General features: G+C 44.1%; 1 protein-coding gene and 1 long non-coding RNA gene across 4 annotated transcripts; one reads left to right on the top strand and one right to left on the bottom strand.

Moving 5' to 3' along the window:
* Window positions 1-80,536: 80,536 nt before the first annotated feature.
* On the top strand, window positions 80,537-131,421 carry LOC148518200 (uncharacterized). Its single transcript, XM_088477508.1, has 7 exons — window positions 80,537-80,615; window positions 123,290-123,854; window positions 124,057-124,185; window positions 124,965-125,036; window positions 125,181-125,237; window positions 127,883-127,942; window positions 131,320-131,421. Exons 2-7 carry the CDS (start codon window positions 123,695-123,697, stop codon window positions 131,349-131,351), a joined length of 510 nt encoding a protein of 169 aa, XP_088333634.1. The 5' UTR covers window positions 80,537-80,615; window positions 123,290-123,694; the 3' UTR covers window positions 131,352-131,421.
* An 8,939-nt stretch (window positions 131,422-140,360) lies between these two features.
* Window positions 140,361-243,733, bottom strand: LOC148518199 (uncharacterized). Of its 3 annotated transcripts, none has more exons than XR_015878989.1 (7): window positions 243,652-243,733; window positions 199,859-199,931; window positions 199,311-199,370; window positions 165,335-165,406; window positions 163,157-163,182; window positions 154,090-154,426; window positions 140,361-140,413 (listed from the first exon to the last, which is right to left on the bottom strand). It is a non-coding gene; the product is annotated as an uncharacterized LOC148518199 (long non-coding RNA). The 3 variants fall into 3 exon arrangements; XR_015878988.1 differs by lacking the exon at window positions 140,361-140,413 and adding an exon at window positions 177,579-177,883 and having other exon boundaries at window positions 153,753-154,426; XR_015878987.1 differs by lacking the exon at window positions 140,361-140,413 and having other exon boundaries at window positions 153,753-154,426.
* Between the last annotated feature and the right edge of the window lie 44,625 nt (window positions 243,734-288,358).

The following is a 288,358-nucleotide window of genomic DNA, read 5'->3' as shown; positions in this document are numbered from 1 at the left end:
AATTTTCTATTTTTTTTAAGAAATACAATTTTGTGGCTGTGTATCATCTGCGGAGACAAAAAATGACATATTTCTGAATATTTTTGTTTTTCTGTTCATTCCAGAATTACACACAACTACTGTAAAGTGACAGGCAGCTGATTTGTTGGTACCTAATCTCTCTCAACTTTATTTCTCATCGAAGTGTGCTATATCTCCCCATAGTATGAAATATTATCACATTGAACATGTGTTGATTATTGTAGCAAGAAAAGTTTACTTGGCATTACCAAGGGAATTCTATTATAGAATTTTAATATATTTTTTCATAATCTCTGTAAAGCACTGCAGAATATATGTGCTCTTTATAAGTAACTGGTAGTAAAGATATTATCTATACTTATTATAACGTTTTAATGGGATTGTTTTGGGGAAATCTACTCCATAGGGCTTTGTATGAACTATCGAGACAAAAAAAATATTTTTTTCGAATTTTTGTAATTATCTTTATAAGGATAATTTGTCCTTTAAAAGCATAGTTAAGATGGCATTGTCTAGAGAATTATATTATAGAATTATTATATATTGTTTAAAATTCTACTATTATAAGGGGTTGTGCATACAGTTTAGTGGTTAGCATTGCTGCCTCACAGAGCAGAGGTTGTGGGTTTGATTCTATATTCTCTGTGGGTATATTTGTTTTTCCTCCTTGTACTCCTGGTTTCCTCCCACACTCCAGTATATAAACTGGTAGATTGATTGGTTCCCAACAAACATGAAGGGGCAACTATATAAATAACTAGTAAGAATGATATTATCTCTATTTATAATAAAAAAAATGACATATTTCTGAATTTTTGTTTGTCTGTTCATTCCATCATTACTCACAAACTACTGTAAAGTGAAAGGCAGCTGATTTGTTGGTAAATAATTTACCTGATTTGTTGGTACTTTATTTCTCTCCGAAATGTGCTATATCTCCCCATTGTATGAAATATTATCATTTTTAACATGTTGTGATTATTGTACCAAAGGAAAGTTTACGTGGCATTACCAAGGGAATTCTATTATGTAATTTTAATATATTTTTCATAATCTCTGTAAAGCACTGCAGAATATGTGAGCTCTTTATAAGTAACTGGTAGTAATGATATTATCTATACTTATTATAAAGTTTTAATGCTATTGTTTTGGGGAAATGTACTCCATAGAGCTCTATATGAACTATCAAGATAAAAAGATATTTTTTTACAATTTTAGAAATTATCTTTATAAGGATAGTTTGTCCTTGAAAAGCATAGTTTAGATGGCATTGCAAAGAAAATTGTATTATAGAATTATTATATATTATTTAAAATGCTCTTGTTATAAGGGGCAGTACAGATGGTGTAGTGGTTAGCGTTGCTGCCTCACAGCACAGAGGTTGTGGTTTCAATTCCTACATTGGCACTATATTCTCTCTGTGGGTATGTTTGTTTTTCCTCCATGTACTCAGGTTTTCTCCCACACTCCAATATATAAACTGATAGATTAATTGGTTCCCAACAAACATGAAGGGGCAACTATATAAATAACCAGTAAGAATGATATTATCTCTATTTATAATAAATTTTCATTTTTTTTTTAAGAAATATATTTTTGGGGGCTGTGTATCAACTATGGAGACAAAAAATGACATATTTCTGAATTTTTGTTTGTCTGTTCATTCCAGCATTACACACAAACTACTGTAAAGTGAAAGGCAGCTGATTTGTTGGTACCTAATCTCTCTCCACTATATCTCTCTCCAAAGTGTGCTATATCTCCCCATAGTAAGAAATATTATCATTTTGAACATGTTGTGATTTTTATAGCAAGGAAAGTTTACATGGCATTAGCAAGGGAATTCTATTATAGAATTTTAATATATTTTTTTCATAATCTCTGTAAAGCACTGCAGAATATGTGTGCTCTTTATAAGTAAAACTGGTAGTAATGATATTATCTAAACTTATTATAATGTTTTAATGGGATTGTTTTGGGGAAATGTACTCCATAGGGCTCTATTTGAACTATTGAGATAAAAAAATATTTTTTTCGAATTTTTGTAATCATCTTTATAAGGATAGTTTGTCTTTAAAAACATAGTTTAGATGGCATTGCATAGAGAATTGTATTATAGAATTATTATATATTGTTTAAAATACACTTGTTATAAGGGCAGTACAGACAGTGTAGTGGTTAGCGTTGCTGCCTCACAGTGCAGAAGTTGAGTGTTTGATTCCTTCCTTGGCTCTATATTCTCTCTGTGGGTATGTTTATTTTTCCTCCATGTACTCTGGTTTTCTCCCACACTTCAATATATTAGCTGATAGATTAATTGGTTCCCAACAAACATGAAGGGGCAACTATATAAATAACTGGTAATAATGATATTATCTCTATTTATAATAAATTTTCTATTTTTTTTTAAGAAATATACTTTTTGGGGCTGTGTATAAAATATGAAGACAAAAAACTGACATATTTCTGAATTTTTGTTTGTCTGTTCATTCCATCGTTACACACAAACTACTGTAAAGTGAAAGGCAGCTGATTTGTTGGTAAATAATTTACCTGATTTGTTGGTACTTTGTCTCTCTCCGAAGTGTGCTATATCTCCCCATTGTATGAAATATTATAATTTTTAACATGTTGTGATTATTGTACCAAGGAAAGTTTACGTGGCATTACCAAGGAAATTCTATTATGTAATTTTAATATATTTTTCATAATCTCTGCAAAGCACTGCAGAATATCTGTGCTCTTTATAAGTAACTGGTAGTAATGATATTATCTATACTTATTATAATGTTTTAATGGGATAGTTTTGGGTAAATGTACTCCATAGGGCTCTATATGAACTATTGAGATAAAAAAATATTTTTTTCGAATTTTTGTAATTATCTTTATATGGATCATTTGTCTTTAAAAGCATTGTTTAGATGGCATTGCATAGAGAATTGTATTATAGAATTATTTATAGAATTATTATATATTGTTTAAAATGCTCTTGTTATAAGGGCCAGTACATATGGTGTAGTGGCTAGTGTTGCTGCCTCACAGTGTAGAGGTTGTGGGTTCGATTCCTGCCTTGGCTTTATATTCTCTCTGTTGGTATTGTCGAAACTGGATAATTGGCAAAGACAGAATCTGTTTGCAATTGGAATCTGCGCAATGCTATCTTGTAAAGGGCAACAAGACTCCATCTTAGAAATAAAATCTCACAACACTGTTTTGAAAAAAAAGGTACATAGTCAGCCTTCCTCAAACACAGGCAGACAGTGTTTGCCTGTGTTTGAGGACATAAACACTAACTTATTAGCATTTGGAATCATATACAAAGCCCATCCTTGAGAAAATCCCTATACCATAACACAACACAATATACCGTGGTGCTATGAGCATTTTTACATAAGAATATATGAGCTGTGGCAATTGTAATGTAGCCTAGCTATGGAGCTATACAATTGAGTCCATCCCCACAACCAAAACAAGCAGAATAAAGAGTGATGCTCCGACTGCACTACTGGGAGCCACCACCCTGTATGAGAACTAAGGCCCTCATTCAGAGCCGCTCGTTAACAGCAGTACGCTCGTTGCGTTCCGATGTTGACTAACCGCGCATGCGTTGGTGTAACACTGCGCATGTGCGTACGGCAGATTGCGAGCTTTTTTTGACTTGTTCCTAAAATAGCGTACAGGAAGTGACATGTCAAATGTGATTGACAGAACAGGGCGTTTTAGGGTGTTGACGGGGGTGGAGATGGAAAAATGCAGGCGTGGCGAGGCGTTTTTGGGGCGTACATACATTAGCAGATGCGAGCGTAAAAGGTGTTCGGACCGACTCATACGTCACTGGATGATCCTCTTTCACTTCCAAATGCTCGCACAGCTTAGGGTCTGGATTACTCGACCACATTGGCGATGGCCTTCTCCTCCGTCCCGGGACTCCACGATGTTGTTGCGATTAATCGTGGGCGGGCAGAAAAGCAATTAGTGTTGGATTGAGAGCCGGCTTGGTATGTGTTTTGAAATAATTTTTTTGGGATAGCACAAAACCGTACGCAGGTGGAACTCAGAGCTGCTAATGTCAGGATGACACAATCAATTTGCGTACATTTGTGGGGGTTTATTTTGCCCTCAATTTGGTGGTTAGGGCCTATTGTAACAATAATGTCATCATGTTTTAATTTTCGCACCATTTTATTTGTGCCTCTTGAATTTGCCTCGTTATATGAATTTTTAAACGTTCCTTAAAGAGCCCATTTTTTTTTTTTTTTTTTGGGCCAGTTTTTGCCTTTTGGTCCAGGATTAAATGTAACCCATTTGTACAATAATTTCACAATCCAATGTCAGATTTTTTGTTTCAATTTATTGCTCAAACAAAAAAATAATAAATTAAATATTGGGGACATCTTTTTTGGCCAAAGATATGTTCCAAAATCAAACAAATTGGCCCAACATAACTGTTGACATAAACATACAACAAAAAAATAATAACATTTCACAAGAAAGGAGAGGGAAGTTTTGACCAGAAAGGAATATGAGCCAAGCACAGAAGGATTGTGGGAAAAGTCACCATTGCTGTCACCGTTTTTTCACCCGTTTGGATGGGGGAGGGAGGGCGCCAGACCGGGTCCGCGATGTCATCGGGCTGGCCTGTCCAGAGGCAGATGTTGTGGCCTCTGGACTAGGCACAGAGCTAGGCACATTTGGAGGATTGGCTGATGTTGTGCCAGAGGTGGAGAATCCTGATGTTCTGGCAGGAAGGGAGGTCGGCTCCACCATGTGCTGGCGAATGAGCTGCTCCAGGGCAATGGCGATGCGGATGTTGGCCCTGGAATTTTCAGCCAGGGCCTGACCAATGGTCACGTTGGCCGCAGCATTTTGCTCCAGGGCCTCAGCCACCCATACCAGACTGGCGTCCATCCTCTGCAGAATCTCCATATGGCAATCCGATTTGAAATTGAGTTCTGTGAGGAGGGACACTGCCTGCGAGGGGGATTGCCCTGGACTGGCTTCTGCAGGGTCCTCAGCCGGATGTACTGGTTCCTCCCCTGCAGAGCCAGCAGAAATTCGGCGGCCAAGGCTTCCCTCTGGAGCAGACTCATCCGCCTGTGTCTCTGTTAGGAAAAAAGAGAAATGCCTCATATTAAAATCTACATATTGGCCCAATAACATTTCTGAGTTGATGACATCAAAAGATTTACCTGGGCCAACATGAGGAGCCGCAAAGTCTGGCATGTCCGTATCCATGTTGGACACGCCAAACACCTCCACAGGCTGCACACACCCCTGTGCCAGCTCTTCTAAATCCGTCAACTCCAATGACACAGGGGTGGGACCCCCACCTGTCCCCCTTGCATGCCTAGCCCTGTCTGCGAGTTTTTGCTTTAGGCGATATTTGACGTCGCCCCATCTGTGGGAAAAAATGGAAGCCATTATCCTTTGGTTTAAAATGGTGTTTGTTTTTAGGGGGGGCAAGGGTTTACTTACCGCCGTTTGACATCCCGGGCTAGATGGACATAATCACCCACCCTATTGACAGCAACGGCTACCTCTTCCCACATTCTCCACTTCTGGCTTAGAGTCGTATTCCTGTCTGCCTGTGGCAGGATGTCCACACACTTCTGGATCAAAATCTCCTTTCTTGTGAAATGTGGCTGCCTTTTTTTTTTGGCCGCTTTGGCCAGAATACTGGGCCCAGCAGCCTCTTCCATGTCATCCTCCTCACCTATTTGTGTAAATTTTCAGAATTCACAAAATCACAACTTGCCCAATCTTAATTTTTAAGTTAAGTTTCAAATTAATCATTGATACAAAATGCATGAAAGACTTACCGCCTGACTCTTGGGCATTGTTTCCCTGGTCTGTCGCCATGTCTGAGGTCCAAACAAGAAATACACCAGAATTTGAATGTGTTTTCGTGACGTATTTATACATGCGTCCTTATTTTGCGGCCGCATCATTGATTGTGCGTCCCTATGATCCATCCTTAATTTGTACGGGAAACAAAACACTATTTATGGCTTGGTGTGTCTCTAGTCGAGGTGGCGTTTTTGGATTGTTGGAGGTTACCTTTGCTGGAGTTTATTGATTGCGTAGAAAGGAGTTGGCGGTTGGAGATTCTTTTGTTGGTTAGATTTGCATTTTTATTTTCCATTCTCTTTGTTGGTTTATATTTTTGGGACCTCGTTTCTTGATTTGTGTAAGTTTTGTGAAGTCTAACTTTTGATCAATTGTTGTTTCATTGTGTTTCTTTTTTTTTTTTAATTTTGGATCCATAATTTCTTCTATTTTAGTTTTTGATTATTTTCGAACCAAAAGACCTTTTGATTTGGACTCTTACATATTTGCTCTTGGTAAGTCCATTTTTTATCTTGTATTTGCGAACTAATTAGCGCATTTTTACTACTTACTCTTGTGACTTGTATTTGCGAACTAATTAGCGCATTTTTACTACTTACTCTTGTGACTTGTATTTGCGAACTAATTTGCGCATTTTTACTACTTACTCTTGTGACTTGTATTTGCGAACTAATTAGCGCATTTTTAAATGCTTAATAATCATTTTATCTTTTTTGAGGTTTCCCTTTCGCTTTTTGTGCAAACATTTCAACCCATTTTGATGTACTGTGTGAAATGTCGTTTTGCTGTTTTGCAAAATGTGTGTTTCGCATATTTTAAGTTTGGTCTAGCACAAAAATTCGAAACAAAAATGCACAGAGTGAAATGTGTCAAATAATTTTTGTGTTTAATTTCAGTTTGGACGTATCATGACAATACCCCGGCATGTAAGCAGCAATGGATGGTATCATCAAGCTAAGTTGTTTTAATTTACTTTTGGGGTGGGTCAAAAGCCTTACATTGAAATCTTTGAATTTCAGGTAGATCTGGGGCGGATTGTTCTGGCCATGCTCCCGGAAGCCGACCAACCTCAATCTCGTCCCAGGCGTAGGCATCGTAGGCATGCAAGGCCCCAGATATTTCGAACACGTGTCACCCTTTTTGGAATGCCCAATGATGAGGTTTTAAGATGCTACCGTCTACCTCCCAAAATCATCATAGACACTCTCTCATTAATAGAAAGTGATCTTGAGCGGCAAATTGACAGTCCAACAGCAATACCACCACTTACGCAATTTATGGCGGTGTTACATTTCTGTGCCTCAGGATCGTTTCAAACAACGGTGGGAATAGTGGCGGGCATCTCCCAATCCTCCTTTTCCAGGATCCTGAGGGCAGTGATGGAGGCACTTTTCAAGCACCTCCATCATTTTATTCAAATGCCTTTGGATATGGGTGCCCTTAGTGTGGCCAAGGCCAATTTTTACCAAATAGCTGGCTTCCCACACATCATAGGGGTTGTGGATGGTACTCACATACCACTTCAGCCTCCAGCACGGCTGGAGGCCATATTTCAAAACAGGAAACACTATCACTCCCTGAATGTAATGGTGGTATGTGATGCCTCCCTCCAGATCCTGTCCCTGAATGCTAAATTACCCGGAAGTGCACATGACTCCTTCGTCATCCGGCAATCAGGGATATGGCACAAATTAAACAACCTACAAGCTGGTGATGCGTGGCTTCTGGGTAAGTGGAGACCTTTAGTACATAACAATGTTAAGCTTGATACACAGTGTTCCTGATGTTGTCTATTCTTTTTCACAGGAGACAGTGGATATGCTTGCATGTCCTGGCTGCTCACTCCTTATTTGGCTCCCACACCAGGCCCACAAAGTGCATATAATTCCGCACTTACAGCCACCAGGCAAGTGGTGGAGCGCTGTATCGGCCTTTTAAAAGGCCGATTCTGATGCCTCCACCGCTCTGGTGGCGAGCTCATGTATTTGCCGGATATGGTGTCGAAAATTGTGGTCCTGTGTGGGATATTTCACAACATCGCCATAAGGAGTGGTGTCCCAATGCAGCCAGAGGGTGCCTTACCTGAGGATGACCCCCCCGAGGTTGGTCGGAGGTCAGTATGTGGGGGGCCATACGCGATGATGTGGTGGCCAGATTTTTTAGGTAAGTTTTTACAAAACAACAGTGTTTATACCTAATGTGTTTGGGTTTGTTTGCGAACCTCTAATTTTTTGTTGTTTTTTTCACCATCTTCTGTTTTTTCACATAATCTTTGGCACTCCAACGCTCACTACTTCCTGCTACCCTTACCAAACCTGGATCTGGACATTTTGGGAATATATTATGGAACCCATATCGCAGCGCCATGTTTGTGGAATCATGTTGGCATGGTCCTTCATCAACCAGTTCTTGATTTGTTGTTTTTGGTTTGTTTTTGTTTGGTATGTGTTGTATTTGAGATTATCACTGTGTGTTTTTTTTGTGAGTGACCACTTTGATTTATCAGTTATGTTGTAAATAAATGTTTGTAGAGTGAAATGTTCTTCCTTTTTTTGGACGTTACCAGCAAGTGTAACCAGGTTCACACACGGTACATTTGACTAAGGGGTAATCCAGTACTGTCGCCAGTTGAGCTAAAATGAAATATGTTTTCAGGTTCAAAACCCACACCAAAAGGAAGCCTGTACAATCATTTGGCTTTGTAAGATTGGCCTAAGCAGCTTGCACACCAACTAGGAACCTGTAAAATGTAGAAATATCTAATTGACACTACACCCAAAAAGGGAAATGACATTGTGACTGTTATGTGTTTCTTGTGGCTGTTTTACATACAAATACAAAACACAATCTTACTTTAAAAAAATGTAAATCCTTGCAGGAACAGTCTACTTATGTCAGGGTAAACAATCTTTGGGTTTCAAAAAATGAATTAGCCGGAACGTATGTTTGAAAAATACAATTTAATTGGAAAAAAAACAACCAAAAAAATAACTATTGGCGAAGGATGCCAGACAGACGGTCAAGGGCCACGAGCACCCCAATTATATGTTGGCGCATCTGGGCCACACAGTCTTGGACTTCTTGACGATGCCTCTGTTCCTCTGTGGGTGAGAAAAGTGTGTGGATTAATACAACCATAGGGAAACCACATTAGAAATTTTAAAATACAACGAAATCACTCCCAAAAAAATAAAAAAATAAAAATTTGGAGGCTGCAAAAAATACAAGGCCTATGTACAAATTCCCCCAGGTGTGATATGTGTATGTTGAAATCAGTAGGAACAGGTAAAGGCAATATGCTAAATCCACAAAAGTCGACCCAAAAACCCAGAATAAAGGAACGACACATGATTACATACAAACAGTTTGTGCTTTAAAAAAAGGCTAAAGAAAAAGATACCGGTTGACAAAACGGCAGCTCCGGAAGTCCCACCATCGTCCTCCTCGGAGGACCCTCCATTCCCCAAAGATCGGGGCGGGGTTATTACGGACTCCGGGGAGGGGGTAATTGGAAGAGGGGTGGTTGGAGGAGAGGGGGAAGTGGGATGGAGGGGAAGGAGGCCCGACATTTCCGGGCGAGGGTCTTGGAAGGCTGGGGAGGAGTGGGGAATAGGGGAATTATTGGGGGTGGAGTGTTGGCTGGGGGTTGGGGAGAGTGGGCGTGACCGCCGTCTGGCCGGACGGTGACGGCGTAGTCTTGGCTGTCCCCCTAAAAGATGTCAAACAAATTGTGGTTAGTTTCAGCACAAATCCTGGCCAAAAAACAATTTAAAATCACCCCCCACCAACAAAAAACATGCAAATATGAGTAGAATGAATAATTATGAAATAGAGGGAAAACATGGCCAGGCAAATATGAGTAGAATGAATAATTATGAAATAGAGGGAAAACATGGCCATGCAAATATGAGTAGAATGAATAATTATGAAATAGAGGGAAAACATGGCCATGCAAATATGAGGAGAATGAATAATTATGAAATAGAGGGAAAACATGGCCAGGCAAATATGAGTAGAATGAATAATTATGAAATAGAGGGAAAACATGGCCAGGCAAATATGAGTAGAATGAATAATTATGAAATAGAGGGAAAATATGGCCAGGCAAATATGAGTAGAATGAATAATTATGAAATAGAGGGAAAACATGGCCATGCAAATATGAGTAGAATGAATAATTATGAAATAGAGGGAAAACATGGCCATGCAAATATGAGGAGAATGAATAATTATGAAATAGAGGGAAAACATGGCCATGCAAATATGAGTAGAATGAATAATTATGAAATAGAGGGAAAACATGGCCATGCAAATATGAGTAGAATGAATAATTATGAAATAGAGGGAAAACATGGCCATGCAAATATGAGTAGAATGAATAATTATGAAATAGAGGGAAACATGGCCATGCAAATATGAGTAGATTGAATAAATAGGACAGACATGAAAACATGCACACGCAGTTTGGGCCACAAAGACAAACATGAAAAACAAAATCCATAAAACTTACTTTCTGAAATCTGCATGCGAAAGCATGCCAGCAAGCGGGGCGTTCGCCGTTGCAGGTCCGACCACCTGCGCTCCAGCTGGCCGATGTTGCGGCATGAGCCGAAGGAGCGCAGGCGGGCCCGTGCCTCCGCATATGCGGAACGCTTCTGCCGGTTGCTGATGGGTGGAGGCTGGCTGGTGATACGCCTATCTATCACCTCCGTTAGCACCAGTAGCTCGCGCTTGGTGAATGCGGAGGCTCTCATGATGGCAATGGTGTTTTTCCTAAAATTCATTTTTGATAAAGTGGCCAAAAAATTTCTGATTGGCTAATGTATTTGGGAAATTAACAGGAGCAATTTGATTGGTTAGTGTATGAGTCATGTGTTCGACAGGGCCAGAAATCTCTGAAGAGTTATGATAGGCTTGATGCAGTGACATGCGTAAGCAAATTTAAATAAAGAAATGAACCCCGGGAAATATGCGGGGATCCAAAGCAATAGAACAATTGTTTAATTGTGGGTAACATGTTTATTGAGCAATAAAAGCGAATGTTTAAGCCGTACGTATTCTGTGGGAAAACACAAACACGGACAAGAGTAAAGTTTCTTGCATTGTGTTGAAAAAAAAAAACAATTAAGCTAATTGATACATTGATTGGCATGATACGATTGATGGAGGTAGGCAGAATAAAGGAGCAGGTAATCGACATCTGACAAGGCCACTTCCGGTTTATACTTGTGCGTGCGTTCCCTTCAAGCCATTTTGGGGATGTACGCTCGCTATTTCGCACGCTCGTTAGTTTGAGAAGGGGTCGTCTGAGTTTGGGGAGGATTTTTAGATGCGTTCGAAAATACGAGCGAGCCCTTGAATTTAAATATTTTTGTACGTACGCCTAACGTACGTTCGCCCGCTTGCGAGTGGGTCTGAATCAGGCCTTAAATTCACTGTATAAACACATTTTGCAATTGCAGTTTAAAAATATCAGACAAAAACATGTGTGCTTGTGTGTATATGTATATATATATACATATATATATATATGTATGTGTGTGCATGTGGCCCATCATGCATGGACTTACGTGTATAATATCACACACAGACTTATATTTGAAAAGTAGCAAAATTCCCTGCAACTCATACACACAATGTTAAACAGAACACAGTCAGCTTTTTAGTGATCCTTCCCAAAATCATACTGGCATGGCCACACACACACATAGATGCACTTCCAGCTTAGTGCTGGTCGCTGAGCGTCCCACCGACCCTCAGATGCACAACGCAATTCAGTGCTGTTTCTCCCCGCGTACATACATTTAAAAGCAATGGTCCCGTAACGCAAAAAGGATAATTATTACTTGGTTTAAACGCAATGTCAGTATATAAAGAAATGAATGTTTTCTGTAACTATGGCTTAGTAAATGACAATTGGACTGTGTTTGGTGCCGTACTGATCTATTCTTTTTCAACAGCATTCCGGTGGCATTGGTGAGAAGATCAGAACATGCGGCTATGAAATATGAATGTTAGAGAGAATAACTTCTTGAAATATTGTATGCCATAGTTTAGACTAGATTTATTATGCAGCGGGAAAGTGGACACAATCAGGTTGTTGGAGGCTGGGTTGTGTCTTTGCACTGACCTATGAATTGTACCATAACGGAAGAAGCAAGAAGAGGAACCAATGAGAACCTGCCAACATATTCTATTGTATTGCTTATCCCAGTACGGGTATATATGTGAGTGCTCTGAAACAAGATGCCAGTCTGCAGTGTTCCTGTTATGCTGTTCGACGGAGGTCTCATTATTGATGCCGGTAACTGGTCCCAGAGCGCACGCATATGTATTGACTGTACCGTATGACCTAATGTTTGTACAATTTATTTTGCATTCATTGTTAGATCATAGCATGGTAACATCTGTACTTTTACCTGAATAATAACCTTTAGCGCGTTGGACCGCTATTCAACAGTCTTAGAGTTTTATTAATGGTATAATTAGACACAGCGCTAATTAGCGACATCTTGTGGTTTTAGAAGTTATAGGCAGGTTTTGTCTTAGAGGTTCTAGGCAGGTGAATCTTAGAGGTTTATAGGCAGGAATGTACTAAAGGTTTATTTACGATTCAACAGTTGGGGTCTTGTAGGTTTATCACGTTATCTGATACACGGTAACAATCGGTCAGTTCTCTCTCAGCAAAAGGGTGGAGGCACCTTTTGAGAGACGCATTAGTCTTTCATTACCACAGTGTTGCTGAGAGCGTACTGCCGATTATTGTGTAGAGGAAGCGCTGATCAGAATCCAGGGACAAGAGAGGAAAAAAGTTTTTTATACGTACTTCCGGTTGTGCTGCCACGTGTTTGAACAAAGCCATTGAGGTTTACATTTTTTTTCTGTTGAATATAGAAGGTGATATCTGCCAACAATTGCGCTAAAAAGGCTGCTAAAGAGTAAATCTCCTTGGTGTTATCCTCACCAAAATTACATTAACACAAACAAAAAAATCCGGAGAATACCACTCTGCGCTCACTCAAAGTGTAGAATTTACTTATCTTCAATATGAAGTCCTGATCTTGGGACCTCAAATCCTTTTTGTAATGGACACTTTATATAACAGGTGTAAGATGTATGTTCCGATGTTGATGAATATGTGGGAACATAAAACATAAAACACAATCTAGTGCAGACGTATAAGGATTCACTTAAGTACACAATAATTCAGAATACAGTGGTTTTTTGTGCGTGTAAGAGAGATCACTCTTACACGCACAAAAAACCACTGTATTCTTGTAGGAAGCCATCTTCACCTTTTGTGGATATTTCAGCTGTGAAGCATTGTTGTATTTTTAAAGTTAATTGGAACTCCTTCATTTGGACATATCCAATTAAAACACTTTTATTTTTTTGGAAATTTTGTCTCTTTTGTTTTTAAATGTGACCTTTTTTCCATTTTTATTATGGACACATGTAGAGTATATACCTGAATGGACTATATGTGTCTTAATTTGGGGTAGATCATACACACCCCTATATGTGAATTATTGTGTACTTAAGTGAATCCTTATACGTCTGCACTAGATTGTGTTTTATGTTTTATGTTCCCACATATTCATCAACATCGGAATATACATCTTACACCTGTTATATAAAGTGTCCATTACAAAAAGGATTTGAGGTCCCAAGATCAGGACTTCATATTGAAGATAAGTAAATTCTACACTTTGAGTGAGCGCAGAGTGGTATTCTCCGGATTTTTTAGTTTGTGTTAATTTTTTTTCTGTTACCAATATTTGGGTTAAACGTGTATTTTTCTGTGCAGGAAAAAAAGTGTGTAACAGTGAATACTTGTTGAACAAAGTTAAGGGTATCGTATGATCTTTAAGGGCTAGGTGCAAGGGTTAGCCTAGCCGCTCGGTAAGCAGCTTTACCATTCTATACACAGTAGCAGGTGTACATGTTGTCTTTGTTGTATAGAGGTGCGTGAGAGTAGCCGACATATAAACTCTCATAGGTTTGGAAGTTGCCTTACTAAAACTTATCTGGGTGTGGAAGTTGCCTTTTTCAAATCTTATCCAGGTGTGGAAGTTGCCTTACTAAATCTTATCCAGGTGTGTGGGCTCTGCCGACTTAAATCGTCCACAGGTAAGTGAAAGTGTCTTGATTGTCTTTCACCAGCTTAAATCTTTATTGATAAGCATAGGAGTTGTCTCAGAATGGGAGCCACGCAAACAGTAGAGATGTTAGGCAATGATGTGCTGCTAATGGAGGCTCCGATTGGATCGGCCCGTCGTATTATGCCTACTAAGTACGGTACTTATGCAATAAGGTATTGTGATTTATGGTTTAATATGATGAGGAAGAGTGTTAGACCATTTCCCAGAATTGGTAGTTTTGATAAAAATGTGTTAGACAATGTCCGGGATCACATCAGTTTGATGCGCTCCCGAGAGAATAAGGTTAAATATTTTGAATGTTTAAAACTGTGGCAGCACAAGGGGGAAATGTGGCTGAAGAATGTACCCACGATGCAAACAGGCGTCGCGGGCACAGACTCGGGCAATGCGCCGGTGACGCTAAATAGCGCCGCGGATGCATCACTTGATAGTGCGCATGCACTGCAAGGTAGCGTCACAGAAGGTAGTACAGATGGTTCACGTGCACCACCGCCGCCCTATGAGGATGGGGGTGTAGGTGCAGTCACTGTAAAAAAAACTCATAAAAATGTAACAAGCAACTTGTACCCTCTCTTAAGCAATTATAAAGAAAATTTTTATGATATGGATGATGAGCCTATTGTAATGTCTGCCATTTCCCATGCTGTGCAAATGATAGATGCTGCATCACCATAATCACGGGTGGTGCAGCCATCTCCATTGGTAACAGCAAGCGAAGTTTTAACACACTCTGCACCTGTAGAGGAAGTTGTTAATATCATACGTAGCAGCAGCAGATTAAACCCCCAGCCAGGTAACCAGGTCAAAGGTAGCAGCGCTACCGGTCTGCATCCCATTCGGACAATAACTGTTCCGAATGGAAATGCAGATGCAAATGGTATAGTGCCCACGAGGGAAGTAGTAATGCATTGTCCTTGGACAAGAGCAGAACTAAATTCAACCATAAATGATTTCCCCGATCCCATAAAGGAATTAGCCAAATGTCAAAGATTTTTGAGAAATTTGGGTAGTTCACATGAACCTACTAATAAAGATTGGCATGTGGTGTTAAGGGTCTGTCTGCCATGCAATACCGACGTGACAAAATTTATCACAGATTGTGTATTGGATGTTGACGTCCCCTTAACAGATCAAGTAAACCAAGGTAACATTTCCCGCATTGTAACTCAATTAGGTATACATTTTCCAGTAGTAGTTAACTGGAACAAAATTTTCACCATTAAACAAAAAGAGAGTGAGACTGCAGAAGATTACTGCGATCGGGCTCTGCAGGCTATCACCCATCACCCAGTACACTGGGATAGAGGATATTAAAGATAGCACTCACCACAGGTGGATGATAGTTATGGTACTTGTGGATGGTCTGAAAGAGACTTTACAAACTCAGGTTCAGACCTCACAGCCTGGCTGGTGGCGACTTACAATAGATACCCTCATAGAAACCGCCATTGAACATGATAAGAACATCTCCAAAAAGAGAGAAGCCCAGAGCGAGAAACTAATGGCTGTCAGTATACAAGCTCTGGAGGGAATGATGGTAATATCACAGCCAATAGACACACTTGCACTTGCACACACACTCACTTCTGAACAAGTATGTGCTCTCACTAACCCCACTCAACAACAAACACAACTCTATCCCACTAACCCGATGCAACCACAGGTCCCAGGCTATCCACCAACTTCTTATCCCCCACAATACCCTTACCCTCCCTATCCTTATCCATATCCACCACCTTTACCCTCTGCGCAAACCTCACAACACCACATGTCTTCACCCGAAACACAAACCTGTTTTAACTGTAAACAAACAGGACACTTAAGTAGAAACTGTACAGTAAAAGGAGTAGGGATCGCACATCAGGGTAGACCCAGATATCCCCATAAGGGATATGCACAGAGGCCAGAAAATGTTCAGCAGGCACCAGCTCCAATTGTAGCCGTAAATGCGTTATTGGAGAATGGTAGCCAACGCTAGGGGTCAGGTCATAACTGTAGTCTACAGATGGTCAGGTTAACGGGAAGTACTAGGGAAGAACCGGTCGTGATGGTTGATGTAGCTGGTACTGAATATCCTTTTCTTGTAGACACAGGGGCGACCAGGTCGGTGCTAAAATCTCCCGTTAATTTGCAGGTGACCAATGAGACAGTACCAACCATTGGTGTAACAGGTAAAGTGGGACATTATCCTTTAACAAAGTCCACAGAGGTTACTATTGGGCCGTTGCAAACCAGACATTCTTTTCTCCTGGCTGCTGCGGCTCCTACTAACCTACTGGGAAGAGACTTATTATGTAAGATGGGAAGTGTTATATATTGCACCCCTGATGGTGTATTTTTAGATATCCCAGAGAGAATGGAATACAAGGTGCGGGATATGTTAGACACTCCTCAAAGGATAATGTATCACTCTACAGTTTTAAATGAAACTCCATCACAGGTAAATGAAATGTTGTCCCTAATTCCAGATTTCCTTTGGACTAAAGATGGACAGGACACTGGATTAATGGCAAACGTAAGCCCTGTAATGGTAAATTTAAAAAGCGGAAGGCAAGTCCCAAAAATTTCCCAATACCCATTAAAACAGGAGGTAGAGTTAGGGGTGTATTCCATAATTGAGCGGTTATTGCAGCAGGGAATTTTAGTCCGTACAGCAAGTGTAGCCAACAGTCCCATTTTTCCAGTGAAGAAGGCTGGTGGGAGGGGTTATAGGCTGGTACAAGACCTTAGAGGGGTTAATAAGGTGGTAGAGAGCCAATTTCCCATAGTGCCGCATCCAGCTGTCATCCTTATGCAAATTCCACTAAATGCAACCCATTTCACTGTCATTGATCTTTGTTCTGCTTTCTTCTCTGTACCTCTTCATCCTGACTGTCAGTACCTATTTGCATTCACATACAGGGGTGTACAATACACATGGACACGATTATCCCAGGGTTTCATAGACAGCCCCAGTATCTTTTCCAAGGCATTACATGATTGTTTACAGTCTTTTCAACCCACCAATGGATCTGTTCTAATTCAATATGTAGATGATTTATTGCTATGTTCTGACTCGTTTATGTCATGTTTGAATGATACTAAACTTTTGTTGCTTCATCTCTCGCAAACAGGACACAAGGTTGCTAAGGACAAACTACAGCCATGCCAATCCAGAGTTAAATACTTGGGACACTGCCCAACCCAGGGGCTGCGACATCTCATTACAGATATAATCCAGGCTATACAAAACATGACACTGCCACGTAACCAACAGCATATCCGTACCTTCTTGGGAATGTGTGGATATTGTAGAATGTGGATCCGAGGTTTTTCTATTGTGGCCTTACCTTTACAAGAATTAGTCTCTTCCTCAAAGCCCGATCGTGTCATACACACAGAGGAATCAGAACAGGCTTTCCTTAATCTTAAGGATAGTCTGACAAGAGCTCCTGCATTGGGAATACCTGATTGTGAAAAACCTTTTGATTTGTATTGTACGGAAGCTGATGGTTGTGCTGCAGGTGTTCTTACACAAAAACATGGGGATGCCAGTAGGCCCGTAGCATATTACAGTGCACAATTGGACACTGTGGCGAGATCACTCCCAACCTGTTTGAGAAGTGTAGCAGCAACGGCTCTATTGGTCAGCAAAAGTGAGGATGTGGTATTGGGCCATGATATGATTGTCTATACCCCACATGCTGTGTCTGCCCTGTTGAACTCTGCCCAAACCAGACACGTATCCTTAGCTAGATTCACCAAATGGGAACTAGCTCTAATAGCACCCTCAAACATCACTATAAAGCAGTGTAATACATTAAATCCTGCAACGTACTTACCGTATGTGCATAAGAATGCACAAAGGGTGGAGGATGAGTCTCTGGTAGAAAGTGAGTTTTGCAAAGGTATTGATACGCATGATTGTATGGATTATCTTAACTAGACCTTTACCGCTAGACCTGACATACGTGACATACCTTTAGAGAATGTAGATGTGACACTTTACACGGATGGGAGTTGCCATAGACAAACGGACACAGATGAGTTATGTACAGGTTATGCTGTTGTAGATGACACAGACATCATAGAAGCTGAACCTCTTGGTCCTCCTCACTCAGCCCAAGTGGCAGAGTTAGTAGCACTGATAAGAGCGTGTGAATTGGCAGCAGGCAAATCTGCCAACATTTACACTGACTCTAGGTATGCATTCGGGGTGGTTCACGATTTCGGAACTCGATGGCGTCTGAGAAATTTTATGACAGCAGCAGGCACACCAGTCGCACATTCCAGACACATAAAAGGATTATTAAAAGCAATTCAGTTGCCCAGAATGGTAACAGTAATAAAGTGTAAAGCCCACACATATGAGGAAGATCCGGTATCATTGGGCAACAACAGGGCGGATGAAGCTGCCAAGTAGGCAGCAGGTTTAAAAACAAATGTACCCATAGAACAAGTAATGGTATTCCAAACAGTTGACATGCAGAAATTAATTGAGATGCAAAATTTGTGTTCTACCCAAGAGAAATCAACCTGGAAGTCTAAGGGATTTGGGCAAGAGCCCTCTGGACTCTGCAGGGACAGACAAGGTAAGCCGGTGGCACCTAAGGTGTATTACCCAAGCCTGGCAGAGGCACGGACTGACTCACTTGGGAAAACAAGGTATGTGTAAGTTAATGAAGGCATATTGGTGCGCACCGGGTTTTTCTTCATAAGCAGAAAAGAGAGCAATGTCCTGTCTGACCTGTTTGAGGAAGAACATAGGGAAAACGATCCCTAACGAACCAGCCCACATTCCCCCAACTGACGTCCTTTCCAGGTAATACAAATTGATTTCATCCAATTACCACCCTGCAGGAATCTCAAGTATGTGTTAGTTTGTACCGATGCATTTTCTAATTGGGTAGAGGCATACCCAGCGGCCACTAATACTGCTGTATTCACTGCTAAAAAGATTGTACAGGAATTTGTATGCAGGTATGGTATCCCTAGAATGATTGAAAGTGATAGGGGTACCCATTTCACCGGGGACGTCTCCCAGATAATGTGTAAATTGATGGGTATTGATAGCAAACTCCACACCCCATATCGACCCCAAGCCAGTGCCAAGGTGGAGAGAGTGAACGGCACTATTAAAAACAAATTAAGTGAGATCATGGCTGAGACTGGACTAGCATGGCCAGAAGCACTACCATTGGTCCTACATAGCATAAGGACCACTCCTAGGCCTCCACTTAGTCTGTCCCCATTTGAAATACTGTTTGGTAGACAACCTCATTTAATTATAAGCCCACAGGAAGACCTGAAGAGTAACAGTGAGGCCACTGTTAAGTATCTTATAACAATGAGCAAACAGTTGCAGTAACAACAGCAGAAATTGAAATTGTTGTCACCCGATATGCCAGAGATAAACTGTCATGATTTAAAACCTGGAGAATATGTTATGATCCAAAAAATTTTACACTCAGGTTGCCTAATAGATCGATGGGAGGGGCCGTACCAGGTGCTGTTGATGAGTGCCACATCCTTGAAGGTGGCCGAGAGAGATACCTTGGTCCATGCCACTCACTACAGAAAGGTTGATCAACCGGTGGAGAAGCAGGGCAGAGTTGAAGCAGATAATGAGGATCTGGCAATTGCGAACCTGTTCCGGGAAAATTAAAAGGTGACAGTGAGAAACCTGAGCTAAAAGAAAATTGTAGATCAGTGTCACAGAAAAAGAACCATTCTGCTGTGTTCATGTGTGTACTCTTCTTTCAGAATTTCCATCATGATTGGTTTATCTGGAGATTCCTGATTCTTATGACGGAGGATAGATGGAGGAGGCGGAAGCTGATGCTGGTGTAATGGAGTGAAATCGAGAGGAGGAGTGCTATACCAAACCAGGGGAGTTCCGGTCCAATTTCAGTACAGTAAATTGTTGTGAAAATATGAATAAAAATACTAAGGAAGAACTGTATTACAATCCTGAGTTATGATGTAGTGTATAACAATGTAGCCTGAGTTTGAGTGATCGTGCATGGATATAACATTTATGTTGTTTTAAGTCATCTTAGGTAATGCATTCTCAATCCCCCTTCAAGACTCTCCTTATAGGATAGGTGCATCCCCACATCTTTCCCATGATCCCTTAAGGATCCGCGGTGTGCATATAAGGGCAGTTTTATGTCCCTCCCGGAGACGCATTATCTGAATGGTTCAAATGACCACACTGTGTCATACCATAATAACATTGAACGGTATATTTTCATGCATGGCTAAACAGATTCAGAACAGGTTGTGATAGTGCTTGATTGGCTATCAAAGGGTGTACTGTCGAAACCGGATAATTGGCGAAGACAGATTCTGTTTGCTATTGGAATCTGCGCAATGCTATCTTGTAAAGGGCGACAAGACTCCATCTTAGAAATAAAATCTCACAACACTGTTTTGAAAAAAAAGGTACATAGTCAGCCTTCCTCAAACACAGGCAGACAGTGTTTAGCACATAAACATTAACTTATTAGCATTTGGAATCCTATACAAAGCCCATCCTGGAGAAAATCCCTATACCATAACACGACACAATATACCCTGGTGCTATGAGCATTTTTACATAAGAATATATGAGCTGTGGCAATTGTAATGTAGCCTAGCTATGGAGCTACACAAGAGAGTCCATCCCCACAACCAAAACAAGCAGAATAAAGAGTGATGCTCTGACTGCACTACTGGGAGCCTCCACCCTGTATGAGAACTAAATTCACTGTATAAACACATTTTGCAATTGCAGTTTAAAAACATCAGAAAAATACATGTGTGCTTGTGTATATATATATATATATATATATATATATATATATATATATATATATATACAGTCAGGTCCATAAATATTGGGACATTGACAGAATTTTCATATTTTGGCCTATATTCACCACCACAATGGCTTTGAAATGAAACAAACAAGATGTGATTTAACTGCAGACTTTCAGATTTAATTTGAGGGTAATTACATCCAAATCAGGTGAATGGTGTAGGAATTACAACGGTTTCTATATGTGCCTCCCACTTTTTAAGGGGCCAAAAGTAATGGGACAAACTAAACAATCCTAAATCTAACTTTCACTTTTTAATACTTTGTTGCAAATCCTTTGCAGGCAATTACAGCCTGAAGTCTGGAACGCATAGACATCACCAGACGTTGGGTTTCATCCCTGGTGATGCTCTGCCAGGCCTCTACTGCAAATGTCTTCAGTTCCTGCTTGTTCTTGGGATATTTTCCCTTCAGTTTTGTCTTCATCAAGTGAAATGCAAGCTCAAATTGGATTCAGGTCAGGGGATTGACTTGGCCATTGCATAACATTCCACTTTTTAGCCTTAAAAAACTCTTTGGTTGCTTTTGCAGTTTGCTTTGGGTCATTGTCCATCTGCACTGCGAAGCGCTGTCCAATGAGTTCTGAAGCATTTGACTGAATATGAGCATATAATATTGCCTGAAACAGTTCAGAATTCATTCTGCTGCTTTTGTCAGCAGTCACATCATCAATAAATATATGGGAACCAGTTCCATTGGCAGCCATACATGCCCATGCCATGACACTACCACCACCATGCCTCACTAATGATGTGGTATGTTTTGGATCATGAGCAGTTCCTTTCCTTCTCTTCTCTTCCAATCACTCTGGTACAGGTTGATCTTTGTCTCATCTGTCAATAGGATGTTGTTCCAGAACTGTAATGGCTTTTTTAGATGTTGTTTGGCAATCTGTAATCTGGTCTTCCTGTTTTTGTGGCTCACCAATGGTTTGCATCTTGTGGTGAACCCTCTATATTCACTCTTGTGAAGTCTTCTCTTGATTGTTGACATTGACACATATACATCTACTTCCTGGAGAGTGTTCTTGATTTGGCCAACTGTTGTGAAGGGGTTTTTCTTCACCAGGGAAATAATTATTTTGTCATCCACCACAGTTGTTTTCCGTGGTCTTCCGGGTCTTTTGGTGTTGCTGAGCTCTCCGGTGCATTCTTTCTTTTTAAGAATGTTCCAAACAGTTGATTTGGCCACACCTAATGTTTTTGCTATCTCTCTGATGGGTTTGTTTTGATTTTTCAGCCTAATGATGGCTTGCTTCACTGATAGTGACAACTCTTTGGATCTCATATTGAGAGTTGACAGCAACTGATTCCAGTTGCAAATGTCACACCTAGAATCAACTCCAGACCTTTTACCTGCTTAATTGATAATGAAATAATGAGGGAATAGCCCACACCTGTCCATGAAATAGCTTTTGAGTTGATAGTCCCATTACTTTTGGCCCCTTGAAAAGTGGAAGGCACATATTGAAACTGTTGTAATTCCTACACCGTTCACCCGATTTGGATGTAATTACCCTCAAATTAAATCTGAAAGTCTGCAGTTAAAGCACATCTTGTTTGTTTCATTTCAAAACCATTGTGGTGGTGAATAGAGGCCAAAATCTGAAAATTCTGTCAATGTCCCAATATTTATGGACCTGACTGTATATATATATATATATATATATATTTATATATATGTATGTATGTGTGTGCATGTGGCCCATCATGCATGGACTTACGTGTATAATATCACACACAGACTTATATTTGAAAAGTAGCAAAATTAGCTGCAACTCATAAACACAATGTTAAACAGAACACAGTCAGCTTTTTAGTGATCCTTCCCAAAATCATACTGGCATGGCCACACACACACATAGATGCCCTTCCAGCTTAGTGCTGCTCGCTGAGTGCTCCACCGACCCTCAGATGCACAACGCAATTCAGTGCTGTTTCTCCCCGCATACATACATTTAAAAGCAATGGTCCCGTCACGCAAAAAGGATAATTATTACTTGGTTTAAACGCAATGTCAGTATATAAAGAAATGAATGTTTTCTGTAACTATGGCTTAGTAAATGACAATTGGACTGTGTTTGGTGCCATACTGATCTACTCTGTTTCAACAGCGTTCCGGTGGCATTGGTGAGAAGATCAGAACATGCGGTTATGAAATATGAATGTTAGAGAGAATAACTTCTTGAAATGTTGTATGCCATAGTTTAGACTAGATTTATTATGCAGCGGGAAAGTGGACACAATCAGGTTGTTGGAGGCTGGGTTGTGTCTTTGCACTGACCTATGAATTGTACCATAACGGAAGAAGCAAGAAGAGGAACCAATGAGAACCTGCCAACGTATTCTATTGTATTGCTTATCCCAGTATGGGTATATATGGGTATATATGTGAGTGCTCTGAAACAAGATGCCAGTCTGCAGTGTTCCTGTTATGCTGTTCGACGGAGGTCTCATTATTGATGCCGGTAACTGGTCCCCAGAGCGCACGCGTATGTATTGACTGTACCTTATGACCTAATGTTTGTACAATTTATTTTGCGTTCATTGTTAGATCATAGCATGGTAACATCTGTACTTTTACCTGAATAATAATCTTTAGCGCGTTGGACCGCTATTCAACTGTCTTAGAGTTTTATTAATGGTATAATTAAACACAGCGCTAATTAGTGACATCTTGTGGTTTTAGAAGGTATAGGCAGGTTTTGTCTTAGAGTTTCTAGGCAGGTGAATCTTAGAGGTTTATAGGCAGGAATGTACTAAAGGTTTATTTACGATTCAACAATATGTTTGTTTTTCCTCCATGTACTCTATCTTTATCCCACACTCCAATATATAAACTGATAGAATAATTGGTTCCCAACAAACATGAAGGGGCAACTATACAAATAACTGGTAAGAATGATATTATCTCTATTTATAATACTCCATAGGGCTCTATATGAACTATTGAGATAAAAAAAAAATCTTTTTTTAGAATTTTTGTAATTATCTTTATAAGGATAGTTAGTTTTTAAAAGCATAGCTTAGATGGCATTGCATAGAAAATTGTATTACAGAATTATTATATATTGTTTAAAATTCTCCCATTATAAGGGGCAGTACAGACAGTGTAGTGGTTAGCATTGCTGTTTCACAGTGCAGAGGTTGTGTGTTCGATTCCTGCCTTGGATCTATATTCTCTCTGTGGGTATGTTTGTTTTTCCTCCATGTACTCTGGTTTTCTCCCACACTCCAATATATAAACTGATAGATTAATTGTTTCCCAAGAAACATGAAGGGGCAACTATACAAATAACTGGTAAGAATGATATTATCTCTATTTATAATAAATTTTCAATTTTTTTTTAAGAAATATATTTTTGGGGGCTGTGTATCAACTATGGAGACAAAAAATGACATATTTCTGAATTTTTGTTTGTCTGTTCATTCCAGCATTACACACAAACTACTGTAAAGTGAAAGGCATCTGATTTGTTGGTACCTAATCTCTTTCCACTTTATGTCTCTCCGATGTGTGCTATATCTCCCCATAGTATGAAAAATTATCATTTTAGAACATGTTTTGATTTTTGTAGCAAGGAAAGTTTACGTGGCATTACCAAGTGAATTCTATTATAGAATTTGAATATATTTTTTCATAATCTCTGTAAAGCACTGTTGAATATGTGTGTTCTTTATAATAAGTATAGATAATATTATTATTACCATTTACTTATAAAGTTTTAATGGGATAGTTTTGGGGAAATGTACAGCATAGGGCTGTGTATGAACTATCAAGACAAAAAATTTTTTTTTCATAATTTTGGTGATTATCTTTCTAAGGATAATTTATGATTTATAAGATAGTTTAGAGGGCATTGCCTATGGATTTCTATTATTGAATTATTATATATTGTTTTAAATGCTCCTAGAGGTTGTGAGTTCAATTTCCACCTTGGACCTATATTCTCTCTGTGGGTGTGTTTGTGTTTTCTCTATGTACTCTGGTTTTCTCCCACACTCCAATATATAAACTGGTTAATTGGTTCCCAACAAACATGAATGGGCAACAAAATAAATAACTGGTAAGAATGATTTTATCTCTACTTATAATAAAGTTTCAATGTATTTTTTTTTTTTGGAAATAAGTCAGTTTACCTATGCCGGGAGTCTGATGCCCCGGCATACCAATCGAAGGTAAGGTGGGCGTGGATAACCATAGGGGTGCGGTTAGGTAACAGTCTCCCGAAGGGGACTTACGGAAAGGCACTCCCCCGGGATGGTTAGGGTTAGGCTAGGGAATGGGGGGGTTAGGCTTATGCACCCCCGGGGATGGTTAGGGGTAGGCACCATCCCGGGAGACTTAGGTTTAGGTTGTGGGGAAGGGGGGGTAACGTTTAGGCACTTGGAGGGGAGGATAGGGTTAGGCACCCCTAAGGTTGGGTTAGGTTAGTAAATAGTTCAAATACTTACCTGTCGGGATCTTCACTGCCGATCTTCCAACGTCGGGATTTGAACATGCGTCTGGTTATGATTGATAAGAATAGGATACCAGAAAGTTGCCTAAACACCTGCTTATACCTGCCAGTCCCCCATTTCCTCTCTGTCCTGCTTATACCTGCCAGTTCCCTGTCTGCTCCCTGTCCTGCTTATACCTGCCAGTCCCCCGTCTCCTCTCTGTCCTGCTTATACCTGCCAGTTCCCTGTCTCCTCTCTGTCCTGCTTACACCTGCCAGTCCCCTGTCTCCTGTATGTCCTTCTTAAACCTGCAAAACTCCTGTCTCCTCTCTGTCCTGCTCATAACTTCCAGTCCCCGTCTCCACTCTGTCCTTCTTGTACGTGCCAGTCCCCATCTCCTCGCTGTCCTACTATCACCTACCAGTCCCCCATCTCCTTTCTGTCCTGCTTATTCCTGCAAGTCCCCCATCTCCTCTCTGTCCTGTTTACACCTGCCAGTACCACATCTGCTCTCTGTCCTGCTTACATTTGCCAGTCCCCCTTCTCCTCTCTGTTCTGCTTATATTTGCCAGTCCCCTGTCTCCTCTCTGTCCTGCTTACACCTGCCAGTCCCCTGTCTCCTCTCTGTCCTACTTAAATTTGCCAGTCCCACGTCTCCTCTCTATCCTGCTTAAACTTGCCAGTTCCCTGTCTCCTCTCTGTCATGCTTACTCCTGCCAGTCCCCCATCTCCTATCTGTCCTGCTTACACTTGCAAGTTCCCTGTCTTCTATCTGTCATGCTTATAGCTGCCAGCCCCACATCTTCCCTCTGTCCTGCTTATACCTGCCAGTCCCCCGTCTGCTCCCTGTCCTGCTTATGCCTGCCAGTACCCCATCTCCGCTCTGTAATGCTTATACCTGCCAGTCCCCCATCTCCTCTCAGTCCTGCTTATTCCTGCAAGTCCCTCTTCTCCTCTTTGTACCGCTTACACCTGCGAGTCCCCTGTCTCCTCTCTGTCCTGCTTATACCTGCCATACCCCCATCTGCTCTCAGTCCCTTGTCTCATTTCTGCATCTCTCACAATTGTCCCTGTCTACTCTCTCTCCTGCTTATACCTGCCTGTCCCCCATTTTCTCACTGTCCTGCTTACACGTGCTAGACCCCCGTCTCCACTTTGTCTTGCTTACACCTTCTAGTGCCTGACCCTCTCACACTTCTCCCTTTCTCCTCTCTGTCCTGCTTATACCTGCCAGTCTCCCATCTCCTGTCTGTACTACTTACACCTGCCAATCCCCAGTCTCCTCTGTCCTGCTTATACCTGCCAGTCCCCCGTAACCTTTCTGTCCTGCTTATACCTGCCAGTCCCCCATCTCCTCTTTGACCTGCTTATTCCTGCCAGTCCCAGGTCTACTCTTTGACCTGCTTATACCTGCTAGTCTTCCATCTCTACTCTGTCCTGCTTACACCTGCCAGTTCCACATCTCCTCTCTGTCCTGCTTATTCCTGTCAGTCTTCCATTTCCTCTCTGTCCTGCTTATAACTGCCAGTCCCAATCTCCTCTCTGTCCTGCTTCTACCTGCCAGTCCCCTATCTCCTCTATTTCATGCTTATACCTGCCAGTCCCCCATCTCCTCTCTATCCTGCTTACACCTGCCAGTCCCTGGTCTCCTCTCTGCCCTGCTTATATCTTCCAGTTCCCCATCTCCTCTCTCTCCTGCTTATACCTCCAAGTCCCACGCCTCCTCTTTGTCCTGCGTACATCTTCTAGCCTTCCATCTCCACTCTGTCCTGCTTACACCTGCCAGTTCCCCATCTATTCTTTGTCCTGCTTATAACTGCCATTCTTCCGTTTCCTCACTGTCCGGCTTATAACTGCCAGTCCCCATCTCCTCTCTGTCCTGCTTATACCTGACAGTCCCCTATCTCCTCTCTATCCTGCTTACATCTTCCAGTCCCTGGTCTCCTCTCTGTCCTGCTTATATCTTCCAGGACCCCATCTCCTCTCTGTACAGCTTACACCTGCCAGTCCCCCATCTCCTCTCTGTCCTGCTTATATCTGCCAGTCCCCTATCTCCTTTCTGTCCTGCTTAAACCTGCCAGTCCCCTGTCTCCTCTTTGCCCTGCTAACACCTGCCAGTCCTCCATCTCATTTCTATCCTGCTTTTACCTTCCATTCCACCATCTCCTCTCTGTCCTTTTTAAAACTAACTGTTCCTCATCTGCTCTTTGTCTTGCTAATATCTGCCAGTCTACAGTCTGCTCCCTGTACTGCTTATACCTGCCAGTTCCCCATCTACTCCGTGTCCCGTTTATACCTGCTAGCCCCCCGTCTGCTCCCTGTCCTGCTTATGCCTGCCAGTGCCCCATCTCCACCCTGTCTTGCTTATACTTGCCAGTCCCCCGCGTCCTCTCTGTCCTGCTTATACCTGCCATTCCCCATCTCCTCTCTGTCCTGCTTATTCCTGCCAGTCCCCCGTCTCCTCTTTGTCCTGCTTATACCTGCCAGTCCCCCATCTCCAATCTGTCCTGCTTACACCTGCCAGTCCCCCATCTCCTCTCTGTCCTGCTTATTCCTGCCAGTCCCCTGTCTCCTCTTTGTCCTGCTTATACCTGCCAGCCTTCCATCTCCACTTTGTCCTGCTCACACCTGTCAGTTCCCCATCTACTCTCTGTCCTGCTTATACCTGCCAGTCTTCAGTTTCCTCTCTGTCTGGCTTATAACTGCCAGTCCCCAAACCTCTCTGTCCTGCATTTACCTGCAAGTACCCCATCTCCTCTCTATCCTGCTTATACCTGCCAGACCCCCATCTCCTCTTTATCCTGCTTACACCTGACAGTCCCAGATCTCCTCTCTGTCCTGCTTACATCTTCCAGTACCCTATCTAGTCTCTGTCCTGCTTATACCTGCCAGTTCCCTATCTCCTCTCTGACCTGCTTATACCTGCCAGTCTCCTATCTCCTCTCTATCCTGCTTAAACCTACCAGTCCCCCGTTTCCTCTCTGTCCTGCTTCCACCTGCCAGTCCCCCATCTCCTCTTTGTCCTGCTAACACCTGCCAGTCCTCCATCTCCTCTCTGTCCTGCTTATACCTGCCGGTCCACCATCTCTTCTCTGTCCTGCTTAAACCTGCCAGTTCCCTGTCTGCTCTTTGTCCTGTTTCTATTTGACAGTCCCCCATCTCCTCTCTGTCCTGCTTATACATGCCAGTCCCCAGTCTGCTCCCTGCACTGCTTATACCTGCCAGTTCCCCGTCTTCTCCGTGTCCCGTTTAAAACTGCAAGGCCCCCGTCTGCTCCCTGTCCTGCTTATGCGTGCCAGTGCCCCATCTCCGCCCTGTCTTGCTTATACCTGCCAGTCCCCCGCCTCCTCTCTGTCCTGCTTATACCTGCCAGGTCCCCATCTCCTCTCTGTCCTGCTAATACCTGCCAGTCCCCCATATCCTCTCTGTCCTGCTTATATCTGCCAGTCCCCCATCTCCTCTATGTCCTGCTTATACCTGCCAGTCTGCCGTCTCCTCTTTGTCCTGCTTATACCTGCCAGTCCCCCATCTCCAATCTGTCCTGCTTACACCTGCCAGTCCCCCATCTCCTCTTTGTCCTGCTTATACCTGCCAGTCCCCATCTCCAATCTGTCCTGCTTATATCTGCTAGTCCCCCATCTCCTCTCTATCCTGCATACACCTGACAGTCCCTGATCTCCTCTCTGTCCTACTTACTTCTTCCAGTACCCTATCTCCTCTCTGTCCTGCTTATACCTGCCAGTCCCCTATCTCCTCTCTGTCCTGCTTATACCTGCCAGTCTCCTTTCTTCTCTCTGTCCTGCATAAACCTACCATTCCCCCCGTCTCCTCTCTGTCCTGCTTCCACCTGCCATTCCCCAATCTCCTCTTTGTCCTGCTAACACCTGCCAGTCCTCCATCTCCTCTCTGTCCTGCATAAACCTGCCAGTTCCCTGTCTACTCATTATCCTGTTTATATTTGACAGTCCCCTGTCTCCGCTCTGTCCTGCTTATACATGCCACTCCCCAGTCTGCTCCCTGTACTGCTTACAGCTGCCAGTTCCCAGTCCACTCCGAGTCCCGTTTATATCTACTAGCCCCCCGTCTGCTCCCTGTCCTGCTTATGCCTGCCAGTGCCCCATCTCCACCCTGTCTTGCTTATACCTGCCAGTCCCCCATCTCCGCTCTGTCCTGCATATACCTGCCAGTCCTCCATCTCCTCTCGGTCCTCCTTATTTCTGCGAGTCCCCCATCTTCTCTCTGTCCTGCTTATTCCTGCCAGTCCTCCGTCTCCTCTTTGTCCAGCTTAAACCTGCCAGTCCCCCATCTCCTCTGTGTCCTGCTTACACTTGCCAGTCCCCCATCTCCTCTCTGTCCTGCTTATTCCTGCAAGTCCCCCTTCTCCTATTTGTCCTGCTTAAACTAGCCAGTCTTCTGTTTCCTCTATGTCCTGCTTATAACTGCCCGGCCCCCATGTCCTCTTTGTCCTGCTAACACCTGCAAGTCCTCCATCTCCTCTCTGTCCTGCTTATACCTGCCAGTCCACCATGTCCTCTCTGTCCTGCTTAAACCTGCCAGTTCCCTGTATGCTTTTTGTCATGCTTCTATCTGACAATCCCCCCCGTCTACTCTCTGTCCTGCTTATACCTGCCAGTCCACAGTCTGATCCCTGTACTGCTTGTACCTGCCAATTGCCCGTCTACTCCGTGTCCCGTTTATACCTGCTAGCCCCCCGTCTGCTCCCTGTCCTGCTTATGCCTGCCAGTGCCCCATCTCCACCCTGTCTTGCTTATACCTGCCAGTCCCCCATCTCGGCTCTGTCCTGCTTATACCTGCCAGTCCCCCATCTCCTCTCGTTCCTGCTTATTTCTGCCAGTCGTCCATCTCCTCTCTGTCCTGCTTATTCCTGCCAGCCGCCCCTGTCTCATTTTTGTTCTGCTTATACCTGCCAGTCCCCCATCTCCTCTCTGTCCTGCTTACACCTGCCAGTCCCCATCTCCTCTCTGTCCTGCTTACACCTGCCAGTCCCCATCTCCTCTTTGTCCTGCTTACACCTGCCACTCCCCCATCTCTTCGCTGACCTGCTTCTTCCTGCAAGTCCTCCTTCTCCTCTTTGTCCTGCTTATACCTGCCAGTCACCCATCTCCTCTCTATCCTGCTTACACCGGCCAATCCCTGGTCTCCTATTTGTCCAGCTTAAATCTTTCAGTCCCCCATCTCCTCTCTGTCCTGCTTATGCCTGCCAGTACCCGTCTCTTCTCTGTCCTGCTTACACCTGACAGTTCCCTGTCTCATCTCGGTCCTGCTTACAACTGCCTGTCCCCCATCTCCTCTCTGTCCTGCTTACACCTGCTAGTCCCCCATCTCCACTGTGTACTGCTTATACCCGCCAGTCCCACATCTCCTCTCTGTCCTGTTTAAATCTGCCAGTCCCCCCTTTTTCCTCTCTGTCCTGCTACCACCTGTCAGTCCCCAATATTCTCTTTGTCCTGCTAACACCTACCATTCCTCCATCTCCTCTCTATCCAGCTTATACCTGCCAGTCCACAATCTCCTCTCTGTCCTGCTTAAACCTGCCAGTCTCCCGTCTCCTCTATGTCCTGCTTTTACCTGCCTGTCCCCCATCTCCTATCTGTCCTGCTTATTTCTGCCAGTCCCCCATCTCCTCTCTGTCCTGCTTATTCCTGCAAATCCCCCATCTCCTCTTTGTCCTGCTTATACCTGCCAGTCCCCTATCTCCTGTTTGTCCTGGTTACACCTTCCAGTCCCCAATCTCCTCTCTGTCCTGCTTATTCCTGCAAGTCCCCCGTCTCCACTTTGTCTTTCCTATACCTGCCAGTCTTCCATCTCCACTCTGTCCTGCTTACACCTGCCAGTTCCCCATCTACTCTCTGTCCTGCTTATACCTGCCAGTATTCTGTTTCCTCTTTCTTCTGCTTATAACTGCCAGTCCCCTTCTACTCTCTGTCCTGCTTATACCTGCCACCCCATCACCTCTCTGTCCTGCTTATTCCTGACAGTCCCCCATCTTCTCTCTATCCTGATTACACCTGCCAGTCCCTTGTCTCCTCTCTATCCTGCTTATACCTGCCAGTCCTCCATCTCCTTTCTGTCCTGCTTACACCTGCCAGTCCACCATCTCATCTCGGTCCTGCTGACAACTGCCTGTCCCCCGTCTCCGCTCTGTCCTGCTTACATCTGTCAGTCCCCCATCTCCTCTCTGTCCTTTTTAAAACTGCCAGTCCCCCTTATCCTCTCTGGTCTGCTTCCACCTGCCAGTCCCCCATCTTCTCTTTGTACTGCTAACACCTACCAGTCCTCCATCTCCTCTCTATCCTGCTTATACCTGCCAGTCCCCCGTCTGCTCTCTGTCCTGCTTATATCTGCCAGTCCCAGTCTCCTCTTTGTCCTGCTTATACCTGCCAGTACTCCATCTACTCTCTGTCCTGCTTACACCTGCCAGTCCCCTGTCTCCTCTTTGTCCTGCTTACACCTGCCAGTCCTACATCTCCTCTCTATCCTGGTTATACATTCCAGTCCATCTCCTCTCGGGACTGCTAAAACCTGCCAGTCCCCTGTCTTCTCCCTGTCCTGCTTATACCTTCCAATCCCCCTTCTGCTCTCTTTCCTACTTATATCTGCCAGTCCCCCTTCTCCTCTCTGTCCTTCTTATACCTGACAGTCCCCCATCTTCTCTCTATCCTGCTTACACCTGCCAGTCCCAGGTCTCCTCTCTGTCCTGCTTATATCTTCCAGTACCCCATCCTGCCAGTCCATCTCCTCTCGGGACTGCTAAAACCTGCCAGTTCCCTATCTTCTCCCTGTCCTGCTTATACCTTCTAATCCCCCATCTCTATGTCCTGCTTATACCTGCCAGTCTTCTGTTTCCTCTCTGTCCTGCTTATTACTGCCAGTCCCCATCTCCTCTCTGTCCTACTTATACCTGCCAGTCCTCCATCTCCTCTCTGTCCTGCTTGTACCTTCCAGTCCCCCATCTGCTCTATATCCTGCTTACACCTGCCAGATCCTGGTCTCCTCTCTGTCCTGCTTCCATCTTCCAGTCCCCCATCTCTTCTATGTCCTGCTAACACCTACCAGTCCTCCGTCTCCTCTCTATTCTGAATATACCTGCCAGTCCTCCATCTCCTTTCTGTCCTGCTTACACCTGCCAGTCCACCATCTCCTCTCTGTCCTGCTTATACCTGCCAATCCCCAATCTCCTCTCGGTCTTGGTTAAACCTGCCAGTCCCCCGTCTCCTCTGTGTCCTGCTTATACCTGCCAGTCCCCCATCTCCTCTCTGTACTGCTTATACCAGCCAGTCCCCCATCTACTCTCTGTCCTGCTTACACCTGCCAATCCCCAATCTCCTCTCGGTCCTGCTTACAACTGTCTGTCCCCCATCTCCTCTCTGTCCTGCTTACACCTGCTAGTCCCCTATCTACTCTCTGTACTGCTTATACCAGACAGTCCCCCATCTCCTCTCTGTCCTGTTTAAATCTGCCAGTCCCCCATTTCCTCTCTGTACTGCTGCCACCTGTCAGTCCCGCATCTTCTCTTTGTCCTGCTAACACCTACCATTCCTCAATCTCCTCTCTATCCTGCTTATACCTGCCAGTCCACCATCTCCTCTCTGTCCTACTTAAAAATGCCTGTCCCCCATCTCCTCTCTGTCCTGCTTATTTTTGCCAGTCCCCCATATCCTCTCTGTCCTGCTTATTCCTGCAAGACCCCCATCTCCACTTTGTCTTGCTTATACCTGCCAGTCTACCATCTACTCTCTGACCTGCTTATCCCTGCCAGTCTTCTGTTTCCTCTTTGTTCTGCTTAGACCTGCCAGTCCCTCATCTCCTCTCTGTCCTGCTTATACCTGCCAGTCCCCCATCTTCTCTCTATCCTGCTTACACCTGCCAGTCCCTGGTCTCCTCTCTGTCCTGCTTATATCTTCCAATCCCCCATCTCCTCTCTGTCCTGCTTACACCTGCCAGTCGCCCTTCTCCTCTCTGTCCTGTTTAAACCTGCCAGTCCCCCTTCTCCTCTCTGTTCTGCTTCCATCTGCCAGTCCCCCGTCTTCTCTTTGTCTTGCTAACACCTACCAGTCCTCCATCCCCTCTCTATCCTGCTTATACCTGCCAGTCCACCATCTCCTCTCTCCTGCTTAAACCTGCCAGTCCCCTGTCTGCTCTCTGTCCTGCTTATATCTGCTAGTCCCCCGTCTCCTCTTTGTACTGCTTATACCTGCCAGTACTACATCTCCTCTCGGGACTGCTAAAACCTGCCAGTCCCCTGTCTTCTCCCTGTCCTGCTTATACCTTCCAATCCCCCGTCTGCTCTCTATCCTGCTTATACCTGCCAGACGCCATCTCCTCTCTGTCTTGTTTAAATCTGCTAGTCCCCCGTTTCCTCTCTGTCCTGATACCATCAGCCTGTCACCCATCTTCTCTTAGTCCTACTAACACCTACCATTCCTCCATCTTCTCTCTGTCCTGCTAATACCTGCCAGTCCACCATCTCCTCTCTATCCTGCTTATACCTGCCAGTCCATCTCCTCTAGGGTCTGCTAAAACCTGCCAGTCCCCTCTCTTCTCCCTGTCCGGCTTATACCTTCCAATCCCCCGTCTGCTCTCTTTCCTACTTATATCTGCCAGTCCCCCATCTCCTCTCTGTCCTGCTTATACCTGCCAGTCCCCTATCTCCCCTCGGTCCTGCTTTAACCTGCCAGTCCCCCGTCTCCTCTCTGTCCTGCTTACACCTGCCTTGCCCTCGTCTCCTCTTTGTCCTGCTTACACCTGCCAGACCTCCATCTCCTCTCTATCATGCTTATACCTGCCAGTCCATCTCCTCTCGGGACTGCTAAAACCTGCCAGTCCCCTGTCTTCTCCCTGTCCTGCTTATACCTTCCAATCCCCGGGTTCCTCTCTGTCTTGCTCACACCTACCAGACCCAATCTACTCTCTGTCCTGCTTATACCTGCCAGTCCCCTGTCTCCTCTCTGTCCTGCTTAAACCTACCAGTCCCCCGTCTCCTTTTTGTGCTGCTTACACCTACCAGTCCCCCATCTCCTCTCTGTTCTGCTTCTACATGGCAGTCTCCCGTCTCCTCTCTGTTCTGCTTCCACCTGCCAGTCCCCCGTCTTCTCTTTATCCTGCTAACACCTTCCAGTCCTCCATCTCCTCTCTCTTCTGCTTATACCTGCCAGTCCACCATCTCCTCTCTGTCCTGCTTAAACCTGACAGTCCCCTGTCTGCTCTCTGTCCTGCTTTTCCCTTCCAGTCTCCTATATCCTCTTGGTCCTTCTTAAACCTGCCAGTCCCCCGTCTCCTCTTTGTCCTGCTATCACCTGCCAGTGCTCCATCACCTCTCTATCCTGCTTATACCTGCCAGTCCACCATCTCCTCTCTATCCTGCTTAAACCTGCCATTTCCTCATCTGCTCTTTGTCCTGTTTATATCTGCCAGTCCCCCGTCTCCTCTCTGTCCTCATTATACCTGCCAGTCCCCAGTCTGCTCCCTTTACTGCATTTACCTGCCAGTTCCCCGTTTGCTCCGTGTCCTGTTTATTCCTGCTAGTCCCCTGTCTACTCCTTGTTCTGCTTATGCCTGCCAGTACCCCATTTCCTCTCTGTCCTGCTTATTCCTGCCAGTACCTCATCTACTCTGTGTCCTGCTTTTCCTGCCAGTCCCCAGTCTCCTCTTTGTCCTGCTTATACCTGCCAGTCCCCCATCTCTTCTTTGTCCTGCTTATACCTGCCAGTCCCTCATCTCCTCTCTGTCCTGCATATTCCTGCCAGTCCCCCATCTCCTCTTTTTCCTGCTTATACCTGCCAGTCTTCCATCTCCACTCTGTTCTGCTTACACCTGCCAGTCCCACATCTACTCTATGTCCCGCTTATACTTGCCAGTCTTCTGTTTCCTCTCTGTCCTGCTTATAACTGCCAGTCCCCATCTCCTCTCTGTCCTGCTTATACCTGCCAGTCCCACATCTCCTCTCTGTCCTGCTTGTACCTTCCAGTCCCCCATCTGCTCTATATCCTGCTTACACCTGCCAGACCCTGGTCTTCTCTCTGTCCTGCTTATATCTTCCAGTCCTCCATCTCTTCTATGTCCTGCTAACACCTACCAGTCCACCATCTCCTTTTTGTCCTGGTTAAACCTGCCAGTCCCCCGTCTACTCTGTCCTGCTTATATCTGCCAGTCCTCCGTTTCCTCTCTGTCCTGCTTTTACCTGCCAGTCCTCCATCTCCTCTCTGTCCTGCTTATACCTGCCAGTCCCCCATCTCCTCTTTGTCCTGCTTACACCTGCCAGTCCCTCATCTCCTCTCTGTCCTGCATATTCCTGCCAGTCCCCCATCTCCTCTTTTTCCTGCTTATACCTGCCAGTCTTCCATCTCCACTCTGTTCTGCTTACACCTGCCAGTCCCACATCTACTCTATGTCCCGCTTATACTTGCCAGTCTTCTGTTTCCTCTCTGTCCTGCTTATAACTGCCAGTCCCCATCTCCTCTCTGTCCTGCTTATACCTGCCAGTCCCACATCTCCTCTCTGTCCTGCTTGTACCTTCCAGTCCCCCATCTGCTCTATATCCTGCTTACACCTGCCAGACCCTGGTCTCCTCTCTGTCCTGCTTATATCTTCCAGTCCTCCATCTCTTCTATGTCCTGCTAACACCTACCAGTCCACCATCTCCTTTCTGTCCTGGTTAAACCTGCCAGTCCCCCGTCTACTCTGTCCTGCTTATATCTGCCAGTCCTCCGTTTCCTCTCTGTCCTGCTTTTACCTGCCAGTCCTCCATCTCCTCTCTGTCCTGCTTATACCTGCCAGTCCATCTCCTCTCGGTACTGCTTAAACCTGCCAGTCCCCCATCTCCTTTTTGTCCGGCTATCACCTGCGAGTCCTCCATCTCCTCTCTATCCTGCTTAAACCTGGCAGTTCCTCGTCTGCTCTTTGTCCTGCTTATATCTGCCCGTCCCCCATCTCCTCTCTATCCTGCTTATACCTGCCAGTACATCTACTATCAGGACTGCTAAAAGCTGCCAGTCCCCTGTCTTTCCCCTGTCCTGCTTATACCTTCCAATCCCCCGTCTGCTCTCTATCCTGCTTATGGGGCCTATTCATCAACACTAAAATAACGTTTTTAAGGACATTTTCCTTAAATAACGTTATTTTGGTATTCATGTAGCCACTTAGCACAGGAGATATCACAGATATCTCCTTGCTAAGTTCCCCTATATTAATTTCCACACTCCCCATACATTAGTATGGGGATGTGGAAATTATGGTATTCATCAAATTCCGAAAATTATCAATTTTCGGAATTTGATGCAGTTACTAGGGGTGAGCGGGTTCGGATTTCTGAAATCCGAACCCCCCCGAGCCCCCCCGATCCGAGTCCGATCCGAGTCAGGCTCGACTTTTCCTGCCTGACTCGGATCTGAAATCGAGGCAAAACGTCATCATCCCGCCTTCCGAGTCTCGCAGGTTTTGGATCCTATATAAGGTACCCGCGTCGGCGCCATTTTCTCACTCGGCTGTGGACAGTGAAGAGGGAGGGTGGGAGTTAGGGCTGTGTAGTGTAGTGTAGTGTAGTGTAGTGCTGCTGTTGTCCACTACTTCAAAGTCCATAGGGGCTGGCTGTGTTGTGCTGTGCTGCTGTTGTTAATAGGGGCTGTGTCCACTACTTCAAAGTCCATAGGGGCTGGCTGGACTGTGTTGTGCAGTCAGTTCTCCATAGGGGCTGTGTCCACTCCAAAGTCCTGTGCAGTGTCCCAGTCCTAAAGGAGTGCTGTAGTGTTGTCCAGGGGGTGCTCTGTCCATCAGGGGTGCTCCCCCCAAGTGCTAAAAAAATAATATATTTTCTGTGTTTGTGAATTGTGTGCACAGTAGCCGCACGTGCATCAACAAAGTAGTGCCAAACGTGCGCCTGTGTCATAAGTAAAGGGCCGGCTGGCTTGACCGTTAAAGGGTGCTGTAACCCCCAAAAGTACACTCCAGTCCAAACCAAAAAAAAATTATTTTCTGTGTTTGTGAATTGTGTGCGCAGTAGCCGCACGTGCATCAACAAAGTAGTGCCAAGCGTGCGCCTGTGTCATAAGTAAAGGGCCGGCTGGCTTGACCGTTAAGGGTGCTGTAACCCCCGAAAGTACACTCCAGTCCAAACCAAAAAAAAAATTATTTTCTGTGTTTGTGAATTGTGTGCGCAGTAGCCGCATGTGCATCAACAAAGTAGTGCCAAGCGTGCACCTGTGTCATAAGTAAAGGGCCGGCTGGCTTGACCGTTAAGGGTGCTGTAACCCCCGAAAGTACACTCCAGTCCAAACCAAAAAAAAAATTATTTTCTGTGTTTGTGAATTGTGTGCGCAGTAGCCGCACGTGCATCAACAAAGTAGTGCTAAGCGTGCGCCTGTGTCATAAGTAAAGGGCCGGCTGGCTTGACCGTTAAAGGGTGCTGTAACCCCCAAAGTACACTCCAGTCCAAACCAAAAAAAAAATTATTTTCTGTGTTTGTGAATTGTGTGCGCAGTAGCCGCACGTGCATCAACAAAGTAGTGCCAAGCGTGCGCCTGTGTCATAAGTAAAGGGCCGGCTGGCTTGACCGTTAAAGGGTGCTGTAACCCCCGGAAGTACACTCCAGTCCAAACCAAAAAAAAATTATTTTCTGTGTTTGTGAATTGTGTGCGCAGTAGCCGCACGTGCATCAACAAAGTAGTGCCAAGCGTGCACCTGTGTCATAAGTAAAGGGCCGGCTGGCTTGACCGTTAAGGGTGCTGTAACCCCCGAGAGTACACTCCAGTCCAAACCAAAAAAAAAATTATTTTCTGTGTTTGTGAATTGTGTGCGCAGTAGCCGCACGTGCATCAACAAAGTAGTGCCAAGCGTGCGCCTGTGTCATAAGTAAAGGGCCGGCTGGCTTGACCATTAAAGGGTGCTGTAACCCCCGAAAGTACACTCCAGTCCAAACCAAAAAAAAAATATTTTCTGTGTTTGTGAATTGTGTGCGCAGTAGCCGCACGTGCATCAACAAAGTAGTGCCAAGCGTGCGCCTGTGTCATAAGTAAAGGGCCGGCTGGCTTGACCGTTAAGGGTGCTGTAACCCCCGAGAGTACACTCCAGTCCAAACCAAAAAAAAAATTATTTTCTGTGTTTGTGAATTGTGTGCGCAGTAGCCGCACGTGCATCAACAAAGTAGTGCCAAGCATGCGCCTGTGTCATAAGTAAAGGGCCGGCTGGCTTGACCGTTAAAGGGTGCTGTAACCCCCGAAAGTACACTCCAGTCCAAACCAAAAAAAAAATTATTTTCTGTGTTTGTGAATTGTGTGTGCAGTAGCTGCACGTGCATCAACAAAGTAGTGCCAAGCGTGCGCCTGTGTCATAAGTAAAGGGCCGGCTGGCTTGACAATTAAAGGGTGCTGTAACCCCCAAAGTACACTCCAGTCCAAACCAAAAAAAAAATTATTTTCTGTGTTTGTGAATTGTGTGCGCAGTAGCCGCACGTGCATCAACAAAGTAGTGCCAAGCGTGCGCCTGTGTCATAAGTAAAGGGCCGGCTGGCTTGACCGTTAAGGGTGCTGTAACCCCCAAAAGTACACTCCAGTCCAAACCAAAAAAAAAATTATTTTCTGTGTTTGTGAATTGTGTGCGCAGTAGCCGCACGTGCATCAACAAAGTAGTGCCAAGAGTGCGCCTGTGTCATAAGGGCCGGCTGGCTTGACCGTTAAAGGGTGCTGTAACCCCCAAAGTACACTCCAGTCCAAACCAAAAAAAAAATTATTTTCTGTGTTTAGCCGCACGTATATATCAAATCGATATAACATAAATGGAGGACCAAACTTTCTCCGATAAAAATAAAATAGAGAAAGATCAAGAACCACTTCCTCCTAGTGCTGAAGCTGCTGCCACTAGTCATGACATAGACGATAACATGCCATCAACGTCGTCTGCCAAGGCCGATGCCCAATGTCATAGTAGAGGGCACATACAATCCCAAATGGCAAAGTTCAGGAAAATGACCTTGAAAAAGACATTTAAATCAGCTGAAGAGAAACGTAAACTTGCCAATATGCCATTTACGACACGGAGTGGCAAGGAACGGCTAAGGTCGATCCCTAGTATGTTCATGACTAGTGGTTCAGCTTCACATGACGATGGAAGCCCTCCTCCCACTAAAAAAATCAAAAGAGTTAAGCTGGCAAAAGCACAGCGAAGAACTGTGCTTTCTAAGAAGATATCACAAATCCCCAAGGAGAGTCCAAGTGTGGTGGTGGTTGCGATGCCTGACCTTCCCAGCACTGGACGGGAAGAGGTGGCTCTTTCCACCATTTGCACGCCCCCTGCAAGTGCGGAAAGGAGCACCCACAGTCCACTTGCTGATATGCAAATTGAAGATGTCACTGTTGAAGTACAACAGGATGAGGATACTGGTGTAGCTGGCGCTGAGGAGGAAGTTGGCGAGGAGGATTCTGATGGTGATGTGGTTTGTTTAAATCAGGCTCCGGGGGAGACAGTTGTTGTCCGTGGGATGAAAAAGCCCATCACGGTCATGCCTGGGCAGAAGACCAAACATTCCACCTCTTTGGTCTGGCAATATTTCTATCCAAATCCGGACAACAACTGTCTTGCCATATGTACCATATGTAAAGGTGAAATAAGTAGGGGTAGGGACGTCAACCACCTAGGAACATCCTCCCTTATACGGCACCTGCAGCGCGTTCATAAAAAGTTACTGTCAAGTTCAGAAACTTTGGCTAAGACCGTAAGCAGTCCAGGGACACCTAAATCCCGTTGTCCTGTTGTATCCAAGCGCCTGCAAACCACACCGTCAACTCCCTCCTCGTCAATTTCCTCCTTAGTCAGGATCGGAAGTAGTCCTGCAGGCCATGTCACTGGCATGACTGACTCTCCTATCCGGGATTCCTCTGGAGGATCCTGCATTGCTACGCCTACTGCTGCCGCTGCTGCTGTTGCTGCTGCTGGGAGTCGTTCATCATCCCAGAGAGGAAGTAGGAACACCACTACTTTTACTAAACAATTGACCCTCCAACAGTCCTTAGCGAGGAGGATGAAGTACGACAGCAGTCATCCTGAAGCAAAACGTATAACTGAGGCCTTGACTGCTATGTTGGTGTTAGACGTGCGTCCGGTATCCGCCATTAGTGCAGTGGGATTTAGACAATTGATGGAGGTAGTGTGTCCCCGGTTCCAAATCCCGTCTAGATTCCACTTCACTAGGCAGGCGATACCGAGACTGTACAGAAACGTCAGAAAAAGTGTCCTCAGTGTCCTGAAAAATGCCGTTGTACACAATGTCCACTTAACCACGGACATGTGGACAAGTGGAACAGGGCAGACTAAGGACTATATGACTGTGACAGCCCACTGGGTAGATGTATCACCTTACGCAGCAACAGCAGCAGCGTCACCAGTAGCAGCATCTCAGAAACGCCAGCTCGTTACAAGGCAGGCTACGCTGTGTATCACCGGTTTCAGTAAGAGGCACACCGCCGACAACCTCTTAGAGAAACTGAGGGAAATCATCGCCCAGTGGCTTACCCCACTTAGACTCTCCTGGGGATTTGTGATATCTGACAACGCCACCAATATTGTGCGGGCATTACATCTGGGCAAATTCCAGCACGTCCCATGTTTTGCTCACACAGTAAACTTGGTGGTGCAGAATTTTCTGAAAAGCGACAGGGGCGTGCAGGAGACGCTTTGGGTGGCCCGAAAAATTTCTGGCCACTTTCGCCATTCAGCGACTGCGTGCCGAAGACTGGAGCGCCAGCAAACACTCTTGAACCTGCCCCGCCATCACCTGAAGCAAGAGGTTGTGACGCAGTGGAACTCAACCCTCTATATGCTTCAGAGGATGGAGGAGCAGCAAAAGGCCATACAAGCCTATACATCCACCTATGACATAGGCAAAGGAGGGGGTATGCACCTGACTCAAGCGCAGTGGAGAATGATTTCCGTGTTGTGCAAGGTTCTCCAGCCCTTCGAACTTGCCACACGTGAAGTCAGTTCAGACACAGCCAGCTTGAGTCAGGTCATTCCCCTCATCAGGCTTTTGCAGAAGCAGCTGGAGAAAGTGAAGGAGGAGCTAAGATGGAGCGATTCCGCTCGGCATGTGGGACTTGTGGATGAAGCCCTTCATTCGCTTTGCCAGGATTCCAGGGTGGTCAATCTGTTGAAATCAGACCACTACATTTTGGCCACCGTGCTTGATCCTAGGTTTAAAGCCTATGTGGTGTCTCTCTTTCCGGCCGACACAAGCCTGCAGAGGTGCAAAGACCTGCTGGTGAACACACTGTCAGCTGAAGCGGAACGTGACACGTCAACGGCTCCTTCTTCATTTTCTCCCGCAACTGGGGCTGCCAGGAAAAAACTTAGGTATCCTAAGCAACCCGCTGGCAGTGATGCAGGGCAGGCAGGACCAAGTTTGGACATCTGGTCCGGACTGAAGGACCTGGCAACAATTTCTGACATGTCTACTGTCACTGCATATGATACTGTCACCATTGACAGAATGGTGGAGGATTACATCGGTGACAGCATCCAAGTAGGCATGTCAGACAGTCCATACCTGTACTGGCAGGAAAAAAAGGCAATTTGGAGGCCCCTGTACAAGCTGGCTCTATTTTACCTGAGTTGCCCCCCCTCCAGTGTGTACTCCGAAAGAGTGTTTAGTGCAGCCGGGAACCTTGTCAGCGAAAGGCGTAGGAGGTTGCTTCCACAGAATGTGGAGAAGATGATGTTCATCAAAATGAATTATCAGCTCTTCCAGGGAGACCAGCCTCCAGAAGGTACAGAGGGACCTGTGGTGGTGGATTCAAGTGGGGACGAGTTAATACTTTGTGAGGATGAGGATGTTCACACTGAAGAGGGTGAGGAATCGGTGGATGAGGAGGATGAGGATGACATCTTGCCTCCGTAGAGCCAGTTTGTGCAGGGACACATTAATTGCCAGCTTGTTTCGTGGGGGCCCAAACGAACCAATCATTTCAGCCACAGTTGTGTGGCAGACCCTGGCGCTGAAATGATTGATTTGTTAAAGTGTGCATGTCCTGTTTATACAACATAAGGGTGGGTGGGAGGGCCCAAGGACAATTCCATCTTGCACTTCTTTTTTTTCTTTGCATTATGTACAGTTTGGGGCCTAGTTTTTCTAACTGCCATCCTGTCTGACACTGCAGTGTCACTCCTAGATGGGTCACGTGTTTGTGCCGCCCACTCGTGTCGCTTAGCATAGTCATCCAGCTACCTCGGTGCAACCTTTTGGACATGAAAACACTATTGTGAGGTGTGAGGTGTTCAGAATAGACTGGAAATGAGTGGAAATTAAGGTTATTGAGGTTAATAATAGCATAGGAGCAGAGAAACCAACAAATTCTGTGATTTTAGCTGTTTTTATGCTTTTTAAAAAAAAAATACAGATCCAAAACACAAAACCCAGAACCCAGAACACGGAAGGGTGGTTTTGGCAAAACCAATCCAGATCCAAAACACGAAGAAAGATCCAGATCCAAAACCAAAACACAAAACACGAAAAGTGGCCGGTGCACACCCCTAGCAGTTACTATTCGCCACTGTGAGGTGGCGAATAGCAGGTGAAACTTACCTGTATCCACGTGTGCAGGGCCCCCGACGAGTCCCTCCGGCGCTCTGCTCCGTCCTCAGGCTCCGGAGGCTGGTCTGTTATGTGTGCTCCCCAGCAGAGCACAAGAAAGTTTAGACAAGAAAAAAAAGTTGTTTTTTTTTTCTAATCTGTCATGTGGTCTGCTGGGAAACCACATGACAGACCAGCAGGACAGAGCCGGAGGCTGCTGCACGGACAGGTAAGTCGGGGGGGAGGGGGAGTTGAGCGGAAGGGGGAGGGGATCGGGCGGGGTACGAAACTTAACGCATCTGTAGGCAGTGCTGCGCAAGCGCTGGTTTTACAGATGTAACAGCGCATGCGCAGCACTGTTTCCAGATGCGATAAGTTAGTGTAGGCAGGGAAAAGTATCTATTTCCCGAAAAGCTGTCATCGCAAAAATGACAGCTTTTCGGAATAGATACATATGGAGAGGTGGAATGATGAATGCCACCTACAATTAGCTAGAACTCCATGAGAGTTCTAAAGCTAATTATCTCCAGAGAAGTTTTACGTTTAATGAATAGGCCCCCTATATCTGCTAGTCCCCTGTCTCCTCTCTGTTCTGCTTATAGCTGCCAGAACCCATCTCCTCTCTGTCAAGTTTAAACATGCCAGTCCCCCATCTCCTCTCTGTCCAGCTTAAACCTACCAGTCCCCCATCTCCTCTCTGTCCTGCTTAAACCTGCCAGTCCCCCGTCTGCTCTCTGTCCTGCTTAAATCTTCCAGTCCCCCATCTCCTCTTTGTCCTGCTTACACCTGACAGTCCTCCATCTCCTCTCTATCCTGCTTAAACTGGTCAGTCCACCATCTCCTCTCAGTCCTACTTAAATCTGCCAGTCCCCCGTCTGCTCTCTGTCCTGCTTAAATCTGCCAATCCCCCGTTTCCTCTTTGTCCTGCTTATACCTGCCAGTCCCCCATCTCCTCTCTGTTCTGCTTATACCTGCCAGTCCACCTTGTCTGCTCCTGTCCCTTGGCTCGTTTCTGTATCTCTCAGACTTGTCCCTGTCTCCTCTCTGTCCTGCTTACACCTGACAGTCCCCCATCTCCTGTTTGTCCTGCTTATACCTGCCAGTCCTCCATCTCCTCTCTATCCTGCATATACCTGCCAGTTCTCTGTCTCCTCTCTATCCTGCTTTCACCTGCCAGTCCCCTGTCTCCTCTCTGTCCTGTTTAAACCTGCCAGTCCCCAGTCTCCTCTCTGTCCTTCTTAAACCTGCCAGTCCCCCATCTAGTCTCTGTCCTGCTCACACCTGCCAGTCCTCGTCTCCTCTCTGTCCTGCTTATACATGCCAGTCCTCCGTTTCCTCTCTGTCCTGCTCACACCTGCCAATCCCTCATCTCCTCTCTGTCCTGCTTACATTTGCCAGTCCCCTTCTCCTCTATGTCCTGCTTACACTTGACAGTTCCCTGTTTCCTCTCTGTCCTGCTTATTCCTGCCAGTCCCCCGAACTACAGAAAAAAATGTATTTGCTCTCCAGCACACTGCAGCTAAATCAAAAATACTTGATTCCTACATGATAATAGAAATTCAGAGGTATTGGTTGCATACATTTGCAAATATATGAATAAGCGCTGGGCCGATGTCAAGGCTCCTCTATACCAGCATCCCTAACATTAGGGTTCACATCCGAGAAGCAAGGAACCCAAAAAAATTCCAGCCAAGGACCATCCCCAGGGCATCACACTAAAATAGGAACAAAGGTGATAGTGAAGTGGAATGGATAGATGTGTAAAGATAAATCAGTAAGTGTTAATGAAATGTAAAATAATTAAAATGACATAAATAATATACAAATGATTAGAGAAGTGAAAAAATATTCTATGTGAATTAAGTGGTGATGTCATGAGAAAGGTCCAGCCAGAACAACCCTGGGGGCCCCACTCCCAAACACTCACCACAAAATAATTATTGCTACAAAATAGTAGCACCCACTCTGGGTCATATAATTACAAATTGGTGTGCTGCATGATAACAGTACATGTATGAGCTGAGAGCTAACTTACCTTGGAGGTACACAAAAAACCTCCACATGGCACTATAAGGATCAGCACCTCCTCCTACTGCTGACTCCCTTCATGCCTCCAAACTGCAAGCAAAAAATATGGTAGTTGCTCAATCGGCTTAATGATATACTACAGGTGCTTGTAAAGGGTGGGGTTTACACTGAACTACAAAAAAACAGGAATTTGCCCTCCAGCACACTGCAGCTAAATCAAAAATACTTGAATCCTACATGATAATAGAAATTCAGAGGTATTGGTTACATACATTTGCAAATATATGAATAAGCACGGAGCCAACGTCAAGGCTCCTCTATACCAGCATCCCTAAAATTAAGGGGTTCACGTCTGAGAAGCAAGGCACCCCAAAAAATTCCAGCCAGTCCCCCATCTGCTCCCTGTACTACTTATACCTGCCAGTCCCCCATCTGCTACCTTTCCTGCTTATAAATGCCAGTCCCCCGTCTGCTCCCTGTCCTTATTTTGCCTGCCTGTCCCCTTATCTCCTCTCTGTCCTGCTTATTTCTTCCAGTCCCCCATCTCCTCTATGTCCAGCTTTTAACTGACTGTCCCCTATCTTCTCTCTGTCCGGCTTATTCCTGCCAGTCCCCCGACTCCTTTTGTCCTGCTTATAGCTGCCAGTCCTCCATCTTCTCTCTGTCCAGCTTATACCTGCCAGTCCCCAATCAACTCTCTTTCCTGCTTAAACCTGCCAGTCCACGTCTCCTCTCTGTCCTGCTTATACCTGCCAATCTTCCATCTCCACTCTATCCTTCTTACACCTGCCAGTACCCCATCTCCTCTCTGTCCTGCTTATAACTGCCAGTCTTGTTTCCATTCTGGCTTGGTTATACCAGCCAGTCCCCCGTCTCCTCTTTGTCCTGCATATACCTGCCTGTCCCCCATCTCCTCTCTGTCCAGCTTACAACTGCCAGTCCTCCATCTCCTCTCTGTCCTGCTTATATCTGCAGTCTCCCATCTCCTCTCTGTACTGCTTACTCCTGCAAGTCCCCCTTATCCTCTCTGTTCTGCTTACACCTGCCAGTCCCTTGTCTCCTCTCTGTCCTGCTTATACCTGCCAGTCCCCCGTCTCCTCGCTGTCCTGCTTATACCTGCCAGTCCTCCATCTCCTCTCTGCCCTGCTTATACCTGCCAGACCCCCATCTGCTCTCTTTCCTTTCTCTCATTTCTGCATCTCTCACACACGTCCCTGTCTCCTCTCTCTCCTGTTTACACCTGCCAGTCCCCCATCTCCACTCTTTTCTGCTTACACCTGCTAGTTTCTGGCCCTCTCACACTTGTCCCTGTTTCCTCTCTGTCCTGCTTATACCTGTCAGACCCCCTTCTGCTCTCTTTCCATTCTCTCATTTCTACAACTCTCACATTTGTCCCTGTCTCCTCTCTCTCCTGCTTATACCTGCCAGTCCCCATCTCCTCTCTGTCCTGCTTATACCTGCCAGTCCCCATCTCCTCTCTGTCCTGCTTATACCTGCCAGTCCCCATCTCCTCTCTGTCCTGCTTATACCTGCCAAACATCCGTCTCCACTCTGTCCTTCTTACACCTGCCAGTACCCCATCTCCTCTCTGTCCTGCTTATACCTGCGAGTCTTCAGTTTCCTTTCTAGCTTGGTTATACCTGCAAGTCTTCTGTTTCCTTTCTGGCTTGGTTATACCTGCCAGTCCCCCCTCTCCTCTTTGTCCTGCATATACCTGCCTGTACCCCATCTCCTCTCTGTCCTGCTTATACCTGCCAGTTCCCCGTCTCCTCTCTGTCCTGCTTAGACCTGCGAGTCTTCTGTTTCCTTTCTGGCTTGGTTATACCTGCGAGTCTTCTGTTTCCTTTCTGGCTTGGTTATACCTGCCAGTCCCCCCTCTCCTCTTTGTCCTGCATATACCTGCCTGTCCCCCATCTCCTCTCTGTCCAGCTTACAACTGCCAGTCCTCAATCTCCTCTCTGTCCTGCTTATACCTGCCAGTTCCCCGTCTCCTCTCTGTCCTGCTTATATCTGCCAGTCACTTGTCTCCTCTCTGTCCTGCTTATATCTGCCAGTCCTCCGTCTCCTAACTGTCCTGCTTATACCTGCCAGTCCTCCATCTCCTCTCTGTCCTGCCAGTCCCCCATCTCCTCTTTGTCCTGCTTATACCTGCCAGACCCCCGTCTGCTCCCTTTCCTTTCTCTCATTTCTGCATCTCTCACACTCGTTCCTGTCTCCTCTCTCTCCTGTTTACACCTGCCAGTCCCCCATCTCCACTCTGTCCTGCTTACACCTGCTAGTTTCTGGCCCACTCACACTTGTCCCTGTTTCCTCTCTGTCCTGCTTATACCTGCCAGACCCCCGTCTGCTCTCTTTCCTTTCTCTCGTTTCTACATCTCTCACATTTGTCCCTGTCTCCTCTCTCTCCTGCTTATACCTGCCAGTACCCCATCTTCTCTTTGTCCTGCTTACACCTGCCAGTCCCCCGTCTCCTCTCTGTCCTGCTTACACCTGCTAGATTCTGACCCTCTCACACTTGTCCCTGTCTCCTCTCTCTCCTGCTTATACCTGCCAGTCCCCTATCTTTTCTCGGTCCTGCTTACACCTGCCAGTCCCCCGTCTTTTTATTGTCCTTCTTACACCTGCCAGTCCTCCATCTCCTCTCCATCCTGCTTCTACCTGCCAGTCCACCATCTCCTCTCTGTCCTGAAAAAACCTGCCTGTCCCCCGTCTTCTCCCTGACCTGCTTATACTTTCCAGTCTCCCATCTCCTCTATGTACTGCTTATACCTGCCAGTCCCCCTTCTCCTCTCTTTCCTGCTTATACCTGCCAGTCCCCTGTATCCTCTCTGTCCTGCTTATACCTGCCAGTTCCCCATCTACTCTCTGTCCTGCTTATACCTGCCAGTCCCCTGTATCCTCTCTGTCCTGCTTATACCTGCCAGTTCCCCATCTACTCTCTGTCCTGCTTAAACCTACCAGTCCCCCGTCTCCTCTCTGTCCTGCTTAAACCTGGCAGTCCCCCACAGGGGAAGAACTATGGGAGACAATGGAGGCGCCTGCCGCCGGGCTCCAGCTCTGAAGGGGGCACCTCCTACATTGTTCACAACATATTCTATCCACTTAGGGCTGTAACCATGTACCTGGAGTGTATCGTCATGGCCACCCAATACATGGCACTTGAGAAGCCACCATACACTAGTGGAGAGCTCCATGTCAGATCATCAGCTGCAGCCTTCATCTATCTACAGCCTGTCTGCATGCAAATTACTACATTACAGTGTCAGCGGCTGTGGTGGAGGGGCACCAAATAATAACTTGCCTCCGGGCATCTGGGTTGAACATACGCCACTGGTCCCCTGACTGCTCTCTGTCCTGCTTATATCTGCCAGTCCCCCATGTCATCTCTGTCCTTCTTATACCTGCCAGTCCCCCGTCTCCTCTCTGTCCTGCTTCCACATGCCAGTCCCCCATCTCCTTTTTGTCCTGCTTACATCTGACAGTCCTCCACCTCCTCTCTATCCTGCTTATACCTGCCAGTCCACCATCTCGTCTCTGTCCTGCTTAAACCTGCCAGTCCCCCTTCTGCTCTCTGTCCTGCTTATATCTGCCAGTCCACCATCTCCACTCTGTCCTGCTTATACCTGCCAGTCCACCCTGTATGCTCCCAGTCCCATGACTCATTTCTGTATCTCTCAGAATTGTCCCTGTCTCCTCTCTGTCCTGCTTATACCTGCCAGTCCCCCGTCTAATTTCTGTCCTTCTTATACCTGCCTGTCCCCCGTCTCCTCTTTGTCCTGCTCACACCTACCAGTACCCCATCTCCTCTCTGTCCTGCTTACATTTGCCAGTTCCCTCTCTCCTCTCTGTCCTGCTTATTCCTGCCAGGCCCACATCTGATCCCTATAATGCTTATACCTGCCAGTCCCCCATCTGCTACCTGTCCTGCTTATACCTGCCAGTCCCCTGTCTGCTCCCTGTCCTGCTTATCTCTGCCAGTACCCCATCTCCTCTATGTCCATCTTATAACTGACAGCCCCCTGTCTCCTTTCTGTCCTGCTTATACCTGCCAGTCCCCCGTCTCCTCTCTGTCCTCCTTATACCTGCCAGACCGCTGTCTCCTCTTTGTCCTGCTTACACCTGCCAGTCCACCATCTCTTCTCTGTCCTGCTTATACCTAACAATCCTCCATCTCCTCTTTGTCCTGCTTATACCTGCCAGTCCCCCATCTCCTCTCTGTCCTGCTTATACCTAACAGTCCTCCATCTCCTCTTTGTCCTGCTTATACCTGCCAGTCCTCCATCTACTCTCTGTCCTGCTTATACAAGCCAGTCCCCCATCTCCTCTTTGTCCTGCTTATACCTGCCAGTCTTCTGTTTCCTCTCTGGCTTGGTTATACCTGTCAGTTCCCGTCTCCTCTCTGTCCTGCTTATACCTTTCTGTCCCCCATCTCTTCTCTGTCCTACTTACACCTTTCAGTCCCCCAACTCCTCTCTGTCCTGCTTATGCCTGCCAGTACCCCATCTCCTCTCTGTCCTGCTTATACCTGCCAGTCCTCCGTCTCCACTCTGTCCTGCTTAAACCAGCCAGTTCCCCATCTCCTCTTTTTCCTGCTTATTCCATCAAGTCCCCCATCTACTCTCTGTCCTGCTTAAACCTGCCAGTCCCCCATCTCCTCTTTTTCCTGCTTATTCCATCAAGTCCCTAATCTCCTCTCTAAACAGCTTAGACCTGCCAGTCCCTGGTCTCCTCCTTGTCCTGCTTTTACCTGCCAGTCCCCCATCTCCTTTCTGTCCTGCTTATACCTACCGGTCCCCATCTCTAATCTGCTTACACCTGCCAGTCCCTGGTCTCCTCTCTGTCCTGCTTATATCTGCCAGTCCCCCTTCTCCTCTCTGTCCTGCTTATGCCTGCCAGTCCCACGTTTCCCCTCTGTCCTGCTTACACCTGCCAGTCCCCTGTCTCCTCTCTATCCTGCTTATACCTGCCAGCCCCCATCTACTCTTGGTCCTGCTTATACCTGCCAGTCCCACATCTCTAATCTGTTATGCTTGTACCATTCAGTTCTCCATCTCCCCTCTGTCCTGCTAATACCTGCCAGTCCCCCATCTCTAATCTGTTATGCTTATACCATTCAGTTCTCCATCTCCCCTTTGTCCTGCTAATACCAGCCAGGCTTCCTTTTCCTCTCTTTCCTGCTTATGCCTGCCAGTCCCCCATCTCCTTTATGTCCTGTTTACACCTGCCATTCCCCAGTCTCCTCTCTATCCTGCTTATACCTGCCAGTCCCCCATCTGCTCTCTGTCCTGCTTATACAAGCCAGTCCCCCATCTCCTCTCTGTCCTGCTTATACCTGCCAGTCTTCTGTTTTCTCTCTGGCTTGGTTATACCTGCCAGTTCCCGTCTCCTCTCTGTCCTGCTTATACCTGCCTGTCCCCCATCTCCTCTCTGTTCTACTTACACCTGCCAGTCCCCCATCTCCTCTCTATCCTGCTTATGCCTGCCAGTCCCCCATCTCCACTTTGTCCTGCTTACAATTGCCAGTACCCCTTGTTAAATTTGTAAATACCTTTTAATATATTCCTTCCTATAAACCTCTAAGATTCACCTGCCTAGAACCTCTCAGACAAAACCCTGCCTAAAAACCTCTAAGACAAAACCCTGCCTAAAAACCTCTAAGACAAAACCCTGCCTAGAAACCTCTAAACACAACGCTAATTGCGTACGCAGTATGACCGCAAATAAAGATAGGAGTGGAATCTTGTGGTTCCAATGCACAAGTATTATTCAGGTAAAAGTACAGTCAGTTACACGCAATCTATACATACATAATTTAGGCGTAAAAGGAAATAATACAGACCAAGTACGGTTATACATACGCTGCGCCCCCGGACCCAGAGATAGACTTCTGACTAGATATCCTCAGTTCACCCAAAATTCAGCATGAACTGGCAAACCAGTGTTTTGACACATGTATTTATTCCCCCCCAGACTGAAACAGGACAAAGGGGAAACTTCCTGCTGATCTCATTGGTTCCCAGAGGAGGAGCATATGTAATGACACATTTAACTGGTTGTTTCAAATAGACTTTCCCTGCCTCTAACAGCCGGGGTCTTTCTGGTAACGCCTCCTGTAACATCCTAACAGTTGAATCTAAAATATACATTTTGGTTGCTTGTAGGTTCTGCAGTCCATAACTCGAGAATGCATAATGCGATCTCCTCACCGATAGCACCGGAAGACTGTGGAAAGAGTATGCGTCAGAACAACTCCAAGAATGACATGTTTATCTTGTATAATTCCTAAGTTAACAAATATCTTTATTTCTTAGCATTTAAACTAACTGAACCTTCTTGAATTATACATTTTGATGCTAATGGAACCTTGTGTGCGAATATGTAGTCTGTGGGTATTCGGGGTTTAATATAAGGACGCTAGTTATTAATGGGTGAGATTTAAGTGCATAATCTCTCATACACGAAGTGAACATCCAGCAGTGTGGATGGCTGAGGGTTGTAATTCCACATGCCCTCTATCAGCAGGCCTCCACCTGCTGTGTTCAAAGGAAAACAAGACCTCTTTTGTTCTCACAGACTCTTGTGTGAAGTGCAAATGTATTATCACCTCAAACTATGGGATTTAGAGCCATCTTGTCTAGAATTCAGGCAAATCCAATTGTGTAGATATTATATTACAATTGCCACAACTATACTTTATCTGCATCACGGGATTCCCAATTTGTATGTAAAAATACCCATTGTCTCTTCTTATTTACTTCTACTTAGAAAGCTGGTCTTTCCCATTGCCCTTGGTGTTAACAAAAACATTGCCATCTGTTCTTAGTTAATGGGTTATAACTTGAATTAATGCTGACCACACAAAATGGTGTCTTGTGATCTCATTTCCAAAATGGAGTCTTGTGGCCATTCGCAAGATGGCGTCGCTGCGATTACATTTTAAACTGAACTTGTCTCACTCAATTATTCAACTTCGACACCCATCTCCTCTCTGTTCTGCTTATACCTGCCAGTCTTCCATTTCCTCTCTGTCCTGCATAAACCTGCCAGTCCCCCGTCTCATCTTTGTCCTGCTTATTCCAGCAAGTCCCTCGTCTCCTCTCTGTCCTGTTTATACCTGCCGGTCCCCCATCTCCTCTCTAAACTGCTTACACCTGCCAGTCCCTGGTCTTCTCTTTCTCCTGCTTTTACCTGCCAGTGCCCCGTCTCCTCTCTGTCCTGCTTATACCTACCGGTCCCAATCTCTATCCTGCTTACACCTGCCAGTCTCCCGTCTCCTGTATGTCCTGCTTACACCTGCCAGTCCCCAGTCTCCTCTGTCCTGCTTATACCTGCCAGTCCTTCATCTACTGTCTATCCTGCTTATACCTGCCAGTCCCCCATCTGCTTTCTGTCCTGCTTATACCAGCCAGTCCACCATCTCCTTTCTGTCCTTCTTATTACTGCCTATGCCCCGTCGACTCTCTGCCCTGCTTAAATCTGCCAGTCCCCCATCTCCTCTCTGTCCTAATAACACCTGCATGTCCCCCGTCTCCTCTTTGTCCTGCTTACACTTGTCAGTCCTCCGTCTCCTCTCTATCCTGTTTACATCAGCCAGTCCACCATCTTCTCTCTTTCCTGCTAAAACCTGCCAGTCCCCCGTCTTCATATGTCCTGCTTATACCTTTCAGTCCCCCGTCTGCTCTCTATCCTGCATATATCTGCCAGTCCCCCATCTCCTCTCTGTCCTGCTTATACCTGCCAGTCCCCCATGTACTCTCTGTTATGCTTAAACCTGCCAGTTCCCCATCACCTCTCTGTCCTGCTTAAACCTGCCAGTCCCCCGTCTCCTCTCTGTCCTGCTTATACCTGCCAGTCTACCCTATCTGCTCCCTGTCCCTTGACTCATTTCTGTATCTCTCAGACTTGACCCTGTCTCATGTCTGTCCTGCTTATACCAACTAGTCCCCCATCTCCTTTCTGTCCTGCTTATTCCTGCCAGTCCCTGTCTACTCTCTGCCCTTCTTACACCTGCCAGTCCCCAGTACACTGTGTGTCCTGCTTACAACTGCCAGTCCACAATCTCCTCTCTATCCTGCTTATACCTGACAGTCCCTGGTCTCCTCTCTGCCAGTCCCCATCTCCTCTCTGTCCTGCTTAATCCTGCCATTACCCCTTCTCCTGTCCGTCATGGTTACACCTGCCAGTCTCCTGTCTCATCTCGGTCCAGCTTATACCTGCCAGTCCCCCATCTACCCTATGTTATGCTTAAACCTGCCAGTCCCTCATCTCCTCTCTATCCTGCTTATACCTGCCATTTCCCAGTCACCTCTCTATCCTGCTTATTCCTGCCAGTCCTTCATCTACTATCTATTCTGCTTATACCTGCCAGTCCTCCAACTCCTCTCTGTCCTGCTTATACCTGCCAGTCCCCCATCTCCTTTCTGTCCTGCTTATACCTGCCAGTCCCCCATCTCCTTTCTGTCCTGCTTATTTCTGCCTTTGCCCCGTATACTCTCTGCCCTGCTTAAAATTGCCAGTCACCCGTCTCCTCTCTGTAATAATTACACCTGCATGTCCCCCGTCTCCTCTTTGTCCTGCTTACACTTGTCAGTCCTCCGTCTCCTCTCTATCCTGTTTACACCAGCCAATCCACCATCTTCTCTCTTTCCTGCTAAAACCTGCCAGTCCCCCGTCTTTTCCCTATACTGCTTAAACCTTTCAGTCCCCCGTCTGCTCTCTATTCTGCATATATCTGACATCTCCCATCACCTCTCTGTCCTGCTTATACCTGCCAGCCCCCATCTACTCTCTGTTATGCTTAAACCTGCCAGTCCCCCATGACCACTCTGTCCTACGTAAACCTGCCAGTCCCCCGTCTGCTCTCTATCCTGCTTATATCTGCTAGTCAGCTGTCTCCTCTCTGTCCTGCTTATACAAGCCAGCACCACATCTCCTTACTGTCCGGCTTCTACCTGCCAGTCCACCCTATCTGCTCCCTGTCCCTTGACTCATTTCTGTATCTCTCAGACTTGTCCCTGTCTCATCTCTGTCCAGCTTATACCAGCTAGTCCTGCATCTCCTTTCTGTCCTGCTTATACCTGCCAGTCCCCATCTACTCTCTGTCCTTCTTACACCTGCCAGTCCCCCGTATCCTGAGTGACCTGCTTACAAATTCCAGTCCACAATCTCCCCTCTATCCTGCTTATACCTGAAAGTCCCTGGTCTCCTCTCTATCCTGCTTATATCTGCCAGTCCCCCATCTCCTCTCTTTCCAGTCCCCCGTCTCCTGTCTGTCCTGCTTACCCCTGCCAGTCCCCAGTCTCCTCTCTGTCATGCTTACACCTGCCAGTCCCCTGTCTCCTCTCTGTTATGCTTAAACATGCCAGTCCCCCATCACCTCTCTGTCCTGCTTAAACCTGCCAATCCCCCATCTGCTCTCTATCCTGCTTATATCTGCATGTCCACCCTATCTGCTCCCAGTCCCTTGACTCATTTCTGTATCTCTCAGACTTGTCCCTGTCTCATCTCTGTCCTGCTTATACCAGCTAGTCCCCCATCTCCTTTCTGTCCTGCTTATAACTGCCAGTCCCCGACTACTCTCTATCCTTCTTCCACCTGCCAGTCCCCCGTATCCTGTTTGTCCTGCTTACAACTGCCAGTCCACAATCTCCTCTCTATCCTGCTTATACTTGACAGTCCCTGGTCTCCTCTCTGTCCTGCTTACATCTGCTAGTCCCCCATCTCCTCTGTGTCATGCTTACGCCTGCCAGTCCCCCATCTAATGTCTGTCCTGCTTACACCTGCCAGTCCCCCGTCTCCTCTCTGCCCAGCTTACACCTGCCAGTCCCTTGTCTCCTCTCGGTCCTGCTTACACCTGCCTGTCCCCCATCTCCTCTCTGCCATGCTTTTACCTGCCAGTCCCCCATTTCCTCTCTGTCCTGCTTATACCTGCCAGTCCCCAATCTCCTCTCTGTCCTGCTTATACCTGCCAGTCTCCCATCTCCTCTCTGTCCTGCTTATACCTGCCAGACCCCCATCTGCTCTCTGTCCCTTGTCTCGTTTTTGCATCTCTTACACTAGTCCCTGTCTACACTCTCTCCTGCTTATACCTGCCAGTCCCCCATTTTCAATCAGTCCTGCTTACACCTGCAAGTCCCCCGTCTCCTCTCTGTCCTGCTTACACCTGCCAATCCCCCGTCTCCTGTTTGTCCTGCTTATATCTGCCAGTGCCCCATCTCCCCTCTGTCCTGCTTATGCCTGCCAGTCCCCTGTCTCCTCTCTGTCCAGCTTATACCTGCCAGACCCCCATCTGCTCTCAGTCCCTTGTCTCGTTTCTGCATCTCTCACAATTGTCCCTGTCTGCTCTCTCTCCTGCTTATACCTGCCTGTCCCCCATTTTCTCACTGTCCTGCTTACACGTGCTAGTCCCCCATCTCCACTTTGTCTTGCTTACTCCTTCTAGTGCCTGACCCTCTCACACTTCTCCCCTTCTCCTCTCTATCCTGCTTATACCTGCCAGTCTCCCATCTCCTGTCTGTACTACTTACACCTGCCAATCCCCAGTCTCCTCTGTCCTGCTTATACCTGCCAGTCCCCCGTAACCTTTCTGTCCTGCTTATACCTGCCAGTTCCCCGTCTACTCTCTGTCCTGCTTAAACCTGCCAGTCTCTCGTCTACTCTCTGTCCTGCTTAAACCTGCCAGTCCCCCATCTTCTCTCTGTCCTGCTTACATCTGCCAGTACCCCATCTCCACTCTGTCCTGCTTATACCTGCCAGTCTCTTGTCTCCTCTCTGTCCCGCTTATACCTGCCAGTACCCCATATCATCTCTGTCCTGCTTCTACTTGCCAGTACCCCATCTCCTCTCTGTCCTGCTTATACCTGTGAGTCCACACTATCTGCTCCCTGTCCCTTAACTTGTTTCTGGATCTCTCAGACTTGTCCCTGTCTCCTCTCTGTCCTGCTTATACCTACCAGTCCCCAGTCTACTCTCTGTCCTACTTACACCTACCAGTCCCGCATATCCTGTTTGTCCTGCTTACACCTGCCAGTCCTCCATCTCCTCTCTATCCTGCTTATACCTGCCAGTCCCTGGTATCCACTCTGTCCTGCTTACGCCTGCCAGTCCCCTGTCTCCTCTCTGTCCTGCTTACACCTGCCAGTCCCCTGTCTCCTCTCGGTCCTGCTTATATCTGCCTGTCTCCCATCTCCTCTCTGTCCTGTTTATTTCTGCCAGTCCACCATCACCTCTCTGTCCTGCTTATGCCTTCCAGTCCATCCTCTCCTCTCTGTCCTGCTTACACCTGCCAGTCCCCTGTTTCCTCTCTGTCCTGTTAACACCTGCCACTCCCCCATCTGCTCTCTTTCCAGCTTATAACTACCAGTCCCTCATCTGCTCTCTGTCCTGCTTATACCTGCCAGTCCCCCATCTTGTCTCTGTTCTGTCCTGCTTAAACCTGCCAGACCCCTGTCTGCTCTCAGGGCCTGATTCAGACCCGCTCGCGAGCACTGAGCGCTCGCAAGCGGGTCGATGGTGGCCCAGTGCACATGCTCACGACGGAGTCGGCTCCATCATGCGCATGCGCTCGACCCGGATAGCGACGTGCAAATTGTCGCTCCGGGTCTCGCACCAAAGGGGGCGTGCTGTCAATGTTGAGTGACAGCACAACCCTTTGGTGGGTGTGCCAGGGGAGTGGCTGCCCAGATGGAGGCATTCCCATGGGAACGCCTACCATCTGGGAACGGCCCCACTGACATCACAAGTGTTGTCAGTGGGAGTGCTTTTGGCTCTATTTGAGCCGAAAGCACTCCAGGGCTTGCGGCAATGAGACCCTACCACAAAGATCTCATCGCAAGCCCGATGGTCACGATGGTCTTGACCATCGCAACCATCTTCCTGGCCGCTCGCTAAAGCTGTGGGTGGTCACCCACAGCTATACGAGGGGCCAGGAGGCCGCTCTAAAAATTCAAAAGGTCGGCCCTGATTCAGAGTGAGCGCTCTGTCAGAGCATCTGTCTCTGAATCAGGGCCTCAGGGGGTCATTCAGACCCGGTCGTTAGCGACGATGCGCTCGGAACGGGTCGATGGTCCCCCACAGAGCATGCGTGAGACACGCTACGACTGACAGCGCCAGTCGTAGCGGGTCTCGATAAAAAGGGGGCGAGCTGTCGATGTTGATTGACAGCTCGCCCTGTTTGGAAGGCTGGCCGGGGGGGTGGCAGCCCAAACGGGGGCATTCCCATGGGAACACCTACCGTTTGGGGGCGGCCCCACTGACATCACTAGTGATGTCAGTGGAGTGCTTCCGGCTCAGACAGAGCCGAAAGCTCTCTGGGGCTTACGACAAGGGAGACCCTACCCTAGGGTCTCGTCGTAAGCCCCGATGGTCGCGATGGTCTTGACCATCGTGACCAGCACCTTATGTGGTCATAAGGCTGTGGGTGTTAACCCACAGCCTTAACACCGCAAAGGAGGATGTCTTGAAAATTCAAGACGTCCTCCCCTCATTCAGACCGACCGCATGCTCTGTGCGACCGGCTCTGAATGAGGTCCTCAGTCCCTTGACTCATTTCTGCATCTCTCACACTTGTCCCTGTCACCTCTCTTTCCTGCTTATACCTGCCAGTCCCCCATCTTCTCTCTGTCCTGCTTATAACTGCTAGTTTCTGACCCTCTCACACTTGTCCCTGTCTCCTCTCTGTCCTGCTTATACCTGTCAGTCCCCCGTCTCCTCTGTCCTGCTTAAACCTGCCAGTTCCCCATCTCCTCTCTGTCTTGCTTACACCTGCCAGTTCCCCGTCTACTCTCTTTCCTGCTTAATCCTTCCAGTCCTCCATCTCCTCTCTGTCCTGCTTACACCTGCCAGTCCCCCTTCTCTTTGTCCTGCTTACACCTGCCAGTCCCCCATCTCCTCTCTATCCTGCTTATACCTGTCAGTCCCCCGTCTTCTCCCTGTCCTGCTTATACCTTCCAGTCCCCCATCTCCTCTCTGTCCTGCTTATACCTGCCAGTTCCCTGTCTCTTCTCTGTCCTGCTTATACCTGTCAGTCCATCCTTTCTGCTCCCTGTCCTGCTTACACCTGCTAGTTTCTGACCCTCTCATACTTGTACTCATCTTCTCTCTGTCCTGCTTATACCTGCCAGTCCACCCTGTCTGCTCCCTGTCTCTTGTCTCATTTCTGGCCCTCTCACACTTGTCCCCATCTCCTCTCTGTCCTGCTTATACCTGCCAGTACCATGTCTGCTCTCTTCTCCCTGTCCCTCCCTTGTCTCATTCATGTTCTGCTCACACTTGTCTCTGTCTCCTCTCTGTCTTCTCTCTGGGCCTGATTCAGACCCGCTTGCGAGCGCTGAGCACTCGCAAGTGGGTCTATGTTGGCCCAGTGCGCATGCGCAGGAGGGAGCCGGCACCGTCGTGCGCATGCGCGAGACCCAGATTGCGATGGCCAAGCCATCGCTCCGGGTATTGCTACAAAGGTGGATTGCTGTCGATGGTGAGTGACAGCATGCCCCATTTGGTGGGTGTGCTGGGGGCATGGCTGCCCAGATGGAGGCATTCCCATGGGAACGCCTACCATCTAGGGCCGGCCTCACTGACATCACAAGTGGTCAAGTGATGTCAGTGGGAGTGCTCTCGGCTCTGATAGAGGTGGGACCTAGGTTGTTTCCGCATCCTTCCTAGACCACCAGGGCAGCAGGGCGCTAGGGCAGCCATGTTGTCTCCTATCTCACCCCTCAATGCTTTTCCTTTTAAAAGGAAGTTGTTTCAAGGTCATTGCTCCTCCTCTCTCTTCTCCTCAGAGATGCTGGACAGCCATTTATTTTATAAATATGTCCACAGTTCAGCTGGTCTTTAGAGAGTACAGGTTCCAGGTCTACCTGTATGCCTCACCCTCACTTGTCAGGTTATACTTATTGCTCCTGCCTCCTCTGTTGGGGCTGGTTTGTTGAAAGTTTATTGCCTTTATTGCATTGAATGTTCTGTATATTTGACTGTTAGTATATTTTGCATAAATGAGTCTCTGCATAGCCCGACTTGTTTGTTTATCTTTGGTGCATTTACATTTTCTGCTCTAAACCTTGTTTTGCACATCTCAGTTCTGCAAATCATGACACCGGAAGACCGGCACCAGTGAAGATCCCCACTGCGCTAAAGGGAAGTACTAACTAACCTAACCCTCCCACTAACCCTAACCCTCCTTTAGAGGGGTGCCTAGCCCTAACCTCCCTCCCTAGTGCCTAAACCTAACCACCCCTTCCCTGCTGCCTAAACCTAACCCTCCCAGGGGGTGCCTAACCCTAACCACCCCTCCAGGGGTGCCTAACCCTAACCCCCCCTTCCCCTAGCCTAACCATAACCCTCCTGGGAGGGTGTCTAACCCTAAGTCCCCCTCCAGGAGCCCCCAACCTAACCCTCCCCCCATGCGGCTCCCGGCATAGGTAAAATGACAGGAGTCAGGATTTCGACGCCTGTCATTAGACCAGTGCCAGGATTAGACAGTCGGGATGCTGACAGTTGGCATTGCTATATGGTTGTCTTGGCTGCAGAGCTTATAGCCAGCAAAAGTGTTCTACCGCCCTTTGTGACCCTTCAGATTTAGGAAGAAATCCAAATATAGCCCATTCTGATGTGAAGGGGACATAATTAATCAAAGTATTTTCTGCATCCTGTTTCACCTTCAAACAAAATCCTCTAATTATTGGGCAATCCCAAAGAGAATAATACAAGTGTGCCACCTGGTTATTAAATTTGGGACAGCAATATGACAGAGAGAGGAGACAATCCAATATGGTACTGTCTATTTGGAGAGAGAAGTTCTGTGAATCACACATTGTAAAACAATTCTTGGTACATGCTTGAGGGCATAAGCTTACAGGCAGTAATAAGAAATTGTTGGAGATCCTGGGTGGAAAGAGTAGGAAAGTGGACAATCCACTGTCCTATTTCTGTTTGAGAAGCCATGTGGTCTTAAGAAGTTTCCAGTAACACATAATAATAGGATATAGCCTTCCTACACATAGGTCTCTGCCTCATTAATTTATCCAAAGGATTATCCCAATCAGAGTCCTCCAGATTTCTAATCACAGTAGATATATATAATGTTGTGCTTTTAAGAACGCCACAGGAAAAGACTGAATAATCTCAGATTTGTCTATGAATATAGAAGAGGTCTCTTGTTGTCAAAGTGGACTAGACTATCTAGAGAAGTTAATTCCACCCCGTCCTCGAAATATTGAAGGAGTAAGCAGCCATGCCATCCTGAAACAGATTTTTTACAGAAAGAGAGGTGCTGTAAAATATGACAAATTAATCTTGTAGTCCACAGGAGGGGATTACCTTTATGTTTTATCGGTATGTCATGGTCTAGTATATGTAAAAAGATAGATATGCTCTTATTATCTAAAGATTGAGCTACAGTACCAAAGTAGTGTTGGCATATGTATCCCTCCCATGGAACCAATCAGTCAGAGAATGTAATTAGGCAGCGTGACTATATTGGGAAAATTTATACCCCATTGGCTCTGACTTGGCACAATTTTTGTAGACTACTTCTAGGCCTTTTCCCATGCCATATAAAAAATTGAAATTTGCATTAATCAATTTCACATACCTTTTGGGTGAGAAGGAAGGGCAAAGCTTGCAGCAGGTATAATAACCTGGGGAATGTAACCATTTTGAGCAAATTTGCCTGGCCAAGATATGAGAGCAATAGATGATCCTGCACTCTGAGCTCCTTAGCTATATGTCTAATTGCCCATGTTATGTTATGACTGTAAAGTTCCGCAGGATTACTAGTTAGGGTAATCCCCAAATAAGTCAAAGAAGAGGCAGCCCATTGTATAGGTATTGAATCCCCCCATTGAGGTATGGAGCAACCCAGGCCTAATAACATGCCCACTGACTTGTCCATATTTATGACCAGTCCAGAGATGCTGCCATAGACATAATAAGCGGTAAAGAGCCCTAAGGTCAGTTAACATCGAGTAACAAATCATTAGCAAAAGTTTTCACTTCTTTGGAGCCTATTTGAATCCCTTGGAAAGTCGGCCAATTTGGAAAGTTTGAAGAATTCTCAGTAGAGGATCCAAAGCTAAATTAAAAAGTAGTGGAGAGTATGGCCAGCCCTGGCAAGTCCCTCTATACATAAATGGTTTCTCGTCTCTTAAACTGTTAATTAATAACGAAGTAGTTGGGAATTTGTAAAAAAAAAAAGATATTTAACCTAATAAATTCCGAATCAAATGCTCTATATTCTAAAATAGAGAATAAATAGGGCCATAGCACAGTGTTAAATGCTTTGAGTATCCACACTCAACAACATATTATCTGACTGTGGGAGTTGCATTGAAGCCACCGTCACTGCAGTTGCCGAACTAATAGCCCGTCTCCCTGTCACAAACCCCAGCCGGTGAGACGTAAGCAGAGCCGGCTGGATCTTTTGTAGGTGATTAGCCATAACTTTAGATAATATTTTGAAGACGGGCTACCTTATTAATAAAAGGAATGAAAAGTTTAAATTGAAATGAATGAACTGTGGTTAGTTACTTTAGGAGAAAAGAAACCTTAGGGTAATCTTATTAATGAATTATAAATTCATTTTGGTTATTATCACCGTAATAAGGGTATTTTCCCTCCATGAGGGCAGTTAGACTGTGAATGTCTTTGTTAGGTACAGTTGTGTCTCGCCAAATAGTCCCTCTTTGCGCCAGGTCTCCAGCAACTCTGCAGCACAGAGTGTCTTTTTTGGCCAAAATTTTATTTTATATATATCCATAAATCTCTCTCTACCCCTCCGGGATGACCAATAATATCGGCCAGAGACTCCTTATACAGTACGGTATTGAAACACCTTGATTTTTTTTATTAAACCTCTTGTGGCTGTTCAACCAATGTTTTTAAGAGATACCAACTCCCTATTGGAGAAATTACGCAATCTTCCTACAAATTTGTTACTGTGTACGATAGATGTAAATGCTCTATACACGAGCATACCACATCAGGAGGGCTTGGAATACATGGAACAGTTTTTGAGGTCGAATCAACTATACCAAGGACCAAATATAGACTTTTTCATTCAGCTACTTGGAAGGACATTGAGTAACAACTATTTTCTCTTCGATAATCACTTCTTTCTCCAGAAAAAAGGATGTGCATGGGCTCACAAGTAGCCCCATATTTTCCCAAAGTTTATATATTTGCTGTCGAAAAAGATTTATTTCTGTTAAGCCCTGAGTTCAACGCACATTCTTTGTTCTTTATTTGCTATATCGATGACATTTTGGTGTTATGGTCATGCTCTGAGTTGGAATTCTCCATGGTGATGAAAAAATCAATCGAACACATGAACACATCAAATTCACTTATGAATATAGTTTTGAATCTGTACACTATCTTGATGTTGGTCCGGGATTGGGTTTACAACCAAAATATATCACAAACCTACAGATTGCAATACCTTGCTACATGCTAACAGTGATCAACTGGTTGCATTAAAGAAAAGCCTGCAATATTCCCAGTTCATACACATTTTGAGGATCACAAGCGACAGCTCTGAAGTAATAAAGGAAATTGACATTACCATGCCCAAATTTGTAGACCGTGGCTATTTATGGAAAGATATATTAGCAGCAAAACCCAGGGCATTACAGAATCATCTACAACATGCAACCAAACCTACAACAGTGTCTAAACTATCCACCATGGTGTTTACAACCCAATACAATGAAGCAAGCAAACACCACCACTAAGAAATTATGGCCTATCATTAACACACATGCATCTATAAAATCTCTGAAACATTCCAGGATCATGATGGGCTACAAAAGAGGGAAAAACTTGAAGAACTGGCTGGTATTTAATGACGTCACCCCAATACCAACCAACACTTCCAGTCCAGGAAACCAGGCTGCTACAGATGCACTGGTTGCACAACATGCTCCTACATGGATATCGGTCCAGATGTAGTTCTTCCTCACTCGGGCAGAAGAATTCCCATCAAACACATTTTGACCTGTACCAGCAGATTTATTATATACATCACCCACTGTCCCTGTGGATTAGCATACATTGGTAAGACTACATGCACAGCATGGACCAGGATGGCACAACACAGAACAGCCATCAGACAGGCACTTGATGGCAAAGAGAGTGATCAACCTGTGGCAAGACACTTTAAAGAACAAAGACACTCATTAGCCACATTAAGCTACAAACTCATTGATCACATCCCGACCTCCAAACGTGGTGGTGACAGGGACAAGAAATTGCTTTAATTGGAGACATTCTGGATTCATAAAATGAACACAGTGGACCCACACGGACTAAATGAACAACTGTCTTTCTCTGGTTTTCTATAGGTTAATCAGATATAGCGATCTTTTTGATTTTTTTTTCCCACAGGTTGTCTTCCGGTGGTTGTATGTCTTCCCGTTATCCGTTGTTACTTTTGTATTTGTACTTATTGTTCTTTTCCTTTGGGCTCATGTTCAGCACAAATGTTTGTCTGACTTTTAAACATTTATGACTTAACGTCACAACATTGCTGCTTCTGTCGATTGACATTGATTACCAGTCCTCATATTCATTTCAGCAACTGTTTTTCCTTTACATTATGGACTCATAGCCATGTCTGCACATTATGAGGTGCATTTTTTCATTTTACATTTTTTGTACATTGTGTGCTGGTCACTATCTTGCTTGACAGTTTGGGGACACTGGATCTACCGACTGTATCTGAGACATATATTCCATACTGGGTTTATTTGATTTGATGTACAACCAAAGCACACTGGGCACGCCTAACACCGTCTGATCTTAGAAGCAAAGCAGTGTGAAGCGTGGTCAGTACAGGTATGAGGGACCTACCCGGAATACTAGGTGTTGTACAAAATTCTTCAACATTTGTTACCCTTGCAGTATGATCAGCGGTCGGCTCTGATACCACTCCACCTATCAGCTTGGACTCCCAGCATTCTAGATCAGTGATTCACAACCTCAGTCCTAAAGGCACACTAACAGTCCTGGTTTTAGTGATATCCATGGTTAAGCATGGATAGTTAAGTCAAAATAACTGAGGTACTAATTAAGTCAGCTGTGTTCAAGTATGGTTATCCTTAAAACCTGGACTGTTAGTGTGCCTTGGGAACCCCTGTTTTAGATTATACATCACATACAGTACATCATGGACTGGATTCATTACAGCAGACCTCTATTCAGAGTAGGGGTGAGCGGGTTCGGATTTCTGAAATCCGAACCCCCCCGAGCCCCCCCGATCCGAGTCCGATCCGAGTAAGGCTCGACTTTTCCCGCCTGACTCGGATCTGAAATCGAGGCAAAACGTCATCATCCCGCCTTCCGAGTCTCGCGGCTTTTGGATCCTATATAAGGTACACGCGTCGGCGCCATTTTCTCACTCGGTTGTGGAGAGTGAAGAGGGAGGGAGGGAGTTAGGGCTGGCTGGGCTGTGTAGTGTAGTGTAGTGTAGTGTAGTGCTGCTGTTGTCCACTACTTCAAAGTCCATAGGGGCTGGCTGTGTTGTGCTGTGCTGCTGTTGTTAATAGGGGCTGTGTCCACTACTTCAAAGTCCATAGGGGCTGGCTGGACTGTGTTGTGCAGTCAGTTCTCCATAGGGGCTGTGTCCACTCCAAAGTCCTGTGCAGTGTCCCAGTCCTAAAGGGGTGCTGTAGTGTTGTCCAGGGGGTGCTCTGTCCATCAGCGGTGCTCCCCCAAGTTCTAAAAAAATAATATATTTTCTGTGTTTGTGAATTGTGTGTGCAGTAGCCGCACGTGCATCAACAAAGTAGTGCCAAGCGTGCGCCTGTGTCATAAGTAAAGGGCCGGCTGGCTTGACCGTTAAAGGGTGCTGTAACCCCCAAAGTACACTCCAGTCCAAACCAAAAAAAAATTATTTTCTGTGTTTGTGAATTGTGTGCGCAGTAGCCGCACGTGCATCAACAAAGTAGTGCCAAGCGTGCGCCTGTGTCATAAGTAAAGGGCCGGCTGGCTTGACCGTTAAAGGGTGCTGTAACCCCCAAAGTACACTCCAGTCCAAACCCAAAAAAAATTATTTTCTGTGTTTGTGAATTGTGTGCGCAGTAGCCGCACGTGCATCAACAAAGTAGTGCCAAGTGTGCGCCTGTGTCATAAGTAAAGGGCCAGCTGGCTTGACCGTTAAAGGGTGCTGCAACCCCCAAAGTACACTCCAGTCCAAAGCAAAAAAAAAATTATTTTCTGTGTTTGTGAATTGTGTGCGCAGTACCCGCACGTGCATCAACAAAGTAGTGCCAAGCGTGTGCCTGTGTCATAAGTAAAGGGCCGGCTGGCTTGACCGTTAAAGGGTGCTGTAACCCCCAAAGTACACTCCAGTCCAAACCCAAAAAAAAATTATTTTCTGTGTTTGTGAATTGTGTGCGCAGTAGCCGTAAGTGCATCAACAAAGTAGTGCCAAGCGTGCGCCTGTGTCATAAGTAAAGGGCCGGCTGGCTTGACCGTTAAAGGGTGCTGTAACCCCCAAAGTACACTCCAGTCCAAACCAAAAAAAAAATTATTTTCTGTGTTTGTGAATTGTGTGCGCAGTAGCCGCACGTGCATCAACAAAGTAGTGCCAAGCGTGCGCCTGTGTCATAAGTAAAGGGCCGGCTGGCTTGACCGTTAAAGGGTGCTGTAACCCCCAAAGTACACTCCAGTCCAAACCAAAAAAAAAATTATTTTCTGTGTTTGTGAATTGTGTGCGCAGTAGCCGCACGTGCATCAACAAAGTAGCAGCGCCAAGCGTGCGCCTTTGTCCCATAAGTAAAGAGCTGGCTGGCTCATTTCTTAAAGGCTGGTGTAACCCACAAAGTGCACTAACCTGCAGCAAAAATAAAAAAAAAATTTCTGTGTTTAGCCGCACGTATATATCAAATCGATATAACATAAATGGAGGACCAAACTTTCTTTGATAAAAATAAAATAGAGAAAGATCAAGAACCACTTCCTCCTAGTGCTGAAGCTGCTGCCACTAGTCATGACATAGACGATAACATGCCATCAACGTCGTCTGCCAAGGCCGATGCCCAATGTCATAATAGAGGGCACATACAATCCCAAATGACAAAGTTCAGGAAAATGACCTTGAAAAAAACATTTCAATCAGCTGAAGAGAAACATAAACTTGCCAATATGCCATTTACGACACGGAGTGGCAAGGAACGGCTAAGGTCGATCCCTAGTATGTTCATGACTAGTGGTTCAGCTTCACATGACGATGGAAGCCCTCCTCCCACTAAAAAAATCAAAAGAGTTAAGCTGGCAAAAGCACAGCGAAGAACTGTGCTTTCTAAGAAGATATCACAAATCCCCAAGGAGAGTCCAAGTGTGGTGGTGGTTGCGATGCCTGACCTTCCCAGCACTGGACGGGAAGAGGTGGCTCTTTCCACCATTTGCACGCCCCCTGCAAGTGCGGAAAGGAGCACCCACAGTCCACTTGCTGATATGCCAATTGAAGATGTCACTGTTGAAGTACAACAGGATGAGGATACTAGTGTAGCTGGCGCTGAGGAGGAAGTTGGCGAGGAGGATTCTGATGGTGATGTGGTTTGTTTAAATCAGGCTCCGGGGGAGACAGTTGTTGTCCGTGGGATGAAAAAGCCCATCACGGTCATGCCTGGGCAGAAGACCAAACATTCCACCTCTTTGGTCTGGCAATATTTCTATCCAAATCTGGACAACAACTGTCTTGCCATATGTACCATATGTAAAGGTGAAATAAGTAGGGGTAGGGACGTCAACCACCTAGGAACATCCTCCCTTATACGGCACCTGCAGCGCGTTCATAAAAAGTTACTGTCAAGTTCAGAAACTTTGGCTAAGACCGTAAGCAGTCCAGGGACACCTAAATCCCGTTGTCCTGTTGTATCCAAGCACCTGCAAACCACACCGTCAACTCCCTCCTCGTCAATTTCCTCCTTAGTCAGGATCGGAAGTAGTCCTGCAGGCCATGTCACTGGCATGACTGACTCTCCTATCCGGGATTGCATTGGAAGTAGTCCTGCAGGCCATGTCACTGGCATGACTGACTCTCCTATCCGGGATCCTGCATTGCTATGCCTACTGCTGCCGCTGCTGCTGTTGCTGCTGCTGGGAGTCGTTCATCATCCCAGAGAGGAAGTAGGAACACCACTACTTTTACTAAACAATTGACCCTCCAACAGTCCTTAGCGAGGAGGATGAAGTACGACAGCAGTCATCCTGAAGCAAAACATATAACTGAGGCCTTGACTGCTATGTTGGTGTTAGATGTGCGTCCGGTATCCGCCATTAGTGCAGTGGGATTTAGACAATTGATGGAGGTAGTGTGTCCCCGGTTCCAAATCCCGTCTAGATTCCACTTCCCTAGGCAGGCGATACCGAGACTGTACAGAAACGTCAGAAAAAGTGTCCTCAGTGTCCTGAAAAATGCTGTTGTACACAATGTCCACTTAACCACGGACATGTGGACAAGTGGAACAGGGCAGACTAAGGACTATATGACTGTGACAGCCCACTGGGTAGATGTATCACCTTACGCAGCAACAGCAGCAGCGTCACCAGTAGCAGCATCTCAGAAACGCCAGCTCGTTCCAAGGCAGGCTACGCTGTGTATCACCGGTTTCAGTAAGAGGCACACCGCCGACAACCTCTTAGAGAAACTGAGGGAAATCATCGCCAAGTGGCTTACCCCACTTAGACCTCCTGGGGATTTGTGATATCTGACAACGCCACCAATATTGTGTGGGCATTACATCTGGGCAAATTCCAGCACGTCCCATGTTTTGCTCACACAATAAACTTGGTGGTGCAGAATTTTCTGAAAAGCGACAGGGGCGTGCAGGAGACGCTTTGGGTGGCCCGAAAAATTTCTGGCCACTTTCACCATTCAGTGACTGCGTGCCGAAGACTGGAGCGCCAGCAAACACTCTTGAACCTGCCCCACCATCACCTGAAGCAAGAGGTTGTGACGCAGTTGAACTCAACCCTCTATATGCTTCAGAGGATGGAGGAGCAGCAAAAGGCCATACAAGCCTATACATCCACCTATGACATAGGCAAAGGAGGGGGTATGCACCTGACTCAAGCGCAGTGGAGAATGATTTCCGTGTTGTGCAAGGTTCTCCAGCCCTTCGAACTTGCCACACGTGAACTCAGTTCAGACACTGCCAGCTTGAGTCAGGTCATTCCCCTCATCAGGCTTTTGCAGAAGCAGCTGGAGAAAGTGAAGGAGGAGCTAAGACGGAGCGATTCCGCTCGGCATGTGGGACTTGTGGATGAAGCCCTTCATTCGCTTTGCCAGGATTCCAGGGTGGTCAATCTGTTGAAATCAGACCACTACATTTTGGCCACAGTGCTCGATCCTAGGTTTAAAGCCTATGTGGTGTCTCTCTTTCCGGCTGACACAAGCCTGCAGAGGTGCAAAGACCTGCTGGTGAACACACTGTCAGCTGAAGCGGAACGTGACACGTCAACAGCTCCTTCTTCATTTTCTCCCGCAACTGGGGCTGCCAGGAAAAAACTTAGGTATCCTAAGCAACCCGCTGGCGGTGATGCAGGGCAGGCAGGACCAAGTTTGGACATCTGGTCCGGACTGAAGGACCTGGCAACAATTTCTGACATGTCTACTGTCACTGCATATGATACTGTCACCATTGACAGAATGGTGGAGGATTACATCGGTGACAGCATCCAAGTAGGCATGTCAGACAGTCCATACCTGTACTGGCAGGAAAAAGAGGCAATTTGGAGGCCCCTGTACAAACTGGCTCTATTTTACCTGAGTTGCCCCCCCTCCAGTGTGTACTCCGAAAGAGTGTTTAGTGCAGCCGGGAACCTTGTCAGCGAAAGGCGTAGGAGGTTGCTTCCACAGAATGTGGAGAAGATGATGTTCATCAAAATGAATTATCAGCTCTTCCAGGGAGACCAGCCTCCAGAACGTACAGAGGGACCTGTGGTGGTGGATTCAAGTGGGGACGAGTTAATACTTTGTGAGGATGAGGATGTACACACTGAAGAGGGTGAGGAATCGGTGGATGAGGAGGATGAGGATGACATCTTGCCTCCGTAGAGCCAGATTGTGCAGGGACAGATTAATTGCCAGCTTGTTTTGTGGGGGCCCAAACGAACCAATAATTTCAGCCACAGTTGTGTGGCAGACCCTGGCGCTGAAATGATTGGTTTGTTAAAGTGTGCATGTCCTGTTTATACAACATAAGGGTGGGTGGGAGGGCCCAAGGACAATTCCATCTTGCACCTCTTTTTTTTCTTTGCATTATGTACAGTTTGGGGCCTAGTTTTTCAAACTGCCATCCTGTCTGCCACTGCAGTATCACGCCTAGATGGGTCACGTGTTTGTGCCGCCCACTCGTGTCGCTTAGCATAGTCATCCAGCTACCTCGGTGCAACCTTTTGGATATATAAACACTATTGTGAGGTGTGAGGTGTTCAGAATAGACTGGAAATTAGTGGAAATTAATGTTATTGAGGTTAATAATAGCATAGAAGCAGAAAAACACACAAATTCTGTGATTTGAGCTGTTTTTATGCTTTTTTTTAAAAAAAAATACAGATCCAAAACACAAAACCCCGAACCCAAAACACGGAAGGGTGGTTTTGGCAAAACCAATCCAGATCCAAAACACGAAGAAAGATCAAGATCCAAAACCAAAACACGAAAAGTGGCCGGTGCACACCCCTAATATATATAAATCTTGTTAGATAAATCACCAACATATTCTTTCTGTTTAAACATGGTCTTGAGCAGGGGTCAAGTAACTTTTTTACCTTTTACCCCAAAATATATTTAGATGCACCAACATTACCCCTTTGATTTGAAAGGAAGGAAAACCTATAGTAGTGCCCCCATATAATGCCCCTGTTGTAGTGCCCCAATTTAATGCCCCTGTAGTAGTGCTCCCATAGTTATGCCCTTGTAGCAGTGCCCGACTTAGTTATGCCTCTATAGCAGTGCCCCCATAGTTATGCCCCTGTAGCAGTGCTCCAATAGTTATACCCCTGTAGCAGTGCCCCCATAGTTATGCCCCTGTAGCAGTGCTCCAATAGTTATACCCCTGTAGCAGTGCCCCCATAGTTATGCCCCTGTAGCAGTGCCCCCATAGTTATGCCCCTGTAGCAGTTCCCCATAGTTATGCCCCTGTAGCAGAGCCCCCATAGTTATTCCCCTGTAGTAGTGCCCCCATATAATGCCCCTGTAGTAGTGCCCCCATTTAATGCCCCGGTAGTGCCGCTTGTACAAAAAAAAAACTTACCTTAATCCCGCTCCTGCATCCACTGCCATCCTGTCCACCTGGCTGCTCCTCGGAACTATGGGAGAGACGTCATGACGTCTCTCCCATTGTGCGCTTGGAGAGAGTTGGAAGCTGGAGTTCAGAAGATAACTCCAGCCTCTGGCTAACGCGGCGCTGCAGGGAAGGAGCCGGGCGCCCACTGGTAATAATATCTCAGCGGGTGTCCGGCTTAGAGCCTCCCTGCGGCACTGGGCTGGAGGTCACTGACACCGGGTGCAGCGGGTGCACCGCTGCATCCGGCGCCAGTGACCTCCATTCCTGGGGGTAATGGACGGACAGCCCTGCCTGCAGTGATTCATATGCGTGCCCGGCTGTCCGTCCATTACCCCCAGGGATTTCAGTTTTACCCCAAATGGAGTAATTTACCCCTGTTCCCCAACCACTGGTCAAGAGTTACTGGAAGGGGAAGAAATCAGACTACAGTGTGTGACCACCAGTAACACAGGAGCCCCTCTCTTATACACCTTCTAGACTACTACTAACAGCCGTTATCTCATCCCCCGAGCTGGAGAGGAGCACACTGGGGACTATACATGTTCTGTACAGTCCATGGATGGGAACGCCCAGAAACACAGCACAGCATTACATATCCTGGTGCAAAGTGAGTGCTAATTTAGATTATTATTGTTATTTATATCCCTTCATAAATAACTGTACGTACAGTAAGTATTTTATTTTATTTACCAGTTTATGTTGCATAATGTAGGACATTATGGTTCCAGCAGCAAAGACTGGCAAACCCCAGTGCTGGTTACCAGGGGCACCATGAGGGGCGGTAAGCAGGTACTAATTACTTGGGCCTGGGAGAACCTGGGTCCACTGCTGCCACCCCCCCTCCTCTTTCTTACCTGCTGCAGCCCCTCTCCCCAGTCTAGCACATGCTGCTGTTTGCTGGGCTACAGTGGAGTTAGGAAGGCTTCTGCCTCTGAGCAGCATCAGTAGTCTACTCTGCCTGTGCAGGGGTGGGGGGAGCAATCACAATGATCGCATCGCCCCCCCTGGATTTGCCTCTAACTGAGGGGTTCACAGCGCCCCCTCTCCAGTGCGCCACTGCAATTATTTTTTTTTTCTTAAGGGGGCTTGGCTTGGGCTGACTAGTGTGGGGTGAGAATGCTTTGGTTGGAGGCCCTGTGAAGAGGGTCCCCTAGCAGCGGCATACTGTACACCACAGCTAGTGGAGCCTGTTGCAGGTTGTAAAAATACGAGAACCACACGGCAATTTTTTTGTGTATTCTTACAACCTGCGCCGGTGCCAAAAGCCTGGTGCTGGTTCATGAAATACGGGAGACCCCTACATTTTTTGCTCAGAGAGGGGGACCCCACACCGTTTTAATTTTTTTTTTAACACTTTGTTTGCTTGACAGTTTACAAATATAGAGCCTACATGTATTCCACTGATATGTGCAGGCTGCATGTTCGGGTATGTTTGACTGCAGGGAATATGGGCAGAAAACACAATTTCATACATCATCAAAAAACACGATTCTTGGTAAATTTAAGTGTTTCTGCTGAAAAGTCACCCGTGTCCCTAAGATGCTGTGCGTGTTTAAACTCTGACAATCTCCGACCAGACATGGGCCCTCATTCAGAGCCGCTCGCTAGCGGCAGTACGCTCGTTCCGAGCGATGTTCGCACATCTGCGCATGCGTACGGTTTTTAGTACGCATGCGCGAACCAGGCCGAAAATCGTCTGTACGCTATATAGCGAGTGCCTGCTATTTTGAGTGACAGAATGAGGCGTATGTGGGTGGTAACAGGGGAAGGTGCTTGAAAACGGGGGAGTGGAATTCGAACGCAGGCGTGCTTAAAGGTCAAAACGAGCGTTTTAAGGGAGTGCATAATTAATACAGCAGCGTCATTGACCACGTCACTTGGTTTTTTTTAACTCAGAACTGTTCGCAAAATAGCGGTTGAAAAAACCAACCACAAGAATAGCGAGCAGTTCATACGCTGTACGATGTACTCGATTAATCTAATAAATAGCGGACATGACGTATGGTGCGAACGGCCAAGGGGCGTTTTTATCAAATAAACGAGCGTATGTTTTGCTCGCTCGTTCAGACTTAGAGGTGTGAAAAGACTGCAATGTGCGACCGGATCATTTGAATAGCCACCCCTTGTTTTTGAACGAACGACCGCAAATAGCGAACGGCTCTGAATGAGGGCCATGGTTCTTAGTAAATTTACCACTTAGGGGTGGATTCAATTAAACCCTGCGCCTAGCTGCCGCACCGCACCTATTCAATTAGTGTGGAGTCCCAGAGGTGGATTTAGACCTCATGGGGCCCTAAGCAAGACAACGATTTGGGGACCCCTTCCTCAAACAATCCATAACACTATATTTTTTTTTCTAATATATTCCACTTACTTTATTTGTCATTTTTTCTCCCTTATACTAAACTTTTTAAAACTTTATCAGTTCAAGACTGTCCAGCCAAAATTGGGACAGTAGGGAGCAGCAGCGACTCCTACCCTTTTGCATGAGGGGGCTGCCACTGCACAATGGAAATGGCAAATGCCGGAACCAGCGGTGATGGCGCGCATAACACCAGCTTCTATGGACTTCTTTGGCTGCAGCCCCTAGAAGCTGTGAAGGGCTGCCTGAAAGGCAGAGCAGTGGCTTCCACTGGAAGCCACTCTCTACTAATCGTAGCCTGGACTGGCAGCCGTAGGGGGAGAAAACACCTCTCCCTGGGGCTGCCTGTCCTGTGTGTGATTGGTAGGTAGTGCTTACAATGGGAAGTCACCTCCAGTCACAGTGTAGCCAGTGCAGTCACAGACTGCAGCTGGCTCACTGAGGTGACTGATTTTACTGGGGTGGCTACAGCCATATAACCCCTAGGTAAAATCCACCACTGGCTGGGAGGTATTTAAAGTTTATTCTGCCTATCTAATATATTTCCTAAACTCACAGACATTGTCCCCCCCTTGACAACTATAGTGGGTGTGTAGTGCTGGTAACTTCACCCTCTCTGCCCCCACTACTGGACTACTTTAACAGGTGTGCAGTGCTGGTAAGTACCAATCCCACCCCCCTGGCCCCTGAAATACTGGACTACTTTAAAGGGTGCGTAGTGCTGGAATCTACATCCTGTCTGCCCCCCCTCCATGTTCCCCCAGTGGACTACTCTAACAGGTGTGCAGTGCTGGAATCTACACGCTGCCCCTCCCCCCCGCAGGTGCCACCCCACCTCGGCCATCCCCCCCTGTTCTCCCAGTGGACTACACTAACAGGTATGCAGTGCCTGGATCTACACACTGCCCTCCCCCCCCCCCCGCGGGTGCCCCCCCACCGCGGCCATCCTCCCCTGTTCCCTCAGTGGACTACACTAACAGGTATGCAGTGCCTGGATCTACACACTGCCCCTCCATCCCCCCACGGGTGCCCCCTTCCCCCACCATGGCCATCCTCCACTGTTCCCCCAGTGGACTACACTATCAGGTGAGGTGTGCAGTGCAGGAATCTGCATGCTGCCCCTCCCCCCGCTGCAGCCACCCCCCCCTCTTCCCCCCAGTTGACTACATGAACAGGTGTGTAGTGCTGTAAACTACACCCCCCTCCTCCCATGGGTGGCACTCCCCCCCTCCACCATGGGTGGCACTCCCCCTCACCCCTGACTATAGTAGTACTGCCATGGGACTTACCATATATTTTGGTAGCCTCTCTAGCAAACCTCTGCTTCTATGAGCATTTTCTCTGCTCCTCTCTGCTCTCCCCGTGACATCACACGCAGCACACAGAGCAGGGGAGAGGAGAGTGAGCCAGTGGGGCACCCTGAAGCTGTTCAATGTGCTGACAGTCTGCCGGGCCCGATACTTTGTAACACAAACCTAGATTATACAGCACTGCCGACGGGCCCCCTGGGGCCCGCCGGGCCCTAGGCAGGCGCTTGCGTTGCCTAGCGGTAAATCCGCTACTGGGGAATCCCCACAGTCAGACTGAACCTCGCAGCTCACGGAGGTGTAAGGTAGTCCGCAGAAAATACACCAAATTGGGCTTGTGCACGGGGAAAAAAACTCATTGATTCTGCAGTTTACGTGGAATCAATGGGTTATATGTTCTGTACAGTCCATGGATGGGAAAGTCCAGAGACATAGCACAGCATTGCATATCCTGGTGCAGAATGAGTGCTAATGGGGCTACTTTGTATATAATTTTTTTTTATAGCCTTCATCAATAACTGTGTGTAAGTATTTTATTTACCAGTTTATATAGCATAATGTAGGCTATTATGGTTCCAGTAGCATAGACTGGCAATCACCAGTGCTGGTTACCCCAAAATCATGGGGGGTGACCCCCCACGTCCGTTCTCCCCTGATTTTATTGTATGCAGCCCTGGGCTTTAAACACCAGTGCTGGTTAGAAATTGGGGCGGGGGAGAACCACAACATTTTACAGAAGTAGGTGGGCAGTGTCCATCTATTTCTCAAAGACTGACTGGGTGCTTGTTGCAAAATGAACTGACCATTACCAGAAATCCCAAACACTGGCAGATTACGGTGTACTCCTGCACACTGGCAGATTACGGTGAACTCCCACACACTGGCAGATTATGGTGTACTCCGGCACACTGGCAGATTATGGTGTACTCCCGCACACTGGTAGATTACGGTGTACTCCTACACACTGGCAGATTACGGTGTACTCCCACACACTGGCAGATTACGGTGTACTCCCACACACTGGCAGATTATGGTGTACTCCTGCACACTGGCAGATTATGGTGTACTCCTGCACACTGGCAGATTATGGTGTACTCCCACACACTGGCAGATTGCAGTGTTCTCCCACACATTGGCAGATTATGGTGTACTCGTGCACACTGGCAGATTATGGTGTACTCCCGCACACTGGCAGATTACGGTGTACTCCTGCACACTGGCAGATTACGGTGTACTCCTACACACTGGCAGATTATGGTGTACTCCCACACACTGGCAGATTACGGTGTACTCCCACACACTGGCAGATTATGGTGTACTTTCTCACACTGGCAGATTATGGTGTACTCCTGCACACTGGCAGATTATGGTGTACTCCCGCACACTTGCAGATTACGGTGTACTCCTGCACACTGGCAGATTACGGTGTACTCCTACACACTGGCAGATTACGGTGTACTCCCACACACTGGCAGATTACGGTGTACTCCCACACACTGGCAGATTATGGTGTACTCCTGCACACTGGCAGATTATGGTGTACTTCCTCACTCTAGCAGATTATGGTGTACTCCCACACACTGGCAGATTATGGTGTACTCCCACACACTGGCAGATTATGGTGTACTCCTGCACACTGGCAGATTATGGTGTACTCCCACACACTGGCAGATTATGGTGTACTCCTGCACACTGGCAGATTACAGTGTTCTCCCACACACTGGCAGATTATGGTCTACTCCTGCACACTGGCAGATTATGGTGTACTCCCACACACTGGCAGATTATGGTGTACTCCTGCACACTGGCAGATTATGGTGTACTCCTGCACACTGGCAGATTATGGTGTACTCCAGCACACTGGCAGATTACGGTGTACTCCTACACACTGGCAGATTATGGTGTACTCCCACACACTGGCAGATTACGGTGTACTCCCACACACTGGCAGATTATGGTATACTCCTGCACACTGGCAGATTATGGTGTACTCCCGCACACTTGCAGATTACGGTGTACTCCTGCACACTGGCAGATTACGGTGTACTCCTACACACTGTCAGATTATGGTGTACTCCCACATACTGGCAGATTACGGTGTACTCCCACACACTGGCAGATTATGGTGTACTACTGCACACTGGCAGATTATGGTGTACTTTCTCACTCTAGCAGATTATGGTGTACTCCCACACACTGGCAGATTGTGGTGTACTCCCACACACTGGCAGATTATGGTGTGTTTCCTCACACTGGCGGATTATTGTGTACTCCTGCACACTGGCAGATTACGGTGTACTCCCTCACACTGGCAGATTATGGTGTACTCCCACACACTGGCAGATTATAGTGTACTCCTGCACACTGGCAGATTATGGTGTACTCCCACACACTGGCAGATTATAGTGTACTCCTGCACACTGGCAGATTATGGTGTACTTCCTCACACTGGCAGATTATGGTGTACTCCCACACACTGGCAGATTATGGTGTATTTCCTCACACTGGCAGATTATGGTGTACTCCAGCACACTGGCAGATTAAGGTGTACTCCCTCACACTGGCAGATTATGGTGTACTTCCACACACTGTCAGATTATGGTGTACTCCCTCACATTGGCAGATTATGGTGTATTCCCACACACTGGCAGATTACGGTGTACTCCCTCACATTGGCAGATTACGGTGTACTCAAACACACTGGCAGATTACGGTGTGCTCCCACACACTGGCAGATTATGGTGTACTCCTGCACACTGGCAGATTATGGTGTACTCCTGCACACTGGCAGATTATGGTGTACTCCCACACACTGGCAGATTATGGTGTACTCCTGCACACTGGCAGATTACGGTGTACTCCCACACACTGGCAGATTATGGTGTACTCCTGCACACTGGCAGATTACGGTGTACTCCCTCACACTGGCAGATTATGGTGTACTCCCTCACACTGGCAGATTATGGTGTACTCCTGCACACTGGAGGATTACGGTGTACTTCCTCACACTGGTAGATTATGGTGTACTTCCTCACACTGGCAGATTACGGTGTACTCCCACACACACTATAAATAGCAGGTGGAAAAAGTGCAGAATTGGGGTTTTGGGGTGCAACGTTGCAGGTACCCCCGTGCAGCCTTCAGGCATGGCAACTCGAAATGGGTGCGTCAGCATGACACAACACTCCTTTCTTATCACTCTTGGAACATTCCTCTCCATTCTAAGTACACCTTACTTATGTGATCTCCCCTCCTCATTCTGTGTCTCTCAGCCTCACCCTCATTCTGTCTTTTAGCCTCACACTCATTCTGTGTCTCTCAGCCTCACCCTATGTCTCTAAACCATATTCTCACTCTTTATCTCTCAGCCTGTCCCACTGTGTCTCTCAGCCTCCCTCTCTGTGTGTCTCAGCATCATTGCCCCTTCGTGTCTCTCAGGCAGGCCCCATCATCTTATGTCTCACGACAAGCCCATGTCTTTATCTCCAGCCACCCCAACACCTACTTGGTGCTCCATCTGCATGGGCAGCTCAACTCCTCTTCAGTGTCCAGCAGTGCGATTGTATGGCGGTAAGGTGATAGTGGGTATGACGTACCGGTTACTATTTCTTAATGGTACGCCATACTGCCCTAAAACCACCATACTTTTACCACTTGTTGCCAGAAAACATTGTTCTTTTACTTTATACTTTGGTCTCTCCCAGTGTATTTAATTTCCCAATCCCACCCATTGTGATGGACGCTCGCTTCATCAATCTTTATTCCAAGACCGATTTCCTCCTCTCTGACTAATGTCATCTCTCTTACTTTATTCTTCCTTATGTAGACAATTGAAAACCACACAGTGACACCCATATGCTAAGGCTTTGGTCCACTTATCATCGTCCCTAAAATTACTGCTCTCCTATCACTATCCTGTCTGCCTTTTGTTTAACCTACAAATACGTGCTAATTTGAGCCCTAAACATGGCAGTCACCGCACCCACTCCAGTGATCCAAACTTCAAACGGGTCACAATACAACAGAGTCTGTACCTGCAAGATTGCTACCACCCCACCTGTGCACCAGTGAAGGAAATCTAATGTTGTAATGCCAACATCATTTATTTCAAGTTCTCCCATCATTTCACAACACTGCTCTTTCACTTGCCAAGTATTCATAATCCACTTGTAAATTATCCACCCAACTTTCCAACTCTCAATGCCACTATGCCATCTTTAGCAGCCTGCCTACCTGCACCTCATCCCTCTTTCTCCCTCACAGGCGATGACTTTGACACCAACTTTGACAAAATCAAAACCAGTACACTGGCTGTGTCCTCATTACAGACCCTGCTCACCCACGGGAAAATGCAGGATTTGTAGAGGTGGGTTTCCATGGCACGTCACTAAAGTGGGCATGGTCACCATGCAAGGTGGAGAGGCAACAATTTTAGCCCATTCTAGGCCACATCTGCATTAAACTTGATGCCTTACACGCACAAGGTACTTTAGGCGGCAATAAGGCTTAAATGGGCAGTGTTTTGATAGAAATTCTTTATAATGGATAAAAGGTACAGGGCACATATTTACATTGCATTCCCTAATCGCTGATTGGATGGGGAGTCTGCCTTTCTCTCCCACTCCCTGGATGCTGATCCAGCTGCTCACCTCTTATCATGGGCTCTCACTCCTTGTACACTCTCTCATGCAGAGGGGCTCTCTCTTATGGGTCCCTTGAGCTGTTCCCACATGTTGATTCATCTGCTCTGTCCCCTTCAGCACTTCTTCACTCTCCTCTCTTGCTAAGCACTGACTCCTTCTCCCTATCCCATTCCCCGGCAAAGCTGCCATCAACAGACATAGAGCCGCAGCCCACTCTGCTCTGGAAGATGCCATCTATGGCTGTCACAAATACATCAATGCCAGGACCTGTCCATCCCAATGAGTGATAGCACTTCCCCTCGCCACCTCATTGCTTCACTGCCTGTGAAGAATGTGCAGAATCCCTGCTGCAGTTCTTGTTCCCCTCCTTATGTCTGTTGGTGTGATAACTCCCCTCTCTGGAGTGATAACTCCCCTCTCCAGCGATTTCTGCCTGAGTACACAGTGCATCAGCCTAGTGCTGGTGCACTGTGTCTCACTCCCGGCTGGCTCCACTAAGTATGCACGTGCAACCATGGAGCCGGCAGCTCCCGCAGTAGGGACAGTGCTGTCCCTGCTGTGGGGATAGGGCATCGCCAGGCTGCAGCTGTCGATAACAATAGCTGCAGTGGGCGGAATGGTCAGGCAAACTGACCATTTGTACATTGCCCAGGCTATCAGCGCTGCTATCTTGTAGCATTTACCGCCCAGCCCCCCAATCATACATTGGGGAGAAGCGGTATCAGCACTGATCTCAATTCGGCTGTTAATACATCTGCCCCACTGACTCTTACAGTATTTTTTTGTGCTGAATACAAATATGTTTGACATTGCTCTATCAGATATCAGGTAAGGTTTTTGAGTGACATGCAATTGATTTTTTAAAAACCATTATTGTATATTACATACTTATTAAAACCTGATCACAAATTACAAATGTGTAATATAAAAAGTAGCATTAGAAATGTCCGGAGGAATAAGCTCACCATGTCCCTCACCGCAGAGTCCAAGAAATTAACCTTTTGATTGAGTATAGCATCCCATTGCTCTGTAAGACGGTCACCCACTATTTCAGAATAGTTTTCGGCTTTGTGATTCCCCCTAAAAATATTTGTGGATACTTCTAAAACTCTGCCAGGCAGCTTCTCAGCTTCAATCAACTTAAGAAATCCCCCATCCCTGTTAGGATCCATGGCATTACCCCTCTTCCTCCAGTAGTGGTGCTCTTCCAGTGTTGATTTTTGCAGTACCATTTCTCACCAGTGGCACTGCACTTCTGCTAGTGCACTTAGGACTCTGTGGTTGGGATGGCCATCGGTGTGGTTACCATCAATAGTTACCATCGGTGGCAATATAGCAAGTGACCATTGATGGTTAACAACTATGCAATGGATGACCATCAATAGTTCCACCAACCGATGGTCATCCTTGTTCTTTGACTGGCCCATGGGTTAATCAGAACCTGGAGAAGGAACTTCTCAAGTGTTGGGGACAGAGCTATGCTAAATGCACACATGCACTACCCAATATTAATGAGCGATTGCACGATGACTACATCGTAATCATGCAATTGCTCATTAATCACACACAAATCGTGCACTCTAATGACTAAAACCACCAGCGATGCACACTTCCACTGGTCATTTCCGACATTAATCATCAGCTGAACATGCTGGTCAATCTGTCGATAACGACAAATCGCTCAGTGGAGGCACTCAGGGAAACGAGAAAGACTGTACGATTATGATGTTGTAATTGACTGTCTTTCTGGAGTCAGCAAGTGCATGTGCAGCTTAAATGTCCAGGCACCCTGTAAAAAAACAAATACTGTGCCATCGATGGCGGGAAACCGTCTGGTTCTCCCCTCTTGATGGTAGAAGCAGTTGACATTGGCCATAAATAATCGATGATTATGAAACTTCAATGGTTGATGGCCATCTCTACTCTGTGGTTTGTCTCTCTGCAGCTGGAGGCAGTTGGCTAATGAGCTGAACATGTTCCTCCTTATTACCCAGCTTCTGTGCCAGATCATCAGTTGTAGTTACCTGATACTGTCCAGCTCATGCTACTAGTGGAAGCTCTCTGCTGCTCATTTCACGTTACATGAATTCTGTTCTTGGCTCAGGTTGGTCAGAGTCTGCTACAGCTACATGCTGCTTCACAGGCCAGTCTGCACCCTTGCAATCCATGCTTCTCAGAGAGTATCTGAGGTTGTTCTTATTAGCACTTCTATTGCTTGTTACTTATGGGACTTTGCCCTATTGCCACTGTTTTTTGCATTTCAAGATAGTCTGCTACCTTGTATATTACATTGCAAGCTATCTTGTCAAGTTTGCTAACCTGTTTTCCTTCAGAAACAAAGGCGAAAAAAGAAAGGGGGTTCACTTATTTAGTGCACTTATCTCCTGATAACATACAAGTACGCTCGTATATATCCAATGTGTCGATGTATTTCAAATAAATCTAGCTTTTATTTAAATGATCTCTTAACATAATAGCGAAATATTAACTTGTGAAATTAAACATAAACTGTGTTTAAAATCTTTCACTTGGGAGGAGTGACACCACGCTACCCATTTGTAATTTCCCTTATGTGAGTTTCTCTACAATCAATTAACATCCTGTGAGATGTTTACTTATTTCTCATTGTCGGGCTAATAAGGGGTTAAGTATTATCCCTTGTGTAAATGTTAGTACATCTGTCTTTTTGTTATTTAAATATTCTGATGTTTTAATTGTCTCATTTTGGTTCGAGTCACTAGTTTAGGATTTATTCCTGATTTCTCTGCCAGAAGCTCAGGGTTTTAGTTGCTGCTTAATAATCTGACACAATGTGTCTAATTACTTGGACAGAATGGACATGATTCTATTCTATGCGATGTGAATAGCGCCGGGAGATAGCTCCCGGAACTATTCAATTGTGTGCGGTGTTGAGTCGGAGAATGCCCGTTCTCGCGACTAAACACCCTGTTTAAGGCGCGATAACGGGCATTCCCCGACCTAACTTCCAGGTGCGATGCTGTTTTCCCGGCGCTAAGGGCAGAAAACAGCCTCGCGCCAGGACTTTTGTCGGATTTCTGCTCTCATCCCCAGGGGGATGTGAGAAGAAATCCTAGTCGAACTTGGCAGCGCGGTGTATTGAATAGCTCCGGGAGCTCACTCCCGGAGCTATTCAAATCGCATAGAATAGAATCGTGCCCAATGTGTCTCCATTCTCCCTGATACGGCAGAAGTTTCTGCAAGAATGATAGTGTCTTATGGAGTCAGCAGATTTCTGGGATGCAGTCAGAAAGCTGACTGTCGAAATGCCGACCGCTGGCTTTGCCAACTGTCTATCCCCGGCAGGGGTCTAATGACAGTCATCGAAATCCCGACACCTGTCATTTTACCCACGCTGGGAGCCCAATGCCTGCATGCCGAACGAAGGCAAGCTGGGTGGCGAGTGCGGATAGCCACAGGGAGTTAGGGGCTCCTGTGGGGGACTTGGGGTTAGGCACCCCCTCCCACCCAGGAGGGTTAGGGATAGGCACACATGGGGGGAGGTTAGGGTTATGCACCCCCCTGGGAGACTTAGGTTTTGGCTGTAGGGAAGGGGGGGGTTAGGATAAGGCACTTGGGGTTACCTTACCTCCCCTCCCCCCCGAAGTTCCTATCACTAACCCCCCCCCTGTAAGTGCCTAAACCTAACCCCCCCACCCCCTTCCCCGCAGCCTAAACCGAAGTCTCCTGGGGGGTACCTAACCCCCCCATCGAAGGGAGGGGTAGGGTTAGTAATGGTCAAAATACTTAGCTGTCTGGATCTTCTGCTGCCAGTCTTCCGGCGTCGGGCTTTGAACCTGCGTCCGGCGATATTTCATACTGATCTCATCTGTGTCTGATCACTGAATGTTAGTGCTTTTTCTGCGGTTATTATTTGTGAGAGAGCAATGTCACAGACCTTGAATGATTAAAGCTGCATACACACACAACGATTTTGTTACCAACGATTTTTATGAACGATTTTCTGTCAGATTATCTGTCAGATATTTTAATGTGTAATGAACGATTCTTATGAACCACAAACGATTTTTGCATATTCCCTTAATGAAAATCGTTGAGTTGACAAGTCTGACTGAACTACAAACGACAAACTACAAACGTGAACGCGCATGAACGATAATCGTTCATCGTTTCACTCAGAAAGTGAACGATTTTTTCAAACTATTATCGTTAAACAATATCGTTTAACGATAATCATTTAAACAATCGTTGTGTGTGTATGCAGCTTTAGTGGTAATCATATCAGGTGCACAATCAGTTATACACCCTTATAAGCTAGCTGACTGATCTGTACTTATAGTGTAAATTCAAGGTTTATTAGGGCTAGGGGTGTGCACCGGCCACTTTTCGTGTTTTGGATCTGGATCTTTCTTCGTGTTTTGGATCTGGATTGGTTTTGCCAAAACCACCCTTCCGTGTTTTGGGTTCTGGGTTTTGTGTTTTGGATCTGTATTTTTTTTTAAAAAAAGCATAAAAACAGCTAAAATCACAGAATTTGTAGGTTTTTCTGCTCCTATGCTATTATTAACCTCAATAACCTTCATTTCCACTCATTTTCAGTCTATTCTGAACACCTCACACCTCACAATAGTGTTTTTATGTCCAAAAGGTTGCACCGAGGTAGCTGGATGACTATGCTAAGCGACACGAGTGGGCGGCACAAACACGTGACCCATCTAGGAGTGACACTGCAGTGGCAGACAGGATGGCAGTTAGAAAAACTAGGCCCCAAACAGTACATAATGCAAAGAAAAAAAAGAGGTGCAAGATGGAATTGTCCTTGGGCCCTCACCACCCACCCTTATGTTGTATAAACAGGACATGCACACTTTAACAAATCAATCATTTCAGCGCCAGGGTCTGCCACACAACTGTGGCTGAAATGATTGGTTCGTTTAGGCCCCACACAAAACAAGCTGGCAATTAATGTGTCCCTGCACAAACTGGCTCTACGGAGGCAAGATGTCATCCTCATCCTCCTCATCCACCGATTCCTCACCCTCTTCAGTGTGTACATCCTCATCCTCACAAAGTATTAACTCGTCCCCACTTGAATCCACCACCACAGGTCCCTCTGTACCTTCTGGAGGCTCTTCTCCCTGGAAGAGCTGATAATTCATTTTGATGAACATCATCTTCTCCACATTCTGTGGAAGCAACCTCCTACGCCTTTCGCTGACAAGGTTCCCGGCTGCATTAAACACTCTTTCGGAGTACACACTGGAGGGGGGGCAACTCAGGTAAAATAGAGCCAGTTTGTACAGGGGCCTCCAAATTGCCTCTTTTTCCTGCCAGTACAGGTATGGACTGTCTGCCATGCCTACTTGGATGCTGTCACCGATGTAATCCTCCACCATTCTGTCAATGGTGACAGTATCATATGCAGTGACAGTAGACATGTCAGAAATTGTTGCCAGGTCCTTCAGTCCGGACCAGATGTCCAAACTTGGTCCTGCCTGCCCTGCATCACCGCCAGCGGGTTGCTTAGGATACCTAAGTTTTTCCTGGCAGCCCCAGTTGCGGGAGAAAATGAAGAAGGAGCTGTTGACGTGTCACGTTCCGCTTCAGCTGACAGTGTGTTCACCAGCAGGTCTTTGCACCTCTGCAGGCTTGTGTCAGCCGGAAAGAGAGACACCACATAGGCTTTAAACCTAGGATCGAGCACGGTGGCCAAAATGTAGTGGTCTGATTTCAACAGATTGACCACCCTGGAATCCTGGCAAAGCGAATGAAGGGCTTCATCCACAAGTCCCACATGCCGAGCGGAATCGCTCCGTCTTAGCTCCTCCTTCACTTTCTCCAGCTGCTTCTGCAAAAGCCTGATGAGGGGAATGATCTGACTCAAGCTGGCAGTGTCTGAACTGAGTTCACATGTGGCAAGTTCGAAGGGCTGGAGAACCTTGCACAACACGGAAATCATTCTCCACTGCGCTTGTGTCAGGTGCATACCCCCTCCTTTGCCTATGTCATAGGTGGATGTATAGGCTTGTATGGCCTTTTGCTGCTCCTCCATCCTCTGACGCATATAGAGGGTTGAGTTCCACCGCGTCACAACCTCTTGCTTCAGGTGATGGCGGGGCAGGTTCAAGAGTGTTTGCTGGCGCTCCAGTCTTCGGCATGCAGTCGCTGAATGGCGAAAGTGGGCAGAAATTTTTCGGGCCACCCAAAGCGTCTCCTGCACGCCCCTGTCGCTTTTCAGAAAATTCTGCACCACCAAGTTTATTGTGTAAGCAAAACATGGGACGTGCTGGAATTTGCCCAGATGTAATGCCCGCACAATATTGGTGGCGTTGTCAGATATCACAAATCCCCAGGAGAGTCTAAGTGGGGTAAGCCACTGGGCGATGATTTCCCTCAGTTTCTCTAAGAGGTTGTCGGCGGTGTGCCTCTTACTGAAACAGGTGATACACAGCGTAGCCTGCCTTGTAACGAGCTGGCATTTCTGAGATGCTGCTACTGGTGACGCTGCTGCTGTTGCTGCGTAAGGTGATACATCTACCCAGTGGGCTGTCACAGTCATATAGTCCTTAGTCTGCCCTGTTCCACTTGTCCACATGTCCGTGGTTAAGTGGACATTGTGTACAACGGCATTTTTCAGGACACTGAGGACACTTTTTCTGACGTTTCTGTACAGTCTCGGTATCGCCTGCCTAGTGAAGTGGAATCTAGACGGGATTTGGAACCGGGGACACACTACCTCCATCAATTGTCTAAATCCCACTGCACTAATGGCGGATACCGGACGCGCATCTAACACCAACATAGCAGTCAAGGCCTCAGTTATACGTTTTGCTTCAGGATGACTGCTGTCGTACTTCATCCTCCTCGCTAAGGACTGTTGGAGGGTCAATTGTTTAGTAAAAGTAGTGGTGTTCCTACTTCCTCTCTGGGATGATGAACGACTCCCAGCAGCAGCAACAGCAGTAGGCGTAGCAATGCAGGATTCTCCGGAGGAATCCCGGATAGGAGAGTCAGTCATGCCAGTGACATGGCCTGCAGGACTACTTCCGATCTTGACTAAGGAGGAAATTGACGAGGAGGGAGTTGACGGTGTGGTTTGCAGGTGCTTGGATACAACAGGACAACGGGATTTAGGTGTCCCTGGACTGCTTACGGTCTTAGCCAAAGTTTCTGAACTTGACAGTAACTTTTTATGAACGCGCTGCAGGTGCTGTATAAGGGAGGATGTTCCTAGGTGGTTGACGTCCCTACCCCTACTTATTTCACCTTTACATATGGTACATATGGCAAGACAGTTGTTGTCCGGATTTGGATAGAAATATTGCCAGACCAAAGAGGTGGAATGTTTGGTCTTCTGCCCAGGCATGACCGTGATGGGCTTTTTCATCCCACGGACAACAACTGTCTCCCCCGGAGCCTGATTTAAACAAACCACATCACCATCAGAATCCTCCTCGCCAACTTCCTCCTCAGCGCCAGCTACACCAGTATCCTCATCCTGTTGTACTTCAACAGTGACATCTTCAATTTGCATATCAGCAAGTGGACTGTGGGCGCTCCTTTCAGCACTTGCAGGGGGCGTGCAAATGGTGGAAAGAGCCACCTCTTCCCGTCCAGTGCTGGGAAGGTCAGGCATCGCAACCACCACCACACTTGGACTCTCCTTGGGGATTTGTGATATCTTCTTAGAAAGCACAGTTCTTCGCTGTGCTTTTGCCAGCTTAACTCTTTTGATTTTTTTAGTGGGAGGAGGGCTTCCATCGTCATGTGAAGCTGAACCACTAGTCATGAACATACTAGGGATCGACCTTAGCCGTTCCTTGCCACTCCGTGTCGTAAATGGCATACTGGCAAGTTTACGTTTCTCTTCAGCTGATTTAAATGTCTTTTTCAAGGTCATTTTCCTGAACTTTGCCATTTGGGATTGTATGTGCCCTCTACTATGACATTGGGCATCGGCCTTGGCAGACGACGTTGATGGCATGTTATCGTCTGTCATGACTAGTGGCAGCAGCTTCAGCACTAGGAGGAAGTGGTTCTTGAACTTTCTCTATTTTATTTTTATCGGAGAAAGTTTGGTCCTCCATTTATGTTATATCGATTTGATATATACGTGCGGCTAAACACAGAAAATAATTTTTTTTTTGGTTTGGACTGGAGTGTACTTTGGGGGTTACAGCACCCTTTAACGGTCAAGCCAGCCGGCCCTTTACTTATGACACAGGCGCACGCTTGGCACTACTTTGTTGGCTACTGCGCACACAATTCACAAACACAGAAAATATATTATTTTTTTAGCACTTGGGGGGAGCACCTCTGATGGACAGCACCCCCTGGACAACACTACAGCACCCCTTTAGGACTGGGACACTGCACAGGACTTTGGAGTGGACACAGCCCCTTTGGAGAACTGACTGCACAACACAGTCCAGCCAGCCCCTATGGACTTTGAAGTAGTGGACACAGCCCCTATTAACAACAGCAGCACAGCACAACACAGCCAGCCCCTATGGACTTTGAAGTAGTGGACAACAGCAGCACTACACTACACTACACTACACTACACAGCCCAAACTCCCACCCTCCCTCTTCACTGTCCACAGCCGAGTGAGAAAATGGCGCCGACGCGGGTACCTTATATAGGATCCAAAACCCGCGAGACTCGGAAGGCAGGATGATGACGTTTTGCCTCGATTTCAGATCCGAGTCTGGCGGGGAAAGTCGAGCCTGACTCGGATCGGACTCAGATCGGGGGGGTTCGGATTTCAGAAATCCGAACCCGCTCACCCCTAATTAGGGCACAGTGTCTGTGTGCTCTCTGACACGGCAAAGGTTTCTGCAATAAATATAAGATCGCATAACACCTTTATTTAGTTATTACCGGATCGCTTGGTGTTTATGCTTTTAGTTACTATAATGCTCCTTTTTTCAGTATGATTCAGCAAATATTGTTAATAAAGAAATAGGAGCAGCAGTGTGTTTGTATTGTAAACTTGGTGGTCCGTTCTCAAGAATCCCTTACACACAATCAATTATGCACCCTCATAGGTCTGATAACAGGAGCTATTTATATATGCTAGAATGATGATGGATGTATGCAGTGATAGTTGGCTATATTTTGTGCAGTAATCACCACTCGTATTTGCTCAATGTTCTATCTGATGTGCTGTGATTTGCCTACTAAGACTGTAGTGCCTGTTCATTCCCTCTGATTAATATGTGGCAAACAGTGGTTGTGCTGCTTGGTATAATATGTGCAATAGACTAATGCCGCTATTGCACCAATGTGCGTTTGTCACTACTTGTATTGTAGTGCTTTGTTATGCTTGCTAACAAATCAACATCCTTCACTTATTTTATTAGCTTCCCATTAGCGTTCAATCTCTTTGCCACTTTATCAATAGTCATTGATTCAGCCTGATGCCGCTAACACAGGGATAAACATTTACATTTTCTTTTTTAATTTTAGGGAAATACATTGGGTACAAAGGGCACTCGTTTTTCCTGCATTACATGTTTTTGTGCTCAGCTATATAACCCCTGCCTGCAGTCTTTTGTGTTATTCCTGGACTTCTTATATTGAGCTGTTTTGTGTTCTCATGATATAATAATCCAGCCACTTTCATTCCACTTCTGCATCACTTATTTGAAATAAACACTTGTATGGGTGATCCAAGATGACTCATGCCCAGTGGCGTAACTATGGTATTTGGTGCCCAGGGCAAGATGGAAAAATGGAGTGTGGTCACATACCACAAGGGGTGTGGTCACTGAAAAATGGGCATGTCAACATAAAACACACCCCTTTGTCATCACTCTGGGAACATTCCTTTCCATTGCATATGCACCTTTAATATCCTGAGTAGTAGGGCCCCTTATGCAACGTCCCCAGTAGTAGCACCCTTATACAGTGCCCCTTATGAAGTGTCCCCAGTAGTGCACCCTTATACTCTGCCACTCCTATAGTGCTCCTTATACACTACCCCAGTAGTGGTCCCTCTTATGCTGGCCCCCAGCAGTGATACAGTGACCCCGGCCAGTAGTGCGACACACACACACACACACACACACACACCCCTTGCCTGAATCCCCGCTCCTGCTGTGCCCGTCGCTGTCTGCTCCTCCGTCCTCCCGCTCGGTACTATTGGAGCTGGAAGGCGGAGCTCATGAGTGAGCTCACTCCAGCTCTAGCAGTGGGTGCAGCAGCCAGTGAGTCTATCTGACTCTTTTGGCTGCTGAAACACACATCGCAGCCAGGTAGTACGAGTGTACTACCCAGCACCAGCGGCCATGTGCGTGTGTTATTGTGTATTGTTACACTAGGGCCTTCATAGTTGTGTACACACACACACACACACACACACACACTGCCGCTACAGCCTCGCATGCACACACTGCCCCATATGCACACACTGTCCACTGTACTTTCATCTATTATGCATTCACACAGCACAACACACAACCCCCCCCCCCCCCCAATCCCTCCTCCTGGACTATAGCAGGTGGCTGCTGAAACATCGTAAATCGCCCTCCTGGACTATAGCAGGAACTTCCTGCTTAACAGGAATTCAGATGCTCCTTTTTGAACAAGGGACTGCTCTGGCAATCCCAAGCTTTTATTTTAGGGTTTTGATTTAGGTAAGCAGTGCTGAGCATCCTAAATAGACGCATGCACTGCGATGGCTCCTACCACCGCCGATGCCTAAACACCAGTAACATCTCTGATGATTTTGGCGCGTCACACCTGTGCATGGCTGCAGTGATGCTGGAGGCCCGGACTGCAATCAGATGCATGGAGATGTCGGGTAATGTAATTCCTCATTTAAGGGGAATCTCGCGCAGCGTCCTTGCTTCCAGCTCTTGAACGCACTGGAAGCCACTGCAGTGAAGGCCCAGCTGCTCCCCCACATACTCACTAGACCACCAAAACCTTATCGTCTGATGCCGGGGATCATCAGAAGACTCCTCTACTGCCATGAGGCCTGCATACCCGGTAGGTTAATGCTGCTTAGGGGAGGTACTGTAGGTGCTCCTCCCCAGATGCGGGAATACATTTCGTAGAGTCTGCATCTGGTTTGCTCCTCCCACCCGCCTCATGCATATGAGCCACTCAGTCGAACATCCGTGCTCTGCTGAAGCTGTTCTCAGAAGGTTTGTGCATCTCCCTTTATACCTCTCCCTGGGTTAGGTATATAGTGCTCTACATCCTACCAAGCCTTGGGTGTTGGTCAGTTGCATTGTGCTAGTTGCTGTTTAATACTGCCTCTTTATTTCTGACTATGTTATAATTATCACTGTTTTTTTCTCCTCATCCCTCTGTACAGGGTGTGTGAGGTTTTCTGTGTACTCCACAAATACTTGTACTTGTGAAGACTATTGCATTGCATTTATACTTTGTACCTTAACCTTTGAAATATCATTGTATAAAAAGTAAGGATAATCAGGAAGCTGAAGCTTCTTTACTAGTGTCATCATGTAAATCCTGTTCAGCAGGCCTGTCAGCTCAGGATTTAAAACAGGATGGTTTGTGTGCTCTCTGTCATAGGAGACAGCTACCTTACAAATCCAGTACACCAACCCCTGTACAAGAGCCATCCTGAGCATCCTCTTGGTCTCAGGTTATGTCGCATTTAGTGAACCGTGCAGCAGCTCTGATACTGCCTCCCACTATGGGGTTCCTGCAGCAGTTACATCCTGCTATGTATATGGCCCCCCTTGCATCCTTTCTGGATGGATGCCTATGCTCACTCAAGTCAGATTATGGTTTAACAGTCTACCGCTGCTCAGGAGGTAGTGCAAATGAATAGACCAGTACACATGGTTCCTCTTCTGGGTCGCTTTCGGCTGTAGCAGACCATCAATCCTCTGTGGATGTCCTCTCTCTGGTGAGAGTGATTAGATCCATCCTTAGTATAGAGGAATAGGAGGTTCCGCCTAGATCTAAGATACCAGTCATTAGGCATCAGAAAGGGGTAAAGGATTACTTTCCTCAGTCTGAGCAGCTTACGGGCCTCATGGCTGAAGCATGGAGCACTCCTGATAGGCATTTTCATGCTACAAGAAAGTTAACCTCTTTGTACCTGGTTTCACCCGGTGAATGTACCAAGAGGGAAGTCCATACGGCTGTTGATGCTCATGTGACATGATTGATCAAAAGCTTAACATTACCTATTTCATCTGCATCCTCACTTAAGAATTTTACAGATAGGAAAGTTTAAACAGGTTTGAAATAATTTTTTTCATTGTCTGGTGCTATTACCTGGCCAGCTTTGGCCATAGCCTGGTTAGCCAAGGCGATGGAGGAATGGGCAAAATTTTTGGAAGACCGTATGCCACAGCCTACCAGAGAACAACTATCCTACCTCTCCCAAATGCAGGAAGTGGCTGCTTATGTGGAAGAAGCGATTATTGACACAGGACTTCTGGTTTCTAGAGTATCGGCAACTTTGGTTGTGGCTTGCAGAACCCTTTGATTAAGGTCTCGGAAGGCAGATACGGGATCTGAGAGAGCCCGTCAATATCTGCCTTTTGCTGGAAAAATTTTGTTTAGTCCAGAATTTGATAATAGTAACTACCTTGGCAGCAGCAAAATCTGCAGGATTGCCATCTGAGACTACCTCTAAATATAGGCAGTGTTTGTTTTGGGCCTTTTGCCTGCAAGGAAAGGCAAAGGGACAGTCCTTATCCAGACAAGATGATTCCCGCAGGAAGGCCAGATCACAGACCAAGAAAGGATGGTCGGCCAGGTGTCCAGCTTCCAAGCCAGATGGTAAGCCATCTGCCTGATGGGGGGCATCCCCCTGGGGGCTGTTGGGGTGGGAGGTCAATTTTTCAGTTTTCCTACGCCTGGCATCAGACAACAATGGAGTCTTGGGTTCGAGAAGTGGTCTCTCAAGGATATGCCTTCGCATTTTAGAGGCATCCCCTTCCAGAAGTTTATTTTGTACAGCTCCTCCATCAACCCGGTCAAGGCCCTGGCCCTTCAGGAGGCAATTTATGCACTGTTAGTAGCAGGAGCAATAATCCCTGTTCCTCTGGCCCAACAGGGAAGGGGTGGCTATTCAAATGAATTTGAATAAGCCAAATGGGTCTCATCACCCTGTTCTGTATCTGAAATTTTGCAACAGGTTTATCCATGTTCCTGAGTTCTGTATGGAGACCCTACAGTCAATTATGCTGGCAATGAAGCCTGGGGATTTCATGGTTTCCCTGGACATACAGAATGCATATCTACATGTGCCTATTGCCGAAGGTTTCTGAGGTTTACTGTTCATCAGCAACATCACTAGTTTCAGGCTCTGCCTTTTGGTCTGTCCACAGCTCCTTGGGTGTTTACTGAGATAATGGCAGTCACAACAGCTCATCTCAATCGACAAGGAGTCGGGATACTGCCATACTTGGATGACATCCTGATATTGGCGCAGTCTCCAGAGATGTTACAACATCATCTCCAGCTGACCATTGCCTGTCTAAAAGACCTTAGCTGGATTGTCAATTGGAAATAGTCTTCGTCCTCCAACTCAACAGATGGTACATCTGGGGGTGCTACTGAATTCTCTGACGCAAGATTTTGACTCTGCTGTTGCCCAAATTGCTCCACAATCGAAGAGTATCAGGACCAGCAATGCAGGTCCTGGGGTCCATGATATCCACCTTATTACACATTATTAATATATATACTTATAATAATAATTGTAATGTTTTTTTTGTTTGGAGAAATGTACTCTTTAGGGCTGTGTATCAACTATGGAGACAAAAACATATTTTTTCCAAAGTTTTGTTTGTCGTTGCGGCATTACACAAAAATTACTGTACAGTGACACCAGTTGTGTGTGGTTTGTTTGTTTTTTTGGGGGTTTTTTTTGTACATAATCTCTCCACTTTTTCTCTCTCCAAGGTTTGATACATCTCCCCTTAGTACAAAATATCGTAATTTTGAACATGTGGTGGTTTATCTTTATAAGGATAGTTAAGGTAACATTACCAGTGGAATTCCCCCTGTATCTCACTTGTCTGTGTCTCCTCTGTCCTGCTTATGCCTGCCAGTCCCCTCTCTGCTCCCTGTCCCTCCCTTGTCTCATTTATGTCCTGCTCACACTTGTCCCTGTTTCCTCTCTGTCTGCTCTCTGCTCCCTGTCCCTCCCTTGTCTTCCGGTTTGCTCATTCGATGCCTTTATCTCCCTTTGGTCCACTAATGAATATTCCCTTTTATCTCTTGACTTTTGCCCCTCATGTCTAACCTGATAACCTGCATCCTGAGTCTGGGGTATAGTTTTGGGCACCTCTGCCTACAAAGCACCCTGTAGAACTTGAGATGGTACAGAGAGACGGGCTACCTTTTTAATAAAGGGAATGGAAAGATTTAATTGAAATGAATGAACTGCGGTTATTACTTTGGGAAAAAAAGAAGCCTTAGGGTAAACTTATTAATGTTTTATAAATTACTTTATTTTTCATTACCACCATAATGTTTTTTTCCTCCAAATACTGTAGGTAAAACTTATAGGTTTCTATTTGCCGTCGTGTAAGCCTGAACGTGAGCATCCACTCATATGTATGTATTTTTGCATGCCTTATTTAAACGGGTGCATTGATGGAAAGAAACCTTTACATACATTTATCACATTTGTGAATGTAAGCATTCAATCATCTCCTACGGGTTCACTTGAGGTGTTTTCTTGGTCTGTGTGGGTCCTTCATTATTGTGATATCTCAAGTAAGTCACACACCCATAGTATATTCAATACTGTGTGGATATAAGGTACTATACAATATCATTGACACACTATCATATCTGTTTCTATTTTATATATTGTTATTGAGGACTACCCCGCAAATATGGAGTTGGATAGAGTCTAAGCAACTTGGATTTTTATATGTGGATGTTTTCACTACAAGTGGACAGTCTGTTTCTTGAACAAGTTTGGTGCAAGGAATTTTACTTGTTTTGTTTACACTGTGGAAGCTGTAAATAGGTTTTCACTTTTTTTTTTGCGCTATTGAGTATGCAGGGCTAGACATCCTACAGGACACCCACGCTGATGCTCCATCACCCCAGCGACATGCCAGAGTCCTCGGCAGGATGCTCCAGTCTCAGTGGAGCTCCAAGCCACAGTCGGTGCAGCAGGGGGGGGAGGTGAGTGTGGCTCCCTGTTTACAGTAAGCCAGGGGATTGTGGCTTATCACTGCCTGTATGGGTGACACTGGCAGTGCAGACAGGGTGGACCTAGGTTGTTTCCGCATCCTCCCTAGACCAGTAAGGCGCTAGGGTGCCGATTGCTCTGGGGCCTATGCCTGAAGGGGAAGGTAGGCTCTCCCCACTGGCTCTTCCCCCACCCCTCAATGCTTTTCCTCTTAAAAGGAAGTTGTTTCAGGGTCATTGCTCCTCCTCTCTCTCCTCCTCAGAGATGCTGGACAGCCATTTCTTTTAGTGTCTGCAGTTCAGCTAGTCTTTGGAGAGTACAGGTTCAGTTCTCCCTGTATCCCTCACCGGTCAGGTTATACTTATTGCTCCTGCCTCTTCTGTTGGGGCTGGTGTGTTAAACATTTATTGCCTTATATTGCATTGAATGTTCTGTATACTTGACTGTTAATGTATTCTGCATAGCCCCACTTGTTTTGTTTATCTGTGGTGCATTTACATTCTCTGCTCTAAACCTTGTTTTGCACATCTCAGTTCTTGCTTGGGTGTGTGGGGGTTGTCCTTAGATTCTGTACTTTTGTTTTTTAGGAGGGTGCTTCTAAGCGAAGTACTTGTAAAGCTTGTGCTACTATGGTTTATACACAGGTTCTGGACCATGATGGTCTCTGTGTTTGCTGTTTTACTACTTCACAGCAGGGAGCTATCTCCACTGCCAGCCAGGAATCTGCTTGGATTTCCTTGCTGTCACAGGTAATGCTACAAGTAGTTAATAGACTCTCAGCTCCTGTGGTAGTGACCTCTGTGGCTGGCCCTTCAGGTGTGGCCCAGGGTTGTAATGCAATGTCCTCCTAATTGCTTCCTGCCACTATGGAACCTCCTTGGATACAGTCCTTTACTCAGTAAATTCAGGGATTAGCACATGTGTCTGAGTCCTTTTTAAAACAGATGCTGGATAGGGAGCGCACTACTAAGCATAGGCCTACTAAGAGGGACAGCTTTACACCGGTGTCTGACATTGAATCTGACTCCTATGTTCCTTGTGATCTGGAGGAAGATTGATCGGTGGTTTCGGATGGGGAATCTTTGTTTATTTCAGAGGATTCCAGCCTAAAGCTTGGCATCCACTATACAATTTTTCTTTGATATCTGGCTGGTTGGGATGAAAAAAAACACCTAGTGAACTGCGCAGATTTTCAAAGTATATACACCGTTCTGTAGTGTATAGATAAAGAAAGGCTTCCTTTATATAAAATTAAACAAATTTATTCACGATATTGTAATAAACACATATACCTGGTTAAAATGTTCTACAATTCTTATTCAAATATGATGTTATCCACATTTCATAGCTAAGCATGTCATCAGTGTAATTGATGTGGATGATACAATTTTGATACTATAGTGCTCGCCGGCCGGTTGTAGCGATATTAGTGCACAAAGTCTCGTTTCTTTATATCTGAGTTCTCCAGCTTGATTCATCCAAATAGCCCAAGGTGTATTGAGGACACTCTATTCTACTGCGTGTAATGGAGTTCCTTGTGTGCTGCTTGGTGAGAGACCTGCAGTATCACTGAGCTGCCTGGATGTAATCGGCAATGCGGGTAAGTGGCACCTTGATTCAGCAACCAGTACTCAGTGTCCTTGTCCTCTCAGTCTCTGCTCACTACGACTGTGTGACTGCACCAAGTGTCTGTCAGCTAGCTCTCCGGTCCTTGGTCCGGCTACTGAGCATCTGGCTTTGCTCCTCACCTCTGAGCACTGAGGGTGGGGGGGTGTATGCTAAGCATGCTGCGCCTGTTGGATAGATGGGGACAAGTCTTGATGTGAGCCTTGCACTGTGAGCCGTGCACTGAAATAAACTCCTGGTGTCTGGAGCATGGATTCAAAAGTCCATAATGAATAAGCAGGGATAAATAATTAAGGTATCCTTGATCAACGTGTTTCACTCTTAACCAAGAGCTCTTGAAAAACGTATACTCCTTTGTTAATTGGAGGGTCCCCTTCCAACAATCTCAACTTATTCCAAGATGTTAGGCATAAACTATCATATCTTTCTCTGCATCATATTAGACAGGGTTCCTATATAATGCTCCCAGATGTCAAAGAAACCTCCCATTCATTTTTCTTTCAAAAACATTGTTTCAACCAGTCCAGCCAAAAAATATGCTAAAGGTTTTTCTTTGTATAAATTAAAAATAGGAGGAACTGGAGTAACACAATTTTGCTATATGGTTGTCTTGGCTGCAGAGCTTATAGCCAGCAAAAGTGTTCAACCACCCTTTGTGACCCTTTGAGAGTTAGGAAGAAATCCAAATATAGCCCATTCTGAGGTGAAGGGGACATAATTAATCAACGTATTTTCTGCATCCTGTCTCACCTTAAAACAAAATCATCTAATTATTGGGCAATCCCAAAGAGACTAATACAAGTGTGCCACCTGGTTATTAAATTTGGGACAGCAATATGATGGAGACAATCCCATAAGGTACTGTCTATTTGGAGAGAGATGTTCTGTGAATCACACATTGTAAAACAATTCTTGGTACATGCTTGAGGGCAGAAGCTTACTGGCAGTAATAAGAAATTGTTTCAGTTTCTGGGTAGGAAAGTGGACAATTCACTGTCCTATTTCTGTTTGAGAAGCTGTGTGGTCTTAAGGAGTTTCCAGTAACACATAATACGATATACAGTAGCCTTCTTACAAATAGTTCTACACCTCATTAATTTATCCAAAGGATTATCCCAATCGGAGTCCTCCAGATTCCTAATCACAGCAGATATATATAATGTTGTGCTTGTAAGAACACTACAGGAAAAGCCTGAATAATCTCAAATTTGTCTAGCACCTCCGAATATAGAAGGTCTCTTGTTGTCAAAGTGGACTTAACTATCTAGAGAAGTTAATTCCACCCTGTCCTCAAAATATTGAAGGGGTAAGCAGCCATGCCATCCTGAAACTGTTTTTTTTTTGTTTTGTTTTTTTTTATAAACAGAAAGAGACTTGCCATAAAATATGACAAATCTTGTAGTCCACAGAAGGGGATAATCTTCATGTCTTTTTGGTATGTCATGGTCTTGTATATGTAAAAACCTAGATATGCTCATATTATCTAAAAATTGAGCTATAGTACCAAAGAAGTGTTGGCATATGCATCCCTCCCATGCAACCAGTCAGTCAGACAACCTAATTAGGCAGCCTGGCTATATTGGGAAAATTGAAAACCCCATTGGCTCGGACATGGCACATTTTTGTAGACTAATATTATGCTTTTTCCCATGCCATATAAAAGATTGTTTGCATTAATCCATTTCACATACTTTTTTAGGTGAGGAGGAAAGGAAAGGCTTGCAGCAGGTATAATAAGCAAAAAACCAAAGAGAAAGAGAAGAACTCTGTTTAGTGAGCACTCCTTAATTATATGACTAATAGAAGTAATTAAATCGTAACTTTTAATAAATATTGTTAAATAGAAATCAATATCATTAGTTGTGTATACATCTAACTGAGATTTGTATACACTATGTTAAACATACAAAACACAACAAAAAAATTTTTATTTGAATAAAATTGATTATATAATAAAGTGACTGAGTCACTTTATACTAAAAAATTTAATAATGACCAGAATCTCACTGTGATATATACTTTCAAAACTAGTTCCTCTTAAATGAGGCAAAATACTTGGATCATAAAGGCGTATGTATATCAAGCTTAAATTAGCTACATCCTGCTTTATTGGGACATTAAATCTCATAGATTTCACATATTATGATACATCTGGGTTAGATCACAGGCTCGTATGCCTTACAACCCACGAACAGCAATATCTGACAATATCAACACAAATATTTAAAAAGTCATATGTATCCAAGTGTACCCTTTATATCATCATGTCTTAGTAAAGTGGCATACATAAAGTGTAAGGAAGGTCAGGGTACAGAGCTGCTACTGCTCCTCACTATGCAAAATGCTATCTGTGAGAGATTACCGGAGAGCAGTTTACCCTTAGAAACAACAGGATAACAGGGACGTTACTCAGATTTCATTTCTGCTGTTGGGTGTCATATTTAAGGCATTGGACACTCAATGAGAGAATTACTCAACAGTGATTGTCCGCAGTTAATAGAGGTAAAGACACACTAATAGTAAAAGACATCCAAATTTAGCAAATACAAAAAAGCGGTACCTCAAGCAGATAAATCTGCTTGCCACTACTTCAAAAAAAGCTTCTATATGGAATCAGGTTCAATGTGTAAAGAAGACCCTATACAACAGTTATATAGATGGTGTGACAAACATCCAAACATAAATGCAAAGACACAGATCTTGCATGTAGTGAATAAAACAGAATTGCATATATCACATTCCAAAAGGACATTTCACAATATGGTTTAAGGAAAGCGATCACCAAACTGTATTTCCCTGAAAAGATTAAATCGGCTACACATATATACATAACATCAATCTCTGATACAGGTTATAAATATACTCTTGACTCAGGTGTTTCATACATGAGCATCATATCAGGATTGTACAGTATTAGCAGATCACAATAGATGACAGAAAAAAGGAAAAATGTAAGTGTTAGTCCCCTATATACAAAGTGTCAGACACACACTATGTAGGTTGCATAGATATTGTGCTAGTGATATTAAAAAAGAAAAAACAAATTAACAGTAGTTGCAGATTCTAATTGCTCTGTGAGTCTAGTTTCAATAAAGCGATCACCAAACTGTTTCTCTGATTAAATCAGGTACACATGTACACCATATCAATCTTTGCATGTTAACAATTGATTTTTAGTTCAGATGTTTCATACATGGGCATCATATCAGGATTGTACAGTACAGGCAGATCACAATAATGACAAAAAATATTGGTCACCTATATGAGAAGTGTCAAATATACACTATGTAGGTTGCATGGATATTGTGCTTGTGATACTAAGAACGAACAAACAAATAAGCAATAATAGGGTCTGATTACCTTGTCAAAAAAGATACTGCAGCTGATACACAAAGGTGCAGTATTGTAACATATATGTTATACAGATAGACCTAAAGACTAATGCATTATGTAAGAAATAGCAGTAAACAAATAGAGGACAGTAAATAACACACCAGGAATATATTACTGTCTCCACTGTTGTGTCCAATAATGTTACCACTGTAGGGAGAATATTACTTGGACTGTAATCACCGGGGATTCAAATAATATCAATGGTGCATACACCTTTTGGTGTTCAATTGCGCAATGAATAAGGTGATTCCCTGTGGGAGAAGAAAATATAAATCCCCATGTAAGGTACAAACTTGTAGCTGGGATGCTGTGCTGAGTTGCGCAGCCACAGGCATCCGTCTGTCCCGACGCTTGTTTCGCCGCTGGAGCTTGGTCACGGGGGTGATCACATGAGACGGAGTTCCTGTTAAGTACTATGTTGCGTGCTGAGCCAACCAATCATCTATTTGAGTTAAGACTGACATCTAAGCCAGCCTATCGATGTATGAATGTATAATCTAATGGGCTGAAGAATCAGATTTCCAAAATATAAGCCTCGTTACATCTGGACAGCACTCCCGATCATATGGCTACATCTATCAAGTCTAGATAGTATGCCAAAATTAGGAGTGTAATGAAGGAAATTATTATAGAGAAGACAATTGGAACTAGGACCCACTCTAAAGACCATTAAGAACACCACTAATTCATAAAGAGAAAAAAAATTGAACTAAAAATATAAAGCATCTAATAATTACATAAGCATCAGAATTGGCAATAATACTTGTACAGATACCAGTAAGTATCTGTTGAATGAGCATAAATATTAGCTACCTTATCAATAACCTGTATCAATAAATAGGTACGATTAGTCTGAAATAAATTATACGTGTGTGTGTGTGTGTGTGTGTGTGTGTGTGTGTGTGTGTGTGTGTGTGTGTGTATATATATATATATATATATATATATATATATATAATAATTTTTTTTTTTCCTCTATCTCATACCAGAGTGTGCGGCACTCGGGGCATATCCAAGAAATTAACTCAGACACATAAAGCTTTTTCAACGTTTCAATCTTATTAAAAAGATTTTCATCAGGAAATACAAAGGATAAAGAACAATCTTACCTTATACCCTCTCACCCAGCACGTGAACAGCGTGCGTCTCAACGGCATCCCGCATCGAGGCCGGGAGCCGGGGCGCACGTTGATGACGTCATCAGCATATCAGTGCTGTGCACGTCTGTGATACCAACCATCACCAAGGCAACCAAGTACACAGGAACACACTGAGGGGAAGCAAACTGCATGATAAATATGAAGCAGCGCACATCATAGACATGAAATAAATGGCATAATGGATATACATCAGCACACATAAACATAAAAATATATATATCAGTCCAAGCATGGTACATAAAATGTTAATCCATGTATATCAAATAAAACTGTAATGTATATATGTAGCTCATTTATATATTGCAGCAATAGAGGCACTAATAATGCAACGCGATTGAATGAAATAGAAAAGCAAAATCAATACAGATATAATTCATGTGAAGCATGATAATGGTAATACCTCATTTAAACCCTTTGGAGTGATCACATCTAAATAGTGAATCCAAAAGGATTCACGTTTGAGCAACATGCCATTCCTATCTCCACCTCTCCTAAGGGGGGGGTATATGGTCAATCATTCTGTAGCGGAGACTGGCATGATTATGCCCCGCCTCCACAAAATGGATTTTTCCACTTTAAACTAGGTGACATGTTCATGTATCATCTTAGGTGGCCACTCATAAATTATGTCAAGGGCGGACTAGCCGATCTATGTGTGTATAAAAGGAATAGTCATGATTGCATAAAGTACAAAAAGTGATAGTGATGTGTTACAAATAATATCTAGTGAAAAATAATAATAAACCTTAATGTTATGTAAACAATCTAGTGAAGTGTATAAGGTGATATGTCAATAATATATTGGCAAAATTTAAAGAGATGTGAAAAACTGTTCCTGCATTTTCAGGGTGAGTACTAAAATACAAAGAGAGATCTCGGTATTGGTATACCTGAGTATCCATATTGACCTATAAAACAAGGAGTGATTATAGTCAATGTGAAAAGTGCTGTGTAAGTAAGGACCCTTAAATTTAGGGTGCCTCTAATCACGTTTACTAAAAGAAAATTAGTGACAAGTAAAATGAAACCTAAAAAATAAGTGTGCTAAGAAAAAAACTGTTGGAGGGTACTTATCCATGCAGAACCTGTAGAGCCTGTAGTTACATTAAACTAACTTCCAGTATTCAAGACAAATATGGCAATAGTATCTTCTTACGTGATTATTATAACTGCAACACAGTGGGAATTGTATATTGCTTACTATGGGCCTGATTCAGAGCCGGACGCTCTGACCAGAGCGCTCGCTCTGAATCAGGGCCCTCCTCCATTAAAATGGAGCGTCCTCCTGGACACTCATATAGCTGTGGGTGACCATCGGACTTGTGAGGGTTTCCCAGCCACAAGCCCTGGAGTGATTTTGGCTCTCAGAGCCAAAATCACTCCCACTGACATCACTAGTGATGTCAGTGGGGCCGTCTTCAGACGGTAGGCGTTCCCATGGGAACGCCTCCATCTGGCAGGCACGCCCACCAAAGGGGGCGTGCTGTCAATCAACATCGACAGCACGCCCCCTTTGGTGCGAGACACCGAGCGATGGAAAGCCCATCGCTCGCCGGGTCTCACGCATGCGCACGACTGAGCTCCCTCCGTCGTGCGCATGCACAGTGGGGAACATCGACCCACTTGCGAGGGTACTGCCGCTCGCGAGGGGGTCTGAATGACCCCCTATGTGTGTACTAAGTATGTAGGCATGACGACACGAGCCCTGAAATCACGCCTACTGGAACATGCGGGCAATATCAAAAACACACTTTCTGATATGAGTAAGATGAAGAAAATTACCTCAGTTGCCAGACACTTTGTACGACAACATAGCAGTGATAAAAAATGAATAAAAGCCTTTTGTCTAGAAAAAGTGAGAATGGGAATAAGAGGTGGAGACTTGAGTACAACTCTTCTGAAAAAAGAGACAGAATAGATATTTAAACTGGGTACTCTTATACCTGGTGGTTTGAGTATAATACCTGTATGCCATTCTTATAAACATCATTACTTCACAACCTTGCTTGCTTATCCTAGCCACTATATATTCACGGTGTCCCCTCTTAAGGCACGATATATACTGGTATTAATGGTTACATGCTTCTCATCTTTTATATACAGTGGTGGCCAAAATTGCGGACACTTTTTGAAATTTAAATTTTTTTTCAACTTTGAATGCTTATAAAAACTTTAATTTTACGCAGTGCAATGATTCATATATCAAATGAAAGGAAATTTAATGCTGAATTCAACACAAACAGAGGTCAAATATTTGCATTACAAGGGAAGTTATGCAGTGAAAACAACACTTAGGACAGTAACATCATAAAGTACACAGGGATTTTCACCCTATCAGTATTTCGTTGGGTAGCCTTTATTTTTCAAGACAGCAGCACAGCGACGTGGCATTGAGCCAACCAATGTTTGGAGCTCTTCCTTCTTTATTATGTGGTGCCATGGGACAATTGTAGCCTTAATTGTCTTTTATTGGATGAACACCTCAGATGTACCAGTTTTTTCAAACTGAACCACAAATGTTCTTAGGGGTTCAGGTCTGGGCTGTTTCCTGGCCATCACAGCACCTGCATGTCATTCTCCGTGAACCACTGTTTGCATATTCATGCAGTGTGGCAGGGAGCTGAATCCTGATGGGGAAAAAATGGGGCATTATCTGGAAAAAGATCCCTGACAGAAGGTAGAAGTTTTGGTTGTAGGATGGTGTCAATGTACTTTCTGCTGTTCAGTGTGCCATCTATGACATAAAGGCGGCCTACAGCATCTGCTCTCATACATGCCCAGATCATAACACTTGTAGGATTCTTTGTCGCTTGAATGCAATCTGTATGTACCTCTTCCCTGATGCGATGTCTCCGATTATTTTCTCCCAATCGCTGCCTAATATTGATATCTTAGTTTCGTCACTCCATATCACTTGTTTCCACTGACCACCTGTCCATGCAATGTGTTCTTTTGCCCACTGTATTCATTTCTGCCACTGCTTTTTAATCAGCAATGGCTTTTTTCGGGGAATCCTACCTTTTAGGCCAACCTCCATTAGCCTTCTCCGTACCGTTTTTGCACTGACAAAAACACTAGTTCCACTCAGGTCACTGCTAATGGCCGCAGATGACATCCATCTGTCCCTGACGTAAATTCTTTTTATTCTCCTATAATCAACAGCTGTGGTGCACTTTTTCCGACTGTTTCCTGATAGTGTAAACAAAAGTTTTGTACTCCTGATGTTGTCACATTCCCACCAACTTCTCTCGCAATTGCTGCATACGAAAGACCATTTTCACGTAACACCACAATCCTGGATCTGTTCCTGGGTGATAAGTCACTACTTTGCCTGGATGACATTGTTGTATTTATATTTTTCACCATCATTGGCACTAAACAATACACACAAATATCCAACCATAATTGCACTTCAGTAACCAACTTTATTCTGCAAAATGAAACAGCCAAACTGACCTTTCCCACCTTTTGAACATGACCTTGCATCTGCTCATTAATGACAGCTGATTGGTCTTCAGAACGACGATTCCGATTGCCTGGTAGTAGCTGTTACTACAATCCGCTTTTTGAATCTAACGCATCTGTGCTTCTTTGCCTGAATGAAAGTAGCATAACTTCCCTTGTAATGCAAATATTTGACCTCCTTTATTGTGTTGAAATCAGCATTAAATTTCCTCTCATTTGATAGATGAATCATTGCACTGCGTGAAGTGAAACAGGTTTTTATACGCATTCAAAGTTGAAGAACTTACAAATTTTAAAATGTGTCTGCAATTTTGGCCACCAGTATATGTATGCATGTATGGTTTAAAGTGGAAAAATTTAAGGGTCCTTATTTACACAGCACTTTTCACATTGACTATATCACTCCCTGCTTTAGAGGTCAATATGGATACTCAGGGATACTAATACTGAGATCTTTGTATTCTAGTGCTCATCCTGAATATGCAGGAACAGCTTTTCACTTATGTCACATCTTCATTTTGTCAATACATTATTGACATATATCATGTTATACACTTCACTAGATTGTTCACATAACATTAAGGTTTATTATTATTTTTCAAAAGATATTATTTGTAACAGATTTATCATGATCACTATTTGTACTTTATGCAATCATGACTATTCCTTTTATACACTCATAGAGCGGCTAGTCTGCCCTTGATGATTTATGAGTGGAAACCTAAGATGACACATGAACATATCGACTACTGTTTTTGTGGATTTTTCCACTTTAAACTAGGTGATATCAGAGTGGGTCACTGTGACCAGATATGATTTCACGCTTTGAACGTAGGTCTCAATATATACAATATAGGGTAGTAATAATTATTTATTTAATTCAGTTCATTCCTTCTCTTTTTTTACTATTTTATGTTTAGGCACTTCTAGGAGCATATTTAAATTTTAAGTTATGATACTGAGTGATGTGCATGTGTTTACTTATTTGTGTATAGATACTCAGTTGCTCTACAATAGGCTTTTTGTAGAGAATAAAATATATATCTATCCTATCTATCCTGTGTCCTTAATGTTCTTTAGAGTGGGACCTTGTTCCAATTGGCTTCTCTATAATAATTTCCTTCATTACACTCCTAATTTTGGCATACTATCTAGATTTGATAGATGTAGCCATATGATCAGGAGGGCTGTCCAGATGTAACGAGGCTTATATTTTGAAAATCTGATTCTTCAGCCCATTAGATTATGCATTCATACATCGATAGGCTGGCTTAGATGTCAGTCCTAACTTGAATAGATTGGTTGGCCCAGCACGCAACATAGTACTTAACAGGAACTCCGTCTCATGTGATCACCCCAGTGACCAAGCTCCAGCGGCAAAACGCGCATTGGGATGGACTGATGCCTGTGGCTGCGCAGCACAGCATCCCAGCTACAAGTTTGTTCCCTACATGGGGATTTATATTTTCTTCTCCTACAGGGAATCACCTTATTCACTGCGCAATTGAACACCAAAAGGTTTATGCACCATTGATCATCTTTGAATCCTCGGTGATTACAGTCTAATATTGTCCCTACAGTGGTAACATTATTGGACACAACAGCGGAGACAGTAATATATTCCTGGTGTTATTTACTGTCGTCTATATTTGTTTACTGCTATTTCATACATAATGTATTAGTCTTTATCTATCTGTATAACATATGTTACAATACTGCACCTTTTGTGTATCAGCTGCAGTTTTTTAGGAGGTAAGGAGTATCCTCCTTTTTGACAGGGTAATCAGACCCTATTTATTATTGCTTATTTGTTTGTTTGTTCTTAATATCATGAGCACAATATCCATGCAACCTACAGTGTATATTTGACACTTCTCATATAGGTGACCAATATTTTTTGTCATCTATTGTGATATGCCTATACTGTACAATCCTGATATGATGCCTATGTATGAAACATCTGAACTAATAGTAAGTTAACATGCATCAAAGATTGATATTGTGTACCTGATTTAATCAGAGAAACAGTTTGATCGCTTTATTGAAACTAGACTGTGACAGAGCAATTAGACTCTGCAACTACTGTCCATTTTGTTTTTTTGTGGATTTTTTTTATTTAATTTTTTATTAAAATTTTTTTATAAAGTCTCTTTATTTGCACAATTCCAATATCAAAACATTTCCAGTCATCAACATGCTCCATACATTTGTTATATCAATTATATTCTTAATAACAGAACACAATAACAATAAAGGAAAACACAAACAATCAAAACAAAAAATGAATATCAATATCCACACAACCTACACAAATCTTATTTATAAATCTACTGGGTATACAACAATATTTAACATTAACCTGGTCTAAAAGAGAAAAAAAAAAGATATACCTCCTATACCTTTTTTAAGGCTAATAATTTATTTCCTTTACTTGACAGGACATGGCCAGGTCCCCTATTCCTAAACTAATCATATTTCCCCCCCCCCCTCAAAATAAATTAATAAAAAATGTTAACTAATACTCATATTTCTCTACCCTTACCTCCATTCCTCATCACAACATACATCCCTTAAACCTTTTTAATTCAGAGCTTAAATACCCCTACCATTCCAAATAATCCCTGTAAAACATATTTGAATTTTATCTTGTGGTGTTCTAGATAATGTTACCACATAGTTTCCCCGGGTATCATTAAATCTGAGAACTTCTTTCCTTTTTGTATTGTTGACTCTACCCAGTCCATACGAGCCCATACTTGTAGTATCGTTTTCCGAGCCACAGCGGAGATTGCCATTAATAGCTTCTGTCTCCCCTGTGTATCTCTCCTACCCTGTGGCGTTGTACCTAGTATGGCCCATTCTGCTGATGGCTGGAAGCCCCTTTCCACATATTGGACCACAAACCCTCCCACTGATTTCCAAAAATGTTTAATAACATGGCAATCCCAGAAGCAGTGGAAGAGATCTGCCTTTCTAACCCCTCATTTCATGCAGCTATTCAAAAGGGATAATCCCATCTCACTTCGTCTCTGCGGGGATAGATATGCTCCATGAAAAATCTTATAGAACATTTCACCATATGTTTGGATAGGGAGTAATCTACATGATTGCTTCAGTGCACCTAATAGTGTATTCACTGAAAGTTGGGAGACTTTCCCTCCATTTGACTAACCCCATCCTAACTTCCTTATCTAACTGTGGACATATAATTGCATAATATAATGAAATTGCCTTTCTTTTCAGAACCCCTTGGACCAACAATCTATCCAGTTGATTATCCCAATTGCTCTCATTTAACTCCCGTATTACCCTGCTTGCATAATATTGGGCCTGGATGAATGCCAAACCCCCCCCAAATCTAGTCCTTCAAATTTTTCTCTTGCTTGGATCATATTCATTGGCTTTCTGGTTTTGTGTATTAATAAGTTACCCTGCCTTTTCCACTCCTTAAAGGGGTATGTTGCTTCTCCTGCCTGGAATTTATGATTTTCCGTAAATGGCAAGTGTATTGAAAAGTGAGTATGTATTTTAAGTCTATGGCATAAGATTAACCACACTTTCCTTGTGGTCATTAGAAGTGGGTTTCTATCCATATCTGAATCTACTTCTACTTCCCGTATATGTAAGAATGCTGTCAAGCCCATTCCTGTAAGAAATATGCACTCTAACGACATGTTAGCATACTAGTCCTTTTCCTCTAACCAATCTCTGATATATCTTAGCTGGGCAGACAGATTATATATTTCCAAGTTTGGAAGATTCACCCCGCCATTAGAATTGGGTTGTTGTAACTTTTCTAAGCTTATCCTAGCTCTTTTGCCTTCCCATATAAAGTTACTAAACAAACTATTAATCTCCCGTACATCTCTACGAGCTAAAACAATCGGGAGTGATTGCACCTGATACAACAACCTGGGGAATGATATCATTTTTATCAAATGAGTACGTCCAAAAAGTGATATTGATGGTGATCTCCAACCCTCAAGTTCTTTCTGACATGCTTTTATTGCCATTTTGACTTTGATCCTATATAGAGTACTTCTATCTTTGGGAATTTTCACACCCAAATATGTTATCAATTTTGGTGCCTATTTAATGGGTAGGTCTCTTGCCCACGCCAGTTTCCTGTAACCTACCCTTAAATACGTCACCACCGGCTTATCGAACTTTATCGAGAACCCTGAGACCCTCCTAAAACTTGCCAATTTCTGCATCAACTGTACCAGAGAGGACCTCGGGTTCATCACAAACATCAATAAGTCATCCGCAAAAACGGTCATCTTAATCTCCCGAGGGCCCTCTCCCAAACCTTAGTTCTTCCCAGCTCTGCAAATATCTTGGCATTGGATCCGATGCTAAGTTGAATAGCAATGGGGAAAGAGGGCAACCTTGACGTGTGCCCCTACTCAGTCACCTTTTGACTACAATATTCATTAAAATGTAATGTTGTATTTGGTGAATCATACAAAAACCTGAATAAACTTAATAAATTTCCCTCCACAATCCCTTGTTAACCATATTTTTTTTGTAAATATGACCATGAAATAGTATCAAAGGCTTTATTAGCATCCAAACTGAGTAATATACTAGGACGATGTTACTCTATATGAATGAACTACAGCTGTCCTTATCCCCTTAACTGAATGACTACCTGATACAAACCCCAATTGGTGCTCCGTCAGCAATTCATTACTAATTGATTGCAACCTATTTGCCATAATTCTGGCCAATAGTTTGCAATTCAGGTTTAAAAGTGTTATAGGTCTATATGACAACTCAATTTGTTGATCCTTACCTGTTTTTAGCAATAAAATTGTGGATGCCAAGTTGAAAGATGGGTATGTCGGACTATTTTTATGTATATGTTGAAACAAATCCAGCAATACAGGTGTGATCTCCTGCATCAATATTTCATAATAATCTGATGAAAGCCCATCCGGGCCCAGAGCCTTATTCAGCTGTAATGCCGCAAGTGCCTCCTGTACCTCTTCTATTGATATTTCTGAATTTAACATTTTAATATACTGGAGATATTTTTTGGCAGGTGGGCCTTTGATGATAAATGATTCATTAAATCCTCATCCTGTGTAAAGGCAGTATATAAATTTGAATAAAATCTATGAAATTATTTGATTTTCTTCATTATTTGTTAATCTATTTTTCTCTGTCATAGATCCCTGTTATGATTCCTTTGTTTCTGTGATCTGGTTAATGAATGCCAGAAGTTTACTTGGTCTATTTCCCCACCTAAAAAAAAGTGTTTTTTAGTGTAATCTAATGAGATTTTCGCCTGAGCTAATAAATAGCTTTCAAGTTGTCTATTCAATTTGTATTCCCCAAAAAGTTATCTCCGATGGATCAGCGATGTAGATTCTAAAACTCTGATACCTCCCTGCTCAATGATTCTTATGTCTATTTTTTTTTTTTTCCTGCAATTATATATGTATGACATTATGTGACTTTTGAGGTTTCCCAGAATAGTATTGGGTCCTTTCTATGTTCCCTATAATCCTCCTGGAGCTCTTCCCATTTAGCTTTTAAGTATTTATGAAAATCCTCTGATTTGTATAAAAATGATGGAAACCTCCATCTATAGGTACCCTTTATCACCTCTGGGATTTTGAATTTAATATTTATCAGAGCATGTTCTGATATCACAATTTCAGTTATATCTACATTGCTTACATTGGACACTAATCTCTCATCTATCAGGAGGTAATCTATCCGTGACAATGATTTATGGACCCCTGAATAGAATGAAAAAATTGCTACCTGAAGGATTAATCAGCCGCCGATAGTCCATCAGTCCATGCTTATTTTTAAGATTAACTATGGGATTAAGATGACTATAACCATGTGATTTTGGCACTTTGGATTTATCCAAGGTCGGGTTATCCACCCGATTAAAATCCCCACCCAATATTAAATTTGGACAATCCCTCTCTAGAAGTAATTGATTTATCTTTGAAAAGAGGTTTTTGTGCAGAATTTGGAGCATGTATGTTTAATAGTGTATATTTAATCAAAGGAACTTGAATTCTAAGAGAAACCTTCCCTCTGGATCTTCTATTTTCTCCCATATAGTATATGGTAAATGATGGGATAACACTATAGCCACCCTCTTGATTTAGAGTTGTGACTATTATACATTCCCCCAATCCAGTGGGCTTTAAGTTTACCTTCACTACTCTTCTGCCCAATGGGTTTCCTGTAAGAAGGCAAAATCTGAGCCATTTCTCTTTAGATGTTCTACTAACCTTTTCCTGTTTACTGGGGTATTTAACCCTCCCACGTTTCATGACGTTATCTTCACTAAATAGGCCATCCGTATCCCAACATTTCTTTCCACCGCTGTCTAATCCAGAGACTGACAGAAAGGATGGATGAAGGGAAGAAAATCAAACTCAGAGAGGAAAAAAAAAAATAATAATAAATATAATAAATATATATATATATATATAATATATATATTTTTTTTTATTTTATTTTTTTAAATCCCCACACCCTTTACCCTGCCTGTATTATCCAACTTACTAACCCCTCCATGTCCTATCTACCATCAGTATCTTTACCAATTCTAGACTCCTATCGATATATACATTATTATGAACATACAAACTTATAATATAAGTACACCTTCTCCTTTTCTCTCTTTTCCTCATCCAAAATTCACCACTATAGCATAACCTGCCGTGTCCAGTGGCACCCAACTTTGCTATATCAATCCTGAGTATAAGACTCATTCCATATTAAATCCTTTATGTAAACCAGTCACAGTATATTTCATAGGTATAAAACCAAATACCATAGTTGTGACCACTCACTAATCCCAAATCCCTAAATTAGACATAATCCCCTACACAATATTGTGACAAATTAAACAGTCCAGGAGCACCATAATTACCAAGGGGGGCAACTACCATCTGACTGTCGAAGCTGAATAATTGGCTGAGACAAGTTCAGTTTAAAATTTAATTGCGGCAACGCCATCTTGCGAATGGCCGCAAGACTCCATTTTGGAAATGAGATCGCAAGACACCATTTTTGTGGTCAGCGTCAATTCAAGTTATAACTCAGGAGCTAAGAACAGATGGCAATGTTTTTGTTAACCTACCAAGGGCAACTGGAAAAACAAGCTTTCTGAGTAAAAGTAAATAAGAAGAGACAATGGGTATTTTTACATACAAATTGGGAATCCCTGGATGCAGATAAAGTATAGTTGAGGCAATTGTAATATAATATCTACACAATTGGATTTGTCTGAATCCTAGAGAGGATGGCCCCAAATTCCACAGCTTCAGGTGGTAATACATTTGCATTTCACACAAGAGTCTGAGAACAAAAGAGGTTTTGTTTTTTCCTTTGAACACACAACAGGTGGGGGCCTGCTGACAGAGGGCATGTAGAACTACAACCCTCAGCCATCCACACTGCTGGATGTTCACTTCGTGTATGTGAAATTATGCACTTAAATCTCACCCATTAATAACTAGCGTCCTTATATCAAACCCCGAATACTCACACTATCCATCAAATTGTATGATTCAAGTTGGTTAAGTTAGTTTAAATGCTAAGAAATAGAGATTTTTGATATCTAAGGTATTATACATGATAAGCAAGGTGTGTTTGGTTTCGTTCTGATGCGTACGCTTTTTACAGAATCCCGGTGTTATCGGTGGAGAGATCGCATCATGCAAACTCAAGTTACGGATCGCAGAACTTGCAAGCAACAAAATGTTTAGTTGATGGAATGTTACAGGAGGCGTTACCAGAAAGACTGTTAGAGGCAGGGAAAGTCTATTTGAAACAACCTGTTAAATGTGTTGTTACATATGCTTCTCCTCTGGGAACCAATGAGATCAGCAGAAAGTTTCCCCTTTGTCCTGTTTCAGTCTGGGGGGGAATAAATACATGTGTCCGAACACTGGTTTGCCAGTTCATGCTGAATTTTGGGTGAACTGAGGATATCTAGTCAGAAGTCTATCTCTGGGTCCAGAGGCGCAGCGTATGTATAACCGTACTTGGGTCTGTATTATTTCCATTTACGCCTAACTTGTGTATGTATAGATTGCGTGTAACTGACTGTACTTTTACCTTAATAATACTTGTGCATTGGAAACACAGATTCCACTCCTGTCTTTATTTGCGGTTAAACTGCGTACGCAATTAGCGTTCTGTCTAGAGGTTTTAGGCAGGGTTTTGTCTTAGAGGTTCTAGGCAGGTGAATCTTAGAGGTTTATAGGAAGGAATATATTAAAAGGTTTATTGACTAATTCAACATGACCCAGACCCCCATATCTTTAAAGTGAAAATCTTAAGTAAGCTATACCTTTTCATATTATAACGCTGGAATAATTTATATTGATCCCAATCAAAATTATCCCATAAAAGATATTGTGACCAATTGTGTTTAAGAACAACACCATCAACCAAATCATAAAATCTCACCTTGTGGCCCCACAATGGGCTAAATTCTTCCAAATCAACCTTGGCCCCTATCAAATCTTGTGGCCACCTATTAGAAACTACTAAATTGATTAAACCAATTTGTAGTGCTTTAATTAACCCAGGTGCCCCAATCAGAACCCTATTGATACTTCCCTCCCTTTCCCATTAATCTGTATCTAACAAATGACACTTCATACTACATACTAACCAACTCAATGTCCCAAGTATCTTATTTATGAACTTATCTCCATTCGACTAACCCCCATTCATAATCATTGCCCTATCTATAATTACCCAGAGTATTTATTCATGCGTTCCCCCCACCCACCCACCTGTCCTTTCGAGGTGCAGGTAGGCCTTTGCCGCCTCTGGAGTGTCAAACATTACTGGGTGACCATTATTCATCATTTTTAATTTGGCAGGATACCAAAGTGCAAATTTTTTTCCCCTTTTCAATCAGCATTTGGCATATTGGTTGAAATGCCTTTCTATTTTGTTGCAAAGCTACCGAATAGTCTTGGAACACTAATATTTTGTCCCCTTCTACATTTAGTACCTGACCTTTTCTGTAAGCTTTCCATATTTTATCCTTAACCAAATTTTTGGATTATGGCATTATTACAGGTCTAGGTCTAGAGTTTGGCTCAACCCTGGGGGGACATAGTCTATGAGCTCGTTCTATCTGTGGGTTTATAACCTAATTTTGTATGTTTAAAGCATTAATCACTTTGGTACTAATGTATCCTATTAGTGCCCCATCAGTCTCTCTAGCAGGAATACCTGTGAATCTCAGGCTATTCCTGCGATCCCTATTTTCAAGATTGTCGATTTTTCAGAGTAACTACTGGATTTGTTTAACGTGTTCTTCAGTGGTATTATGTGCCATTAGAGCATAATCTACCAAGTCACCCGCTGTTCTAGGGTTTCAATTCTACTGGTATTCTCATCAATTTTTGCCAACGTGGAATTTAAAGAGGCTTGGATATGGTCAAGTTTTATTTTATCTATTGTTGGCAAAATATCAGACAACTTCATTTGTTTGTTCCATATTACTCACTTTTGGGGACCTTTCCTGAGGTCGTATAGGTGTATTAGTGGGTGTAACATCCCATGATTGTTGCTTAACAGGAGAGCCTTGAGTAGTTTTACCCACTCGCTGTCGTTGTTTGCCCATGGCAGTAAGTTGTACTTTTGGAGATAACCTAGACCCAGATGCTTTAGTACAGTATTTATCCATACCCCACGTTTCTATAGTTTGTCTCAATCAACCACTGAACATAGGGGAAAAAAGCCAAGATATCACATTACCACATTCAATTTTGCATATAGTAGAGTCAGTATATACTAACAATCAAAAACTACTTGCTGCGGCTAACAAGGTATGCTATCTTGACCCCAAACACATAATAATCCTGGGCATCAGTCAGCTTCCATTGGCTCTCCCTCCACAAACATTAGCCCACTGCGAGTCTTAATCTGATTATTACACCCCCCCAGGGGTACCTCAGAAAACCATATACACAGGCTTAAGTCCTTCCAAAAGAAAGTTTTGGCTAACACAGGCAGCCAAGTCACTGATGAATCTCCCAGGCTATTCAATAAATATTATTAGCCTGATGGTACCTATGTGGAATACAAGTTGGCACAGAACTCCCAATCACTGTTGTTGAAAGTCACTAGTTATACACTAGTAGATAAACATATTGTACTTTGCCATACAAAGTTCTGCAAATGCAGGAGAAGTTCCCCGGGGCTATTACCACCCCTGATGTGCCGCTTTCCAGCAATGCACAGATTACTCCCAGTCAGAGTATTTCTTGCCCTTGGGCGGTACAAAACTTGATGTTTATGGGCAGTGTTAAAACTGGGGGATCCAACTCCGAGGGCCTCTTACAACCGCCTGCTCTCCCGATTGGGCTCACCCTCCACCAACACCGCGTCCAATTCAGGCCATGCTCCGGGGCGTACACCCCCCCCCTCCACAAGCTCCAGCACCCAGCCGTACCGCCAAGCACAATGTGTCCAACTGACCAGCCACAACTCCACGTGGCTCCACCCCACGCCTCCTGGCTTGACCAGACACTAGGGGAATGACTCCGCCACTCAGCCCATGCAGCCTGACTGCCGCGCTGGACTCTCTGCTCCCGGCTCAACCAAGCCTCAGGGGATCGACCACTTTGGGGCAGTGTCACACTGCCCACACAGCCTGGCTGCCCCGCCAGGCTCTCCAATGTGGACTCTCTCTGGCTTCTTGCTGCAACTCCCAGCTCAGCCAAATTCTGGAGGAGCAGCCCCTTCCACAAGCTCCACCATGTGGCCACACAACCGGACTCCCTGTGCCTAACTCTGAGGCAGGTTCTCTCCGACTTCGAACTATGGCCCTCGCACAGGCCCAATTCCAGGGTATCAATCACTTCCGCAAGCTCCTCCAACGGCTGGACCCAGCTGCCAATTGCTTAAACTGCCATCCTAATCACAGGTACAGCCTTAGGTCCTGTTTCTTGGCATCCTAGCCTGGAGCTCTCATAAAGCACGGCCACTCCATGTGCACCGCCCCACCGGAAGTCCAGTTTTTTTTTTTTTCTTTTTTAATATCACTACAAGCACTATCTACGTCTTTGCATTAATGAATGGATGTTTGTCACACCGTCTATATAACTGTTGCATAGGGTCTTCTTTACACATTGAACCTGAATCCATATAGAAGCTTTTTTTTGAAGTAGTGGCAAGCTGATTTATCTGCTTGAGGTACCGCTTTTTTGTATTTGCTAAATTTGGATGTCATTTACTATTACTGTGTTCTTTTACCTCTATTAACTATTACCTGTAATTCTCTCATTGAGTGTCCAATGCATTAAGTATGACACCCAATAGCAGAAATTAAATCTGAGTAACGTCCCTGTTATCCTGTTTCTAAGGGTAAACTGCTCTCGGTAATCTCTCACTCCTCACAGATAGCATTTTGCATAGATGAGTAGCAGTAGAATGAGGAGTAGCAGCTCTGTACCCTGACCTTCCTTACACTTTATGTATGCCACTTTACTAAGACATGACGATATAAAGGATACACTTGGATATATATGACTTTTTAATATTTGTGTTGATATTGTCAGATATTGCCATTCGTGGGTTGTAACAAACCCAGATGTATCATGTGTTATCTATTATGCATTTAATTCATTCTCCCATTCTTTGCCTGTGCATTGTTATTCCCCCTTCCCTCTCCCTGTTTTTGTACTTGGCAGGCATAATAACCCAGGGAATGTAACCATTTTGCTTAAATTTGCCTGGGCAAGATACGAGAGCAATAGATGAACCTATCCACTGTGCTCCTCAGCTATATGTCTAATCGCCTGTGTTATGTTAAAACTATAAAGTTCTGCAGGATTCCTAGTTGGGGTAATCCCCAAATAAGTCAAAGAGGCTGCCCATTGTATAGGTATTGAGTCACCCCATTGAGGGATGAAGCAACCCTGGCCCAATAACATGCCCACTGATGCTGCCATAGACATAATAAGCTGTAAAGAGCCCTAAGGTCGGTTAACATTGAATAGCAAAAGTATTCACTTCCTTGGTGCCTATTTGAATCCCTTGGAAAGTCTGCCAACTTGGAAAGTTTGAAGAATTCTCGGTAGAGAATCCAAGGCCAAATTAAAAAGTAATGGAGAGCGTGGCCAGCCGTGGCAAGTCCCTCTATACATAAATGTTTTTTTTCTCCTCTTAAACCGTTAATTTCCAACTACTTCGTTATTAATTTGTAAAAAAAATATATATATTTAACCTAATAAATTCCGAATCCAAAGCTCTATATTCTAAAATGGAGAATAAATAGGGCCATGGTACAGTGTCCAACGCTTTTAGTATCCAAACTCAACAACCTATTATCTGACTGTGGGAGTTGCATTGAAGCCACAGTCGCTGCAGTTGCCACCCGAATAAGGGTTTTATTTCCCCCATGAGGGCAGTTAGACTGTGAGAGTCTTTGTAAGGTTTGTGTCTCGCCAAATAGTCTCTCTGTGCCTGGTCTACAGTGACTGCAGCACCGAGTCTTTTTTTTTTTTTTCGTCCAAAATCCCTCTCCCTCTCCCGAAGAGGAGCACCCTGGGGGCTATACATCTTCTGTACAGTCCATGGATGGGAACGCCCGGAGACACAGCGCAGCGTTACATATCCTGGTCCAAAGTGAGTGCTAATTTAGATTATTATTTATTATATCCCTTCATTAATAACTAAGAATTTTATTTACCAGTTTGTTACATAATGTAGGATATTATGGTTCCAGCAGCACAGGCTGGCAAACACTGCTGCTGGGTACCAGGGGCACCATGAGGGGGGGAAAGCAGGTACTAACTATCCGGGCCTGGCGGGACCTGCCGCCACCCCCACTCCTTCTGTCTGCAGCCCCTCTCCCCAGCTGCTGTATTCTGGGCTACAGTGGAGTTAGAAAGGCTTCTGCCACTGAGCAGCAGCAGCAATCACAATGATTGCATCCCCCCTCCTGTGTTTGTCTCTAGCTGAGGGGTTCACAACGGCCCCCTCTTGTGCGCCACTGTAATTAATTTTTTTGCTTAAGGGAGCTCTGTTCAGCAGGCCTGTCTGCTCTGGATTTAAAACAGGATGGTTTGTGTGCTCCCTGTCATAGGAGACAGCTACCTTACCAATCCAGTACACAAGCCCCTGTACAAGAGCTATCCTGAGCATTCTTTTACTCTCTGGTTATGTCGCATTTAGTGAACCGTGCAGCAGCTCTGCTACTGCCTCTCTCTACGGGGTTCCTGCAGCAGTTACATCCTGCTATGTATATGGCCCCCATGCATCCTTTCTGGTTGGATGCCTATCCTCACTCAAGTCAGATTATGGTTCAACAGTCTACTGCTGCTCAGCAAGTAGTGCATTCGAGTAGACCAGCTTCTGTTAAACCCAGGCATAAGAGTATCCCATCAGGCGCAGCCTGGGGATTCGAACACTTCATTAGATTGTTACACATGGTTCTCTTCTGGGTCTCTCTCGGCTGTAAAAGACCATCAATCCTCTGAGGATGTCCTCTCTGGTGTGGGTGTGATCCATCCTTAGTATAGAGGAATAGGAGGTTCCATCTAGATCTAAGATACCAGTCTTTAGGCATCAGAAAGGGGTAAAGGATTACTTTCCTCAGTCTGAGCAGCTTATGGGTCTCATGGCTGAAGCATGGAGCACTCCTGATAGGCATTTTCTTGCTACAAGAAAATTAACCTCTTTGTACCCGGTTTCACCTGATGAATTTACTAAGTGGGAAGTCCATCCGGCTGTTGATGCTCATTTGACACAATTGATCAAAAGCTTAACATTACCTATTCATCTGCAACCTCACTTAAGAATGTTATAGATATGAAACTTGAAAGATGTTTGAAATTTTTTTCATCGTCTGGAGCAAATACCTAGCCAGCTATGACTGTAGCCTGGCTAGCCAAGGCAATGGAGGAATGGGCAAAAGCTCTGGAAGACTGTATGCTACAGGCTACCAGAGAACAACTGTCCTATGCAGGAAGTGGCTGCTTTTGTGGGAGAAACTGTTATTGACGCAGGACTTCTGGTTTCTAGAGTATCAGCAACTTTGGTTGTGGCTCGCAGAACCCTTTTGATGTCCCAGAAGGCAGATACGGGATCTGAGAGAGCCCTTCAATCTCTTCCTTTTTGCTGGAAAAATGTTGTTTTGGTCCAGAATTGGATAATAGTAGCTACCTTGGCAGCAGCAAAATCTGCAGGATTCCCATCTGAGACTACTGCTAAATATAGGCAGTCTTCGTTTCGGACCTTTTGCCCACAAGGAAAGGCAATGGGACAGTCCTTATCCAGACAAGATAATTCCAGCAGGAAGGCCAGATCGCAGACAAAGAAAGCATGGTCTGCATGTGCCTATTGCCAAAGGTTTCTGAGGCTTGCTGTTCATCAGCAACATCACCAGTTTCAGGCTCTGCCCTTTGGTCTGTCCGCAGGTGTTTACTGAGATAATGGCAGTCATCACAGCTCATCTCAGATGACAAGGAGTCATCCTGACTGCCATACTTGGATGACCTGATATTGGCGCAGTCTCCAGAGATGTTAAAACATCATCTGCAGCTGACCATTGCCTGTCTAAAAGACCTTAGCTGGATAGTCAATTGGAAATAGTCTTCTTCTTTCTCCAACTCAACAGATGGTACATCTGGGGGTGCTACTGGATTCTCTGACACAAAGGGTCTTTCTACCAGGAGTCCATAATCTACCATAATCTCTCCACTTTTTCTCTCTCCGAGGTTTGATACATCTCCCCTCAGTACAAAATATTGTAATTTTGAACATGTGGTTCTCTTTTACTCCTCTTATAATGGGCAGCAAAGATGGTGTAGTGGTTAGCATTCCTGCCTCCCAGCGCAGAGGTTGCGGGTTCGATTCAGACCTTCCCCTAACAGTGTTGGAGTTTATATATTCTCTCTGTGGTACTCTGGTGTTTTTTTGTTTTTTTTGTTGTATGTGTTTGTTTGTTTTTTTGGAGAAGTACTCTTTAAGGACTGTGAACTAACTATGGAGACAAAAAAATATATTTTCCGAATTTTTTTTGTCGTTCTGGCATTACACAAATTACTATAGTAATTACTAATAATTTTTTAATATGCTCCTCTAACCACAGCTCAGATGGTGTAGTGGTTAGCATTCCCACCGCCAAACGCAAAGGTTGTAGGTTCGATTCCAACCTTCCACAAACACTGTGGACTTTGTAATATTCTCCCTCTGGTAATCTGGTGGCCATGCCTCTTGAGTATGTACCAACTACGGAGACGAAAAAAATAATTTTTCAGAATTTTTGTTTATCACCTGGCTTTACACAAAACTTACTATAGTAATTACTACTGTATATTTTTTAATAAGCTGCTCTAACCACAGCTCAGATGGTGTAGTGGTTAGCATTAGAATTGGAACAAAAATTGTAAGCTCCACTGGGGCAGGGACTGATGTGAAAGGCATCCCTGGGCCTGCTCTCTACAGTCGTGTATGTGTAATATCTATCTATCTATCTATCTCTATCAAAACTCGAGGGTGCAGGCACTCCTGTAACTTATCTTGTACTTGCCGTGGTGCACAGGGTAGGTGTCTCTCTTCGGGCTAGGAACAAATGAAGCTTGCACACGTGCCAGTCGTGAAGTCAACGTTTCGAGTTTATTAACTCGTCATCAGGAGATATATAAAATCTCTCAGTAAGTAACAGCAGTTCGTTGTGATTGCAATTAAAAACTATGGGCAGCTATGTAATGGTTAACATTACTGCCTCACCGCACTGAGGTTGTGGGCTCGATTCTTTGCAGAGTTTGTATATTCTCCCTATGCTTGCGTGGGTTTCCTCCAGGTGCTCTGGTTTCAGCCCACGCTCCAAGAATATACTGGTCGTACGGCAGTAATGATATTATCTATACTTATATAGTTTTCATGGCATTGTTTTGGGGAAATGAGCTCCATAGGGCAAAATTTTTTTATTTTTTCAGAATTTTGGCTAGTTAATATACAATATACAAAGTATATTATATACGAATATACAAAGTCCACACGGTTTGTGGAAGGCTAGTTAAGGTGGAAATAACAATGGAATTTGGTTATATAATTAAATATTTTTTAATATGCTGCATCACAACGCAGTGGTTGGGGGTTCGATTCCCACCTATGTTCTGGCTCTATGTTCTCCCTGTGTTTGTTTCCTCCTTGTACTCTGGTTCTCTCCCACACTCCAATATGTAAACTGATACATGAATTGGTTACGAAAAAAAAAATCCATAAGTAGAGATAATATCTCTACTTATGGATTTTTTTATTTTTAAGAAATATACTCTTTAGAGCTATGTATGAAGTAGAGACAAAAAATGACGTATTTCTGAATTTTTATTTGTTCATTCCAGCATTACACACAAACTACTGTAAAGTGACAGGGAGCTGATTTGTTGGTACCTAATCTCTCTCAACCTTATCTCTCTCCAAGGTTTGCTATATCTCCCCTAAGTACGAAATATTATCTTGAACATGTGGTGATTATTGTTGTGAGGAAAGTTTGTGGCATTACTAAGGGAACTCTAATAGAGAATTTTTTTTTTTTTTTTTAAACAGATTTTTATTGTTTAAAAAATATAGGGGGAAGGTATGGAATACAGAAATTAAAAAAGGAAGGGGGCAATGGGGGGACAAAGAATAATAGGTACAATATTTGCATTCAACAAATCTAATTTAGTGTAAAGACATATATGTAGTCCAGAAATTGCAACTGTTCTTATTAACCAGTATATAATATTATACAGTTCTAGCTATCATTAACAAAATAAGATTAAATTGAAAGAATAAATATTGAAAGCTAAAATAGTCAAAATGTTAAGACTAGGGTGATCAACTCTGGTCATAATATCCATTGATCTATCTATATAGTTATCAGGTTAAAGCTTAAACTTCATGGTTTTGGGTTTTGAGGCCCAGTAATCTGACCAATTTAACCACTGAATCAACAGGTTTAATGATGATGATGAGGAGTAGTGTACTCCTGCTGTTTCAAACTCGCAGTGGTGGTGGACCTTTTTATCTATATCCTCCAAAGCCAGATCTGCTAGTTCAATGGCTACTTGGTGTATAATAGCTGCCTTATGTAAAAGAGTCACAGCCTGGATTGCTGATTCCCCGCCCCCCCCTAATCACCGCTTTTAGAGAACACCAGAATGTAAATTAAGAGGCATCCTCTAGTTTGTTGGTTTCTATATACATAGAGATGGCATTAGATATTATCTGTTTAGCTTCAGGATTTACTAGGAGGTGCTCTCCCAAATGCCAGGGGCCCGGGGGGGGAGTGGGGGGGGTTTCCTCAATCTGGTGATATCCCAGTCTAATGATACTGCCACATGGTCTGACCACAAAACCGGGAGGATTAGATTGTTTAACATAGGGTAAGGACCATTTGTCTGGTACGGTCCTTTCCCTATGTAACACTGTATAGGCGGGGTTGGGCTATTGTTGGTACTGTATCAGCAGTGGGTGCGCACCTGGGAGCACTATATAAAGGGTGGGGAGCGCTACTGGGGGCACTGTATAATAGGGGTTGTGCTTACTGGGGGCAGTGTATAGGGGGGGATGCGCTACTGAGGGCACTGTATAGGCTGTTGGAGCGCTACTGGGGGTACTGTATAGTCGGGGGTGCGCTACTGGGACCACTGTACAAAGGGGGGGTGTGCTAATGGGGTGTACTGTATAAAGTGGGCTGGTAGTCGGGGCACCGTATTGAGGGGGCTGCTACTGGGGATGCTCTATGGGGGGGTCTGCTATTGGGGGCACTGTATGGGGTGGGCTGCCACTGAGAGCACTGTTTAAAGGGGGCTGCTACCACTGGTGGATCCAGGGGGGGCAATGATTGTGGCAATTGCCCTCCCCCCTAAAAGTTAGACTCGGCTGCCGCTTGACAGCACAAACTCCGCTGCCACAGGACAGCGCTCCGCATCCAGCAGCCGGTCATGTCACGCTGCTGAAAGCATCAGAGGGAGATTCGGGCAATAGAGTGACTTATTGTAGTAACAGGTGTCCCCTGTCTGTGTGCAAGATATAAGGAGCGGCGGCCATTTTCCTGAGGACCAGCCCCTATCAGGGCAGCATGCTCGGCTCCCGAGTCCCGCATGTCACATCAACCCACCTCCCCTTCCTTCAGCTCTGCTATAGTAGGTTGGGTCCAGGAGCTGTTGGGAGTGAGCAAGGAGACTGGAAGAGAGGACTGATGGGGGAGAGTGCCAGGGCAGAAACAAGCAGAGTGCAGGCTGTAGAAGTTCTAAAGTGCATCACAGGAGTGTACTCTACTCAGGCATAAAGTGGTACCATAACAAGGTAATAACAGTTCCTTATATTTCAGTGTGTGCATATGTGGCTGTGTGTGTGTATATAATATAATATATTATGCACAAATGGTCCGGCTCTCCCTATTACAAATGGAACAACACTGGGAGCCCGCACAAATAAATAAATGTAAACTTCTCAAATGGTGCAGCACTCCTGGATTGAAAAGAATTAGTCCACCAGCGGCATGTATGGCAATGTTTCAGTGCCTAGCTTTAATAGTGTTGCACTTTCATCAGACAAAGATTACAAAAAAACCTCTTACCTTAAGTACAGACGAACACCATGTGCAAGCTGCAGGCGGACGCGGGACCTCCCACCCGGCCAGCGGAGCAGTGAGTATGACTGCATCCTGATCGATGGACAACACGTTATCAATGTGCACCCCATCACCATGACAACATCATAAACATGTTGCTGTGAACAGCATAAACATCGGTATAAATGGAAAAAAGAAAAAATGTGTAACTGTTATAAAGCCTGCATGAGTATTGCCCAAACCCTGGAGAACTAGCCTGAGGCAATAGGAGGAGTATCACACCTATATACCACACCGCACACTGAAGTGGGGATACATATATATGTGTGTATGTATATAAGCTGTGAGTGTGTGTGTGTATATATGTGGCTGTGTGTGTATGCTTTGACAGTCTTATCATATGTCCTGTTTGTAATATATAAAGGTTTTTTGGAAATTATGAATATAGCTTTCTCATGGTTTCAAACTAGAGCACAGATATATCTGGCACTGTACCACTATCACACCCACTTCATTGGCTATTAAGGCAAGGTGTTAATTAAATTAATTGGAGAGGGAAGAGTCGGGACTGGAAAGGGGAGGGGTCTGTGCTAAACAGTGAATCGCCCCCCTAAAAAAAAAAAGTCTAGATCCACCACTGGGGGCACTGTATAAATGTGTGGTGGACTGTATAAAGGGAGCTGCTACTGGGGGCACTGTATGGGGGGGTGCTACCGGTGGCACAGTATAGGTGGATTACTACAAGTGTAGTACATTTTGTGTGTTAATGTGATTTGAGCATGTATGTAATATAAAATTTTCTTTTGAAGTTCAGGTAATAGTGGGCCCTTACGTGCTGGTACTTGTGGTAGTTCAAGTACCAACATGTGGGGGAGGTCTGCTGAGACCTCAACAACTCTCTGCACTATAAATATTCAACTAACCATCCAAAGCTTCTGAGGATTGATCTGCTCAATTAAGGCAGGCCTGTGTCTCCATGGAGATGGTGGATTTAGTTATTGTTGTGTTCCTCTCCTCTTCTGAGATCTTGGCCTTGACAAACTAGTTAAATATTGGTCAGGATGTAATGTTTTGTCAGGGCCACCCAGTGAGAGGCATGTCCTTGCTGCGGCCAAAACCCCCAGCTGGTGCTTATGGCTAATACAAGGGAACCATTTGCCCTTTGTCTGCTGTATTTCAAAGAAAAGGTCCAGCTCAGCAGAGGGTAGTTTTTGTATTTGGTTTCAGGTCTTTTTTTTTTTTTTTTTTCTAAAACATGACATGGAGAATCTTTTGGTTTATAAATATCTGTTCATCTGCTATTACTTACTTTGAGCGTATGAAAGTGCAATGGAAAATGCTGTGCTGTAAAAGAAAAGTTATAATAAATTAATGCAATAATTTTTCATTAAGTAATTTATTTTACACATATGTCAATTTCCATTATTTTAACTTGTAGAATGTCAAGGCCATTGGATGGGGGAAACACGAGCAGTAGTGGTGACAGTAGTGCAGAAGAGTGGGTTCAACCTCCAGACCCAATTGTTGCCAAAAGAGGTCCTTGACAAGTGTTGAAAAATAAAAAAAATAGAAGAAATGCACATAATTCCAGTGATGAAAACTCAGACCCAGATGAGGGTCCATCTACACGAGCCCAAAGATTTAGTGAAGAAGAAAATGACATATTGGTGACCTTAGTTTTGGAAAATTATGACCAACTAATGGGCCGTTATGCAAGCAACACAACACATCGAAGAAAGACGAATATCTGGACTGAAATTGCCCGAAGAGTAAGTGCAGTAGGAGTACAGCCGAGAACTGCAAAAAACTTTATTGTGACTGTAAAAAATTTACAAAAGTGAATATGGCAAAACTAGTTCGTCATTCCAAAGCCACAGGAGGAGGATCAGCTTTGCAAATTTCTTTTAAAAGGTGGGAAGAAAAACTTTGGAATCATTTCTCTCCAATACTAATGGAAGGGATACAAGGTGGAAGCGACACTTTAGATGCAGAAATACCTCAAGGTAATTGTTAATAAAAAAATATCAATATTCACAGATGTGTTTTTTTAATGTTGTGAAGTTACATTATTGTCTTATACTTTAGTCATTAAAAAGGGTAAGTTTGTTTGATAAAAAAAAAATTGTAAGAGCTTCTTGTAAACTTCTAAATACTGTAGAATTTAAAGTGTTTTTTTTGTTTTTTATGTTTTGATTTATCTTTAAGGTGAAACCCCATTAAGTGATAGACATCAGAACAGAAACTCTGCAGCTGAAGCAAGTACCTCCAAAAATCACAGGGCAACTTCATCTGCAAATTGGGGAAAAAGCCGTTATGGTGTGCAAGGAAACAAAAGTATGGCTAAAGTTTCAAAAATATAAATATTTTTTTTCTTTATTGTCACTTGGGCTGATTAAATTTAGTGGGAATGCATAAAAGGTCTAGGATGGAGCTCAACTAGCTATTACAATCAGTTATTTGTTTTGTTGGAGTAAAGATTTCACCTCACATCCTTGGTTGGTGGAAGATGAGATTGCTGACTAGTGTTTTTTTTTTTTTGGCTGTATTAGTATATTAGTAATGGTGGTAGATAGCAAACTGCCTTGTAGCAAGAACGATAACAGAATGCTGTTATTGAGGACTAGACACACTGCTGAAAAACTCAAAATATATATATATATATATTTATTATTTTTTTTTTAAGTTGAGTTTCCAAAACAGATCTGAACATCAGCACGAGCACCCTCCTGGAGCTAATCACCTTAGGTCTAATTGTTTTTGGAAAATCCAAAATTGCGATTAAATCTCACTAATTATAAAGAGGCAAAGTTCTAAAAATGCACGTGAAGCAAGTAGCAGCTAATTGAACATCAGTGAACTCTTATTTTTAAACTTTTGTTTTTGTTTGATTTTTTTAATTTTATCCAGAATTTTGTTTTTTGTTTTTTTGTATTTTTTTTCCTTTTTTGTTTAGATTGTTGAAAAATTTATTTTAAAGTACATTAGTTAGGTTAAATTTATAAACATATGTTGTGAGTCAATGTCCAACAATCAGCTTGTTGATTTATTGGATTATAAAATGTATTTTAATAATGTGTATTAAAACTATTTTCCTTTTGTACTGTGTTTTTTAGATATAAATGTTGCAACAGGTAATAGGCACCCTGGCACCATTATACCAGTACCCCGTAGGTCTTCAGCATCTGGTAATAGTTTTAAAAATTATGTAATTGTGTATTGATACATGCTTTTTTTTTATTTTATGTAATTTATATGCTATGGCAAAAGTAAAAATTTTTGTGTATGTGTAATAATTATTTTTAGGTTATGATTGTATTTTACTTTTACAGCAGGCACATCATCTTCTGTATTCCATTTGGATAAACGAACCACAAAATTGTTCACCGGTAACTAAGGAGATTTTAAATAACATTTTGAATATTCTTAAAAAATGTATAAGTATTTTTTGATTTTTCAACAATTTTATATAGTTCCGCACAGGTATGTTGAACAAACATCAAGAGAACCTGTTCTTAGTGGGACTTCACAGGGGAATATAGCAGCACAAAATCTTCCAATCCGCCAATTGGAACATCGCACCATCAAATAGATTCTTCCAGATCTGTAATGAGAAGCCTTCAAAGTGACATGGTGATGGTTCCTGAATCAAGAGAAATGGATTTAGCTGAAATTCAAACTAATATATTAGACCCTTCAACTGAAATTGAAAAGGATCAAACCGTAGGGACAGTTAGTTTTATGAACCTATCATGTGTTTTGTTTTAGTTTTTTATTATGCATTTCTATTGATAGTGTCATTAGTATGACTTATATAAAATATGTTTCTTCTTTGGGGTCCACAGCCATTACTTTGGGGTATGAATCCCGGTCACCAAACAGTTAACGCAAACAAGTTCTCTGCTCCCAGGACACATCGGGGTTCCTCCTCATATACCCCACCACCTGCCTCAGGTAGCCAGTTCTTCCTGTTTGGTGTGTACACCACATAGACAGTGGGACTGCAGGAGCAGTCCTGCAGACTAGTTTAAAAAAAAAAAAAAAAAAAGTTTTACTCTCTATCTCAGCGGGTGGTCTGAGCTGTCCTGGAAGCAGCCTCGTGCCTGATCGGAGATGCATCGGCCACGCGCTGCAACTACCTCCTCCAGTGCCACACCACTAGCCTTGGCAGGTCCATGGCTAGGGCTTTGGCAGGGGCTCATGCCCTGGACCGCACCCGGATCAAGGGGATGGCAGGTAAGCAGGTGGTTGTGGAAGCTGCTGACCCCGGGATCATGTGGCGGTCCAGCCTCCGGCGGTGAGCCTGGCCGGAGGTGCGCTGCAGTTGGGAGGCATACGGCTTGTTTCCTACACTAGACCAACGGGATATGATGTTCCTGACCAGCTGGGGCTTGTGGCGGCGGCCAGGTCAGTATACCGGGCAGGTCCAAGCAGCATAGGGGAGGTACGCTTCCCCGGCAGGCCCTCCCCCAATCCACATGCTAGTTCAGTACTCTGGCGCAGTGATTGTGGTTTGCTCCTCTCAGCCTCCATATAAGGCAGCCAGCGTGTATGTCAGTTGCTCTCTGACCGCTGCTGCTGCAGGACGCTGGGCAGTCTCCCTGTATACCTTTCCTACTGCTGGTTCAGGTTTTACAGGGCTCTATTCTACCTAAGCTTAGGCTAATTGTTGGTAGTGAGAGCTTATATGCGTATTACTCATAGAAGTGTTTATGCATGACATGTGATTATGCATGACATGTGATTGTTGTCTATGGATACTGTTTCTTCTGTAACAGAACTGTAATTCCTGTATACTGTCACTGTCTCTCCTCTTCCCTTGCTACAGGTGTGTGGGTTGAGAGTAGAAAGCCACAAATATACACTCAGAACCATTGGCATAGTTGACATTTCTAAGGAGTCTGAGGGTCAGGTGGTGGGAGCCCTGTTGCTGATATCCTGTATAGCCTGCAAGGCAGGCTTGTCCCCACAGGACTTTCTACAAAATGAGCTTTGTGGGAACTGTTTTAGACAGCCATCACACTAAGTAAGTTTGCCTGTTACAGGCCCTGAGCCACCTTGGGCATCATTTTCTCAGGTTATGGCTCAGGTGGCGGAGCGGCTGGCTGCCCCGGTACCACCGGTTTGGGGTTTGCCTCAGCAGATGCATCCGATGCCCATGATGTAGACGCCATGCATGGACCCTGGTGCTGGTAAGGTTATGGCATCATCCTCGGGGGGTTTCAGCCTCAGGCTGTCAAACCAAAGCAGCTTAAATCTAGGCGCCATTTGCCTTCTCACATGGGTGAGTACTCCAGTGCCTCCTCTGAGGAGGAACAGGCACAGGACTCTTCACAGGAGTCTAGCTCAGAGGAGGGTGATTATCATTTCCCAGTAGCCCATGTCCCCTTTCTAATAAGGAGAATCAGTTCCGAGAGGGGTTTTACTCCAATCTGTTCTTGGTTCAAAAACCGAACGGGTCGTACCGGCCTATTCTGAATCGGAGAGCTCAATAAATTTGTTCGAGCCCCCGGGTTCAGGATGGAAACATTGCGATCAATTGTATTGGCAATGGAGCAGGGGATTATATGGTATCCTTAGATATACAGGATGCCTACCTCCACATACCAATCACACAGGCTCATCAAAATGTCTTTGTTTTGCGGTAGGAGGGGAACATTTTCAGTTCCAGGCCATACCTTTTGGTATGGCCTGGAACTGAACAACCGTCCCTGGGAGACAGTAGATAATCATCAAAAGTATGCGCAAAGCCATTATAAACTCTAAGTATTATGGAAACAATATTAGGGGGAGCGGCCATATGAAGACTGCCTGGTGTAATAATTACCCACCATGTTTAGGTTGCGAGGGGCACCGTCCTAAAAATCAAAAAACAGAAATAAATTTTATCTGGATTTCCTTAAGGATATAAATTCAGTGTTAAAAATAATTGTACCCCATTTAGATACAGTAGTTTGGCCAAGTGTTGCTATGTTCCAAAGTTATTTGTATTGTAAAAATATTAAATTATATATTTTATATTTAACACCTATAGGTATCGAAGGAAATGGTGAAAATCTAACAGTTGCTGAGGCAAATCCCAATACTGGCCATAGTAAGAATTTATTGAAATCTAATTTTTTTTTTCCTTAATTGCCATTTATTCATCCTTTTTTTTTTTTTTTGGAATGCACTATAGGTATGACATAAGTGTGTCTGATTTTTTTTCTTTTTTTTTTTTTCAAAATATTAGCTTTTTGAAAGAATGTTTCATCTGGCACATTACAGGTACACAGTCTTGCAGTTGCCATGCTAGTGACCAACTATACTTTTTTTTTTTTTTTTTAATTTTTGACATAACTGGAAATTTGAATTGGTAATGTTTAGCCTTATTCCTTGCCAAAATGCAAATGTGGTCGGAAACATTTTGTGTATTTTTTTACTTCTAACTTTTTTAAAAACCTGGTTGATGGTAGTGTCTTGTACGTAGGAGTAGCATGTTTAATAGTTAACAAACTCCATATTGTGTATGAGTATTTATTTTCACAATCTCATCCAAATTTTATTTTAGTTTTTTAGCATTTATAAAAAATTCCTGGACATAAATTATAAAAGTTAAACATTTATTTATTTTCAACATGATTTAGAGCATGATATTTTAAAAGGCCAATTTGTCAAATGCAAACATTGTAAACATTGGAGAAACATAAGACAACCCATTGTCTTTGTTTTTTAAAACCATTGAAGAGGATCAACATCCATCAACACCATTTGATCATATAGCTGACATGGCTAACTCAGTGGCTAATAGACAAGAAACACACAGAAGAAGAGTTGAGAGAAACATGGATGCTCTAACACAGGCAATCGAACGCATGACAATTAGTTTAAATGAAAATCACATTCAACAAACCCAAAGAGAAAAACCGTGGAACAATCCAGCTACAGATAATTACAAAGATGGAAGACCTGAATACATCATTAACACGCATCAATTCTACCATGGAACATGTGTATAACTCGTTGAGCCAAACAACATCATCCTCTTTGTCAATATCTGCAAGTTTGGTTTTGATCGCTGGTGAAATGCGTACTCCCAGAGCCCCTGTATCCTTTTTGGACTTTCAAAGTCCTTTTACTGCTCATACCCCTAGAGATAATATCCAAACCGGATGACAGAGTTCAACATCCAGATCCATACAGTATCCTTTGAATTTGGAAAATGACCCAGCCGTTAGAAGGTTAATAGATGAGCCACTCCTCAATCGATCCACTAAAAGTAATTGTTGTAATAAAATGTAGATTAAATCTCCCAAAATATTTCCTTTTTCTAAACCATAAATCAGGGAATCATTTGTGTGAAATGTAGATATATTTAGTTATCTAACCACTTTAAAATACCAAAAGTATTTTCAACATAAAAAGTTCCCTATGTTGACATGTACACTATTAGCTATAGTGATTATGTTAATTTTTTGTCCAGGCAGTTTTTGCCCTAAAATTTTGGAGTAGTATTGCATATCTCTGATCCCTGCATGCCATGACATACAAAGCAATGACTTGCTTAGATGGTGAGATTCCATTGGTTCAGCATCTATCATCCCTTAATGGTCAAACATTTTCCTTTTCTGATACCCGTGTTGGTCTGTAGAGGCTAACTTCATAGGTTTAGGAATTTATCTCCCAATAGCTACCCCATAAATATAACCATCATGGATGGGTGCCTAACACAAATCTCAACCTTCCCCCACTCCTAGTCCCCTAATAGAACCCTAACCTCACCCAGGAGAGTACCTATTCCCTGGCTAGGTGGTAAAAATATCTGCCTTTTGCACAATCTTCATGGGGTTTGTTGCTTTTCCAGCATCGTGTTTTTCAGATAGTCATTCTCATTTTCACCCTACTTTAAGTCCCTTGTCCAGCAGGTCAGGTTGGTATTTTACTTGGTGGCATTGCATTCACTGGTCATTCCGAGAAAACAATAAAATAACATGAAAAAGACACTTTTACTTAAAACCAGTCCTATTATATTTGGTGTATTATAATTGAATTTGTCTGCACCTAAGGATTGATTTAAAAACCCGACATCTATATAGATTTTTTTTCTTTTGGCGGGATATACATTATTTTTTTTTTTCCGGCTTATTTTTGGGGCTGACAACCCCTGAATCCTGATGCTCTGTTGATAGAACATTTATCAGTATTCATTTTGATTGACTTTACTTTTCCAAAGCAGTTTCTTAGAATCCCCAAAATGGTTTTGTTTTGCAGGTCTGCTCACAAGTTAAGTGAAATTATCTACACCTGTGGATCTTTTAAAATGTGTCGCTCTAAAACAGTGTTGGCTAACCTTGACACTCCAGCTGTTGTGGAACTATATATCCCAGCATGCCCTGCCACAGTTTTAGCATGCTCTAATAGCAAAACTGTAGCAGTGCATGCTGGGTTATGTAGTTCCATAATAGCTGAAGTGTCAAGGTTAGCCAACACTGCTCTAAAATCAATACACATGTGCACCTGCTAGTTGATCAGGAACAGCTGACCTGAGGACCAACTTTGATAAATAGTAACTAAAGCTGAGTACACACGTAAAGATTTTCTGTCCAACCATCCAACTAGTTGAATGGTTTGACTAAAAATCTGGTAAGGCATGCAAGCAAATAACAATGAGCGATTTGCTTCAAAAGCGCCTGAAAGTGGACAAAGTTTTTTGTTTCAACAAATTGTTAACATCAAACATTGAACAAACTTGTCATAACTACCATTTTCATTGGTTTCCTTGCATTTAGGAGCTAATTGCACATCATCATTTACTCCCATATGTTACCAGATTTTCATTACAACCAACTAGTTGGATGTTTGGCACGAAAATCTTTAGGTGTGAATTCATGTTTAAACTTTAGATTTTTATTTTGCTAAAATTTATAGTTAAAATATAGTTAATAGTCCTTTTATTAACTAAAAATTGCATTAAAACTATGAAACATTTTCATTATCATTCAGTTTTTATTTTTAAATGCTATCTCTAATACAATTACATTTTTCTTTTTTTTTTTCTCAACATTAAACAGATAACCAAGAATAAGGTGCAACAAAAGCCCTAGCAAAAAATTAAATTGTTAAAACTTTTTTTTTTTGTTTTTAATCGTCATACACTAGTAAATGAGAAATTGTTTCTTCAAATGTTTTTGTACAGTGTATAGTTTTATAATTCGCAAAAGCTACGTTTTATGCAAAAATTTATTAAAAATGTTGTAATTCATTAGAGATTTAAAGTAAAACCAAGTTAAAAGACTAACATAACGGAAAAAAATCTGTTAAAATTATGTTACTCAGATTTGGTCCATGATTACTTAATTTTTTTTGGAGAATTGAAATCTTTTTATAAACAAAGTTGTTTTAAATAAAAAGTACTTTATTCAGCAAATTTGTCTACTTTTATTACAACATTACAATAATTTTGATTTTTTTTTTTTTTTTTTTTTCTTCCAGTTTTTAAATTGTGGCGTAATCATCTCCAATGAGTGTCTTCGCAGAATATTTCTCTAATCCATCTACTTTCTTCTTAACCAAATGTCAGTGGTCATGTGCGGCTACAGTGTCTGCTCCTGTTAACAAGATTTGTAAAAAATAAACATAAGTTATATTTTTCAAACATTCATCAGCTAACATGTAATTTCAAAGGACAAATTATCGGACTAATAAAAATCAGCACGATGAAGAATAGCCATGGGAAAAAGCTCCTGCAGCTAATTATTTCAAAACTCTTTGTGCCTTTTGTTGAGTAGCAGGTAATTTAGAGAATGCTGTTTGACTGTTAGGTGTAACGGTGCGGTATTTTGCATTCTCAAAATAAAGTGCCGGCAACACTGTTATTATTGCTGTGCTAAGCTGGCAAACAGTAGTCCGACCTGCATTTTTTTTCCCATTTCTCCAGGCATCCCCAGAGTGGTGTGAGAAGAAATACTTCAGGCAGCCAAACAGCATGCCTATTGAAAAAGTTGCGGTATAGCCATGGAAAAGAGCTACAACATTGCAGTAAATTGAATTCCCCCCTAAATATTTAATCTCTCAAACCCCTGGAGATGTCAGCAGAAATATGACAAAATTGCAAGTTGCTTAGCTCTTAGCCAACTTTGGGGCCAATTCAAATCCGATGTTGAATAGCGATGGGAGTGAGCTCCCAAAGATATTCAATACACCGCGCTCTTTGGTTGAGCAAAGGAAATCCAAACAAAATGGCCAATTCAATTCAATGCAAATCTATTAGGGCCGGGAGTGAGCCCCTTGAGCTATTAAATTCAGTGCCCTGTGTGGTTGGATAATGGCGGCTCTTATGCCTTTAACAAGGGTCTTAAGCCAGCATTCTCGGAGCACAGCTGTTTTTTGTACATAGCGCAGCTTCAAAAGCCGCACGGCCGGCACTTTGGTCATAGAATGCCAGTTAGCAGGCCTTAACACCCTTGTAAGGCGCAAAAAACAGTATTGTCCAACAACACAGTGCACTGAATTGAAAAGCTCCAGGAGCTCACTCCTGGCACTATTCAAATTCGCAGTGAATTGGATCACACCCAAAATGTCAGCTACCATGCCTTCACCCCCATGGTTAGGTAGCGTTAACCTTCATTCTTACACATGCTATTCCCTTTAGGTTACACAGCTCGTTGTATTCAATAGGTGTGCTAGCTACTTCCCAAGGCTATACAACATGGCAACAACTTCTTTTTAGCACTATAAGCCCACACACCAAAAAAAAATGCGATTACGTACTGTAACCCAGATCTGACGTTCTATATACGCACAGGTCCCGGCCCTCTGTATCACGCAGGGTGTTTTAAAATGTCTGCAGAGCCTGATCAATTACTTCCATACTGGGGTGGTGATAAAGTCTTGTGACCTCATTCAAGACCTGCTCTGGTAATACAATGCCCCCTGTCTTCAAGCACATTCACCAAGTGTTACAAATAAGTTTCCTCCCACCACAACTACCACCACCAAACAGGCGATTAGCATATATGCTGTTTAAAAAAAAAAGGGTATACCACATAGTATGGGGGTCGTAGAATTGGATGAGTGGCTCCTAAAATGGATAGTTCCTCCATTGTTTTCTATAGTTTTCTACACTACTAAGTCAAAAGCAACTACAACACCTGTAGCCAATCCCCTACGCTCTTATAATAATGATAAATGTGCATGCTGTTGGTGGTAATGCTGCTCTCTGTTAATGTACACAAGTGAGATATATTCTTTAAAAAGTTTGAAAAAAAAACTCAGCAGTGCGGTGCTGACTGGAGCGCACAATACGCAGGCAGCCGCTACTTGATTGTGAAGGGAAATCCTGGTCCACGGCCCATAGCTGATATACAAAACCAAACAAATTGATTGAAGGTAAGCACTACTTTCCCACTTTCCTTTCCACTCTGACTGGGCCTTGACTAACAATATGCTGAGCTGCAGCAAATAGATGTGGCTGGACAATGGAACTGGACAGGCATGGGAATGGTGTTTTGCAGGCAGCCAGTTCTTACCTGGGATCTTGGTTTCCTCAGGTCCATAGCCCCGCTGCAAGCCAGACTCATCCATCCACAGGGTCCCCTGGGGTGGTCTTGACAGGCAACGGGGGGGGGGTTTCTCTGCTGCACTACCTGTGTTTGAGGGTTTGCAATGACTGTATATTTCTTTACAGTCTGTAGAACTGTAAACCAAAGCAAACAAAGGCAAAGGGGTAAAATAAAAAATACAAATATAAAATCACCTGTGCGCTCCAGTCAGCACCGCACAAGATGCAAGCAGCCGCTCCTTGTTTGTGAAGGGAAATCATGGCCCATGACAGGCTATAAAAATTAATCTTTTAACACAATTTTTGCCAAAACCTCCCCTCCGTGTTTTGTTTTCGTGTTTTGGATCTGGATTTTTTCTTAAATTAAAAAAAACAGCTAACATTACATAAAATGGGCTTTTTTTTATTTTGTTCCTACAGTATTCATAACCTCAATAACATTTATTTCCACTCGTTTCTAGTCAATTTTGACCAATATTGATTTGTTCATCTAGTTTAGGCCCAAAATTTGCACCAAGATAGCTGGCCGACTAAGCTAAGCTGCAGCAGTGGGTGGCATAAACACATGGCAATTAAACCACAAACATGGCACATCAGGAAACACTTATTATTCAGGAGAGGCCTGAGGGAGTTGGCGTATGTAGTTGAAGGTAGGGCAGGGACAGGAAGGGTTACTGTTAGTACATTTAATTTTGTTTTTTTTTATTCCAAAGAAAATGTATGAGGGACAAGGCATTTACAAAAAAAGCAATACAGTACATTTACATCAGTCCTTGCCACAGAAGAATCCTTGAGCATGGCTGCTGCTGCTGCTGGGAGTTGATTTTTTTCATCCCAGAAGGGGACCGGGAAGTGTGCTTTCCAAAAATAAATAAACAATTGACTTAATGCTTTGCAAATCTTCCATAAAGCCATTTCCCAACCTGTACAGGGGCATAAAAAAAAAAACAGTGGTCTTCAAATTGCCGTTGTTCCCACTGTCCACTTAACCATATGAGATATTGTGAACAAGCGGAACAGAGCAGCAAATGCAACATTTCAGACTTAAGGTTAAAGTATTATGTTGTGTCTTTCTTGAGTGCCATGCCTGCTTGCTGGGAGTTGATTTTTTTTTTCATCCCAGAAGGGGACCAGGAAGTGTGCTTTCCAAAAATAAACAATTTACTTAAATAATATTTGCAAACCTTCTGTTCTGTAATGGAATTTCCCAACCTGTACAGGGACATTAAAAAAACAGTTAGTGGCCTTCAAATTGCCATTGTTCCCACTGTCCACTTCTTAGATATATGAATGTTAGAATGTAGAAGGCCAAAAATTGGGCGGACCACACATGGCTGATTGATCAACCATGGCGACTGGATTAGTGTCATACGGAAGAGGAGGCTGCAAACTGGGTGTCATGTTATGAGGTGTCCATATGTGGTATGTTGCTTTTAAGGGATCAGGCTGGTTATCATCAGTGGACACATTATTATAGTTGTTATTTTGGGTTGCCGTCTCCTGAAGGGTGTTTAAAAACAGACAGAGACTACCTACCTATCAGCTCAGGCATAGACACTTCCCTCCAAAGAACAGAGCTCTGTTCCTCTGGAAGACAAATAGGTGGGAGCCCCTGTTCCAACATCTGAAGCTCTTATCTCTCCACATTTTCTATTATAGAAGAACAAAATGTCATCGGGGACATCTAGCGCCTCTTGCTGTACCCTGCTCACCCTTTTTTGGACAGGAAGTCCAGAATGGATGGTTTGGAAGAAGAAGGCCTAGCAACAGATGGGGATGGTCATTATCAAGACCTGGTCCCCCCAGTGGGTGTAGTACGTGAGGCATTTGTTGGCATGCAGGCAGCGGAATAACAGAGGCCTCCATGATGTCTGTGCTTACTATTCTGTATTTCAGTTTGCGATTCAGGTAGGAATAAAGTTGGCTACAGAACACAGTGACAGAATCACTGGATGTCTTAGTGCATTCAGGCCAAATACAATCCATGAATTCCCAGACAGATTCTGGACAGATGAATCCTTTACTTGTGATAATCTTTGGTAATTCCTGGCAAAGGTGGGTGTTCTAGTCAGACACATTGAAGGCTGTAACCTTGAACTGCTCTATAGAAAACATGTGCATGAAACCTTTCCACATGGCAGAACATGATGGAGAAATCCCTTGAAGTTCAGCACCTAGAGCATCTTTTTTTTGTTTACGGTTTTGAATAGAACAGTTTTAGAATTTAGGATGTCTACTCTATATAAGATTATAAATAAATATAGGCTTTAGTTTTTTTTTAGAGCATACAACTTTATAAGCTGTTAGCAGAAATGTCATCCTATGTTTAAGATTACAAAAAAAACTTTTTGTAACCCAATAACTTAAAAAAAAAAAAAAAAAATTTAATTGCAATATTCATACAGCCCCTTGACAGACAGCAGCACAGTACCCCTGCGCAGCTATGCCAATGACCGGAGTGGCTGACAGGCACACAATAAAAATTGTTTATTTATTATTTTGGGCAGCAGTCCCTCGACAGACACTAGCACAGCGCACTTACGCCGATGACCATAACAGCAGGTGTGGCTAACACGCACACAAAAAAAATTTGACAAAAAAAAGACAATGTATTTTATTTTTTTTCAGCTCCAGAACTTGGGCCCAGGTCACAGATTAATTACGACTGGAGTCTGGCAGCTCTAGGTTGCGTTGCTGGCTGGATACACGAGCACACACACAGTTAAAGATAAAAAAAAGACAATTGATTTTAATTTTTTTATGCTCCAGAACTTGGGCCCAGAGCACAGATTGATCACGACTGGAGTCGAGCAGCACTAGCTTGCATTGGCGACTTGATAGATCTTGTGCAGCTAAGCCTAACACGCACAGACAATTATTTATTATTAGAAAAAAAAGGTTTTGTTTTTTTTATATTTTCTGCTCCTGAACTTTGAGCTGGAGTCGGGCAGCCAGAGCAGGCCCTAGCCAATTTGGTGCCCTAGGCAAAATTTTGGATGGTGCCCCCTAGCAGATAATCCTAACAGAAAATAAATATGTATATATACCGGTATATTGATAAGGGGAAGAGGCGGCACCCAGGGGTTTTATATAACCAGGTAACAAAGCTGCTCGGTCAAGGCAGTGTCATTAGAAATATCAGCTTTATTAATATTTTTCATTGATGAGTGCCGGATGCCTGCAGCGATGGATGGATGTATCCCTGATGATGGGCTGCGGCCCAAAACATCGGATTAAAGCTTACAAAATTTACATTAAGACGCTGAGTACCACTAAAGAGGGCACCGGTGCATCTTTACATGAGAATTACACAAAAGAGTGCCACAACTTTGCTACTATATTTTCTACTTTTATCTCTTGGCACCCACTGTTGTTATTTTACTTGGAGTGCCCATTTCTCCTATGAATATATAGTACTTAAAAATAAAACACATAGGCTTCACATGAAAAAGACAAACACATATTAGCAGGTTACATATAGAGACATTTGCACACATACAGGAAGGGTTACATATAGAGACACACCTATAGAGATAGGGTTACATATAGAGACACACTCATATAGAGACACACAAGATGAAGGCTCTGGTTAAGTAAACTGTTGTAGTATATGTGGTGGGTGAAATGGTTGGTGAGTGTATATGTGAGACAAGTGAATGGTGAGTAGAGGTGGTAAGCTTTTAGGATGTATAGTCCTGCCTATGACCATAAAATATATCAAGCTGAACACCTCCTCTCTCACATACCCATCCCTGCAATTGCATGATACACCTTCCCACCAGATTCTCACTGAAAATTCTGTCTAACCCACATGGCCCCAGGTTCCCCTGGACATGCCCCCTCCACAGCCAGGTATTTCCCACCTGTATTTCTTAAATACCCTTGACATCTGCCACCCTCTAGCAGTATGTTTGCAAAATGCTCCCAACGTCTGCCCCCCTGGCACAATGTTGTCTGTGACATCCCCCACTTTGTGCCCCAAAATAACCACAACATTTGCTTCCTAGCAGTGTCCTCCCAACATGCCCCCTGTGCCACAAATGCCTCCAGCATCTTTGACATGCTCATTTCACAGCAGGTTTTTCCTCAAATGCCCCATGCCCCAAACTCTGGCATCTGTCTGTCTCCCCAGCAGCATCTTCCCACTTACCCCCTGTGAACAAAATGCCCCCAGCTGTTCCCAACTGTATTCTCCACATATGCCCCTGTGCTCCATATACACCAAAAGTCTATGACATGCCCCCTACACATCAGTGTGTTTACCCCACTTTGTGCCACAAATGCAGGGCCGGCAACAGAAATCTTGGGGTCCGTGACACTGGTATCTCTGGGGCCCTCCCTCCTCAATCCCTCCTCCACACAACCCTCTAAATATATGTATGGCCAAATAGAAGATCCTGTAATTGTGTACGATTGGGGTGCTCTCCACCATGACCTCCAATGAGATACAGAGTCGATAGTAAAATTAGGAAAAAGAGGCACCCCAGTGCTCTGATACAAATATTTTAATGCTTACATATCCATTTCAATGTCAACATTGTGGACCTTTGTCACGATAGTCACCAGAATAACAAATCCATGCTGTTATCTTTGTCTCAAAGCTCTGGTGAGAGCCCCTTTTCCTAGTTTTACTAATCATATTAATACAAAAAAATACATACACATATACCGTATGTATATATAAAGCCACCAATTGACTGGTTAAAAAGGTCTTCCCAGTCTTTTCTCTTAACTTGGGGTACATTTTTCAGCTGGTTCTTCACAGAACATCACAGTGCAGCACTATTCTATAAATTGAAATTAGAAACAATTCAAACACACCATGCTCTATTTAGTATTACTAGCAGCAGCAGCATGTGGACTTAAGTGTAGTCCCATATATCCAGACACAATCCAAACTTAAATAAAGCAAATAAAAAAAAACACTGTGAATTACTTATACCTCTTTTCCACCAAAAACCCAGGTCTGGGTTTTTGGACATGGTTCCAACCCAGGTCAGACCCATTTACACTGCACCTTTGATCTGGGTTACTCCCAGGTCAGCCCTGTTCACACTGAACTCAGGTCTGCCCTGCTAAACCTGTGAGGTCATAAAAAGTGGGAGGTGCATGCTCCACAACCACCAATCAGCTCATTTTAGGCATGACCCAGGTCAAATGACCCAGGTCAAATAACCCGGGTTGCACAGTTTACACTGTACCATTACCTGGGTCCAACCCTGGTAGCTACCTGGGTTGGATTGCTCGGTCACTTGACCTGGGTTATTTTTCAGGGACCCTTTTACACTGAGCTGCAACCCGGGTAGACCCAGCAAAACCCCCGGTTTTTGCTCTGGTAGTAAAGGGGTATTACTCACACAGTAGAGCTTGACACGCTGCATTGGTGAAGCTTGCTGCTGCCGGCTGCCTGTCACTGTCTGTGCCAGGCGGCAGTCAGCTTCCATTCACGCTGCAGCACCCATCCCTCCCGGACCCTTCCTGCTCCTCAGACGTGGCATCATGAGTCAGGAGGACCATCCTGGAGCAATGACGTCATGACGCAATTCATATGAGCGCCAGTGCAGGGACTGGATGGGGGTTAGCGGAGAGGGGGACTGCATGGGAGGTTAGCAGAAGTGGACAGGACCTTCTGAACTAGGGAGAAGGGGGGGTAGCTGCAGAGCCAAATGCCCCTAGGCATTTAAGTCGCCCCTAGACATTTGCTTAGAATGCCTATGCCTAGGGCCAGCTCTGCAGGAAGCACTAGCTTGCATTGCCGACTTTATAGATATGGTGCAGCTAAGCCTAATAGGCACAGACAATTCTTTATTATTAGAAAAAAAAATACTTTTTTTCTGCTCCAGAACTTTGGGCTGGAGTTGGGCAGCACTAGCTTGTGTTGCCAACTTGCTGTATTTTGTACTGTTAAGCCTAACACGCACACAGACAAATATATATTACACAAAAAAAACTTTATTTGGGTCCAGAATTTGGGCCTAGATGGACACAGCAGACAATACAGCACCAGCCCTGATGGATCATCAGCAACAGCCCAGATGGACACAGCAGACAGCACAATACAATTTACACACCACCAGCCCAGAATGGATTAGCAGCACAAGCACCTCTCCCCAGCCCTACATTACCCACACTCCCTGTTCAGTCTGCACAGCCGGAGTGAAATGGCGCCCGCCACGTCTCTTATATATATAAGAGACGAAAGCTCACGAGCTGCAAGATTTCTTCTCTATAGTTTTGCCTCTATTTTGAGATCTGAGTCGGCGGGAACAATCCAAGCCCGCTGGGATCTGACTTGGATTTCCTTAGTTTGGGTGGGTTCGGATCTCTTAGATCCGAACCCGCTCATCTCTACTTTTAACTGAAGTCAACTGTAACTTGATTTGAACTCTTGAAAATCCAGACAACTGTAACTTGAAAAACTTTTAAGGAACTTGGGTCTGTTATATTCTAAAAAAAAAAAAAAATGCAATTACTATCATGTTACATCTAATTATAAAAAACATAACACATTACTAATTCTTTAAAACTCACAAGCAAAGAATCCACGAATGACGTCCTGAAGGGTTTCGTTCCCCATATCAATTAATTCAGGTTCTGAAGAAGAAAGGTTCAGATCCAAAGAAATCTCCGGATCTACATCTATTTCAAGCCTATTCTTAATACAGATATTATGCAAAATACTGCATACAATAACTAGATTGCAAACTTTTGCTGGAGAATAAAGAAGCACACCGCCTGAATGGTCTAGGCACTGAAAATGGCTCTTTAGAAGACCAAATGTTCGTTCTATAGCTACTCTGGTCTTCGTGTGTGTGCTTTTTGGTACCTTCGTTCTGCAGGTATTGCTAAAGAGGTCAAAAGCTATGTCCGATTCCCATATCCAGCATCACCTACAACACAAATGAATATATTTCATAATAGCACACACAAAAAAAAAAATGTAAAAAAGCAAAACAAAAAAAACTTACCAACCAACCAAATGTTTGGAAAATCCCCATCCTCAAATTTTCGGCTAATTCCAGACTGCTGCAAAATACAGGAATCGTAAGTTGCGCCAGGGTACCTTGCATTCACATTCATAATTCTGTGCTTTGCATCACAGACCATTTGAACTTTTATTGTATGGAAGAGTTTTCGATTACGAAAATACTCTTCCAATTGACGCGGTGCTCTAAGCGCAATGTGGATACAATCAATTACACCAAGCACATTTGGCATTTGCGCTACAGCATGGAAGTCTGCTTTTACTGAGCGCCACTCGGCCTCACTCTGTGGGAATTTTATAAATTCCCTAGAGTGCTTCATTATTGCCTTAAGTACTTGAGCCAGACCTCTGGAAAAAGTTGGCTGGGAAAAGCCAGCAACAATGGCCAAAGTTGGCTGAAAAGTCCCTGAGGCCAAGAAATGAAGAACAGCCAGCAATTTGCACAGACCTGGAACTGCTCTGTTGGTCGGCTCTAGGGGATCGAAATCATCCATTATTAACTGGTTTAATGTATATATTGCCAAAGAGGACAGGTGGTAAAACTTTACCACCCGATCCTCTGAAATTCCGTCAAGCAAACATCTTTCACGGTAAAGAAGTGTCCTGGGGATCCATGGTCTCAGACACTGATCTCTGTTTGGATATACACTTTCATTACAGGGCTCCTCCACCCACTGGTTTCTGGATTCATTTGCACTGGCTGCAAGCATAAATATGCAAACAGTAAGAAGCTAAGGATACTGGATTTCAACCTCTATACGCACCTACCTATACCTTCTAAAACCTGCCTATAAACCTCTAAAGTTGACACTATTTGCGTACACAGTCATACAGTAAAATAAAGACTTTAGACCTTCAACATGTGTTTCCAAAGCACAAAGTATTATTCAAGTAAAGTACAGTCAGTTACACGCTGTGATCTAAGTACAATTTAGTGCAAAGAATTATACAGACCCAAGACACAGTCATACATATGCACACACTCTGAACCAGATCCCAGTATCAGCAAGAAACCTCCCAACTGGGGTCACAACACACACATTTATACCCTTCCAGAAATCGACAGCACAATAGAGAAGTTTGTTGCTGATCCCATTGGTTCCCCATTGTGGTGCGCATGTTACAGGGCATTTAACAGGTTGATTCAAATGGACACAGAACAGCCTCAAACAGCTTGCTGCCTCCATTTCCCGCCTCATGCAAATCTTGGCTGTTGATTTTACAATGTACATGGTGCTTTAAGTCTCTACGGTCCATAAGTTGCGAATGCATGTTGCCATCTCCACACCGATGATACCGGGAAGCTGTTGAGAGAGTGCAGATCAGTATAATACCAAACACGGCTTACTTATCACGTATTAAACCTTAGATACCAAATAGCCTTTATTTCACAGCATTTGTAATAAATGAATAAAACTTGGATCTTTTACTTAATAGCTATGGAACCTTTTGTGTAAGTGTGCATTATATAAGTATTAGGGATATGGGTAAAGACGCTAGTTTGCTTCGTGCAGAAGAGTGCGCACTAAGCTAATGAAAAGCGTTCGCTTGCTGGGCCTTATGCAATCGCTAATGTGCGACATTTTAACAGTGCAACTCTGTGTATTAATGTGTGTATGAGGTATGGAAAAAGATGCGATCACTTAATGTTAACTATAGCATCGCCATATGTACTTAGGTGTGAGTTTAGCTAAAATGACGCTGAGTGGCCATTTGCAAAATGGCATCTTGCCGATCTCATTTACAAAATGGTGTCTTGTGGCCATTCGCAAGATGGCATCGTTTCGATCTTATTTTGAGCTGATCTTGTCTCAGCCAATTATCCAACTTCGACAGTCCACCCTTTGATAGCGAACAACGTGCTATCACATTCTGATGTTAAAATTAATTTAGGCATACATTTATATATTTAATTTTATTATTGGATGGCATAAGGTGGTTCTTAATCCATCAATAATGTGTCTCTGGGAGGGGACATAAAACTACCATTATACGCACACTGCGGATCTTGGAAGATCATGCAAATGATGTGGGGATGTATCAATCCTATAAAGGAAGTCTAGAGAAGGATCTGGGACTTACATTATTTGAGATGTTTAAAAATAACATTTTAATAATAATACATTTCATGCACGTCTAAACATAACACATTATATGATGGTATTCCCAAGTTCAGGGTTGCAATGCAGTTCTATATTTACCTCAGTATTCATATTGTCATTACTGACCACCATCATAATTTCATTCCTTCATTTTACCTTATTCTTACATTTTCCACACTTCAACACAATAGGAGCACACCGGACACATATGCCAATTACTATGATGATGACCAGTATAAGGATCAGGAAATTGCCTACACTTGTGATCATTTCCTGGGCCCATTTCCATAGGCCTGAGAACCATTTTATGGTGTTCAACCATGACACCCATTCCTCTACCTTTTCTTCTACTTCAGCCACTGAAGCATTATGGTTCTTCCGAAATTCCATTTCAGCTGCAGAATTTCATCCATCTTTCGATCTATTACCTCCTTGGGATCGCTGGTATCATTGGTGACATAGGTGCAACACTTCACTCCAAATTGGGTGGCCAAAGTTTCGCAATATCCTCCAGTGACAGCGGTTAAATAATTTAACACAAGCCTGTGTTGCACCAGTTCTTTCTTGTACGCTTGCAATTCTCTACCTGTATACCTGAAGGTCTCATCATACATCTCGGTGATATTATCTATCAAATTAGCAAGATCCTGAATATATCTAAAATTTAGTTTATACCCTGAGCGATCCTGGTGGGATCCAATGCTACTAAAACTTGAAAGCCAGTTGTCTCACTAATTAACTGAGTGGCTTTATGCAAGTCACCAGGTATCATATTTCTTTTGCCTCTGTGTTCATACCGTGTGTGAAGATATGGTGATGGAGTGTTTTTATGAATACCAAGCATTTCAACATGTGTGAGGGTCATAACCTCTGGGACTACTCTTCCCAGGTAACACAAACATTCGGAACTCGAGGAGAGCCACTTATACGCTTTTCTTCCACATATAAAATATACATTATCAGGGAGAACATAAGGGATAGCATGCATCATTATCATTAAACACATTTCCCTTGCAAACAGTCCTATCTCGGGCTCTTCCATCTGGTACATGCAAGTTTCTGGTTGTATTATCTTAGCACAATATCCATCTGGTACCTTACCAATAATTTCTTTGGTGGAACTCAATGTATACTGATACCTAAAATGTCTCCCATTAGATCTAATTGAGCGCAAAAGATCATGATTTATAGACTCATTATCAGCTCTCAGTGAGAAGGTCATCATCTGATTATTCCCCATCACTTCCCAATTCTATCTGCTTGGAATTGATATAATTTGAAATGAGGTGGTTTGGATGAGAGGAATTTTCCATCCAATGTTTTCCCTTTTTGCAATTCTAAAATTTCCATGATATTCAGCGGAAATGGTATCAATCCTACATTATGTTGACCTTGTGGCACATGTGAGCACACCCAACAATCAGTTTGATTTAAAACTTTACCTACCATACTATGATAATCCTCTAAAGTATACCCACCCCAGTACGGGTTATATTTAGGTTGACACTGTTGGATACAGTTCTCATCAACTAGGGACCCACAAAACTCACAAATACAGGAATCTTCAGACGATAAACCTCCACACCGTTCCCGAGTATCTGAAATAACAGCTATCTTAACAATTACAGTACTAAGATTGGTCAAACACTGCCATCAGCTCCCATCTCCTCTATTGGTCCCTCGACACAGAAACTGGACATGCCCGAGCCAACCAGGATGGTGAACACTCTAGAAGAGAATATGAAAATGAACACAGCAGGCCAGTCCATTGTCACGATAAAGACCTGCAAATTTCTTTTAGTTCAGGTATCTCACTACAATCTTTTCAATCCTCCCGGAACAAGCTTGCGATCGACAGGTCCACACTATCAGCCTTGTCTCCGACTTGTTTCTCCACCAGTTGTTTGACCTTTTTGCAGTGAGTGCAATGGACCCAGGTGTCTCTCTGAGCCACCTTCAAAGATGTAGCACTTGTCAGCAGCACCTGGTACGGACCTTCCCACCGATCAGTCAAACAACCTGAATACAAGAAATTTCTGATCATAACATATTCTCCTGGTTCAACATAATGACAGTTAGTTTCAGGCATATCATGGGACAACAATTTCAGTTTCTGCTGTTTCTGTTTTAACTGTTTACTCATTGATATAAGATACTTTACAGTTACCTCGTTGTTACCCTTCAAGTCTTCCTGTGGACTTATAATCAAATGAGGTTGTCTACCAAACAGTGTTTCAAAGGGGGACAGATTTAGAGGGGGTCTAGGAGTGGTCCTTATGCTATGCAGGACCAATGGTAATGCTTCTGGCCATCCTATTCCAGTCTCTGCCATGATTTTACTTAACTTATTTTTAATAGTCCCGTTCATCCTCTCTACCTTGGCGCTGGCCTGTGGTCGGTAGGGGGTGTGGAGTCGACTATTGATACCCATCAGTTTACACATATTTTGAAAAACATCACCTGTGAAATGGGTACCCCTATCACTCTCAATAGCTTTAGGGATACCATATCTGCACACAAACTCCTTTACTATTTTCTTGGCAGTAAACGCAGCAGTATTAGTGGCCGCTGGGTAGGCCTCAATCCAGTTGGAAAATACGTCCGTGCACACTAATACATATTTGAGGTTCCTGCAGGGTGGTAATTGGATGAAATCAATTTGTATCACCTGGAAAGGTCCATCAGTAGGTGGAATGTGGGATGGTTCGGTAGGGATTGCTTTCCCTATGTTCTTCCTCAAGCAGGTCAGACAGGACATTGCTCTCTTTTCTGCTTGTGAAGAAAAACCCAGTGCGCACCAGTATGCTCTCACCAATTTGCACATACCTTGCTTTCCCAGATGAGTCAGACCATGTGCTGCCTCAGCCAGGCTATGGTAATATGCTTTGGGGGCTACTGGCTTACCTTGTCCGTCCCTCCAGAGCCTGGAGGACTCTTGCCCACATCCCTTGGACTTCCAGATGGACTTTTCATGGATTGAACACAAATTTTCCATCTCAATTAGTTTCAGCATATCAATCATTTGGAAAGACATAATTTGTTCTGTCGGTAAAAACATTTTTAATCCTGCTGCCCATTTTGCAGCTTCATCGGCTCTGCTTTTGCCCAGTGACACCGGGTCACTCTCACATGTATGGGCTTTGCACTTAATTACTGCCACCATTTTGGGCAGTTCGATTGCTTTTAAAAGATGTTTTATGTGTCTGGAATGTGCAACTGGTGTGCCTGCTGTTGTCTTAAAATTTCTCAGATGCCATAGAGCTCCAAAATCGTGCACGACTCCGAACACGTACCTAGAGTCAGTGTAAATGTTAGCAGATTTGCCTGCTGCCAGTTCACATGCTCTTCTTAGTGCTACTAACTCTGCCACCTGGGCTGAGTGAGGAGGACCAAGAGGTTCAGCTTCTATGATGTCTGTGTCGTTTACAACAGCATAACCTGTACATAATTCACCTGTGTCTGTTTGTCTATGACAACTCCCTTCCGTGTAAAATGTCACATCCACATTCTCTAAAGGTGTGTCACGTATGTCAGGTCTAGCAGGAAAGGTCTGATTCAGATATTTCATACAATCGTGTGTATCATTATGTCCGCTGAACTCACTTCCTACCAGCAATTTGTCTCTTTCCGCCCTTTGTACATCATGTTGTACATATGGTAACTACATTGCTGGATTCATCGTACTGCATCGTTTAACAGTTATGTTTGCAGGTGCAATTAGAGCTAGTTCCCATTTGGTAAACCTAGCTGAAGAAACATGTCTGGTTTGGGCAGAGTTCAGCAGAGCAGATACAGCGTGGGGAGTGTAGACAATCATATCATGGCCCAATGCTATGTCCTCACTTTTACTCACCAATAGAGCCGTTGCTGTTACACTTTTTAAACACGTTGGGAGTGATCTTGCTACAGTGTCCAGTTGGGCACTGTAGTATGCTACGGGCCTACTGGCATCATCATGTTTTTTTATGAGGACACCTGCAGCACAACCATCGGATTCCGTACAATACAAATCAAAAGGTTTTTCATAATCAGGTATTCCCAATGCAGGTGCTTTTGTCAGACTATCCTTAAGATTAAGGAAAGCCTGCTCTGATTCCTCTGTGTGTATGACACGATCGGGTTTTGAGGAAGAGACAAAGGGCCTGATTCAGACCCACTCGCGAGCGGCTGTCCGCTCGCAAGTGGGTCGATGGTCTGCACTGAGCATGCGCACGACGGAGGGAGCTCCATCGTGCGCATGCGCCAGACACGACGAGCGAAGGACTTTCCTTCGCTCGTTGTGTCCGATCAAAGGGGGCGTGCTGTCAATGTTGATTGACAGCACGCCCCCTTTGGTGGGCGTGCCGGGGGCATGCCTCCCTGACGGGGGCGTTCCCATGGGAACGCCTCCCGTCAGAAGCCGGCCCACTGACATCACTAGTGATGTCAGTGGGAGTGATTTTGGCTCTGATAGAGCCAAAATCACTCCGGAGCTTGCGGTTGAAAACCTCAACCGCAGGCTCCGGCTCGCAGTTTCGATGGTCGCGATGGTCATGACCATCGCGGCCATCAAAATGCACGCTCGTATAGCCTGTGGGTGGTGACCCACAGCTATACGAGCGTCCAGGAGGACGCTCCATGAAAATGGAGCCCGGCCCTCATTCAGAGCGTGCGCTCTGCTCAGAGCGTATGGCTCTGAATGAGGGCCTAAGTCCTGTAAAGGCAAGGCCAAAATAGAAAAACCTGGGATCCACATTCTACAGTATCCACACATTCCCAAGAAGGTACGAATTTGCTGCTGGTTCTGCGGCAGTGTCATGTTCTGTATGGCCTGGATTCTGTCATTTGTGAGATGTTGTAACCCCTGGGTTAGGCAGTTTCCCAAATATTTTACTCTGGATTGGCACGGCTTTAGTTTGTCCTTAGCAACCTTGTGTCCTGTGTGCGAGAGGTGAAGCAACAAAAGTTTAGTATAATTTAAACATGACATAAACGAATCAGAACATAGCAATAAATCGTCTACATATTGAATTAGAACAGATCCATTGGCAGGTTGAAAAGATTGTAAACAGTCGTGCAGGGCCTGGGAGAAGATACTGGGGCTGTCTATGAAACCTTGGGGCAATCGTGTCCATGTGTATTGTACCCCCCTGTATGTAAAAGCGAATAGATACTGACAGTCAGGGTGAAGAGGCACAGAGAAGAAAGCAGAACAGAGGTCAATGACAGTGAAATGGGTTGCATTTGGTGGGATCTGCATAAGAATGACAGCTGGATTTGGCACTAGGATAAATTGGCTCTCTACTACCTTATTAACACCTCTAAGGTCTTGTACCAGCCTATAACCCCTCCCACCACTCTTCTTTACTGGAAAGATGGGACTATTGGCTACACTAGCTGTATGAACTAAAATTCCCTGTTGTAATAATCGCTCAATTATTGGATAAACCCCTAATTCTACCTCCTGTTTTAGTGGGTACTGGGGAATTTTTGGAGCTTGCCTACCACTTTTTAAAGTTACCATTACAGGGCTTATGTTTGCCATTAATCCAGTCCAAAGTGAATCTGGAATTTGGGATAACATTTGATCTACCTGAGATGGATTTTCATTTACAGTGGTAGAGTGATACATTATAATTTGGGGAGTGTCCAATATATTCCTCACCTTGTGCACAACTTTCTCTGGGATATCTAAAAATACAATATCAGGGGTACAGTGTACGACACATCCCATCTTACAGAACAAATCTCTACCCAGTAAGCTAGTAGGAGCCATTGCAGCCAGAAGGAAAGAATGCCTGGTATGCAGTGGCCCGATAGTAACCTCCGTGGATTTTGTTAAAGGATAATGTTGCACTTTACCCATTGCTGGTACTGTCTTGTTGGTCACCTATAAATTAATGGGAGATTTCATCACTGACCTGGTCACCCCTGTGCCTACAAGAAAAGGATATTTAGTACCAGCTACATCAACCATCATGACTGGCTCTTCCCTAGTACCTCCCGTTAACCTGCCTATCTGTAGACTACAGGTATGACCTGAACCTTAGCATTGGCTCCCACTCTCTAACAAAAGCATTAATGGCCACAATTGGAGCTGGTGCCTGTTGGACATTTGCTGGTCTCTGTGCATATCCCTTATGGGGATATCCAGGTTTTCCCTGATTTGGGGGTCCTACCCTTTTTGCCGTACAGTTCCTACTTACATGTCCTGGCTGGTTACAATTGAAGCATGTTCATGGATTGGATGAAGAAAAGGGTTGTTGTGCGAGTTGAGCAGGAGGGGGAAGTGGTGGGTATGGGTAAGGATATTGAAGGAAAGGATATGGTGGGGGATATGTAGTTTGTGGGTAGTATGGGACTTGTGGTTGTGTAGGATAAGTGGGATATCTGCAGTGGTGTGGGACTAGTGAGGGTGTGTAACTGTTCAGGTGCAGGAGTGTGTGTGGGTGCAGGTGTGTCTGCTGGCTATGATGTTACCGTCATTCCTTCCAGAGCTTGAATACTGACAGCCATTAGTTTCTCACTCTGGGTCTCTCTCTTCTTTGAGATGTTTTTGTCATGTTCTATGGCGGATTCTATGAGGGTATCTATTGTGACTCCCCTCCAGCCAGGCTGTGAGGTCTGAACCGGGTTTTTAGGTTCTCTTTAAGGCCATCCATGAGTATGGTGACAATCATTCCCCTGTGGTGAATGTTATCTGTAATATCCTCTAACCCAGTGTACTGGGTGATAGCCTGCAGAGCCCGGTCGCAATAATCTTCTGCAGATTCACTCTCCTTTTGCTTTATGGTGAAAATTTTGTTCCAGTTTAACTACTACTGGAAAATATACACCCAATTGAGTTATAATACGGGTAATGTTACCTTGGTTCACTTGGTCTGTTAAGGGAACGTCACCATCCAATACACAATCCGTGATAAATTTTGTCACGTCAATATTGCGTGGTAGACAGGCCCTTAACACCACCTGCCAATCTTTATTGGTGGGTTCATGAGAACTACCCAAATTTCTCAAAAATCTTTGACATTTGGCTAATTCCTTCTTGGGATCGGGGATATCATTTATGATGGAATTTAGCTCTGCTTTTGTCCAAGGACAATGCATTACCACATCCCTTGTAGGTACAACTCCGTTCGCATCCGCATTCCAATTTGGAACAGTGGGCCTAATTCAGACCCGCTCGCGAGCGCAGGACACTCGCAAGCGGGTCGATGGTGCCCTAATGCACATGCGCACGACAGAGGGAGCTCTGTCGTGTGCATGCGCAAGACCCGGCGAGTGAAGGGGTAGCCATCGCTCTGGGTCTCGCACCAAAGGGGGCATGCTGTCGATGGTGACTGACAGCACGCCCCCTTTGGTGGGCGTGCCGGGGGCGTGGCTTCCAGACGGAGGCATTCCCATGGGAATGCCTACCATCTGGGTCCGGCCCCACTGACATCAGTAGTGATGTCAGTGGGAGTGATTTTGGCTCTGACAGAGCCAAAATCACTCCAGGGCTTGCGGCAGCGAGACCCTACTGCAGGGTCTCGTCGCAAGCCCAATGGTCGCGATGGTCTCGACCATCACGACCATCATCATGGACGCTCGCATAAGCTGTGGGTGGTAACCCACAGCTATGTGAGCGTCCAAGAGGCTGCTCCAAGTTGAGGTAGGAGGGCCCTGATTCAGAGTGAGCGCTCTGGTCAGAGCGTCCGGCTCTGAATCAGGCCCAGTGATTGTCCGAATGGGATGCAGACCGGCCGCAGTGCTACCTTTGACCTTATTACCTGGCTGGGGTTTAGTCTGTTGCTGCAACGTATAGTATTAACAACTTCCTCCACGGGCTCAGAGGAGTTTAACACTTCCCGTGCTGTTACAGATGGAGATGGTGGCACCACTTGGGCTTGTCGTGGTGCCGCATCTAACATGTGTACAGTATGGGAAATGGCAGACATAACAATAGGCTCATCATCCACATCATAAACATTTTCTTTATGGTTACTTAAGAGAGGGTACAAATTGCTTGTTACATTTTTATGAGTTTTTTCAATAACTGTACCTGCACCCCCATCCACATAAGGTGGCGGTGGTGCGCGTGAACTATTGGCAATACCTTCTGCAATGCTACCTTGTCGCACGTGCACGCCATTTTGCGGCTCGCACGCATTGCAATCCAGCCCCGCGGCTGTATTTGCTGGCAATGCGTTCGCAACGTTAGTTTGCGTCGCTTGCACGCATCCCCTTCATGCTGCCACAATTTTCAACATTCATAATATTTTACCTTTTTTCTATCGAGAATGCATCAGACTGATGTGATCCCGGACATTATCCAATACATCTTTATCAAAACTACCAATCCTGGGAAATGGTCTAGCACTCTTCATCGTTATTTTAAACCATATATCACAATACCTTATTGCATAAGTACCGTACTTAGTATGCATAATACGACGGGCTGATCCAAGCAGCGCTTCCATTAGCAGCACATCATTGTCTAACATTTCTATTGTTTGAGAGGCTCCAATCTTGGGACTACTCCTATGTTTTTCAATAAAAATTTAAACTGGTGAAAGACAATTAAGATACTTTCACTTACCTGCGGATGCCTTTGAAACAGGGTGTATCCGCAAACCCTATGGAGGACTTCTAGATGCTTCCACTCACCTATGGAAGTAAAGACCACTTCTGCTCAGCAATCCCTTTTTGACTACCTTTCAACTGCTAGGGGGCTGCAGAGTACCCTTTGTGTTCCAGTTGATTTCGTCCACCCTCCCACCAGCTCACAATCACAATTTAACCAAAATTATGCGGTTCAATTATAGTGTTCAAATAAGCCTAACAGATCACACACATTGATTACTGAACGCTATAATCATGCTGGGAGCCGAACCCTAGCAAAAATAACAACCCATACACCTGCTTTGTGTAAAGTAAATGGTAAGCTGCTACCGAGTCACTAGGCCAACTCCTGTGCCTAGCACTTAAGGGTCCTACGATACCCTTAACATTTAGGTCCCGTGTTACACCCTAAACAAGTACTCACAGTTACATACTTTTTTCCTGCGCAGAAAAATACACGTTAACCCAGTTATTGGCAATAATTGAAAAATGTAAACTCAACAGCTTTGTTCAAACATGTGGCAGTACTACCGGAAGTACGTATACACTATTGTGCGACTAGTCGCATAAACAATAATGAGACTACTACACAACCGTATGACCTAATGTTAACTGCGTATGCAAAAGTGCGTCTCTATTGCGCGTGCAAAAATGCGACTCAGCTACGTGCACAATACTGCGACACCTTTTTTAGCGTGAAATTCTATCAACAAAGGAAAACAAACTTTTTCCTTTCTTGTCCCTGGATTCTAGTCAGCGTCCCTTACTCACACGATAACGGGTAGCTATCTCTCAGCACCGAGTGGTTGCAGGTAAAACTGCGTGTGGCCACTATCCACCCTTTGGTGAGATATTGATAACCGTAGGTATATCGTGTGAGTAGGTAAGTGACCTCACTCTATGAGCCCCCAACTAAGGATACTTGATTTCAACCTCTATACGCACCTACCTATACCTTCTAAAACCTGCCTATAAACCTCTAAAGTTGACGCTATTTGCGTACGCAGTCATACAGTAAAATAAAGACTTTAGACCTTGAACATGCGTTTCCACAGCACAAAGTATTATTCAAGTAAAGTACAGTCAGTTACACGCTGTGATCTAAGTACAATTTAGCGCAAAGAATTATACAGACCCAAGATACAGTCATACATACGCACACGCTCTGGACCAGATCCTGGCATCAGCAAGAAACCTCCGTCAATCAGCAATCAGCAAGAAGACTCCCGACTGGGGTCACAACACACACATTTATACCCTTCCAGAAATAGACAACACAATAGAGAAGTTTGTTGCTGATCCCATTGGTTCCCCATCGTGGTGCACATGTTACAAGGCATTTAACAGGTTGATTCAAATGGACACAGAACAGCCTCTAACAGCTTGCTGCCTCAGTTTCCCGCCTCATGCAAATCTTGGCTGTAGGTTTTACAATGTACATTCTGGTGCTTTAAGTCTCTACGGTCCATAAGTTGCGAATGCATGTTGCCATCTCCACACCGATGATACCGGGAAGCTGTTGAGAGAGTGCAGATCAGTATAATACCAAACACGGCTTACTTATCACGTATTAAACCTTAGATACCAAAATAGCCTTTATTTCACAGCATTTGTAATAAATGAATAAAACTTGGATCTTTTACTTAATAGCTATGGAACCTTTTGTGTAAGTGTGCATTATATAAGTATTAGGGGTATGGGTAAAGACGCTAGTTTGCTTCGTGCAGAAGTGTGCGCACTAAGCTAATGAAAAGCGTTCGCATGCTGGGCCTTATGCATTCGCTAATGTGTGACATTTTAACAGTGCAACTCTGTGTATTAATGTGTGTATGAGGTATGGAAAAAGATGCGATCGCTTAATGTTAATAATAGCATCGCCATATGTACTTAAGTGTGAGTTTAGCTAAAATGGTGCTGAGTGGCCATTCGTAAAATGGCGTCTTGCCGATCTCATTTCCAAAATGGTGTCTTGCAGCCATTCGCAAGATGGCATCGTTTCGATCTTATTTTGAGCTGATCTTGTCTCAGCCAATTATCCAGCTTTGACAAAGCAGACTCCATTTTATAAGAAAACAAAAAAAACTCTGTGGAACAACACAATCAACTATATATAAAACCACATATGCTGAAATGCCTCCTCCTCTTCTAATCCAGAATTTGGGATTTGTGTTATAGATGACTACTGTCTCTTCATAACCTCTCTTCTGCTCCTGGATGCAGTCCTTGGAATCGGTATGAATTTACCCCCTGACCCATGCCCGGCGGTTGGAATCCCGACAGTGGCATCCCGGCAGAGGAGGAAATCTCGATCATCCAAGGTAAGTATTGTCTAACCTAAATCTACCCCCTAACCCTCCCTTAGGGGTGCCTAACCTTCCCCCCAGTGCCTAATCCTAACCCCCCTTCCCCGCCTCCTAAACCTAAGTCCCCCAAGGGGGTGCCTAACCCTAACCTCCCCCCACGGGTGTTGACAAATCGGAATTTACCGGGCGCTGTGGTATAGATAGTGAAATATTTATGCAGCTCACCTAAAGGGGTGGCTAACCCCTGATAGGAAAAGGAAAAATGCAAAGGAAGGGAGCGCAAATAGAATTCATGTATATTTAATATAAACATTTTAAGTGAAAGAAATGCATATATATTCAAGTACACATAAGTTGCACAATATTAATGGAATGGATCACTTTGGCCTCAAATAGTTGAGATGAATGAGGACAGCAACATGTTGATATTAAATGTTAAAAAATATAACAGTGATTCAAGAGTGGTGTACACTTTAACTATTGTTCTTGGTGGAACATAATGTGATCATTCACATAGGGAAGGAGATGATTCGATTTCGAAATGAATTAATCAGCAAGGGTCGAAAAGTTCAATCCATAAACAAGTGCTTTCCTTAATGATGTCCCTGCACTTGTGATGTTGTAAATATATCCCAATTGGGCTGGTTAATAGCAAGAGTTAACCCAGAAGAGCATGGTGACCTTATTGTAAATATTCAGTTGGTACTTAGCTGATTTTTGGTGTTTACTGACCGGTCTGTGCACATTGGGTCAGAAATCTTCCTGATCCCGTCCTTGTACGTGCAGCAGGCAGTGTCCGGAATGCCGCTCTGAAAGGTGGCCATGTGGAGGAAAACCGATGATCAGTCTGTACTGGAGAGGATCTTCCCCGTCTTGCCTGTGCGTGGTATGACCGGGGTAGAGGGGTCAATCCACTCGCTCTCTGGTCACGCTGTGATGGGGACCAGTGAAGCTAATGTGAAGACATCTCATAGATTCCTGAGCAGTCTAGTGTGGCTGTGATGGGGACAGGTGTCTGCGGATGTGAAGACAGCTCATAGGTGTCTGAGGAGTCTTAAGTGGCAATTGTCTGTGTGAAATGGAAAAGTAAAATGAACTAACGCGTTTCTCTGCCCAAAGTCATCCGCAGTTTCCTCAGAGTTAGTGTTTCCTACTTCTCACTCAAGGCTTGATTCAGAGCCGGACGCAATTAGCGCTCGCTCGTCCAGAAAATAGGGGTGGCTATTCAAATGAACCGTTCGCTCTTTGCGGTCTGTTCACGCCTCTAGGTCTGAACGAGCGAACAAAACTTGCGGTCATTTTTTGAAAAAATACGCCCCCTGGCCACTCGCATCCTACGTCATGTCCGCTATTTATTAGATTAATCGAGTACATCGCCCAGGGTATGAACTGCTCGCTATTCTTGTGGTGGGTTTTTGCTACCACAATTTTGCGAGCAGTTCTGGCTATAAAATAACCCAGTGACGTGGTCAATGACACTGCTGTTTTAATTATGCACACCCTTAAAATGCCCGCTTTGACCTTTAAGCATGCCTGCGTTCGGATCTCCACCCCCCGTTTTCAAGCACCTTCCCCCATTACCACCCACATACGCCTCCTCCTGTCACTCAAATTATAAGGCATTTGCTATTTTGCGAGAACATGAATTTCGACCGCACTGACTGGTTCGCGCATGCGTATAACGATCCGTACGCATGCGCAGTTGGGCAAACATCGCTCGGAGTGAACGAGCACCGCTTACGAGCGGCTCTGAATCAGGCCCTCAGACCCAAATATACCCACACTAATTAGTAAATTTGAATAGCAGGTGTGGTCCCTGCTGATACTCATATAGGATAACAAGACTAAAAGTTGAGTTTGGATCTGGCATTGCTGATCACTAAATAAATATATACATACATATATGAGAAACTAATAATTTTAATCTAAGAAGTGCAATAAAATGATGGTAAGTAATATAATCATAAATATAATTATAAAGAGATTAGATAATATGCTTTATTCTAATAAAGTCTATAATTGGATTGAAACGAGAGGGAGGGGGGGAGGGAAAACCAGACAGAGACATGGGAATTGAACTATAGAGATATCAAATGATTACATGTCCCTTTACAATGACTTCAAATTTAATAAATAATAATACGGATAAATATACATAGTGCTTAAAGAGATACGATTCAATAGCTTAGAACTGAGTTAATAGTACTGCGAGTAAATATACATATTGTTATGAAAAATACAATTGAACTGAGATGGTTAATTCAGATGGTAAATTATGACTGAATCTAATCACAATAGAATTTATATCTTAAATTAAAGGTGTGAACACATATACACAAGAGGGGAAATTAGATAGCAAACGATGAATTTATCCATGGGGACTCCAGAGAGATTGAATAAACCTACGCAGTAATTTAAAAATACAAAGATGAAATGAATGACAATGATTAATGATTATAGGTCAGACAAAGAAGAGATGTGTGAAACAGAGTGCAGCATTGGCATGTTCACACCTGTGAGATATATTTAGACTCAGAGTAGGTGGGCATGATGATGGCGCACTGAGTCCACTTCTTTGCTGAATTAATTCTCACATAGAAATCATCCTAAGATTGACCCCCATTAGCCCACAGGGAACTGTGGTGGCAATAGGGGAAATAAGAGAAGATACTATCAGATGTTGTTTAACTCGACCATGTCATTAAGGCCCAATGAAGTCATGGTATTGACCTTAAAAATCCAGTAGGCTTCTCGTCTACATAGATGAATCTATCACCACCTCTTTGTGTGGGATTAACTTTTTCAGTGGCCATGATGGTCATACTTTTCTTAGCATTTTGAGGACAACTATTGATATGTTGTGAAAGGCTATGTAATCTGTAGCCCTTCAGAATAAATTCGTCTGTGTTCCAAGAACCTAATGTATAAACTGCGGGTCATTCTGCCCACATATTGGACATCACAGTTACATTGTATTACACAAATGACAAATTGTGACCTACAATTCAATAAACTGGTGATGTCAAACTTTTCTTTTGTTGTGAAGGAAGTAAAAATCGTGCTGTTTTTATCTGTGTGTTGACAAGTGATGCATCTATCTTGTCCACATTTAAGATATCCTTTAGGTTTGGGTGGTAACAAATCCAAGGGTGTGACAGTGTTTTTGCTTGTAAAAAGGCTAGGAGCTAATTTCTGTTTGAGGGTCATCGCTCTTCTAAAAACAACTTTCATTTTTTAGGGAGAGATGAAGCTAGATATTTGTCATGTTGTAAAACCTGTGTGTTTTTGTTTATGATCTCGGTGATTTTACTCGCTGCTGAATTGTATTGGGTGATAAAAGACTGTCTTCTTTGTTGTATTTGTTAGTGGACATTTAGCATTCTTATTATTTTTAAGACTTTTATTGTATAATAGAGTCTCCCTTGAGCAAAGTTGGACCTCTTTGAGGGCTTTATCCAAAATATGTTGAGGATAGCCCTTGTTCTTAAAGACTTTATACATATCTTTGCTCTGTTTATTGAAGGAAAGTTCTGTGGAACAGTTCCTCCTCAGATGGAGGAACTGGCCTTTAGGTATGTTGTCTTTCCACGGTCTATGATGACTACTAGTATAATGAAGGTAATTTTGACAATCTACCTCTTTGATATATGTGGCTGAATGTAGTTTTCCAGCAGAGACATATACTGTAATGTCCAAAAAAAATAATTTTCTCATAATCAAAAGTGTGAGTGAACTTTAACCCAAAAGTGTAGAATTTAATTGTGTGACAAAATTCAGAAGTGCTTCTAATGTGCCATCCCAAACAATAAAAATATTGTCAATATAACATTTATAGAGGACCAAGTTCGCCCGGTATCACCCACCCACACATGGTGCTCTTCAAATACAGTGTACACCACTCTTGAATCACTGTTATATTTTTTAACATTTAATATCAACATGTTGCTGTCCTCATTCATCTCTACTATTTGAGGCCAAGGTGATCCATTCCATTTATATTGTGCAACTTATGTGTACTTTCATTTATATCATTTATTACACTTAAAATTTTTAATTTCTATATTAAATATACATGAATTCTATTTGAGCTTCCTTCCTTTGTACTTTTCCTCCCCCCGGGGGTGCCTAACCCGAACCCTCCCTACCCCTAGCCTAACCCTAACCTCCTGGGGAGGTACTTAAACCTAAGCCCCCCCCTGGGAGCCCCTAACCTAACCCTCCCCCCCATGCGGCTGTCCACACTCTGTGCCTGGCATCACTTCGATCGGGATGCCGGGTGCCGGTCTCCCGGCGTCGATAAAAAACAGGCGTCTAGATTTAGATTTTAAATATGTTGGAAAGGGATATTGGGGAAACCCTAAGCACTGGTGCCAACAGTATTTATAATGATGGAAGCAGGCAGACAAGACTATAAAAATTGTGTTGTAAAAGTATCACTTAGTGGGGTAAAGACATACCCAAATATAGATAGATAAAGGAGGTGCACCATTGAGAGTGTAATACAGCAAAAAAGGGAAGAAGAAAGTACTCTCTTGTGTTAGGGGCGCAAATACTGCCTGTAAGATTAAAGTTAAAACGTAACTTTTATTATTAAATTATCACATAAAAGGACTAACATGACTAGACAACATAAATAACATAGTAGCGCCTTATATCAAATATGTATGAGGAGGGTAAACATAATCCTCCTAAATTGAATCATGTGACCATTCACAAAAACATATGAACATACGTTTGATGATCCTTGCAGTCACTTATAAGCATTGCTGTAACAATTATATTCGTGCTGCTTAGGCTTACTATATGGATGATCCTTACAGTAGTTTAAGCAATGATATATGTGCTGTCTTAGCTTGCTATAGATATAACAAGAAAACAAATAATCACATGAAAAAAAAATGATAACCAGACTAGACAACATAAATCAAGTTTTAAAGCCTGTTGATAATGTGTATGAGGAAGGTAAATATAAACCTCCTATACCAGATCATTTAGTAAATCACAGGAACAATCCAACATACATTTAATGATCCATACAGTTACTTTTCAACAATGCTGTACATGCTATCATAGCTTGCTGTATGGAAAATAATTGGAGGATTAAATAGGTGAACAAATTTCAAATAAGTGTATATATAATAAAACAGATATATTTCTGAAATAAACACTGGAACACACAAACTGCTGTAACAACATATAATGGTCTGTTAACAGTATAACAGAATGGATAGTGTCAATGTACCACAGTATTGATAAGGTACAGTACAGATCTCTATTTCATAATGCTGTTATGAGTATAGATTATTACTGTGTTGGATCAATAATATTTCCCACAAGACATAAAGTTCTCTGTCAAGGCATTACATGGATAATGTATCAGGTATTGAGAATAAGATGATGTCTCCATTGAATAAGAGAAAAAGAGATATAGATACCACTCACTATGGGTAAGGGGATAGGTGGCTTCTGTATCCCATGTACAGTTGTATTGAATGGGATATGAGCGGACCCACCACATATACCATGAGGGTATGATGTAATATAGTAGTTGGCATATACCAGGCTTGAGGTGATTGCATAGGGAACATTAGTGTATAAGTATTGGCTTGCTGGTGGAACAATAAGGGAGTAAAAAATGCCTTGAAAAAGATATGATAATAGTCCAGTGGTGATGGCAGGGTAGTCAGGAGTTTATAGCACCAAACAAATAGAGAAAGTTTCTCAATATAATAGGCTGAAATATATCTCAGACATCCCATGCACACAGCACCGTGAAATGACAGTACAGATGAAAACAGAGCCGGGTTTGCAATGTACACACCTTACCCCACTGATGTCTCATAACAGTGCAGTGGGAACATTGAATAAGGCGGTGCAGCCCGGACATCCCTTGAATAGATCAGAGAAAAGATACCTGATACAGAGTGTGTCGGCGGCGGTGTCCAGGAAGACGCGTGTTTCACCTACGGCTTCATCAGTTATGATCACTCAACTGATGAAGCCGTAGGTGAAACGTGCATCTTTTGCAGATTGGGAGCCTCCGGAGTGCACGAGGAGGATTTAGGTAAATCATGTATGGGACTATTTAGTCCCTATTTAACTTCAAGAACTGGTAGGTGAGGATAATGACCAACATTTCTCAAATCCAGGGGATCCCAGTCCTCAAGGCACACTAAAAGCTGATACACACTAGATGTCATGTAGTGTGTACCGTCCTTGTTAGTGAATGGACCAGGCTGGGTGCCGGCATCACCAAGTGCGTACACATGGACCAATGTTGGAAGCGACGGTCCAACGGCAGAGGGCCATGCGGCATTCAGCGGCATGGCCCTCGCTAACGATGTTGCCCGTTGGACTGGCATGCAGGTCCAAGGGGCGATGTCGCTGACGACATGCGGGAGGACACATTTAGTGATACAGCGGGTACACACTAAATGATGTGCCCAATATGTACACACTAGACGATGTGCCTGATATGTACACACTAGACGATGTGCCCGATATGGCGTCCGATCCAGCCGGATCGAACGACGTATAGTCTAGTGTGTACCCGGCGCAACAGTTCAGGTTTTAAGGATATCCATAGATGGTATAAATTAGGGGTGTGCACCGGCCACTTTTCGTGTTTTGTGTTTTGGTTTTGGATCTGGATCTTTCTTCGTGTTTTGGATCTGGATTGGTTTTGCCAAAACCACCCTTCCGTGTTTTGGGTTCTGGGTTTTGTGTTTTGGATCTGTATTTTTTTGAAAAAAAGCATAAAAACAGCTAAAATCACAGAATTTGTAGGTTTTTCTGCTCCTATGCTATTATTAACCTCAATAACCTTAATTTCCACTCATTTCCAGTCTATTCTGAACACCTCACACCTCACAATAGTGTTTTTATGTCCAAAAGGTTGCACCGAGGTAGCTGGATGACTATGCTAAGCGACACGAGTGGGCGGCACAAACACGTGACCCATCTAGGCGTGAAACTGCAGTGGCAGACAGGATGGCAGTTTGAAAAACTAGGCCCCAAACTGTACATAATGCAAAGAAAAAAAAGAGGTGCAAGATGGAATTGTCCTTGGGCCCTCCCACCCACCCTTATGTTGTATAAACAGGACATGCACACTTTAACAAACCAATCATTTCAGCGCCAGGGTCTGCCACACAACTGTGGCTGAAATGATTGGTTCGTTTGGGCCCCCACAAAACAAGCTGGCAATTAATCTGTCCCTGCACAAACTGGCTCTACGGAGGCAAGATGTCATCCTCATCCTCCTCATCCACCGATTCCTCACCCTCTTCAGTGTGTACATCCTCATCCTCACAGAGTATTAATTCGTCCCCGCTGGAACCACAGGTCCCTCTGTACGTTCTGGAGGCTGGTCTCCCTGGAAGAGTTGATAATTCATTTTATGAGCATCATCTTCTCCACATTTTGTGGAAGCAACCTCCTACGCCTTTCGCTGACAAGGTTCCCGGCTGCACTAAACAATCTTTCGGAGTACACACTGGAGGGGGGGCAACTCAGGTAAAATAGAGCCAGTTTGTACATGGACCTCCAAATTGCTTCTTTTTCCTGCCAGTACAGGTACGGACTGTCTGACATGCCTACTTGGATGCTGTCACCGATGTAATCCTTTAACAGACAGACGCACGCTTGTCGCTGCTGCTTTGAGGATGCAGGTGCGGCTACAGCCCACACATTTCACAAAGACCGAAAAAAAAAGAACAATATTTTAATTGTTTGTGTAGCACACTTTGAGGGTGTCACCACCCTTTAACAGACAGACGCACGCTTGTCGCTGCTGCTTTAAGGATGCAGGTGCGGCTACAGCCCACATATTTCACAAAGACAGAAAAAAAAAGATCAATATTTTTATTGTTTGTGTAGCACACTTTGAGGGTGTCACCACCCTTTAACAGACAGACGCACGCTTGTCGCTGCTGCTTTAAGGATGCAGGTGGAATCTAGACGGGATTTGGAACCGGGGACACACTACCTCCATCAATTGTCTAAATCCCACTGCACTAATGGCGGATACCGGACGCACGTCTAACACCAACATAGCAGTCAAGGCCTCAGTTATACGTTTTGCTTCAGGATGACTGCTGTCGTACTTCATCCTCATTGCTAGGGACTGTTGGAGGGTCAATTGTTTAGTAAAAGTAGTGATGTTCCTACTTCCTCTCTGGGATGATGAACAACTCCCAGCAGCAGCAATAGCACTAGGAGGAAGTGGTTCTTGATCTTTCCCTATTTTATTTTTATCGGAGAAAGTTTGGTCCTCCATTTATGTTATATTGATATATACGTGCGGCTAAAGCGCACACAAACACAGAAAATATTTTTTTATTTTTGCTGGAGAGTAGTGCACTTTGTGGGTTACACCACCCTTTAAGAAATGAGCCAGCCGGCTCTTTACTTATGGGACACAGGCGCACGCTTGGCGCTGCTGCTTTGTTGATGCACGTGCAGCCACAGTGCACACAAGTCACAAACACAGAAAATATATATTTTTTTGGTTTGGAGTGTACTTTGGGGGTTACAGCACCCTTTAACGGTCAAGCCAGCCGGCCCTTTACTTATGACAAAGGCGCATGCTTGGCACTACTTTGTTGATGCACGTGCGGCTACTGCGCACACAATTCACAAACACAGAAAATAATTTTTTTTTGGTTTGGACTGGAGTGTACTTGGGGGTTACAGCACCCTTTAACGGTCAAGCCAGCCGGCCCTTTACTTATGACACAGGCGCACGCTTGGCACTACTTTGTTGATGCACGTGCGGCTACTGCGCACACAATTCACAAACACAGAAAATAATTTTTTTTTTGGTTTGGACTGGAGTGTACTTTGGGGGTTACAGCACCCTTTAACGGTCAAGCCAGCCGGCCCTTTACTTATGACACAGGCGCACGCTTGGCACTACTTTGTTGATGCACGTGCGGCTACTGCGCACACAATTCACAAACACACAAAAAATATTATTTTTTTGCACTTGGGGGGAGCACCCCTGATGGACAGAGCACCCCCTGGACAACACTACAGCACCCCTTTAGGACTGGGACACTGCACAGGACTTTGGAGTGGACACAGCCCCTATGGAGAACTGACTGCACAACACAGTCCAGCCAGCCCCTATGGACTTTGAAGTAGTGGACACAGCCCCTATTAACAACAGCAGCATAGCCCAACACAGCCAGCCCCTATGGACTTTGAAGTAGTGGACAACAGCAGCACAGCGCAGCACAGCACAGCACAACACTACTCTGCACTACACTACACTACACAGCCCAGCGAGCCCTCACTCCCACCCTCCCTCTTCACTGTCCACAGCAGAGTGAGAAAATGGCATTGACGCGGGTACCTTATATAGGTTCCAAAACCCGCGAGACTCGGAAGGCGGGATGATGACGTTTTGCCTCGATTTCAGATCCGAGTCAGGCGGGAAAAGTCGAGCCTGACTCGGATCTGCCTCGGATCGGGGGGGCTCGGGGGGGTTCGGATTTCAGAAATCCGAACCCGCTCACCCCTAGTATAAATCAAACGTACTGAGGTACTGATGAAGTCACCTGTACTTAAGTATGGATATCCTAAAAACCTGTACTGTTAGGGTACCTTGAGGACAGATTTTTAGAACTACTACTTTAATCTGCACAGTGATTTTCCTGTATGTGGCTCCGCCTGTTAGAGACACGGCTGCTCCTATTGGACACATTGTAGTAGGCAGTACGCTGCAGAAATTTCAACCCAGACATCAGTTTCATAGACTCCAGGTAACACACATTGCTCTTACATATACAGTACTCACATTTCCAGTCTGTGGAGCTGGGGAGACTACAAAAATGACAAAGATAAAGAATAGTTTATGAATAGACAACACGCTATAATATCGAATGTGCTGTAACATGCGCGGTGCTGTCTAGAATTTGTTCCCCAACCACTGAATTTCATAACACATAATTTTTTGAATTCCAGTTCAAATAAATATTAACCTTTAAAAGCCCAGAGAATAAAAATGAACCTTTAAAAGCCCAGATAATATAGAATATTTCTACCATATGTAAATGTACAAGAGCCTTTCAGAGCTGATCCTGAGCCACAGGCAAAGTGGCAGCAGTTGTCGGTAGCCTTATATACTACCTCATACTAATGAGAATATGCGTTCAACAAATGCTGGGAATCGTGCACCTGCAAGCGAAAAGCAATGCCACCCATTGATTATACACCAGCCATCCCAACTGTCATTATTCATATCAGCACGTGCGCCAGTCCCTCGCAAGGTGTGAATAAGACACATTTGGAGGTAAAAAGGTTGCACGAAAAGAAGTTTGAGGCTAGTGAGTCACGTCATGGCATGAAGGGCTGTTTAACGCGCAAGGAAGTAAGATATATGTGGACCAGTGCTCGAAGTGTGCCGGTATGAAATGGTATGTCATACCGGCACTATGCGTCGGCACCTGACAGGCGCTGGGACTGTCACTATCCCAGCAATGATAGGCTGTTTAAATTTGAGCTCCGGCACCCAATCGGGGCAGCTGGCAGCATATTGAATTTGGCTCCGGCCGTGAGCCAATCACAACTCGCAGACTGGCAGCCAACCAGGGGATGCCACATGGCTGCCTCTAACTGGCAGGGCTGCAGGTCCGCAAGCTGTCATTGGCTCGTGGCCAGCACGGAATTAAAAATGCTGCCAAGGAGGGGAAGGGAGCCTGGGAGAGCCGCTGCTGCCAGAGCAGAGCCCAGCGAGGTGAGGTGTGGAGTGGTTCTGTCCTGCGCAGTGTGGTGTGCTGTGTTTACTGTGAAGGGAAGAAGTGGGGGTATTGGACTTATATGGGGCACTAAGGATTTGGGTCAGCCTAAGTAAAGCCCCCCTGATATTTCCATACCCCCACTTTAAAACTTCCACTGACGTGGACACATCTGTACACAAAAATGTGTGAATTTGCATCTGTGCATGTGCTGTGTGCATAAACTCGCCATTGCATCCATGCGCAGAGATTCATCTAACTCAGAACTAGGCTCCATATGTGGATGTGTGTTTCTATGCATTCATAGATTGCGGTCTTCAATTTTTTCTGCAATATTGCACCAAAAATATTGTGTGTATTTTAGTATTGAAGTTTTGAAAAATTGCCTCATACAAACATGGGGGACCTGAATATTACTAAGGGGGAGATGTATCACAGCTGGGAGAGAAAGTGGAAAGAGTTTGGGGGAGATTTATCAAAGCTTGCAGAGAGATAAAGTGGAGAGAGATAAACTACCAACCAATCAGCTTCTGTCATTTTTCAAACACAGCCTGTGACATGACAGTTGGAAGCAGACTGGTACTTTCTCTCCCCCAAAATACCAACCAGTTTGCGCCTAAAGGCCGGCACACAAAAGAGGGGGTGTGGACTCTGGGTAGGGGGTGTGGCCTCATGGCCCAAACCCCCATTTTAGTCACTCCGGGGCTCCCAGAGGTGCGGCCTGCCCCTGGGGACTACTGTATGTGCAATTCCAGCTCCCTCACGTAATGCTAGAGTGCAGCACCCTGCTCCTGTCACCAAGGAGTCAGCACTTTGGTGTCGCCCCTCTGTGGGTGACATCTGGGTGCCACCTGCACCCCCCTTGTGATACCACTGCCCAGCATAACTGTTATGTTACAGGCTGTGTTTGAAAAATGACAGAAACTGATTGGTTGGTATTTTGGGAGAGATGTATCAAGCCTTTGAGAGAGATAAAGTGCTTTATCTCTCTCCCAGCTTTGATAAATCTCCCCCTAAGTTTGCTGTGGCTGTTTGCCTTTCGCCATATAAAGTGCTACAAATATTTAACAATTTAAGCTTGAGCGCGTGCGAACCGGCTGGATAATGGTTGAACACAATGAAAGCGACTCAAACGTGGTCATACCCTATTCTAGGTTTGTATCCTGATTGCATCTTTTTGTTTCAGCAGTGTCTCACTGGCAACAATTCAGGAATAATAATATATGAACATGACTGACCTCTCCTCAAATAGTCCATATCGATATATGTGTAATTCACATCGTCTTCTGCTCTGGGCTGTGTGTCAGGTACTGAAAAAGAAAATTGGCAAAAACTGTATACAGTATATTCTATATGGTGCGTTGTAACACAGCAACTGGAAATTCTTTAACCACAGAAACCATTTGCACACTATTTGCAAGTATGTAAAATAGCCATAATATGACACACATATAATGTCCCCCTAACACTCTACAGATTAGAAGATAGATAAAGCTTCTAAAAAGTAGTATTGCCCAATCAAATTTTAGCTGTCATTTCTAAATTGCATCCTAGAATATGATAGACAGAATCTGATTGGTTTGGGAAAAATCACTACTTTTAATTTTTAGAAGCTTCAGTAAATCTATCTCTAGAAGTCTCCTATGTGACCTCTGCTATCCATATAATTTACATTATTGAGTGCATTATCTCATATGTGATCAGGATGATGATGGTTATAACCAGCGCATTTCACATGGGAAAGCCTGTGATCAATACACATAAATATGAATGTAAAAAAAAAATTAACCCCACCACAAACGTATCACATCATAATGAAGTACTTGCCTACCTTTTGCTATATTGCTTCTAAGAGATACCAGAAATAAATGTCCAAGGATCAAGTGTGGTGGGCATGACAACGTAGTTCGCATTGCTCAGCAAGGGGGAGTCATGCTAATGCATTTCACATCACATACCTGCTCACTTCAGGAGCGATCAGGATGGGTGGTGGGTTCACTACACTCCCAGTAGTCTGGAAGGACTCCCCAAAATTCAGGAGTTTTCCAGACACAATGGCAGCACAGATGGTGTTGTGGTTAGCATTGCTGCCTCACAGTGCTGAGGGTGTGGGTTCAATTCCCACCTTAGCTCTATATTCTCTCTGTGGGTATATGTGTGTTTCCCCAGGTTCTCTGGTTTTCTCTCACACTCCAATAAATAAACTGATAGATTAATTGATTCCCAACAAACATGAATGGGCAACTATATAAATAAATGGTAAGAGTGATATTATTTATATTTATAATAATGTTTCAATTGATTTTTTTTAAAGAAATATACTCTTTAGGGCTGTGTGTCAACTATAGAGACAAAAAAATGACATATTTCTGAATTTTTGTTTGTCTATTCATTCCAGCATTACACACAAACTACTGTAAACTTAAAGTGAAAGGCAGCTGATTTGTTGGTACCTAATCTCTCTCCACTTTATCTCTCTCCGAAGTGTGCTATATCTCCCCATAGTATGAAATATTATCATTTTGAACATGTGGTGATTATTGTAGCAAGGAAAGTTTATGTGGCATTACCAAGGGAATTCTATTAAAGAATTTTAATACATTTTTTCATAATCTCGGTAAAGCACTGCAGAAAATGTGTGCTCTTTATAAGTAACTGGTAGTAATGATGTTATCTATACTTATTATAAAGTTTTGGGGACATGTACTCCATAGGGCTCTGTATGAACTATCGAGATAAAAAATATTTTTTTAGAATTTTGGTGATTATCTTTATAAGGATAGTTTAATTTTTATAAGCATAGTTTAGATGGCATTGCATAGAGAATTATATTATAGAATTATTATATTTTGTTTAAAATGCTCCTCTTATAATGGACAGCACAGACGTTATATTGCTGATGGTATATTTCCCCTAAGTGCAAAATATTATCATTTTGAACTTGTGGTGATTATTGTAGTAAGGAAATTTTTCATGGCATTACCAAGGGAATTCTATTAGATAATGTGAACAGATTTTTTCATAATCTCTGTAAAGTACTGCAGAATATGTGTGCTCTTTATAATAAGTATAGATAATATTATTATTGCCAGTTACTTATAAAGTTTTAATGGGATTGTTTTGGAGATATGTACTCCATAGGGCTGTGTATGAACTATCAAGACAAATTATTTTTTTTTTCAGAATTTTGGTGATTATCTTTATAAGGATAGTTTATGTTTTATTAGGATAGTTTAGATGGCATTGCCTATGGATTTCTATTATTAGATATTGTTTAAAATGCTCCTAGAGATTGTGGGTTCAATTCCCACCTTGGACCTATATTCTCTCTGTGGGTATGTTTGTTTTTTTTCCATGTACTCTGGTTTTCTCCCACACTCCAATATAAAAACTGGTTAATTGGTTCCTACCAAACATGAATGGGCAGTTATATAAAAAACATGTAAGTATGATTTTATCTCTACTTATAGTTGTTTCAATGTATTTTTTTTTTTTTAGAAATATGTCATTTTACCTACGCTGGGAGCCCGGCGCCCGGCAAACCAATTGAAGGTAAGGTGGGTGTGGACAGCCGTGGGCGGGGGTTAGATTTATGGTCTCTCAGGGGGGAGTTAGGGTTAGGCACTCCCCCAGGATGGTTATGGTTAGGATAGGGGAAGGGCGGTTAGGCACCCCCGGGAGTGGTTAGGGGTTAGGCACCCCTAAGGTTAGATAGGGGGGGGTTAGGTAAGTAAATAATTAAAATACTTACCTGTCGGGATCTTCACTGCCGGTCTTCCAGCGTCGGGATTTGAACATTTGTCTGGTGGTATTTTATACACCAGAGTACACCATAATCCTGGCAGATTATGGTGTACTCCTACACACTGGCAGATTAGCGTTCCAACCAAAATTGGCAAAATTGTTCTACTGTTGTGGCCAGCATTAGTCCCTAACTACTGTACCTAGATGCTGCATCGCAAGAGATATGATCAGGGCCATTACTAGAGTAGTGTTACCTGTGCCACCACAGTCCCCCTTCTGCTCTCAGTCCCTTGTCTCATTTCTCTATTTCTCACACTTGTCCAGTCTCCTCTCTGTCTTGCTTATACCTGCCAGTCCCCCATCTTCTCTCTGTCTTGCTTACACATGCCAGACTCCCATCTCCTCTCTGTCCTGTTTATTCCTCCCAGTCCCACATCTACTCTCTGTCCTGCTTATAGCTGCCAGTCCCCCATTTCCTCTCTGTCCTGCTTATTCCTGCCAGTCCCACATCTCCTCTCTTTCCTGCTTACACCTGCCAGTCCCCAGTCTCCTGTCTGTACTGCTTATAACTGCCAGTCCCCCATCTCATCTCTGTCCTGCTTATTCCTGCCAGTCCCACATCTCCTCTCTGTCCTGCTTATACCTGCCAGTCCCCCATCTCCTGTCTGTACTACTTATACCTGCCAGTCCACCATCTCCTCTGTCCTGTTTATTTCTCGCAGTCCCCCATCTCCTCTCTGTCCTGCTTATACCTGCCAGTCCTCATCTCCTCTCTGTCCTGCTTATACCTGCCAGTCCCCTGTCTCCTCTCTATCCTGCTTACACCTTTCCAGTCCCTGGTCTGTTCTCTGGGCCTGATTCAGAGCCGCTCGTAAGCGGCCACTCGTTCGCTCCGAGCGATGTTCGCACATCTGCGCATGCATATGGGTCGTAATGCGCATGCGCCAACCAGTCAGTGCGGTCAGAAATCGAGCACTCGCAAAATAGCGAGTGCCTGCTAATTTGAGTGACAGGATGAGGCATTTGTAGGTGGTAACAGGGGAAGGTGCTTGAAAACGGGGAGTGGAGATCCTAACGCAGGCATGCGAAACGGTCAAAACGGGCGTTTTAAGGGTGTGCATAATTAACAAAGCAGCGTCATCGACCACGTCACTTTGTTGTTTCTTAGCCTGAACTGTTCGCATGATTGCGGTAGGAAAATCCTACCACAAGCACTGCGAGCAGTTCAGACGCCTTTTGATGTACTCGATTAATCAAATAAATAGCGGAGATGACGTAGGATGCGAGCGGCCAGGGGGTGTCTTTACAAAATAGCGAGCGCATGTTTCGTTTGCTCGCACAGACATAGAGGCGTCAACAGACTGCAAACAGCGAGCGCTCAATTTAAATAGCCGGCCCCTTTTTCTGAACGAGCGAGCGCAAATAGCATCCGGCTCTGAATCAGGCCCTCTGTCCTGTTTACACCTGTCAGTCCCCCATCTCCTCTCTGTCCTGCTTATACCTGCCAGTCCCCCGTCTCCTCTCTGTCCTGCTTATACAAGCAAGTCTCCCATCTCCTCTCTGTCCTGCTTATAGCTGCAGGTCCCCCCATCTCCTCTCTGTCCTGCTTATACTTGCAGTCCCCTGTCTCCTCTCAGTTCTGTTTACTCCCGCCAGTCCCCCATCTCCTCTCTGTCCTTCTTATTTCTTCCAGTCCCCCATCTCCTCTCTGTCCTGCTTATACCTGCCATTCCCCCCATGTCCTCTCTGTCCTGCTTATACCTGCCAGTCCCCCATCTCCTCTCTGTCCTGCTTATACCTTCCAGTTCCCCCATCTCCTCTCTGTCCTGCTTATACCTGCCAGTCCCCCCATCTCCTCTCTGTCCTGCTTATACCTGCCAGTCCCCCATCTCCTCTCTGTCCTGCTTATACCTGCAGGTCCCCCCATCTCCTCTCTGTCCTGCTTATACCTGCCAGACCCCCGTCTGCTCTCTGTCTCTTGTCTCATTTCTGACCATCTCACACTTGTCCAGTCTCCTCTCTGTCCTGATTATACCTGCCAGTCCCCTTGTCACGTCTGAGACTGGAATATGAGACGTGGTGGGTCTAGGTTGTGGGAGGAAGCGGAGACGAGAGGCCTGGATATATGTTCTCCTCATCCACAGGTCTTGAGTGTTGGTGAGACCTGGGCAAAGGTGCAGAATCTAACCCACAGGATGGTGTACGCCAGTGACCCCCCAAGCGGGATTTGGGCTTCGCTGCACCCCATGAGCAGGTCGCGGTCCTTTGACCAGGTACCCAAGCCCCACGGGAATAGAGACACAACACCCGTAGCCCAAAGAGGTTATGCCTGGGTAAGCACAAAGCAATAACCTAACAATATAGTGACAACCCCTTGACACGTAAGATCAATATCAAGAAGGAATTCAAGTGGAGAAGGACTCACGGTTACTTGAACAATCACCAGAGACGGAAGGAACACAAGTAGATATGGCGTATAGTACTGCACCGGTATTCGCCAGGGACAGAAGGCACACAAGTAGAGGTGGTATACACTGCTGCACGGATATTCACCAGAGACAGGAGGCACACAGGTAGAGATGGTATACACTGCTGCACGGATATTCACCAGAGACGGGAGGCACACAGGTAGAGATGGTATACACTGCTGCACGGATATTCACCAGAGACGGGAGGCACACAGGTAGAGATGGTACACGCCTGCCTGGCGTTCAACCGATGTGCAGTTTGAAGATAGATCAGATTCTTATGGTCTGTAATAATCGTGACAGGAAATTTAGCTCCTTCAAGAAGATACCGCCATTCCTCCAAGGCTAAATGCATAGCTAAAAGCTCTTGGTCGCCTATAATATAATTCCTCTCTGCAGGAGAAAATTTACGAGAGAAGAATCCACAGGGATGAGTCTTCCCATCTTCTGCAATCTGAGATAATACCGCCCCTACTCCAACAGAGGATGCGTCCACATCTACAATGAAAGGTTTGTCTATTTGAGGCTGGCAGAGGACTGGGGCTCTAGAAAAGGCAGCTTTTAGTTCTTGAAAGGCTTGTACTGCTGGATCAGACCATTTAGAAGGATTGGCTCCTTTTCTCGTAATGGAGGTAATGGGTTCCACCAGTGTAGAAAAATGTGGGATAAATCTCCTATAATAGTTTGCAAATTCTAAGAACCGCTGAGTGCCTTTTAAAGAAGTAGACAGGGGCCACTCAGAGATTGCTTTTAGTTTGTAAGGATCCATCTGAAGACTCCTCCCGGAGATTATATGACCCAAAAAAGGTACCGAAGTTTGATCAAAAATACATTTGGACAGTTTTCCAAAAAGGTGATGAACACGAAGGCGGGATAATACTTCCCGTCCATGAAGATGATGGCTCTGTAAATCTCTGGAAAAAATTAAGATGTCGTCGAGATAAATCACAACAAATTTTTGAAGAATATCCCGGAAGACCTCGTTGACATAACCTTGAAATATAGCTGGTGCATTGCAAAGACCGAAGGGCATTACAAGGTACTCGAAGTGCCCATCTCTGGTATTGAACGCCGTCTTCCACTCATCCCCAGCTTTAATTCGAATCAAATTATGCGCACAACGTAGATCCAGCTTGGTGAAGACCTGAGCCCCTTGGACTTTGTCAAAAAGTTCTGAAATTAAAGGTAAGGGGTACCGATTCTTTATGGTGATTTGATTTAATCCTCGGTAATCTATGCAAGGACGGAGTCCTCCATCCTTTTTCCCTACAAAAAAGAAACCTGCCCCTGCAGGAGAAGAAGAGGGCCGAATAAACCTTTTAGCGAGGTTTTCCTTAATGTATTCTTCCATGGCAGAGGTCTCTGGAACGTACAAGGGGTAAACACGACCACGTGGCTGATTTTTTCAGAGAAGTAAATCGATAGTGCAATCCCATGGTCGATGCGGAGGAAGTTCATCTGCGGCTTGTTCACAGAATACATCAGCAAACTCTTGATAAGCCTCAGGCAACCCAGGCTGGGGGGGGTGTCTTGGAGACTCAGGACGGAATAACTTCTCCGCCGAATTGGAAACTGTTGCTTGGTTACATACTGGAATGACCTTGGTCAAACAATTTTGAAAACAATGTGAGCCACAGGATAGGATTTGCATTGCATCCCAGTTGAAGACAGGATTGTGTTTTTTCAACCAGGGCAATCCTAATACTAGCTCATAGGAGGATTCGGGTAATACAAAAAATGCCAGCATTTCCTGGTGTTAGCATCCAACTCGGACAGTCACCGGATAAGAGAGCGAAGAAATGGGTAGCCCCACCAGAGTTTTACCATCTAGACCGGAAAGTAACAATTTATTAGGTAGGGGGATGACTGGAGCACCTAAAGTGTGATTCAACTTTTCTGAGATAAAATCACCAGCGGCTCCCGAATCAATTAAGGCTTGGACCCTTCTTGTTCTGGACTTATGGGAAAGCGACACTACTAGAAGACTATCTGATAATTGGGATGGCTTGAGAATGACCCCCAACTGAATGCTCCCTACTTCAGTCAGGGTCTCGCATTTCCCGCAAGTAGAGAACAGTTCTTCAGAATGTGGTTAGGTGCAGCACAATAAATACACAATTTATTCTGGAAGCGTCTATTGCATTCTGCCGTGGTGAGTTTGGTCCTATTGACCTGCATCGGTTCCTCTTCACTAGCCGAGGTGGGCATAGGTGGATTTGCAGCAGAAGAACGAGCTGGTAAACGTTCACCTCTTCCCCTACTAGACCACCTCTCCCGGTGACGAAGGTCAATTTTGATGCAGAGAGAGATAACGTCAGCGAAGGATTCCGGAAAATCTCTGGAGGTGAGTTCATCCTTCATCCTCTTAGAGAGTCCATGAAGGAAGGACGCCTTAAGAGCTTCCTCGTTCCATTTCAATTCCGATGCCAGGGTCTGGAACTGGACTACATACTGTCCAACGGATCATGCAACCTGACGCACATGGAGAAGATCAGAAGATGCAGATGCAGAATGGCCTGGCTCATCAAAAATTCTCTTAAATGCTAAGACAAATTCCTCGTAAGTAGATACGATGGAGTCGGCCCATTCCCATAGGGGGGAGACCCAGTCTAAAGCTGCTCCCGTTAACAGTGATATCACATATGCCACTTTCGCCCGAGATGTGGGAAAATTCTGGGGAAGACATTCAAATTGGATCTCACATTGATTGATGAATCCTCGGCACCGCCTGGGATCACCGTCAAACCTCTCTGGAGTTGCTAACTGGAGTCGGGGTTTGGGAATAGAAGCCACCAGAGGAGGAACTGATGGAGAAGGTGTGGGAGCTGCAGCCGGAGGAGCCGAAAGAATAGAAGCCAACGTGGTTTGAATAGAAACCAGTTGCCTTGAGAGCTCCTGTAAATACTGAGCCACTTGTTGTTGGGCTGCCTCTTGGTTGTCCATCTGAGAGGTCAACTCTTGCAGTGACCCACTACCTTGGGATCCTGCAGCTCCATTGGGTCTGAACAAACTGTCACGTCTGAGACTGGAATATGAGACGTGGTGGGTCTAGGTTGTGGGAGGAAGTGGAGACGAGGGGCTTGGATTTATGTTCTCCTCATCCACAGGTCTTGAGTGTTGGCGAGACCTGGGCAAAGGTGCGGAATCTAACCCACAGGATGGTGTTCGCCAGTGACCCCCCCAAGCGGGATTTGGGCTTCGCTGCACCCCGTGAGCAGGTCACGGTCCTTTGACCAGGTACCCAAGCCCCGCGGGAATAGAGACTCAACACCCGTGGCCCAAAGAGGTTATGCCTGGGTAAGCACAAAGCAATAACCTAACAGTATAGTGACAACCCCTTGACACGTAGATCAATATCAAGAAGGAATTCAAGTGGAGAAGGACTCACGGTTACTTGAACAATCACCAGAGATGGAAGGCACACAAGTAGAGATGGCGTATACTGCTGCACGGGTATTCGCCAGAGACGGAAGGCACACAGGTAGAGGTGGTATACACTGCTGCACGGATATTCACCAGAGACGGGAGGCACACAGGTAGAGATGGAATACACTGCTGCACAGATATTCACCAGAGACGGGAGGCACACAGGTAGAGATGGTATACACTGCTGCACGGATATTCACCAGAGACAGGAGGCACACAGGTAGAGATGGTATACACTGCTGCTGTAAAGCAGGTTAGGAACCTGGTCCAGGAACTCAACTAAGGCATGCTAGGAGATAACCATTGTTCAGGCAACTTCCTATAACCTGTGGAAAAGTTTTCTACCCAAGGGAACCCTTTGATAGATTCACAGCGTCAGCTGATCACTCACCTATCCTGGGAAAGAGATACTGTCACATGGGCCGACTGTCATGGCGGCGCCCATGTCCGGAATTGCGATGCCAGACACCAGCCCACCCGGAAGCCACTGCATGCGGGAAGAATGCTCAGTTTCTCCCCCGCCGATGCGCCAGCTGCCCGGCCACCCAGGATGTCAGGGGAAGCTGGCAGAGCGGTAAGCAGGAGCCGATCCCTGGCTGAGCCCTGACACCCCTGTCTCCTTTCTGTCCTGCTTACACCTACCAGTCCCCTGTCTCCTTTCTGTCCTGCTTACACCTGCCAGTCCCCCATCTCCTCTGTCCTGCATACACCTGCCAGTCCCCCGTCTCCTCTCTGTCCAGCTTACACCCGCCAGTCCCCGTCTCCTCTCTTTCTTGCTTATACCTGCCAGTCCCCCGTTTCCTCTCTGTCCTGCTTATACCTGCCAGTCCACCTTGTCTGCTCCCTGTCCCTTGACCTGTTTCTGTATCTCTCACACGTGTCCCTGTCTCCTCTCTGTCCTGCTTATACCTGCCAGTCTCCCGTCTCCTCTCTGTCCTGCTTATACCTGCCAGTCCCACATCAACTCTCTGTCCTGCTTATAGCTGCCAGTCCCCCATCTCCTCTCTGTCCTGTTTATTCCTGCCAGTCCCACATCTCCTCTCTGTCCTGCTTACACCTGCCAGTCCCCAATCTCCTGTCTGTACTGCTTATAACTGCCAGTCCCCCATCTCATCTCTGTCCTGCTTTTACCTACAGTCCCCCTAGAACACCAGGGCAGCAGGGTGCTAGGGCGGCCATTGCTCTGGGGTCTATGCCTACAGGGGGGAGGTAGGCTCTCCCTGTTGGCTCCTACCCCACCCCTCAATGCTTTTCCTCTTAAAAAGAAGTTGTTTCAGGGTCATTGCTCCTCCTTTCTCTTCTCCTTAGAGATGCTGGACAGCCATTTATTTTAATGTCCACAGTTCAGCTGGTCTTTGGAGAGTACAGGTTCCAGGTCTCCCTATATGCCTCACCCTCATCGGATAGGTTATACCTATTGCTCCTGCCTTCTCTGTTGGGGCTGGTTTGTTGAAAGTTTATTGCCTTTTATTGCATTGAATGTTCTGTATATTTGACTGTTAATGTATTTTGCATAAATCAGTCTCTGCATAGCCCCACTTATTTGTTGATCTGTGGTGCATTTATATTCTCTGCTCTAAACTTTGTTTGGCACATCTCAGTTCTTGCTTGGACATCGGTATGATTTGCCACCGGACACATGTCCGGCGGTTTAAATCCCGACACTGTCATACTGGCACCAGTGAAGATCCCCACTGCGCTGAAGGTAAGTACTAACTCTCCTTTAGAGGGGTGCCTAGCCCTAATCTCCCTCCCTAGTGCCTAAACCTAACTCCCCCTTCCCTGTTGAATAAATCTAACCCTCCCGAGGGGGTGCCTAACCCTAACCCCCCATTTCCCTAGCCTAACCATAACCCTCCTGGGAGGGGTGTCTAACCCTAAGTCCCCCCGGGAGCCCCTAACCTGACCCTCCCCCCCCGAGCGACTCCCGGCATAGGTAAAATGACAGGCATCAAGATTTCGACGCCTGTCATTAGATCCTTGCCGGGATTAGACAGTCGGGATGCTGACGGTCGGCATTTAGACAGTTGGCATCTTGATTGCATACCCTTGCTTGGGTGTGTGGAATTGTCCTTGGATTCTGTATTATGTCTTTCAGCAGTAAAGCTCCCAAGGAGGTGGGTGCTTCTAAGCAAAGTACTGTGGTTTCTACATAGGTTCTGGACCATGATGTTCGCTGTTTTACTACTTCACAGCAGGGAGCTATCGCCACTGCAACTGCCAGCCAGGAACCTGCTTGGATTTCCTCGCTGTCACTTGTAATGCTACAAGTAGTGAATAGACTCTCAGCTCCTGTGGTAGCGCCCTCTGTGACTGGCCCTTCAGGTGTGGCCCAGGGTTCTAATGCAATGTCCTCCCCATTGCTTCCTGCTGCTATGGAACCTCCTTGGATGCAGTCCTTTACTCAGTCAGTTAAGGGATTAGCACAGGCTTCTGAGTCCTTTAAAACAGATGCTGGATAGGGAGCGCACTACTAAGCATAGGCCTACTAAGAGGGACAGCTTTACACCATTGTCTGATATTGAATCTGACTCCTATGTTCCTTGCGATCTGGAGGAAGATCGATTGGTGGTTTCTGATGGGGAATCTTTGTCCATTTCAGAGGATTCCCAGCCTAAGGTAGATGTGGTTTCCTTGATTAAGGCAGTTAAGTCTGTTTTACTAATCAAGGATGTGGAACCAGTATCTGTATCCAATGCTCCAGTATTCAAACAGCAAAGGAAGGTAGTGTCAGAATTTCCTTAATCAGCGCAGCTTGAGGATCTTTTGGCGGAAGCTTGGTCTCACCCTAATAAGAGTTTTCCAGGTTCCAAACGCATTACTACTTTTTATCCTCTGCCGGCTGATGTTCGGACTAGATGGGAATCTCCTTCCCCAGTTGTTGTGCATGTTGCTCGCTTGGTTAAGATTATTACTCTTCTTCTTCCTAATTCGGCATCACTTAAGGATTCAACGGATAGGAAGTTATAGAATTTTTTCAAGTCTATTTACTCCAATGTGGGCGCTGTAGCTCGCCTAGCCCTTGCTTCTGCCTGGGTTGTGAAGGCCATCGGTAGCTGGGTTGATGCCCTGGCAGTTGGCCTTATGTCCGGTGCCCACAGGAATGATCTTTTGGCTCTCAGGGAGCATGTCTGGGAAGCTGCTTATTATCTTCGGGAGGCTGCCATAGTGTTATGACTCTTATGCAAGGAGAGATTGCAGGACCGCTGACCAGGGCAATGTATGATAGAAGAGTGGCAGTCCTTACATTACGCGCCTTATCTTGACACCCTCTGTTTCTAATCTTTCATGAGGACAGAGTTGTCCTTTGAATGTGACTAGATTACCTTCCTAAGGTTGATTCCAGGTTTCACATCAATCAAGAGATTGTGGTTCCTGCTTTCCAGGATCCGGATTCTTCTCCGGATGAGACTGTTGTTTGGGCCCTCCGGATTTATGTAGATAGGACAAAGGACCTATGTAGGACAGATGCTCTCTGTGTCCTGTATGACTTTCGCAAACAGGGCTGGCGAGCGACTAAGCAGACACTGGCCAGATGCATCTGTTTGACTATTTGCCATGCTATGGCGGATCTTCCTGCACCTTCAATGGGAACTTCATGGGCAGTATGACGTGGTGCTTCTGCAGAGCAGCTGTGTAAGGCGGCCACTTGGTCTTCTGCCAATATATTCCTGAAGTTCTATTCCTTTGATACCTTTGCCACACCTGATGCAGCTTTTGGGAGCGAAGGGTTCTCAGCGCAGCCCAGGAGTGTCCCCTCCTTTAGGGGATTAGCTTTGGGATGTCCTAGCGTAAAGCCTATGTCCCCTATGGAAGAAGAAGAAAAGGAGATTTATGTGCTTACCTGTTAAATCCTTTTCTTCAATTCCTTAGGGGACACAGGGTTCCCATTCCCGATGCACCTGGTTTGCAGGGCTCTGCTCTGCTTTCAGTTCTCCTGTTCACATGTCTTGCGCGCTTTGACTTGAGTGCATGCCGGTCTTCCTTCTTCTATTTCTTGCTCCTTGTCATAGGCTTGTTAACTTAACTGAAGTGGCCTATGGCAGGATATAGGGGGAAGGGGGATCCTGGGTGGCATATAACAAAGCAAACTGTGTTGTGCCCAGACTCCTTTCCACCAACCTATACTCAGCGTAAAGCCTGTATTCCCTATGGAATCAAAGAAAAGAATTTATCAGGTAATATATATATATATATATATATATATAATTTCTAATACATACTGTATAAGGAATTTATTAGCGCAAAACACCTAACATGTTCTTTCTGTTTAAATATGATTTAGTTATTCAGATCCCCACAGATAGAAGCTTTCCCAGCAGCCACTGTCCTGGAAGGAGAAGAGGTCAGACTACAGTGTGTGAGCACCAGTAAAACAGGAGCCCCTCTCTTGTACACATTCTATAGATGCTCACAGACTATACAGGGAGCTTCTACTGTCAACTGCTATCTCATCGCCCGAGCTGGAGAGGAGCATACTGGGGTCTATACATGTTCTGTACAGTCCAAGGGTGGGAACGTCCAGAAACACAGCACAGCGTTACATATCCTGGTGCAGAGTGAGTGCTAATTTAGATCAATTATTATTATTTATTTTTTATATCCCTTCATTAGTAACTGTGTGTAATAATTTTATTTACCAGTTTATGTTGCATAATGTAAATAATTATGGTTCAAGGAGCACAGGCTGGAAAACCCTAGTACTGGTTACCAGGGGCACAGAGAGGAGGGGAGAGCTGTTACTAATTACCTGGGCCTGGGCTTGTTGGAAGGGCCTGGGGGGGGACCAGGGTCCACTGCCATCCTCCCCCTGCGTCGTACCTGTCAGCAGCCCCTCTCCCCAGCCCAGCACATGCTGCTCTATGCTGGGCTACAATGGAGTTTGGAATGCTTATGCCTCTGAGCAGCAGCAGCAGTCTCCTCTGCCTGTGATGGGTGGGGGGAGCAATTACAATGATCGCACCCCCCAGGGGCTGGCAACTTTTAGCCTGGGGGGCAAATGCATGCAGGTGGCCCTGGCAGAGGAGCAGCGTGTAGCCAGGGTGCCCGAAGAACGTGCGTGCTACGGTGCCCCCACCTCATGTGGTCCAGGGAGGAGGTGGGTCTATATGGGATTAATGTAAAGTAAAAATAAAGATTAGGGACAGCCCCATCGTGGTGTCCTTATGCAGTGCCCCCCTGTGCCCCAGGAGAGGACCCCCTTATGCAGGCCTCCAGTAGTGCCCCCAGTAGTGATCCCCCTATGCAGTGTCCCTTAAACAGTGCCCCCAGTAGAAAGCCCCTTATATAGTGCCCCCAGTAGTGTCCCCCCTTGTAGTGCCCCCCTGTAGTGCCCCCAGAAGTGATGTCCCCCTTGTAGTACCCCCAGTAGTGGCCCCCCCTTGTAGTGCCCCCCCTGTAGTGCCCCCAGTAGTGATCTCCCCCTTGTAGTGCCCCCAGTAGTCCCTCCCTCTTGTAGTGTCCCCGGTAGTGGTTCCCCCTTTGTAGTACCCCCAGTAGTAGTCCCTCCCTCTTGTAGTGCCCCAAGTAGTGGTTCCCCCTTTGTAGTGCCCCCAGTAGTCCACCCCTTGTAGTGCCCCCAGTAGTAGTAGTCCCCCCCCTTGTATTGCCCCCATTAGTAGTAGTCTCCCCCTTGTGGTGCCCCCAGTAGTGGTCTCCCCCTTGTAGTGCCAGCCTCCCCCCCAGTAGACACACGTAGAAAAAAAACCCCACTTACCTGAATCCCCGCTCCCGCCATCGCCATCCGCTCCTCCGTCTGTCCTTCCCGGGCTGGGCTGCTCTGCATTATGGGAGAAACGTCATATGATGTCATGACGCCTCTCCCATTGCCCACTGCGGGAGCTGGAAGATGGAGCGGCTCCTGCAGTGGGCGCAGCAGCAGCTAATGACAGTCTGACAGACTCTCATTGGCTGCTGATCAAAACAAACACATAGCTGCCGGAGCTGGCGGCTGTGTGTTTGTTACTTGTGTAGTGCTGGCCGAACTCCGTCCAGTCAGCGCTACACACGCGGTGCAGTCTGTGTTTGCTCCTTCGATGCCTTTGTCTCCCCTTTGGTCCACTAATGAATATTATCTCTTGACTATACCCCAGATTCAGGATGCAGTATATCAGGTTAGACATGAGGGGGATAGTTTTGGGCATCTCTGCCTACAAAGCACACTGGAGATCTTGAGATGCTTCAGAGACAGGCTACCTTATTTTTCATTTTTTTAATTGAAACAAGACATGTCAATACACTGAAGAAAGTTGTTCACTAACAGAAGAACAAAAAAATTACACTTCCTCAAACTTTCCAGAAAGACAAGTCACAGTAATGGAATGGAGAACAGGTATAAAAAATGGATCACAAACTATAACAATATATCCATAGTACATGTTTACATATGAAGTATATAACACATGAATGAAATGTCACCCGCCTCCCGGAGTAAAATAGAAGAATATTTATAAAAACGTATACTCCTATATGTTAATCGGAGGGTCCCCTTCCAACAATCTCAACCTATTCCAAGATGTTAGGCTTAAAACAATCGTGTATCCTTCTCTGCATCATATTAGACAGGGTTCCTATATAATGCTCCCAGACGTCAAAGAAACCTCCCATTCGTTTCTCTTTCACAAACATTGTTTCAACCCAGTCCATCCGAAAAATATGCTAAAGTTTTTCTTTGTATAAATTAAAAATAGGAGGAACTGGATTAACACAATTTTGCTATATCGTTGTCTTGGCTGCAGAGCTTATAGCCAGCAAAAGTGTTCTACCGCCCTTTGTGACCCATAGAGATTTAGGAAGAAATCCAAATCTAGCCCATTCTGATGTGAAGGGGACATAATTAATCAACGTATTTTCTGCATCCTGTTTCACCTTCAAACTAAGGGCCTGATTCAGACCCGCTCGCGAACTCTGAACGCTCGCAAGCGGGTCGATGGTGCCCTAGTGCGCATGCACACGACGGAGGGAGCTCCGTTGTGCACATGCGCGAGACCCGCATAGCGACGGCCAGCCGTCGCTATGGGTCTCGCACCAAAGGGGGCGTGCTGTCAATGGTGAGTGACAGCACGCCCCCTTTAGTGGGCATGCCGGGGGCGTTGCTGCCCAGACAGAGGTGTTCCCATGGGAACGCCTACCATCTGGTGCCGGCCCCACTGACATCACTAGTGATGTCAGTGGGAGTGCTTTTGGCTCTGATAGAGCCAAAAGCACTCCTGGACTTGCGGTAGCGAGACCCTACCGCAGGGTCTCATCGCAAGCCCGATGGTCGCGATGGTCATGACCATCGCGACCATCTTTTTGGGCACTCGCATAAGCTGTGGGTGGTCACCCACAGCTATGCGAGGGGCCAGGAGGCCGCTCCAATTTTAGGTAGGAGGGCCCTGATTCAGAGCGAGCGCTCTAATTCTAGGCCTTTTCCCATGCCATATAAAAGATTGAAATTTGCATTAATCAATTTCACATACTGATGTGCCCAGGTATTATGTTTCATCATAGCGTTATCTCTCATGCCAGGCCATGAGTCGCACCACACAGAAAGTTTAGTAATGTAGCGTAGCGTAACGCTGGAAAAAAGTCATTACGTGTAATACAACATTTTGCCCACCAGGTGTCACTTTTCCTAAACTACATAGCGTATGTGTCTGATTTCCAATGTATGTTCTGTATCACCGCCCGATGATTGGTTGACAGAAGCGGTGATTCAGTACACTATACAGTATTACAGCATTTTCCACATGGAATCAGGAATGTATAATAAATCGGTAGAAGAATGTCTAATAAAGTTTGAAATCATTAAGCTCTGTATTACACACTGACTGTGCGGTTGAAATCACACTTGCACCAATGTAAATACTGTTGGCACTCTCCCAGACTTAGACATTGTAGTGGGTTCATTACTTTATAAACTACAGAACTGTAGTAATGGGTGAAGCATGTAGCCTAGCGGTCTAATGCCTAGTCTCACCACTTCTCCCTTCTTGTTCCGTGGGTTTGAGACCTTGAAAATATGTTTTTTTATTATTTTTAAAATCTTCACTTAAAATATTCAGTATTCAATACAGTACATGTGGAGCACATGCCCAATGCTTCGGGAGTCAAACAGCGAAAGTTGGATTTTTTTTATTACTGTACATACTGTACCTTAGAACGCAAACTTGCGTCAATGCCGGCGCTGTCCCAGACTTGGATACTATAGTGATTTTATATGACCAGCAACTGGTAGTGGGCTCTGTTTAAGAGAGAGGGCTCTGCATAATAAACTGGCTGTGCATTTAAACTGCAAATTGCGTCAATGTCAGCGCAGTTGGCGCATGCCCAGTGGTGGGGTTACAATGACAATGGAATGTGTTCCGCATGCCCAGTAGAGCCAAGCCATAAACCAAGTAGTGCTATGCCATGGCGCATGCCCAGTTGTCTGCATTCCTACAGTACAGTACTGTACAGTATGCTGTTGAATTTTCACACTTGTGCCATTCTGCACTGTCCCAGACTTACAGTACTTACAGTATACACAATAGTCATTTCATGACTTCAGAAAGTGCTACAGTAGTGGGCTTTGTTTGGGAGGGAAGTCTCTGTATTAAAAACTGACTGTGCATTAGAGCACAAACTTGCGTCAATGTCGATGCTTTCCCATACTTGGAAACTTTAGTTATTTTATGAGTTCAGTAACTGGTAGTTGGCTCTGTTTAAGAGAGAGGTCTCTGCATTACAAACTGACTGTGCGTTTAAACCGCAAAATTGTGTCAATATCAGCACAGTTGGCACTGTGGTGGCTGTTAGCCAGCTCCGAGGGGTTACGGTACAAGTGGGATCTCTGGCACGTGCCCAGTGGAGAGGTTGCAATGCATTGCCAGTGGCGCTGCGCTATAGCCATACCCTTGTAGCGCTATGCCATGGCGTACAGGATGGAAGATCATACAGTAGCGGGTCATGATTCACACACAGTGAAAGTGGGATCTCCATATTACACACTGACTGTGTAATAATAATATTAAAAAATTAAAAGTGTAACCTTGACTGTCTAATATTATTATTTTTATTATTATTAGACAGTCAAGGTTACACTTTTTTGTCATAAAGTACTGTGGCATAGAAATGCCAGAATTTCTGGATAATGTATTAGTGAAGATTTAAAACAAAATAAAATTATACAGTATATATTTTAAAGGTATCGAACCAGCGGGACAAGAAAACGGTAGATGCAGTAGGGCTAGGCATTAGCCCCCTAGACAACTGCATCTACCTAGAGTCATGGAATCGCTACAATTTCTAAGTCCGGGACACTGCCGACAGTATTGTAAAATAATACAGACAACTGGGCATGCACAGTGCTAGGAGACTCAATACGCCACAGTGTAGCTCGCAACTAGCAATGCGCTATATGGCGTATGGAGCAACAAACTAGAGTACTGTAGCTGGGCACATCTACAGTACATACAGTATAATGTATTGAGTTTTGTAAGGGTTGGATAACAATACTCAAGTACAGTACTATAGTGAACATTAAAAAATAAATAAATTATCAAGGTCTTGAACAGAAGGAGAGGAGAGGACAGATGCAATTCTTACTAGGAGAGACTTGTGGGCAAGGGGTTAGGTGATCCGCCTTGCTTACACTTCTCTCATTCTGTTCGAGACCTTGATAATTTATTTATTTATTTTTTTAATGTTCACTATAGTACTGTAGTTCAGTATTGTTTTCCAACCCTTACAAAACTCAATACATTATACTGTATGTACTGTAGATGTGCCCAGCTACAGTACTGTAGTTTGTTGCTCCATACGCCATATAGCGCATTGCTAGTCGCACGCTACACTGTGGCGTATTGAGTCTCATAGCACTGCGCATGCCCAGTTGTCTGTATTATTGTAAGTAGAGTACAATACTGTTGGCACTGTCCCAGACTTAGAATCATGGAATCATTACACTGTCTAGGAACTACAGTAGAAGCAGTAGTCTAGGGGGTTAATGACTAGCCCTACTGCATCTATCATTTTCTTGTCCCGCTGGTTCGAGACCTTTAAAATATATACTGTATAATTTTATATTGTTTTAAATCTTCACTAATACATTATCCAGAAATTCTGGCATTTCTATGCCACAGTACTTTATGACAAAAAAAGTGTAACCTTGACTGCGTAATAATAATAAAAAATAAAAAGTGTAACCTTCCAAGTTTCGAACCCGCGAAAGGGTTGTACAAGCAACGTAATGTATTGGTTTGATTATTTACCATTACACTACAGCCGCCTGTAATACCAAGGTTGCACCTGGTCCATGGTGAGTGCACTCTATTACTTTCTTTTGGATTATAATTGTATAACCCCAAAGGGTGACACTGGGTTCGCACCCTAGGCCTTGAGACTGTTGTTGCTGTGTGTGTGCCAAACTACTGTGGATTATATATATATATATATATATATATATATATATATTAGGGATGTGCAGGCTCGGATAGGTTCGAGTTGGCACGTGGAGTTCGGATTTTTCCCTCCAAAAAAACGGAACTCAGAACGAGGCAAAACGTCATCTTACATGGACGAACATCATCATTCCTGGTCTTTTGTCCAGGAATGATGATGTTCGTCCATGTAAGATGACGTTTTGCCTCGTTCTGAGTTCCGTTTTTTTGGAGGGAAAAATCCGAACTCCACGTGCAAACTCGAACCTATCCGAGCCTGCACATCCCTAATATATATATATATATTAGAGATGAGTGGGTTTGGTTTCCTGAAACCCAACCGAACTTACCTGTTTTTTGTAGATCAGGGTCCCGACTCGGATCTACTCACCAGCTCCAGATCCAAAAACAGAGCAAAACACCATACATGTTTTGGATCCGGAGTGCAGACTGTCGGATCCAATCAGCAGCAGCTACAATGGTTACAGGCCGCTGGTTGGCTGAGAATAACTGTCTCTCAACCAATCAACACATCCGTATAGATTTCAATGGGCCCATTAAACACACATGTGTTCTGTCATTTGCTGGGAGAAGCGCTATGGGGCCTATTCATCATTACTAAAAAATCGATGCAGGTAATTAGGTTTAGAACTCGCATGGAGTTCTACCTAATTACCAGAGGAATTCATCATTCCTCCTCTCCATTAGTATCTATTCCGAAAAAGCTGTCATTTTTGCGATGACAGCTTTTTCGAAAATATATAATTTCCCCTATCAGCTCTAACTTACAGCAGCTTTAATCAGTGCTGCGCATGCGCAGTTACATTTACAAAAGCGGCGCATGCACAGCACTGATTATAGCTGCAGTAATTCTGTGTACGTCTGCCACCCCCAGCCCCCCCTGCGCCCCTCTCCAACCTACGTGGCCGCAGCTGCAGACCCCGACCTCCCGTCTGAAGATATTTTTTTTTAAAACTTTACTGTGTTGTGCCGGGAGAACACAGTCATAGCAGCAGCCTGAGCCGGAGGAGGGACCAGGGAGTGACGGAGAAGGCAGAGGAGGACCTGCTCACGTTGGAAGCAGGTAAGTGTAACCCGCTGTACGCCACCTCAGAGTGCTGTATAGTAACACCATCGAGTTCTGACAATACATCTTTTTCGGAATTTGATGAATAGCCTAATTTCTACATCCCCATACTAATGTATGGGGAGTGTGGAAATGAATGCAGACACACTTAACCAGGAGATATCAGTGATATATCCTGTGTTAAATGTGTTAATACTAAAAAAAAAACGGTAATTAAGGAAAATATCCTTAAAACCATTATTTTAGTGTTGATAAATAGGCCCCTATATGTGTATACATATATAGCACTTCTCAGTCTGGATGGCTCAGGAGCTGTGATTGGTTTGTTTGTTTTTAAACCCATGGGATGCCTACATGGAGAATAGAACAAATCATCAGGGACAAGGTGAGTACGAATGAATGTATGTATTAAAGTTTTAGTTTTCTACAGTGTGTGTACTAGAGCTGAGCGGTCTGGATTTCCTTGAATCCGGGCCGCTCCGAACTTCTTAATCCAAGCTCCATCTCCTGGCTCTGGGTTTTCTGCCAGGCTTGGAGGTCAGATCGAGGCCGATCATATCCTCCTGGGTTTTGGATTCCATATGAGGTGTAGCGGCCAGGACTCGGCGCCATTCACTCCAGTCCAGTCATGCTTCTGAATGCTGCGCTCTGCTGTGTCCATCTCTAAGGGGCTGTGTCCATCTCTAAGAGGCTGTGCTGCTGGGGCTGTGTCCATTTCTAAGGGGCTGTGCTGCTGAGGCTGTGTCCATCTCTAAGAGGCTGTGCTGCTGGTGCTGTGTCCATCTCTAAGGGGCTGTGCTGCTGTGGCTGTGTCCATCTCTAAGGGGCTGTATCCATCTCTAAGAGGCTGTGCTGCTGAGGCTGTGTCCATCTCTAAGGGGCTGTGCTGCTGAGGCTGTGTCCATCTCTAAGGGGCTGTATCCATCTCTAAGGGGCTGTGCTGCTGGGGCTGTGTCCATCTCTAAGGGGCAATACTGCTGGGGCTGTGTCCATCTCTATGAGGCTGTGCTGCTGGGGCTGTGTCCATCTCTATGAGGCTGTGCTGCTGGGGCTGTGTCCATCTCTATGAGGCTGTGCTGCTGGGGCTGTGTCCATCTCTATGAGGCTGTGCTGCTGGGGCTGTGTCCATCTCTATGAGGCTGTGCTGCTGGGGCTGTGTCCATCTCTAAGGGGCTGTGCTGCTGAGGCTGTGTCCATCTCTAAAGGGCTGTACTGCTGGGGCTGTGTCCATCTCTAAAGGGCTGTACTGCTGGGGCTGTGTCCATCTCTGTCTTATCACTAAGTCCATCTAAGTGACAAGCTGTGCCCAGTCCTTTACTCTAATTCCATCACAGTGGTGCTGCACTGACTCCGCAAGCCCCACCCACTGTGTTCACAGTGTGACTCCATATTTGTCAGCAAAAAAAACTTTAAAAAAATAAAAAAGTGAAAAATAAAAATAACAATTGTTGTACTATTTGTACTGTTCTGCGCATTGCACTCCAGTCACTGTATTACCCCAGATCATGTGCGGAAAAGCAATCTAATACTGAGCCAAGCTGTCAGTTTAAAAAAAATAAATTGTTGTACTATGTACTGCATCCCAGTACTCTGTATTATCCCAGAGCATGTGCGTAAAAGCAGTCTGACTCTTGACACAGTGTGAGCCAAGCTGCCAGTTTTAAAAAATAAAAATTGTTTATTTGTTTGTGCTGTGCACTGCATCCCAGTATGCTGTAGTACCCCAGAGCGTGTTTCTCTGCAACCTCTGAAGAATTTGATCCTCCCTGGTCAGACAGTGTCTTCAGTTGGTACTCATTATTCATGTAGATCACATGGCCCGGAAGATGCAGGTTTGTGTAGGAACACCAATGTCATCATCATACAACAGAGGTTCTGCCAGACTCATTCCCCCTGTGTCACCACCTGCCCCGTGGCCCTTCCAGCCTCCTGCCCCTTGTCACTCCAGCCCCTGTCACTCCATCCTCCTGTCCCCTGTCACACCAGCCCAATCACTCAATCCTCATGCTCCATTACTACAGCTTCCTGGTCCCAGTCACTCCATCCTTTTGTCCCCCATCACTCCATCCTCCTGCACCCAGTCACTCCAGTCTCTTGCTGCCCGTCACTCCATCGTCCTGCCCACTGTCACTCCAGCCTCTTGCTGTCCGTCCCTCCATCCTTCTGCCACATCACTCCAGGCTGACGGCGGTGGCAGCACCAGCGTGGTGACTGTGTCTGCACCCATAGGCCCACAGCGCCCTTGGCAATAGCCCTGCGAGCCTGCCCCTTGAACTGCCCCTGACTGTAGCCACTTGGACTTTGACAATAATAAATTGTTTATGTATTTATTTATTTATTTTTGGCACTTACAGTCGACAGCAGCCTTTTTTTTTATCAGATATGATACTGCTTCTCATACAACAATACCCAACTATAACCACTTGGATTTCAACAAGAATAAAAAAAATGTTGGTTTAATAATTTTTTTCCACTTTTGCACAGTCACATATCGATGGCAGCCTTTTGCCATCAGTGGGCCTGATTCAGAGCCGCTCACAAACAGCGAGCGCTTGCTCTGAATCAGGGCGGCCACTTTTTCAAAAATAAAACGGCCTACTGGCCGCTCGCATAGCTGTGGGTAACCACCCACAGCTTTTGCAAGCGGCCAGGTGATGGCGATGGTCGCGACCATCGGGCTTGCGACAAGACCCTTGTGGTAGGGTCTTGTTCCCGAAAGCCCCAGTGAGCTTCCTGCTCTAATAGAGCAGGAAGCTCACTACTGACATTACTAGTGATGTCAGTAGGGCTGCCCTCAAATGGCAGCTGTTCCTTTGGGAATGCCTCATTACACTTACCTGCATCCTCCTGGCCTCCGGTGATCTTCTCCGGGCTTCCCGATCAGGTGATCTCCCATACTGCACTGGGACCCGATCACCTGATGACCGGGCCCCAGTGCACTGTGAGAGACCAGCTGACCGGAGAGGAGCCATCACCGGAGGCCCGATCACCGGTCCCTGGATTCAGGTAAGGAAAAAAAAAAATGTTTAAATTTTTTTCTTTTTTTTACAGTAATCAGCTTGCGGTCTACTTAGACCACATAGCTGATTACTGGTACCGGCTCCCGCCTCTGCTCTCTCCGTTAGAGCAGAGTGGGAGCCCGGTAACCGGGGGAGACTCTGGATAACGCCACCTCCAGGTGGCGTTATTATCACAGGGCTTCCCCCGGTATTTTTTTACAATTTATTTTTAGTAACTTGCACACAGATCACATTTCCCATTACAATTATGGGAAATGTGATCTGCTTTACTAAAAATAAGTGATACTGGGGGTTGGAGTAGAATTTTACTAATTCTACTCCAATTGCCCTGTAATAACTACAGGTGAAACTAAAATAATGTGAAAAGGGTATGAAAACACCCTTTTTCACTTTATTTTAGTAAAAATAATGTTAATAAATAGAGCCCATAGTGAGACATGCAGCATGGTTTTGGATAATCAAATGAGAGCTAGTCCATTGATGCTCACCCTCTCTCATCCGCTCTGTAAACCGCTTCACTAAAGAGGGAGAGGAGGGAGAGGAACTGATGTTGGTTAAGCGATGAGCACAGGAGGCAGCAAACAACTAATTGTGAGCCACAAAGGACAACTAGAAGAGTGGAAGGATAATTTACTTGATACTCTAATATCCATAGTATTTCTCTGTTCATGCATTCTAGACCAGCATATCACCTGGAATCCTGTGGGGCCGTTTCACCGCACAGAGGCAACATCAAATAATGAATAGTTTTCAGCCCATTCCCATCCTTTATGAGGAATTTTATCCTAAGGTGACACACCAACCCATCCATGATTATTCATTAGTAAATTGCCTCATACTGACACCTCCCTATAGACACAACATAGGTAGCGGAATTCATTTCAATCAATAATGTGGTCAAACCCCTGAAAATTTAGTTTTCAGGGATTTGACCATATTATTGATTTCTGATATGCACCAAGCTTCGGAAAGCAAAGCTCTGACCCGATGGGTAACACCAACATTACCCAATAGAATCCTGTGGACTTCTTTCCGCAAAGTGCTGTTAGAGGGATCCAATCGGATCCTTCCCAGCATACCCGGCGGGGCGAGTATTGGTCACAGACCCGGAAGTCCCTCTCTTGCAAAGGACAGATCTTGGGAGGGGCTGGGCTGCACATCCTAAGATTAAACATGATAATAGGTGCTACCATGCTGAGACCTGTAGTTCTACCGCAAAAAAGAAAGGGGGGGAGGAGCAGGTGCACACTAAGAATACCAATGATCATTCGTATTCTTAGTGCCTATAGTGTGCACCTGCTCCTCCCCCTTTCTTTTTTGCTAAAGGACAGATGTTAATCGGGAGAGCTGTCATTGCGATTTTCTTCATGCATACTGGCGATATTAACGTCAGCATGCGATGGCAGGATGCATCATATGCAAAATTAAATGCTTGATGCATCCTGCCCAAAGTGGCTTATAGTTATAGGTAGAAGTACAATGTCATGCCCAGACAATAACCACTGAGAAACCTGTATTACTTATGATATATTAGTGGAAAAGTAAATGCATATACTACATAAATCTAAAATAAAGAAACAAGAAAAATTATTGTCTCAACTCACAGTCAGATTTTACACAGATGTACGCACGGAAGATAAGAAATGACATCACGTATGATGGTAATGTTGTTTGCCAATGGCAGTTTTCATACAAATGTAGAAAAGAGATATCTGAAAAGAATTGTTCCCTTTCATTAACTTAATGCTTCATCTGTATTTTATTTTCTCCCAATAGGTTATTTAAAAAAAAATGTTATATGTTGTGGCCTAGACTATTTTGTTTTCTGTAATTATTTACATCTAGCAACAAAGCGATTAAATATATGGTTTATAGTCCTTTTTTATTGCCTGTAATAATCCAATGCTGTGGTTGTTCACAACATAGAGAAGGGACCCAATGACCAAACCACATTGCTGCAATATGAGATTTAGCCATCATTTTCTCAGAAATCCTAAAATACAGTAGGAGTGCCTGTGCCATTGCTGAGACTGCCTTAACTCCTGCACTCTCTTATGGCTCTAATTAAAATACTCAAAATTGCATGTAACAAAATAAAAAAAATACAATACTGTATTCCAGCAGGTAACACCCATCCTAAAATACTAGGGTGTGTTGTGAGTTTAATGTATAACAAAGGGGGCTTGGGAACTTGACTGTTTCTTGCTATTATTGGAATACTACTAATTAAATTAATTATACTAGTTAAACATTAGCAAAGACCTAATGAAGATGATTTCATTGAGACAAGTAGAGCATAGGTGTGAGATTAGGGCCTAATACAGAGAAGTATGCAAACCCGATGTTTTAAGTACATCTTCGATGGTGGGGAGACTGTGCATGTGCGTGACCTGTTCTGCAGATGTACAGAACGGGTCCTGCAAAATCACTCACGGTGCCCCCAAAGTCGCAGCATGATTGCCATGCTGTGGTAGTTTGGGGGCGGGGAGATGGCCCGGGGGCCTGGCACGCCTTTTGTAGGCATGCCGGGGCTAGGGTTTGTCTCTTCAGATGCATATTTCCTAGCCCCAGCTGAGTAATTCCTCCGTTGTCCATTTTCCACTGTGAGATGACTGCGGTCATCAAGACCGATGGTGATCTGATGCTGCAACTTCAGACGCAGCAAGCAGATCTGCAATGCTGGCAGGATGCATCTTTTGCCATGAGATGCCTCCTGCTGCATTAGCATATGTTAGTATCGCTGCTGCATCCAAAGATGCAGCAGCGATGCTAACAGCATCCATCTCTGAATCAGGGCCTTAGAACATTGCAACATTATGAGGTGACATACTGTAGTGAACAAAACAGAAACAGGTTTTAAAATGAACACCCTTGTATTAAAGAACTTAATGTAAAAATGGTGCAAAGAATGATTATTTTTCTCTCGCTGAGCCCTATTTCTTCCATCTTAGAAATTTTCCCAGAAAATGCTTGTTTCTTATTCAAGATGCCACCAAAACTATTATTCACTTTCTCATCATCTCCCGTCTTGACTGCTGCAACCTCTTCCTATCTGGCATTTACCTCATATCTTTGGGATCGGTATGAATGACCGCCAGACGTCTAGCCGGCGGTTCAAATCCCGACACCAGAAGACCGGCAGGTATCCAATTCCCGATCGGTAAGTACACTACCTTACCCTAACCCTCCCTTAGGGGTACCTAACCCTTGCCCCCCCTCTAAGTGACTAAACCTACCTCCCCCGTTCCAACAGCCTAACCCAAGTCTCCCGAGTGGGTGCCTAACCCTAACCTCCCCCTGGGGGTGCCTAAACCTAGCCCCCCCTTTCCCTAACCCTACCCTAACCCTCCCAGGGGGTGTCTAACCCTAAGTCCCCCTGGGTGCCCTGAAACCTAACACCCCCCCCCCCTCGCAGCTATCCACACCCGCTGACCGGCTTCCCTTCGCTCCGTATGCCGGAGGTTGGGCTCCCGGCATAGCATTGATTAGGTTCTACACTTCCATGCCGCTCAGTCATATCCTCATCCTGTGTCACCATATTGTCTGAATACAGGGCACCATGGGCATAACTAGCATAAGTGCATGGAGTGCATCTGCTATGGGTCCCAGAGCTGAGGGGGGTCCATATTCCTTGTCAGAGTTACATGTGTTATATACATTTGACACCATTGGGTAGTACATAGGGGCCATTACAAACTTTTGCTACGGGGCCTTCAAATACCTAGATAGCCACCTGCACGGCACTGTCAAATTTGAGCCAGCTTCATATGCCACATAAATGTACATGTGTAAACTCTTGTTAAATGCAAGAGAGCATGTTCACAATGGATTTCCATTAAATTAACATTTTCAACTGCAAACACAAGGCCTGATTCGGCTTCAGACGGAATTGCAAAGCTGCTCGCAAGCAGCTTTGTAATTCTGTCTGTGTAGATATGGTAATGCAGCAGGAGGCATCACGTCTCCTGCATTCATTATGTATCCAAGCTGCGTTGTCCAACACAGCTTCGGATACTCTGCGGAACATCGGCCAGCTAGGGTGACCCATAGGGTCACGCATCCAGCTGCCGCAGTTGAGAGAAAGAAGCCATGAAATCTACGTCAGCCGAGATCCTGGCTTCTTCCCTCTCGTTTCATAGAATGGATTTTATTTTCATGTCCTGTCATGCGCTTTTAATCTTGCAAAATTCATAACTTTATTGCCAATGGGAGTGAGGTCTAAGGCAGCAAACAATGAATAGCAGTGTTTGCAAACCATGACCATTTGGAGGATATGAATTTAAAAACAGCAAGAAGTGTGATTTGTTTTTTTTCTTCTCTCACTGCAATTAGTAGAATGTCAGCAAATAAATGAAACTTAGTGAGATCATGAATTATTTATGCAACAAATTTCCCCTCTGTCTTTCAAATAAAGCATTTAAACATATTAGGAGAGATCTATGAAAATGATTATATTACATTACAGTACATAGCCATTGGCTGCACCACCTTTTTGCATTATACTGTACCTGTACAATAGTTCTCATTAATGGCCACAGAGTCATATCAGGAGTTCCCCAGCACCAGTGTACTAACCTCCTCCCTTGTTCTTCCAAGCAGGCACCACTACATAAAAAACCCCACATTACACCGCATGTAGTGCCCCTGATTCACATTACACCACATACTGTAGTAGTGTCCCTTATTTACGTTATGCTACACAGCAGTACCCCTTATACACGTTAAGCCATACAGTAGTGCCCCTTATACACATAATGCTTACACTCCCAGAAGTACGGAGGCTCACGATTTTTCAGGTAGACCCCCGCACCCCCGGAAGTGTAGGCAGATCTCCCACATCCTGTCCACTTCCTAGAGAACCGGGCAGGATGGGGAGATTTGATGGGCAATTTGATGGACCGTAGGGAGCGGGAGGGGCTAAGTGACGGAAATTGCGTATTTTATCCCCGCCCCCCTCCTCGCGGACCTGCAAATCATGGGCTTTTTCAAATAAAGGGGTTTGGGCCTAATTATGACATCATCCCAACCCCGCCTCTCAAACAGGCATGCAGGAGCAGCTCTCCTAGCTGCTCCCGAAAAGTATTTTCACAGGGTCGGTAACTATGACATAAAGCTTATATATTGTGTAGTAGTTTTATACTTCTAATAATAATGATAATACTTATGTAGTGCCTCTTATACACATGCCACAGTAGTACTGATAGGAAACCAGACCCCCAGCTGCATCCAATTAATTGTTGAGGGCTTAGATGTCAATGTGTCATCATCCTGGGGCATAATTTAAGTAAATCAAGTGACACACTTTGTCATGTGATCCAGATCTTCCACCACACTGCAGCCTTTCCTACCATTTACTGTACATGTTTGTTGCCCATAGTGTCTAGACTACCAAACTGACACATTTATTCTAAGTATTTCTAAGCAATACAGGAGTGACCACCAGATAATGCAGAGAGCATCATAGTGACCACCAAATAATGCAGGAAACATCGCAGTGACCACCAGATAATGCAGAGAGCATTGCAGTGACTGCCAGATAATGCAGAGAGCATCGCAGTGACCACCAGATAATGCAGACAGCATTGCAGTGACCACCAGATAATGCAGAGACTGGCAGATAATGCAGAGAGCATCGCAGTGACCTCCAGATAATGCAGGAAACATCACAGTGACTGCTAGACAATGCAGAGAGCATTGCAGTAACCACCAAATAATGCAGAGAGCATAACAGTGACCACCAGATAATGCACAGAGCATCGCAGTGACCACCACATAATGCAGAGAGCATCGCAATGAACGTCCGATAATGCAGAGAGCATCATAGAGACTGCCAGATAATGTGAAGAGAGATGCAGTGACTGTCAGATAACGCAGGGAGCACCGAAGTGACCGCCAGATAATGCAGAGACCATCATTGGCCCACATAAAACAGATAATATGAATACACCCCTTACACACAAACACAATAACACCCATGCACACACATCAATACACCATCCCCAGCACAGACAGTATTAACCCTTCAAGTTAAAAACAAATACACTGCTCCCTATTGCATAAGTATACCATCCCCCTAACATTTCAACATTTTCACCCCCCCTAGCACTTACCTGTCCAGGAGGAAGAAGTGAATCCCTACGGAGCTCCAGGGTACAGGAAAATAATTCAGAGACAGAATAGACTGGGAAAAGGGACAGATACTTGGGGCAAGGGGGTGGGGTCTTGGTAGGGAAGAGGGAGGAGTAGATTAGAAAAGTCAGACAGGGTATATGAGGGCGGGTTTCAGGCACAGGGCAGGGCCAGGAGGGAGTAGATTAGAATAGGCAGACAGGGTAGATGAGGGGTGGGACTTGGGGTGGGGGCGGGGTTTTAACTAGGGACAGGAGGTGAATAGATTGCATAGAATATAGACAGTAGTGAGACTGGGTAGAGGATAAGAGGGGGGAGAGACTTGAGGTGAAGGGACAGGAGATTCAGTAGAATACAGTCAGGGTAGTGATGATTGTTTCAGGCAAGGAGGGGAGAAATCGGATCACTGGGACATCCGCACTGAGCAGTAGGGATGGCCATTCATCTGGCTACCATCGTTGGTGACCAACTATGCAATGGCTAACCATCAATAGTTTCACCAACCAAAGGTCATCCCTGTTCTTTAACTGAATGGCCTGCGGGATAATCGGAACTGGGGGACGGGGCTTCGGGGTGGAGCTATGTTCAGTGTCATGGCACTTCACAAAAAAATAATAATTCGGTTATGCTTTACCATCGATGGAAGGAAACCATCCAGTTCTCCCCAATCGATGGTAAAAGCATTCGACATTGGCCATAAACCATTGATTATTATAATTATGGCCATCCCTACTGAGCAGGCAGCCATTCAGAGGAGTTGGACCTGGCCCTTACTTGAAGCTACATTGTACTGGTGGGGGGGGGCATCTGGCACTCTGTCCCCCAGCCCAGCTTGCGAACAGCAAGAGGATCACTGTGTGAAGAGCCATTCAGGCTCAGCCGCAATTCTCTGCTGCAGGCTACCACTGCCTGTCATTCAGGTTGACAGGCGCAGCAGCAACAACTGACTCTGCAGCAGCTTCTTCAGCCTGGCGCCTCCCTGCAGTCCAGGCTCTGCTGAGTGAGTTGCGCAGGCCCTGATCCTAGGGAAAAAATGCAATATATACATGTAATGCACAGCTAATGCTGCTAATTGATTGTGAGGGGGGAGTCTGGAATGGGATAGAGCAGCTGTTCATCCATCTATAGCTGACCCACATTCATTTAGTAACTCAGCTAATGTCCAGAGAGTGACCACAGGCTTATTTCAGCAACTGTTGTCATTCCAACACCAGCGTTACTCAAAAGATTCCAGTAGAATTTTCACCGATGTGCCGATCACGATAATTTTTTAATAGTTATCGGCATATCTGTGAAATCCAATATGTTAGCTGATGAATGTTTGAAAAATATAACCTATAACGTTTATTTTTTACAAATCTTGTTAACAGGAGCAGACACTGTAGCTGCACATGATCATTGACATTTGGTTAAGAAGAAAGTAGATGGATTAGAGAAATATTCTGCGAAGACACTCATTGGAGATGATCCTTAAACCACAATGCAAAAACTGGAAAAAAATAAATAAATCAATATTGTAATGTTGTAATAAAAGTAGCCAAATTTGCTGAATAAAGTACTTTTTATTTAAAACAACTTTGTTTATAAAAAGGTTTCAATTCTCCCAAAAAAATTAAGTAATCAAGGACCAGTATTTTAACTTGGTTTTACTTTAAATCTCTAATGAATTACAACATTTTTAATAACCTCTTTTGCATAAAACGTAACTTTTGCGAATTATAAAACTATACACTTTACAAAAACATTTGGAAAAATTTCTCAAATGCTAGTATGATAAAACTTTTTTGTTTTTAATTTTTAAACAGTTTCATTTTTTTTGTAGTATAATGTTCATTGGATCATCTAGGTCTTTTGTTGCACCTTATTCTTGGTTATCTGTTTAATCTTGAGAAAAAAAAAATAGCTAAATTGCAATAAAACTAAAACAATTAATTATCAGTTATTAGTTATTTTAAATGCTAGCTCTATTAAACATTTTCATTAAAAAGGACTATTAACTATATTTTAACTATATATTTTAGCAAAATAAAAATCTAAACAGTTTAAACATGAATTCACACCTAAAGATTTTCGGGCCAACCATCCAACTAGTTGATTGGTTGTAATGAAAAACTGGCAAAATGGTAGTTATGACAAGTTTGTTCAATGTTTGATGTTAACAATTTGTTGAAACAAAACTATGTCCATTTTCAGGTGGTTTTGGAGCAAATCGCTCATTGTTATTTGCTTGCATGCCTTACCAGATTTTTAGTCAAACCATTCAACTAGTTGGATGGTTGGACAGAAAATCTTTACATGTGTACTCGGCTTTAGTTACTATTTATCAAAGTTGGTCCTCAGGTCAGGTGTTCCTGATCAACTAGCAGGTGCATGTGTATTGATTTTAGAGCAACACATTTTTAAAGATCCACAGGTGTAGATAATTATGTCACTTAACTTGTGAGCAGACCTGCTTAACAAAACCTTTTTGGGATTCTAAGAAACTACTTTGGAAAAGTAAAGTCAATCAAAATGAATACTGATAAATAAATGTTCTATCAACAGAGCATCAGGATTCAGGGGTTGTCAGTCCCAAAAATAAGCCGGAAAAAAAAATGTATATCCCGCCAAAAGAAAAAAAATCTATATTGATGTCGGGTTTTTAAATCAATCCTTAGGTGCAGACAAATTCAATTATAATACACCAAATATAATAGGACCGGTTTTAAGTAAAAGTGTCTTTTTCATGTTATTTTATTGTTTTCTCGGAAATGACCAGTGAACGCAATGCCACCAAGTAAAATACCAACTTAAAGTAGGGTGAAAATGAGAACGGCTATCTGAAACACGATGCTGGAAAAGCAACAAACCCCATGCAGATTGTGCAAAAGGCAGATATTTTTACCACCTAGCCAGGGAATAGGTAGTCTCCCAGGTGAGGTTAGGGTTAGATTAGGGGAAGGTGGGGGTGGGGGGGGAGGTTGACAGTTGGGGTAGCTATTGGGAGATAAATTCCTAAACCTATGGAGTTAGCCTCTACAGACCAACACGGGTATCAGAAAAGGAAAAATGTTGGACCATTAAGGGATGATAGATGCTGAACCAATGGAATCTCACCATCTAAGCAAGTCATTGCTTTGTATGTCATGGCATGCAGGGATCAGAGATATGCAATACTACTCCAAAATTTTAGGGCAAAAACTGTGTGGACAAGATATTAACACAATCACTATAGCTGATAGTGTACGTGTCAACATAGCAAACTTCTTTTTACTTTTGGTATTTTAAAGTGGTTAGATAATTAAATATATCTACATTTCACACTAATGATTCCCTGATTTATGGTTTAGAAAAAGGAAATATTTTGGGAGATTTACATTTTACTACAACAATTACCTTCAGTGGATCAATTGAGGGGTGGCTCATCTATTAACCTTCTAACAGCTGGGTCATTTTTCCAAATTCAAAGGATACCGTATGGATCTGGATGTTGAACTCTGTCCTCTGGTTTGGATATTATCTCTAGGGGTATGAGCAGTAAAAGGACTTTGAAAGTCCAAAAAGGATACAGGGGCTCTGCGAGTATGCATTTCATCAGCGATCAAAACCAAACTTGCAGACATTGACAAAGAGGATGATGTTGTTAGGCTCAACGAGTTATACACATCATCCTCTTAGTCATGGTAGAATTGATGCATGTTAATTACAAAGATGGAAGACCTGAATTAGTCATTATCTGTAGCTGGATTGTTCCACGTTTTTTCTCTTTGGGTTTGTTGAATGTGATTTTCATTTAAAACTAACTGTCATGCATTCGATTGCCTGTGTTAGAAGAAGAGTTGAGGGAAACATGGATGTTCTATGTGTTTCTTGTCTATTATCCACTGAGTTAGCCATGTCAGCTATATGATCAAATGGTGTTGATACTCTTCAATTGTTTTAAAAAACAAAGACAATGGGTTGTCATATGTTTCTCCAATGTGTACAATGTTTGCATTTGACAAATTGGCCTTTTAAAATATCATGCTCTAAATAATGTTGAAAATAAATTATGTTTAACTTTTATAATTTATGTCAAGGAATTTTTTATAAATGCTAAAAAACAAAAACAACATTTGGATGTGATTGTGAAAATAAATACTCATACACAATATGGAGTTTGTTAACTATTAAACATGCTACTCCTATGTACAAGACACTACCAGCAACCAGGTTTTAAAAAAAAAAAAAAATTAAGTTAGAAATAAAAAATAAAAAACACACAAAGTGTTTATGACCACATTTGCATTTTGGCAAGTAAGAAGGCTAAACATTACAAATTCAAATGTCCAGTTATGTCAAAAATTAAAAAATAAGTATTATTGGTCACTAGCATGGCAACACAAGTAAGCAGTCTTCTAGTGGTGCACTTTTTTTAGAATATAACATCTAACATATGAACTTTACAAACATTTTTTTTCAAAAGGGAAAAAACGAACAATATACTGTACACTGACTACAGTATAGAAAATGTAGAAAGAGTGTAGACAATAATTACAAAACTGAGTCATCCAACCTTTCCTGTAAAATGCAACATTCCACATAGATTTATAGAGGCGATGACATGATGGGAGAATTACAAGCATCCATGCATTTTGCCACCATTTCAGGGGTATCTGAAGATGGAGTTATGTCCTGGAGCCTATGAGTTATGTACAGGAGACTACTTTTTAATGCTTCATTTGAAGGCTGCCCTGGCTACGGTATAGTGACATTATAAAAAATCCACTTTGAAAATTTAAAAAATATAGTTTTACGACTTTGTGTACCTGTAATGTGCCAGATGAAACATCCTTTAAAAAAGCTAATATTTTGGAAAAAAAATAAAATCAAGCACTCTTATGTCATACCTATAGTGCATTGCAAAAACAAGGATGAATGGCAATTAAAAAAAAAAATTATGTTTTTCAATAAATACTTACTATGGCCAGTATTGGGATTTGCATCAGCAACTGTTAGATTTTCAACATTCCCTTTGATACCTATAGGTGTTAAATATAAAATATATAAATTTAAATATTTTTATAATACAAATAACTTTGGAACATAGCAACACTTGACCAAACTACTGTATCTAAATGGGGCACAATTATTTTAAACACTGAATTTATATCCTTAAGGAAATCCAGGTAAAATTTATTTCTGTCCTTTGATTTTCAGGATGGCGCCCCTTGCAACCTAAACATGGTGGGTAATTGTTACACCAGGCAGTCTTCATATGGCCGCTCCCCCTAATATTGTTTCCATAATACTTAGAGTTTATAATGGCTTTGCGCATACTTTTGATGATTTTCTACTGTCTCCCAGGGACGGTTGTGATTATAAATACTCGGTTTGAAAAGCTGCAGGAGCTCCTTCTACGCACTATTCTATGTACATTGAAATTTATTGGGCCAATTTTGGATTTCTACCAGACACCTAAATTTAACAAAATTATTAATAAATAATAGTATATCAATTAAATAATTACCTTTCGTCTGTTGTCAGAGTTAAGTAAACTTCAGATCTCTCTAATTCATAGCTGTCGCCCACGTCAATGGAATCTGTAACCCATAACATTTCTGGTTAAAACTTATTTCATAAAAAAAAAAATAATAATAATTATACTAAATATCCAAATTTTTCACTTTTGCAGTAGAAAACATTTTATATAAGTCATACAAATTACACTATCAATAGAATGCATAATAGAAAAAAAAATACATGATATGTTCATAAAACTACCTGTCCCTACTGTCTGATCCTTTTCAACTTCAGTTGCCTCTGTCTCACACACACACACACACACACACACACACACGACTGTAGAGAGCAGGTCCAGGGATGCCTTTCACATCAGTCCCTTGCCCCAGAGGAGCTTACAAGATTTAAGGGGTCGTCTATGAGATAGGATGCTTTACTAAATTAGCATATACCTATAGACCTCTTAATTAACTATATTTTTGTGTGCATTTTTGTTATATGTCAATTGTCTAGTCTTTTGTCCTTTGTTATAGAATTATTAGCTTGTCATATTAAAGGTTGTGTTTTAACTATTTCATTTTTCATTAAGAGTGCTCACAAAATAGAGTTTCTTTTCTTCTTTTTTCTTGCAACTACCTGCTATAGTCCGGAAGGGGAGTGGTTTATGATGTTTCAGCACAAGCCCAATTTGGTGTTTTTTCTGCTGACTTTTCCTCATACCTCCATGAGCTGCGAGTTTCAGTCCAACTGTGGGGACTCCCCAATAATTATATAGGTGCGGTAACTAGCCACAGGGTTTAATTGAATCCACCCCTAAGTAGAAAATTTACTAAGAACTGTCTGTGGTCGGAGATAGTCAGAGTTTAAACAAGCACAGCATCTCAGGAACACGGGTGACTTGTCAGCTGAAACACTCAAATTTGCCAAGAATAGTGTTTTTGATGGTGCATGAAATGGTGTTTTCTGCCTGTATTCACTGCAGCCAGCACATATCAGTGGAATACATGTAGGCTGTATGTTTCTAAACTGTTAAGCAAACAGTGTTATAAAAAAATTATATAAAACAGCATGGGGTCCCCCTCTGAGCAAAAGACGTAGGGGTCTCCCTACCAGCCATTTGGCAATGGTGCTGGTTGGAAGAACACACAAAATTATTGCCATGTGGTTCCCCGTACAGTATGCCGCTGCTAGGGGACCTGCTTCACAGGAACCCCAGACAAAGCATTCTCACCCCACACTAGTCAGCCCAAGCAGAGCCCCCTTAAGCAAAAAATTACAGTGGCGCACAAGAGGGGGCCGTTGTGAACCCCTCAGCTAGAGGCAAACCCAGGAGGGGGGGATGCAATCATTGTGATTGCTGCTGCTCAGTGTCAGAAGCCTTTATAACTCCACTGTAGCCCAGCATACAGCAGCATGTGCTGGGCTGGGGAGAGGGACTGCTGACAGGTAAGAAGGAGTGGGGGTGGCAGCAGGTCCCAGGCCCCCCCAGGCCTGGGTAATTAGTACCTGCTTTCCCCCCTCATGGTGCCCCTGGTAACCAGCAGTGGTGTTTGCCAGCCTGTGCTGCTGGAACCATAATATCCTACATCATGTAACAAACTAGTAAATAAAATTCTTACAGTTATTAATGAAGGGATATAATAAATAATAATCTAAATTTGCACTCACTTTGCACCAGGATATGCAACGCTGCGCTGTGACTCTGGGCGTTCCCATCCATGGACTGTACAGAAGATGTATAGTCCCCAGTGTGCTCCTCTTCAGCTCAGGGGATGAGAACGGCTGTTAGTAGTAGTCAGAGTCTCAGTAAAAGGTGTAAAAGAGAGGGGCTCCTGTGTTACTGGTGGTCACACACTGTCAGGGGCGGATTGGCCGTTATCTTTAGTGGGATAAATCCCGGTGGGCTGATTGGTCCAAGGGGCCGCTTGTTATCTTTGGCCCTGCCCCCTGAATTGCATCACAGGCTGTCCCTGTTTTGTGTTTGCATGACAGGCAGCCCGTCGGCTGCCTGTCATAACTAGCGGCCCGCCTCTCTCATGCAAAAAGGTTTGCTTTCCTCTTAAGCCTGGGTGCTGCTGCGCTGCTTCATTCATATGGAGGAGGAGCGGGACAGCGGCAGCATGCAAGTCACGGAGGTAGGAGGGGGGGGTCCGTCATGCCTGCTAGCCAGCCCCGATTGTGTCCTTTTCACTCTGTCCGCTCCCCAGCCTGTGAAGTTTTAAACTGTAACTTTACAGCCTGGGGAGGAAACAGAGTGAAGAGGGAGCAATCACTGACCCCCCCCAAGCAAAGTCAGTCCTATCTCCAATCAGTCCTGCTCTACGCAGGTTAAGATCCCTCTGTTCACCCACAAGCTAAATCTACGATCAGCCAGCTTGATTTATTAGGCTGTGCTGAAAACGGAAAGTGATGGGGGAGGGCTGCAGTGTCCAAAATGTTTTTCATGTAAGCAGTCAACTCCCAACCACCTGGAACTGGGCTGAGTGCACACAGCTCCATAACATGCTAGACTGAGCCGGGGGTGGAGGCTGCTGAACATTTAGCTCATAGAGTTCTGTAATAACAGTGAGGAGCAGCAGCAGGCGAGATCCTGTCCTTTCCCTCTCCCTGGCCACACTACACCCTCTCAAGTCAGCACATTAAGTAATATGTTCAACCTGGCCTGCCTCACCCAGATATGTGGCTGCAGATTTGGGCACCCGGGCTGGCACCTTCTTGTGCCTACTTTGAGCAGGCTCCAGTGCTCTTTTCCTGGGCAGTGGGCATTCCTGCACGCATCTGATGGAATCGGTATTATATACCGCCGGACATGAGCACGGCGGATGTAATAGTGATGCGGGAAGGCAGACAAGTGAAGATCCTGATGAGTTAAGTATGTGATCTATCCCTAACTTTCTCCCCCCCCCCCAACCCTCCCTTAGGAGGTTAGGCACCCCTGAATCCCCCTAAGTGCCTAACCCTAACCTCCCCCCACGGGTGCCTAAACCTAACCCCCCACCCTTAACCTTAGCCCGCCCTTCCCCTAGCCTAACCCACCCATGGGGGGTGCCTAACCCAAAGTCCCCCCCCCGGGAGCACCCATCCTAACCCCCCCTGCGGCTCTCTGCTCTCGCCGCCCGGCATACCTTTGTTCGGTATGCCGGGCGTCGGGATCCCGGCACAGGGATAATGATAGGTGCAGGATTTCGACACCTATCTTTAGTCCCATGCAGGGATTTGACAGTCGGGAAGCCGGCGGTCGGCATTTCAACCGCCGGCTTCCTGACCGCATACCGTATCTGATTGCCTATAGAAAGCTATAGGCTTCTTTCTGCAGAAATCCCCAGAGAGGGATCCTTCTGATCCCTCCTCCCCCCTGCATGCATTGGCCCACAGTTAAAAACCCAAAAGTCATAACTTCGCATGGGTCAGCTTATTATCGGAATAGTTGTCCTGAGCATAAGTAATCATGCATACGGCATCAATAAATGCCAATATGCATATGATAAGGGGTGGGATGCAAGTACGACAAAAAGGAATAAAAAAAAAAAAATACAGAAATTGGAATAATCCCTGTGACCACCAAAATAAAAATATTTTTCTTAAATACACCAGAACAGGGGAGGAGTTGGGACCAGAAAGTGGAGGTGCCAGTACAGGAGAGAGGAGTCACAAATTATTATTAAATTGACCCCCTAAAAGAAAAAGTCAAGATCCGCCCCTGGGCAGGGACCAAATTAATTAAACTAGAGGGAAAGCCAGGAGAGGAAACAGACGGGGTGGGGGGGGGGGGGGCCATTCTTTTTTTTTTTTTTATTTAAAAGACTAGCTGATTTCTCGGGTAGGTAGATGGGAGATTGGGCTATTCTGTATGAGTCTGGGGGATGGAGGAATGATGATCTGTCTGTCTGAGAGAGAGGGGGGTTATTCTGTACTAAGGGGAGATGATGTGTGAGGGGAAGGGGGCTATTCTGCACTAAGGGGAGATTATGTTTTAGATGAAGGGGGCTATTCTGTGCTAGGGCGGGAGGACGCCACTGGGGAAATGCAGGATGTTGGTGCTGGAGAGACGCAGGGTGATGGCTCTGGGGAGACACAGAAGGATGGTGCTGGAGAGAAACAGAGTGGTGGCACTGGAGAGGCATAGGGGATACCACTGAAGAGATAAATGGGGGGGGATATGGGCTGGAGACACACCAAAGCGATGGTGCTGGAGACACACATAGTATGGTAGGACCACTGGTACTTCTAAAAGAAAAGACGATGCAAATGGTACCAAATCTATTTTATTAATATAAAATTGTTTGATATGGGAAACTCACATTTTGTCCTACCCCAAAACTTCTGTTTCTATGTATTGTTTGGTTGAACCTATTTTGTATGAATGAATGACATTGGCTTTATTGCTATGCAAACAGGTGGCTTTTAGAACATGTGATCTCAGCATGAATAGTGAATACCGACTCTGAAACCAGAAACTGCCTGTTCAGGAAGGATCAATATCTTCAGAGGTTCCCTGCTGCAGAGAAATCATTTAGGTAAGAAAATGCTCAATGTGCTTATTCACTAAAGAGAGGGACTGTGGGCATGGCCACCAGCTCCTGGAGCGGTGGGCATGCCCCCGCCATGACAAAATGGGGGAGGGGGGGGGAGTGGCTTGCAGGCATGGCATTTGACATTAGGACAAACCCCTTGCAATTAGGCTCCACCCACCTTTCCGTGCGCACATGGGGCCTCTTTCACAGTTTTTTCCAGGGCCACTTTATATTCCCAATCTGCCCCTGCACACTGTAGTCTGATTTATTCCCGTTCCAGGACAGTGGGTGCTGGCTTCTATCATTGGGGACGAAATAAATATATATATATATATATGGGGTGAGCGGGTTCGGATTTCTGAAATCCAAACCCCCCGATCCGAGGCAGATCAGAGTCAGGCTCGACTTCCCCCGCCTGACTCTGATTTGAAATCGAGGCAAAACGTCATCATCCCACCTTCCGGGTCTTACGGGTTTTGGATCCTATATAAGGTACCCGCGTCTGCGCCATTTTCTCACTTGGCTGTGGACAGTGAAGAGGGAGGGTGGGAATTAGGGCTGGCTGGGTGTAGTGCAGTTCTGTGCTGTGCTGCTGTTGTCCATAGGGGCTGTGTCCACTACTTCAAAGTCCATAGGGGCTGGCTGGACTGTGTTGTGCAGTCAGTTGTCCATAGGGACTGTGTCCACTCCAAAGTCCTGTGCAGTGTCCCAGTCCTAAAGGGGTGCTGTAGTGTTGTCCAGAGGGTGCTCTGTCCATCAGGGGTGCTCCCCCCAAGTGCTAAAAAAAAATATTTTCTGTGTTTGTGAATTGTGTGCGCACTAGCCGCACGTGCATCAACAAAGTAGTGCCAAGCGTGCGCCTGTGTCATAAGTAAAGGGCCGGCTGGCTTGACCGTTAAAGGGTGCTGTAACCCCCAAAGTACACTCCAAACCAAATAAAAAAATATATTTTTCTGTGCTTGTGAATTGTGTGCACTGTGGCTGCACGTGCATCAACAAAGGAGCAACGCCAAGCGTGCGCCTGTGTCCCATAAGTAAAGGGCCGGCTGGCTCATTTCTTAAAGGGTGGTGTAACTCAGTGCACTAGTCTCCAACAAAAATACAAAAATTTCTTCTGTGTTTGTGTGCACCTTAGCCGCACGTAAATATCAATATAACATAAATGGAGGACCAAACTTTCTCCGATAAAAATAAAATAGGGAAAGATCAAGAACCACTTCCTCCTAGTGCTGAAGCTGCTGCCACTAGTCATGACATAGACGATAACATGCCATCAACGTCGTCTGCCAAGGCCGATGCCCAATGTCATAGTAGAGGGCACATACAATCCCAAATGACAAAGTTCAGGAAAATGACCTTGACAAAAACATTTAAATCATCTGAAGAGAAACGTAAACTTGCCAATATGCCATTTACGACACGGAGTGGCAAGGAATGGCTAAGGTCTTTCTCTATGTTCATGACTAGTGGTTCAGCTTCACATGACGATGGAAGCCCTCCTCCCACTAAAAAAAATCAAACTAGTTAAGCTGGCAAAAGCACAGCGAAGAACTGTGCGTTCTAAGATATCACAAATCCCCAAGGAGAGTCCCAGTGTGGTGGTGGTTGCGATGCCTGACCTTCCCAGCACTGAATGGGAAGAGGTGGCTCTTTCCACCATTTGCACGCCCCCTGCAAGAGCTGAAAGGAGCACCCACAGTCCACTTGCTGATATGCAAATTGAAGATGTCACTGTTGAAGTACAACAGGATGAGGATACTGGTGTAGCTTGCGCTGAGGAGGAAGTTGGCGAGGAGGATTCTGATGGTGATGTGGTTTGTTTAAATCAGGCTCCGGGGGAGACAGTTGTTGTCCGTGGGATGAAAAAGCCCATCATGGTCATGCCTGGGCAGAAGACCAAACATTCCACCTCTTTGGTCTGGCAATATTTCTATCCAAATCCGGACAACAACTGTCTTGCCATATGTACCATATGTAAAGGTGGAATAAGTAGGGGTAGGGACGTTAACCACCTAGGAACATCCTCCCTTATACGGCACCTGCAGCGCATTCAGAAAAAGTTACTATCAAGTTCAGAAACTTTGGCTAAGACCGTAAGCAGTCCAGGGACACCTAAATCCCGTTGTCCTGTTGTATCCAAGCGCCTGCAAACCACACCGTCAACTCCCTCCTCATCAATTTCCTCCTTAGTCAGGATCGGAAGTAGTCCTGCAGGCCATGTCACCGGCATGACTGACTCCTTTATCCGGGATTCCTCCGGAGGATCCTGCATTGCTACGCCTTCTGCTGCCGCTCCTGCTGGGAGTCGTTCATCATCCCAGAGAGGAAGTAGGAACACCACTACTTTTACTAAACAATTGACCCTCCAACAGTCCTTAGCGAGGAGGATGAATTACGACAGCAGTCATCCTGAAGCAAAACGTATAACTGAGGCCTTGACAGCTATTTTGGTGTTAGACGTGCGTCCGGTATCCGCCATTAGTGCAGTGGGATTTAGACAATTGATGGAGGTAGTGTGCCCCCGATTCCAAATCCCGTCTAGATTCCACTTCACTATGCAGGCGATACAGAGACTGTACAGAAACGTCAGAAAAAGTGTCCTGAAAATTGCCGTTGTACTCAATGTCAACTTAACCATGGACATGTGGAACAGGGCAGACTAAGGACTATATGACTGTGACAGCCCAATGGGTAGATGTATCACCTTACGCAGCAACAGCAGCAGCGTCACCAGTAGCAGCATCTCAGAAACGCCAGCTCGTTCCAAGGCAGGCTACGCTGTGTATCACCGATTTCAGTAAGAGGCACACCGCCGACAACCTCTTAGAGAATCTGAGGGAAATCATCGCCCAGTGGCTTACCCCACTTTGACTCTCCTGGGGATTTGTGATATCTGACAATGTCACCAATATTGTGTGGGCATTACATTAGGGCAAATTCCAGCACGTCCCATGTTTTGCTCACACAATAAACTTGGTGGTGCAGAATTTTCTGAAAAGCGACAGGGGCGTGCAGGAGATGCTTTGGGTGGCCCGAAAAATTTCGGGCCACTTTCGCCATTCAGCGACTGCATGCCGAAGACTGGAGCGCCAGCAAACACTCTTGAACCTGCCCCACCATCACCTGAAGCAAGAGGTTGTGACGCGGTGGAACTCAACCCTCTATATGCTTCAGAGGATGGAGGAACAGCAAAAGGCCATTCAAGCCTATACATCCACCTGACATAGGCAAAGGAGGGGGTATGCACCTGACTCAAGCGCAGTGGAGAATGATTTCTGTGTTGTGCAAGGTTCTCCAGCCCTTCGAACTTGCCACACGTGAAGTCAGTTCAGACACTGCCAGCTTGAGTCAGGTCATTCCCCTCATCAGGCTTTTGCAGAAGCAGCTGGAGAAAGTGAAGGAGGAGCTAAGACGGAGCGATTCTGCTCGGCATATGGGACTGGTGGATGAAGCCCTTCATTCGCTTTGCCAGGATTCCAGGGTGGTCAATCTGTTGAAATCAGACCACTACATTTTGGCCACCGTGCTCGATCCTAGGTTTAAAGCCTATGTGGTGTCTCTCTTTCTGGCCGACACAAGCCTGCAGAGGTGCAAAGACCTGCTGGTGAACACACTGTCAGCTGAAGCGGAACGCGACACGTCAACGGCTCCTTCTTCATTTTCTCCCGCAACTGGGGCTGCCAGGAAAAAACTTAGCTATCCTAAGCAACCCACTGGCGGTGATGCAGGGCAGTCAGGACCAAGTTTGGACATCTGGTCTGGACTGAAGGACCTGGCAACAATTTCTGACATGTCTACTGTCACTACATATGATACTGTCACCATTGACAGAATGGTGGAGGATTACATCGGTGACAGCATCCAAGTAGGCATGTCAGACAGTCCATACTTGTACTGGCAGGAAAAAGAGGCAATTTGGAGGCCCCTGTAAAAACTGGCTCTATTTTACCTGAGTTGCCCCCCCTCCAGTGTGTACTCTGAAAGGGTGTTTAGTGCAGCCGGGAACCTTGTCAGCGAAAGGCGTAGGAGGTTGCTTCCACAGAATGTGGAGAAGGTGATGTTCAGAAAAATGAATTATCAACTCTTCCAGGGAGACCAGCCTCCAGGACGTACAGAGGGACCTGTGGTGGTGGATTCCAGTGGGGACAAGTTAATACTCTGTGAGGATGAGGATGTACACAACACTGAAGAGGGTGAGGAATCTGAGGATGAGGACGACATCTTGCCTCCGTAGAGCCAGTTTGTGCAGGGACAGATTAATTGCCAGCTTGTTTTGTGGGGGCCCAAACGAACCAATCATTTCAGCCACAGTTGTGTGGCAGACCCTGGCGCTGAAATGATTGATTTGTTAAAGTGTGCATGTCCTGTTTATACAACATAAGGGTGGGTGGGAGGGCCAAAGGACAATTCCATCTTGCACCTCTTTTTTCTTTGCATTATGTACAGTTTGGGGCCTAGTTTTTCAAACTGTCATCCTGTCTGCCACTGTAGTATCACTCCTAGATGGGTCACGTGTTTGTGCCGCCCACTCGTGTCGCTTAGCATAGTCATCCAGCTACCTCGGTGCAACCTTTTGGACATAAAAACACTATTGTGAGGTGTGAGGTGTTCAGAATAGACTGGAAATTAAGGTTATTGAGGTTAATAATAGCATAGGAGCAGAAAAACCAACACATTCTGTGATTTTAGCTGTCTTTATGCTTTTAAAAAAAAAAAAAAAAAAATACAGATCCAAAAACACAAAACCCAGGTGGTTTGTTTTGGCAAAACCAATCCAGATCCAAAACACGAAAAGTGGCCAGTGCACACCCCTATTAAATAAATCATAATTTTATATATATATATTTTTTTTTATTTTTTTTTTTATTATTTATTATCACATTTTCGGCAAAAAAAGACTCTGTGCTGCTGAGTCACTGTAGACCTGGCGCGAAGAGAGACTATTTGGCGAGACACAAACCTTACAAAGACTCTCACAGTCTAACTGCCCTCATGGGGGAAATAAAACCCTTATTCGGGTGGCAACTGCAGCGCCGGTGGCTTCAATGCAACTCCCAGAGTCAGATAATATGTTGAGTTTGGATACTAAAAGCGTTGGACACTGTACTATGGCCCTATTCTCTATTTTAGAACAGAGCATTTGATTCAGAATTTATTCGGTAAAATATCTTTTTTTTTTTTTTACAAATTAATAATGAAGTAGTTGGAAATTAACTGTTAAAGAGGAGAAAAAACATTTATGTATAGAGGGACTTGCCACAGCTGGCCTAGCTCTCCACTACTTTTTAATTGGCCTTGGATTCTCTACCAAGAATTCTTCAAACTTTCCAAGTTAGCAGACTTTCCAAGGGATTCAAATAGGCACCAAGGAAGTGAAAACTTTTGCTATTCGATGTTAACCGACCTTAGGGCTCTTTACCGCTTATTATGTCTATGGCAGCATCTCTGGACTGGTCATAAATGTGGACAAGTCAGTGGGCATGTTATTGGGCCAGGGTTGCTCCATCCCTCAATGGGGGCGATTCAATACCTATACAGTGGGCTGCCTTTGACTTATTTGGGGATTACCCCCAACTAGGAATCCTGCAGAACTTTATAGTCATAACAACACGGGCGATTAGACATATAGCTGAGGAGCACAGTGGGTAGCATCATCTATTGCTCTAATATCTTGCCCGGGCAAATTTAAGCAAAAAATGGTTACATTCCCTGGGTTATTATACCTCCTAAGAACAAAAACAACAGGGAGAGGGAATGGGAATAAAACACAGGAAAAAAAAAATGGGAGAATAAATTAAACTTCTAATAGATAATAGGACCACTGTTTCTATTTATATTAGGGGAAAATGAAAAACGTATACTCGGCAGTGGAGGTGCTCACTAGAGTTAGGTACAGTATGCAAAAAAAAAAATAAAAAAATTTCACATGATACATCTGGGTTGGTTACAACCCACGAATGGCAATATCAACACAAATATTAAAAATAGTCATATGTATTGGGGGGGGGGGGGGAGGGAGAAGTTTACCCTTAGAAACAACAGGATAACAGGTAAATTACTCAGATTTAATTTCTGCTATTGGGTGTCATACTTAATGCATTGGACACTCAATGAGAGAATTACTCAATAGAGATTGTCCACAGTTAATAGAGGTAAAGAGAACACACTAATAGTAGGGGTGTGCACCGGCCACTTTTCGTGTTTTGTGTTTTGGTTTTGGATCTGGATCTTTCTTCGTGTTTTGGATCTGGATTGGTTTTGCCAAAACCACCCTTCCGTGTTTTGGGTTCTGGGTTTTGTGTTTTGGATCTGTATTTTTTTTAAAAAAGCATAAAAACAGCTAAAATCACAGAATGTGTTGGTTTTTCTGCTCCTATGCTATTATTAACCTCAATAACCTTAATTTCCACTCATTTCCAGTCTATTCTGAACACCTCACACCTCACAATAGTGTTTTTATGTCCAAAAGGCTGCACCGAGGTAGATGGATGACTATGCTAAGCGACACGAGTGGGCGGCACAAACACGTGACCCATCTAGGAGTGACACTGCAGTGGAAGACAGGATGGCAGTTTGAAAAACTAGGCCCCAAACTGTACATAATGCAAAGAAAAAAAAGAGGTGCAAGATGGAATTGTCCTTGGGCCCTCCCACCCACCCTTATGTTGTATAAACAGGACATGCACACTTTAACAAAGCAATCATTTCAGCGCCAGGGTCTGCCACACGACTGTGGCTGAAATGATTTGTTCGTTTGGTCCCCCACAAAACAAGCTGGCAATTAATCTGTCCCTGCACAAACTGGCTCTACGGAGGCAAGATGTCGTCCTCATCCTCCTCATCCACCGATTCCTCAGTGTTGTGTACATCCTCATCCTCACAGAGTATTAACTTGTCCCCACTGGAATCCACCACCACATGTCCCTCTCTACGTTCTGGAGGCTGGTCTCCCTGGAAGAGTTGATAATTCATTTTGATGAACATCATCTTCTCCACATTTTGTGGAAGCAACCTCCTACGCCTTTCGCTGACAAGGTTCCCGGCTGCACTAAACACTCTTTCGGAGTACACACTGGAGGGGGGGCAACTCAGGTAAAATAGAGCCAGTTTGTACAGGGGCCTCCAAATTGCCTCTTTTTCCTGCCAGTACAGGTACGGACTGTCTGACATGCCTACTTGGATGCTGTCACCAATGTAATCCTTCACCATTCTGTCAATGGTGACAGTATCATATGTAGTGACAGTAGACATGTCAGAAATGGATGCCAGGTCCTTCAGTCTGGACCAGATGTCCAAACTTGGTCCTGCCTGCCCTGCATCACCGCCAGCGGGTTGCTTAGGATACCCAAGTTTTTTCCTGGCAGCCCCAGTTGCTGGAGAAAATGAAGAAGGAGCCGTTGACGTGTCACATTTTGCTTCAGCTGACAGTGTGTTCACCAGCAGGTCTTTGCACCTCTGCAGGCTTGTGTCGGCCGGAAAGAGAGACACCACATAGGCTTTAAACCTAGGATCGAGCACGGTGGCCAAAATGTAGTGGTCTGATTTCAACAGATTGACCACCCTGGAATCCTGGCAAAGCGAATGAAGGGCTTCATCCACAAGTCCCACATGCCAAGCGGAATCGCTCCATCTTAGCTCCACCTTCACTTTCTCCAGCTGCTTCTGCAAAAGCCTGATGAGGGGAATGACCTGACTCAAGCTGGCAGTGTCTGAACTGACTTCACGTGTGGCAAGTTCGAAGGGCTGGAGAACCTTGCACAACACGGAAATCATTCTCCACTGTGCTTGAGTCAGGTGCATACCCCCTCCTTTGCCAATTTCATAGGTGGATGTATAGGCTTGAATGGCCTTTTGCTGCTCCTCCATCCTCTGAAGCATATAGAGGGTTGAGTTCCACCGCGTCACAACCTCTTGCTTCAGGTGATGGCGGGGCAGGTTCAAGAGTGTTTGCTGGCGCTCCAGTCTTCAGCATGCAGTCGCTGAATGGCGAAAGTGGCCAGACATTTTTCAGGCCACCAAGAGCGTCTCCTGCACGCACCTGTCGCTTTTCAGAAAATTCTGCACCACCAAGTTTATTGTGTGAGCAAAACATGGGACGTGCTGGAATTTGCCCAGATGTAATGCCCGCACAATATTGGTGGCGTTGTCAGATATCACAAATCCCCAGGAGAGTCTAAGTGGGGTAAGCCACTGGGCGATGATTTCCCTCAGTTTCTCTAAGAGGTTGTCGGCGGTGTGCCTCTTACTGAAACCGGTGATACACAGCGTAGCCTGCCTTGGAACGAGCTGGCGTTTCTGAGATGCTGCTACTGGTGACGCTGCTGCTGTTGCTGCGTAAGGTGATACATCTACCCAGTGGGCTGTCACAGTCATATAGTCCTTAGTCTGCCCTGTTCCACTTGTCCACATGTCCGTGGTTAAGTGGACATTGGGTACAACGGCATTTTTCAGGACACTGAGGACACTTTTTCTGACGTTTCTGTACAGTCTCGGTATCGCCTGCCTAGTGAAGTGGAATCTAGACGGGATTTGGAACCGGGGACACACTACCTCCATCAATTGTCTAAATCCCACTGCACTAATGGCGGATACCGGACGCACGTCTAACACCAACATAGCAGTCAAGGCCTCAGTTATACGTTTTGCTTCAGGATGACTGCTGTCGTACTTCATCCTCCTTGCTAAGGACTGTTGGAGGGTCAATTGTTTAGTAAAAGTAGTGGTGTTCCTACTTCCTCTCTGGGATGATGAACGACTCCCAGCAGCAGCAACAGCAGCAGCAGCAGCAGGAGGCGTAGCAATGCAGGATCCTCCGGAGGAATCCCGGATAGGAGAGTCAGTCATGCCAGTGACATGGCCTGTAGGACTACTTCCGATCCTGACTAAGGAGGAAATTGACGAGGAGGGAGTTGACGGTGTGGTTTGCAGGCGCTTGGATACAACAGGACAACGGGATTTAGGTGTCCCTGGACTGCTTACGGTCTTAGCCAAAGTTTCTGAACTTGACAGTAACTTTTTATGAACGCGCTGCAGGTGCTGTATAAGGGAGGATGTTCCTAGGTGGTTAACGTCCCTACCCCTACTTATTTCACCTTTACATATGGTACATATGGCATGACAGTTGTTGTCCGGATTTGGATAGAAATATTGCCAGACCAAAGAGGTGGAATGTTTGGTCTTCTGCCCAGGCATGACCGTGATGGGCTTTTTCATCCCACGGACAACAACTGTCTCCCCCGGAGCCTGATTTAAACAAACCACATCACCATCAGAATCCTCCTCGCCAACTTCCTCCTCAGCGCCAGCTACACCACTATCCTCATCCTGTTGTACTTCAACAGTGACATCTTCAATTTGCATATCAGCAAGTGGACTGTGGGTGCTCCTTTCAGCACTTGCAGGGGGCGTGCAAATGGTGGAAAGAGCCACCTCTTCCCGTCCAGTGCTGGGAAGGTCAGGCATCGCAACCACCACCACACTTGGACTCTCCTTGGGGATTTGTGATATCTTCTTAGAACGCACAGTTCTTCGCTGTGCTTTTGCCAGCTTAACTCATTTGATTTTTTTAGTGGGAGGAGGGCTTCCATCGTCATGTGAAGCTGAACCACTAGTCATGAACATAGGGAAAGACCTTAGCCATTCCTTGCCACTCCATGTCGTAAATGGCATATTGGCAAGTTTACGTTTCTCTTCAGATGATTTAAATGTTTTTTTCAAGGTCATTTTCCTGAACTTTGCCATTTGGGATTGTATGTGCCCTCTACTATGACATTGGGCATCGGCCTTGGCAGACGACGTTGATGGCATGTTATCGTCTATGTCATGACTAGTGGCAGCAGCATCAGCACTAGGAGGAAGTGGTTCTTGATCTTTCTCTATTTTATTTTTATCGGAGAAAGTTTGGTCCTCCATTTATGTTATATCGATTTGATATATACGTGCGGCCAAACACAGAAAATATTTTTTTATTTTTGCTGGAGAGTAGTGCACTTTGTGGGTTACACCACCTTTAAAAAATGAGCCAGCCGGCTCTTTAGTTATGGGTCACAGGCGCACGCTTGGCGCTGCACCTTTGGTGATGCACGTGTGGCTACTGCGCACACAATTCACAAACACAGAAAAAAAATTTTTTTTTGGTTTGGACTGGAGTGTACTTTGGGGGTTACAGCACCCTTTAACGGTCAAGCCAGCCGGCCCTTTACTTATGACACAGGCGCACGCTTGGCACTACTTTGTTGATGCACGTGCGGCTACTGCGCACACAATTCACAAACACAGAAAATAATTTTTTTTTTGGTTTGGACTGGAGTGTACTTTCGGGGGTTACAGCACCCTTAACGGTCAAGCCAGCCGGCCCTTTACTTATGACACAGGCGCACGCTTGGCACTACTTTGTTGATGCACGTGCGGCTACTGCGCACACAATTCACAAACACAGAAAATATATTATTTTTTTAGCACTTGGGGGGAGCACCCCTGATGGACAGAGCACCCCCTGGACAACACTACAGCACTCCTTTAGGACTGGGACACTGCACAGGACTTTGGAGTGGACACAGCCACTATGGAGAACTGACTGCACAACACAGTCCAGCCAGCCCCTATGGACTTTGAAGTAGTGGACACAGCCCCTATTAACAACAGCAGCACAGCACAACACAGCCAGCCCCTATGGACTTTGAAGTAGTGGACAACAGCAGCACTACACTACACTACACTACACTGCCCTAACTCCCACCCTCCCTCTTCACTGTCCACAGCCGAGTGAGAAAATGGCGCCGACGCGGGTACCTTATATAGGATCCAAAACCCGCGAGACTCGGAAGGCGGGATGATGACGTTTTGCCTCGATTTCAGATCCGAGTCAGGCGGGAAAAGTCGAGCCCGACTCGGATCGGACTCGGATCGGGGGGCTCGGATTTCAGAAATCCGAACCCGCTCACCCCTAACTAATAGTAATATAAATCTAGCAAATACAAAAAAGCAGTACCTCAAGCAGATAAATCTACTTGCCACTACTTCAAAAAAAGCTTATATATGGATTCAGGTTTAATGTGTAAAGACCACCCTATACAACAGTTCTATAGACAGCGTGACAAACATTCATTAATGCAAAGACATATATATGTAATTCTGACTTATTCACTACATGCACTATCTAACATTTCAAAAGGACATATCACAATACAGTTTAAAGGAAAGCAATCACCTAACTATTTCCCTGAAAAGATTAAATCAGCTACACATATATACATAACATCAATCTCTGATACAGGTTAAAAAATATACTCTCGACTCAGGTGTTTCATACATGATCATCATATCAGTATTGTACTGTATTAGCAGATCACAATAGATGACAGGAAAAAGGAAAAATTTAAGTATGTTAGTCCCCTATATACAAAGTGTCAGATACACACTATGTAGGTTGCATAGGTATTGTGCTAGTTATATTAAAAAAGAAAAAAACTGGACTTCCGGTGGGGCGGTGCACATGAAGTGGCCGGTTTTTACGAGAGATCCAGGATAGGACGCCAAGAAACAGGACCTAAGGCCATACCTGTGATCAGGATGGCCGTTTAAGCAATTGGCAGCTGGGTCCAGCCGTTCGGAGGAGCTTGGGGAGGTGATAGATACCCCGGAGTCAGGCCTGTGTGGGGGCCATAGTCCAAAGTCGGAGAGAACCTGCCTCGGAGAGTCGGGTGCAGGGAGTCCGGTTGTGTGGCCGCATGGTGGAGCTTTTGGAAGGGGCTTCTCCTCCAGAATTTGGCTGAGCTGGGAGTCGCAGCAAGAAGCCCGAGAGAGTACGCATTGGAGAGCCTGGTGGGTCAGCCAGGCTGTGTGGGCAGAGTTACAGTGCCGCAAAGTGGTCAATCCTCTGAGGCTTGGTTGAGCCGGGAGCCCGGCGCGGAAGTCAGGCTGCATGGGCTGAGTGGCGGAATCGTTCCCTTGAGGTCTGGTCGAGCCAGGAGGCGTGGGGAGGAGCAACGTGGAGTTGTGGCTGGTCAGCTGGACGCATTGTGCTTGGTGGTCCGGCTGGGTGCTCGTGGAGGGGGGGGGTGTACTCCCCGGAGCATGGCCTGAATTGGACGCGGTGTTGGTGGAGGGTGAGCCCAATCGGGAGAGCAGGCGGTTGTAAGAGGCCCTCGGAGTTGGATCCCCCAGTATTAACACTGCCCATAAACATCAAGTTTTGTAGCGCCCAAGGGCAAGAAATACTCTGACTGGGAGTAAGCTGTGCATTGCTGGAAAGCGGCACATCAGGGGTGGTAATAGCCCCGGGGAACTTCTCCTGCATTTGCAGAACTTTGTATGGCAAAGTACAATATGTTTATCTACTAGTGTATAACTAGTGACTTTCAACAACAGTGATTGGGAGTTCTGTGCCAACTTGTATTCCACATAGGTACCATCAGGCTAATAATATTTATTGAATAGCCTTGGAGATTCATCAGTGACTTGGCTGCCTGTGTTAGCCAAAACTTTCTTTTGGAAGGACTTAAGCCTGTGTATATGGTTTTCTGAGGTACCCCTGGGGGGGTGTAATAATCAGATTAAGACTCGCAGTAGTCTAATGTTTGTGGAGGGAGAGCCAATGGAAGCTGACTGATGCCCAGGATTATTATGTGTTTGGGGTCAAGATAGCATACCTTATTAGCCGCAGCAAGTAGTTTTTGATTGTTAGTATATACTGACTCTACTATATGCAAAATTGAATGTGGTAATGTGATATCTTGGCTTTTTTCCCCTATGTTCAGTGGTTGATTGAGAAACTATAGGAACGTGGGGTATGGATGAATACTGTACTAAAGCATCTGGGTCTAGGTTATCTCCAAAAGTACAACTTACTGCCATGGGCAAACAACGGCAGCGAGTGGGTAAAACTATTCAAGGCTCTCCTGTTAGGCAACAATCACGGGATGTTACACCCACTAATACACCTATACGACCTCAGGAAAGGTCCCCAAAAGTGAGTAATATGGAACAAACAAATGAAGTTGTAGCTAATTTTTTGCCAACAATAGATAAAATAAAACTTGACCATATCCAAGCCTCTTTAGATTCCGTGTTGGCAAAAATTGCTGAGAATACCAGTAGAATTGAAACCCTAGAACAGCGGGTGATTTGGTAGATTATGCTCTAATGGCACAGAATACCACTGAAGAACACGTTAAACAAATCCAGTGGTTACTCTGAAAAATCGACAATCTTGAAAATAGGGATCGCAGGAATAGCCTGAGATTCACAGGTATTCCTGCTAGAGAGACTGATGGGGCACTAATAGGATACATTAGTACCAAAGTGATTAATGCTTTAAACATACAAAATTAGGTTATAAACCCACAGATAGACCGAGCTCATAGACTATGTCCCCCCAGGGTTGAGCCAAACTCTAGACCTAGACCTGTAATAATGCCATAATCCAAAAATTTGGTTAAGGATAAAATATGGAAAGCTTACAGAAAAGATCAGGTACTAAATGTAAAAGGGGACAAAATATTAGTGTTCCAAGACTATTCGGTAGCTTTGCAACAAAATAGAAAGGCATTTCAACCAATATGCCAAATGCTGATTGAAAAGGGGAAAAGATTTGCACTTTGGTATCCTGCCAAATTAAAAATTATGGATAATGGTCACTCAGTAATGTTTGACACTCCAGAGGCGGTAAAGGCCTACCTGCACCTCGAAAGGACAGGTGGGAGGGGGGAAAACGCTTGAATAAATATTCTGGGTTATTATAGATCGGGAAATGATTGTGAATGAGGGTTAGTAGAATGGAGATAAGTTCATAAATAAGATACTTGGGACATTGAGTTGGTTAGCATGTAGTATGAAGTGTAATTTGTTAGATACAGATTAATGGGAAAGGGAGGGAAGCAGCAATATGGTTCTGATTAGGGCACCTGAGTTAATTAAAGCACTACAATTTGGTTATTCAATTTAGTAGTTTCTAATAATAGGTGGCCACAACATTTGATAGGGGCCAAGGTTGATTTGGAAGAATTTAGCCTATTGTGGGGCCACAAGATGAGATTTTATGATTTTGTTGTTCTTAAACACAATTGGTCACCATCTTTTATGGAATAATTTTGATTGGGACGAATCTAAATTATTCAGGGGTTATAATAAGAAAAGGTATAGCTTACTTAAGATTTTCACTTTAAAGATATGGGGGTCTTGGTCAGATGGTAGTTGCCCCCTGGTAATTATGGTGCTCCTGCACGGTTTAATTTGTCACAATATTGTGTAGGGGATTATGTCTGTCTAATTTAGGGAATTGGGATTAGTGAGTGGTCACAACTATGGTAATGGGTTTTATACCTATGAAATATATTGTGACTGGGTTTACATAAAGGATTTAATATGGAATGAGTCTTATACTCAGGATTGATATAGCAAAGTTGGGTGGCACTGGACACGGCAGGTTATGCTATAGTGGTGAATGTTGGATGAGGAAAATGGAGAAAAGGAGAAGGTGCACTTATATTATAAGTTTGTATGTTCATAATAATGTATATATCGATAGGAGTCTAGAATTGGTAAAGATACTGATGGTAGATAGGACATGACGAGGGGGAGGGGTTAGTAAGTTGGATAATACGGGCACTGTAAAGGGTGTGGGGATTTTTTTTTTTTTTTAAATTCTCTTCTTCACTGAGTTTTATTTCTTTGATTTTCATCCCTTCCTCCATCCTTTCTTTCTGTCGGTCTCTGGATTAGACAGCGGTGGAAAAAAAATGTTGGGATACGGATGGCCTATTTAGTTAAGATAACCTCATGGAACGCAGGAGCGTTAAATACCCCAGTAAACAGGAAAAGGGTAGTAGAACATCTAAAGAGAAATGGCTCAGATATTGCCTTCTTACAGGAAACCCATTGGCAGAAGGGTAGTGAAGGTAAAGTTAAAGCCCACTGGATTGGGGAATGTATAGTAGAGAGTCACAACTCTAAATCAAGAGGGGTGGCTATAGTGTTATAGCTTACTTAATATATACGATATGGGAGAAAATAGAAGATCCAGAGGGAAGGTTTCTCTCGCTTGGAATTCAAGTTCATTTGATTAAATATACACTATTAAACATCCATGCTCCAAATTCTGCGCAAAAAACTCTTTTCAAAGATAAATCAATTACTTCTAAGAGGGATTGTCCCAATTTAATAATGGGTGGGGATTTTAATCGAGTGAATAACCCAACCTTGCATAAATCCAAAGTGTCAAAAATCACATTGTTATAGTCTTAACCCCATAGCTAATCTTAAAAATAAGCATAGACTGGTGGACTATTGGCAGCTAATCCTTCAGGGCACAAATTTTCATTCTATTCAGGGGTCCATAAATCATTGTCATGGATAGACTACCTCCTGATAGATGAGAGATTAGTGTCCAATGTAAGCGATGTAGATATAACTGAAATTGTGATATCAGAACATGCTCTGATCAATATTAAATTCAAAATCCCAGAGGTGATAAAGGGTACCTATAGATGGAGGTTTCCATCATTTTTATCCAAATCAGAGGATTTTCATAAATACTTAAAAAGCTAAATGGGTAGAGTTCCAGGAGGATAATGGGGAACATAGAAAGGACCCAATACTATTCAAGGAAACCTCAAAATCTGTAATCAGAGGTCACATAATGTCATACATATATAATTACAGGAAAAAAAATAGACAAAAGAATCATTGAGCAGGGAGGTATCACTTTTAGAATCTACATCGCTGATCCATCGGAGATAACTTTTTGGGGAATACAAATTGAATAGACAACTTCTTCGAAAGCTATTTATTAGCTCATGCGAAAATCTCATTAGATTACACTAAAAACACACTTTTTTAGGTGGGGGAAATAGACCAAGTAAAATTCTGGCATTCATAAGCCAGATCACAGAAACAAAGGAATCATAACAGGGACCTATGACAGAGAAAAATAGATTAACAACAAATAATGACGAAATCAAATTATTTCATAGATTTTATTCAAATTTATATACTGCATCTACACAGGACGAGGATTTATTGAATCATTTATCATCAAAGGCCCACCTGGCAAAAATATCTCCAGTATATAAAAATATGTTAAATTCAGAAATATCAAAAGAAGAGGTACAGGAGGCGTTTGCGGCATTACAGCTGAATAAGGCTCCAGGCCCGGATGGGCTATCTTCAGATTATAAAATATTGATGCAGGAGATCACACCTGTATTGCTTGATTTGTTTCAACATATACATAAAAATAGTCCCATCTTTCAACTTGGCATCCACAATTCTATTGCTAAAAACAGTTAAGGATCCACAAATTGAGTCATATAGGTCTATAACTCTTTTAAACCTGGATTGCAAACTATTGGCCAGAATTATGGCAAATAGGTTGCAATCAATTAGTAATGAATTGCTGACGGAGCACCAATTGGGGTTTGTATCAGGTAGTCATTCAGTTAAGGGGATAAGGACAGCTGTAGTTCATTCATATAGAGTAACATCGTCCTAGTATTTTACTCAGTTTGGATGCTAATAAAGCCTTTGATACTATTTCATGGTCATATTTACAAAAAATAGGGAAATTTATTAAGTTTATTCAGTTTTTGTATGATTCACCAAATACAACATTATTTATTAATGGATATTGTAGTCAAAAGGTGACAATGAGTAGGGGCACACGTCAAGGTTGCCTTCCTTCCCCATTGCTATTCAACGGCATTGGATCCAATGCCAAGATATTTGCAGAGCTGGGAAGAACTAAGAGGTTTGGGAGAGGGCCCTCGGGACATTAAGATGACAGCTTTTGCGGATGACTTATTGATGTTTGTGATAAACCCGAGGTCCTCTCTGGTACAGTTGATGCAGAAATTGGCAAGTTTTGGGAGGGTCTCAGGGTTCTTGATAAACTTTGATAAGCCAGTGGTGATTTATTTAAGGGTAGGTTACAGGAAACCGGTGTGGGCAAGAGACCTACCCATTAAATGGGCACCAAAATTCATAACATATTTGGGTGTGAAAATTCCCAAAGATATAAGTACTCTATATAGGATCAATGTCAAAATGGCAATAAAAGCATATGAGAAAGAACTTGAGGGTTAGAAATCACTATATCACTATCACTTTTTGGACGTATTAGTTTGATAAAAATTATATCATTCTCCAGGTTGTGGTATCAGTTGCAATCACTCCCGGTTGTGTTAGCTCGTAGAGATGTACGGGAGATTAATAGTTTGTTTAGTAACTTTATATGGGAAGGCAAAAGAGCTAGGATAAGCTTAGAAAAGTTACAACAACCTAATTCTAATGGCGGGGTCAATCTTCCCAACTTGGAAATATATAATCTGTCTTCCCAGCTAAGATATATCAGAGATTGGTTAGAGGAAAAGGACTAGTATGCTAACACGTCGTTAGAGTGCACATTTCTTACAGGAATGGGCTTAACAGCATTCTTACATATACGGGAAGTAGATTCAGATACGGATAGAAACCCACTTCTAATGACCACAAGGAAAGTGTGGTTAATCTTATGCCATAGACTTAAAATACATCCTCACTTTTCAATACACTTGCCATTTACGGAAAATCATAAATTCCAGGCAGGAGAAGCAACATACCCCTTTAAGGGGTGGAAAAGGCAGGGTTTATCTAGGTTTGGGCAACTTATTAATACACAAACCAGAAAGCCAATGAATATGATCCAAGCAAGAGAAAAATTTGAAGGACTAAATTTGGGGGATTTGGCATTCATCCAGGCCCAATATTATGCAAGCAGGGTAATACGGGAGTTAAATGAGAGCAATTGGGATAATCAACTGGATAGATTGTTGGTCCGAGGGGTTCTGAAAAGAAAGGAGATTATTATATTATGCATTTATACGTCCAGTTAGATAAGGAAGTTAGGATGGGGTTAGTCAAATGGAGGGAAAGTCTCCCCCAACTTTCAGTGAATACACTATTAGGTGCACTGAAGCAATCATGTAGATTACTCCCTATCCAAACATATGGTGAAATGTTCTATAAGATTTTTCATGGAGCATATCTATCCCCGCAGAGACGAAGTGAGATGGGATTATCCCTCTCGAATAGCTGCATGAAATGAGGGACTAGAAAGGCAGATCTCTTCCACTGCTTCTGGGATTGTCATGTTATTAAACATTTTTGGAAATCAATGGGAGGGTTTGTGGGCAGATATGTGGAAAGGGGTTTCCAGCTATCGGCAGAATGGGCCATACTGGGTATAAGGCCACAGGGGAGATGAAAGCTATTAATGGCAATCTCTGCTGCGGCTCGGAAAATGATACTACAAGTATGGGCTCTTTCAGACAAACCTACTATGTCTGTTTTTAGATAAGTTATACTATCTGTTTCATATTGACTGGGTAGAGTGAACAATACAAAAGGAAAAAAGAAGTACTCAGAGGTTTTATGATACATGGGGAAAATATATGGTAACATTATCTAGAACACCACAACATAAAATTCAAATATGTTTTACAGGGATTATTTGGAATGGTAGGGGTAATTAAACTCTGAATTAAAAGTTTAAGGGATGTATGTTGTGATGGGGAATGGAGGTAAGGGTAGAGAACTATAGTGTTAAAATAATTTTTTTTTTGTAAATTTTAACTATTTTTTGAGGGGGGGGGGAGGGCATGTGATTAATTAGGTTAGGAATAGGGGACCTGGCCATGTCCTGTCAAGTAATGGAAATTATTAGCCTTAAAAGTTATAGTAGGTACAAGTTTTTTTTTTCTCTTTTAGACCTGGTTAATGTTAAATATTGTTGTATACCCAGTATATTTAAAAATAAGATTTGTGTAGGTTGTGTGGATATTGATATTAATTCTTTTTTTGTTTGTTTGTGTGCTTTCCTTTATTGTTGTTGTGTTCTCTGTTATTAAGAATATAATTGATATAACAAATGTATGGAGCATGTTGATGACTGGAAATTTTTTGATATTGGAATTGTGCAAATAAAGAGACTTTATAAAAAAAACAAAAAAAAAAAAACACAAATGAACAGTAGTTGCAGAGTCTAATTGCTCTCAGTCAAGTTTCAATAAAGCGATCACCAAACTGTTTCTCTGATTGAATCAGGCACACATGTACACAATCTCAATCTTTGATGCATGTTAACAATTTACTTTTAGTTCAGATGTTTCATACATGGGCATCATATCAGGATTGTACAGTATAGGCAGATCACAATAGATGACAAAATATTGGTCACCTATATGAGAAGTGTCAAACATACACTATGTAGGTTGCATGGATATTGTGCTAGTGATATTAAGAACGAACAAATAAGCAATAATAAAATCGGGTCTGATTACCCTGTCAAAAAAGAGGATACTCCTTACCTCCTAAAAAACTGCAGCTGATACACAAAAGGTGCAGTATTGTAACATATATGTTATACAGATATACAAAGACTAATACATTATGTATGAAATAGCAGTAAACAAATATAGACGACAGTAAATAACACACCAGGAATATATTACTGTCTCCGCTGTTGTAACCAATAATGTTACCACTGTAGGGACAATATTAGACTGTAATCACCGAGGATACAAATAAGATCAATGGTGCATACACCTGTTGGTGTTCAATTGCTCAATAAATAAGGTTTCCCTGTATGAGAAGAAAATAAATCCCCATGTAGGGTACAAACTTGTAGCTGGGATGCCATGCTGTACAGCCATAGGCATCAGTCTGTCACAATGCGCATTTCTCTGCTAGAGCTTAGTCACTGGGGTGATCACATGAGACGGTGTTCCTGTTAAGTACTATGTTGCGTGCTGAGCCAACCATTCATCTATTCAAGTTAAGACTGACATCTAAACCAGCCTATCGATGTATGAATGCTAATCTAATGGGCTGAAGAATCAGATTATTTCCAAAATGTAAATCTTGTTACATCTGGACAGCCCTCCCGATCATATGGCTACATCTATCAAATCTAGAGAGTATGCCAAAATTAGGAGTGTAATGAAGGAAATTATTATAGAGAAGACAACTGGAACTAGGACGCACTCTAAAGAACATTAAGGACATAAATTCCTAAAGAAAAAAAAAAAAGTAAAAAAAAAAAAAATTTAAATAAAACTATAAATCATATAATAATTACATAAGCATCAGAATTGACAATACTTGTAAGGATACCAGTAAGTATCTGCTGAATGAGCAGAAATATTAGCTACCTCATCAATAACCTATATCAATAAATAGGTACTATTAGTCTGAAATAATGGTATAATTACAGATAGACATGGAAAAAAATATATATATATATCTAGAAATCACAGGGGCTCTGCACTCACCATAACAACAATAATAATAATAGACATAATAAACAGCATGGTTTTGGTTCATGATTTGATCAATGCATTTAACCTTGCAGCCCCCGTCATGGGACCCCACTTTACTGCAAGTCCCTACTCTATTGCTCAGAATTATATCATGGACATAGCCATCACATTAGTGTTAAACTCAGGGTTTTCCTAGGAGCTTAGCAACAGGTGTGCTTGGTAACTGTCTCACATTTAAAAGCAAAGTTGCTGTGAGCTTTAAACCCTGATAGCCATCACATTAGTGTTAAGCTCAGGGTATGCTATGTCCATGATATAATTCTGAGCAATAGAGTAGGGACTTGCAGTAAAGTGGGGTCCAGTGATGGGGGCTGCAAGCTTAAATGCATTGATCAATTTATGAACCAAAACCCCACTGTTTATTATTATTATTGTTAGTTATTATGGTGAGTGCAGAGCCCCTGTGATTTCTATTTAAACAATGTGGTCACATACCATGTTGCACCCCAAATCTAGGAATGGTGAGTGCCGTGGATTAGTGATAGATAGATATATATATCTATCACTAATCCACGGCACTCCTTTTTTCTGTCATCTATTGTGATCTGCTAATACTGAACAATCCTGATATAATGCTCATGTATGAAACAAGAGTATATTTCTATCCTGAATCAGATATTGATGTCATGTACATATGTGTAGCTGATTTAATCTTTTCAGGGAAATACAGTTAGGTGATCACTTTCCTTAAACTATATTGTGAAATGTCCTTTTGGAATGTGATAGTGCATGTAGTGAATAAAACAGAATTGCATATATGTCTTTGCATTAATATTTGTCACACCGTCTATATAACTGTTGTATAGGGTCTTCTTTACATATTGAACCTGAATCCATATAGAAGCTTTTTTTGAAGTAGTGGCAAGCAGATTTATCTGCTAGAGGTACCGCTTTTTTGTATTTGCTAAATTTGGATGTCATTTACTATTAGCGTGTTCTCTTTAACTCTATTAACTGCGGACAATCACTGTTGAGTAATTCTCTCATTGAGTGTCCAATGCATTAAGTATGACACCCAACAGCAGAAATGAAATCTGAGTAACGTCCCTGTTATTTCTAAAGGAAAACTGCTCTCCGGTAATCTCTCACTCCTCACAGATAGCATTTTGCATAAGTGAGTAGCAGTAGAATGAGTAGCAGCAGCTCTGTACCCTGACCTTCCTTACACTTTATGTATGCCACTTTACTAAGACATGACGATATAAAGGATACACTTGGATATATATGACTTTTTTTTCAAACATTTTTTTATTGAGACATTGTGCATTCAGAATACAAAATATTTTTTGTTCCAGATCATATTCAATTTAAAATCATATGTAACAGATGATATAAGAACAAATTCCATCCTTATAAATTACATCTACACAATTGAAAACATATCTTTCAAATTGAAGAACAAACTTTCAGTTTCGTCTTTTGCTTTTATCCATTTACTATAATAAAGCAATACAAAATTGTTGACCCGGAGAAACAGCCAAACCATCCCTCTAAATAGTATTAATATTAATTGGAGGATCATCTACCGCTAATCTTGTGAGATACCATGTGGTATTTTTCAAGCTATGGTGTATTTGTTTTCTTGTGGTATCTGGAAGTGTGTCTATGTATGTTTCCCATAATGAAAAGAAACGTTACACCTTTTTTTCTTTTTGTATCAGAGTCTCTATCCAGTCCATTTTGAAAATAAAATATAATTTTGTCATAAACAGAGACCATTGGGGAGGTGAGCTATCCAACCATCCTTGTAGTAAGGTTTTCTTGCCTGCCGCGCTCATGATCAACAATAATTTCTTACTCTCTGAGGTCATAAAAGTTCCGGGTCAAAAACCCCCTTTATTGCCCATTCAGGAGTAAAAGGGACATAATTTATAAATTTCGCCTCTGCATATCTACGAATCTGATGCCAAAAATGTTTAACTATTTGGCAAGCCCAAAGACAATGAAAGTTATCTGCTTCTTCTTGTTGACAACGTGGACATAAATGATTATTAGATGATCCCATTTTAAAACGCCTGATTGGGGATAAATATACATTGTGATAAACATTTATGAATAATTCAGTATACATACTGGCAGGCAAAGTTCTTCTAGAGAACTCCAATGCCTTTCTAATCTCTGAATTGTCAGATTTGGGAAATGAATTAATCATTTAGCCATACCTCCAGAGATTGTTGAATGGTCTATTATATCTCTTAAGAAAGTATAATGAACTGAGATAGCTCTACGGTTTGGTACTTGATGAGACAGAAAAGAGTCTAACGTGTTATCCCAATCCTTATCAGAGAAACGCTTTAAAACATATGTAAGATAAGAGCGCATTTGCAGAAATGCCAATGGATATGGGGCTATCATTGGGAAATTATTTGATACCTCCGTATATGTAAGCATACGTTTTTCCTCTGTTGAAACAAGAGATTTGATACTGGTTATACCTGCCAAACGCCATAGTGTAAAAGGGTGAGCAGCCATGCCATCAAGGAAACTGGGATTACGAAGCAATGGGAGATGAAGAGTGTGATAGGCATTTAATCCAGCCTTATGTCGTAAGATATGCCATATCTTTCTAGTTGTCCACAGTAGCGGATTTGATTTATATATCTCAGATATCTCTTGATCATGTTGATGAAGAAAGCTGATCAGATCACTTTCTACTATAAAGCTTTGTTCCACTGAAACATTAGTATACACTGAGGACTGAAACAGCCAATCACGCAAATGTCGCAAAAGTGCCGCCTGATTCCTGATATAGCTATATACAAAGTTTATACCTTCATTATTCTTTGGTTGGCAAAGTTTTCGTAGGGCTATTCTAGCTTTGCCTCCCCTCCAAATAAATTGACGAATCAACTTATTGATTTTAATTGTATCAGCTTTTGTCAAGAGAACAGGGAGAGATTGCAAGGGATACATTAAACGGGGGATAGCCACCATCTTTAACAAATTGGCTCTTCCCAGAAATGACAAAGGAAGACGTTCCCATCCCCTGATATCCTCACTCAATATATTTATCGCTTTTTTAATATTTAGTCTATAAAGATTGCAAATATTACGTGGTAACAAAATTCCTAAATATGGTATATATTGTTTAGACCATTGTAAGGGGTATTGAGAGGCCCATCTAGGAGATCTAGCAGAGCTTTTAAGTGACATAGCATCTGAAATTCATATTTATATGTAGACCAGAAACTAGACCGAAATGTTCCAATTTACGTAATAGAAGGGGCAAGGATTGTTCAGGATTACCTATGTAGAGAAGAATATCATCCGCAAATGCGGAAATTTTTAGTTCCTGTCTACCTACAAAGATGCCTCTAAATTCTCGTCAAGTCTGAAGAGTTCTGAGAAGAGGATCTAATGCCAGGTTAAATAATAACGGCGAGAGGGGACAACCCTGATGGGTGCCCCTTTCCAAATAAAAACGGGGACCAACTATTCCATTGACCAGTAACGATGATGAAGGATTTAAATAAAAATAGAGTATTAGCACAACAAAACTCGACTCAAAGGCTCTTCTCTCCAGCACCACAAACAAGTATGGCCACAAGACCATATCAAAGGCCTTCTGAATATCTAAGCTCAGTAATATATTTTCACCACCCGACACACCCGCCGATGCCACCACTGCTGCGATTGCCGTTCTTATAGCCTTTACGGCATGTCGCCCTTGTACGAACCCTGTTTGATGTTCTGTTACTATATGGGGTAAAATCGTTTGGAGTCGTAACGCCATAATCTTAGCTAAGATCTTAAAGTCAACGTTTAAAAGACTAATGGGTCTATAAGAGGACAACAAATTTAGGTCCTTATCAGGTTTTGGTAGCAAAATTGTGTGTGCCTCATTGAATGTATCATATGGTGTGTTATCATGTAATGTCTTATATAATTCTAATAATGTTGGGGTTATGCGAGTTTGTAGTATTCGATAATATTCTCCAGAAAAGCCATCTGGCCCAGGGGATTTGCCTGCAGGAAGTAAAGTTATGGCTTTATTAATTTCTTCCATAGTTATGCTGCCTGCTAACGCCTCCCTCTGATCCTCTGTTAGCTTAGGTAATAAGTCATCGGTGAGCAGGGTGGTTTGAAGTGCGCCATCAACAGGCGTGGAACGAAATAATTCTTCAAAATGTGTTTGAAATTGATGGACAATTTCTTTAGAATCAGTTATTGTTTCTCCTGTAGTAGGGTTTGTCAGTGTAGTAATTGTACGGCGTTGTCTGTGTGGTTTAGATAGGGTTGCTAAAAGCTTGCCTGCCTTGTTTCCCCAATGATAATATTTGTTTTTATTGTAATCCATGGAATGTTTTGCCTGTGTTAGTAGATAGGTTTCTAATACCTGCCTGGCTTGTTTGTACAGATTCATATTGTCTGATGAGGGATCAATAGTATATTGTTGAAAAGGTGTCCTGTACTACATTTTTTAATGCCTTGTATTCTGCCTTAGCCTCTCGGCGCCTACGGGACATGTAGCTTATAATATGACCCCTCATAACAGCCTTAGAGGCTCTCCAAAAAAGAACAGGATCGTCCCAAGAGGACAAATTATCGTCCACATAGTTTGTCCAGTGGTGAATAAGGTATGTTTTAAAATCCTCAGATTGAGCCAAGTAATATGGAAAACGCCAAATATAATCTATTTGTTTCATGTGTGGATGAGAGAGAGCCAGTGAAACAGGGGCATGATCTGAAATAACTATATCGTGTATATCTACCCCCTGTACCTCAGAAATCAAGCCATCCGAGATCAATATTTTATCTATTCTTGAAAGTGATCCATGTACCATGGATAGATATGTATGTGTTCTATCAGTGGGATTCAACAGTCGCCACAGATCTGACATATTTAAACTATGCCTAAATGTATTGAATATTTGATTATTTGACTTCTGAGATCTGTGTCGTTAGTGATTTATCAAGTGAGGAGTCTTCCACCATGTTAAAGTCACCCCCCCACTATGAGCGGATGAGTAAGCCTACTTTGGAGAAGATGTCCTAAGTCCTGAATATATATATATGAGTGTTAACATTTGGGGCATAGACATTTACTAAAGTATATGTGGTCTGATACAGTTCAACGTCTAGAATTATGTACCTTCCATCTGGATCAACCGTTTCAGACAATATTGAGACTGGCAAATCCCTGCGAAATAGTATGGCCACCCCTCTAGTCTTAGTTTTATAAGAAGCTGAATAACAGGAGCCCAACCAGTTAGCTTTCAAGGTATGTTCTGCGGATGCAAGCCAATGGGTTTCTTGTAAAAATATTATATCTGGGTTAAATCGTTTTAGATGGGTAAGGACTCTCTTCCGCTTAATAGGAGTATTCAAGCCACCTACATTCCAAGAAATGAACTGTATGGGTTTAGGGGGAAGCGTGGTTACCTGTTTATTTAATAGTGAAGGCATGGCTACTCACCCAAGTAATATAAGCAGAACCCGGCAAGATTCCCCCCCATGGAAAATGGCCCCCCTCTCTCTCCAGGCCCCAGACCATCACAATCAAAATACATCGAGAAAACAAAAATATTGGGAAACATGGTCATGTTTATCTCTTATTTTTTGCATCCAATATTGAAGACAAAACTTGTTTAATACACATCTCAATTCGCCATTTTCTTTTTTTCCACTAAACTCAAACTGATGGTGGACACCATCTATCAATAGAGGTGCGCACACAAATAGAAAAAATATAAACTAAATATAAACTAATGTGGGCCATCAGCCCCTAGGAAGATAAGGATCAACATTCCCCTCCAAGTGTAATAACCCCTAACTTTATAACTAATATTGATCAGTAATAATTTTCTCAGCGTGGGGATCTAGGCGGTGACCGTGGATTCATGAAATGTGACTTTGCCTTTTCTGGATCAGTAAAGAAAATTGTGGTGCCATCCTCCACCACTCTCAACTTAGCTGGGTATAGCAGAGCAAATCTTATTTTTTTATTGAGCAGAAAAGTGCAAATCTCTGAAAATTCCTTACGCTTTTGAGTGACAGTAGTCGAAAAATCTTGAAATATTAAAATTTTATTGTCGTTTATTCGCAGTTCCTTCTTTTTGCGGTAAGTAGCCAGAATTTTTTCTTTCGTTCTAAAATCTAGATATCTAGCCAGAACTGGTCGAGATCTCCTTCTTGCTCCCTCCTGCTCAATTCCTAATCTATGAGCTCTTTCAATATATGGAACTTCTATACTGACATCTAGTTCCAGAGCAGTTGGGAGATCAGTTGTTAAAAAATACATTAAATCTGCTCCAGACACTGATTCTGGAATGCCTATGAAGCGCAGGTTGTTGCGTCTGGAGCGATTCTCAAGATCATCAATTTTATCCTGCATTTGTTGAATTAATCTAGCATGGGAATCTACTCCAGATTGACAGGCCTGCATGTGGTCCTCTGCGTCACTCACTCTCGTCTCTAGTGCTACAATACGTGATGCATGAGAGTCAATTCTAGGTAGACCAGATTCCAAGCGCATTTGGAGATCCTCAAACCTCTTGTCCATCAAAGGCATCATAAAATCTGATATTTCCCGTGCCGTCAAAGGGGTGGACTTATCGGGCGGGTTTTCCGAGGATCCCGATTCAGAGAAAGATGGCGAGGGTGGCCCTGATTTCTGGGAAGAACCCTTTACCTTGCCACTTTTATTTGATGTGGTAGGATTTTTAGGAGGCATGTTTCTATCAACAAATCTGTCCATACCCCTCGAACTGTAATAGAACGACTAGTGATGGTCACCTAAGCAATAAGTAATGTTAATTGGTCACCTGGATAGGGTTTGTATTACTATTAATTAATGTAACATTTCAATATTTCCCAGAGGCAGCGCTCCACAATTAATACAATAGTCTACATCTGGACAACTGAGAATACCCAAGTATTCCGCTATTAAGTAATTAAATAAATTTACTGTGGTTGTTTCTAATTTACTCACTAATCAAATAATAACGGTCACTAGGTGGCAGTCACAGTACCTCTTCTTGTTTTAAGAGAAAAATCAGGCTTGACTGAATAATCGTATAGTATTTTTAAGTGAAGTACTATATGGTATTGTCACCTATACTTTGATGCGAGATCAAAGGTCAAAGGAAAAGTATGAACACCTTTAGATTTAAGCTGATTATCAATAATATAAAACAAGATGTGTTCACATCCCGATCTGGTATACAATACTTGTATTGCCTGTCAGCACTTACAATAGCTAAGGCACAGACAATAAAACCAGAAAGATATATATAGTAGAGAATTGTCTCACCAATACCACTAGGTGGTGTTGATATGCAAATTATACAGTGAATACTGACAAACGATATTATTGAGAGCACATATAGACAGTGATAAAAGTGTGTTCAAGTTTGGATAAATCTACTTTAGGTACACATATGTTAGAGGTAAGACAATTGCTGGCCAAAACTAGAGTATTGTACAAATGGGTTACTTTATAGGTTATATGAAGTTGGTGTATTCCTCACTATAACCATTGGTATTCAGCGGCAGGAATAGAAAGAAAAAATGGGATGTCTAGGGGAAAGCAGAAGGGGAGATAGTGGGACAAAGATCGATGTTTGGGGAGAAACACCAGGAATGTTAACTAAAATAAAAAGGGGTGGGGGGGGATAAAAACCAAAATGACAGACCGGGGGAGGGAGAGACAAGCAGCAAGTTCCAAGTGTGTGACCTCCGGCTTCCACAGCAAAGGGTACTGTACCCCCAGGCAACCAGAGAGTCTCTCTTGGATGCAGCAGGATGAGTCACAGGTTCCAGTCTCCGGCTACCAGGCACACATCAAGCCTGGTCACAGCGGCATCCACGTCCAGAAGACACTGTCTCAGAAACAGCGGGAGCAGATACACAGGAGCAGCGAAGATGTACAGCTCGCAGCAGAGGTGACCAGGGGAGTGATCGCGTCGGCAACCGGGCATACAGCAGGGCGGAGGTAATAAGCCGGATAGGCGCAGTTTCCACTTTCTCCTCCCGCAGCACAGTTTCCACTATCTCCTCCCGTACACCACGTCGATTCCCGGCAGACTCCTCCAGTCTGCGGCCAGCAGGTAAGTGTCACCAATAAGGACAGGCTTGCGGTCCCTAGAGCCCCCACAGGTTGCGGCACAGTGTCATAGGGAGTTAAGCAGCTCCCAAACTCCCCGCCGCCGGCGGCTTCATAAAGGCTCCGGATGTAACGCACAACCAGGTTACAGATACCGCTGGTCAGAGGGAGCAGTTTTAAGTAGCTCAGCAATGTGTGGGGTAAATAATTTGTAGCCGTAGGCCCGCCAGCAGTCCCAGAAGGCTTCGGGGAAGGCAGGGACAGCCTTCACAACAGGAAAGTCTTCTCCCTGCTTTTCGTGCCCAAGATGGCGGAGGGCGGTCATAGACGCCTGAACTTTGCAGGCTGAATCCCAGTGGATATATGTCGGCTCCAGACCTAATAACTGTAGCAAACCACTCCTTAATGTAGTGGTATTGAAGTAGGTAACCTTCTGGATCTCAAAATCGGGTGAATAAGCTCAGATTTGGTTCCGTTAAGTGTGGAAGGCTGGAGCCCAAGTAAAATGCGGCCACCTTGAGTGCCCCGCCCACCGGAAGTCACGTATGACTTTTTAATATTTGTGTTGATATTGTCAGATATTGCCATTCGTGGGTTGTAAGGCATACGAGCCTGTGATCTAACCCAGATGTATCATATTATGTGAAATCTATAAAATTTAATGTACCAATACAGTAGGATGTAGCTAATTTAAGCTTGATATACATACGCCTTTATGATCCAAGTATTTAACCTCATTTAAGAGCAGCTAGTTTTGAAAGTATATATCATAGTGAGATTCTGGTGATTTTTTCATTATTTAGTATAAAGTGATTCAGCCACTTTATTATATAATCAATTTTATTCAAATAAAAGTTTTTTTGTTGTGTTTTGTATGTTTAACATAGTGTATACAAATCTCGGTTAGATGTATATACAACTAATGATATTGATTTCTATTTAACAATATTTATTAAAAGTTACGATTTAATTACTTCTACTATTGATATAATTAAGGAGTGCTCACTAAACAGAGATCTTTTCTTTCTCTTTGGTTTTTTGCTTATTATACCTGCTGCGAGCCTTTCCTTTCCTCCTCACCCAAAACGTATGTGAAATGGATTAATGCAAACAATCTTTTATATGGCATGGGAAAAAGCATAATATTAGTCTACAAAAATTGTGCCAAGGCCGAGCCAATGGGGTTTTCAATTTTCTCAATATAGCCAGGCTACCTAATTAGGTTGTCTGACTGACTGGCTTCATGGGAGGGATGCATATGCCAACACTTCTTTGGTACTATAGCTCAATTTTTAGATAATATGAGCATATCTAGGTTTTTACATATACAAGACCATGACATACTAAAAAGACATCAAGATAATCCCCTTCTGTGGACTACTAGATTTGTCATTTTTTGGCACCTCCCTTTCTGTAAAAAAAAAAATAAAAACCAGTTTCAGGATAGCACGGCTGCTTACCCCTTCAATATTTCGAGGACGGGGTGGAATTAACTTCTCTAGATAGTCTAGTCCACTTTGACAACGAGACCTCTACTATATTCGGAGGTGTTAGACAAATTTGAGATTATTCAGGCTTTTCCTGTGGTGTTCTTACAAGCACAACATTCTATGTATCTACTGTGATTAGGAATCTGGAGGACTCAGATAGGGATAATCCTTTGGATAAATTAATGAGGTGGAGACCTATGTGTAGGAAGGCTACTGTATAACCTATTATGTGCGACTGGAAACTCCTTAAGACCACACGGCTTCTCAAACAGAAATAGGACAGTGAATTGTCCACTTTCCTACTCTTTCCACCCAGGATCTCCAACAATTTCTTATTACTGCCTGTAAGCTTCTGCCCTCAAGCATATACCAAGAATTGTTTTACAATGTGTGATTCACAGAACATCTCTCTCCAAATGGACAGTACCTTATGGGATTGTCTCCATCATATTGCTGTCCCAAATTTAAAAACCAGGTGTATTAGTCTCTTTGGGATTGGCCAATAATTAGAGGAATTTGTTTGAAGGTGAAACAGGATGCAGAAAATACGTTGATTAATTATGTCCCCTTCACATCAGAATGGGCTATATTTGGAATTCTTCCTAACTCACAAAGGGTGGTAGAACACTTTTGCTGGCTATAAGCTCTGCAGCCAAGACAACCATATAGCAAAATAGTGTTAATCCAGTTCCTCCTATTTTTAATTTATACAAAGAAAAATCTTTAGCATATTTTTCGGATGGACTGGGTTGAAACAATGTTTGTGAAAGAAAAATGAATGGGAGGTTTCTTTAACATCTGGGAGCATTATATAGGAACCCTGTCTAATATGATGCAGAGAAAGATACACGATTGTTTACGCCTAACATCTTGGAATAGGTTGAGATTGTTGGAAGGGGACCCTCTAATTAACATAAAGGAGTATACATTTTTATAAATATTCTTCTATTTTACTCCGGGAGGTGGGTGACATTTCATTCATTTGTTATATACTTCATATGTAAACAAGTACTATGGATATATTGTTATAGTTTGTGTTCCATTTTTTAATTTCTCCATTACTGCAACCTGTCTTTCTCAAAAGCTTGAGGAAGTGTCATGTTTTGTTCTTCTGTTGTCATTATAATGAGAATTTAGTAAACAACTTTCTTCAATGTATTGACAGGTCTTGTTTCAATAAAAAAAATTAAAATTGCATAAATTATATATATATATATATATATATATATATATATATATATATATATACATACACACACACACACACACATACATACACACACACACACACAGTCTGTAGCGCAAATAATCCTTGTAGTTTCCTTTTTCAGTAGTATTGTCCAGCCAATGATTTTTACCAAATAGGTAGTATGGATCAGTGCAGCCTTACTGGTCTAGTGAGGATGCAGAAACAACCTAGGTCCAACCTGTCTGCACTGCCAGTGTCTCCCATACCGGCAGTGATAAGCCGCAATCCCCTTCCCCCCTGCTGCACAGACTGTGGCTTGGAGCTCCACTGAGACTGGAGCATCCTGCCAAGGACCCTGGCACATTGCTGGGGTGATGGAGCATCAGCGTGGGCTTCCACAGTGTAAACAAAACAAGTAAAATTCCTTGCACCAAACTTGTTCAAGAAACAGACTGTCCACTTGTAGTGAAAACATCCACATATAAACAATCCAAGTTGCTTAGACTCTATCCAACTCCATATTTGCGGGGTAGTCCTCAATAATATATAAAATAGAAACGGATATGATAGTGTGTCAATGATATTATATAGAAACTTATATCCACACAGTATTGAATATACTATGGTGTGTGACTTACTTGAGATGTCACAATAATGAAGGACCCACACAGACCAAGAAAACACCTCAAGTGAACCCGTAGGAGATGATGGAATGCTTACATGAATGATTACATTCACAAATGTGATAAATGTATGTAAAGGTTTCTTTCCATCAATGCACCCGTGTAAATAAGGCATGCAAAAATACATACATATGAGTGGATGCTCACGTTCAGGCTTACAAGACGGCAAATAGAAACCTATATATGTTTTACCTACAGTATTTGGAGGAAAAAAACCATTATGGTGGTAATTAAAAATAAAGTAATTTATAAAACATTAATAAGTTTACCCGAAGGCTTCTTTTTTTCCCAAAGTAATAACCGCAGTTCATTCAGTCATTCATTTCAATTAAATCTTTCCATTCCCTTTATTAAAAAGGTAGCCAGTCTCTGTACCATCTCAAGTTCTACAGGGTGCTTTGTAGGCAGAGGTGCCCAAATCTATACCCCAGATTCAGGATGCAGTATATCAGGTTAGACATGAGGGGCAAAAGTCAAGAGATTAAAGGGAATATTCATTAGTTGACTAAAGGGGAGATAAAGGCATCGAAGGAGCAAACCGGAAGACAAGGGAGGGACAGGGAGCAGAGAGCAGAGAGGGGACTGGCAGGTATAAGCAGGACAGAGGAGACACAGACAAGTGTGAGATACAGGTGGAATTCCATTGGTAATGTCACCTTAAACTATCCTTATAAAGATAAATCACCACATGTTCAAAATTACAATATTTTGTACTTAGGAGGAGATGTATCAAACCTTGGAGAGAGAAAAAGTAGAGAGATTATGTACAAAAAAAAAAATCAACTGGTGTCACTTTACAGTAATTTTTGTGTTAATGCCGCAACGACAAACAAAACTTGGAAAATATATGTTTTTGTCTCCATAGTTGATACACAGCCCTAAAGAGTACATTTCTCCAAAAAAACATTAACACATTATTATAAGTATATATATTAATAATGTGTAATAAGGTGGATACCATGGACCCCAGGACCTGCATTTCTGGTCCTGATACTCTTCAATTGTGGAGCAATTTGGGCAACTGCAATTGCAGAGTCAAAATCTTGTCTCCTGGTAGAAAGACCCTTTGTGTCAAAGAATTCAGTAGCACCCCCAGATGTACCATCTGTTGAGTTGGAGGAAGAAGACCATTTCCAATTGACTATCCAGCTAAGGTCTTTTAGACAGGCAATGGTCAGCTGGAGATGATGTTGTAACATCTCTGGAGACTGCGCCAATATCAGGATGTCATCCAAGTATGGCAGTATCCCGACTCCTTGTCGATTGAGATGAGCTGTCGTGACTGCCATTATCTCGGTAAACACCCGAGGAGCTGTGGACAGACCAAAGGGCAGAGCCTGAAACTAGTGATGTTGCTGATGAACAGTAAACCTCAGAAACCTTCGGCAATAGGCACATGTAGATATGCATTCTGTATGTCCAGGGAAACCATGAAATCCCCAGGCTTCATTGCCAGCACAATTGACTGTAGGGTATCCATACAGAACTCAGGAACATGGATAAACCTGTTGCGAGATTTCAGATACAGAAAAGGGCGATGAGACCCATTTGGCTTATTCAAATTAAATTTGAATAATAACCCCTTCCCTGTTGAGCCAGAGGAACAGGGATTATTACTCCTACAACTAACAGTGCATAAATTGCCTCCTGAAGGGCCAGGGCCTTAACCGGGTTTGATGGAGGAGCTGTACAAAATAAACTTCTGGAAGGGGATGCCTCTAAAATGTGAGGGCATATCCTTGAGAGACCACTTCTCAAACCCAAGCCTCCATTGTTGTCTGATGCCAGGCATAGGAAAACTAAAAAGTTGACCTCCCACCCCAACAGCCCCCAGGGGGATGCCCCCCCATCAGGCAGATAGCTTACCATCCGGCTTGGAAGCTTGGCACCTTGCCGACCATGCTTTCTTGGTCTGTGATCTGGCCTTCCTGCGGGAATCATCTTGTAGGGATAAGGACTGTCCCTTTGCCTTTCCTTGCGGGCAAAAGGTCCGAAACAAAGACTGCCTATATATAGAGGTAGTCTCAGATGACAATCCTGCAGATTTTGCTGTTGCCAAGGTAGTTACTATTATCCAATTCTGGACTAAACAAAATTTTTCCAGCAAAAGTCAGATATTGAAGGGCTCCCTCAGATCCCATCTCTGCCTTCCGAGACCTTAATCAAAGGGTTCTGCGAGCCACAACCAAAAGTTGCTGATACTCTAGAAACCAGAAGTCCTGTGTCAATAATCGCTTCTTCCCCATAAGCAGCCACTTCCTGCATTTGGGAGAGGTAGGATAGTTGTTCTCTGGTAGGCTGTGGCATACAGTCTTCCAGAGCTTTTGCCAATTCCTCCATTGCCTTGGCTAACCAGGCTATGGCCGAAGCCGGCCAGGTAATAGCTCCAGACAATGAAATAAATTATTTCAAACTTGTTTAAAATTTCCTATCTGAAAAATTCTTAAGTGAGGATGCAGATGAAATAGGTAATGTTAAGCTTTTGATCAATCATGTCACATGAGCATCAACAGCCAGATGGACTTCCCACTTGGTTCATTCACCGTGTGAAACCGTGTACAAAGAGGTTAACTTTCTTGTAGCATGAAAACGCCTATCAGGAGTGCTCCATGCTTCAGCCATGAGGCCCGTCAGCTGCTCAGACTGAGGATAGTAATCCTTTACCCCTTTCTGATGCCTAAAGACCGGTATCTTAGATCTAGGCGGAACCTCCTATTCCTCTATGCTAAGGATGGATCTAATCACTCTCACCAGAGAGAGGACATCCACAGAGGATTGATGGTCTGCTACAGCCGAAAGAGACCCAGAAGAGGAACCATGTGTTTTGTCATCTAATGAAGTGTTCGAATCCCCAGGCTGCACCTGATGGGATACTCTTATGCCTAGGTTTAACAGTAGCTGGTCTATTCGTTTGCACTACCTGCTGAGCAGCGGTAGACTGTTGAACCATAATCTGACTTGAGTGAGCATAGGCATCCATCCAGAAAGGATGCAAGGGGGGCATATACATAGCAGGATGTAACTGCTGCAGGAACCCCATAGTGGGAGGCAGTATCAGAGCTGCTGCACGGTTCACTAAATGCGACATAACCTGAGACCAAGAGGATGCTCAGGATGGCTCTTGGGGCTGGTGTACTGGATTGGTAAGGTAGCTGTCTCCTATTACAGAGAGCACACAAACCATCCTGTTTTAAATCCTGAGCGGACAGGCCTGCTGAACAGGATTTACATGATGACACTAGTAAAGAAGCTTCAGCTTCCTGATTATCCTTACCTTTTATACAATGATATGTCAAAGGTTAAAAGGTACAAGGTATAAATGCAATAGTCTTCACAAGTACAAGTATTTGTGAAGTACACAGAAAACCCCACACACCCTGTACAGAGGGATGAGGAGAAAAACAGTGATAATTATAACTGATAGTCAGACATAAGAGGCAGTATTAAACAGCAGCTAGCACAATGCAACTGACCAACACCCAAGGCTTGGTAGGATGTAGAGCACTATACACCTAACCCAGGGAGAGGTATACAGGTAGATGCACAAACCTTCTGAGAACGACAGCTTCAGCAGAGCACAGATGGTCGACTGAGTGACTCATATACATGAGGCGGGTGGGAGAAGCAAACCAGATGCAGACTCTACGAAAAGTATTCCCGCATCTGGGGAGGAGCACCTACAGTACCTCCCCTAAGCTGCATCAACCTACCGGGTATGCTGGCCTCATGGCAGTAGATGAGTCTACTGATGATCCCCGGCGTCAGACGATAAGGTTCTGGTGGTCTAGTGAGTATGTGGGGGAGCGGCTGGGCCTTCACTGCAGCGGCTATCAGTGCGTTCAAGAGCTGGAAGCAAGGACTGCCGCGCGAGATTCCCCTTAAATGAGGAATTACCTTAACTGACATCTCCGTGCATCTGATTGCAGTCCAGGCCTCCAGCATCACTGCTAGCCAAGCGCAGCTGTGACCCGCCAAAATCATCAGAAATGTTACTGGTGTTTAGGTATCGGTAGAAGCCATCGCAGTGCATGAGTCTATTTAGGATGCTCATCACTGCTAACCCAGTAATATTAAACTAAAACAAAATCCTAAAATAAAAGCTTGGGATTGCCAGAGCAGTCCCTTGTTCAAAAAGGTGCATCTGAATTCCTGCTAAACAGGTAGTTCCTGCTATAGTCCAGGAGGGCGAGGGGGGGGGTGGTTTACGATGTTTCAGCAGCCATCGGCTATAGTCCAGGAGGAGGGATGGGGGGGTTGTGTGTTGTGATGTGTGAATGCATAATAAATGAAAGCAAGGAGGGGTGTGTGTGTCTACTGTATGGTGACAGTGTGTGCGAGGATGTGGCAGCAGTGTGTGTACATAACTATGAAGGCCCTAGTGTAACAATGCACAGTAACACACGCACATAGCCGCTGGTGCTGGGTAGTACACTCGTACTACCCGGCTGCGATGTGTGTTTCAGCAGCCAAAGAGAGTCAGATAGACTCATTGGCTGCTGCACCCACTGCTAGAGCCAGAGTGAGCTCACTCATGAGCTCCGCCTTCCAGCTCCAATAGTACCGAGTGGGAGGACGGAGGAGCAGATAGCGATGGGCACGGCAGGAGCGGGGATTCAGGCAAGTCGGTGTGTGTGTGTGTGTGTGTGTTGCACTACTAGCCGGGGCCACTGTATCACTACTGGGGGCCTGCATAGGGAGGACCACTACTGGGGTAGTGTATAAGGAGCACTATAGGAGTGGCACAGTATAAGGGTGCACTACTGGGGACATTTCATAAGGGGCACTGTATAAGGGTGCACTACTACATGGGGTACTGCTACTGGGGACGTTGCATAAGGGGCCCTACTACTCAGGATATTAAAGGTGCATATGCAATGGAAAGGAATGTTCCCAGAGTGATGACAAAGGGGTGTGTTTCATGTTGACATGCCCATTTTTCAGTAACTACACCCCTTGTGGTATGTGACCACACTCCATTTTTCATCTTGCCCTGGGCTCCAAATACCATAGTTACGCCACTGGGCATGAGTCATCTTGGATCACTCATACAAGTGTTTATTTCAAAGAAGTGATGCAGAAGTGGAATGAAAGTGGCTGGTTTATTATATCATGAGAACACAAAACAGCTCAATATAAGAAGTCCAGGAATAACACAAAAGACTGCAGGCAGGGGTTATATAGCTGAGCACAAAAACATGTAATGCAGAAAAAACGAGTGCCCTCTGTACCCAATGTATTTCCCTAAAATGAAAAAAGAAATAATGTGATTGTTTATCCCTGTGTTAGCGGCATCAGGCTGAATCAATGACTATTGATAAAGTGGCAAAGAGATTGAACGCTAATGGGAAACTAATAAAATAAGTGAAGGATGTTGATTTGTTAGCAAGCATAACAAAGCACTACAATACAAGTAGTGACAAACGCACATTGGTGCAATAGTGGCATTAGTCTATTGCACATATTATACCAAGCAGCACAACCACTGTTTGCCACATATTAATCAGAGGGAATGAACAGGCACTACAGTCTTAGCAGGCAAATCACAGCACATCAGATAGAACATTGAGCAAATACGAGTGGTGATTACTGCACAAAATATAGCCAACTATCACTGCATACATCCATCATCATTCTAGCATATATAAATTAATAGCTCCTGTTATCAGACCTATGAGGGTGCATAATTGATTGTGTGTAAGGGATTCTTGAGAACTGACCACCAAGTTTACAATACAAACACACTGCTGCTCCTATTTCTTTATTAACAATATTTACTGAATCATACTGAAAAAAGGAGAATTGTAACTAAAACACCAAGCGATCTGGTAATAACAAAATAAACCTGTTATGCGATCTTATAAGACACGATCTTTATTGCAGAAACCTTTGCCATGTCAGAGAGTACACAGACACTGTGCCCTAATAAACCTTGAATTTACACTATAAGTACTGCATCAGTCAGCTAGCTTATAAGGGTATATAACTGATTGTGCACCAGATATGATTACCACTTAATCATTCAAGGTCTGTGACATTGCTCTCTCACAAATAATACCCACAGAAAAAGCACTAACATTCAGTGATCAGACACAGATGGGATCAGTATGAAATACCGCCGGACGCAGGTTCAAAGCCTGACGCCGGAAGACCGGCAACAGAAGATCCAGACAGCTAAGTATTTTGACCATCACTAACCCTACCCCTCCCTTGGATGGGGGGGGGGTTTAGGTACCCCCCCAGGAGACTTCGGTTTAGGCTGCGGGGAAGGGGGGGTGGGTTAGGTTTGGCACTTACAGGAGGACGGGGGGGGGGAGGTTAGGTAACCCTAAGTGCCTTACCCTACCCCCCCTGTAACTGCCTAATCCTAAACCCCCCTCCCCGCAGCCGAAACCTAAGTTTCCCGGGGGGGTGCATAACCCTAACCTCCCCCATAGGTGCCTATCCCTAACCCTCCTGGGCAGGGGGGGGGTGCCTAACCCCAAGTCCCCCACAGGAGCCCTTAACTTAACTCTACCCCCCGTGGCGATCTGCACCCGCCACCCAGCTTGCCTTCGTTCAGTATGCCAGGCATTGGGCTCCCATCGTAGGTAAAATGACAGGCGTTGGGATTTCGATGACTGTCTTTAGACCCCTGCCGGGGATTAGACAGTTGGCAAAGCCAGCGGTCGGCATTTCGACAGCCGGCTTCCTGACTGCATCCCAGAAATCTGCTATCTGACTCCATAAGACACTATCATTCTTGCAGAAACTTCTGCCGTATCAGGGAGAATGGAGACACGTTGTGCCCAAGTAATTAGATACATTGTGTCAGATTATTAAGTTACTAAGCAGCAACTACTAGTAAAACCCTGAGCTTCTGGCAGAGAAATCAGGAATAAAATCTAAACTAGTGACTCGAACCAAATGGGACAATTAAACATCAGAATATTTAAAATAACAAAAAGACAGATGTACTAACATTTACACAAGGGATAATACTTAACCCCTTATTAGCCCGACAATGAGAAATAAGTAAACATCTCACAGGAGGTTAATTGATTGTAGAGACACTCACATAAGGAAAATTACAAATGGGTAACGTGGTGTCACTCCTCCCAAGTGGAAGATTTTAAACACCGTTTATGTTTAATTGCACAAGTTAATAATATTTTGCTATTATGTTGAGATCGTTTAAATAAAAGTGAAGTTTATTTCAAATACATCGACACATTGAATAGATATATACGAGCGTACTTGTATGTTACCAGGGGATAAGTGCACTAAATAAGTGAACCCCCTTTCTTTTTTCTCCTTTGTTTCTGAAGGAAAACAGGTTAGCAAACTTGACAAGATAGCTTGCAATGTAATATACAAGGTAGCAGACTTTATCTTGAAATGCAAAAAACAGTGGCAATAGGGCAAAGTCCCATAAGTAACAAGCAATAGAAGTGCTAATAAGAACAACCTCAGATACTCTCTGAGAAGCATGGATTGCAAGGGTGCAGACTGGCCTGTGAAGCAGCATGTAGCTGTAGCAGACTCTGACCAACCTGAGCCAAGAACAGAATTCATGTAACGTGAAATGAGCAGCAGAGAGCTTCCACTAGTAGCATGAGCTGGACAGTATCAGATAACTACAACTGATGATCTGGCACAGAAGCTGGGTAATAAGGAGGAACATGTGCAGCTCATTAGCCAACTGCCTCCAGCTGCAGAGAGACAAACCACAGAGTAGAGATGGCCATCAACCATTGATGATTCATAATCATCGATTGTTTATGGCCAATGTCAACTGCTTTTACCATCAAGAGGGGAGAACCAGATGGTTTCCCGCCATCGATGGCACAGTATTTTTTTTTTTACAGGGTGCCTGGACATTTAAGCCGCACATGCACTTGCCGACTCCAGAAAGACAGTCGATTGCAACATCATAATCCTACAGTCTTTCCCGTTTCCCTGAGTGCCTCCACTGAATGATTTGTCGTTATCGACAGATTGACCAGCATGTTCAGCTGATGTTTGATGTTGGAAATGACCAGTGGAAGTGTGCATCGCTGGTGGTATCAGTGAGTAGAGTGCACGATTTGTGCATGATTAATGAGCGATTGCATGATTACGATGTCGTCATTGTGCAATCGCTCATTAATATCGGGTAGTGCATGTGTGCCTTAAGCATAGCTCTGTCCCCGACACCTGAGAGGTTCCTCCTCCAGGTTCTGATTAACCCATGGACCAGTCAAAGAACAAGGATGACCATCAGTTGGTGGAACCATTGATGGTAATCCATTGCATAGTTGGTCAATGGTCACTTGCTATATTGCCATTGATGGTAACTATTGATGGTAATCACACCAATGGCGATCCCAACCACAGAGTGCTAGGGTGTAACACTGCGCATGTGCGTACGGCAGATTGCGAGCTTTTCGTCACTCGTTCGGCAAATTGCGAACAGGAAGTGACATGTCAAATGTGATTGACAGAACAGGCCGTTTTTGGGCGTTGACGGGGGTGGAGATGGAAAAACGCAGGCGTGGCGAGGCGTTTTTGGGGCGTACATAAATTAGCTCATGCGAACGTCAAATGTGTTCGTACCAAGTCATACGTCACTGGCTGATCCTCTTTCCGTTCAAACTGCTCGCACAGCTTGGGGTCTGGATTACTCGACCACAATGGCGATGGCCTTGTCCTCTGGCCCGGGCCTCCTCGATGTTTCATCGATTTATCACGGCTTGTCAGAAAAACAATCAACTTTGGATTGCAAACCAGCTTGTAATGTGTTTTTATTTTTTTTATTTGGGATAGCACAAAACCGTACGCATCTGAAAATCTCTGCTGCTAATTTCAGGATTACACAATCAATTAGCATATTTTTGTAGGAATGTATTTTACAATTTTGTTAGTTTTTTGATATTGTAACAATATTGTCATCATGTTTGTGTGTATTGTAACCTTTTGCATTGGGCTGGAGTTTTTTTTTTTTTTTTAACAAAGTGTTCCTTAAAGTAACATTTTTTTTTAACCCTTTATTTTTTGGAAATCAAAAGCTAAGATTTCATTTTTTCCTTGTGGTACAGGATTAACTAGAAACCAATTTTCAATTAATGTCACAATACAGTTGAGAACAATTTGTAGGTTTTATTTTCCAAACACATTTTTAAACAAATCATGTGCATTTTGACGTACAAGTTTGAGGTCATTGTTACCCACTAATATTTGGTACATTTGTCTTTTATAAATTATAATTTTGGTACAAAAAATACAAAATAAAAAAAAACAATTCACAAGAAAGGAGAGGGAAGTTTTGGCCTGAAAGGAATATGGGGCAAACACAGAAGGAGTGTGGGAAAAGTAGCCAGTGCTGTCATCGTTTCTTTCCCCATTTGGCTGGGGTAGGGTGGGCGCCAGACCGGGTCCGGGATATCCTCTGGCTGGCCTGTCCAGAGGCAGATGTTGTGGCCTCTGGACTAGGCACAGGGCTAGGCACATTTGGAGGAATGGTTGATGTTGTGCCAGAGGTGGAGGATCCTGATGTTCCGGTAGGAAGGGAGGTCGGCTCCACCATGTACTGGCGAACGAGCTGCTCCAGGGCATTGGCGATTCTGATGTTGGCCCTGGTATTTTCTGCCAGGGCCTGACCAATGGTCACGTTGGCCGCAGCATTTTGCTCCAGGGCCTCAGCCACCCGTAGCAGACTGGCGTCCATCCTCTGCAGAATCTCCATATGGGAATCCGATTTAAAATTGAGTTCTGTGAGGAGGCCCACTGCCTGCGAGGGGGATTGCCCAGGACTGGCTTCTGCAGGGTCCTCAGCCGGATGTACTGGTTCCTCCCCTGCAGAGCCAGCAGAAATTCTGCGGCCAAGGCTCCCCTCTGTAGCAGACTCATCCGCCTGTGTCTCTGTGAGAAAAAAGAGAAAAGAGGAACATTACAATCTACATATTGTCACAATAACATTTCAGAGTTGGTTACATCACAACATTTACCTGGGACAACATGAGGAGCCGCAAAGTCTGGCATGTCCGTATCCATGTTGGACACGCCAAACACCTCCACATCCTGCACACACCCCTGTGCCAGCTCTTCCAAATCATTAAACTCCAATGACACAGGGGTGGGACACCCACCTGTCCCCCTTGCATGCCTAGCCCGGTCAGGTATTTTTGACTTCAGGCGATATTTGAAGTCTTGCCATCTATGGGTGAAAAAGTAGGCATTATTCCTGCATTATTTGTACCTTTTTTTTTTTGGGGTGGTCAAGTTTTTACTTACCGCCGTTTGACATCCCGGGCTAGACGGACATAATCACCCACCCTATTGACAGCACTGGCTATCTCCTCCCACATTCTCCACTTCTGGCTTACACCCATATTCCTGTCTGCCTGTGGCAGGATGTCCACACACTTCTGAACCAAAACCTCCATCTCCTTTCTTGTGAATTGTGGCTGCCTTTTCTTTTTCCCAGCTTTGGCCGGAATACTGGGCCCAGCAGCCTCTTCCATGTCATCCTCAATGCCTATTTACATTAAAATTGTTACATTTTAGCTCTCAAACTTTCACTATATTCTGGCTCAAAATAATCCTAGAATAGAAATGCTAGAAATACTTACCGGCCGCCTCTTGGCCATTGTTTGGCTGGTCTGTAGCCATTTTTCTGGTCAAAACAAGAAATACACTAGACCGTTTTTTTTTGGTCGTGACGTATTTATACATGCGTCATTATTCGGCCGCATCATTGATTGTGCGTTCCTATGATCCGTCCTTAATTTGAGCGAGAAAAGAAACACTATTTATGGCTTTGGCCGACTCGAGTCTAGGTGGCGGGTGTTGTTTGTTGGAGGTTACGTTGGTCGGAGTGGATTGTTGGCGGGAGTTGTATTTGGCGGTGTTTTGTGATTTGTTCTCTGCGTTTTTTTTTGGTTTAACTTTCCGTTCACATTTTTTGGTGTGGTTCTTTTAGTTGTGGTGTATTTTTTGGGTAAGTTTTTTACCGTCATCCTTTTGTAAAATTTGGCTATCCTTTTTTGTTTTTTTGGTACCAACAATTTTTATTTTTTCTCCTTTTGTAGGTTTATTTTGGCTCTGCCCCAACGACCTTTTTGTTCTGTGACTTCTATATCGTGTATTGGTAAGTTTGGATTTTCACTTGTTTGTTAAATGTTCTGGTCTTTTTTTACGCATCTTTTGTGGACATTACTGTTTTTTTCTGTGTTTTTGTGGATCATAAATGTGAGAACTATTTAGTGCATTTTTGTAGGCTTGATTTTTCTAGTTAAATTGTGAACTATTTAGCGCATTTTTGTAGGCTTGATTTTTCTAGTTAAATTGCGAACTATTTAGCGCATTTTTGTAGGCTTGATTTTTCTAGTTAAATTGCGAACTATTTAGCGCATTTTTGTCGGCTTGATTTTTCTAGTTAAATTGCGAACTATTTAGCGCATTTTTGTTGGCTTGATTTCTCTAGTTAAATTGCGAGATATTTACCGTTCACAATCTGGGTTGTTGTTTGGGGCCCAAATTGTGGAAGTCGGCGCAATGTCGGTTTGCTCTTTGGAGAAATGTGTGTTTATCCCCTTTTATTTTTTGTCTTTTACTTAATCAAGCTTACAAAATGGGCACCCCAAATTTTGTCCTTTTTATGGTCTGTTGAATTTTAGGTTTGGGAAATCATGACAATACCCCGGCATGTAAGCATCTTTGGATTGTATCGTAAAGATAAGTATTTTTCGCTCTTTTTTGGGGGAAACAAACCTTAACTTCAATTCTTGCCATTTCAGGTTGATCTTGGTCGGATTGTTGTGGTCATGCTCCCGGAAGCTGACCAACCTCAATCTCGTCCCAGGCGTAGGCACTGTAGGCATGCAAGGCCCCAGATATATAGAACACGTGTCACCCTTTTTGGAATGCCCGATGATGAGGTGTTAAGGCGATACCATCTTCCGCCCCAAATCATCATAGACACTCTCTGATTAATAGAGAGTGATCTGGAGCGGCAAATTGACAGTCCTACAGCAATACCACCACTTACGCAATTTATGGCGGTGTTACATTTCTGTGCCTCGGGATCCTTTCAAACCACGGTGGGAATAGTGGCGGGAATCTCCCAATCCTCCTTTTCAAGGATCCTGAGGGCAGTGATGCCTGCACTTACAGCCACCAGGCAAGTGGTGGAGTGCTGTATCGGCCTTTTAAAAGACCGATTCAGATGCCTCCACCGCTCTGGTGGCGAGCTCATGTATTTGCCAGATATGGTTTCGAAAATTGTGGTCCTGTATGGGATATTTCACAACATCGCCATAAGGAGTGGTGTCCCAATGCAGCCAGAGGATGCCTTGCCTGAGGATGGCCCCCCCCAAGGTTGGTCGGAGGTCAGTATGTGGGGGGGCCATACGCGATGATGTGGTGGCCAGATTCTTTAGGTCATTTTTGGCACAAAATAAGTTATTTGACACAATGTCGAAAGGAAATTATTTTTCAATCAAATTAATCGGTTTTTTATTTCCCATCTTGTGTTTTATTTCATAATATTTTGGAATGAAACGATGACTACTTCCTGCTCCCAAAAAATGACTTCATGGGGCCACATTGGATATATATTCTGGACCCAATTTGGAAACGCAACATTTGTGGAATCATGTTGGCATGCTCATTTGTCAACCTGTTCTTGATTTTTAGCTTAATTTTTATTATGGTGTTTGCTGTTTTTTTCAGTTTGTTATCACTGTGTGTATTGTTTGTGACCCAACACTTTGTGTTTTTATTTTTTGCTGAATAAATTTTTGGTTATTTGAAACAAAACAATTCTTTTCGACATTACAAGCAAGTGTAAGCAGGTTCACCCAAGGAAAAGTTGCTTAATGGCTAATCCTGTAATGTGTCAATTTGCTCATTTTTTAACTATGCTTTGTGGGTAAAAACCAACACCAAAATTTATTATGTAGAATCAGTATGTTTTTGAATCTCGACCTAAGCAGGTTTACCTAAAAAATTTAAAATTTAAATTAAAACAAAAAGCAAAAAAAAATCTGGTAACTCTCCAAACCTATTGTTAAGGTGCATACACACACAACGATTTTTTGAACGATTATCATTAAACGATATCGTTTAACGATAATCGTTTCTAAAAATCATTCACTTTCTGAGTCAAATGATGAACGATTATTGTTCATGCGCGTTCACGTTTGTAGTTTGTAGTTTGTAGTTTGTAGTTCAGTCAGACTTGTCAACTCAACGATTTTCATTAAGTTAATATGCAAAAATCATTTGTAGTTCATAAAAATCGTTCATTACATTTAAATGAACATAGTAAATGAACAACTTTAGTAAACGATTTTAGTTCATTTTTTCAAGGTAGAAAATCGTTTACTAAAATCGTTCATTAACTCAATCGTTGTGTGTGTATGCATCTTTAGTGTTAGGTGTTTCATGTGCCTGCTTTAAAAAATCAGAATAACACAATCTTAGTTACATTAGTTTCAAATACTTGCTGCAATAGTCTACTTATGTAAGTTTAAACAATCTAAGATTTTCAGACAAGGAATGAGACTGTATTCAAAATTTTAATTTTAATTTTCGAAAAATAATTCTGGGGAAAAACAAAAAAATTAGTGGCGCAGGATCCCCGACATCCTATCCAGGACCACAGCAGGCCGATCACATGCCCCCGCATCATTTGGACACACCCGGCTAGGTCCGCCAAACGCCTCTGGTCCTCTGTGGGTTATAAAATTGTGGTGCTTGCTAAAATGAATCCATAATTTATGAATCTAAAAAACTACTCAAGCAAAATAGACTTAGCAAAAAGTGACAATAGTGTTTCAAAAACCACAATTAAAAAAAAACCTTGAACAATAAAAAAAAAAAAAAAAACACCTGAAAAATCTGGCAACCGTAAACAAGAGATACAAGTTTGACTGTTTTGACATGTGGGATATGTGTATGGGGAAATCAGCTGTGAAATGTAAATACAAACAGATATATAACCAACCTTTAAAATTATTAAAAAAAGGAAAAGGCACAGACAAAGGATTACATCAACACATTTTCCTACAAAAAAAAGGATAAAAGGGAAACATACCGTTGTGAATGACGGCTGGCCCCGAAACCACTCCATCGTCCTCCTTGGAGGTGGGCAAATTTCCCAAGGAGGTGGGGGGGGTAATGACTGACTCAGGAGATGGGGTGGTCAAGAGAGGGATGGGTTGAGGGGAGGGGGAATTGGGATGGAGGGGAAATCGCCAAGAGGGATGGGCGACAGGGTCTGGGCAGGCTGGGGTGGAGGGGGAATTTGGGGAATTTAGGGGAGAGGAGGTTTAGCTGGGGGTTGGGGAGAGGGGGCGAGGGCGACGTCTTTGCCGGCGATGACGCTGTAGTCTTCGCTCGGCCCCTAAATGATGGGAAACAAATTGAGGTTAGTTTAGAACATCACCTTGCTAAACGCTAATTGTTTAACAAACAAAAAGGAAAACATGCACACGCAGATATGAGTGAAAAAAAGAAACAGGCCAAACAAGAAAACATGCACACGCAGATATGAGTGAAAAAAAGAAACAGGCCAAACAAGAAAACATGCACATGCAGATATGAGTGAAAAAAAGAAACAGGCCAAACAAGAAAACATGCACACGCAGATATGAGTGAAAAAAAGAAACATGCCAAACAAGAAAACATGCACACGCAGATATGAGTGAAAAAAAGAAACAGGCCAAACAAGAAAGCATGCACACGCAGATATGAGTGAAAATAAAAACAGGCCAAACAAGAAAACATGCACACGCAGATAGGACCACAAAGATAAACAGGAAAAACAAACAAAGCATAACTTACTTCCCGCTACACGCTGGCGAAAACATGCCAACAAGCGGGGCGTCCGCCGTTGAAGGTCGGACCACCTGCGCTCCAGCTGGCCAATCTGTCGGCGTGAGCCGAAGGAACGCAGGCGGCCGCGAACCTCCGCATAGGTGGCACGCTTCTCCCGTTTGCTGATGGGGGGAGGCTGGCTGGTGATACGCCTGTCCATCACCTCTGTAAGAACCAGAAGCTCTCGCTTGGTGAATGCAGAGGCTCTCATGATGGCAATGGTGTATTTTTAATAAAACAGTTTTAATAAAGACCAGAAAATAATTTTGATTGGCTAATGTAGTTGGGAAATTAACAGGAACCATTCTATTGGTTAGTGTATGAGTCATGTGTTCTATAGGCCAAAAAATCTATTGTGAGTTATGATAGGCTTGATGCAGTGACTTGCGTAAGCTAATTTAAATAAAGAAATGAACCCAGTAAAATATGCGTGGGTAAAAACACGGAAAACAAATGGATAATTGGCTCAAACATGTATTTTGGCAAAAGAAAACCATTGTTTAAACCGTACGTATTCTGCGTTTAAACAAAAACACGGACAAGAGTAAAGTTTATTGAAAAACAAAGAAAAAAAAACGAACACATGTGAAGAGCAATTTAGCTAATTGATATATTGATTGGCATGATACGATTGAAGGAGGTAGGCAGAATGAAGGAGCAGGTAATCGGAATCTGACAGGCCCACTTCCGGTTTGTACTTGTGCGTGCGTTCCCTGCAAGCCACATTGGGGATGTACGCTCGCTATTTGGCTCGCTCGTTAGCTAGAGGAGGGGTCGGTAGACTTTGGGGAGGAAGTTTAGCTGCGTTCGAAATTACGTGCGAGCGCTTAAATTAACATATTTCGGCACGTACGCCGAACGTACGAACGGCCACTTGCGTCCGGGTCTGAATCAGGGCCTAAGTGCACTAGCAGAAGTGCAGTTCCACTGGTGAGAAATTGTACTGCAAGAATCAACACTGGAAGAGCACCACCACTGGAGGAAGAGGGGTAATGCCATGGATCCTAACAGGGATGGGGGATTTCGTAAGTTGAATGAAGCTGAGAAAGCTGCCTGGCAGAGTTTTAGAAGTATCCACAAATATTTTTGGGGGAATCACAAAGCCGAAAACTATTCTGAAATAGTGGGTGACCGTCTTACGGAGCAGTGGGATGCTATACTCCATCAAAAGGTTAATTTCTTGGACTCTGCGGTGAGGGACATGGTGAGCTTATTCCTCCGGACATTTTTAATGGTACTTTTTATGTTACACATTTGTAATTTGTGATCAGGTTTTAATAAGTATGTAATATACAATACAGGTTTTTAAAAAATCAGTTGCATGTCACTCAAAAACCTTACCTAATATCTGATAGAGCAATGTCAAACATATTTGAATTCAGCACAAAAAAATAATTGGGGGGCTGGGCGGTAAATGCTGCAAATAACAGCGCTGATAGCCTGGGCAATGTAAGAACGGTCAGTTTGCCTGACCATTCCGCCCGCTGCAGCTATCCCTATCGACAGCTGCAGCCTGGCGATGCCCTATCCCCACAGCAGGAACAGCACTGTCCCTACTGCGGGAGCTGCCGGCTCCAGGGCTGCACGTGCATACTCAGTGGAGCCAGCCGGGAGTGCGACACAGCGCATCAGCACTAGGCTGATGCGCTGTGTACTCATGCAGGAATTGCTGGAGAGGGGAGTTATCATTCCCCCACACCAGCCAATGAGATGTTAATACATCTCATCGTTAGTGCTTCCTGCTTCGCCTTGGTAAAGAGGCGAAGCAGGAAGCGTTATAGCGGAACGATAATACATCTGTCCCAGTGTTACAAAAGGTGAATGGATCGGGCTATGAAGAAAATGGTGGGTAGTGTGTCAGTGGTGCACTCAGGGGGGGTTTCTGGGTACCTTAAACACCACCTCTTCATGATTTGCCAGAAACCCCACCACTAAATATATGTTTGCCATGGTATGCCACACCCACAGACATAAGGAGGGGAACAAGAACTCCAGCAGGGATTCTGCACATTCTTCACAGGCAGTGAAGCAATGAGATGGCAAGGGGAAGTGCTATCACTCATTGGGATGGACAGGCCCTGGCATTGACGTATTTGTGACAGCCATAGATGGCATCTTCCAGAGGAGAGTGGGCTGCGGCTCTCTCAGTCTGTTGATGGCAGCTTTGCCGGGGAATGGGATAGGGAAAAGGAGTCAGTGCTTAGCAAGAGAGGAATGTGAAGAAGTGCTGAAGGGGGCAGAACAGATGAACCAATGTGTGGGAACAGCTCAAGGGACCCATAAGAGAGAGCCCCTCTGCAGGAGAGAGTGTACAAGGAGTGGGAGCCCATGATAGGAGGTGAGCAGCTGGATCAGCATCCAGGGAGTGGGAGAGAAAGGCAGACCCCCCATCCAATCAGTGATTAGGGAATGCAATGTAAATATATGCCCTATACCTTTTATCCATTAAAACAATTTTCTATCAAAACACTGCCCATTTAAGCTTTATTGCCGCCTAAAGTACCTTTTGCATGTAAGGCATCAAGTTTAATGCAGATGTGGCCAAGAATGAGCTAAAATTGTTGCCACTCCACCTTGCATGGTGACCATGCCCACTTTAGTGACGTGCCATGGAAACCCACCTCTAGAAATCCTGCATTTGCCCGTGGGTGAGCAGGGTCTGTAATGAGGACACAGCCAGTGTACTGGCTTTGATTTTGTCAAAGTTGGTGTCAAAGTCATCACCAGTGAGGGAGAAAGAGGTATGAGGTGCAGATAGGCAGGCTGCTAAAGATGGCATAGAGGCATTGAGAGTTGGAAAGTTGGGTGGATACTTTACAAGTGGATTATGAATACTTGGCAAGTGAAAGAGCAGTGTTGTGAAATGATGGGTGAACTTGTAGTAAATGACGTTGGCATTACAACATTAGATTTCCTCCACTGGTGCACAGGTGTGTGGTAGCAATCTTGCAGGTACAGACTCTGTTGTATTGTGACCCATTTGAAGTTTGGATCACTGGAGTGGGTGCGGTGACTGCCATGTTTAGGGCTCAAATTAGCACGTATTTGTAGGTTAAACAAAAGGCAGACAGGATAGTGAAAGGAGAGCAGTAATTTTAGGGACGATGAGAAGTGGACCAAAACCTTAGCATATGGGTGTCACTGTGTGGTTTTCAGTTATCTACATAAGGAATAATAAAGTAAGAGAGATGACATTAGTCAGAGAGGTGGAATTCAGTCTTGGAATAGAGATGATGAAGAGAGCGTCCATCACAATGGGTGGGATTGGGAAATTAAATACTCTGGGAGAAACCAAAGTATGAAGCAAAATAATTATGTTTTGTGGCAACAAGTGGTAAAAGTATGGCGGTTCCAGGGCAGTATGGTGTACCATTAAGAAATAGTAGCCGGTACGTCATACCCACTATCACCTTACCGCCATACAATCGCACTGCTGGACACTGAAGAGGAGCTGAGCTACCCATGCAGATGGAGCACCAAGTAGGTGTTGGGGTGACTGGAGATAAAGACATGGGCTAGTGGTGAGACAGAAGATGATGGGGCCTGCCTGAGAGACATGAGGGGGCAATGATGCTGAGACACACAGAGAGGGAGGCTGAAAGACACAGAATGAGGATAAGGCTGATAGACACAGTGGGATAGGCTGAGAGATAAAGAGTGAGGATAAGGCTGAGAGACATAGGGTGTGGCTGAGAGACACAGAATGAGTGTGAGGCTGAGAGACACAGAATGAGGAGGGGAGACCACATAAGTAAAGTGTATTTAGAATGGAATGGAGATGAATGTTCCAAGAGTGACAAGAAAGGAGTATTGTGTCATGCTGCCGCACCCGTTTCATGTGGCCATGCTTCTCATGACATGCGGCCACGCCCATTTTTTATGCACCACAGACTTGCACACACAGTACAACTAAGACATTTTCTTTACTTGCACCACTGGTGGCACCAAAAGAAGTGATGGTGTCAATGAGAATGTTAAAGGCTCCTAGTCAATGCCGGATTAACAACAAGGCATCCGAGTCACACAGGAGCCATCACAAGCATTGGGGGGCACTATGACATATGTGAACTGGGGAATCCATGCGGCATAATGTGAACCAGGCGCACTACAGTGTGTATAACATTTGCGGTGCTGGGAGTATTTAAACATTAAACTTTTTAATAACATCACCAGCATATCTTATTGACAATGTTATTGGTAGGAGCCCCCACCCTGGGACCCCCACCAACCTTAATTGGGCCCTGCTCCTAGTATGAGAGTTAGCAGGTCATGGGATGGAAAATGTGCAACAGGCAGCAAATATTTGGCAGATATAGCAGAAAAAAGAGACGTCCCACATAGGAGGGATCTGCAGAGGACGCAGTGTCAGAGGGGGTAAAGCAGGTCTCTGTACTGGCAATGAGCAATTGTGGAATAAATACATTGTGGATGGATGAGAGTTCATTACAAATAAAAACACAGCAAAATGAAACTGAGGCACTGGTTTATATTTTGTACAAAACATTTAAGCTGGTTACCCAACATTAAGGATGCACATTTTTGCAAGTTCCTTATATTTCCATTTATGCTTCAGACCACAATAATACCCCTTTTACACCAATGTCCCAGATCTGACCCGGAATTTGGAACACGTTTCCAACCCGCATCTGACCCGGGACAGACCCCCTTTTACACCGGCTCTCCGGTGCACGTGAGCAGAGCTTCTTCCACTCCGCGACACTCTTATCTTACGCAGCAATCTGGAAGCTGGGAGGGTGGGTGGGGTGCACTGCTCCGTTCTGGTCAGGCCAGCGCTGGTTGCAGTGGATGCTTGGAAATGAAGCCAGCCAATCAGCTAGCATGTGGCGCCACCCAGGTCATCGTGACCCAGGTCGCCCCATTTACACTGCAGGGTCAAACGAGAGCGACTGTGCTGAACCCTACAAGCTTGCCAGGTTGGATCCCCGTGTCACTGGACCCGGGTTGATCAGTTTACACTAACAAAAATCCCGGGTCTCATTCACGTGCATCAACCCAAGATTTTTAAGTCAATGTAAAAGGGGTATTACATGCAGCTTAAATCATGTACACTCAAAAAAAGTATATAATATATTATATAGTGCATCCGAAAAGTATTGATAACACTCCACTTTTTCCACATTTTGTTATGTTACAGCCTTATTCCAAAATGGAATAAATTTATTTTTGTCCTCACAATTCTAGACACAATACCCCATAATGACAACGTGTAAAGTTATTTTGAGATTATTGCAAATTTAATGAAAAAAACAGTAAGAAATCACATGTACATAAGTATTCACGGCCTTTGCCATGAAGCTCAAAATTGAGCTCAGGTGCATCTTGTTTCCACTGATCATCCTCTAGATGTTCCTACAGCTTAATTGGAGTGCACCTGTGGTAAATTCAGTTGATTGGACATGATTTTGAAAGGCATACTCCTATCTATAAAAGGTCCCACACTTGACAGTGCATGTTAGAGCACAAACCAAGCATGAAGTCCAAGGAATTGTCTGTAGGCTTCCGAGGCAGGATTGTCTCGAGGCACAAATCTGGGGAAGGGTATAGAAAAATATCTGCTGCTTTGAAGATCCCAATGAGCACAGTGGCTTCCATCATCCGTAAATGGAAGAAGTTCGGAACCACCAGGACTCCTCCTAGAGTTGGCCAGCCATCTAAACTGAGCGATTGGGGGAGAAGGGCCCTGGTCACAGACGTGACCAAGAACCCGATGGTCACTCTGTCAGAGCTATAGCATTCCCCTGTGGAGAGAGGAGAACCTTCCAGAAGGACAACCATCTCTGCAGCAATCCACCAGTCAGGCCTGTATGGTTGAGTGACCAGACGGAAGCCACTTCTTAGTAAAAAGCACATGTCAGCCCACCTGGAGTTTGCAAAAGGACTTTCAGACCATGAGAGACAAAGACTGAACTCTTTGGCGTGAATGTCAGGCATTATGTTTGGAGGAAACCAGGCACCGCTCATCACCAGGCCAATACCATCCTTACAGTGAAGCATGGTGGTGGCAGCATCATGCTGTGGGGATTTTTTCAGCGACAGGAACTGGGAGACTAGTCAGGATAGAGGGAAAGATGAATGCAGCAATGTACAGAGACATCCTGGATGAAAACCTGCTCCAAAGCGCTCTTGACCTCAGACTGGTATGATGTTTCATGTTTCAGCAGGACAACGACACTAAGCACACAGCCAAGATATCAAAGGAGTGGCTTCAGGACAACTCTGTGAATGTCCTTGAGTGGCCCAGCCAGACTTGAATCCAATTGAACATCTCAGGAGAGATCTGAAAATGGCTGTGCACCGATGCTTCCCATCCAACCTGATGGAGCTTGAGAGGTGTTGCAAAGAGGAATGGGCGAAACTGCCCAAAGATAGGTGTGCCAAGCTTGTGGCATCATAATCAAAAATACTTGAGGCTGTAATTGCTGCCAAAGGTGCATCAACAAAGTATTGAGCAAAGGTTATGAATACTAATGTACAAGTGATTTCTTAGTTTTTTTCACAAAAGAAACTTTTTACACGTTATAGTTATGGGGTATTGTGTGTAGAATTGTTAGGACAAAAATTAATTTATTCCATTTTGGAATAAGGCAGTAACATAACAAAATGTGGAAAAAGTGAAGCGTTGTGAATACTTTCCAGATGCACTGTATTGTCAGTTGTCACATTATGCATCTGATTGCTATGATTGGTGACCCCTTGTGAACCAAGCAAGTTGCGCCATCTTTAATCCCTTGGGGCCTGATTCACAGGTGGATGCAGCATAATCTACTTTAAATCACCTTAAACAATGGGAGTGTGGTATAAGAGATAGACAATAATTAGATGGACAATGTCTAGATAGACCCCAGATGTTAGACAGATGTTAGACAGTCAATAGGTTGACACGTACAAAAGGTCGACACACTGAAGGTCAACATGTAAAAAGGTCGACATGTACAAATGGTTGACAGGGTCAAAAGGTCGACATGAAAATGGTCGACAGAAAAAAATGGTTGACACATGATTTTTTTGTTTTTTAGCCCTAATCTTCACCCTAACTCTAACCCTAACACTCCCTTAGGTGCCTAACCCTCCCTCCTGGTGCCTAAACCTAACCTTTATGTTAGGTGCCTAACCCTTACTGTCCCATCTAGTGCCTAACCCTAACCCTCCGGAAAGTGCCTAACCGTAACCCTCCCTCCTGGTGCCTAACCCTAACCCTCCAGTAAGTGCCTAACCCTCCAGTAGGTACCTAACCCTAACCCTCCCTCCTGGTGCCTAAACCTAACCGTCAGGGTAGGTGTCTGACCCTAACCGTCCCTTCTAGTTCCTAACCCTAACCCTCCAGTAAGTGCCTAACCCTCCAGTAGGTGCCTAACCCTAACCCTCCCTCCTGGTGCCTAAATCTAACCATCAGAGTAGGTGCCTGACCCTAACCATCCCTTCTAGTGCCTAACCCTAACCCTCCGGAAAGTGCCTAAACCTAACATTCCCTCCTGGTGCCTAACCCTAACCATTGGGGTAGGTGCCTGACCCTAACCATCCCTTCTACATTTGGGGTCTATCTAGACATTGTCTAACTAATTACTGTCTATCTACAGTCTGTAACCCAAATGATGGCATACAGCACAGCATTAGTGCATTAACATAATTGCAAGGACGGAATTGCAAAGCTGCTTGCATGAAGTTTTGGGCCGTAACTAGTTTGTGTGGGAGTACACCGTAATCTGCCAGTGTGCGGGAGTACACCGTAATCTGCCAGTGTGAGGGAGTACACCATAATCTGACAGTGTGCGTGATTACACCGTAATCTGCCAGTGTGCGGGAGTACACTGTAATCTGCCAGTGTGTGGGAATACACCATAATCTGACAGTGTGCAGGAGTACACCGTAATCTGACAGTGTGCGGGAGTACACCGTAATCTGCCAGTGTGTGGGAGTACACCATAATCTGCCAGTGTGTGGGAGTACACCGTAATCTGCCAGTGTGTGGGAGTACACCGTCATCTGCCAGTGTGCGGGAGTACACCATAATATGCCAGTGTGCGGGAGTACACCATAATCTGCCAGTGTGAGGGAGTACCAGGGGCGGATTGGGCCGCCGGCACACCGTGCCGTTTCCCGCTGGGCCGGTCCCATCGTCCCATCAGTACATGCCTGTCACCCCCCTCTGCCATGCCAGCTGCCGCGATCGGAGCTCACCTCCGATCGGGCAGTGTAAACTGACAGCTCTTCTGCGCATGTGCAGGAGATTACAGGGCAAAAAAAAAATGGCCGACGGGGAGCTGCTTTGTGGAGCCCGTCAGTGGTCCGCCTCCGGTCCTCCTAATCTAGAGGTAGGCATTAAGCTGCCCCCCAGCCCTAATCACTCCATCAGTCCAGGAGAATCAGGAGCCGGCCAGCCACTTTTGACAGCACTGCAGTAATTAAACACAGACCTAGTAGGTAAAGACAGTGCTGAATAAAGCAGCACTGAAACGTTGATAATACATATACTGCTGTTCGTGTTTTTGGCCCTAGTGCTGCACCTCCGTAACTAGGGGTGAGCGGGTTCGGATTTCTGAAATCCGAACCCCCCCGAGCCCCCCCCGATCCGAGTCCGATCCGAGTCAGGCTCGACTTTTCCCGCCTGACTCGGATCTGAAATCGAGGCAAAACGTCATCATCCCGCCTTCCGAGTCTCGCGGGTTTTGGATCCTATATAAGGTACCCGCGTCGGCGCCATTTTCTCACTCGGCTGTGGACAGTGAAGAGGGAGGGTGGGAGTTAGGGCTGGCTGGGCTGTGTAGTGTAGTGTAGTGCTGCTGTTGTCCACTACTTCAAAGTCCATAGGGGCTGGCTGTGTTGTGCTGTGCTGCTGTTGTTAATAGGGGCTGTGTCCACTACTTCAAAGTCCATAGGGGCTGGCTGGACTGTGTTGTGCAGTCAGTTGTCCATAGGGGCTGTGTCCACTCCAAAGTCCTGTGCAGTGTCCCAGTCCTAAAGGGGTGCTGTAGTGTTGTCCAGGGAGTGCTCTGTCCAACAGGGGTGCTCCCCCCAAGTGCTAAAAAAATTATATATTTTCTGTGTTTGTGAATTGTGTGCGCAGTAACCGCACGTGCATCAACAAAGTAGTGCCAAGAGTGCGCCTGTGTCATAAGTAAAGGGCCGGCTGGCTTGACCGTTAAAGGGTGCTGTAACCTCCAAAGTACACTCCAGTCCAAACCAAAAAAAAAATTATTTTCTGTGTTTGTGAATTGTGTGCGCAGTAGCCGCACGTGCATCAACAAAGTAGTGCCAAGCGTGAGCCTGTGTCATAAGTAAAGGGCCGGCTGGTTTGACCGTTAAAGGGTGCTGTAAACCCCAAAGTACACTCCAGTCCAAACCAAAAAAAAAATTATTTTCTGTGTTTGTGAATTGTGTGCGCAGTAGCCGCACGTGCATCAACAAAGTAGTGCCAGGCGTGCGCCTGTGTCATAAGTAAAGGGCCGGCTGGCTTGACCGTTAAAGGGTGCTGTAACCCCCAAAGTACACTCCAGTCCAAACCAAAAAAAAAATTATTTTCTGTGTTTGTGAATTGTGTGCGCGGTAGCCGCACGTGCATCAACAAAGTAGTGCCAAGCGTGCGCCTGTGTCATAAGTAAAGGGCCGGCTGGCTTGACCGTTAAAGGGTGCTGTAACCCCCAAAGTACACTCCAGTCCAAACCAAAAAAAAAAATATTTTCTGTGTTTGTGAATTGTGTGCGCAGTAGCCGCACGTGCATCAACAAAGTAGTGCCAAGCGTGCGCCTGTGTCATAAGTAAAGGGCCGGCTGGCTTGACCGTTAAAGGGTGCTGTAACCCCCAAAGTACACTCCAGTCCAAACCAAAAAAAAAATTATTTTCTGTGTTTGTGAATTGTGTGCGCAGTAGCCGCACGTGCATCAACAAAGTAGTGCCAAGCGTGCGCCTTTGTCATAAGTAAAGGGCCGGCTGGCTTGACCATTAAAGGGTGCTGTAAGCCCCAAAGTACACTCCAGTCCAAACCAAAAAATAAAATTATTTTCTGTGTTTGTGAATTGTGTGCGCAGTAGCCGCACGTGCATCAACAAAGTAGTGCCAAGCGTGCGCCTGTGTCATAAGTAAAGGGGCGGCTGGCTTGACCGTTAAAGGGTGCTGTAACCCCCAAAGTACACTCCAGTCCAAACCAAAAAAAAAAATATTTTCTGTGTTTGTGAATTGTGTGCGCAGTAGCCGCACGTGCATCATCAAAGTAGTGCCAAGCGTGCGCCTGTGTCATAAGTAAAGGGCCAGCTGGTTTGACCGTTAAAGGGTGCTGTAAACCCCAAAGTACACTCCAGTCCAAACCAAAAAAAAATTATTTTCGGTGTTTGAGAATTGTGTGCGCAGTAGCCGCACGTGCATCAACAAAGTAGTGCCAAGCGTGCGCCTGTGTCATAAGTAAAGGGCCAGCTGGCTTGACCGTTAAAGGGTGCTGTAACCCCCAAACTACACTCCAGTCCAAACCAAAAAAAAAATTATTTTCTGTGTTTGTGAATTGTGTGCGCAGTAGCCGCACGTGCATCAACAAAGTAGTGCCAAGCGTGCGCCTGTGTCATAAGTAAAGGGCCGGCTGGCTTGACCGTTAAAGGGTGCTGTAAACCCCAAAGTACACTCCAGTCCAAACCAAAAAAAAAATTATTTTCTGTGTTTGTGAATTGTGTGCGCAGTAGCCGCACGTGCATCAACAAAGTAGTGCCAAGCGTGCGCCTGTGTCATAAGTAAAGGGCCGGCTGGCTTGACCGTTAAAGGGTGCTGTAACCCCCAAAGTACACTCCAGTCCAAACCAAAAAAAAAATTATTTTCTGTGTTTGTGAATTGTGTGCGCGGTAGCCGCACGTGCATCAACAAAGTAGTGCCAAGCGTGCGCCTGTGTCATAAGTAAAGGGCAGGCTGGCTTGACCGTTAAAGGGTGCTGTAACCCCCAAAGTACACTCCAGTCCAAACCAAAAAAAAAAATATTTTCTGTGTTTGTGAATTGTGTGCGAAGTAGCCGCACGTGCATCAACAAAGTCGTGCCAAGCGTGCGCCTGTGTCATAAGTAAAGGGCCGGCTGGCTTGACTGTTAAAGGGTGCTTTAACCCCCAAAGTACACTCCAGTCCAAACCAAAAAAAAAATTATTTTCTGTGTTTGTGAATTGTGTGCGCAGTAGCCGCACGTGCATCAACAAAGTAGTGCCAAGCGTGCGCCTGTGTCATAAGTAAAGGGCCGGCTGGCTTGACCATTAAAGGGTGCTGTAACCCCCAAAGTACACTCCAGTCCAAACCAAAAAAAAAATAATTTTCTGTGTTTGTGAATTGTGTGCGCAGTGGCCGCACGTGCATCAACAAAGTAGTGCCAAGCGTGCGCCTTTGTCATAAGTAAAGGGCCGGCTGGCTTGACCGTTAAAGGGTGCTGTAACCCCCAAAGTACACTCCAGTCCAAACCAAAAAAATATATATTTTCTGTGTTTGTGAATTGTGTGCGCAGTAGCCGCACGTGCATCAACAAAGAAGTGCCAAGCGTGCGCATGTGTCATAAGTAAAGGGCCGGTTGGTTTGATCATTAAAGGGTGCTGTAAACCCCAAAGTACACTCCAGTTCAAAACAAAAAAAAAATTATTTTCTGTGTTTGTGAATTGTGTGCGCAGTAGCCGCACGTGCATCAACAAAGTAGTGCCAAGCGTGCGCCTGTGTCATAAGTAAAGGGCCGGCTGGCTTGACCATTAAAGGGTGCTGTAACCCCCAAAGTACACTCCAGTCCAAACCAAAAAAAAATTTATTTTCTGTGTTTGTGAATTGTGTGCGCGGTAGCCGCACGTGCATCAACAAAGTAGTGCCAAGCGTGCGCCTGTGTCATAAGTAAATGGCCGGCTGGCTTGACCGTTAAAGGGTGCTGTAACCCCCAAAGTACACTCCAGTCCAAACCAAAAAAATAAATATTTTCTGTGTTTGTGAATTGTGTGCACAGTAGCCGCACGTGCATCAACAAAGTAGTGCTAAGCGTGCGCCTGTGTCATAAGTAAAAGGCCGGCTGGCTTGACCGTTAAAGGGTGCTGTAACCCCCAAAGTACACTCCAGTCCAAACCAAAAAAAAAAATATTTTCTGTGTTTGTGAATTGTGTGCGCAGTAGCCGCACGTGCATCAACAAAGTAGTGCCAAGCGTGCGCCTGTGTCATAAGTAAAGTGCCAGCTGGCTTGACTGTTAAAGGGTGCTGTAACCCCCAAAGTACACTCCAGTCCAAACCAAAAAAAAAATTATTTTCTGTGTTTGTGAATTGTGTGCGCAGTAGCCGCACGTGCATCAACAAAGTAGTGCCAAGCGTGCGGCTGTGTCATAAGTAAAGGGCCGGCTGGCTTGACCGTTAAAGGCTGCTGTAGCCCCCAAAGTACACTCCAGTCCAAACCAAAAAAAAAATTATTGTCTGTGTTTGTGAATTGTGTGCGCACTAGCCGCACGTGCATCATCAAAGTAGTGCCAAGCGTGCGCCTGTGTCATAAGTAAAGGGCTGGCTAGCTTGACCGTTAAAGGGTGCTGTAACCCCCAAAGTACACTCCAAACCAAATAACAAAATATTTTTTCTGTGTTTGTGAATTGTGTGCGCTGTAGCCGCACGTGCATCAACAAAGTAGTGCCAAGCGCGTGCCTGTGTCATAAGTAAAGGGCCGGCTGGCTTGACCGTTAAAGGGTGCTGTAACCCCCAAAGTACACTCCAGTCCAAACCCCAAAAAAAATTAATTTCTGTGTTTGTGAATTGTGTGCACAGTAGCCGCACGTACATCAACAAAGGAGCAGCGCCAAGCGTGCGCCTGTGTCCCATAAGTAAAGAGCTGGCTGGCTCATTTCTTAAAGGTTGGTGTAACCCACAAAGTGCACTACTCTCCAGCAAAAATAAAAAAATATTTTCTGTGTTTAGCCGCACGTATATATCAAATCGATATAACATAAATGGAGGACCAAACTTTCTCCGATAAAAATAAAATAGAGAAAGATCAAGAACCACTTCCTCCTAGTGCTGAAGCTGCTGCCACTAGTCATGACATAGACGATAACATGCCATCAACGTCGTCTGCCAAGGCCAATGCCCAATGTCATAATAGAGGGCACATACAATCCCAAATGACAAAGTTCAGGAAAATGACCTTGAAAAAGACATTTAAATCAGCTGAAGAGAAACGTAAACTTGCCAATATGCCATTTATGACACTGAGTGGCAAGGAACGGCTAAGGTCGATCCCTAGTATGTTCATGACTAGTGGTTCAGCTTCACATGACGATGGAAGCCCTCCTCCCACTAAAAAAATCAAAAGAGTTAAGCTGGCAAAAGCACAGCGAAGAACTGTGCTTTCTAAGAAGATATCACAAATCCCCAAGGAGAGTCCAAGTGTGGTGGTGGTTGCGATGCCTGACCTTCCCAGCACTGGACGGGAAGAGGTGGCTCTTTCCACCATTTGCACGCCCCCTGCAAGTGCTGAAAGGAGCACCCACAGTCCACTTGCTGATATGCAAATTGAAGATGTCACTGTTGAAGCACAACAGGATGACGATACTGGTGTAGCTGGCGCTGAGGAGGAAGTTGGCGAGGAGGATTCTGATGGTGATGTGGTTTGTTTAAATCAGGCTACGGGGGAGACAGTTGTTGTCCATGGGATGAAAAAGCCCATCACGGTCATGCCTGGGCAGAAGACCAAACATTCCACCTCTTTGGTCTGGCAATATTTCTATCCAAATCCGGACAACAACTGTCTTGCCATATGTACCATATGTAAAGGTGAAATAAGTAGGGGTAGGGACGTCAACCACCTAGGAACATCCTCCCTTATACGGCACCTGCAGCGCGTTCATAAAAAGTTACTGTCAAGTTCAGAAACTTTGGCTAAGACCGTAAGCAGTCCAGGGACACCTAAATCCCGTTGTCCTGTTGTATCCAAGCGCCTGCAAACCACACCATCAACTCCCTCCTTGTCAATTTCCTCCTTAGTCAGGATCGGAAGTAGTCCTGCAGGCCATGTCACTGGCATGACTGACTCTCCTATCCGGGATTCCTCCGGAGGATCCTGCATTGCTACGCCTACTGCTGCCACTGCTGCTGTTGCTGCTGCTGGGAGTCGTTCATCATCCCAGAGAGGAAGTAGGAACACCACTACTTTTACTAAACAATTGACCCTCTAACAGTCCTTAGCGAGGAGGATGAAGTACGACAGCAGTCATCCTGAAGCAAAACATATAACTGAGGCCTTGACTGCTATGTTGGTGTTAGATGTGCATCCGGTATCCGCCATTAGTGCAGTGGGATTTAGACAATTGATGGAGGTAGTGTGTCCCCGGCTCCAAATCCCGTCTAGATTCCACTTCACTAGGCAGGCGATACCGAGACTGTACAGAAACGTCAGAAAAAGTGTCCTCAGTGTCCTAAAAAATGCCGTTGTACACAATGTCCACTTAACCACGGACATGTGGACAAGTGGAACAGGGCAGACTAAGGACTATATGACTGTGACAGCCCACTGGGTAGATGTATCACCTTACGCAGCAACAGCAGAAGCGTCACCAGTAGCAGCATCTCAGAAACGCCAGCTCGCTCCAAGGCAGGCTACGCTGTGTATCACCGGTTTCAGTAAGAGGGACACTGCCGACAACCTCTTAGAGAAACTGAGGGAAATCATCGCCCAGTGGCTTACCCCACTTAGACTCTCCTGGGGATTTGTGATATCTGACAACGCCACCAATATTGTGCGGGCATTACATCTGGGCAAATTCCAGCACGTCCCATGTTTTGCTCACACAATAAACTTGGTGGTGCAGAATTTTCTGAAAAGCGACAGGGGCGTGCAGGAGACGCTTTGGGTGGCCCGAAAAATTTCTGGCCACTTTCACCATTCAGCGACTGCGTGCCGAAGACTGGAGCGCCAGCAAACACTCTTGAACCTGCCATCACCTGAAGCAAGAGGTTGTGACACGGTGGAACTCAACCTTCTATATGCTTCAGAGGATGGAGGAGCAGCAAAAGGCCATACAAGCCTATACATCCACCTATGACATAGGCAAAGGAGGGGGTATGCACCTGACTCAAGCACAGTGGAGAATGATTTCCGTGTTGTGCAAGGTTCTCCAGCCCTTCGAACTTGCCACACGTGAAGTCAGTTCAGACACTGCCAGCTTGAGTCAGGTCATTCCCCTCATCAGGCTTTTGCAGAAGCAGCTGGAGAAAGTGAAGGAGGAGCTAAGATGGAGCGATTCCGCTAGGCATGTGGGACTTGTGGATGAAGCCCTTCATTCGCTTTGCCAGGATTCCAGGGTGGTCAATCTGTTGAAATCAGACCACTACATTTTGGCCACCGTGCTCGATCCTAGGTTTAATGCCTATGTGGTGTCTCTCTTTCCGGCCGACACAAGCCTGCAGAGGTGCAAAGACCTGCTGGTGAACACACTGTCAGCTGAAGCAGAAACGTGACACGTCAACAGCTCCTTCTTCATTTTCTCCCGCAACTGGGGCTGCCAGGAAAAAACTTAGGTATCCTAAGCAACCCGCTGGCTGTGATGCAGGGCAGGCAGGACCAAGTTTGGACATCTGGTCCGGACTGAAGGACCTGGCAACAATTTCTGACATGTCTACTGTCACTGCATATGATACTGTCACCATTGACAGAATGGTGGAGGATTACATCGGTGACAGCATCCAAGTAGGCATGTCAGACAGTCCATACCTGTACTGGCAGGAAAAAGAGGCAATCTGGAGGCCCCTGTACAAACTGTCTCTATTTTACCTGAGTTGCCCCCCCTCCAGTGTGTACTCCGAAAGAGTGTTTAGTGCAGCCGGGAACCTTGTCAGCGAAAGGCGTAGGAGGTTGCTTCCACAGAATGTGGAGAAGATGATGTTCATCAAAATTAATTATCAGCTCTTCCAGGGAGACCAGCCTCCAGAACGTACAGAGGGACCTGTGGTGGTGGATTCAAGTGGGGATGAGTTAATACTTTGTGAGGATGAGAATGTACACACTGAAGAGGGTGAGGAATCGGTGGATGAGGAGGATGAGGATGACATCTTGCCTCCGTAGAGCCAGTTTGTGCAGGGACAGATTAATTGCCAGCTTGTTTTGTGGGGGCCCAAACGAACCAATCATTTCAGCCACAGTTGTGTGGCAGACCCTGGCGCTGAAATGATTGGTTTGTTAAAGTGTGCATGTCCTGTTTATACAACATAAGGGTGGGTGGGAGGGCCCAAGGACAATTCCATCTTGCACCTCTTTTTTTCTTTGCATTATGTACAGTTTGGGGCCTAGTTTTTCAAACTGCCATCCTGTCTGCCATTGCAGTATCACGCCTAGATGGGTCACGTGTTTGTGCCGCCCACTCGTGTCGCTTAGCATAGTCATCCAGCTAGATCGGTGCAACCTTTTGGACATAAAAACACTATTGTGAGGCGTGAGGTGTTCAGAATAGACTGGAAATGAGTGGAAATTAAGGTTATTGAGGTTAATAATAGCATAGGAGCAGAAAAAACTACAAATTCTGTGATTTTAGCTGTTTTTATGCTTTTTTTCAAAAAAATACAGATCCAAAACACAAAACCCAGAACCCAAAACACACAAGGGTGGTTTTGGCAAAACCAATCCAGATCCAAAACACGAAGAAAGATCCAGATCCAAAACCAAAACACGAAAAGTGGCCGGTGCACACCCCTATCCATAACGTATATAGATAGATATATGTGACATGTATTTTCCGTACAGTATGCTGCAGCACAGTGGCGTAAGTTCATCCCAGATGCCCGGAGGAGGCAAGTTATAAGTTAATGTCGCAATTTGCAGGGAGACAGGCTATATACAAACAAAGACAGCAGCTGATGGTCTGATATGGAGCTCTCCACTCTTGTATGGTGGCTTCTCTGGTGCCGGGAAGGGGTGCCATGTATAGGGCGGCCGTGACGGTACAGTTCGGGTACATAGTTACTGCCCTAAGTGGGTTGAATATGTTGTGGACAAATGGAGGAGCAGCCCCTTCAGAGCTGGAGCCCGGCGGAAGCTGCCTCCATTGTCCCCCATAGTTCTGCCCTGCTGCAGCATGTTTGGTATGATGGTCATCATAATGTCTCGCCGCTGGTGACTACTAATACATATCTTTGCCAGGCAGAATGTTTAATAAATGTTTGTTTGTTTTTTTTGGAGGGTGGGGTGTAATTGCTATTTTATATTTATTGCACCTCTGAACGTTTTTATAATAAATGAGGTCAGCAGATAGAAGAGGACAATATGTAAATATGCATGACCTTTTTGAAGTTATGTTATATAATAAGCACCACTACGGCATAGTATAAAGCATTGTGGGCCTGATTGTGAGTCAGACGCAGCAGCGATGTTGGACGCAGTGGAGCGGTGGCACCACACACACATCAATGGTGTTTATACAGAGGGCAGTACAGAGTCAGACACACTCACAAAGAAGTGCATCAGAAATGTGCTGGGCGTTCCTGGGTGGTTACAGGGGGTTGCCTGATCAGACTGAGATGAAGCAATTGGTCAGGGTATGTTATTGGAGTGACACAGGAGTGTTGCTGAAAGTGGTTGCATACAGAGACGCTGCGTCACTCATATTGGAGACCATACTTAGATGGATAATCTGCACCTAGCAGATGATGCGACCATTGATAATGTCTAAAGATGCACTAATATGTATTGCAGCATCTGTAGACGCTAACAGTAGGTGTCTCAGTCCTTGCATTATCAGACGCATGGCTGTGCACCATGTAAGGAGTTTGTAGCGACATTTGGATAAGGTTGCAGATGCAACTGCGGCAAAGGACGCACAGACGGGCGCTGCAGCTTCCCATGCAGAATCAGGCCTTATGAGAAAATACAAAATAAAATTATTCCATGAGTCTAATGCAGATCTTTAAGGTGCTGTTATATTATTCATTTCTGCAAAGCAATATCAATATTATAAATGTGCTGGGTGTTCCTGGGTGGTTAAAGGGGGTTGGCTAATCAGACGCAGATGTAGCGTAGTATTGGGGTGTTGTTGGAATGTTGCTGAAAGTGGTTGCATAAAGATGGGCTGAATCTCTCACATTAAAGGCCATACTCAGATGGATGAAATGCAAGTTGCATGTGGCTGGTGCAAGTTTTGATGATGCAACTGATGGTGACTTCTAAAAGGCACAACAAGTGGTATAGCAGCGTCTATAGACGCTAAAAGTAGGCTTCTCAGGCCTTGCACATTCCAACGCACGGTTGTACACCATGCAAGGGGTTAATAGAGGAAGTAAGAGCATCCAACTAAGAATCAGGCCCTAAAGGGGAGAGAATCCCGCCCCCCTCAGCAGACTACACCCTCTCAACATACCCCGTCCCACTAGGGCTGCTTCCAAAAATTTCCCGGGCTGGTTTTCCATCCCAATCCGCCCCTGGGGAGTACACCATAATCTGCCAGTGTGAGGGAGTACACCATAATCTGCCAGTGTGTGGGAGTACACCATAATCTGACAGTGTGAGGGACTTCTGGTAATGGTCAGTTCAACTTGCAACAAGCATCCATATTTACAATCAGTCTGTGAGAAGTAGATGGACACTGCCCACCTACTTCTGTAGGTAAACTAAATAATTTTAATTTAAAAAAATTGGGGTTCCCCCCCTGCCCCAATTTCTAACCAGCACTGGTGTTTAAAGCCCAGGGCTGCATACCATAAAATCAGGGGAGAACGGACGTGGGGGTCACCCCACCATGATTTTTGGGGTAACCAGTACTGGTGATTGTCAGTCTATGCTACTGGAACCATAATATCCTACATAATGCAATATAAACTGGTAAATAAAATACTTACACACATATTCGTTAAGGCTATAAAAAATTATATACAAAGTAGCCCTATTAGCACTCACTCTGCACCAGGATATGCAATGCTGTGCTGTGTCTCTGGACGTTCCCATCCATTGACTGTACAGAACATATAACCCATTGATTCCACGTAAACTGTAGAATTAATGGGGTTTTTCCCCACGCACAAGCCCAATTTGGTGTTTTTTCTGTGGACTCCCTGCTTGTTGAATAGGTGCGGTGCGGCAGCTAGGCGCAGGGTTTAATTGAATCCACCTGTAAGTGGTAAATTTACTAAGAACCGTGTCTGGTCGGAGATTGTCAGAGTTTAAACACACACAGCATCTTAGGAACACGGGTGACTTTTCAGCAGAAACACTCAAATTTACCAAGAATCGTGTTTTTTGATGATGTATGATATTGTGTTTTCTGCCCGTATTCCCTGCAGTCAAACATATTCGAACATGCAGCCGGCACATATCAGTGGAATACATGTAGGCTCTATGTTTCTAAACTGTTAAGCAAACAAAGTGTTAAAAAAAAAAAAAATTAAAACGGCGTGGGGTCCCCCTCTCTGAACAAAAAATGGCTTTTGGCACCGGCGCTGGTTGTAAGAATACACAAAAAAATTGCTGTGTGGTTCCCCGTATTTTTACAACCTGCAACAGGCTCCACTAGCTGTGGTGTACAGTATGCCGCTGCTAGGGGACCATCTTCACAGGGCCTCCAACCAAAGCATTCTCACCCCACACTAGTCAGCCCAAGCCGAGCCCCCTTAAAAAAATAAATTAATTGCAGTGACGCACTGGAGAGGGGGGCGCTGTGGATGCGATCATTGTGATTGCTCCCCCCACCCCTGCACAGGCAGAGGAGACTGCTGATGCTGCTCAGAGGCAGAAGCCTTCCTAACTCCACTGTAGCCCAGCATACTGCAGCATGTGCTAGACTGGGGAGAGGGGCTGCTGATAGGTAAGACAGAAGGGGGGGGGTGGCAGCAGTGGACCCAGGTCCCCCCAGGCCTGGGTAATTAGTACCTGCTTTCCCCCCCTCATGGTGCCCCTGGTAACCAGCACTGGGGTTTGCCAGCCTGTGCTACTGAAACTATAATATCCTACATTATGCAACATAAACTGGTAAATAAAATACTTTCCCCTAGTTATTAATAAAGGGATATAAAAAATAATAATAATCTTTATTAGCACTCACTTTGCACCAGGATATGTAATGCTGCTCTGTGTTTCTGGGCGTTCCCATCCGTGAACTGTACAGAACATGTATAGTCCCCAGTGTGCTCCTCTCCAGCTTGGGGGATAAGATAACGGCTGGTAGCAGTAGCTCCCTGTATAGTCTGTGAGTCTCTGTAGAAGGTGTATAAGAGAAGGGCTTCTGTGTTTCTGGTGGTCACACACTGTAGTCTGATTTCTTCCCCTTCCAGGACAGTGGGTGCTGGGAGAGCTTCTATCTCTGGGGACTACGCTAGACCATGTTTAAACAGAAAGTATATGTTGGTGATTTCTCTAACAAGATTTATAATATATATATATATATATATATATATATAATCACATTTTGGGCAAAAAAGACACTCTGTGCTGCAGAGTCGCTGGAGACCTGGCGCAGAGAGAGACTATTTGGCGAGACACAACTGTACCTTACAAAGACATTCACAGTCTAACTGTCCTCATGGGGGAAAATACCCTTATTACGGTGATAATAACAAAAAGAAATGTATAATTCATTAATAAGATTACCCTAAGACTTCTTTTTTTCCAAAGTAAATAACCACAGTTCATTCATTTCAATTAAATATTTAATTCCTTTTATTAATAAGGTAGCCCGTGTTCAAAATATTATCCAAAGTTATGGCTAATCACCTACAAAAGATCCTGCCGGCTCTGCTTACGTCTCACCGGCTGGGGTTTGTGACAGGGAGACGGGCTATTCGTTCTGCAGCGACGGTGACTTCAATGCAACTCCCACAGTCAGATAATATGTTGTTGAGTTTGGATACTCAAAGCATTTAACACTGTACTATGGCCCTATTTATTATCTATTTTAGAACATAAAGCATTTAATTCGGAATTTATTAGGTTAAATATCTTTTTTTTTTTTTTACAAATTCCCAACTACTTCATTATTAATTAACGAATTAAGAGGAGAGAAACCATTTATTTATATGACCTCAGGGCTTTTTACCACTTATCCTGTATGAAATAAGGGTCTATGGCAGCATCTCTGGACTGGTCATAAATGTGGGGCATGTTGCTGGGCCCGGGTCGCACCATCCATCAATGGGGGTATTCAATACCTATACAATGGGCTGCCTCTTCTTTGACTTATTTGGGGATTACCCTAACTAGGAATCCTGCGGAACGTTACAGTCATAACATAGGCAATTAGACATATAGCTGAGGAGCTCAGAGTGTAGGATCACCTATTGCTCTCGTATCTTGGCCGAGCAAATTTGCTCAAAATGGTTACATTCCCCAGGTTATTATAAAGCTACTCTTTGATAAAGCCCCCATTTCTTAGGGGTGAAACGCGTCAGCGGACCTCCTGGTTGACAGCATCTTTATATGGGACAAGCTCCCCAAAATAAATATTTTACACCAAGCGGCCAAATGGTTGCGAAGATGCAATCAGCCAGTTGGATCTTTCTATAGGCTCCAGTGCAAGCATTATGGCATGCCTAGCTGGTGAGCACAGGAGACTGAGGACTTGCCGGTGCCGCGTCAACCCAGCTCCGACGACTGCCTTGAAGACACAGGAAGCCAGATCCATCAGCTGGAACAGTGTCACAAAACACTTGTTACACTACTAAACCGCAGGTACTTTGGAATGAATTCCTTGATATATCTTGGCTTGCCCAATTCTAACCAGTCCAATTAGACATTAATGTGGAACTATTAAACTGGACCAAATATTATCAAGACAACAACTAACACACAAAATTGCAATTTAAGTGATGTGTGCACACATTAGGGATTATTTCTATTATATCACTATTGCATTTTCTGCGTAGTTTCCAAGATCCATATGGATTAATTTCATTTTTTATCTTTTATATTTTATTGTGCATTGAACATATATTTGCATATCATGTTATATTATCAATTGTAAGTAAATAAATAATTTTTAACAGAGTTTTTATTGCTATATCTAATCTTCTGCCATTTCACAATTGTTGGATAATATTAGCGCAGTCCTTTCATTCTATTTTTCCTTTCTCAGTCCAAATAATGGGTATTCACAAATCCTACAATTGAGGACCTGCAGCTTTAAATTCAATACACATTGTATATCACTTTCATTTGTATTGAGATTATAGAAATATAGCTGTTATAGCTAGAAATGAGTGGGTTCAGATCTCAGAGATCCGAACCCACCCGGATTTCAGGGATCCGGGGCGATCCGAGCGCAGCTCGGATCTCCCTGCCTGCCCCGGATCCCTGACCCGAGGCAAAAACTTATTTAATATATTTAGACCTATAGGGCCGCGTCCATGTTTGTGCCTTTTGTCATTCACACATCTGCTAATTTATGCAAATCCTGCTACAAAGCCCTTCCCTGGTGTACATCCAAATGTGCAAAGACCAAGACACCCACATTCAGTGTCCATAGAAGCTGAAATACCGCTTGGTGCGTCGCACTAGCAATATGACAGGTGCAGATTCTGCATCTGAATATGGCCTTCTATGTGAATGATTCTGCGTCTCAGTACGCAACCACTATCAGTGACTCACCCGTGACACTGCCATAACATGCCCACAACATGGACCATCGCCGTCCATCCACTTAGCCACCTCCCTGTCACTGCCCAGGAGCGCCCAATACAATTTTCAAAACATTTCTGAGATTTTGCGTCTTCCGTCCGCCTAAATCACAACTGTGACCCTGTGAGCAGGGGCGTAGAGAGCCCTGCCGGGCCCAGGTGAAGAGGGGGCATTGCCTATTAGCAGGAGGTGTGGCCACATCCCATTGAGCAAAAAAAAACCCAACAACACACTCTACGCGGCGCTGCATGTTCGGGGAGGGGGGCGCTGAGAAACCTTCAACCCGGTGCAAAGCCAGGGGGGGTGCGATCAGTGTGATCGCTCCCCCCCCCCACAGGCATAGGAGACTGCTGTGGGGCCTCAGGAAGCCCAGGCCTGGGTAAATAGTACTCGCCTCCCCCCTCTTGGCGCCCCTGTCTGTGAGCACGGACTCTGGACGCACGCACAAAGCGACTTAGACGCACAGAAGAAAAACATTGCTCCACTGTATCCGACATTACCGCTGCAACTAACTCAATATCAGGCCCATAGTGTTATACACCATGCCATACACCACACCAATTGTCACATTTAATCCTATACATATCACCCCCCTCTGCATTTGCCCCTGACATCTTGGGGTATATTTACTAAAGGTCGATTTTGATTGATTTAAAATTGATGAAAATCAATAAAAATTGTTCAACATCGATGTTGTGATTCTGGGGCTTAATCGCGCCTTTACTAACAGACAATTTTTGATTTCGTTATTTAAGTGTATGGAAATGTGTGATTTAGCCCAAGATGTTGATCGATTTTAATTGAAAATTAACTTTTAGTAAATATACCTCCTTGTTTATATGTTTACTTATTGGCAGATCCTATAGTTGGTACAGGTGGCAGTGGTGTGTAATGAAAGTTAGGTTACTTAACCAGGTCTAAGATTTATTAACAAGGCAAAACAGGTTTACAGAAATACACAGGGTTAATGCAGGAGGTATGTAGAACAAGTACAGGGCTCAGTATATAATGTATATACCAGATCCAACCAGGAACATATAGGGGAGTGTAGGTGTGTGCGTCAGGCATAGGTGTGCGCAGAATTCGGCACAGGGAGTTCCACAATGGGACCACCGCAGGGTCATAGACTACCCCGTCCTCCCTTCCTTCCGGTACATAGGCTACTCACCTGGACGCCCAGGTGAGTAGTCTATGCCCCGGAGGGAGGGAGAACGTGGTAGTCCATGACATGGTGGAGGGATGTGGTCCCATTGCGGCACCCCCTGTGCTGGCCTCTGTGCACACCTTTGGCGACAGATAGGAGCACACCTGTGTCAGTATGTATACAGTGGTGGCAGTGGAGTATGCATGCTGGATCTGTGCATATATATTGGTATTGCGGTGGATGTGCAATGGAACTATTTGGGTTCACTGCACTCTGTAACACCGTCTCTACTGAGGAGACTCCTGGTGAAGAAACACGGACACTCTGCACATGTGCAATAGTGCACACAGTCGGACGTCATGTATCTGGCAGTCCAGGGGTCCTAGTGCCCGGACAAAGAGACAGTGCAGGGTACTCTCTCCTAACATTACTATGAGAACCAATATCTGACTGGTCAGAGCTGTGGGGAAAAAAAACATGATTCTGTGGCGTTAAAGTGGCCACACTCCTATAGTGAGACCACTCCTGATAACGTGTCTCCACTCAATTAATATTCCGTGCCCTGGCCTTCTATAATCACATTCCCAACCCCTCCCCATTTCTCATCAGCACCTCTCACCATCACCACCGTCCCAGCCATTCCCTCTGTGGCACCCTACATTGGTACTTTGCCATAGGGCTTCACTCTGTACTGACAGCATTGTATTGGAAACTGAGGCTGTCAGTGCAGAGAGGAGCAGCAGCATTGTAAGTAACCAGCGAGAATGTGTCAGAGAAGGGGATGTGGGGGGTGCTGCCAGCGGGAATAGAGGGATCGGAGATACTTGCTGCGGTCCCTCCTTCATACATCCTGGAGATATTAAATATTTGTGGTTAACCCCCGAAAACAGATGTTTTTGGGGTTTATACCTCAAATATACAATGAGGCTTTGCCCTCCCCTTCTCTCTCTTCCTCATGGCAGAGCAGCGGGTGAATAGATGCCATGCGGGGGGAGAGCCCCATGAGGACAAGCCCCTTTTTGGGCACGCCTAAGGTGTGCGCAAGCACCACTCACTAGTTCCGCCAATGTGCAACAGGGAGTCAGAAAGCATTTATTTTTCATGTGATTTCTATTGACTTTCACATGTACAAAAATTATGAACACAGCATGACTGTGAACGGACCATAAAGAAACTGCCATTAACACAAATGATAGGCTGGATTAACATAAAAAATAACATTATAAACACTACTGTATAGTACAAAAAATATATACCAGAGGGCGCTAGATCAGTGATTCCCAACGTCGGTCCTCAAGGCACACTAACAGTCCTGGTTTTAGTGATATCCAGGCTTAAGCTCAAATGTTTAAATCAAAAAACGAAGGCCCTCATTCAGAGCCGTACGCTCTGAGCAGAGCGCACGCTCTGAATGAGGGCCGCCCTCCATGAAAATGGAGCGTCCTCCTGGACGCTCGTATAGCTGTGGGTCACCACCCACAGGCTATATGAGAGTGCAGTTTGATGGCCGCGATGGTCTTGACCATCGCGACCATCGAAACTGCGAGCCGGAGCCTGCGGTTGAGGTTTTCAACCGCAAGCTCCGGAGTGATTTTGGCTCTATCAGAGCCAAAATCACTCCCACTGACAAAGGGGGCGTGCTGTCAATCAACATCGACAGCACGCCCCCTTTGATCAGACACAACGAGCGAAGGACTTTCCTTCGCTCGTCGCGTCTGGCGCATGCGCACGACGGAGCTCCCTCCATCGTGCGCATGCTCAGTGCACACCATCGACCCACTTGCGAGCGGACAGCCGCTTGCGAGTGGGTCTGAATCAGGCCCAAAGGTACTAATTAAGTCACCTGTGCTCAACTATGGCTATCCTTAAAACCTGGACTGTTATACCACTTTTACACCAAAAACCCAGGTTCGACATGGGTTTTCAGACATGGTTCCAACCCAGGTCGGACCCAGATCAGACACCATTTACACAGCACCATCGATCTGGGTTATTCTCAGGTAAACCCTGTTCACACTGAACCTGGATCTGCCCTGCTAAACTTGTGAGGTCATAAAAAGTGGGAGGTGACTGCTCCACAACCGCCAATCAGCTTATTTTAGGCATGACCCAGGTCGGATAACCCAGGTTGCACCGTTTACACTGCACCATTACCCAGGTCCAACCTGGGTTAAACCCTGGTAGCTACCTGGGTGGGATTGCAGGGTCAATTGACCCGGGTTATTTTTCAAGAACCCATTTACACTGAGCTGCGACCCGGGTGGACCCAGCAAAAACCCAGGTTTTTGCTCTGGTGTAAAAGGGGTATAAGTGTGCCTTGAGGACCGTGGTTGGGAACCCCTGAGCTAGATAAACAATTTAAATAGTGTTCTCCTATCGAATGTTCTCCTATAAGTATTAAGTCCAAAATTTGGTCTCTCTTTTCTTATCTCAAAACTTGAAGTTTTGAGATAAGAAAAGAGAGACCAAATTTTGGACTAATTACTTATAGGAGAAAATTCTATAGGAGAACACTATTTAAATTGTTTATCTATTGCCCTCTGGTATATTTTTTTTGTGTCTATCATACTTGGTTCCGGCTAACAGGGGATCTACTAAGAGGAGCAGCTGAGTATTTGTATTGCAAAATAAGGGCATTTTTTGTATGTAACTACTGTATAATAGTCTGAAAGCTAAAAGTAAGCAAAAAGTATAGCAGCTGCAAATAAGAAGTAGCTTTAGCAAAAGAACAATTTCGACATATATAGTCCCGTTGTTTACTATTTCATTGTGGTACTTTTCAGGAATTAATACAGAACTCATCACTTGATGCTTAATTTGCATGTCGATAGGCAGCCAGTGTAGCAGCTTTCAGATTAGAGACATTCTGCTGCACACTAAAAGGCTCAAAGAACAGAAAGTGAATTTCAATCTTGCCCTTTTTTTCCAGTCAGTGCATTCCCAGCCCATGTCTATTGATGAGCGCTTGGAACAATACCAAAATGCAGTGCAAGATCAATCTTGCTGTTTACTTCACTGAGCTAAAGGAACAAAGAGCAGGAGAAAAGACTTAAATCCAGCCATACTGAAAGAGTGTCTGTGAAAGATGGAGAGAGAGAGAGAAAAAAAAAACCCTTCCTGATGGGCAGTTGCACAGCGTAAGCTCATTTGGAAAATAGGCAGCTCCAGCTGAGATAAAACCAATGATGATTTGTACTGTATCTTTAGGAGATAAAAGCACTTCTATCAAAGGCCATTGCAAGTGAACTTCAAACACAGCAGCAGAATCCTATGTTTCCTACCAGAGAAAGAGAGAACAAAAATTCCCATAATTGCTAAGGAGTGTTAAATATCTGATTGTGAGTGTCCTCTCTTTATCCTCCCATGGTGAGATAATTTATCTAGGCCGCTATGGAGCATAGTAAGTTCACCTAATAAAATGTTCTGTTAGATACTCTAGTGTCAAATGTAGCATGACTGTGCTGCTCAATTGTAAATACTGATTATTGTAGTCCCGTGCCTTATTATCATTTAAATCTTCTAAAATAACTATTGTAAGTACCCATGTGCTTAAAACCCAATGGATGAATGAGCAGGGTGCAGTGAGTATACAGAAAGTGTTTAAGTGTAAATGTCTCAGGCATTATGAAATCACAATGAAGCATTTAAAGCAATGATATCCCTCCGTCAGGCAGCTGGTTTAATACTGTAGTCTTTTTTTTTTTTTAATTCATTTGTATATTTTGTATTACTTACATTACGTTATAGGTGTGATACCCTAAACTAATAGTTTATTCACAATGTAATCATACAACATAGTATAACAGTAAAGATAGAGATAGTGAATAATTTCTTATGATTATTTTACTTTGCAAGAACAAAGAAACACTTGGCAATATTCATATATCAACAATGCATTTCAGTAGACAGTAACACACACATTAACACTCTTGTGTATTTTATTTTTCAGGAACCTGCAGATCACTAGCAAACTCTTGAGTTCGAACCTGCAAACTATAAATGGGTAAGTATTCTCTAGTGGCAATTATCAAATGACTAATTTTGCAATTCCCTTAACATCTCTAAAATATATACAAACAACCTCACGTGAGTAGGATAAGGTTACATCAAGAATACAATCGCAAACTTTTCTATACACCTTTTCAGGAAAACGTTTTCCTCACACTGCTGCTCTTTACAAGTCTTATACAATGCTAGTTCAGCACTGAAATAGTTAACAGGGTGCACCCTTCATTGCCCGGGATATGAAGAACAGTTCTTTGGGAATTATTTAACTGGCAATCTACTCTGTCTTTGCCAAGTCCTGTACAGATGTTCTTAAACTGCTCCAGCTACAGTACTTGTCTCTAATTAATGCAACACTGAAATCCTCTGTAAATTATCCTGCTGCGATGGTGTTGGTATTACAGTCAGTTCCTTCTCTGCTTAGCAACCTTAGTTCATAGCGAGAGTATTACAGGTGCTGGCACTGAAGTGTCACCCTAACACTGCTGGTAACTGTTGTACCTAACCTCCAATGGGGCAGATGTATGAAGCTCTGGGAAGTGATAAAGTGCAGAGTGATAAAGGACCAACCATTCAGCCCCCAACTGTCATTTTTCAAGCACAGCCTGTAACATGACAGTTGGGAGCTGAGTGGCTGGTAGATTATCACTCTGCACTTTATCACTTCCCAGAGCTTCATACATCTACCCCAATATGCGGTATCAGGGGGTTAATCTTACTATTATGAATGCAGTCTATAAACCCCACGCTGATCTCTGAAGGGACTGCTGTGCATATGTAATGGTGGACAACTGTAGGCCTCCAGTTAATAGGCGCTAATTTCACTGAGTGTCTATTTGGGAGGTTGCAGCAGCTTTCTTACCCCTCCACTATCAGCTCTCAACCTCTGGCTCCTCTCAACCTCCAAGCTTGGTCTCTCTATATTTCCACAGCTCTGCCTGAGGCACTCCCTTAGGGGTAGTGCGACACACCCCTCTTAGGCTGATTGTTCTCAGGAACCTCCCCGGATGACACAGCTTGGTCCCACTGGATGTTCCCCGCCTCAGAGACCTCCGCTGTTTGTCCCGAAGTATGGCTGCAGCCCTCAGGTAAGCATCAATGCAGCGCAGCCCCTTCTCCTGTCCAGCTACCTCACCAACTGCACACAGCAACTGCTGCCCAACTGTCAGTACAAGCCCTTCTGGTCGTGGGGCATGGTTTCTCTATTCAGTTGGAAGTCCAGTCTCTCCAGCCACACGCCAGCTCCTGAAGCTGGCTACTTTGTCCACTGTCACCAATGAATGCATTCAAATGTCCAGCAACACATACAGATCTGCCCAGCTATTTTGTTGCTCATGGCGTGGCGTGAGTCGCGCCATGGACTTGTGGCATGGCGTGCAGGCCTCTGAGTCGCACCATGGACTTGTGGAATACCGTGGTATTCTTCAATGAAGGATATGCTACGGCTTGTAATACAGTGCTTAACCGCTGGGTGGCGAGTGCTCCACTTTTGTAATTGCATGTAATATAGTGCTTAACCGCTGGGTGGCGAGTGCTCCACTGTACTGAATGTCTTGTGCAGAATGCCATAATGTTAAACTTACAGTAAATTGGGTGGATATCATATTCACAGCATTTTCAAGAACGCACAACCCATACTGTATTTTTAATGTCGCATAATATACATATACAGTATATAGTACTGTACCGTACTGTACGTAACATCTTATAACAGGATGCAAATCACTGCACATACTGTATTGTACATACGGTATGGTGCAGTAACTGAATAGTAGAGACGTTGCCGGAGTTGTTGTCACGGTATAACCGATATTGTAGATTAATGAGATGCACGCACAGCTTTCACTGATATGGGATGCATTACAGTATGACAATTTTTTTTTTAATTAAAAAACAGCAGCGGGAGGAGTGCACAAGGATGAGGCCACTCTCTGTGGTTCACTGTAGCTGTCGTGTGGGCTAGTGGTTAGGTGATCACTTTGGTAGAATTATGGTCCGGGGTTCGATCCCTGGAAAAGAATATACCGTACCGTACTGTATATTTTTTTTTGTCACTGTCTGTTCTGGACACTATAGTGAAACTTGTTTAAAAGGCTATAGTGTTGTTGTTTAAAAGGCTGCTTAAAAGTAAGACATTACAAACAGATTGTGTGTTTCAATAGTGCAAAACTTTCGTCAATGTCTGCGCTTTCGTCAATCGGATCTCATGCGCATGCCCAGTGGAGGGTTTACAATGGGATCTCTAGTGCCCAGAGAGGGCTCTGTATTTCGCTGAATAGTGATTTCATACTGTGGCTATGGTGGCTGACAGGGCTCTGCATCTGCAAACTGACGGTGCCGTACAATTTAGCACCACAGAATAGTGATTTCATAACTGCAGAAACTGCTAGTGAATCTACTGTCTAGAATGTGAGACAGGGCTCTGCATCACATACTGTGCGCCCAAAAACCGCAAAATGCAAACATGCGACAACGCATATGCGGTCTCAGCCTTGTGCACTATGGCTACGTCCCTTGGACTGTGTCTGAGAGTGGTTTCCATCTGTGAGAGAGCGCTCTGTGTTCAAAGCTGACTGTGCATTTGATGCGCAAAATAGCGTTGCATCGCAAACTGATGACATTGGTGATGCTGCTCCAACCTTGCACACTAAGTACGGTAGTAGTGGGATCTGTACGAGAGAGAGCTCTCTGTATTACACAGTTGGCGCTATGGTGGCTGTCAGCCATCTGTGATGGATTAGAAATGGAGGGGGGAACAATGGGATCTGTGGCGCCAAGCCATACGCCATGTAGCGCTATGCTATCACTGAGCATGCGCAGTTGGCTGTATTACTGCAGTCGGTACAGTATTTGTACTCTATGCTGTTGAATTTCCATCTCTGGCGGGCGCATGCCCAGTAGGAGGGTTGCGATGGGATTTCTGGCGCATGCCCAGTGGGCCGAGAGTCATACACAGTGCATCAGGTCCCTTCCCCCAAAGCAAGCCAAGAGCCTCACATTACCATAATAAAGGAAGTTTTGTTAATCCATTTACTGTAAGCAGTCAGCTCTGCCCCTAGTGTCCTGAAAAATGCTACGAATTGTCACCATTGCCAAGGACACCATCCCCCGTCTGCTAGGACAACTAGTGTGCCGCTATGAATGTGCCTGTACTGAATATTCAAAACTGACGGTGCCATACAATTTAGCACCACAGAATAATGATTTCATAACTGCAGAAACTGCTAATGAATCTACTGTCTAGAATGTGAGACAGGGCTCTGCATCACATACTGTGCGCCCAAAAACCGCAAAACGCAAACATGCGACAACGCATATGCGGTCTCAGCCTTGTGCACTATGGCTACGTCCCTTGGACTGTGTCTGAGAGTGGTTTCCATCTGTGAGAGAGCGCTCTGTGTTCAAAGCTGACTGTGCGTTTGATGCGCAAAATAGCATTGCATCGCAAACTGATGACATTGGTGATGCTGCTCCAACCTTGCACACTAAGTACGGTAGTAGTGGGATCTGTATGAGAGAGAGCTCTCTGTATTACACGGTTGGCGCTATGGTGGCTGTCAGCCATCTGCGATGGATTAGAAATGGAGGGGGGTACAATGGGATCTGTGTCGCCAAGCCATACGCCATGTAGCGTTATGCTATCACTGAGCATGCGCAGTTGGCTGTATTACTGCAGTCGGTACAGTATTTGAACTCTATGCTGTTGCATTTCCATCTCTGGCGGGCGCATGCCCAGTAGGAGGGTTGCGACGGGATTTCTGGTGCATGCCCAGTGGGCCGAGAGTCATACACAGTGCATCAGGTCCCTTCCCCCAAAGCAAGCCAAGAGCCTCACATTACCATAATAAAGGAAGTTTTGTTAATCCATTTACTGTAAGCAGTCAGCTCTGCCCTAGTGTCCTGAAAAATGCTACGAATTGTCACCATTGCCAAGGACACCATCCCCCGTCTGCTAGGACAACTAGTGTGCCGCTATGAATGTGCCTGTACTGAATATTCAAAACTGACCGTGCCGTACAATTTAGCACCACAGAATAGTGATTTTTATAATTGCAGAAACTGCTAGTGAATCTACTGTCTAGAATGTGAGACAGGGCTCTGCATCACATACTGTGCGCCCAAAAACCGCAAAACGCAAATATCCGGTCTCAGCCTTGGTGATGCTGCTCCAACCTTGCACACTAAGTACGGTAGTAGTGGGATCTGTATGAGAGAGAGCTCTCTGTATTACACGGTTGGCGCTATGGTCGCTGTCAGCCATCTGCGATGGATTCGAAATGGAGGGGGGTACAATGGGATCTGTGGCGCCAAGCCATATGCCATGTAGCGCTATGCTATCACTGAGCATGCCGAGTAGGCTGTATTCCTGCAGTCGGTACAGTATTGTACTCTATGCTGTTGCATTTCCATCTCTGGCGGGTGCATGCCCAGTAGGAAGACGCCGTGCGTCGTGCGTTGTGCGAAGTACGACGTGTGTCACTGGCTAGTCAAAATGGCTTCTATGAGGGCAAGGCGCTACTCGTCCGGCGAGCTCTTTGTGTTGGTTAAGTGGCGGGACCAAGCGTTTGCCACTAACCAAGACAAAGAGCTCGCCTACAGAAGTGCAAGCCGTGAAATACACAGGCTATACGGCCTGCGCCGCAACGTTCGCTCACTGCAGCGCAGGTGGTCGGACCTGCTGAGGAGGGATAGGCCTCGCCTAGAGCACATCCGGAGGCGTATAAGGCGAAGTAAGTACAGTATTGCTGTATAATCACATGAATTACAGTATACTGTACAATAACGAATACAGTACAATGCACGACTCTGACATACTCTACATTACTGTACACTGCACTGTAGGGTGTTGGATAGTACAGTATCTGACGATGACTGACAGTTGTTAACACATACTGACATGACTTGCAGACATTTGATTGACAGGCTGATTAAATCTACAGTACTGTACATGGACTAAAGGGTTACACACTATTGGTCGACATGGCTTGTTTGATTAATAAAACTGTCATCTCACAGGCTGTGTTTGAAAAATTATATTTGGGAGCTTATTGGCTGGTACTGTATACACTGAGGGACGTTTTCAATTTAGGGGTGGTCTATTTACTTTTTTTAGCCGATCTGGTATTTTCACTCCAAGGGGGTCTATTTACTGTACTAAGCAGTGTTAGACAGTGAGAAGTGATAAAAAAGTGATAAGGTGTCAGTCAATCAGCTCCCAACTGTCATTTTTCAAACACAGCCTGTGAGATGACAGTTGGGAGAACATTGGTTGGCACTTTTCACCCATTGGAGCAAAAACACGGGATAAGCTAAAAACAGTTTGGGAGATTACGTCATTTTGCCAGGCGTAAAATTATCGCTGTAAACTGCGTAACTTTTTTTTTTAAAAAGTCAGAACACACTAAAAATTCACTTTCATTTTGGGGGGCGGAAGAAAAAAAATTGGGGGGAAAAAGTGAAACTTGTAGGGGTAAATTTACTTAGATGGGAGTTCTATTTAAGAAGTTACTGTACTGTATGTTGCCCATAGCATCCAATCAGATTCTACTGTACTTAGCATTTATCTACAGTAGCACCTTCTAGAAGATACTGTACAGTAATACCTGGAATCAGATTGGTTGCTATGGGCAACATCACTTAATAGCACTACCATCTTAGTACATTTACCCCCTAATATATAAAATGTACTGAGTTTAGTAAAAAAAAAAAGCGCTAAATGGGTATACAGTAGATCTGGGCATGCGCCTGAGATACGATGACGTACAGTATTGTAGGAAACACTCAAGCCAGGTGCAAACTTGGTATTGCAGGCGGCTGTAGTGTAATGGTAAATAATCAAACCAATACATTACACTGCCTGTACAAACCTTTTGCGGGTTCGAAGCTTGAAAGGTTACACTTTTTATTTTTTATTAAGAAGGTTAGACTTTTTGGTCAAAGTACTGTGGCATAGAAATACCAGAATTTCTGGATAATGTACTGTATTAGTGAAGATTTAAAACAAAATAAAATTACTGTATACAGTATGTACTTTAAAGGTCTCTAACCAGCGGGACAAGAAAATGGTAGATGCAGTAGGGCTAGGCATTAGCCCCCTAGACTACTGCATCTACTGTACTGTAGTTCCTAGAGTCAGGGAATCACTACAATGTCTACCGTATTGTACTTACAACTACAGTTATAAGTACCATATAATACAGACAACTGGGCATGCGCAGTGCTATGAGACTCAATACGCCACAGTGTAGCGCGCAACTAGCAATGCGGTATACTGTATGGCGTACCGTATGGAGCAACAAACTACAGTACTGTAGCTGGGCACATCTACAGTACAATAGATTGATTTTTGTAAGGGTTGGATAACAAGACTGAACTACAGTACTATAGTGAACATTAAAAAAATAAATTAAATTATAAAGGTCTCGAACATAAGGAGAGAAGTGTAAGCAAGACGGATTACCTAAGCCCTTGCTCACAAGTCTCTCCTAGTCCTCTACAGTACTTTATGTGACATCTACAGTACCATACAATGAAGTACAGTACTCAGGCGTCTGTAGCGTAGAGGTAAGAAATCAAACTTCTACATTGCAGACGTCTGTACAACCCGGGTTTGAAACCAGGAAGCTTAATAATGAAGCTTTTCATTATTATTAGACAGTCAAGGTTCCACTTTTTATTTTTAATATTATTACACAGTCAGTGTAATAATAACACACTTTCACTGTGTGTGAATCATGACCCGGTACTGTACAGTATGATACTCCATACTGTACGCCATGGCGTACAGTACATAGCCATAGCGCTACAAGGGTATGGCTATGGCGCAGCACCACTGGCAATGCATTGCAACCCCACCACTGGGCACAAGCCAGAGATCCTATTTGTACCGTAACCCATCAGAACTGGTTATAAGTTACCACAACGCAAACTGTGCTGACATTGACGCAATTTTGCGGTTTAAACACCGAGTCAGTTTGTACTATAGAGACCCCTCTCTTATACACAGTCAACTATCAGTTGCTAAACATATTAAGTTACTAATGTTACCAAGTCTAGGACAGCATTTTCATTGACGCAAGTTTGCGCTCTGCATCTGCCCTACAAACTGCTGTTAGTCCACTACTGTAGCACCTTATGTAGTAATGAATTTACTATTGTGTATACTGTGCGGTACTGTAAGTCTCGGACAGTGCAGAATGGCACTAGTGTGAAAATTCAACAGTACTGTTAGCAATACAGACAACTGGGCATGCGCCATAAAATAGCGCTACTTAATGTATGGCTTGGCTCCACTGGACATGGGGAACACATTCCATTGTGATTAAAATCCGACCACTGGGCACGCGCAGACATTGACGCAATTTTGCAGTTTAAACGCGCAGTCAGTTTGATATACAGAAACCAGTCTCTTTAACAGGGCCCATTGCCACTTGATGGTCATAATAAATCACTATAATGTCCGCGTTCATGTCAGCACCGGCATTGACGCAAGTTTGCGTTCTAAGGTACAGTACTGTATGTACAATAATAAAAATCCTAGTTTCGCTGTTTGACTCCCGAAGCACTGGGCAGACATGCGCTCCACATGTACTGTATTGAATACTGAATATTTTAAGTGAAGATTTTAAAAATAAATTAAAAGAAAGCGCACATGCCCTGTGGGCGGACCGGCCGCCTCCACCCATGATCACCCCCTCTCAGTCCCGCCAAGAGCCACGCAGGGCCCCGGTAAAAAAGGGGTGTGGCCTAATCACGGGAGGCTTGGTCACTCCTCCTTAGGTAAAAAAACGTTTTGCAGCGCCGCATGCTGGTGAGGGGGTGCAGTGAACCCCTTCAGCCCGGCTCATAACCAGTGGGGGCTTGATTGCTCCCCCCACAGGCATAGGAAACTGCTGTGGCTGCTTCTTAGCAGCCGCAGGCAGTCTCCCAGTGCAGCCCAACACACAGCAGTATGTGCTGGGCTGCTGTGATGTAAGAGAGGGGGAGCGGTGCTGGACCCAGACCTCCGCCAGGCCCCTCCAGCAAGCCCGGGCCAGGGTAATTAGTACCCGCAACCACCACCCCCCCTCGGTGCCCCTGCCTCCTCTAACTTGCCTTTCACCTACAGTGGTCGCGCGCTGCAATGTATAATAGTAACTGTGATGGGCTCCTTCTCTGTCTGCCGGGCGCACCACTACATTACAACAGGCAATGCTGCAATTGCCTGCCCCCTGTTCTCCGACCACTACCCTGTTTGCTGTAGTGGCTTCAAGGACAAGGACTAAGACCCAGCCCAGTCCCACAGTGCTCTGCACCGAGGAGCCATTCCTTCGGCATTCTGCTGCAGCCCAGTCAGTGCAGAGAAGGCGCTAGAGGCGGGGACGGAGACCAGCTTCCCCTGGCTCCCACAGTGATGCAGTAAGTGTTGAGAGACCCGGAGGTGATTTGTACTGTGTGGCATAATGTGTAAGGGAGAGGGAGGAGTTGTACTGTGTGGCATAATGTGTAAGGAGGGAGGGGAGTGTTGTACTGTGTGGTATAATGTGTAAGGGGGGGAGGGGAGTGTTGTACTGTGTGGCGTAATGTGTAAGGGGGAGGGGGAGTTGTACTGTGTGGCATAATGTGTAAAGGGGGAATTTGTACTTTGTAGCATAATGTGTGATGGGGGAATTTGTACTGTGGGTATAATGTGTAAGGAAGACAAAACAAGAAAAAAAGGAAAAACTCTATTTGGTGAGCACTCTTGTTTTTAGAAAATATAAATAAATTAATACATAACTTTTATTGGAAAAACTGTACAATAAAATATAATATATTATTACCTGCAGCTGTGTATAATAACACGATTCAAAATATGGTATGTCTCACATAAAGAGTATATGAAAAAATATGAATAACCAAAAAGTATAAAGACATAACAAAGGAGAGAGTCTATTCAAAATGAAAATAAAATAAAAGGTTATAAAGTCCTGATTGCTAATGCATCTAAGGCCAGATGCACAATAAATGTAGCTAAAATATCAAAAAAATATCACATGACACAATTAGAGATATATCGAAACATCAAAGATAATGGCGAAATAAAGAATAAAAATAATACATATATATTGCCTCTATGGCATCATTAGAAAAAATACCAGTTTGTATCTATAGTGCTCTCATTAATGTGAAATATCAGAATAGTCAAGGTAAAGATGCCGTTTCTCTAGATTCTACTTCTCCCTATTTGACCACAAGTCATCGGTAGGGAGTGAGAGATCACCTGGAAACGGTTTGACCCTTAGAAACAACAGAATAACCGCAACTTTTCTCAATATTTCGCTTCTGCTGTTGGGGGTCTTACAAAAGAGCATTGGACCCCCAATGAGAGAGTTACTCTAATTGAGATTGTCATCAGTTAATAGAGAGGACACAAAAATATAAGAGAGTTATATAGCCGGGGGTCGCGTAGCTAAATAACTATTAAATTAATGCAGAGATATACAATGATAGCTGCTGATTAGTAATTACCACAGGGCTAACAATAACATGTGCATATGTATAGGTGTCCTCCAAGTTGATTGTTGCTAATACAAGGTAATAAATAATTACTCTCTTTATACATAAGCAACCAATTGAAAATATTATGCTGGGTTCCCTAGACATATATTAATTTATTGTAATATCATTAAACGGTACGTTTATGGTAATA

This window comes from Taudactylus pleione, unplaced genomic scaffold (genome assembly GCF_031769625.1).
Source record: "Taudactylus pleione unplaced genomic scaffold, aTauple2 ptg000201l, whole genome shotgun sequence".
Lineage (NCBI taxonomy): Eukaryota > Metazoa > Chordata > Amphibia > Anura > Myobatrachidae > Taudactylus > Taudactylus pleione.
This window is presented reverse-complemented; position numbering and strand designations above follow the sequence as displayed.

Excerpts from the sequence above, each read along its gene's own strand:
- LOC148518200 (XM_088477508.1), top strand. The coding sequence starts at position 123,695 with ATGGCAAAACTAGTTCGTCATTCCAAAGCCACAGGAGGAGGATCAGCT. Across the intron at positions 123,855-124,056 it reads AGATGCAGAAATACCTCAAG|GTGAAACCCCATTAAGTGAT; the intron begins GTAATTGTTAAT and ends TTTATCTTTAAG. Across the intron at positions 124,186-124,964 it reads TGGTGTGCAAGGAAACAAAA|ATATAAATGTTGCAACAGGT; the intron begins GTATGGCTAAAG and ends TGTGTTTTTTAG.